Raw genomic sequence first — 273,665 nt, forward strand, 5'->3', positions numbered from 1 at the left:
GTGTGAATGCTTATTCATCGTATCTATTTACGTGTTCTACCTGACATTATAGATAGATACATACCTTATCTCCTGTTACTAGACAGTAAGCTCCATGAAGGCGGGTAGTAAGAAGAAAAATTAAAGCCCTGCACATCACTGAAACAATTATTGGGTGTTAAATTCCACACTTTCCACTTTACCTCCCTGTGGCCTAGAGGGAGGACACTGGGCTCCAGCGGTGTGCTGAAGGCAGCTTATACCCACTCCTGAGAGCGACTGTTGCATTTTTAGGAATTTTGCAAACTGGTTGTTAAATAAAGCCAATATTTAAAATTAAATTATATAAACTTATAATTATATTAAAAACAAAGGTAACAAATACTCAAAATTCATCACTTCCTAATTAGTTTGCTAAATTTCACTATCATTTATGCTGAAGGCTATTTATACCCATTGTATCTATATGACAGAAATATTATATAATGATATAATACATCTCTTCCCAAGTCTACATTGGCAGTTTGCAATTCACTATGCTCTAGTATTTATACCATGAAAATTAGCAAATATTACCAATCAGGCTCCTGCCACACCCAAGCCAGTTGTTAATCATTTACCAGCACACCAGGGCTTTAGAGATACTACTATTCAATCTATCTTGTCACAGGCTCATCTGTCCCCACCATCATCTTCTGTTCTAGTCTTCAGCTCTAGATTTCCATTCCTGCAAGAGAGAAACCAAGAGTTGGATCATTACTTAAAAGCTAATGAGACAATAGAGCTGGGATTAAGGAAATTGATACACAGGTTGACTAGAAATGATTCACAGACTTGATGTGGAATGCCTCTCACTATTCTCTCCAGGAAACCTCCGTCTGCAGTGAAAAATTTAGTCAGTCCAGCACAGGGGTCTTATGTAGATACACTCCAAAGGACTCTGAAGAAGACATTGGTTATCCTCCAGGTATCCATCTTAAACGCTCATCTAATCGTCAACTACAGGATTCAAAGATGTATAAGATAATTCTGGCCGGGCACAGTGGCTCACGTCTGTAATCCCAGCACTTTGGGAGGCCGAGGTGAGCAAATCCCTTGAAGCCAGGAGTTTGAGACCATCCTATCCAACACGGTGAAACCCAGTCTCTTCTAAAAATGCAAAAATTAGCCAAGCGTGGAGGCGAGCACCTGTAATCCCAGCTACTTGGGTGGCTGAGGCATGAGAATGGCTTTGAACCCAGGAGGCAGAGGTTGTGGTGAGCTGAGATTGCACCACTGCACTGTAGCCTGGGTGACAGAGACTCCTTCTCAAAAAAAAAAAAAAAAAACCACACACACAAACAAAAAAAGATAATTCCAACACTCGCAACTGAAGAAGATAAGATTTCTGGCCTACAATCACCTCTGGGATTAATAAACTCTGTAAATCTTGCTTTTTTTTTTTTTGGGTAATTTTTATATTTTTAGTAGAGATGAGGTTTCTCCATGTTGGTCAGGCTGGTCTCAAACTCCTAAACTCAGGTGATTTGCCTGCCTTGGCCTCCCAAAGTGCTGGGATTACAGGATTACAGGAGTGAGCCCTGGACTTTTTTTTTTGAGACAGGGTCTCATTCTGCCACCTAGGCTAGAGTACAGTGGCGCAATCATGGCTCACTGTAGCCTCAAAGTCCTGAGCTCAGGCGATCATCCCCACTCAGCCTCCCAAAGGGCTGGGATTATAGATGTGAGCTACCATGCCCAGCCCAGCTGGGAAAGTCTTTAGTGATCATTCAACCTTCAACATTTTCCTCACTCCCTCATTTTGGAGATGAAGAATCTAAGTCCAGATGGTGGTAAATAGCTTGCCCAAGGTCACACAACAAATTAGTGGCCAAAGCCCAGGGCTCCTGATACCTGGAGCAGAGGCCTCTCTATAAATTCTCACTTCCATTTAGAAAAACTATATGATCTTGCCGGGCGCAGTGGCTCACGCCTGTAATCCCAGCACTTTGGGAGGCCGAGACGGGTGGATCACGAGGTCAGGAGATCGAGACCATCCTGGCAAACACAGTGAAACCCCGTCTCTACTAAAAATTCAATACAGGCGGGCGCCTGTAGTCACAGCTACTCGGGAGGCTGAGGCAGGAGAATGGCGTGAACAAGGGAGGCGGAGCTTGCAGTGAGCGGAGATCGCGCCACTGCACTCCAGCCTGGGCGACACAGCGAGACTCTGTCTCAAAAAAAAAAAAAAAAAGAAAAACTATATGATCTTTATAGAATCTGAGCAGGAGCGAGCACAGTTTGCATACAAAAAACTATCTTCCCCTCTGCTTCCTAGAAAAAAAAGAGTATTTTTTTGTAGAGTACCAATTAAATGCCAGGTGCAGCGGAGAACACAGAAGCGTAAGACCCAATCACTCACACACAGGAAGTGAAAGCGGAGTCACTCCTAAAACTCTTTCGAGGTGGCAGGGGACTTCCTCGGAGCTATCACTAACCCAGTTCTGACCCCATAGTGAATGCCATGGAAATCAACCCTGCTGTCTTAAGAAATGAAAGTTAAATTAGATTCTTGATTGGGAAAAGTAGGAGACAGAGAAAAGGCCGCTGAGGCTAACTCAGTGGGCTTTTCTCACGTAACTCAAGTCTGGGACACCTATTTTCCCCAAGCAGAGAGGCCCACAAGCAATCAAGGGAAGAGAGCTTGCGGGGGGCTGGGAGGCAGAGCTTTAGTCCATTAGGACTTTTTGTCCTCATCCTTCTGAAGAAACGAAACAAAAAACTACATACAAAATAAGAGCCCAAATTTCCTCCTAGGTTTAGCATATCTAAAATTGCTCCAAATTGCTATACAAATTTCTAAACACTTCTATTTTTGTAATTATCTTATGTCAGAAGGACAACAGTCAGTTTGCCGACCGACGCCAAGCCTGGCCCATACTTGGAGTGTGCCCTAAAGACACCTGGGGACTCTTTGGCCCCTGGAACTCCTTTGGTGGGCGGATCTCTGAGCTCCACTTCCCACCCAAACCAGGTCCAAAGTTCTGGGAAGTGATCTGGATGTTGTAATGGTCACAGGATGGAGTCAGAACTGTGACTTTCCATCTATGCTTTCCTCTGAACTTCTCTAGACTTCCTTCTCCAGCCTTAGGAAAGAGCTTCAGCAACCAAGAAGGACTTTCCCACCTTTTATTCTAGTCCCCAACCATACCTAATGGTGCCCACTAGGGGTCACAGGGTCTTTCATTTGTTCATCCAGGTGCCTTCTTAAGCACTAAGAACCGAAAGTGAACCTAAAAGACATTCCTGGCTGGGTGCGGTGGCTCATGCCTGTAATCCCAGCACTTCAGGAGGCCAAAGGGGTGCGGATCACCTGATGTCAGGAGTTTGAGACCAGCCTGGCCAACATACGGAAACCCTGTCTCTACTAAAAGTACAAAATTAGCTGGACATGGTGGCACATGCCTGTAATCTCAGCTACTGGGGAGGCTGAGGCAGGAGAATCATTTGAACACAGAGGTGGAGGTTGCAGTAAGTTGAGATGGCACACTTGCACTCCAGCCCGGGTGACACGAGTGAAACTCTGCCTCAAAAAATAAAATAAAATAAGGCTGGGTATGGTGGCTCAAGCCTGTAATCCCAGCACTTTGGGAGGCCGAGGCAGGTGGATCACGAGATTAAGAGATCGAGACCATCCCGGCCAACATGGTGAAACCCGTCTCTACTAAAAATACAAAAATTAGCTGGGCATGGTGGCGCACACCTGTAATCCCAGCTACTCCGGAAGCTGAGGCAGGAGAATTGCTCGATCCCAGGAAGTGGAGGTTGCAGTGAACCGAGATCATGCCACTGCACTCCAGCCTGGCGACAGAGTGAGACTCCGTCTCAAAATAAATAAATAAATAAAATAAAAGACAGATTCCCACCTAAGGAACTGAAGTCCTAGTAACAAAGTAGTATCAGAAAGAAAGGCATCAGGGCCATGCGCAGTGGCTCATGCCTATAATCCCAGCATTTTGGGAGGCCAAGGTGGGCAGATCACTTGAGCCCAGGAGTTCAAGACCAGGCTGGCCAACTGGCGAAACCCCTTCTCTACTAAAAATACAAAATTTAGCTGGGTGTGGTGGCTGGCACCTGTAGTCTCAGATACTTGGGAGGCTGAGGTAGGAGAATCGCTTGAACCCAGGAGGCAGAGGTTGCAGTGAGCTGAGATTGCACCACTGCACTCCAGCCTGGGCGACAGAGCGAGAGACTCTGTCTCAAAAAAAAAAAAAAGAAAGGCATCAGTCTTCCCAAATATAACCCTGGGTGGCCCTAAGGTTGGTTCTCAGATATATAAAAAATTAACTAACTGGAGTTGTAACCCTCAGATATAAAAGGATAGATTTGCTAGGAATTAAGGAAATTTCCCAGCAGTTGCTAGAATGTGGTGGAAGGGACTGTTGCAGAGATGGACTCTGAAGTGTTCCTGCTCCATAGTCCCACAGCTCCATCACCTCACAGCCTTGAAGGAAGTGGTAGGGATGGCGCACTCACTGGTTTAGGTAAATGAGTAGGAAGCAGCCCCAGATGGAGTTGCTTTATGATTATTAACACCTTGGGGAGGATGGCAGGACAGAGAGTGGGCTCTCACTGACAGATGAGGACACTGTAGCTCCAAGAATAGGTGACCTGCCCTCAGGGTTAAGGACCCAGCCTGCTCTGGCCTACATGATTCTGAGAAATGGGCCAAAGAAGCAGGAAGAGACAAAATTGACATATAGAAGAAAGAAATCTCAAGTATAGGAGAAAAGCAGCCTCCTTCTCAGTCTGGGAGGGAAGAAGGGCTGGAGGGGCTGGGCAGGGCGGGGCTTTCGGCGAAAACTGAGTCCCTCCTCCCAGATCCCCCACTGGGCTGGTGGCTCCTGCAGCCCTGCCAGTTAGGAACAAATGAGAAGAGCTGCTGATTTCCTCCCTTGGACATTCAGAATTTTCTCACATAAATACTGAGGAAGACCCTGCCCTCTCCTCACTTCTCTGGACTTGGCCCTGAGCTGGACCTGGTCCACTGGGGTAGTCAGGGCGATGGGGAATCTGTTTATGCTCTGGGCAGCTCTGGGCATATGCTATGCTGCATTCAGTGCCTCTGCCTGGTAAGTCCTTTCCCAACCCTCACTCCTTGCCAAGGAGGCCCCCATTGTCTCATCCCCATTCACCTCTGCCTCACTTTTTCTCTTTTTGGTAGGTCAGTGAACAATTTCCTGATAACAGGTCCCAAGGTAGGATGATCTCCAGCTTCTGTTTTTACCCACTGAGGGCCCTAAGGGGACTCTTCTGGAGAAAAGAGGGGAGGGGACAGTGCCAGAGCCCCTCACCCAGAGTAACCCATGGTTGATTCTTAATGGAGAGCTGGCCCATCTGAGTCCTGCCTGCTCCCCCAACCACAGATGACCCATACCGGGCAGAAGCTCACAGCCCTTTTCCCTTTGCCAGGCCTATCTGACCTACACGACTAGTGTGGCCTTGGGTGCCCAGAGTGGCATCGAGGAGTGCAAGTTCCAATTTGCTTGGGAACGCTGGAACTGCCCTGAAAATGCTCTTCAGCTCTCCACCCACAACAGGCTGAGAAGTGGTAAGTTTGTGTGGGACTCACCTGTACAAGGGGTATATATGTGAATGGAGGGGGGCTTGCAGTATGTGTATATGTGTGACATGTATTGCACAGTGAAATAAAAATGCTGCCAGTGACCTGCTGACCTGCCATTTCCTTGCTGTGTGGCCTTGAGTAAATTACCTCCCCTCTCCCAACCCCAGATTTGTCATTTGGGTCAGTAAGGCCAGTTCTGTTTAGTTCATCAGAAGTATCCTATGGGTTGAATGAGGTGGGTATGAGGTGTCTCTATGTATGAGATAAATGTAGGAAATTACTCTTTTTTTTTTTTTTTTTTGAGACGGAGTCTCACTCTGTTGCCCAGGCTGGAGTGCAATGGCGCAATCTCGGCTTACCGCAACTTCCGCCTCCAGAGTTCAAGTGATTCTCCTGCCTCAGCCTCCCGAGTAGCTGGGATTACAGGCATGCAACATGCCTGGCTAATTTTTTGTATTTTTAGTAGAGATGGGGTTTCACCATGTTGGCCAGGCTGGTCTCAAACTCCTGACCTCAGGTGATCCACCCACCTCAGCCTCCAAAAGTGCTGGGATTACAGGCGTGAGCCACCGTGCCCCGCGGAAATTACTCTATTTTTTAAATGCATGCCTATATTTGTGCGTTTGTACACACTGATCTTGCACTGAGTTGCATGAAATAAAAATGGGGAAAGGGCTGTGTGTTTGCAGCTCCTCAGGAAGTTTCACATGGCTAACTGCCATAAAATCTGAACAACAGAAAAGCTGAGACGTCACATTGAGTTGTGCCTCAGGTGGGGTGTGTGTCTATGTGTGTGTATGGGTGTGCACGTGCACCCATTTGTAACTGTGTGCCGTAGTTTGCATGTCATTTTTGAAGATAACATTCACCTGAGAATAGTTAGGGGAACAAGAGTAAAGAAGACGGAGAAAGTGGCTAAGCACGTGTTGGAACCATGCCTATAATCCCAGCACTTTGGAAGGCTAAGGCAGGAGGATCGCTTGAGTTCAGGAGTTCGAGACCAGCCTGGGCAACATAGCAAGACCTCATCTCTACTAAAAATAAAAGTAAAAATATTAGCCGGCATGGTAGCATGTGCCTGTAGTCCCAGAGATCTGGAAGGCTGAGTTGGGAGGATTTCTGGAACCCAGGAGTTCAAGGATATAGTGAGCTATGATCACACCACTACACTCCTGCCTGGGTGACAGAGCAAGATCTTGTCTCAAAAAAAAAAAAAAAAAAAAAGATGAGGTTCAAAAGAAATGTCTCCCCATGGGGTATACAGATAGAATAGGGAGTATGTAGAAATGAAATGTGACCATGTTTGTAAAGAGTTTAGTAAGATAAGAGTTCAGTAGGCGGCAGTCAGGATGATTATGATTATTACATGGCCCAAACTTCCCAGTCAGAAGCAGCAAAGGTCCTCCTCTCTCTCCTAGGCCAGCATCAAGCCCTGAGTCTCACTGCCTAAGGACTAGCAGCAGTGGCTAGTGGACAGAGGTCTAGGCTGGACTCTAAGAGGGCAAGGTCCCGATCCCAACACCACAATTGGAAAGTGGTCTTGTTCTCATCATTCTTTTCCTTTTTTTTTTTTTTTTGAGACAGGGTTTCACTTTTTTACCCAGGCTAGTTTGCAGTGGCGCGATCTTGGCTCAATGCAGCCTCTGCCTCCCAGGCTCAGGCAATTCTCCCACCTCAGCCTCCTGAGTAGCTGGGACTATAGGCATGCACCCCCATGCCCGGCTAATTTTTGTATTTGTTGTAGAGACAGGGTTTCGTCATGTTGCCCAGGCTGGTCTCGAACTCCTGAGCTCAAGCAATCCACCCAACTTAACCTCCCAAAGTGCTGGGATTACATTGGTCTCATCATTCTATCTCTGGTTTTTACTTTCCCCATTGGTTAACATAGGGATGTTCATTCCTGCCTGGATGAAGGAAGGAGGCTGGAAAAATATGCATTGTTCTTTCAAATAGAAGAGCATTGGCTGGATGCAGTGGCTCACACCTGTAATCCCAGCACTTTGGGAGGCTGAGACGGGAGGATTGCTTGCACCCAGGAGTTCAAGTCCAGCCTGGGCAACATAGTGAGACCCTATTTCTAATACAATAATAATAGGCCAGGTGCGGTGGCTCATGCCTGTAATCCCAGCACTTTGGGAGGCCAAGGTGAGTGGATCACTTGAGCCCAGGAGTTCTAGACCACTCTGGCCAACATGGTGAAACCCCATATGTACTAAAGACCAAACAAAACAAAACAAAACAAAACAAAACAAAAAAAATAGCCGGGTGTGGTAGCATGCACCTATAGTCCCAGCTACTCAGGAGGCTGAGGCATGAGAATTGCTTGAACCCGGAAGGCAGAGGTTACAGTGAGCCAAGATCACGCTACTGCACTCCAGCCTGGACAACAGAGTGAGAGCCTATCTCAAAAAATAAAATAATAATTTTAAAAAATAGGCCAGGCACAGTGTCTCACGCCTGTAATCCCAGCACTTTGGGAGGCCAGGCGGGTGGGTCACCTGAGATCAGGAGTTCAAGACCAGCCTGGCCAACATGGTGAAACCCCGTCTCTACTAAAAATACAAAAATTAGCTGGGGGTGGTGGCATGTACCTGCTACTCAGGAGGCTGAGGCAGGAGAATCGCTTGAACCTGGGAGGCGGAGGTTGCAGAGAGCCGAGATCATGCCACTGCACCCCAGCCTGGGCAACAGAGTGAGACTCTGTCTCAAAACAAAAACAAAAACAAAAAAATGACCAGCCACAGTGGTTCACGCCTGTAATCCCAGCACTTTGGGAGGCCAAGGAGGGCGGATCATGTGGTCAAGAGATCGAGACCATCCTGGTCAACAAGGTGAAACCCCATCTCTACTAGAAATACAAAAATTAGCTGGGCATGGTGGCACGCACCTGTAGTCCCAGCCAGCTACTCAGGAGGCTGGGGCAGGAGAATTGCTTGAACCTGGGAGGCAGAGGCTGCAGTGAGCCAAGATCATGCCACTGCACTCCAGCCTGGTGACAGAGCAAGTCTCAAAAAAAAAAAAAAAAAAAAAACAACAAAAAAAAAAAAACCAGAAAGAAAAGCATCCTCTTAAACCCAAAGGAAGTGGTGGATAAGGGAGATAAACAGTATTATTTTTCCAAAGCCTCTGCTTTGGGTAATCAGGGTCCAGGTTTCCAGTCAGTTCCCTCTCTCTCTCCAAAGCTACCAGAGAGACTTCCTTCATACATGCTATCAGCTCTGCTGGAGTCATGTACATCATCACCAAGAACTGTAGCATGGGTGACTTCGAAAACTGTGGCTGTGATGGGTCAAACAATGGAAAAACAGGTAAGTTGAGCTTTCTAATGGGGGTGGGAAGAGGTGAGGGGCTACAGAGCTGAGTGCAGACTAAAGTCTTCCAGAGAAAGGCTGAGGGACACAGCTCCCTTAAACCTCAAGACTCCAGCAACTCCTTCAATTGTAGGATCTCCTAGCCTTACACTCTCAGAGTTGAGCCTGGGTCCATGAGTCTAGGCGTTAGCAAGTAGCTCTAAAAGCAACAAGGCAATTAGAAATGAGAAAGCCGAAGAGACTTAAAGCTAGCCCTGGTATTTCAGGCTTGGAATGGCTCATCCATAATCTAGAGCTACTCAGCAATTTACAGATTACCTAAGACACTTACTCAGATTTATCACTAATGAAGGAGGTAGTAGCCTTTACAAGATGATTGTAGAATAATGGTGCAGAATTCCAGAATGTTTGAGCTGCAGTGAACCTTTTTTTTTTTTTTTTTTGAGATGGAGTCTCGCTCTGTCGACTAGGCTGGAGTGCAGTGGCGCGATCTCAGCTCACTGCAAACTCCACCTCCCAGGTTCATGCCATTCTCCTGCCTCAGCCTCCCGAGTAGCTGGGACTACAGGTGCCCACCACCACACTCGGCTAATTTTTTGTATTTTTAGTAGAGATGGGGTTTCACCGTGTTAGCCAGGATGGTCTCGATCTCCTGACCTCGTGATCCGCCTGCCTTGGCCTCCCAAAGTGCTGGGATTACAGGCGTGAGCCACCACGCCTGGCCAAGCTGCAGTGAACCTTTGAGAGCATCTAAGTTAGCCCCCAGTGTACCTACTTTTACTGTGGGTATAGAAGACTAATTGCTTATGGCTGGGAAGTGTCTGAAGGGTGGGCAGTTGGCTTTGGCAACAGGACTCCCACCCACCCCAAGCACCTCCATTTCCCTGTCTCACCTTCAGCCATAGCTTTACACTCTAGGGCTCTTGGGGGTGGTTTGGCGGGTGACTGGGACTGAGCATGGAGCTACATGGAGAACTTATTCTGTCCTTGTATATAGGAGGCCATGGCTGGATCTGGGGAGGCTGCAGCGACAATGTGGAATTTGGGGAAAGGATCTCCAAACTCTTCGTGGACAGTTTGGAGAAGGGGAAGGATGCCAGAGCCCTGATGAATCTTCACAACAACAGGGCCGGCAGACTGGTGGGTATAGGCATTGTGGCCAGTATTTCTACAGCTTCACATCTGCACGGCCCTTCACAATTTACCAAGAGCTGTCTTATACGTTCTTTCCTCATACTACCCAGCCAGATTGAGATGGCTACCCGCATTCTCTGGATGACAAAACCAATTAAATCTGAGCCAAGTGGCTTGTCCAAGGCAACTAATAAGTGTCAGAGACAGGCAGTGAACTCAGATCTTCTCACTGAGTCCTCTTGTCATTGTATATTTTGCTCTGCCCCTCCACACGCGGGCTTCTGAGAACACAGAACCAAGGCCTTGCTTCTATGACTTAAATTTTTATCACTTCAACTGCATGTTCTAGTAAATTAACAGGGCCTTGTTGTCCAGCCTTGTGTCCTAAAGTCTGTCTGGGCTGTGGGGAATTGGGATTGATCTAGGCTTCTCTGGAGTGTCAAACTCTCCCCCAAGACTTCTAGTGGGGTGGCAATCTCTGGAGTATTCTGAACACAAATCTGGAAACAAGTTGGATTTAGAGCCAAAAGCATAGAAATTTCCTGTGAACCTATACCTAGATATCCTGGTTGCCCAGGGAAAGGGGGAAAGGGGTTTTTGGGCTTGGGGTTTTTTTTTTTTGAGACAGGGTCTTGCTCTGTCACCCAGGCTGAAGTGCAGTGGTGCCATCTTGGCTCACTGCAGCCTCCACCTCCCAGGCTGAAGCCATCCTCCCACCTCAGCCTCCTGAGAACCTGGGACTACAGGCGCTTGCCACTATGCCCAGCTAGTTTTTGTGGGTTTTGTAGAGATGAGGTTTCCCCATATTGCCCAGGCTGGTCTTGGCCTCCTGGGCTCAAGCAATCCTCTTGCCTCAGCCTCCCAACGTCTTGGAATTATAGGCATGAGCCACCACATCCAGCCAGGAAGAGGTGTTTTAAGCAAGTACAACCATGGGTAATTCATTGCCTTGGGGGTATAAGTGTTCAGACTCAAGGAGCTCCCTCCCCTCTCAGAGAAGACCCAGAGGACAAATCCAAACCCCCCAAAATACTCTCATGCCCAGCCTCAAGACAGTAACTGTGGCAATCATCATAGTTTCCTTTGTAATTTACATAGTACTTCCTTGATTATTATTATATTCAATTCTTATTCCAGCTGGGCAGATAGAGAAAAGCTTGACAAGTGATAGAGTTGAGCCTGGAGCAGAGGTTTCTGGACTCTAGTAACCTTCTCAGCTCTTGCCTGGCTCTCCATCAGAATCACCCAGGGAAGCTTTAAAATCACCAGTACCAGCCCCTTCCCCACTGAATATCCTCATTCAGAAGATCTGAGGTAGGGTCGAGGAATAAATATTTTTCGTGAGCTTCCCCAAATAATTCTGATGCTCCTTTAAAGTCAAGAAACACAGCTCTAAAACATTCCCTTTAATCACTAACCTTTGGTCTTCCCTACTCAGAGCCATTCTCTTTTGTGTTCTCTCTATGAAGGCAGTGAGAGCCACCATGAAAAGGACATGCAAATGTCATGGCATCTCTGGGAGCTGCAGCATACAGACATGCTGGCTGCAGCTGGCTGACTTTCGGGAGATGGGAGACTACCTAAAGGCCAAGTATGACCAGGCGCTGAAAATTGAAATGGATAAGCGGCAGCTGAGAGCTGGGAACAGCGCTGAGGGCCACTGGGTGCCCGCTGAGGCCTTCCTTCCTAGCGCAGAGGCGGAACTGATCTTTTTAGAGGAATCACCAGATTACTGTACCTGCAATTCCAGCCTGGGCATCTATGGCACAGAGGGTCGTGAGTGCCTACAGAACAGCCACAACACATCCAGGTGGGAGCGACGTAGCTGTGGGCGCCTGTGCACTGAGTGTGGGCTGCAGGTGGAAGAGAGGAAAACTGAGGTCATAAGCAGCTGTAACTGCAAATTCCAGTGGTGCTGTACGGTCAAGTGTGACCAGTGTAGGCATGTGGTGAGCAAGTATTACTGCGCACGCTCCCCAGGCAGTGCCCAGTCCCTGGGTAAGGGCAGTGCCTGATAATACCCCACACAAGTTCACTTGATTAATTGCATCAGTGGAAGGGGACATAGCTTCTCTCTTAGAGAGAACAGATTGGAAAGCAATCGGAAAATTGCAGTTTTAGTCTGTAGTCCTCATGATATCTGCTATCAGTGGGAAAAATGGAGGCCCAAGATTCTACAGCATATTCCTGGCAGAGCTGAAATTGGAACCTGGGCCTCCTGACTTTGGCAGACCCCCATTTCATCTTTCCTGCAAACTACTTTCCCGTCTTTGTGCCTGTACTTATGCAGCTTTCTACAGGGAGAGTTTGGTTTGGGGTCTATATCTAGAGGGACCTTCAAAGTATTTGTTCCTTTAAATTTCAGACCATGTCCAACCCAGCTGTGCTGCTGGGAATCAGGAGAATAGAAGCAAAAAATGAAAGAGTTCTGTTCAGACTTCTGAAGAGCAGCCTGTGGCTACAAATCTATGCTGATAAATGAGGTAAAGACCACATATCTGCCTACTGGAAAGTTTTAGAGTGTTGGATTTTTTTTTCCCCCAAGTATGCACTTTTGAAAAGCTCTTCCTCCAGCCTGGACAACATAGGAAGACACCATCTCTACACAAAATTTAAAAATTAGCTAGGTGTGGTGGCACTTGCCTGTAGTCCTAGATACTTGGGAGGCTGAGGTGAGAGGATCACTGGAGCCCAGGAAATCGGGACTACAGTGAGGTATGATTGTGCCATTGCACTCCAGCCTGGGCAACAGAACTGAGACCCTGTTTAAAAAATAAATAAATAAATAATAAAGACAAAAGAAAATAAATTCTTCCCACCCACGCCTGGGGAAACCAGCACCCAGTATAACCTGGGGGTTTTTGCAGCTCATAAACCGTCTCTGGAGCCATGGAAAGGGAATCATGGCAGTCAGTGGACAGGTGACTATGACCTACCCAGACAAGGTCCCACAAGAGCGATGCTCCTCAGAGAGCTGGGGACTCCTCTGTTGTTTTCCCAGGTTGAGAACTCAACTGTATTTTGCCATAAATGCTTCTAAGATATATCCAGCTGGGACTTCTATTACTCCCTTTGGAAACCTTAAGATCAAAAAGGGAATAAGAAAGCCTGCTTCTGTATCCCAATAATCCACCAGGATAAAGGAGAAACTAGAAATACCCAACTCCCTTGATTTCAGTGTTTGGCAGGTAACAAAAAATTGAGACCCAGACACTGGTCAACAGGAAAACAATACAGACTCCCAGAATTAGAAAGTGTTATTTTAATGCAACCTAGGTAACTTGGGGAGTAAGGAAGCCCTTTGAACTTGGGCCATATTCAAAGTGTGTTTGCCCTCTTAACTTGGGCATCCTGGGGTGTCTGTACACCAAGACCTGGGCCCCAGGGCAAGAGACAAAAAGAGTTGTGGATTCTACCTACCTGCATTTGCACTTCCACATCTTCCAATGGTAATCTTTGGAGGAGGGGTAGTTTCCCACAAGGAGAGCCCTGGGAGCTTAGCCGCTGGTTTCCTAAATCTGAATATCTCAGCCTTGGGAATCTCTGCTGTCTGCACAGGCTTGCACCCTGCCTGGAGGAGATATTTTGAATATGTTGAATAAAAAGTAAAAATGATCACCAAAAATGGGAAAAAAACCCTAGCTTATTGTTTTAAATTAGAAAACAATTTAAGTGTTCAAAGTAGGATAAACAAGTAAATCATAACCTTACAGTAGACTATTAGCCACTAAAATATTCTTGAGAAATACTTAGTAATGTGGAAAGCATGCATGATAGAATTAACTGAACAAAGTTGATTGCAAAATGGCATGTTCAGGATGAATCCAATTTTGTTTTTGTGGCAATGTGCAAATATTTGCCACTATGTGATACCAAAATAGAGTGGTTTGTTTTCCTTTTGTGTTTTTCTGTATTTTTATGTTTGCCTACAATAAATATTTTTTGTCATCAGAAAGAATTAATGTGTTATTTGTTTTAATGCCAAAAAGGAATAACCAATCTTGTTTTTCAGTGAAGGGGAAGGTGAAATGTTCATGAAGGAAGTTGGCATCTCAAGAGAAACATTTAAAACTACCACAGATGTCAGAGAATAGATATAAGGACAGATACATAAAAGCGAAGCCTATGTCAAGGAAATGACAGATTTCCTCTCTGTCTCTCCTTCAACGGAAAGTTAAAAAGCACACTGCAGTAGTGACAGAGAAAGAAAATGTGTGTGGTGTGTGCTGCTTGGTGGTCATGGAAGGAGGAATGGAAATAGGCAACCAAAAGAAGATTATTTCCCTGAGGCTCAGAGAAAAAGGAAAAATAAAATTATCTAGCACAGAGGTTAAACCCTCAATAAATATAGATGTCAAAGCTTCCCCCCCGAAACCCGAGTTGTGACCCTGTGCTAGAGAAATGAACACACTAGATTTCCCCCCTGCATTCCTAACTGAATCTCCATCCAAAGAACCCAGGCACCTGAGGCTTTGACATCTTCCCCAGGACCTTACTGACATACCCCAATAATCTTGGCAGGGATTTTCAGAAGCAAAACCATCCCTGCTGCCCTGCTCAAAAGGTCATTCCAGGAGAACAAGCCTTGTGTTTACTGCAGGCTTATATCAGAGGTTTTCACCAAGAAATCTCAGGGCAATGGGAATTCCTTGAAGTTTGTCTGCTGCCCCAAAAAACTCAGTCTCCTAGTCTCTTCTCCTTCCAAGCCTTTCCCACCCTCATCCATCTTACCTTCAGAGCTATCAGTCACACCAACCAATCTTCCCACATGGACCCTGTGCCAGAAACAACAGGAATTTGGATTTCTCTACATCCATCGCCTTCCTGCCAAGGATTCATTCCAAGGCAACACAGCCTCATTCAGATTTGTCAGTTACAGCCCTATATCCCTTCCCTTTTGGTTCATCCTTAACAAGCTGGCTATCATTAAGGTGACAGAACAGTAAAACCCCGTTTCCATAGATTAAGGGCCCAAGACAGGCAGATTGGCCACGATCTGATGATGGATCTTGTAAACCTGCTGGAAAAGTGATCAACTCAATGAGGGAAACCTGTCCATGAGCCTATTCCCCTAGTTCAGTAAATCCAAGCACAGCATCACTTCACCTGGACAATGGAATTCTGTATTTGCTCAGTCTAGATTAAAAGGAAAATATGCTTTTGGGAGGCCGAGGCGGGAGAATCACTTGAGGCCAGGAAGTTTGAGACCAGACTGGGTAACACGGCGAGACTCGATCTCTACAACAACAAAAAAAAAAAAAAAAAAGAAGAAGAAGAAAGAAAGAAAAAGAGGCCAAGTGTGGTGGCCCACACCTGTAATCCCAGCACTTTGGGAGGCTGAGGCAGGCAGATCACTTGAGTCCAGGAGTTAGAGACCAGCCTGGGCAACATGGCAAAACCCCTTCTCTACAAAAAATACCAGAAAGTTAGCCAGGCATGGTGGCATGCCCCTGTAGTCACAACTACTCCAGAGGCTGAGGTAGGGGGATCCACTGAGCCTGGGAGGTCGAAGCTGCAGTGAGCTGTGATCACACCACTGCACTCCAGCCTGGGTGACAGAATGAGATCCTGTCTCAAAAAAAAAAAAAAAAAAAAAAAAAAAAAAAAGTTTTAAAACAAGAAAGAAAAAGAGAAAAAGAAAGAGAAGGAAGGAAAGAAAGAAAATAAATATGCTTATGCTTGCCAGACCCCTACAAATCTTTATCTCTTTTGTCTTTTTCTTTTCTTCCTTCTTTTCTTTTTTTCCTTCCCATCTGCTCTCTGATGTGGGCAGAATTAGGAGCTCCTAAGAAAACCCTGAGTCCTGTTCCCCGGGTCTCCTTTGGTTCACTGCCAATCTACTCAGGCTTGCTGGCAGGCGAGTAAGTGGTTAGGGAAACTAGAGTGGAAAGGAAGTAATTGATCACCTACTAAATGTCAGGTGCTTAATAGATATCGTCTCCTTCAATCCTCAGGCCGATCCAATTAAAGAGTTACAATTATTCCTTTCCGACTACTGAGGAAACTGTGGCTCAGAGAGAGGTTAAGCACCCCAACCTAAAATTAAATGCAGGGAGGTGAATTTAAATTCAGGCTACTGCCTCATAAATCCATACTCTTTCTTTTACACGACTTACACTATAGCAGCCCAGGGATCCCTGGCCACATTCTTAACCATCATGACAGTTTTGTAGAATGACTACCATTCATATGCAATGAAAGGTGTCCTCTCCTCCCTCTTCACCAAGCAAGAGAATCATATTTCTCAGCCTTTCTCCAGAATGAAGAAACCTAACTTTTGATTTGCAAAGGCCTTCCTTAGAATGATAAAGCAGAAAGCCTGGCTCCTGCTGATTTGGGGGGGCAGAATCCTGGTTCTCCATGGGGTACCCAAAGAAAAAACTAACCATTATGGTCTACATTACAGGTCAAAGTTTCAAGAGGGAATGTCAAAGGAGGGCTGTTTATTTTAGAAGATAGAGAAAGGAAAAACAGGGTTCAGAGAAAAACGAACGTTTCTAGCCCCACATCACAAACTACTCATAATCCTATTGATGACAAAAGGCAGTGACCCTGGACCTAGATAAAGATGTTCAGGTTGGGGGAAAATGAAAGCAAGGGCCAGATCAAAGGCTTCTAGAAGAGGTTAAAGACCTTTGGGTAGGAATAGAGCTCTAAACCACCCAATCCTGCAGCATTCCCTACCACTGAAGGCAAGCAGAGCCTGGAGGAGGAAAGTATCCTGCCCCTATCAGCACGTGAGATCGCAGAGGAGCAAAGAGTAGACTCCAGGGCCCTGGACAGCCTCCAAGGTTGGTGCTCTGCCTGCCCTGCTAGGCTGCCCTTCTCATGTAGCATCATCAGGAAAAGGATATGTGATGATCCAAGGAAAGAACTGAAGGAATTAGGCCAGGCGTCTGGGAGGCCTCCCACTACGCTTGGTCAGCAAGCGACCAGTGAAACTATGGGCAGGGGAAGTGAGGATGTGGGTAGGAAGTGGGTAGGGAAAGGCCCAGTGGTGCACCAGGTACCGAAACTCATTCCCACATTCCTCTCAGACTCTCAGGTACCCATGCATATCTGTGATGGGACTCAGTGATCTTGAGAAGGTCCCTTGTCATTTAATTGCCATCGGCTTCTTGCAGTCTATAAGAGATCACTTAATTCAGCCACCTGCTTCTTAACAGGAGAGCTCCTAAAGCCAAAAAAAAAAAGAGGCACACACTGTACATCCTGTTTTGAAAGACTGTCAGGAAGGGGAAAGCCAGTCCTTCCCTACCCAGGACAAAGTGCTTACCAGAGCATTTGCTCACGTCTACCCTGAATTAACACTATTACATCTTAAACCAGCGTCTCCTAGGACTTCATATTATGGATTCGAGGCCTTCAAACAGACCCATTCTCCAAAAGAAATAAGCCAATTACTTCAGTTTTTCACCAGTTGTCTCTTTTTCCCAGACTGTCTTCAGATACTTGAACTTGAGTTTCTGTGAGGAGTTAGGTGGGGTATGAGTCAGACATCCTTTTCAAGCCTCAACTGCCATCACCTCTTTCCCTCATGTGTCTGAAGAATCTATTTATTCTTGGTCTCACAGAGCTCTGATTGCTCCACTTGCATTTCTCCATGGCCAAAGTTCATTTCTTTCTTTTTTTGTTTTTGAGACAGGTTCTCACTCTGTTGCCCAGGCTAGAGTGCAATGGCATGATCATGGCTGACTGCAACCTCAAACTTCCAGGCTCAAGGGATCCTCCCACCTCAGCCTCCTAAGTAGCCGAGACTGTAGGCATACACCACCATGCCCGGGTAATTTTATTTTTAATGTTCTGTAGCGATTAGGTCTCACTATGTTGTCCCGGCTGGTCTCGAACTCCTGGGCTCAAGTGATCCTCCTGCCTCAGCCTCTCAAAGTGCTTGGATTACAGGCGTGAACCACCACACCCAGCCCCAAAGTTCATTTCTAACCCCTTCCATCCCAACAAAATAACATTGATTCCCCGCTCTGTCCACTGGGATTGGGCCAGCAGAGTGGCCTCATTAGAGCCCTCCTGTGCTGGGGCTTGTGGTGGTGTAGGGACAAGAACAGGAAACTGACAATCAGGGCATCCAATCCCATGATTCACGACTGAGTACCTGAGATTTACAAATGGAGCATTGTTCTCCTGCCCACCTTACCTCTAAGCTGCTGTTGTCTGACTCATTTGCCAGATCTAGCCCTCCTTTATCAGTGAGGGTCTGGCCTGGCATAGTGCCTTATTTTCTCTTTTGGAATGTGGATATGCCCGACTCCAAAGTCCCCCAGACCTCTGCTTTCTCTGCCTTCCTCCAGGTGTAGCCTGCTCTCAGTTTCATCTATCCTAGTTCTTCCAATGGTAGCTCCTTAGTGTGTTCACGAAAAGCTGTTGTTACAGCCCCACATCCTCAGCACTGACCACAATGTGTCAGTTAGTCTTTTATCCTCCTGACTTTGCTCAATTGTCTACTTAGGTTGGACTATGTTCAGTAATTTCACTACTCCTGGAGACTTCCTCACCCTTCTGATCACTCATTAAGGGTACCTTGACTTTTTCTCTTTTCTTTTCCTTTTCTTTGTCCTTTCCTTTCCCTTTCCCTTTTCCTTTTCCTTTCTTTTCTTTTCTGAGGCTGATTTTCACTTTTGTTGCCTAGGTTGGAGTGCAATGGCAAGATCTCGGCTCACCGAAACCTCCACCTCCCGGGTTCAAGCGATTCTACTGCCTCAGCCCCCCAAGTAGCTGGGATTACAGGCATGTGCCACCACGCCTGGCTAATTTTGTATTTTTAGTAGAGACAGGGTTTCTCCATGTTGGCCAGGCTGGTCTCGAACTCCCGACCTCAGGTGATCCTCCCGCCTCAGCCTTCCAAAGTGCTGAGATTATAGGCGTGAGCCACCGCACCCGGCTACCTTGACATTTTCTAACCTAGCGTCACCTTAACCACTGTCGTCTCCCTCTGGAATCCCCTCTAGAAGATCCCCTTAATTTATACCACTCTGTCTCCTGGCATTGGCCACATTCCTGTCTTCAGATATCCCAGGGACTCATCAATAAAAAAGAGAGAAGGCCGGGCGCGGTGGCTCACGCCTGTCATCCCAGCACTTCATGAGGCCAAGATGGGTGGATAACCTGAGGTCAGGAGTTCAAGACCAGGCTGGCCAACACGGTGAAATCCTATCTCTACTAAAAATACAAAACTTAGGCAGGCAGCTGTAATCACAGCTACTTGGGAGGCTGAGGCGGGAGAATCTCTTGAACCCAGGAGGCAGAGGTTGCAGTGAGCTGAGATTGTGCCACTTCACTCCAGCCTGGGTGACAGAGCGATACTCCGTCTCAAAAAAAAAAAAAAAAATTAGCCGGGAGTGGTGGCACATGCCTGTTGTCCCAGATACTCAAGAGGCTGAGGCAGGAGAATCGCTTGAACCCGGGAGGTGGAGGTTGCAGTGAGCCAAGATCACGCCACTGCACTCCAGACTAGGTGATAGAGCGAGACTCCATCTCAAAATTAAAACAACAACAACAACAACAAAAATAAATAAATAAAATAAAAAAGAGATAGAAGGGCCCAGCACAATGGCTCACATCTGTAAACCCAGCACTTTGGGAGGCCAAGGTGGGCGGATTGCTTGAACCCAAGAGTTTGAGACCAGCCTGGGCAACACAGCAAAACTTTATCTCTACAAAAAACACAAAAATTAGCCAAGAAGGTCGAGCATGGTGGCTCACGCCTATAATCCCAGCAATTTGGGAGGCCGAGGCGGGTGGGTCACAAGGTCAGGAGTTCAAGACCAGCCTGGCCAAGATGGTGAAACCCCATCTCTACTAAAAATACAAAAATTAGTCGGGCATGGTGGCGGGCGCCTGTAGTCCCCAGCTGCTCGGGAGGCTGAGGCAGAGAATTGCTTGAATGCAGGAGGCGGAGATTGCAGTGAGCCAAGATTGCGCCACTGCACTCCAGCCTGGGTGACAGAGTAAGACTCCATCTCAAAAAAAAAAAAAAAAATTAGCCAAGCATGGTGGCGTGTGCCTGTAGTACCAGCTATTCAGGAGGCTGAGGCAGGAGGATTGAGCCCAGAAGGTCAAGGCTACAGTGAGCTGTGATCACGCCACAGCACTCCAACCTGGGCAACAGAATAAGACCCTGTCTCAAAAAAAAAAAAAAAAAAAAAAAAGAGAGAGAGAGAGAAGAAAAAGAACTCTTTTTGACTTGCTGTCTTTCCAAACTCATATTTTATTTCTTTCACCACCTAATCTCTTAAGTATGGAACCCATAACCAGGGTTCTGATTTCATTACCCATCTTTTTTTTTTTCCAAATGGAGTTTCACCTTTGTTGCCCAGGCTGGAGTGCAATGGTGCAATCTCGACTCACTACAACCTCTGCCTCCTGGGTTCAAGTTATTTTCCTGCCTCTGCCTCCCAAGTAGCTGGGATTACAGGCACGCACCACCATGCCCGACTAATTTTGTATTTTTTTTTTAGTAGAAACAAGGTTTCACCATGTTGGTCAGGCTGGTCTCGAACTCCTGACCTCAACTGATCCACCCACCTCAGCCTCCCAAAGTGCTGGGATTACAGGTGTGAGCCACCATGCCCGGCCTCATTACCTACCTTTAATTGCTTGTCTTCTGTATCCCTCTCCCTCTATCCTACAGACATAGTTCTCTCTAAGTGCATCAGTGACCACTGGCTATAAATCCTCCCGCGTTTCAGACAATTCTTTTGAGCTACTCTTCTTTCTTGATCCTTAATATGAACATCACCCTCAGGTTCAGGTTGGGGTCAACTTCTTTCTCTGCTGTCACCATGGAGAACTTACCTATTCTCAAATTCCAGTTTTATTTCTGTGCTGATAACTCCTAAATTTCCATCTCCGTGTGAGCTCTAGGCATTGCAGCTCTAATGCTTGACTGGCTGTTCTAGTTGGATGTCACAACTGATTTTCTCTCATAACTTCTCTGTTTCCATCAGTGAGCTAATGAAACTTGGAGTAACTGAGGCTTACTTTTCTGAGTCGTTCCTGACTCCTCCCTTTGCTCAACTTTTCACATTTAGTCTTCTTCCTTTGGTTCGTCCTCCAAATCTATCCCTTCCCTCTATTACCTTTGCTTCCACACTGTGCTAAGATCATACCTTGTACCTGAATTTTGAACCAAGAACTGATATTCTACTTTTCAACTCTCCAACTAACACATTACTACCATATTTACTTTACTAATTCATCACATTCAATTCATTATTCACCTGATCAAAAAACAAAGCAAAACAAAAACTTCAAGTCACTAGAGAATAAAATCTAAATTCTATGGCATTTCTTTCTTGTCTTATTTTATTATTATATTTTTGTGACAGGGAATCTCAGTCTGTTGCCCAGGCTGGAGTGCAGTGGCACAATCTCAGCTCACTGCAACCTCCACCTCCTGGGTTCAAGCGATTCTCCTGCCTCAGCCTCCCAAGTAGCTGGGACTACAGGCACCAGCCACCATGCCCAGCTAATTTTTTTTGTATTTTTAGTAGAGAGGGGGTTTCACTATGTTGGCCAGTCTGGTCTCAAACTCCAGACCTCATGATCCACCCGCCTCGGCCTCCCAAAGTGCTGGGATTACAGGCATGAGCCACCGTGCCTGGCCTATTCCTGCAATCTTATGTGACTATTGATACAATTTAATTTTCAGAAAATCAAGGAAGATAATTTAGCACTTTAGGAAGCCAAGGCGGTGGATCTCTTGTGGCCAGGAGCTTGAGACAAGTCTAGCCAACTTAATGAAACCCTGTCTCTACTTAAAAAAAAAAAAAAAATACCTGGGCATGGTAGCATGTGCCTGTAGTCCCAGCTACTTGGGAGGCTGAGGCACAAAAATCACTTGGCTGGGAGGTGGAGGTTGCAGGGAGCCGAGATCGTGCTACTGTACTCCAGCAGCCTGGATGACAGAATGAGATTCTGTCTCAAAACCCAAACAACACATACACAAAAAAAGCCATAAAAAACCCATACTAGATGTTATATGAAAATGGACTGGAAGGGGCAAGAGTGGAACCCTGAAGAAAAGGCAATTGTATTAGTTCAGGCAAGAGCTAATGGTGGCTTGAGCTAGGATAGGAACAGAGGGAGCAGAGAGAAGGAAGGTGAGCAGTATGTTAAAAAGAGGAAGAATCAGCCAGGTGTGGTGGCTCACACCTGTAATTCCAGCACTTTGGTAGACCGAGGTAGGCAGATCATGAGGTCAGGAGTTCGAGACCAGCCTGGCCAACATGGCGAAACCCCATCTCTACTAAAAATACAAAAATTAGCTGGGTGTGGTGGTGTGCGCCTGTAATCCCAGCTACTCAGGAGGCTGAGGCAGGAGAATCACTTGAACCTGGGAGGCGGAGGTTGCAGTGAGCTGAGAACGTGCCACTGCACTCCAACCTAGGTGACAAGAGCAAGGCTCGGTCTTAAAAAAAAAAAAAAAATGAGGAAGAATCAATGCAATTGCTGATGGATTAGATATGGTGGTTGAGAGAAGGTGAGGAAGCTAGATGACTCCCAGTCTTTCCAACTTTAGTAACTTGAGTGGCAGGTGTTACCAATTATGGACATAGGTGAAATGAGAGAAAACCAGATTAGGACTAACAGGAAGATGAGAATTAAGAGTTCCATTTTGGCCAGGTGTGGTGGCTCACACCTGTAATCTCAGCACTTTGGGAGGCTAAGGTGGGTGGATCACTTAAGGCCAGGAGTCCGAGTCCAAGACCAGCCTGGCCAAAATGATGAAACCCCTTCTCTACTAAAAACACAAAAATAAGCCAGGCGTGATGGTGTGTGCTTGTAATCCCAGCTATTTGGGAGGCTGAGGCAGGAGAATCACTTGAATCTGGGAGGCAGAGGTTGCAGTGAGCTGATATTTTGCCACTGCACTTCAGCCTGGGCAACACAGTGAGACTGTTTCAAAAAAAAAAAAAAGTTCCATTTTAAGTGTATCAACTTTGTAATTTTCCTGAGACATTCAAATGAAGATATCAAGCAGGTGATAGGCTAATAAGTATAGGAAATCTTGCTAAATAAACTAGAAATTTAGAAGGAGATGCAAATTTGGGAGTCATCAATAAAGAGATATTTTCTGAAGCCATGGAAGTAAATGAGATAAGTGAAGAGTGAAGAGGGTGCAGGTTCAAGTCCTAAGAAACATCACATCTTCCCCCATCCATGCCCACAAGTGTCCACTGAAGGAGCTGAGCTGCTGAACCTCTTTCTGATTCTGAGTCTAGGTAGGTAGAGACTTGCTGGCAGGTAGAGGAAAAGATGAGCTAACCTTTGTGGGAGGCCTCCCTGTCAATTTATTCTTTCACTGAATGCCTTCTATGGGGTCAAGGATATGCTAGGCAACTGCTTAGGGACATAAAAATGAAAGTACATAATCCCTCCCAATCAAGAAATGCTCACCTGTTCGCATAACAATGTAGTATGCCAGCCTAAGCAACATAGCAAGATCTCATCTCTACAAAAATACAAAAATTAGGCAGGTGTGGTAGTGCGTACCTGCAGTCCTAGCTACTCAGGAGGCTGAGGCAGGAGGATCACTTGAGATGGGAGATTGAGGCTGCAGTGAGCTATGATTGTACCACTGCACTCCAGCATGGGCAACAGAGCAAGATCCTGTCTCAAACAACCCAATGTAGTGTGATAAACATTCTAACAGAGGTGTGTATAGGGGCAGTGGAAACTCCGGGATGAAAGCAACCAACATCATCTGCCTGGCCTAGAACTGAAGCAAAACTCACCCAAGTGGTTAGAGCTGATGACTATTACAATGGTGCTCTGAAGCCAGAATGGCTTTCCCCACCTCTGTTTACTTCTGTGTTGTTCTAAAACAAACCCTGTACTTCCTAGGATAGAGATAAAATGATAACAGTTTGGTGAGGGCAAAAAGGAGGCTTTGGTTCTCTGACCATTGACAACAGAGAACAGACCTTTCCAATGAGCTTTAATCAGTCAGGTGTGGGGCGGGCGTGGGGGTTAGAGGAAAAACTAGAAGAGAGTGTTTTATTGCTGTTCACAAAAAAAGCAGTAAAATACTTTGCCCTGAGCTGCGTAAGGGTCATACTCTGTATGATAAGCTATCATTTAACATGAGGAGGAAATTGAAGTTTCACTTCCTTGCTTTTGTGGCACCCCTTGAATTGGGTTGATGACTCCATTCAGTCAGTCAGCATGAGGCCTGCCTTACCAATTTTGTTTTGCAAAACAAAGCCAGTCACGGTCAAACTCAGTTGGTTAATTTCATAGATTAACATGTGAAGCCCCAGGAAAGCAAGGCAGCTGGGACTGCTCTGGCTGGGAAACCATGGGTTAATTCTGGGCCAGCATGGCAGGGAGCTTCATAAGATCTTTTAGCCCCTTGGCACCCGCCCACACCTCACCCCTCCAAAAGCTTCCCTCATTCACCAGTGTCCTGGGGCTGAACTGAAATAATCTCCAGAGTTTGAAGGACAGGGCAGGGTTGAGTGTATTGGATACATTTCCCCAGTGTGTTATGTAACTCTTCTCAGCCTGATTTCTTTAGAACCGCGCTGGGTAGCATGTGTGGTAAAAGAAGCCTGGCTGGAATCTATATGAGCACAAACTGGGGAAAACAAAATTAAAAAAAAAAAAAAAAAGACAATAATATAAAATTTCTTTCAAATCTTGGGCTCCAATAGGGATACCTACACAACCTAAAGAAAACAGTGAAGATGAAAATATTGTTAGAATATTGTTAGAGCTTTACTAAACAGCCAGACATTTCATGTTGCCTCTATGGCTAAGATACTAGAAAAGAATTGTTGACTCTCTTAAGAGGATGATCCAAGCTGAGTTCTGACTCCTTTCTAACTCTAAAATTTGCTGAAAAACTGAGGCTACTTTGGAATATATCATAATCTGAAGTTCTTCAAACTTCTTATTTAGCTAAGATAAATTCCACTGTTTCTGTCTTTCTGAATTCCGATACTTCTGGTGAGAAACGATTCTGCCAATAACACATAAGGCCTATCCAAAAGCCAAGAAAATTTGTACCTGCAAATAAAACTGCCCAAAAAATGAGGCTCATGTTCCAAAAAGAGAGTAAGGTAATATATAATTTTAGTTCCCTGAAGGTTGTCTTGCATTTTTCCAAAAGGACTTATTCCTGAAATCTTTATTTTATTTATTTATTATTATTATTATTTTTGAGACGGAGTCTCACTCTGTCACCCAGGCTGGAGTGCAATGGCGCGGTCTTGGCTCACTGCAACTTTCGCCTCCCGGATGCAAGCAATTCTCCTGCCTCAGCCTCCCAAGTGGCCAAGATTACAGGCACGTGCCACCACACCCGGCTAATTTTCGTATTTTTAGTAGAGAGGGGGTTTCACTATGTTGGCCAAGCTGGTCTCAAACTCCTGACCTCATGATCCGCCTGCCTCAACCTCCCAAAGTGCTGGGATTACAGGCATGAGCCACCGTGCCTGGCCTATTCCTGCAATCTTATGTGACTATTGATACAATTTAATTTTCAGAAAATCAAGGAAGGTAATTTAGTATTGCAGGAAAAATGTTGCTGATGTTGCCACAGATTTTACTATAATGCCATGCTAATTACTTCTTGAGCCTCAAAATCATTGTTATACAAAGAGGGGATTGGATTAGATTGCATGATACATTCCCCCAATTTTTTTTTTTCAAATTCTAAAATTCTATTCTGAGCTTCTAAGTTTCTCTATCCTGACAGTTTTGGTCTTCAGATGATGCCTTGTGCCAATTGCCATATGGAAAAAGTTAGAATGAGTTACTTCTGCTTCCTAGAAATATATAGCCTATAAAAAAGCAATAGTCGGTCAGGTGCAGTGGCTCATGCCTGTAATCCCAGCACTTTGGGAGGCCAAGGAGGGTGGATCACGAGGTCGGGAGTTTGAGACCAGCCTGACCAATATGGTGAAACTCTGTCTCTACTAAAAATACAAAAAAATTAACCAGGCGTGGTGGTGGCGCCTGTACTCCCAGCTACTCGGGAGGCTGAGGCAGAGAATTGCTTGAACCCGGGAGGCAGAAGTTGCAGTGAGCCGAGATTGTGCCACTGCACTCCAGCCTGGGCAACAGAGCGAGACTCCGTCTCAGAAAAAAAAAAAAAAAAAAGCAACGGTCAGGCCCAGCATGGTGGCTTACGCCTATAATCCCAGCACTTTGGGAGGCCAAGGCAAGTGGATCACTTGAGCTCAGGAGTTGGAGACCAGCCTGGGCAATATGGTGAAATCCCGTCTCTACTAAAAACACAAACATTAGCCGACGTGGTGGTGCACACCTGTAATTCTAGGTACTCAGGAGTCTGAGGCAGGAGAATCACTTGAACCCAGGAAGCAGAGGTTGCAGTGAGCCAAGATCGCTCTACTGCACTCCAGCCAGGGCGACAGAGTGAGACTCCGTCTCATTTAAAAAAAAAGCAACAGTCACATGTTCTTGATGTACACATAGTCTAATGGTTAGATTTCGCTTATTTGGGCTGGGCGCTGTGGCTCACGCCTGTAATCCCAGCATTTAGGGAGACCGAGGCAGGTGGACTGCTTGAGTCCACGAGTTCCAGACCAGCCTGGGCAACATAGTGAGACCCCATCTCTACATTAAAAAAAAAAAATTTTTAAGATTTCATTCACTTGAATTTTGTGCTGGAGGAAGTTTGTTTGTATATTATATTTTAAAGGGAGGTGCTATTAAATTAACACCACAAATAAGACTACAGGTGGAGGTTTTGAACTACTTATGACAATAACCTTGTTGAGTGCTGGTTTTCAAGGGGCTCCTGGCATAATGAGTGGCATTCTGGACATGAGCCAGAAACCTGGATTGAGAACCAATTGAGGTACAGCCATTAGCTTGACCTTGGGCACATCTCTTAGCCACCTTGAGCCTTATTTGCTTCAACTATAAATTAAGGGGTTAAATTAGGTGGTTTTAAATTAACTGGCAAACCTTCTTTTCAAGCAGATATATGAGCAAGAGCAAGTAGTAGTTAGGTGTAAATAACAGCATTAGTGCCTTTAGTAATACGGTGAATGAAAAGAGATTTGGAGGTGCCTTCTGAGTGATAAGGGAAAAGAACCTGTGATTTTCAGCCACAAAGAACAATAGCATAAACTAAATAAAGCCCCCAATTCCACTCTATTGATTTAAATACAATAAATCCATTAAATGAAGGAACTTGTTTTGTACACAACACTTAGGTAGCCCCATGAGAAAAACAAAAAGTTTCCCATGTCTGTGAAAAAGCACCATGAAGCAGTGGAAAGGCTTCAGAGGCAGATATAATTGAGTTCAGCAGGGGATTAAAATACATTTTCCCCACTCATCCTAGGTTCATGGCTGAGGCCCCTATAACAAAAGACAGTTCAAAATCCTGGCTCTATTAATTCCTAGGTAAGGCATTAGTAGGATCTTTTTTTTGTTTGTTTGTTTTTTGTTTTTTGTTTTTTTTGAGACGGAGTCTTGCTGTTGCCCAGGCTGGAGTGCAGTGGCACGATCTCGGGCTCACAGCAAGCTCCGCCTCCCGGGTTCACGCCATTCGCCTGCCTCAGCCTCCCGAGTAGCTGGGACTACAGGCACCCACACCACGCCAGGCTAATATTTTGTATTTTTAGTAGAGACGGGGTTTCACCGTGTTAACCAGGATGGTCTCGATCTCCTGACCTCGTGATCCGCCCGCTTCGGCCTCCCAAAGTGCTGGGATTACAGGCGTGAGCCACCATGCCCAGCCAGTAGGATCTTTTAATTTCCAGATCAAATCACTTTAACCTCAGGATTGCTGCTGTGAGAATTAAATAACATAAGTATTAATAAGAGTGCCAGGCCAGGCGTGGTGGCTCACACCTGTAATCCCAGCACTTTCGGAGGCTGAGGCAGGCAGATCACCTGAGGTCAGGAGTTCGAGACCAGCCTGACCTACATGATGAAACCCCATTTCTACTAAAAATACAAAATTAGCCGGGCGTGGTGGCATATGCCTGTTAATTCCAGCTACTTGGGAGGTTGAGGCAGGAGAATCACTTGAACCCAGAAGGCAGAGATTGTGGTGAGCCGAGATCACCCCATTGCACTCCAGCCTGGGCAACAAGAGAAAAACTCCAACTCAAAAAAAAAAAAAAAAAAGTGGCTAGTACAGTGCTTGGCATATAATGAATAACAGCAAATAGTAATCTTTCCATTAATGATGGGAACATAATCCATATATAAATAAGCTAAGTAAAAATACTAAAGGGAAATAATAACAGCTAATGTTGACTGAATGTTTACTGTTTGCCAGTAGGAACTGTTATATACTTTTACATATATTATCACATTTAGTACTCACAACAGCTCTGTGAGATGGGAACTAACATTATCCCCATTTTATAGATGAAGAAACTGAGACTCAGCAAGATTAAGCAAACTTCCCCATTGTCACAGAGCTAGGAAGTCATGGAGTCATGATAAAAACTGCTTTGTTGGGAGACTGAACGAACCTATTCTTGTTTGGGAGGTTACCAGATAATTCACTTTAAAAATACATAAATGTTTGTAAAAACTGCTTTGCTGTCTCCAAAGGCCAAATGTTAAACTACTTCATAATGTACTGTCCAGCACATTATGTCAAGGACATATATTAACTACAAGCCAAGTCAGAATTTAAGTATGAGTAGTTCACAGGCACAAGAGATAAGCATGTATTAAAGCAAAATTACAGGAAATTATCTTGTAGGCTTGAAATTGTATAAACAGAAAAGAGGAGGGTCGTCCAGTGTTTGTGATGTTGGGGAGCAAGGGCAAAGGAAGAGAATGGCTTTAGCAAATGTAGACTGGAATGAGCAAGGGAGCAAACAGACCACTCTAGCTAGAGCAGAGTCCATAAAGGCAGGTACAGGGGAGATTAGTTTAGAAAAATAAACATTAGAAAGATAAGCACTGGCCAGTCTGTGGGAGCCCTGAATATCAGACTAACATAAATATAATTTTTTTAACCATATCAGCTACACACTAGATACTCAATAAGTAATTGTTGATTGTCACAAAGTAGAGAGAATTAATTTCAAACCTAGTTACTCAACGGACATAGGATGTAGGATCTGTTTTCAGTATCAGTACAGGAAGTGTCCATTCAACTTGAGTCCCATGGCCAACTGGAACAGCAACAAATCGCGTTAGTACACTGTTGGTTTTTTTTGTTTTGTTTTGTTTTTTTGAGACGGAGTCTGGCTCTGTCTCCCAGGCTGGAGTGCAGTGGCGCGATCTCGGCTCACTGCAAGCTCTGCCTCCCGGTTTCACGCCATTCTCCTGCCTCAGCCTCCCGAGTAGCTGGGACTACAGGCGTCCGCCACCACGCCCAGCTAATTTTTTGTATTTTTAGTAGAGACAGGGTTTCACCCTGTTAGCCAGGATGGTCTCGATCTCCTGACCTCGTGATCCACCCACCGCGGCCTCCCGAAGTGCTGGGATTACAGGCGTGAGCCACCGCGCCCGGCCAGTATACTGTTTTAAATCCCTCCACTTGGCCGGGTGCAGTGGCTCACGCCTGTAATCCCAGCACTTTGGGAGGCTGAGGTGGGCGGATCACTTAAGGTCAGGAGTTCAAGACCAGCCTGGCCAATATAGTGAAACCCCATTTCCACTAAAAATACAAAAATTAGCCGGGTGTGGTGGCAGGTGCCTGTAATCCCAGCTACTCAGGAGGCTGAGGCAGGAGAATTGCTTGAACCCCAGGGACAGAGGTTGCAGTGAGCTGAGATTGTGCCATTGCACTCCAGTCTGGGCGACAAAGCAAGACTCCGTCCCCCCGGCCCACAAAAAAATATTCCTCTACTTTGTGACATGCTTCATCATTTCAAAATCTTTATAGCAGTTATGTGGAGGTCAGATGCATTCTAAATATAAAGGGAAATGATCAAGATAAGGGCAGGAAAAAAGATGAAGAGGGTTTAAAAAGAATAGAGCTATAAAGAGGAAGAAGAGAAAAGTACTACATGAAGAGAAAAGGGTAGGGAATCCAGTGAAAAGGCCAGCTCAGATGGCTTAGGAGAACTTAAAGCCAGGCCTTAGAGCCAGGTAGCTACCGAAGAATTGAAGGAGGAGGGCACGGGGGCACCCAGAATCTACAGGAAGCTAAACAAAGAGTCTGACTTCCTACACACAATAGTGTGTTTGGGTTGGCACCTTCCATTTTAGCAACAGAGAGATATAATAATATGATTTCACCAAGGGGAAAATACCCTAATAATATTACATTTTAATTTAATTTAGGATACATATTTGTTTCTCACCACAAAGATGACAACGGTTTCAAATATTACATTTTCTTAAATCATCCCTGAGAAGCATGAAGGAATTGATAATGGTTTGCCATTTACATGTTGAACCTGTATCTGTAAAAGCTGCAAACAGGCTAAGTTAAACTAGAACTTAAATTAGATATAGTACTTTATTTTAATTGAGCTTTGAAAGACTGAAGGCTTAAAGTCTAAACATTTTCATCTGAGATGTTTAGTCCATATCCAGTCATCAGATGGTTAGGAGTTTGGCATGACTAATTCTTCACAGTCCATTTGCTAAATGACACATTATAAAAGCAAGCACCACTGAAAAGGATGTGCTTATCTCTAAAGCTCCAACCTCATTGCAGACTGACTGCTTTATATTGGTCCTTGTCTAACCATTTTATGGTACAAGAAGACTCTAACCACATATATATGTTAAAGACTCCTTGAAATGTTCTCACAGTGGCAAGGACCAGAAACACTAAAGTTCAGAGAGGCTGTCCTTCTGGCCCCAACATAAAGGCCGCCCAGAAGGATCAGGATTTTATAATCCTGATTAAGATAAGATGTGTTCTCCTCCCCCTCAAGATGGAGATGCTTATTCTTATAAAATAGCTTAACCCTCTCCATCCCACAATTAGATAACTTGTATTGAGAAGTAACCAGCTCCTAGCAGAACAGTTGAGAATGCTAATTAAGTAAGCTCAGTAAGGCTGCTTTAAAATGAAAAATCCTGAAAATTGAGAGAGATCCAAACTGCAAAGAGTTAAAGGAAGACCCAGAAATTGTGCTTTAGGTTGACACACTGTTGGTAGTTTGCATTTTTCAAAGGCTTTGTCTATTTCATCTAATTTGTTCGATTTATTGGCGTAAAGTTGTTCATAATATTCCCCAATTGTCCTTTTAGTATTTGTAAGGTCTGTAGTGATTTGACAACTATTCGGCTGAATAAGCACAATTGGCTTGAGAAAGAATAAGGTGTGGGGGGCAGTAATTTGAGCCTGCTTTGATAGATCTTATGAAGCATAACTTTTCAAGGAGCATTCTCCCCACCTTGGCCAAAAAAATGCAGATGAGGTTAGTGGAGGTGGGGAATGGAATTTTTTTATGGGTCTAGTGATTGGGCTGTTGGTCTGATTAGCTGCCCATTTGTCTGCAAGTTGCTTTCTCCTCCCATTCTGTGCTCCCTGCCATCACCCTGCAGCTGCTGCCCAGGACGCCTGAGGAAGGAATTCCCTCTGGAGCTGATGGCAGTGGTGCTTTGGAAAGTGCCGGCAGGGGGTAGGCTATAAAAAACAATTTGGTCTGGGAACAAAAGGCATCAATCACAGCAGTGTCATCAACTCTTGATTTGGATGGGGAGAGAGAAATTTCTTGGATCACCCTGGAAGCAGGAAAGGAAGAGGTATCATTTTATTTAGTCATCTCCACTTTCCTATGTACTAGAGGCTCTAATTAAATTAATGGGAAAGCTAATGCATGACTGCTTCACAAAGATTTTTTTCTTTAGTCATGTCCTTTGGTGAGGTGGAAGAAAGCTATATAAAATTGCCAGAAATCATTGGACTCTATCTTTAGAAATAACTTCTCTGTTAAGTAAATTTCTCTCATAAGCCTGGGAGTTTCTGAGATTTAATTAACTTTTGGAACATAATTATGGATCTCAAATGAAAGGTGTAAAGATAATATAGAGAATGTTACTAGTAAAGGGACTAACAAAAACAACCCAAGAAAAGCAATTGAAGTCACAGAAATAGCAAACTGAGAAGAACTGGACCATCTCTGAATCAAAAATCAAATCTTAGACCAGGTGCAGTGGCTCACGCCTGTAATCTGAACACTTTGAGAGGCCAAAGCAGAAGAATAGCTTGAGCCCAGGAGTAAAAGACCAGCCTGGGCAACGTAGTGAGACCCCGTCTCTACAAAAAAAAAATTTTAATTAGCTGGGTGTGGTGGCTCATGCCTGTAGTCCCAGCTACTCAAGAGGTTGAGGTGGGAGGACCACTTGAGCCCAGGAGGTCAAGGCTGCAGTGAGCTATGACAGTGTTACTGCACTCCAGCCTGGGTGACAGAATAAGACCCTATATCAAAAAGAAAAAAATAATAAAAGCATCATCTGAATAGTTCTTATAAAGAGTTAACTGCATAAGAGAAATGGCAGTATTTCCGAGCTGGGAGAGTACTTCTCAAATACTACGTAAGTTTCAAATCAAGCTTATCCATGACGCCCTTAACACAGGACAGACAAGTTATTGCCCTGGGCTCCTTCCTCCAAGCACTATCTTATGCTCCAAAATCTCACACCCACACCCCCCATGCCCATGCCACACACATGCACACAAATAGAAACTTAAGTAGGAATGTCCAGGTTAGACATGTACCTTATATTCTGGCTAAGTACAGGAAGATTGGCAAGAGGCCTGGGAAGAGGGGGCTTCTAGATGCCATCCCAGATCTAAACTTCTAAAGAAAAAAAAGAGGAATCTAAACTTCTGTTTAGTTTCAAGTTGTAAGAGAGCTGCATGCCTGCATGCTTTTTTGGCTCTCTTTAGTTCAAGTCCTGGAGAAAGGAACCAAACAAAGTGACATATCATGCTTAACAAGGATGCCATACTATGATTCAGTGTGATAAAAATGCATTAAGGCACCAGTACTTAACAACCACAAATGCATGCACAGTACTTTGGTAACACCTAACAGGTTATGTTGGAAGACAGACTTCTCCTCTTCTAGTTATTTTGGAAGTAAACAAGAAGGCAGACTTCTCATTTTCCTACTCACCCTATGCTACACTTCCCAGTTCCTGGCCCATGAAGTAAGGAAATCAAATGTGTGCAAAATTAAAGAATTCCATGATAACTATGTTATTTTCCATTTGCATGTGCATTGTCTATCGATCCCTAAAATATATCTTAAATTAGTTTGCTTTTCTCCACTTTTCCCCCTTCATTTTATCTTTATTTATTTATTTATTTTGAGACAAGGTCTAGCACTGTCGCCCAGGCTGGAGTGCAGTAACACAATCATGGCTCTCTGCAGCCTTGACCTTCCGGGCTTAAATGATCCTCCTGCCTCAGCCTCACGAGTAGCTGGGACTACAGGTGTGCACCACTATGTCCGGCTAATTTTTGTATTTTTACTAGAGACGTGGTTTCCCCATGTTGCCCGGGCTGGTCTCAGACTACTGGGCTCAAGCAATTGGCCCACCTCAGTCTCCCAAAGCGTTGGAATTACAGGCATGAGCCACCGCACTCAGCTCCTGCTCCATTAAAAAAAATAAAAAAAAACAAAAAACAAAAAACGAATGGCAGGTCTGGATTGGAGGTGACTACCAGCATGGAATTTTTCTCTTTCTTTCCTTCCTTCCTTCCTTCCTTCCTTCCTTCCTTCCTTCCTTCCTTCCTTCCTTCTTTCTTTCTTTCTTTCCTTCTTTCTTTCTTTCTTTTTTAGATGGAGTCTCACTCTGTCACCCAGGCTGGAGTGCAGTGGCGTGATCTCAGCTCACTGCAACCTCCGCCTGCTGGGTTCAAGCAATTCTCCTGTCTCAGCCTCCCGAGTAGCTGGGACTACAGGTACCCGCCACCACGCCCAGCTAATTTTTTGTATTTTTAGTAGAGACGGGGTTTCACCATGCTGCCCAGGCTCGTCTCGAACTCCCGACCTCGTGATCCACCGGTCTTGGCCTCCCAAAGTTCTGGGATTACAGGCGTGAGCCACCGAGCCCGGCCATCTTTTTTGTTTGTTTGTTTGATATTTTTAGACAGAATCTCCCTCTGTCCCCTAGGCTGGAGAACACTGGTGTGATTATGGCTTACCGCAGCCTTGACCTCCTGGGCTCAAGCAATCCTCCCGCCTCAGCTTCCGAAGTGGCTGGGACCAGAAGTGCAGGCCACTACACCTAGCTAATTTTTATACTTTTTGTGGAGACGTGGTTTTGCTATGTTGCCCAGGCTGGTCTTGAACTCCTGGCCTCAAGTGATCCTCTTGCTTTGGCCTCCCAAAGTGCTGGGAGTATAGGCGTGAGCCACCACACCCAGTTGGAATTTTTTGCTATACACAGTGCTGCCTTTTTTTTTCTTTCCTCCATGACAGAGGCTTTGAATGGGGAAATGACCTCCTAAAGCTGTCACACTGGAATCCTACTGTAAAAATGATTTGCTTTTTCCTATATGTCCTTGGTCATTGCTAAAAAATATAACAATTTATTATTTATCTTTATTTTTAAGATTTTGGTTTGTTCTCCCAACACTGATGCTAAAGGTGTTTTGAAATACAGTGGGCACACAGTCTCAGAAGGAATATGTCCAAAACTTCAGAAAAATACCAACAGTGAGAACTTGCAAAACATCTTAGCCACTGACAGCTTAAACACAGTCTATTAATAAGGAAGTGTTGCCAGCTCTTTAAAGCTGACATTTGTTACAACATTTATTTTTCGTAATCTTTTTTTTTTTTTTGAGACGGAGTCTCGCTCTGTCGCCCTGACTAAAGTGCAGTGGCGCGATCTCCGCTCACTGCAAGCTCCGCCTCCCGGGTTCACGCCATTCTCCTGCCTCAGCCTCCCGAATAGCTGAGACTACAGGCGCCTCTGCCACCGCGCCCGACTAATTTTTTTTGTATTTTTAGTAGAGACGGAGTTTCACCGTGTTAGCCAGGATGGTCTCGATCTCCTGACCTCGTGATCCGCCCGCCTCGGCCTCCCAAAGTGCTGGGATTACAGGCTTGAGCCACCGCGCCCGGCTTATTTTTCATAATCTTAATGTTTCTTTTAATCACAAAAGTAGTTACATAAATGCTGTAGAAAAATTTAAAATACAGCTAAGCAAAAGAAGAAAAATAAAATATTTCTACCATCCAGAGATTATAGATAAAAACGCTTGAGTGGGTATCCTTCTACATGTTTTTCTATACACATTTATTTATTCATTTTTTAATCTAAATGAGAACACATGGCTGGGCACAATGGCTCATGCCTATAAACCTAACACTTTGGGAGGCCGAGGCAGGAGGATTGCTTGAGCCCAGGAGTTTGAGACCAGCCTGGGCAACATAGCGGGACCCTATCTTATTAAAACAAAACCAAACAAAAAACCAAAACCAAATGGGCGTACACTGTGCATATTGCTTTGTAACATGCTTTTTTTCAGCTAACAATCTTTCTGTTTTCTTTTTGTTTTTACATTTTCTTACATTATGCTTTCTTTTCTCTTTTTTTTTTTTTTTTTTTTTTTTGAGACGGAGTCTCGCTCTGTCACCCGGGCTGGAGTGCAGTGGTGCGATCTCGGCTCACTGCAAGCTCCGCCCCCTGGGTTCACGCCATTCTCCTGCCTCAGCCTCCCGAGTAGCTGGGAATACAGGCGCCGCCACTACGCCCGGCTAATGTTTTGTATATTTAGTAGAGACGGGGTTTCACCGTGTTAGCCAGGATGGTCTCGATCTCCTGACCTCGTGATCCACCCGCCTTGGCCTCCCAAAGTGCTGGGATTAGAGGCGTGAGCCACCAAGACCGGCCGTGATTGTGGTTTTTGCTATTGTTTTTTAATGACAAAAACCATAATTGCTTTTGCACCAGCCTAATAGTTATCCAAGTGATTAGTTTAAGATCATCCCCTGGTTCTGGCCATTTTCATTGAACCAAAAAATTATTTATATACTTACACCTTTCTATTTTTTATTTTTTACATCAAACAGGTAATGTGATGATGCTGTAACAAGGTTTGAGGGAAGCATATCTCATACATGAGCATGAAACCAAATCACCATGCTTATGGACTACAAAAGGACCTAAGCCTTTTAAACTAGACTGTCTCAACTGTGCATTAATTATGTATTTAGATATAGCATATGTGCTTGGGAAAATGTATAACTAAACTTTATGTCTTACTTCTCAAACTTAAGAAAAACAAAAACATCTAGCAACATCTTACATCAGTTTTCCATTACCTAGTGTTACATCATTGTTAAAATCATACTCTAAGCCTATATTTTACCTTAATGTTATCTGCTTCATAGAATAGTTATTCCTTTAACACTTATTTTTAAGAAATAAATTTATTTTACTTGTAGTTACTTAAACCCTAGAAATAATTTTTTCAAATAGTAGAAGTACAGCCTTTTACAATAAGATAGTTCATGATTTGTTCTTTTGAGGATTTTTTTTTAAATAAGGTTCTTCTACAATTGGATGGTGACAAAGTTTGGGTTTGTTAGGATTATTTTTCAGCAGCCAATCAGCTAGCCAAATCTATGGGAAAAAAAAAAACAACCTAAGTTAAGAAACAGTTACATATTTCCTTTCAATATATACTATATCAATTGGAAACTTAAACAGTTTTCAAAATCACTTTAAGAAAATGACCATTAAAAATGGAAACATTTGGATTTACATTATGCAAGATCGTCAAGAATAGATCCAAACTGGAAAGAAAGAAGTAAAACTATCTCTTTTCACAGATGGCATAAACCTATATGTGGAAAACCCTAAGGAATTTACAAGGAAGCCACTAGAGCTAATAAATTCAGCAAAGATGTAGGTTACAATACACAAAAATCAACTGTATTTCTATACATCAGCAATGACAGTCCAAAAAAAATTTTTAAATCACTTTCATTTACAGTAGCATAAAGACAAATAAAATGCCAAGGGATAAATTTAACCCAAGAAGTGAAAGGCTTATACATTAAGAACTGTAAAACATTGCTGAAAGAAATTAAAGAATACCTAAATAAATGAGAAGACATTATTTTTCATGGATACGGAGACTTGATATTGTTAAGATGTCAATACTACCCAAAGCAATCTACAGATCCAGTGCAGCTCTTGCCAAATGTCCAACAAGCTTTTTTTGCAGAAATGGAAAGCCAATCCTCAAATTCATATGAAATTGCAAGGGGCTCTGAGGAGCCAAAACAATCATGAAAAAGAACAAAGTTGGAGGACTGACTTGTACTCTCAATTTCGAAACCTTCTACAAAGCTACAGTAGTCAGCACAGTGTGGTAATGACATCCTTATGCCAGACATGCAGACCAATAGAATAGACCTGAGAGTCCAGTGCTCTCTTCGGCAGCACATATACCAAAACTGGAATGATACAGAGAGATTATTAGCATGGCTCCTGTGAAAGGATGATGCACAATTTATGAAGCATTTCATATTTTAAAAAAAGAATGAGAATCCAGGAATAAACCCATGCATCTATGGTCAACAAATTTTTGACAATGATACCAAGCCCATTGGTACCATTGGACTTGGAGAAAGAACAGTCTCTTCAACAGATGGTACTAGGACAATTGGATTTCCACATGCAAATGAATAAAGTTGGACCCCTATACCACACCATATACAAAAATGAACTCACAATGGACCAATGACCTAAATATAAGAGCTAAAACAATAAACATCTTAAAAGAGGCCAGTGACTCACACCTGTGATCCCAATACTTTTGGAGGCCGAGGTAGGAAGATCACTTGAGACCAGGAGTTCAAGACCAGCCTGGGCAACATAGGGAGACCCCATCTCTACAAAAAATTTTAAAAATTAGCTGGGTGTGATAGTGTGCTCCTGTGGTCCCAGCTACTCGGCAGGCTGATGCACAAGAATCACTTGAACCCAGGAGGCAGAGGTTGAAGTGAGCCGAGATGGCACCACCGGACTCCAGCATGGGGAACAAAGACCCTGTCTCCAAAAAAAAAAAAAAAAAGAAAGAAAGAAAATCTTAAAAGAAAACATAAAACACAGGGGTAAATTTTCATGACCTTGGATTTGGATTTCACAATGGATTCTTAGACATGACATCAAAAGCACAAGAAATAAAAGAAAAAATAAATAAATTGGATTTCATCAAATGAAAAATGTTTATACATTAAAGGACATTATCAAGAAAGTGAAAAGACAACCTACAAAATGGAAGACAATATTTGCAAATCATATATCTAATAAGGGTTTAACATCTAGAAATACAAAGAACTTTAACTCAACAAAAAGACAACCCAGTTTAAAAATGGGCAAAGGACTTCAATTTGAATAGACATTTCTTCAAAGAAGGTATACAAATGGCCAACAAGCTCATGAAAAGACGTTCAACATTAGCCATTAGGGAAATGCAGATCAAAACCACCGTGAGAAATCATTTTGTGTTATCTACTAGCATGGCTACAAAAAAAAAGAAAGATAGGTCGGGCGCGGTGGCTCACACCTGTAATCTCAGCACTTTGGGAGGCCAAGGCAGGCGGATCACCTGAGGTCAGGAGTTCGAGACCAGCCTGGCCGACATGAAGAAACCCTGTCTCTACGAAAAATACAAAAATTACCCGGGCGTGGTGGTGTTCGCCTGTAAATCCCAGCTACTCAGGAGGCTGAGGCAGGAGAATCACTTGAACCTGGGAGGCAGAGGTTGCAGTGAGCCCAGATCGCGCCTCTGCATTCCAGCCTGGGCAACAGAGTGAGACTCCATCTCAAAAAATAATAATAATAAATAAATAAAACACAGCAAGAAAATAGTAAGTAATCAATAATTATACATATCTAACATGTATATAAAATACCTTCTAGAAATGTTTATTTTAAAAAGGTTCTCAATATTTGCAGTATTTCTTTTATTTACTTATTTATTTTTTGAGATGGAGTCTCGCTCTTTTGCCCAGGCTGGAGTGCAGTGGCACAATCTCGGCTCACTGCAAGCTCCGCCTCCTGGGTTCACACCATTCTCCTGCCTCAGCCTCCCAAGTCGCTGGGACTACAGGCACCCACCACCACGCCCGGCTAATTTTTTTGCATTTTTAGTAGAGATGGGGTTTCACCGTGTTAGCCAGGATGGTCTTGATCTCCTGACCTAGTGATCCACCCACCTCGGCCTCCCAAAGTGCTGGGATAATAGGCGTGAGCCACTGCACCCAGCTATATTCACAGTATTTCAAAGGACACAATGTCTTAAACATGAAAACTACAGACAATTTATAGAAAAAAAAAATTTTTTTTTGAGATGGAGTCTCGCTCTGTCACCCAGGCTGGAGTGCAGTGGCACAATCTCAGCTCACTGCAACCTCTGCCTCTGGGTTCAAGTGATTCTCCTGCCTCAGCCTCCTGAGTATCTGGGATTACAGGCACATGCCACCACGCCCAGCTAATTTTTGTATTTTTAGTAGAGATGGGGTTTCACCATGTTAGGCAGGCTGGTCTCAAACTCCTGACCTCGGATCTGCCCGCCTTGGCCTCCCAAAGTGCTGGGATTACAGGCGTGAGCCACCACGCCTGGTGACAATATTCTTAAGTGTGAATAAAAATATTTCTTACCAAAGGATCTGCTGGTTTTTGCTTACAAAGCTCTGTGAGTCCTTCAAGCAGAGTTGGCATTATATGTAAATTTAAATAGTCCTTAGCAGCTTGTCCAACTGGAATGGGCTCAACAATCACTGCAAATACAAATGTATTCTCATTGATGCAAACATAATGATTAAATACTATACAATCATTAAAAAGGTTCTTTTTAAAGAACTTTTCTCTATTTTTTTATATGTTTTTTTGAGATGGAGTCTCGCTCTGTTGCCCGGGCTGGAGTGCAATGATGCAATCTCAGATCACTGCAACCTCCTCGTGGGTTCAAGTGATTCTCCCACCTCAGCCTTCCGAGTAGCTGGGACTACAGGTCCGCATCACCACACCCTGCTAATTTTTGTATTTTTATTTATTTTTATTTTTATTTTTTGAGACAGAGTCTCGCTTTGTTGCCCAGGCTGGAATGCAGTGGCACGATCTCAGCTCACTGCAACCTCCAACTCCTGAGTTCAAGTGATTCTCTTGCCTCAGCCTCCTAAGTAGCTGGGATTACAGGAGTGTGCCACCATGCCTGGCTAATTTTTGTACGTTGGGTAGAGGCAGGGTTTCACCATGTCGGCCAGGCTGGTCTCAAACTCCTGACCTAAGGTAATCCGCCTGTCTCGGCCTCCCAAAGTGCTAGGATTGCAGGCATGAGCCACCATGCTCAGCCCTAATTTCTGTATTTTTAGTAGAGATGGGGTTTCACCATGTTGGCCAGGCTGGTCTTGAACTCCTAACGTCAAATAATCTGCCTGCCTCAGCCTGCCAAAGTGCTGAGATTACAGGCATGAGCCACTGCAACCAGCCTGTTTTCTTTTTTCTTTATTTTTTTTTTTGAGACGGAGTTTCACTCTTGTCACCCAGGCTGGAGTGCAGCGGCACAATCTCAGTTCACTGCAACCCCATCTCCCGGGTTGAAGCAATTCTCCTGCCTCAGCCTCCTGAGTAGAACCAGCCTCAGTTTTCAGTTGGGATGTTTCTCTTATTATTTAGACATAGGAGTTCTTTATATATTCTAGTTACAAGTTCTTTATATTATTTGGTGATATTTTTTCCCAGTCTGTTGCCTACCTATCTTTTCATATTTTTAAAAGTTTAACTTTTGTTTATTTTTTTTTTTGACACAGGGTCTTGCTCAGTTGCCCAGTCTGGAGTGTGGTGGTGTGAGCACAGCTCACTGCAGCCTCGAACTCCTGGGCTGAAGCATCCTCTGGCTTCAGCCTTCCAAGTAGCTGGGCCTGCAAGTGTGTGCCACCACACCCAGCTTTTTTTTTCTTTAAGTGTTTAGAGACAGGGTGTCACTCACTATGTCACTCACGCTGGTCTCAAACTCCTGGCCTCAAGCAATCCTCCCACCTCAGCCTCCTGAATAGCTGGATTTACAGGTGCAAACCACTGCTCCCAGCTCTTTTTTTTTTTTTTTTTTTTTGAGACAGAGTCTTTCTCTGTCGCCAGGCTGGAGTGCAGTGTCGTGATCTCGGCTCACTGCAAGCTCCGCCTCCTGGGTTCACGCCATTCTCCTGCCTCAGCCTTCTGAGTAGCTGGGACTACAGGCGCCCGCCACTAATTAGTCCGGCTAATTTTTTTGTATTTTTTAGTAGAGACGGGGTTTCACCATGTCAGCCAGGATGGTCTTGATATCCTGACCTTGTGATCCGCCTGCCTCGGCCTCCCAAAGTGCTGGGATTACAGGCATGAGCCACCACGCCCAGCCTCTTTTCACATTCTTAATGATGTCCTTTGAAGCACAAAAGCTTTTAATTTGATTTAGTCCAATTTATCAATATTTTCTTTTATGGATCTTGCTTTTGATGTCATTTTAAGAACTCTTTGTCCAACTCCAGTTACAAAGATTTTCTTGTTTTCTTTTAGATGTTTTTACATTGAAGTCTGTGATCCATTTTGAGTTAATTTTTGTGTATGCTATGAAACAAGGGTCTAAGTACTTTTTGTTTTTATGTGACTATCATGCTGTCCTAGCACCATATACAGACTTTCCTCAACTTACATGGGTTACATCCCAATAAACCCATCATAAGTTGAAAATATCAGTAATTTAATACACCTAGCCTATTGAACATCATAGCATAGCATAGCCTACTTTAAATGTGCTCAGAACACTTACATTAGCCTACAGTTGGGCAAAATCATCTAACACAAAGCAAATTTTATATAAATAACATTTTCTATATAATATACATATATTATGAGCTGGGCACAGTGGTTCACACTTGTAGTCCTAGCTCCTTGAGAGGCTGAGGCAGTAGGATTACCTGAAGCCATGAGTTTGAGACCATCTGGGCAACAAAGCAAGACTCTGTCTCTTAAAAAAAAAAAAAAAGATATATATCTTTTTTGGGGGAGGATCTCTTGAGGCCAGGAGTTCAATACCAGCCTGGGCAATATGGCGAGACTGCCTTTCTACAACAAAAAAAATCAAAAGGTAGCCAGGCACGGTGGTCTATGCCTCTAGTCTCAGCTACTCAGGAGGCTAAGGTGGGAGAATGCTTGGGCCCAGGAGGTCAGGCTGTAGTGGGCACCACTGCACTTCAGCCTGGGTGACAGAGACCCTGTTTCAAAAAAAAAACGAAACCAAAATAGAATGGTTGTATGGATACTCGCCATTAATGTACACAGCTGAAAGCACCATAGTAAAGTCAAAAAACTGTAACTTGAACCATGGTAAGTTGGGGACTGTATTGGCAAGACCATCCTTTTCTCACCGAATTGTCTAGGCACCTTTGTTGAAAGTGAATTGACCATAAGTGTAAAAGTTTATTTCTAGATTCTCAATTCTGTTCCAATAATCTATATGTGTATCTTTATATCACTGTCACACTGTCTTATAATTGTGGCTTTGCAGTAAGTTTCAAAATCAGATAGTGGAAGTCTTCCAACTTTGTTCTTCTTCTCCAAAATTGAATTCTTTGCAATTTTACTAAATTTTAAACTCAGCTTGTCAATGTCTACGTAAAAGTATGCATGGACTTTTAAAAGGATTACATTAAAATTTTCTTTAAATTTTTTTTTTCTTGTAGAGATGAGGTCTCACTTTGTTGCCCAGGCTGGTCTCCTACTCCTAGACTGAAGCAATCCTTCTGCCTCAGCCTCCCAAAGTGTTGAGATTACAGGCATGAGCCACTGCACCCAACCCAAAACTGTTAATTAATTTAGAAAGAATTGCCATCTTAACAATATTGAGTCTTCCAATCCATTAATATGGAATATCTATTTATTTATTTTAAAATTTCTCTCAGCAATGTTCTTTGTTTTTCAGTGTACAAGAATTGCACTTTCATTAAATTTACGCCTAAATATGGCCGGGCGTGGTGGCTCACACCTGTAATCCCAGCACTTTGGGAGGCCAAGGCGGGTGGATCACCTGAAGTCAGGAGTTTGAGACCAGCCTGCCCAACGTGGCGAAACCCTGTCTCTACTAAAAATACAAAAAATTAGCCGGGCATGGTTGTGGGCGCCTGTAATCCCAGCTACTCGGGAGGCTGAAGCAGGAGAATCGCTTGAACTCAGGAGGCAGAGGTTGCAGTGAGTTGAGATCGGGCCACTGCACTCCAGCCTGGGTGACAAAAGCGAAACTCTGTCTCTAAAAAAAAAAAATTGTGCCTAAATATTATATTATTTTTAATGTCATTGTGAATGGAATTTTCCCTTTTTTACAGCTTTATTGAAGTATTACTGATGTACACAAAATTGCAGACAATTAATGTATACAATTTTTTCTCAATATGGGCAAATGTTTTATTCATATATTATATAAAGTTCATTATGCCAATTTATCAGGTACTAATCATTAAACAAAAATTGTTTTAATTTTTTTTTTTTTTTGAGACATGGTCTTGCTCTGTTGCCCAGGCTGGAGTGCAGTGGTGCGATCTCAGTTCACTGCAACCTCTGCCTCCTGGGTTCAAGCAATTCTCCTGCCTCAGCTTCCTGAGTAGCTGGGATTACAGATGCATGCCACTATGCCAGGCTAATTTTTTTTTATTTTTAGTAGAGATGGGGTTTCACTATGTTGGCTAGTCTGGTCTCGAACTCCTAACCTCAAGTGATCTGCCCATGTCAGGCTCCCAAAGTGCTGGGATTACAGGCATGAGCCACCACCCCTGGTCCCTCAAATTTTTTTTAACTTATAAGTGTACTTAAAATTTCTTTTTATTTTAAAAGCATGTCATCCTTGCACAGGGGCCATGCTAATCTTCTCTGTATCGTTCCAATTTTAGCATATGTGCTGAAGTAAGCACAACAAATTTTTTAATAGATAATATTGTATACATTTATTGTGTACATGTTGTTTTGAAATATGTAAACACTATGGAAAGACAAATCAAGCTAATTAATATATGCATCACCTCAAATACTTATCTTTTTTTGTGGTGAGAACACTTAAAATCTACTGTCTTAGCAATTTTCAACAACACAATACATTATTATTAACTATAGTCACCATGCTGAACTTATTCCTACTATCACAGGAATAAGTATCCTTTGATCAACATTTCCATCCCCTACTCTCTCTTGCAAGCTCCTGGTGGCCACCACTCTACTCTCCGAGTTCAAGTTTTTTTAGATTCCACATATAAGTGAGATCATGTGATATTTGTCTTTCTGTGCCTGGCTTATTTCACCTAATATAATGTCCTCCAGGTTCATCCATGTTGTCAAAAATCACAGAATCTCTTCCTTTTTAAGGCTGAATAGTATTACATTGTGTATATACACCACATTTTCTTTATCCATTAACCCACTGATGGACACTTAGGTTGATTCCATATCTTGGTTATTGTGAATAATGCCGCAATGAACATTACTGTGGTTCATTGGTGCAGGTATCTCTTCAAGATCCTGATTCAATTCTTTCAGATATATATATCCAGCAGTGGGATTGTTAGATCATGTAACAGTTTTATTTTTAGTTTCTTGAGGAACTTCCATACTGTCTTCCATAGTGGCGGCACCATTTTAAATCTCCACCAAATGTGCACAAGCATTCCAGTTTCCCTATATGCTTGCCAATATTTACCTTTTTTTTCTTTTGATAATAGCCATCCTAACGTGTGAGGTGATAACTCACCGTGGTTTTGATCTGTATTTCCCTGATGATTAGTGATTTTGAGCACTTTTTTTTTTTTTTTTTGAGATGGAGTCTTGTTCTTGTTGCCCAGGCTGGGGTGCAATGGCACGATCTTGGCTCACTGCAACCTCCACCTCCTGGGTTCAAGTGGTTCTCCTGCCTCAGCCTCCCGAGTAGCTGGGATTATAGGCACATGCCACCACACCTGGCTAATTTTTTAATTTTTTTTTTAGTAGAGACGGGGCTTCACTTTGTTGACCAGGTTGGTCTCGAATTCCTGACCTCAGGTGATCTGCCAGCCTCGGCCTCCCAAAGAGCTGGGATTACAGGCGTGAGCCACCACACCCGGCCTTAAGCACCTTTTCATATACTTGTTGGTTATTTGTATGTCTTCTTTAGAAAAATATCTATTCAAGTCCTTTGCCCATTTTTTAATTGGGTTATTTAGGGTTTTTTTGGATATTGATTTGTAAGAGTTCCTTATATATTTTAGACATTAACCCCTTATCAGATACATGGTTTGCAAATATTTTCTTCCCTGGAATTGTTTTCTTAATTTCATTAGTGAATTATTCATTTATTTATTTATTGAGAGGGTCTCACTCTGTCACCCAAGTGAAGCACAGCAGCGCAAATGCAGCTCACTGCGGCCTCGACCTGCTGGGCTCAAGTGAATCTCCCACCTCAGCCTCCCAAGTAGCTGGGACCACAGGTGTACACCACCACCCCCAGCTAATTTTTTTATTTTTGGTAGAGACAGGGTCTTGCCATATTGCCCAGGCTGCTCTCAAACTTCTGGGCTCAAGCAATCCTCCTGCCTCTGCCTCCCAAAGTGTTGGGATTACAAATGTGAGCCACCATGCCAGGCTAGGGCTGAATAAATTAATGAGAGAATAAAAAGAGTGTTTTCATGTTTCTTACATGGATGAACTTTAAGTTTTTTAAGTTTTCTCTCATCCTTGTTTTATTTATTTATTTATTTGTTTGTTTGTTTGAGACAGGGTCTCACTCTGTTGTCCAGGCTGGAGCACTCTGGTGCCATCACAGCTCAAACAGCCTTAACCTCCTAGGCTCCAGTGATCCTCCCACTTTAGCCTCCAGAGTAGCTGGGACTACAGACATGGGCCACCATGCCCAGCTAATTTTTTATTTTTTGTAGAGATGAGATCTTGCTATGTTGCCTAGGCTGGTCTCCAACTCCTGGACTCAAGTGATTCTCCCGCCTCAGCCTCACAAAGTGTTGGAATCACAGGTGTGAGCCACCACACCCAGACTGTATATTTATTTTCAAATATAATCATTTTGATAGCAGGGATATCTTCTTATTCATCTTTGCATTTATGGCAAATAGTAGGCAACTTAATAAATTTGTTGAAGAAATGGAATATAGCAAAACTTTGAATTAGCCATTTCTATTAAAAGGGAAAGGAGACCAGCCTGGGTAATGTAGTGAGACCCCATCTCTACAAAAAAATTAAAAAATTAGCCGAGCATGGTGGTACACACCTGTAGTCCCAGCTACTCAAGAGGCTGAGGTAGGAGGATTGCTTGAGGACAAGAGTTTAAGGTTGTAGTGAGCTATGATTGCACCATTGCATTCCATCTGGAGTGACATGGAGAGACCCTGTGACCACCCCCCAGAAAAAAGGGAAAGAAGAGCGCATTACTTTTTTCTTTTCTTTTTTTTCAGACAGTCTCACTCTGTCACCCAGGCTGGAGTACAGTGGTACAATCTCGGCTCACTGTAACCTCTGCCTCCCAGGTTCAAGCAATTCTCCCGCCTCAGCCTTCTGAGTAGCTGAGATTACAAGCGTGCGCCACCACGCCTGGCTAATTTTGTATTTTTAGTAGAGACAGGGTTTTACCATGCTGGCCAGGCTGGTCTTGAACTCCCAACTTCAAGTGATCCATCCGCTTCAGCCTCCCAAAGTGCTGTGATCACAGTTGTGAGCCACCACGTCCAGCCAGCATTAATTTTTTCAAGGGTTAAGAACATGCCTTTGAATATCTTGATAACTTGCTTGAGTGAATCATCGTATAAAGTTTTGCACATAGTTGTTCATCAACTGCTAAGTAAGAGGACGCTCATACCACAAACTCTGAGTACTTGCTCCAAAGAACTTCACAGCAAAAGAGCTGCAATGTGCTAAGTAATTAATGATTTTATATTTATCCTACAACTTGCTGCTTCTCAAATGTCTAACTATATCTCTAAACTCATGCCTAGAGGATTAATTTAATGAGTAAAATCAAAGGCAACTGAAAATAACAGTTGGCTGGGCACAGTGGCTCATGCCTGTAATCCCAACACTTTGGAAGGCAGGTGGGAGTATTGCTTGAGCCCAAGAGTTCGAGACTGGCCTGGGAAACATGGCAAAACTCCGCTTCTACAAAAAACTTGAAAAACTAGCCGGGTGTGGTGGTGCACACCTGGGGTTCCAGCTACTCCAAAGGCTGAGGTGGGAAGATTACTTGAGTCTGCAAGATCAAGGCTGCGGTGAGCTGTGATTGTGCCACTGCACTCTAGCCTGGGCAACAAAGTAAGACTTTATCTCAAAAAAAAAAAAAAAAAAAAAAAAAAAGCGAAAAGAAAGAAAATTACAGTTTAGGAATATAATCCTATGAGTAAGAAGAGCTTCCAAGTATACCTTCTATTTAAGATAAAATGAATTTTTATCCTGTTTTATTTAAAAGCTAAAGAGAAGTCAGGCATGACGGTTCATGCCTATAATCCCAACATTTTGGGAGGTAGAGGCAGCAGTATTGCTTGAGCCCAGGAGTTCAAGACCAGCCTGGGCAACGTAGTGAGATTTCATGTCTATAGAAAATATAAAAATTAGCCGGGCGTGGTGATATGCGCCTGTGGTTCCAGCTACTCAAAGGCTGAGGTGGGAGGATCACTTGAGCCCAGAAGGTCGAGGCTGCCGTGAGTCGTGATCATGCTACTGCACTCCAGCCTGGGTGACAGACTGAGACTCCATCTCAAATAGATAAATAAATAATAAAACTAACGAGCAAAAGTCTAATTCACTTGTAAGACTAATATAAAGTGCTACCACATTAAAAAGACCTCTCGCTGGGCACGGTAGCTCACTCATGTAATCCCAGTGTTTTGGGAGGCTGAGGCAGGAGGACTGCTTTGAGAAAAAATATATATTTCTAAAAGTAGTTTTTGTTTGCTTGTTTAAGAATCAGGGACTTTTCAGACTGTACAGAAAGGAGGGAAGCAGGTCTTCCCCTGGGAGGATGACTGAAAGGCCAGTGGAGAAAAGTTGTCAGCCCATTGTCAGGTCAGCATCAGGCCGTTACCGACCCTGTTGGCACTAAAAAGTAACAGATCAAGTATTCAAAATGTGAAATTTATTTATTTTGAATTCAGAAAGTCAAACAACAGTGATACTGTTGTATCACATCAGTTATTCAAAACATGTGAAATCTCCAAAAAAAAGAAAAAAAAATATATCAGGAACTTTTAAATCTCCAAGACAGTTTTCTGTTTTATTTGAATGAATATCCAGTGGAAAATACTGAGGAACAGATCTAAATGACTTAGGGAAAAATAAGTCATAACAGGAAAAATAACATACTAAAAAAATTCAAAATTTTGCTCAATGCTTTGCATTTTTTTCCTTATAACAAAAATCATCAAATTTTATTTCTGCTCTAAAAATATTAAAAACAAACCAAAAACTTCAGTGTTCTTCCTCGTATGTCCACTTCTCAAAGGTTTACAACTTCTCTAACAGTAAGGAAACAAAAAAAGGGACTAGTTATTAATTTCTCAATTGCATGAGACTTTGTTAGGCAAACAGTAAATTGTTACAGAAGACGGTAAATCAAATGTAGTTTCCTAGAGAGACTATTTTTCTCATGTGTCACAAACTCTACTGAACCTTTCAGGATAACTAGAAAGAACTGTAACACAGAAGAATATGTCTAATGCAAGAGAAAAGAAAGAAAAAAAAATTTAAGCTGGGTGTGGTGGCTCACACCTGCAATCCCAGCACTTTGAGAGGCCAAGGCAGGCAGATTACTTGAGCACAGGCATTTGAGAGTATGCTGGGCAACATGGAGAGACCCCATCTCTCCAAAAGATAAAATAAAATTAGCTGGGCATGGTGGCATGCACCTATAGTCTCAGCTACCCGGGAGGCTAAAGTGGGAAGATCACCGGAGCCCAGGAGTTTGAGGCTGCAATGAACCAAGATTGTGCCACTGCACTTCAGCGTCGGCGACAGTGAGACACTGTCTTAAATTTTTTTAATGTTAAAAATAGATAAATAAATAAAAATTAAACACTTCTCAAAAGACTCCCGAAAGGGCACAATTTAGTTGTTAGGGAAATGTCAAGTTTTCCATTTGTGGCTTCAAGTTTTTAAGTAACTACAACTTGAAAACATAACAAAATATACTGGAAAAAAAATTCTTTTATCTTCCTTCCCAGCTATATCCGCAAAATAAAAGAAAAAGCAAACAATAAGGAGATGCAGTTGACAAGTTAGTCATCTGTAACTCACCTTCAGGAAACATAAAACGTATTTCTCTTTCCGCAGCAGCAAAGTCATTACTCCCATGAAGTGCATTCCTTAGGTCATCTGTGCCATAAATTGCCCTCAGACTAAAAACAAGTTAGAGATGACGTCCATCCAATCTAACGTCTATTCCTTACTTTATATGCATGCATTCCACTTAATAATTTTACAAAAGCATTGCCACTTCTTACATATGAAAGCTTCACAATTTATGTCAAATTTAAGCTTAAATTTAAGCTTATCTATCTAGATAAGGATCAAATATATTTACGTCTGCAGGAGGAATTTACTGAGAAAACAGGAGTTCTCTGGATAAAAACGCGGTGTTGTTTTGTGAGAAGTAAAAAAGCAATGCACATTCAAAAGTGCAAGAACTCAATATCTTCTTGTTTCCATACATTAGCAATAATGTTGAAAATTTGAATTTCTGTTCCTGTATTACCATTACTCTTTTAAAATACCATCCCAATTTTTCCATCTAAAAATCCTACTTCAGTGGCAGTTTAAAGGTTGAGAGAATAAGGGGAATCAACTATAAATCAGACATTCTCTGTTGCTTTTTCTGGTAGGTAGTATTAAAATAGACATTTAACACTTTAAAATGTAAAATGGACCCCCCAGGCCCTGCCCCCCCGCCCCCAAAAAAAGTTGATTTTGGAAAACTTCCAAATAAAAAAAAAAAAATTCCCATTACAATGAAATCAGATTTTTTTTTTTTTCATTTTCACAGATGTATTCCATTCCCTGCCATCCCCCAAACCCTGAAAATTACCTGTCTGGATGTGTCTCCTTCGCTACTAAGCTACTATTTGGTCCCAAAAGTTCTAACCAATAAGAGATGGCTTTATGTCTAGCTAATATCATGGCGACAAGCGGTCCAGAACTCATGTAAGCTGTTAAGTTGGGGAAAAACATTTTTCCATACTGTTCCACATAAAAGTTACTACATTGCTCAGGGCTGAGGTGTAGTTTTCTTCTCTATAAAAGACACAAAGTCAACAAAAGCATTTAAAATGACAGTTTCAATGATAGCTCATTAAAATCATTAGTAACTTGAAACTAGTACCAATCTGATTATAACTTCAAGGTTTATCTTTGTATTATGAAGAAAGAAAAGGATGTAATTAAATGCATGCTGTAAATAAGATAGTAAGAGGAATTACTTAGCCTACTTAAGAAAAATTATGGCCGGGTGCGGTGGCTCATGCCTGTAGTCCTAGCACTTTGGGAGGCCGAGGTCGGTGGATTGCCTGAGCTCAGGAGTTCGAGACTAGCCTAGGCAACACAGTGAAACCCTGTCTCTACTAAAATTCAAAAAATTAGCCGGGCGGGCGGCATGCGCCTGTAGTCCCAGCTACTCGGGAGGCTGAGGCAGAAGATTTGCTTGAACCCGGGAGGCGGAGGTTGCAGTGAGCCAAGACTGCACCACTGCACTCCAGCCCGGGTGACAGAGAAAAAGAAAAATTATTCCAGTTAGGAAGCCTCCCTCAGCATATGTTTTGTCAGTAACAAATTTATCGCATCTCCTTCTTAAAGTAAATAACACTTCAATTAACAAAACTGGACTTAAAAACATTCCAAATTCATGTTTCTCTATTTGTGTTACTATTTTGGGAGCTGGTCTCATTTTAGTACTTAGAAATAACAGCTAGGCACAGTGGCCCATGCCTGTAATCCCAGCATTTTGGGAGGCCAAGGCGGAAGGATCGCTTCATCCCAGCCAGGAGTTAGAGACCAGCCTAAGCAACACAGGAATAATTTGTTTCTATGAAAAATTTTAAAATCAGTCGGGTGTGGTGGTGTGCGCCTGTAGTCCCCACTACATTAGAGGTGGTGAGCCATGATAACACGACTGCACTCCAGCCTGGGCGATAAAGCAGACCCTGTATCAAACAAACTAACAAAAAAAGTGACATGTAGTATAATGATGCAGTAAAACGTTTTTCATTTGAACGTGTGTTCTTTATTCTGGTTCTGTCATAAATATCTTGATTCACTGTAACATTAAGAAAAATTAGGCCAGGCATGGTGGCTCACGCCTGTAATCCCAACACTCTGGGAGGCCAAGACAGGCAGATCACTTGAGGTCAGGAGTTCAAGAACAGTCTGGCCAACACAGTGAAACCCCATCTCTACTAAAAACACAAAAATCAGGCCAGGCGCGGTAGCTCACGCCTGTAATCCCAGCACCTCGGGAGGCCAAGGTGGGCGGATCACCTGAGGTCAGGAGTTCGAGACTAGCCTGGCGAACACGGTGAAATCCCGTCTCTACTGAAAATACAAAAAATTAGCCAGGTGTGGTGGCACGCACCTGTAGTCCCAGCTACTCGGAAGGCTGAGGCAGGCCAACAGCTTGAACCCAGGAGGCAGAGGTTGCAGGGAGCCAAGATTGCACCTCTCTACTCCAGCCTGGGTGACAGAGCGAGACTCCGTCTAAAAAAAAGAAAAAAGAAAAATTAGGCCGGGTGTGGTGGCTCATTCCTGTAATCCCAGCACTTTGAGAGGACAAGGCAGGTGGATCACCTGAGGTCAGGAGTTTGAGACCAGCCTAGCCAACATGGTGAAACCCCATCTTTACTAAAAATACAAAAATTAGGCCAGGCACAGTGACTCACGCCTGTAATCCCAGCACTTTGGGAGGCCGAGGTGGGTGGATCACCTGAGGTCGGGAGTTCAAGACCAGCCTGGCCAACATGATGAAACCCCGTCTCTGCTAAAAAAAAAAAAAAAAAAAAAAATGCAAAAAATTAGCCAGCCGTGGTGGCGGGCACCTGTAATCTCAGGTGCTCGGGAGGCTGAGGCAGGAGAATCACTTGAACCCGGGAGGCAGAGGTTGCAGTGAGCCGAGATCGTGTCACTGCACTCCAGCCTGGGCAACAAGAGTGAAACTCTGTCAAAAAAAAAAAAAAAAATACAAAAATTAGCAAGGCGTGGTGGTGCATGTCTGTAATCCCAGCTACTCAGGAGGCTGAAGCATGAGAATTGCTTGAACCCAGGAGGCAGAAGTTGTGGTGAGCCAAGATTGAGATAGCACCATTGCACTCCAGCCTGGGTAACAGGATGAGACTCTGTCTAAAAAAAAAAAAAATTAGATGCTAGTATGTTTCTCAATCTGAAAGAGTATGAAACACTCTGGACAAATAGATGTTATTTCCTTCACAAATGAGACTATAAAAATTAATCAGGTTTAAAAAATCATGGTAGCTCAGTCTAATTTGAAACTCATGCTTTCTCTAGAAGCAGCTATTTTGAGTGCTTTTTTTTTTATTATTTTTTGAAACGGAGTTTTGCTCTGTCACCCAGGCTAGAGTGCAATGGTGTGATCTTGGCTCACTGCAACCTCCACTTCCTGGATTCAAGTGATTCTCCTGCCTCAGCCTCCTGAGTAGCTGGGATTACAGGTGCCTGCCACCATGCCTGGCTAATTTTTGTATTTTTAGTAGAGACAGGTTTTCGCTTTGTTGGCCAGGGTGGTCTTGAACTCCTGACCTCAGGTGATCTGCCCACCTTGACCTCCCAAAGTGCTGGGATTACAGGTGTGAGCCACTGCGCCCAGCCTTGAGAGCTTTTAAAAAATTATTTATTACTGCTGGCCGGGCTCGATGGCTCATGCCTCTAATCCCAGCACTCTGGGAGACCGAGGCAGGCGGACTGCTTGAGTCCAGGAGTTCAACACCAGCCTGGGCCACATGCAGAAACCCCGTCTCTACAAAAAATACAAAAATTGGTGGTGCACACCTGTAGTCTCAGTTAATCGGGAGGCTGAGGCACGAGAATTGCTTGAACCCAGGAGGCAGAGGTTGCAGTGAGCCAAAATCATGCCATTGCACTCCAGCCTGGGCAACAGAGTGAGACTTGGTCTCAAAAGAAAAAAAAAATTATTTATTACTGCTGTTTTTTCAATTCCACTAAAGGTGGGTGAGGAGAGAAAATGCTCAAAATATAACAGAGGCATTCAAAGTAGAAGTCAAAGAACCTCTGCCTGCAGTAAGGATGATGAGAAAATGGAGATATGTCACTAAGTGAAGGCTAAAAATCTCCAAGATTATGGCAGAAATCTGTCTTTCTAAAATGTCTTAGATTTTCCTGAGAGTAAGTGTGAATTTTACCAAGTAACCCACCTCTTAAAGCCCTTTCCAAAATTCCGTGTTTCCGCAGGCTTCAGAAACTTGGTAAAATTGCTTGGTTTGTAGCAAGGGACCAAACCGCCCAGAGCAAGAAGTTTAGGAACACACTTACCTAGGTGGCATAGCTCTGCTATGAATAGGACCCACTGGATTCTCACCAGTGAAGGGCCAGTTACTATGAAAAAGGTGCTGACATTTGTTCTCAAATTGAAATTCATACAGCGATTAAATAAAAGATGTGAGAAATTACAAGAGCACCTGATTTAGCATAATCCTCGATTCTATTATCTAAAATTAAGACATGAAACTATGATTATGCATATTAGCGTTTTTTTTTTTTTTGTTTTTTCTTGCTGAGTTTAAAAATAAAATCTCATCTGTTGTAATGTAAGCCCTTATCTGCCACTTGCCCCTTAAAAAGCAGGGGAACCTAACTTCTGCAGGTATGCCAGCCAATGTAGCACAATTTTTAAAATTAAGCGTTCATCTTTTTTTTTCTTTTTTTTGAGACGGAGTCTCATCTCACTCTGTCCTCCAGGCTTGAGTGCAGTGGCGCGATCTCGGCTCACTGCGAGCTCCGCCTACTGGGTTCACGCCAGTCTCCTGCTTCAGCCTCCGGAGTAGCTGAGACTACAGGCGCCCGCTACCACGCCCGGCTAATTTTTTTTTTTTTTTTTTGTATTTTTAGTAGAGACGGGGTTTCACCGTGTTAGCCAGGATGGTCTTGATCTCCTGACCTCATGATCCGCCGCCTCGGCCTCTCAAAGTGCTGGGATTACAGGTGTGAGCCACTGCGCCCGGACTTAAGGGTTCATCTTTAAATAAAATTGATACTAAATCAATTATTCCATTGGTTGCTTTAAAACTGGATCAGGTGAAATTTTTTGAAATTAGGTTGAATAGTCTACAGCCATACCACCCTGAACACGCCCGATCTCATCTGAAATTAGGTTGAATATTTTCACAGAGAAGCAGTGATACCAAGTACTATCAGAACAGAACTCTTAGTTTGTAACAAAGGCAACACTGCCATCTACTGAAATGATATATCATTTTTCAGCTTTTCCCTTAAGTGGGACAGGAAAGCCTCAAGTTCATTGGACTCCCAAGCCTATTTTAAAAGCATACAGTGCAAAGGACAAAACTTGCATAATTTCACTTAAATTAGATAGCTTGAATAGTCAAATTCCTACAGACAGCAAGTAGAATAGTGGTTATCAGGGATGGGGAAGAGGGAAGCAATGAGTTAGCATTAGGTAGAGTATTTCAGTTTAAGATGAAAAGGTTCTAGAGATGGACAGTAGTGATAGTTGTACAACAATGTGAATGTACTTAATGCAACTGAAATGTACACTTAAAAACGGTTAAAATGGTAAATTTTATGTTGTGTATATTTTACCGCAATTAAAGCAAAAAATGAAGGATGTACCATGGCTGCCTTTGCTCTGAAAGTTACTAACTAGGGAAAGTGTCATATATATTTACATTAAATTTTTTTGTTTGTTTGTTTGTTTTTTCTGGTCTCAGTACATTGCCCAATCTCAGTTCACTGCAACCTCCGGCTCCTGGGTTCAAGTGATTTTCCAGCCTTGCCTCCTGAGTAGCTGGGATTACAGGCATGCGCCACCACGCCCAGCTGATTTTTTTTTGTTTGTTTTTTGAGATGGAGTCTTGCTTTGTTGCCCAGGCTGGAGTGCAGTGGCGAAATCTCAGCTCACTACAACCTCCGCCTCCCAGATTCAAGCGATTCTCCTGCCTCAGCCTCCTGAGTAGCTGGGATTACAGGCTCCCACCACCACGCCTGGCTAATTTTTGTGTTTTTAGTAGAAATGGGGCTTCACCATGTTGGCCAGGCTGGTCTCGAACTCCTGACCTCAGGTAATCCACCCACCTCGGCCTCTGAAAGTGCTGGGATTACAGGCATGAGCCACCGCACCCAGCCCTAATTTTGGATTTTTAGTAGAGATAAGGTTTCATATTGGCCAGGGTGGTCTTGAACTTTTGACCTCAGGTGATCCACACGCCTCATCCTCCCAAAGTGCTGAGATTACAGGCGTGAGCCACCACGGCCGGCTAATTTTTAATTTATAATTAACACTAGCCACTTAATTATTAAGTTTGTCACTTTTTTTTTTTTTTTTTTTTTGAGACGGAGTCTCGCTCTGTCACCCAGGCTGGAGTGCAGTGGCGCGATCTCAGCTCACTGGAAGCTCCACCTCCCGGGTTCACGCCATTCTCCTGCCTCAGCCTCCCGCGTAGCTGGGACTACAGGTGCCCGCCACTGCGCCCGGCTAATTTTTTGTAGTTTTAGTAGAGACGGGGTTTCGCTGTGGTCTCGATCTCCTGACCTTGTGATCTGCCCGCCTCGGCCTCCCAAAGTGCTGAGATTACAGGCGTGAGCCACCGCGCCTGGCCGTCACTAAATATTTTTTAAAATATGGGCTTTTTTGGCTGGGCATAGTGGCTCACGCCTGTAATCCCAGCATTTTCGGAGGCCGAGGCAGGTGGATCACAAGATCAGGAGATCGAGACCATCCTGGCTAAAACAGTGAAACCCCGTCTCTACTAAAAATACAAAAAGTTAGCTGGGCGTGGTGGCGGGTGCCTGTAGTCCCAGCTACTCGGGAGGCTGAGGCAGGAGAATGGCGTGAACCCGGCTGGCGGAGCTTGCCGTGAGCCGAGATTGTGCCACTGCACTCCAGCCTGGGCGACACAGAGCGAGACTCCGTCTCAAAAAAAAAAAAAAGGACTTTTTTTTCTTTTTCAAGACAGAGTCTCCCTCTGTCGCCCAGGCTGGAGTGCAATGGCACGATCTTGACTCACTGCAACCTCCGCCTCCCGGGTTCAAGCCATTCTCCTGCCCCAGCCTCCCCAGCAGCTGAGATTACAGGCACCCGCCACCACACCCAGGTAATTTTCATATTTTTAGTAGAGACGGGGTTTCACCATGTTGGTCAGGCTGGTCTCCAACTCCTGATCTCAGGTGATCCACCCACCTTGGCCTCCCAAAGTGCTGGGTTTACAGGCATAAGCCACTGCACCCAGGCAAAATACGGACTTTTAAAAAACTTAAATGGGACACCTTTATCTGTATACTTCATTTATTTTTTCTAAAGTTAATGGGTAATATAATTACAGGATTCAAAAATTCAAAGCAATACAAAAAGGTATATACTGAAAAATTTTATTCCTATCCATGTCCTAATCTACTCAGTTCTTCCTTGCCCTCAATAGGCAACCTTTTTAAATGTTTATTTATTTCCCCAGAATTTCATTTTTCAAATATTGGCAAACATGAATATATTACTTTGTCTCTATCACAAAAGGTTGGTACACATGATTTTTTTTTTTTTTGCTATTTTGTTCTTTTTGCTACACACTTTGCTTTCTTCCATTAACAGTACAGACAGGTTCCTCATTCTTCTATTTACAATTAGTTGCATATTATGCAATTTGGTGGGTTTTCCAGAGTTTATTTAGTCCTGTCTCCCAATCTCCCAACCTGGGTTATTTTCAATCTTTTGTTGATAAGTAAACAATGCTGCAAAAAATAACCTGCATATATATCACTTCATATTAATACAGGCACCTACTGACGGGACTAAACAGGGCTCTGCGCATGACAGGTAGTAAGAGCACAAGGAATTCTACAGGACAGATTTCCAAGAGCAGAACTGCTGGATCAAATGGTAAGTCCATCTGTTGTATTCGCAGATAACTGCCAGATTCCCTTTGATAGGGGTTGTGCCATTTACTTTTATATTTTTGCCAAATGGAATCTCAGTGTAGTTTTAACTTGCTTTTTTTCCCACCTAATGATTGAGCATCTTTTCATATATTTAAAAAATGTTTTTCCTTTTCTGTGACCATCCATCTGTTCTGCCCATTTTTCTACTAATTTATTTTTATCTTTTTCTAGGAGCTCTTTATGTATTAGGAAGACAAGCCCTTTGTCTATGAGTTGCAAATCTTTTTCCCAAGTTTGTTGTGTTTTGACTTTGCTTATGGTGTTTATTTCATTGTGCAGAAATTTTTTGTTTATATAATCTTTTTTTAAATTTTTAAATTTTTTTTTTTTGAGAGTTTCGCTCTTGTTGCCCAGGCTGGAGTACAATGGCACGATCTCGGCTCACGGCAACCTCCGCCTCCCATGTTCAAGTGATTCTCCTGCCTCAGCCTCCTGAGTAGCTGGGATTACAGGCATGCGCCCCCATGCCTGGCTAATTTTGTATTTTTTAGTAGAGATGGGGTTTCTCCATGTTGGTCAGGCTGGTCTCAAACTCCTGACCTCAGGTGATCAACTCACCTTGGCCTCCCAAAGTGCTGGGATTACAGGCATGAGCCACCCTGCCTGGCCTTGTTTATATAATCTTATCAATCTTTTCTTCCATGGCTCCTAGACCTTAAGTCATAACAACAAAAAAAAAAAGGCTGTCCTACTCCAACAACAAAATAAATCCATTATCTTTTCTTCCTGAACTTACATGGTTTAATTTTTTTAATATGTAGATCTCAGGTTTATTTGGAGTTTATCCTGGTATATAATACTTGATCCAAATTTTTCAGTGGCTACCAGTTTTCCTAACATTTACTAAAAAGTTATTTACCTGAGTCTTTAATCATATTAAATACTTCCTAACACTTTCTTGTGCCATCCCTGCTCTCGGACTCCACCTGTCCTTCGAAGCTCAACTGAAATTCCGTATCTTTTCTGAAGATTGATATTTTCTCTTTATTTATTTATTTATTTTTTGAGACAGATCTCCCTCTATTGCCCAGGCTGGAGTACAATGGCATAGTCTTGGCTCACTGCAACCTCTGCCTCCTGAGTTCAAGCGATTCTCCTGCCTCAGCTTCCCAAGTAGCTGGGACTACAGGTGCACGCCACCACGCCCAGCTAATTTTTGTATTTTTCATAGAGATGGGGTTTCACCACATTGGCCAGGCTGGTCTCAAACTCCTGACCTTATGATCCACCCATCTTGGCCTCCCAAAGTGCTGGGATTACAGGCGTGAGCCACCGTACCCAGCCATTTTCTCTTTACTTTTAAAAATACTGACTGAATAAGCAATATGACACTGTATAAATGGGAGAAAATAAAAAATTGGAAGTTCGAATAAGAATACGATAAAAGAGGCCGGGTGCAGTGGCTCACACCTGTAATCCCAGCACTTTGGGAGGCCGAGGCGGGTGGATCACGAGGTCAGGAGTTCAAGACCACCCTGGCCAACATGGTAAAACCTCGTCTCTACTAAAAATACAAACATTAGCTGGGCATGGTGGTGCATGCCTGTAATCCCAGCTACTCAGGAGGCTGAGGCAGGAGAACTGCTTGAACCGGGACCTGGGAGGCAGAGGTTGCAGTGAGCCGAGATCGTACCACTGCACTCCAGTCTGGGCTACAGAGGGAGACTCTGTCTCAAAAAAAAAAAAAAAAAAAAAAAACTATAAAAGAGGAAGATTAAAAATATTCAATTCTATTTGATTATCCTTAACAATGTTATTTATATTCACTTTCAAACCCCTAGAATGACAATGTTTACTAATTGCAGAACACAAGGCTTAAAACATTAAATGTTTGCCATTACTGAAAAAAGTACCGATAGCCTAAAATTCCATCAATAGAAGATGAAGTAAATAAATTGTAGTTCTAATACACAGGGAAATATTACACAGAAATTAGGAAGAGTGAGATCAATTCAGATGTAATGATCTGGAATCCTATCTGAGGGACTCTATAAAGGGGGTCAAGGGAAAGGGACTGTTCTGTTTTATGGGGGGAAAATGTTTATAAATGCATAGAAAACTCCTGGAAGAACAGAAAGTGTTAAGTGGTTGCCTCTCTCTGGAGCCTGGGACTTGGGGTGGGAGAGGACAGGTGAAGGAAAAGTCCATTTTATTTCTCATTTTACATCCTTTTAAAAACTATCACATATAACTTTTATACTTAGAAGAATAAACTTAAATTTAATGCTGAACACTAAGGATTTAAATGGGTAGGCACATTTACATAAGCATTTTTTTTTTAAGGGCAGAGAGGAAAAAAGCATGAATCATCATACCCAGAAGTTACCTGAACAATGGTGAATCCGGATCTAAGAATAATATCTTGTATCTCCTCCTCTTTGTCAACAATATCTGGTTTGATAATGGCCAGAGTTTTTTCTACATATATCTGAGGTGGAGGCATTGATATCTCCATTACGGCTTTTCAGGGCACAAATTGAGAGTTTCTTAACAGGTATCAACTGCAATGACATGCATTTCCCCCCACCCCCATCGCAAATTCAATGTAATTATGATTAAGAATAGCAATAGTAGGTACTTGATTTTATTAACTGATGAAGGTAGAAACTGCCATGTTTTTCTATATACAGGGTCTCAATAATAGGATTCCTACTATGTCCAAATCGAGCCCCGGCTTTTCGTATACGATGTCACCAAGGCAGGAAGGACTATGGGCTCACATAACCAGAGGCCAAGGGGCAACCCGAAGGCCTGGAACCAGCAACGGCCCCAGGCAGCAGAGGGCGGTGGGGCGGGTGGTGGGGGCTCGACGGGGCGGTAGAGCGGGTGGTGGGGGCTCGAGGGGGCGGTGGCTGGTGGGCAACCACACACCATTACAGCGGCGGGTGAGCGGCCTCGGCCAGCTGCCTCTGTGAAGCGACCCTGTCCCGCAGGGACCTCTCTGTGCATAGGGTCAGGCTAATTGGAAAGCAGGGCCTCTAGGTCCGCGGGGACCTTCCGGGTTGCACCTGCAAATTCCGAATTTTACCCTCTCTAAGTACTCACCTCAGCGGCCGTCCTCATATGCTACTTGTTGCTAGGAGACCTAAAGCCCCAGCGTGGGGACGGTGGCTGCAGAGAGCCAATCCCAGCAAGGAACCTTGCAGCTTCTGGCCAGTTCGTTTTAACCAAAAGGAGCCAGCCAGTCACTTTTATTCTCCTTGTGAATCTTAGAGCACTAGATGTTTTCTGACATTTTACTCATAATTTATCTTATTTCATCCTTCTTCCCGTTTGAAGGATGCTTCAATTATCCCTACTCTATAAATGATAAGAACCCCTCCCCCAACCATTCCTTTCCAGGCGGTATATGTAAATGACCCGTGTCAGATACCTTCATTTCACCAGATGATGCTGTGCCCTCTATGCCCAGCTTATCTAGTCATTAAAAAGCAATATTCCGCTTGTGTAAAGACATTTATTTATAGAGTAAAAGGCTTAGAAAAGATCTAATGGAATTGTCTTTAAATCAAGCTTATGGAACAAAGATGTGGGCAACATTTATGGCATAAATCCAAACCTCAGCTTCCCCTTTTTTTCTTTATATTATGTCCACATGCATCTTTGACTCGTTGGTTGTGAGTTAAGGTATTATTCTTGTTGGAAAAGAAAATGAGGGACATGGCAAAGAAGTACCAGGATCCTCTCTAGGTCAGAGTTCCGGGAGAGATTCAAACTCTAGAAAAAGTCAGGATAGCAGCTCCAGGTTAGAAAACAGGTTTTCCATCATCCACTGGGTTGGCTGGTTCTCCTTCCAGACTACTTGAGCCTTTTCTTTTGTCTAACCAGATATTCAGTACCTAAAGGGTTAAGGAACACATAGCAAGCTATTATGAACCTTAAACACTAAAGTATTGCAAGTTTATTTTTTTGGCAAATAGACTCAACTATACTTTTTTCTTTAAAGTATGATGCTACCCAGAAAAGAAACCCACAAATGTCTTCTAGCTACTATATCTTATCCCCTAAAGATGGGAAAGTGTGAACATACATTAATAACAACAGATGAAGCAACCAAAAAATACACAGTGACTCCAGCCTCTTTGGAGTTTAGCCCTTGACTTGAGGCTCTGGAAGCGGGAATTCCCATTACTTGTCTATCCTCAGCTCTCTTGAGAGCTCTTCACTGCTGCCTGCATTCCTAGACTACTTCACTATCAGAGATGGACTTACTGAGGCTCAGGGTTTTCCAAACCAGCAGGCACATTATCAATCCTTCAGGGCCTTAATCACCTTTAAAAATAAACTCTGAGAACACAGTCACCTCGAAATCACCTTTATTCTCATAGGCGTTCTGAAATCAAGATTCCAGAGGCTACAGGTATCTGCATACAGTACCTGAATCTGCTCCAGGACTTCTCGCCGCATCTCCACAGCCATATGGTATACATGATGATCAGAGTCATTGTACATTACAGCATTTTGGAACATCAGCATCAGGTCTCGCAGGAATTGGGCCATGGTGCGAATCCGACCCTTAGAGAGATTTCTCTTCAGGCTAGTTAAGTCCATGGGTCTGCAGGTGGCCAAGAAAAAACAAAGAAAATCAAACCTTCGTGTGGAAAATATGATAACCTAACACGTTCTCTTGAAGAACTAACCAGTTCTTAATGAAAACAGTAGCAAAGATAACAACCCTCATCAGATAATAAAATAGCAACAGCAGTTAATATTTGCCTGTTTACAATGGGCCAAACACTGTATTTCTATACTAACTCACTTAATCCTCTCAATAAACCTGTAAAGTAGGTATCATTAATATCTCTTTTTTTTTTTTTTGAGTCGGAGTTTCACTCTTGTTGCCCAGGCCGGAGTGCAATGGAGCAATCTCAGCTCACTGCAACCTCCACCTCCCAGGTTCAAGCAATTCCCCTGTCTCAGCCTCCAGAATAGCTGGGATTACAGGCGCGCGCCACCATGCCCAGCTAATTTTTGTATTTTTAGTAGAGATAGGGTTTCACCATGTTGGTCAGGCTAGTCTCCAACTCCTGACCTCAGGTGATCCACCTTCCTTGGCCTCCCAAAGTACTGGGATTACAAGTGTGAGCCACCGCCCCCGGCCTTATTATCTCCATTTCACAGATGAAGAAATTGAAATCTAAAGAGGTTAAGTATTCACTGAAAGGCACACAGCCTGAATTCCAATTCAGAGGCAGCCTGACTCCAGAGCCCACAGGTCAAGCCACTATATTCTACTATCAGAGGAGGAGTGCTGGCCCCAGGTATCAAAGTTGTAAAGAGCACCAATCATCAGTTTATCACACAGTAGTTATTTGCTGTTTACAATGTATAGTCATATATTATTTCATCTACTTCTCTTACTGCACAAATAAAAAGCTAAGAATAATTTTTTCTCCTTTCATGGAGATGAAAAAAGGATCAAGTGAATATTAAGACAATATTAATGAGACACAGAAAGTAGATATATAAGAGAAGGCATAGCAGTGTAGAAAGAAGACTGAACTGCAGGTAAGAATCTGGGGCTTAGTTCTAGCTCTGCTATTAACTGTTGGTTGATCACGAGCAAGTCATGACCAAGCACCTCTGAGCTTTAGTCTCCTCATTCCTAAAGAAGTTTGTCTCTGCTGTTTGAATGATGGTATCATTCTGTCTCTGCTGTTTGAATGATGGTATCCCCTCTAAAATTCATGTTGAAACTTAATCCCAAGTGCAACAGTATTAAGAGGTGGGGCCTTTGGGAGGTAATTAAGTCATGAGTGCTCTGCCTTCATGAATGGGATTAGCATCCTTATAAAAGGGCTCCATATCGAAGACAGTGCCCTCTTATCCTTCTGTCCCTTCTGCCATGTGAGGATACAGCATTCGTCCCCTCTGCAGAATACAACAACAAGGCATCATCTTAGAAGCAGAAGCAGAGAGTAACCCACCTCACACACTAAAACTACCAATGCCTTGATCTTGCACTTCCCAGCCTCCAGAACCAAAACAAAGAAACATAGATTTCTATTATTTATAAATTATCCAGCCTGTGGTATTGTGCTATAGCAGCACAGACTAGTGACTCTCCAAAGGTCCTATCATGATCTTTTACATTCTATTACCATACAGGTTTATGACAGCATTTTAGATGACCTATGCTATAAAAACCCAAAATAGGCCGAGCACAGTGGTTCAAGCCTGTAATCCCAGCACTTTGGGAGGCCGAGGCAGGCGGATCACGAGGTCAAGAGATTGAGACCATCCTGGCCAACATAGTGAAACCCTGTCTCTACTAAAAATACAAAAATTAGCTGGGCGTGGTGACGTGTGCCTGTGGTTCCAGCTACTCAGGAGGCTGAGGCAGGAGAATCACTTGAACCCGGGAGGCGGAGGTTGCAGTGAGCCGAGATCTCATCACTGCACTCCAGCCTGGCGACAGAGCAAGACTGTCTCAAAAAAAAAAAAAAATCCAAAATAGGCTAGGATTACCTGCCTGTAATCCCAGCATTTTGGAAGGCTGAGGTGGGAGGATTGCTTGAGACTAGGAGCTTAAGACCAACCTGGGCAATCTAGTGAGACCCCATATCTACAAAAAATTTAAAAATTCCTCCTCAGTGATATTCTGAAGAAAAATAAAGTTATTAATAACATTTCAAACAAAGAAAATATTTTATTATAATAAAAATATCAGGCCAGGCACAGTGGCTCACACCTGTAATCCCAGCACTTTGGGAGGCTGAGGTGGGTGAATTGCATGAGCCCAGGAGTCTGAGACAAGCCTGGGCACCATGGTGAAACTCTATCTCTACAAAAAATACAAAAATTAGCCAGGCATGGTGGCACACACCTCTAGACCCAGTTATTAGGGAGGCTGAGGTGGAAGGATTGCTTGAACCTGGGCAGTTGAGGCTCAGTTATCCAAGAAATGTGCCACTGCACTCCAGCCTGAGCAACAGAGTGAGACCTGTCTCAAAAAATAATAGTAAGTAAAAATTTAAAAAATAATAAATTTAAAAATTAGCTAAGTGCAGTGGCACATGCCTGTAGTCCCAGCTACTCAGGAGGCTGAAGTGGGAAGATTGCTTGAGCCCAGGAGGTCAAGGCTGCAGTAAGCCATGATTGCACCACTGCACTCCAGCAACAGAGTGAGACCCTGTCTCAAAAAAATTTTTTTAAATAAAAAATAAAAATAAAATCCCAAAATAATGAGAGGTGAAGCTGGCTGGGCTTCCGGGTTGGGTGGGACTTGGTGAACTTTTCTGTCTAGCTAAAGGATTGTAAACACACCAATCAGTGCTCTGTATCTAGCTAAAGGTTTGTAAATACACCAATCAGCACTCTGTAAAAACGCACCAATCAGCGCTCTGTGTCTAGCTAAACATTTGTAAATGCACCAATCAGCGCTCTGTGTCTAGCTAAAGCTTTGTAAATGCACCAATCAGCACTCTATAAAAATGGACCAATCAGCACTCTGTAAAATGGACCAATCAGTACTATGTAAAATGGACAAATCAGCAGGATGTGGACGAGGCCAAATAAGGGAATAAAAGCTGGCCCCCCAAGGCAGCAGTGGCAACGTGCTGGAGTCCCCTTCCACACTGTGGAGGCTTTTTTCTTTCACTCTTCGCAATAAATCTTGCTGCTGCTCACTCTTTGGGTCCGCACTACCTTTGTGAACTGTAACACTCACCATGAAGGTCAGCCGCTTCGCTCCTGAAGCCAGCGAGACCACGAACCCAACGGGAGGAACAAACAACTCCAGATGTACCACCTTTAAGAGCTGTAACACTCACCGCGAAGGTGTGCAGCTTCACTCCTGAAGCCAGCGAGACCACCAACCCACCGGGAGGAAGAAACTCCGGACACATCTGAACATCTGAAGGAACAAACTCTGGACACACCATCTTTAAGGACTGTAACACCACGAGAGTCTGCAGCTTCATTCTTGAAGTCAGTGAGACCAAGAACCCACCGGAAGGAACCAATTCCGGACACAATACTACAATCAACCAATGTTCATAACTTCCATTTGGATCGACATCTGTGCCTTACTATACCTATAACTAACTAACTGAATAAATACAGGGTTCCTTTTAAAGTTTTGCTCCAAAAGAATAGTGTCAAAAACAACCAAAGGCTAATTTAAGATTATAATTAATGATCAGGCTGGACATCAAGGCTCACACCTATAATCTCAGCCTTTGGAAGGCCTAGGCAGGTGGATTGCTTGAGCTCAGGAGTTCAAGACCAGCCTGGGCAACATGGCAAAGCTCCGTTTCTACAAAAAATACAAATATTAGCCGGATGTGATGGCTCATGCTTGTAGTCTTAGCTACTCGGGAGGCTGAGGCTGGAGAATAGCTGAGCCTGGGAAGAGGATGTTGCAGTGAGCCAAGACTGTACCACTGCACTCCAGCCTGGGCAACAGAGTGAGACCCTGTCAAAAAAAAAAAAATATATATATATATAGAATGGATCATATTACTTAAAAGTCAGTAGTACAAAATAAAAAGCCTATATCATCCTTTTGTTCCCTGCATTCCTTCTTAAATGAAGATATGATACTGAGCTCATCATAACTTTATAAACTTATTTGGCTATGAAACATATCTTGAGTTTGTAAGTTATAAAAATAATCTAACAGATGGGAAATAAAAAATGAAAAGGCAGATATAAAAGCAACCAACCTTTCTTGACCTCTTTTTCACTGACCTTTTCACCACATCCTTGTACCCTGGGGCCTGCCTTTCTGACACAGGCTTCAGAAATGGACTGCTGAACCTGTTAAGGGACAAACCCAGAGAGGATAAAGAAACACTGGCAAGGCACTCTGAAGGAGAAGAGTAGCTCAGTTCTTAGTAGACTTCCTTTAGGGGAATGCAGACTGTCAGCACCATTAGGAAAAAATCTATTTGTTCCCCCTTGCCAGAGAGTTAAAAAAAACACAAAACTATAAAATATTTCACTATTATTACAATATACTGATTTAGGGCTCAGAAATTTGTTCAAAGTTCCCAAGGCCCTGTATCTGTGAAAAAAGAGAATCCACCAGATTGAAAAGAAGAATATACATTTTAAATATAAATTTTATCATGTAATAGGAACCAATTTCTAGAGGCAACTCAAATGGCACAGCAACTATCTCTTGTACAGACTTGTGAAAGCAGCTGTGGGTACTTTGGGATAAATCGGGCTTAGATACAGAATCTACCTTTCAACTATGGCTCATTTGAGGGATGAACATATCTCCTTTTATGCTTAAACCCCAATATGTATTACTGCTTCAGCTCTGAACATAATCCTATTACCACTTTGGAGACCTACCTGTGACTGGCAATCATCTTCCAGACTGGCAGGAGAGTCTTCTTAAATAGCAAATGATCCTGAACAGGGTCATCCTGGCTTAGATCAGTCCTATGAGGATAAAACATGAAGAAAAGAGACAGTAACTTCACAAATAATATTCTATCTCCCCCAGGTGGGTAATAAGGTTTTCTTAAGACATGCTCCTAATTAATATCTGAAGCTTTTTATCTCCCCTTAAGTTATCTGGCCAAGCAGACTTAGCTATTAATATCTATTGTTTTCTCTTTTAATTTTTTAATTTTATTTTTCTGAGACAGAGTCTTGCTCTGTTGCCCAGGTTGGAGTGCAGTGGTGTGATCTCAGCTCACTGCAACCTCTGCCTCCCGGGTTCCAGCGATTCTCCTGCCTCAGCCTCCCAAGTAGCTGGGACTAAAGGTGCATCCCACCACACCCAGCTAATTTTTGTATTTTCCATAGAGACGGGGTTTTGCCATGTTGGCCAGGCTGGTCTCAAACTCCTGGCCTTAAGTGATCCACCCGCCTCAGCCTCCCAAAGTGCTGGGATTACAGGCATGAACCACCATGCCCAGCCAATTTTTTTTTTTTTTTGAGACAGGGTCTTGCTTGTTGCCCAGGCTGGAGTGCAGTAGTGTGATCATGGCTTACTGCAGCCTCAACCTGCTGAGCTCAAGCGCTCCTCCTGCCTCAGCCTCCCAAGTAGCTGGGACTCCAGGCACATGCCACCACGCCCTGCAGCTAATTTCTGTATTTGTTGTAGAGACAAGGTCCCACTACGTTGCCCAGGCTGGATATCTACTGCTTTCTAATAAATATTTCATATTTAATCTAAATTGTAAGGTAAGAATGTGGAATTTACCATCCAAGACTATGAACTGTCATGAGATAAGATGTCTCAGACTGGGCCCGGTGCGGTGGCTCACGCCTGTAATCCCAGCACTTTGGGAGGCCGAGGCAGGCGGATCACAAGGTCAGGAGATTGAGACCATCCTGGCTAACACGATGAAACCCCGTTTCTACTAAAAATACATAAAAAATTAGCCGGGCGTGGTGGCAGGTGCCTGTAGTCCCAGCTACTTGGGAGGCTGAGGCAGGAGAATGGCGTGAACCTAGGAGGCAGAGCTTGCAGTGAGCCGAGATCACGCCACTGCACTCCAGCCTGGGCAACCGAGCGAGACTCCGTCTCAAAAAAAAAAAAAAAAAAAAGTCTCAGATTGCAGATTTCCTGCTGTTTGTACAGTCACAATATGTCATCTCTGCACTCTATTGCTCATACTTAAGGAGTTACAGAAAAGCAAATGAAGGCATTCCTCACCAATCTACATTTTAAACTGTATCCTATTTGTGTACCAAAAATTGAAATCTAGGCTGGGCACAGTGGCTCAGGCTTATAATCCCAGTACTTTGGGAGGCTGAGGTGGGATTGCTTGAAGCCAGGAGTTCAAGACCCAGCTTGGGCAACAAAGCAAGACCCTGTCTCTATGAGAAAAAAAAGAAATCTGCTCTTCAAAAAAATATGTATATATATTCATATATATATATATATGCATGGTTCAGCTGTATATCTTAAACAAAAAAACACTAGAATAATTATTAGTTTTGCCTTTCCACAGACAACTGGGTGGATCTGGGATATACTGAAGAAAAAAAAAACAGTTCATACTATATTCTCTCAACAGATGGATCTGACACAGGCTGGAAAAAGAACAATTTATTTATTACCATAACAAAAATAACTTTGCTGGACGTAGTGGCTCATGCCTATAATCTCAGCACTTTGAAAGGCTGAGGCAGGAGAATCACTTGAGGCCAGGAGTCACAGATAAAAACAACTTTGTTTTTCTGCTTTAAAAAGTAATTCACTTCATGCCAGATGCAGTAGTTCATGTCTATAATCCCAGGACTTCGGGAGGCCAAGGCAGGGGATCGCTTGAGTCCAGGAGTTTGAGACCAGTCTGGTCAATGTGATGAAACCCCGTCTCTAACAAAAATACAAAAAAATCAGCTGGGTGTGGTGGTGCACATCTGTGTTCCCAGCTATTCATGAGGCTGAGGTGAGAGGATCAGCTGAGCCCAGGAGGTGGAGGCTGAAGTGAGCCAAGATCATGCCATTGCACTCTAACTTGGGCAACAGAGTGAGATCCTATCTCAAAAAAAAAATTAATATTTTTTTGGTTTCCTGTTAAAAAAAAACAGCCCCCATTAAGATTTGAAAATGTGTTCTTTAGTCCTATAATTATCTATACAAAGATGAGACAATTACATAAACCAGGGGTGTCCAATCTTTTGGCTTCCCTGGGCCACATTGGAGGAAGAAGAATTGTCTTGGACCACACATAAAATACACTAACAATAGCTGATGAGCTGGAAAAAAAAAAAGAAAAAAAAAGGGTCAGTGCATAAATCTCATAATGTTTTAAGAATTTGTGTTTGGCCACATTCAAAGCTGTCCTGGGCTGCAGGCTAGGGATTAGACAAGCTTGACGTAAACAATCCCCTAAGAGATGTGAAAAAGAAACAAAGATCACAAACTTCAAAATAATTTTTTTCTTTTCTTTTTTTTCTTGTTTTGTTTTCTGAGACAGGGTCTTGCTCTGTCACCCAGGCTGTGTAGTGACATGATCATAGCTCACTGTAACCTTCACCTCCCAAGTTCAAGCAGTCCTCCTGCCTTGGCCTCCTGTGTAGCTAGGACTACAGGTGCATGCCCCCACACCCAATAAATTTTGCTTATTTTTTGTAAAGATGAGGTTTCACTATATTGCCCAGGCTAGTCTCAAAATCCTGAGCTCAAGCAATCCTCCTGCCTCTGCCTCCCAAAGTGCTGAGATTACAGGTGTGAGCCACTGCACCTGGCCTAATTTTTTCTTAAAAAAAATTTTTTTTTATCCTCTCCCTTGTCTCCATCAAAATAATTTTCCATTTCAAGTTCATAAAAGCTATTTTAATATTTTTAAAAGAGGTATAGTTTGGGCCAGGCACAGTGGCTCATGCCTGTAATCCCAACACTTTAGGAGGCTGAGGTAGGAGGATCACTTGAAACCAGGAGTTCAAGACAAGCCTGGGCAATATAGCAAGGCCAGCCCTGTCTACAAAAAATAAAAAATCAGCTGGGTGTGGTGGCCCATGGCTGTATTCCCAGCTACTTGGAAGCCTGAGGTGGGAGGATCCCTTGAGTTCAGGAAGTCAAGCTGCAGTGAGTCATGATCGTGCCCATTGCACTCCAGCCCGGGTGATGGAGCTAGACCCTGTCTCTATTAAAGAAAAAAAAAGCACCATAGTTTGTATATTAGGCATAGTTTGTATAATATTAGCTCCATCACCCAGGCTGGAGTGATACAGACTTGGCTAGAGTACAGTGGCACAATCATGGCTCACTGCAGCTTGACCTCCTGGGCTCAGGCGATCCTCCCACCTCAGCTTCCAGAGTACCCGAGACTATAGACAAGTGACACCATACCTGGCTAATTTTTTTTTAATTTTTATTTTGTAGAGGCACGGTCTCCCTATGTTGCCCAGGCTGGTCTCAAAGTCCTGGGATCAAGGGATCCTCCCGCCTTGGCCTCCCAAAGTGCTGGAATTACAGGTGTGAGCCACCACACCTAGCCTTGAAAGACAGTCCTAATATTGATTAAACAGATTTGTTTTATAACAGGAGAGCATATAGACTTCTATTTATATGATGTTAAAATTATACTTAATTAATTATATTTTTTGTGTTTTCCAACTCTAATTTTCTTTAACTTATAAAAGTAATCCATTTTATGATTCAAATAGGCATAAACAGAAGTATGAATCTTAACAAACTTGGATGAAAGTCTATGCTTACAGCTTTGAGGAGGTAGCATGGCTGAAAAGTGTATCCACCAAGGGAGTCTCCTTAACGTTAAAGGCATCATCACACTCGCCTGAAGGGGGCTGGTCTTCCATCTCTGACACATATACTTCACCCTGGTCCTCCCCTTTGGATTCTTGCTGAGCCTCCCCCTAGGAATGCCAGGAAACAGGAAACTTTAGAAGGAGATTTACTTTCTGCATAGTAATTTTACTTGCATAGAGTAAATGAAGGCTGCCCTAAAGGTGAGAAGAGGTCAATTACATAAAGCTACAAAAGAAATTAAAGAAAGCTGACTTAACTAGATTTAAGTTAATGAGTTCTTGGTAACAATCTTGCTGGAGGACTTTGACTCTGTGCCACTCACCTCCAGCAAAATGGAAAAGCATTATTTGCCCAATTCTCATCGGATTCTTTAAAAACCATCATGATCACCTGTGGCCCTGGAGTTAACTACTCTAGCTGGCCAGATAATTTTTTTTTTTTTTTGAGACAGGGTCTCACTCTGTTGCCCAGGCTGGAGTGCAGTAGCATCATCATGGCTCACTGCAGCCTTGCACTCCTGGGCTCCCCCGAGACTCCTAAGTAGCTGGAACTACAGGAACATGCCACCATACCTGGCTAATTTGTTTTTTGTTTTTTGTAGAGATGGTGTCTCCCTGTATTGCCCAGACTGGTCTTGAACTCCTGAGCTCAAGAGATCCTACTGCCTCTGCCTCCCAAAGCACTGGGATTACAGGCATGAGCCATTGCACCCCACCTGCCAGATAATATTAATAATGATGACGGTATTCCAAAATTTACCGATTGCTTACTATAAGCCAGGCACTGTGCTAAGTGCTTTACATGAATTATCTCATTTAAACCTCACAGCAAACCCACAAAATAGGGTGCTATTATTGCATTTCTGCAGAGAAAACTGAAGTTCTAAAATGTTCACTAACATGCTAAAGGTAACACAGCTAAAACTGGTGCTAAATCCAGGATTTGGATCCAGGTAGTTTAACTTTCTGGAGTTAGCCTATGTGCTCTACTACTCTGTAGAACTACTCTGTTCTGCTTCCCTAGGCAGAAGACCAACAAGACAGCTGATTTAAGTTACTTTCTTACCTCTTCACTCTCTGTGAGTAGTCCCTGAACTGTACAAATAACTGAGGGAGCTGAAGCCACCTCTGGCTTTCCATTTTCTCCCAGTGGCTTTTCAGCTACTAAGGGGTCTCCTTTAGCTGAAAGCTCTTCAGTCTCTCTGCAGAGCTCCCTTTCTCCTTCGCTAGCTTTAATTTCCCTTCCTTCTTTTCTGGTACCAGATGGAGGGCAGCAACCTTCACTTGATTCGTTGCTGCTGATGCACAAGGGCTCCATTAAATAAGCTACCTGCAATCAAAGTTTATTATTAGATGCACAGGAACACCAGTGAAAATCATCATCCACATATCAACAATGCCACATGCTAACACTGTCACAGTGACTAAGTCTGAGAGGACAAAATGGTTTAATTAATACAATCATCTAAAATCTGCCAAAATATCTTATATACACAGGCACTGGGCTGGTTGGTGGGGACACTACAGTGAACAAGAAAGATATGGTTCTTGCCTCTTCCAGGAGTTTATGTTCTACTTTTTCATCTCAGCTGTCAACTCTGATCAATTGGGAGTGGCTGTCTAGAATAAAGTGTTTTGTTTTTTTTTTTTTTTTTTTTTTTTTGAGACGGAGTCTCGCTCTGTCACCCAGGCTGGAGTGCAATGGTGTGATCTCAGCTCACTGCAACCTCCGCCTCCCGGGTTCAAGTGATTCTCCTGCCTCAGCCTCCCGAGCAGCTGGGATTACAGGCGCCCGCCACCACACCCGGCTAATTTTTTGTATTTTTAGTAGAGATGGGGTTTCACCATGTTGGCCAGGCTGGTCTTGAACTCCTGACCTCAAGTGATCCGCCCGCCTCGGCCTCCTAAAGTGCTAGGATTACAGGCATGAGCCACTGCGCCCGGCCATTTTTGTATTTTTAGTAGAGATGGGGTTTCACCATGTTGGCCAGGCTGGTCTTGAACTCCTGACCTCAAGTGATCCACTGGCCTCAGCCTCCCAAAGTGCTGGGATTACAGGCGTGAGCCACTGCACCCGGCCCAAAAAGCATGTATTTGGTGCATATTCTGTATCAGCACCAAGTGCTGAGGACATAGCAACGAACTTAATCCCTGCCACTGTGGAGCTTATATTTTAGTAAACAATATTAAGAGTGGTAGAAGCATGTAAGGATAAGCATTCTCTTAGAAAGTTGAGGCTCTTCCAGCTTTGGAAATAAGAGCTCACTGTTACCTCAGAGAGAAAGTGGAGGAGGTTCTGGTGGCTGGCTTTCTTTGCCGCTTCCTGAGATTCCTCACTGCCTCCATCCCCAACAAGCAGTTCACTAGGTTCTCTCTCTGGGCTGCTTTCCTCTAGTTCGTCAGCCTCTGGATCCTCAGTTTCCCTCCAGTTGCCCACATCAAGATCCAGACTGGAGTCCCATGAGCTGAAGAGGGACCTGCAGTCATTGCTCAACTCAGAGTCATTGGGATGATCTTGTTCAGAATCCAGCCAAACCCACTCGTGTCTCATCTGTAAATACACAGGAAAAAAATGCATTAAATTCATTCAAATAAATATTCCTGAGGCATCTCCATCTCCCGAGTTCAGTAGAAAAATAAGGGGCCAGAAATTTATTTGTATTCAAGTATTCATCATTAGGAAGAATTAAAATCTTGCTGAAGGGAGACATGAGATGAAATTATATTTGTCTTTGGGAATAAAGAAAAAGCCCCATGTCAGTATAACAGAGATATTACACCATACAATACAGTATAATAGAGACATTAATATTACCTAATAATTATTTTTACTTGGAATTCCTCATATTCACACCAAAAGAAGGGAAAGAGCTGGAGCATAGCTAGCTCAATTATTTTCCTCTAGCCCAAATCATCCATAACTAAACCGTAAGGCAAACAAATTGAGGGGGCAGGGGATATTTTCCTCAGTGTATAAACATTTTTAACCTATGAACCATTAAATCTTCAAAACACACTTTAGGATTGCCTTTGGCATCCTTCTGGTCATATCCAACTTGATGTTGAGAAACATCAAGCTTAAAATATATCTTCCCTTGCTCTCATTACACCACTATCTTGGTTTTCTTATATCTTTCTTTGTCCTCTCCCTTTTACAACTTTCAATAAATCCCTACCTTCTATGTTCGTGCTTGGTCCTCTGCTTTCTTATTAATGTATTTTTTAAAAATGTATATATACTTTGAGGTTTCAACTTTGACCTCTATTCAGGTGGCTCCCAAATCTCTCTACCTTTACTTCTTATATGAATTCTGGTGTCATTTCTCCATGCATCCAAAAGTAAATTCCCTTTAGATGCTCTACCACCTGCTGTAACATTTCTAAAATAAAAATCACATTTCCTTTATCTCCAAAATCACTGCTTCTTCCCAATTTCCTTATCCCCATCACCATTTTCTTTTCTTTTCTTTTTTTTTTTTTGGAACAAACTTTCACTCTTGTTGCCCAGGCTGGAGCACAATGGCCCAATCTCGGCTCACTGCAACCTCTGCTTCCTGGGTTCAAGCAATTCTCCTGCCTCAGCCTCCTGAGTAGCCGAGATTACAGGTGCCCACCACCACGCCCAGCTAATTTTTGTATATTTATAGAGACGGGGTTTCACCATGTTGACCAGGCTGGTCTTGAACTTCTGACCTCAGGGGATCCACCCACCTTTGCCTCCCGAAGTGCTGGGATTACAGGCGTGAGCCACCACACCCGACCCCATCGCCATTTTCTTAGTCTACAGAACCCACAATTCTGTTTTGACCCTTCCTTCTCTTATATTCAGTAAGCAAGTCCTCTTCCCAGTTTTCTCCCACAATAAGTTTTCTCAGTGTCCATCCTTTCCTGAATAAATGCCATAGTCTCCTAGTCAGCTTTTCTATCTTTAATCCTATCTGCTCTCAACAAATATAGTTATTCTACTCAAGGCTTTATAACAGCTATCACCTCAAATATAAATTTCTCAATCTGCCAAAGTCCTTCACAAATTTAGCCTTATTTTGTTCCCTTCACTCACGTGTACACCTCCTTATTCCTTAGTATAATCCCTGTTCTAATTACATTTGTCTCCGTATTGCCACCCACCACCCCCACCAGATGCCTACACCTTCCATTCGGTTTGCTAGTCTCATTTATCACCTTCTCTACCAACTCAAAACGTATGTCCTTTAATGGACCTTTTCCACACACTTCTCCCAACTTTTAGAGCTTGTGTTTGTATCTCATGCCTTTTTGCAGACTCCTTTGGGACTACAATGTAATTTTTTATTTTCCTTTCTTGTTTGCAACATGTCCATGTAACAAGGAATTTCATGTTCTAACTCCTGGACTAATTGAATACCTTTCCATCGCCTCACAAAGACTGTATCTTCTCTTCCTTAGCATCCTAATATAGTTCTATTAAAGGCAAAAAGATCTGTGACTTCTAATCGTATCCTCTTAAACCCTTCTCAAGAAGACTTTGACTATTAGACCAGGCTCCAGTGTGACATATTATCTAAATATTTAGTTATAAAGTGATATTCATCTAATACTCATTTTTTATCATAGCCATCTGTTTATAATAAAAAGTTCATAACTTTTTTTTTTTTTTGAGATGGAGTCTTGCTCTGTCGCCGGGCTGGAGTGCAGTGGCTCGATCTCGGGTCACTGCAACCTCTGCCTCCCAGGCTCAAGCACTTCTCCTGCCTCAGCCTCCCGCGTAACTGGGATTACAGGTGCCCACCATGCCTGGCCAATTTTTTGTATTTTTAGTAGAGATGAGGTTTCACCATGTTGGTCAGGATGGTCTCGAACTACTGACCTCAAGTGATCCACCCGCCTTGGTCTCCCAAAGTGCTGGGATTACAGGCATGAGCCACGGTGCCCGGCACTATTTCATTTCACTACTGAGTTTTAAAAATGTTGGCCAGGCGTGGTGGCTTACGTCTGTAATCCTAGCACTTTGGGAGGCCGAAGCGGGTGGATCACCTGAGGTCAGGAGTTTGAGACCAGCCTGACCAACATGGAGAAACCCACCTCTACTAAAAAAAACACAAAATTAGCCGGGCTTGCTGGTGCATGCCTGTGATCCCAGCTACTCGGGAGGCTAAGGCAGGAGAATCGCTTGAACCTGGGAGGCAGAGGTTGCAGTGAGCCGAGATTGCGCCATTGCACTCCAGCCTGGGCAACGAGAGTGAAACTCCGAATTAAAAAAAAAAAAAGTTTAGTTGGCCAGGAGCAGTCACTCATCACTTAAAAAAAAAAATTTAGTTATTAACAGAAGTTGGAATTGAACTGAGATTTTAAATTTAGGGGTGTTTTTTCTCTGTTGCCCAGGCTGGAGTGCAGTGGCATGATCTCAGCTCACTGCAGCCTCAACCAGCCAGGGTTGTGATCCTCCCACCTTAGCCTCCAATGTAGCTGGGACCACAGGTGCGTGCCACCACACCTGGCTAATTTATTATTTGTAGAGACAAGGTCTTGCTATGTTGCCTAGGCTGGTCTTGATCTCCTGGGCTCAAGTGATCTTCCTGTCTTGGCCTCGCAAAGTGCTGGGATTACAAGTGTGAGCCACCGTGTCTGGCCAAATTCAGTAATTCTTAAAACTGGGCTTAGCCTTCAAACAGCAATGTTAAGAACTATATTTATTTGAGAAAGGGTCTTGCTCTTTCACCCAGGCTGGAGTGCAGTGATGCAAATATAGGTCATTGCCAACTTTGAATTCCGTGGCTCAAGAGATCCTCCAGCCACAGCTTCCCGAGTAGCTGGGACTATAGGTGCACACCACCATGCTGGGCTAATTTTTTTTTTTTTTTTTTTTGAGAAAGGGTCTCACTTTGTTGTCCAGGCTGGTCTCAAACTCCTGGGCTCAAGCAACCCTCCCACCTCAGCCTCCCAAAGTGTTGGGCTATTTTTTTATTTTTTGAGATGGAATCTTGCTCTGTTGCCCAGGCTGGAGTGCAGTGACGTGATCTCAGCTCACTGCAACCTCCGTCTCCCGGGTTCAAGTGCTTCTTCTGCCTCAGCCTCCCAAATAGCTGGGACTACAGACATGTGCCGCCACGCCCAGCTAATTTTTGTATTTTTTGTAGAGACAGAGTTTCACCATATTGGCCAGGCTGGTCTCGAACTCCTGACCTCGTGATCTGCCAGCCTTGGCTTCCCAAAGTGCTGGGATTACAGGCATGAGCCACCACGCCCAGCCACCAAGAACTCTTTATACAGAGTCTTTAACCATAAAAACAGGAAAAAAATGGTAACACACTATCCTAGAAATACCATCTGCAAAGATAGCATTAAGTGAGACAAATGTTCCTGAGGTAAGGGTCAATGCTACCTATGTCCATGCTCTAATCTTCTTTAAGCAATGCCATGAACAGAATTCTAAAAACCTTACTCTTCCCAAACATTCAAGAAAATCTGAATAAGGAAGTCTTTCCTGCGCAATGCAACACCTTAAGGTATATTAACTATAAACTCAATTCTGGTTGCTTACCTTCTCACACTACAGCAAGCAGTTCATAAGACTTTTCCCCTGTAACAATCTCATTCCTGCAAATGAAATAGTTATGCAGAAGAAACAAGTTTCAAATACACACACACACAGAACAAGCCAAAGGCTAGTTTTTTTTTTTTTTTTTTTTTCAGTTTATTGTATACACACACATTTCACTGGTGGTTGTTTTTTTAAAAAGTCTGTACAATTGACAAGACAATACAAACTAGCTACAATCTGCTAGCTACACATTAGGACATTAACATAGCCCATGGTTTCTGCCCTAAAACAGGCAATTGTGCTACTCCAACTCTCTAAGAGAGATTTTCCAGCTCATGTCGTGTGGCCCAGGTACCTCCTCTTCTGTAACTTCCACCTCTGGAACTGGGCCCGCAAGCCCAAGCTCTATCTTGTTTACTTTTATTTTAGGTTCGGCTCAAAGAGGGTAACTCTGAGGCTTCACTTTTTCATCTTCATATCTGCTTCAATGGCACAGCGGCGTCCCCTGGTTCCTCCATCCTAGATGACAGGCAGAGAAAGAAAGGGAGCATGAGTTGGTCAGGAGACAAGAGACGGTGCAACAGAAAAGTTGGGGATTTGGTTTCTTGGAGAGGGGAGAAGAGAATCAGCAGAAAAATCCAGAGGGATGAGGGGCATATTTCTGTCTTCCCACAGAGTGGCTAAAGAACACCTGGTAGTTTATGAGAGGAAATGTAGGATGGAATATCTTGCTCATGCCCACTACAAAGGTCCTTGGAATTCACCTAGGGTCCCACAGAATAACTATTAGTCATCCCACCCAGGCCCAAATCATATGCAAAGGAACAGGAGAGTAAAAGAAAGGTAGGAGAGTCAGAATGGGCAATGGGTAGTGAGGTTCTTGACTAACATACCTGTCCAACTGTTGGTCCCTATAAGAAAGGCCTTTCCTGCAGACTGACCCTGGCACTAGTTCCCTAGCACCTCCTGACAGTGGTTTTCCATGAGATCAGGACAATTAGAAGGCTTCTTTCCATCTGCTGCTCTCTCCCTGCAGCCCAGCTCCTTCCTCTTGTGCAATATTTTGCTGTCTTCAATAGATAAAAGATCCTATTAACCAGCCTTGCAATAGCCAGCCAAATGCTTTGCTTGGGGGATCCAGAGTCACTGTTGTAGGCCAATAAGAAAGAACGGAGATTATAATGTTCTGTCTGTGGTACAGCCTGTAGGCAAGATGAATTACTGAAACCTTTGCTGGGCCAGGCCATTTTTACATTTCTAATATGCAAGGACTCTAAAATTTTTAGAGTCCATGAACATGAGTTGCCCATGAGGCAACAGTGAAAATAAAAAGGTGGTAACCTTGCATGTGTATAACGCTTTTCTTTTTTTCCCAAGCCAGTTTCATATCTATTATCTCATTTTATCCTCACAACATCCCTGTGAGGTAGGCTGGACAAGTACCTCATTATATTAGCTTCATCACACACCAAGGAAAACAATGCCCCAAGAGATTATCCAATGACCTTAAGACCATGTAGTTTTCTAGCCTGATGCCCTTCCATTACATCATACCTCACTGTCCCATAATGAACAACACAGAGTCAGAGCCAGTTAATTTATGGAGGAAAGTAATAAAAGTCTTTAGGCTAGCTCTCCTAAGCTTATCTGTAATTCCAGCAGCCACTATTGATGCAGTGGTCACTTTTTTTTTTCTTTTTTTTGTTTGAGACAGAGTTTCGCTCTTGTTGCCCAGGCTAGAGTGCAATGGTGCAATCTCAGCTCACAGCAACCTCCGCCTCCTGGGTTCAAGTTTTTTTTTTTTAGTAGAGACGGGGTTTTTACATGTTGGTCAGGCTGGTCTCGAACTCCCGACCTCAGGTGATCTGCCCACCTCAGCCTCCCAAAGTGCTGGGACTACAGGTGTGAGCCACCACACCCAGCCGCAGTGGTCATTATTACTGAGATTGTTTTTTTTTTTCTTTTGAGACAAGGTCTCGCTCTGTCACCCAGGCTGGAGTGCAATGGTATGAACAGTGCAGCCTTGACCTCCTGGGCCCAAGTGATGCTCCTACCTTAGCCTTCTGAGTAGCTCGTAGTTAGGGACCACAGGTGTGCACCACTCTGCTGCACAGCTAGTAGGGTTTTTTGTTGTTGTTGCCGTTTTTAAATTTTGTAGAGACAGGGTCTCCCTACGTTGCCCAGGCTAGTCTCAAACTCCTGGGCTCAAGCAATCCTTCCACCTCAGCCTCCCAAAGTGTTGGAATTATAGACGTAAACCACCACGCCCAGCCTATACTGAGTTCTTTAGCTTAAATTTTACTGTTTGTTACATTAGTCTTGCAACTTAATTTTAGGAGACAAGAGAAAAACTATTTGCTGAGTACTGCCATTATGAGAAACACTGTTAAAAAGCCAGCTAGCAGCTCCTGCTCTGACCAACTTTAAATTTGTTAAGAAAAGAATTGGTAAAAGGTCAAGTCAGGAAATGACGAGCAGGTACACCCTAGATCCTTCACCCCTAGAATACATTTCAGCCCAGTGATCTCAAAAACAGTCCCTACCCAGCCCACACACACACACATGCAGAAAGACAGGAATGCAGAAGAAAAGAGTTTCTTATTCAATGACCTGAATAAACAGAAGTTCAAGACACTGCCACAGTCTGCATGTTGGATTTCCCTCTGCCACCCACCCCCATTAAGAGCTGAGAATCTTTGTGGCAACACCACCCCTTGCAGCCATTCAATACTTACAAAGAGAGAGAGAAGGAAGGCAGGAGAGCCCATTGGGACACTGTCCTGTTAGAGGACAAACAAACACTGATCAGGTTCCACAGAAACTCTCAGCCACAAGCACCCCAAACCTCAGGACAGAGACACAAGCACCACACACACAAGGACAAAATTTTAAAACTCAAGAACAAGAGGAAAGAGATCCAAAAGCAATCTGTCCATTATGCCTCTAGCACAGAAACTGATGGTCCCCAACTGCTGCAGGCTAAGCCATTTCCCCCGCCTTGAGAGCACTCTCCCAGAGGAATTAATAATTCCCCTACTCACGATTTCTCCCATGTGACTGGGCCTTTCGGTTACAATAGGCTTATTCAACGTTTAGATGGGTGCAAACCACCATCATTCTAAGATCTATGTGTCTGTATATCATTGGAATCTAGAAGCCCAATACCAAGTAGTAACATAAGGGTCCTTGGATGCTTCAGACTTCTACTACTGGAACACTGGCACCCAGGTTCCTTCCTGATCGCCTCACCTTCTCTGAAGCATCCTGTTTGCGGGTAGAATCTCTCCCTCGAAGACTTTTAGCACTGATCCCAGACTCGGATGTTTGCATAATCAACTGCGTGGCCAAGAATTGCTGTAGGGAGAAGAAATAGGGTAGGCCATGGAGACCTGATTTAGTAGGGACAAATTAAGTACACTTTAAGCACTGTAAATAGAACTTTGTATAGTACTCTTCTGGCTCAAATATATTTTGACTGATTGGAAGTTTAGCATATTAAGTTTTAATTCTAGTTGCAACAGGGATGCTAAAGAATCAAGCAGCCCTAACTTTTTTTTGCTACAACATAGGATCAAAATCTCTATCCTCCAGGAATGAGAAAAAGAATAAAACTAGAATGAACCAAAGATCATTCAGCAATTTAAGTAATTTGACAAATCGTGCAAAGATTTGCAACATTCTTCCAAGTTCAACACCCCAAAAAGTACCTGATAACACAATCATAGGATAAAAGCAGGGAAAAGGAAAGGAGAAACTCTTATTTGCTGATCACCTACTATGTACCAGGTACTTAATGTAATTAAAAAATATACATTCACCATTTTAAAAAAATTTTATTTAAAAACTTTATGAAACTGCAAATAATTGCCCAAGAAAGGCAGAATATTGTATCACAACTCTTTCACCACACCAAAGAAAATAAAAATAAGAACAAAATATTATGTTTTCAATTGTGTCCCTGATAGCTATCCAAGTAAAAGCCACAGCAACCCTTCTTGGCATCAATATGAATCCTCCCCTTGAAGTATTTTAATTTCATCCTTGCTGAAACACAAAGGATCCTCAAAGTACCTGGATCTGTTCCAAGACATCTCGCTGCATCTCCACTGCCATGTGATAGACATCATGGTCTGAGCTATTGTACATTACAGCATTCTGAAACATCAGCATAATGTCACGCTGAAATTCAGCTGTGCTTCGGATCAGTCCATTTTCTATGTTTTTCTTAATAGTTGACAAATCCATAGGCCTAAAAAAAAAGAACAGGGGTAAGTAGCAGTGGGGATGGAAAGAGGACTCACCTAGATCTATGAATACATTATCATACAGACTTTCTCATATATACCTTAACTCCCAGCTGCCAGGACTTAAATGCTAACCCCTTATCCCAAAACATGCACTTAACCCAAGAAACAATCTATATAATAAGCATTGAGAAAGGTAATAAAGGGAGTTTATTTAGTTTTTTTTTTGGAGACAGGGCCTGGATCTGTCACTCAGGCTGTAGTGCAGTGGCACAATCATGGTTCACTGCAGCCTCGAACTTCCAGGCTCAAGCAATCCTTCCCACCTCAGCCTCCCAGGTAGTTGGGACTACAAATGCGCGACACCACACCTGGCTAAGTCTTGTATTTTCTGTAGAGAGGGGGTTTCGCCATGTTGCCCAGGCTAGTCTTGAGTTCCTGGGTTCAAGTGATTCACCCACCTCAACACCCCCAAAGATTACAGGCGTGAGCCACCGCTCCTGGTAGAGATTTATTCTTTTAGACTATCAGTGGTGATCCAGCCACTGGAATTATCAGTTTAGCACTCAGTGCCCCTTATAGCAAAACCATAAACTTACTTGCTTTAAACTTTCTATCGAAAGCAAAATTTCACTAAGACTGGACAATTTATAATTCAGGCAAGTTACCATGCTGGGTGGACCATGGCTCACCTCTGCACAATGCTGTGGTAGCCAGGTGCTATGTCATCTGTAACAGGCTGCAGGAAGACATTGGCATACCTGTCCAAAAGGAATAAGGTGCAATTACTGACATTCTCCAGAAGCACAGGGAGGGAACTTACTCTAAGTAACTAAAGGTAGTAAGAACTAATACCAGCAGTTCCACAGAAGCCTACTCAGACTTTTTTCCAGTCACCAACAATGAAGAGTAGGAGAAAATGAACCTACTGACTGGTAAAGCCCACTCACCTATGATTAGCTGCAGCTCTCCATACAAGCATGATGGCTTTCTTCCAAATTTTCTGTGCCTGAATAGCTTCCTGATCCTCACTACAGACAGAGCTGAAACAGAGATACAGCAATTCCACTAGGCACAAGTTAAAAAATAAAAATTATAATTCTCTTTTCTTTTTGACACAGGGTCTCACTCTGTCCCCCAGGCTGGAGTGCAGTGGCATGATCATGTTCGTTGCACCCTCAACCTTCCAGACTCAATCCTCTCACCTCAGCCTCCCAAGTAGCTGGGACTATAGGTGCATACCACCATGCCCAGCTAATTTTTAAATTTTTTTGTAGAGATAGGGTCTCACTGTGTTGCCCAGGCTGGTCTCGAACTCCTGGGTTCCAGCGATCCTCCTGCCTTAGCCTCCCAAAGTGCTGGGATTACAGGTGTGAGCCACCATGCCCAGCCCTAATTATTTCTTGTCAACTGTTTATTCCAGGTCAAAAAAGGGAAACACTAAAGAAAAGATCAGGCCAGGCATGGTGGCTCATGCCTCTAATTCTACTGCTTTGGGAGGTCAAGGCAAGAAGACTGCTTGAGGTCAGGAGTTCAAGACCAGACTGGACCACATAGATCCTGTCCCTTAAAAAAAATTTTTTTAAATAAAAATTTAAAAATAAAAAGGCCAGGCATGGTGTCTCACGCCTGTAATCTCAGCACTTTGGAAGGCCGAGGCAGGTGGAACGCTTGAGCTCAGGAGTTTGAGACCAGCCTGGGCAACGTGGCAAAACTTGGTCTCTACTAAAAAAATTTTTTTAAATTAGCAGGGTGTGGTGGCGCAGGCTGGTAGTCCCAGCTACTAAGGAGGCTGAGGCGGAAGGATTGCTTGGGCCTGAGAAGCGGAGGTTGCAGTGAGCTGAGATTGCACCACTGCCCTCCAGCATGGGTGAGTGAGAACAAGAAAAAAGAGAAGGAAAGGAAAGGGAAAAGAAAAGAAAAGAGAAAAGACAGGAAGAAGGACGGAAGGAAGGAAGGAAGGAAAAGATCCTCTCCTTCTCACCTTCACTGCCTTGGCCTCAAAGAAAGAATCTCAGATACTCACAACTGTGAAGAAGCAGGGCTGCTGGGGATGGAGTCTGCCAGTGTGTGTGACTGCAGTGTAGCATTGTGTATGCTGAAGCCATCATCACTCTCGCTCACAGGAGGTTCATTATCCATTTCTGACAAATAGCCTTCTCCTTGATCCTCTTCCTTAGGCTCCTCTAGGCTGGCCGCTTCACTGACACCATCTTCCTCCTCATCCTCACCTGGGGCATCCTTAGATACAGTATGCTCCAGTTAACAAATGCAAGCAAAGCTATCCAGCAAAGCATCATTAAACATGATCTGTCTTTTGGGTTAGAATTAGTTCTAGAAATGACCTCACGCTGTTTCCTGACTCAGCTGTCTATCACTTATACTACCATCTACTTACAGACACTGCCTTAAGTAATTTAGAACCTGGACAAAGAATAATACCCAGGATCTTTTAAAAACAAAGAAAAAAAAAAGCTACTTACTTAAGACTAAGCTAAGAGGCGTTCCTTCTTTCCCCTTGCTCGAGAGTAACTCTGACCCTGGGTACAAAGTTATCAAAAATAATTTTTATTTTGTGTCTCATTTGATGGAGCAAGCTCACATCACATTCTTTAAGCCTCTGTTACTACTGCTTTAATAATTCTAAAAAGAAAACTCTGGATGATTCTCTTTGGATAATCTAATTAATAAACTTGATTCCTGTATGTTCTCCTTGGCTCTGGTATCCTTATTCACTACAAATCACTCTAAGTGTATCAAGGCTTCTTAAGGACTGTGTGATATTCACAAGCTGTTTCATATGGGAGGCACCTGTTGCTATAGTACTCCCATTATGCCTGTCTACTGCAGCTTTTCCCCATGCAACTCCATACCAGTCTCTTATCAGAGAATAAAGATGCGACTTTACTGAAATTCATTGAAAAGTAGTGCTATAGGGAAATCTAATCACATGGCAAGAGGAATAAAGAAAAGTCTGAAATACCTTTATCTGGCTTCCAAAAATAGTCCCTGATTCTTCTTTCAATGAGTCTGCAGAGGAGAGAAAGACTACCTGAAGATTTTTCCACCTTAGCCTTCCCCTTCCTATGGACCATAATCCCCTGCAGCTCTCCTTTACATGCTGACCTGTTCTACCTCCTCTACTTGCCCACAACCCACAATCCCTCAGAAGCCAAAGCAAATGATTTCAAGTCAGTGAAAGAGGACTTTATTTACCTGACATTTCAAACTTGTGCTGAGTCTCTGCCTCTAAAGGATCTTCAATGGGATTTGAGCCATGTGATGGAGACAACATGCTTTCAGGGGATGCCTGAAAACCAGAAAAGAAAAAACACCCTAAGTACTGATAAATCGCTATAGCTCACACAACTTTATTCTTCAATGATAATGAGACCATAGAAGAAATTCTAAGTCCTACTCATGTAATGTGACTCCAATGGTCACCTTAACAGAAATAAGTATATATAACACTAATCACAGCCTATGGGCTTTGGACACATCAAACATGTCAGAACTCAGGAACGCAACTGGAAAACCAAAAAGCCTAAGCTGTCACTTCTTACCTAAGGTATAAACCTCCATCTCCCCAGCCCCGATCTTTATTAAGTACCTCTGTCTTCACATTTGTAAGTGGAGTCTCATCGCCTTTCCCAATGGCAACATCTGCTTCAACAATCTCTCCAGCTGCAGTACTTCCAGGTTCCTCATCTAAGTCCTGACTCCTGAGTTCTGGTGGCTCCATACTTGTGGCTGGAACAACTCCAGCTACTATTTCGGCTCCTGAAATGACTGGCTCTGGTTCTGCAGGTTCCACCTTGATCTCTGCACTGGGCTCCCTGATGTCCACCAGTTCATGTATTCCCTTGTTTTCCGTTTCCTCAAAGTCCAGTCTCTCTTGCTTGACCGTCATTTCTGGTGCAGGGAGAGGTACTGGCTTGTCCCGCTCCTGCTGGATAGGATGCTCCCAGGGGCCAGGCAGGGACTGAGGATCATCATTTTCTTCACAAAATGATAGTGCTGCTTCCACTGCTGCCACATCCAGCACTTCAGGATGATCATCTACCTGTCCCACAAAACACAAGACTATTCAGGTCACAGAAAGAAGCCCAGGTCCTTCAATTTTTGTTAGCACCAAATGTGATGGCTTGAATCTGCAGCTTTTCGCTCCATTTTTTCCATGTAGTGGAGGCAAACAATGAAGAGGCACCTGTCCTGTGCAAACCAGTAACATGGGTAGACCTGAGGAGATGACTAGTATGTTAGCACCAAAGGGCTACAGAGATGGAGATGGGCAGAAGTAGGAGAGTTGTTTAAGTAATTCTTACTGTAAGAAGCAAAGCAGCCAAGTATGGTGGCTCATGCCTGTAATCTCAGCACTTTGGGAGGCTGAGGTGGGTGGATCACTTGAGGCCAGGAGTTTGAGACCAGCCTGGCCAACATGGTGAAACTCATCTCTACTAAAAATACAAAAAATTAGTGAGGCGTGGTGGCATGTGCCTGTAGTCCCAGCTACTCAGGAGGCTGAGGCACAAGAATTACTTGAGGCTGGGAGGCAGAGGTAACAGTAAGCCAAGATCGTGCCACTGCACTTCAGCCTGGATGACAGAGCAAGACTCTGTCTCCAAAAAAAAAAAAAAAAAAAAAAAAAAGCAGCAGCAAAGTAAGGCTGAAAAGAGAAGCCTATGTAGGACCCATGAGATTCTTTGGGGCTTCGCTGAATAGTTACCTTGTCCTCAATGATGGCAATGATGTCTCCAACAGTCTCAAAATCCAGCTCTTCACCTGTGTAAGACACAGCAATATCCATCTTCTCAGCCAGATCTAATTCTTCCTTCCCGTCTATGCTGGGAGCCTTTGATCCAACAGGAGCCTCTGCTACCCCTGATCGAAAACACTCTTCTTTGATAGAATTGATGATCATGGATATTTCACTGCTGTCCATGGAAACAGTCACAGTATGTGGATCCCCCACAGCCTCCATGGGAACACAGTTGTCGGGTTGACTCACTGAGTAACAGAAAGAGAAAAGCATCTCAGAAGCTTATTGGGTACAAAGCGACCACCTTGAGATCACATAAGCGCTACAGACAGATGTCAAATATCCAGACACTTAAGGTCAGAAAGAGTCATCAACATGTGCCTATGTTTTCTTCTCCCCAGTTTTATCTAGAAAGGTGAGAACATATTCTCAAGCCTGCTCACATCTGTATACTTAGCCTCTTCCTGCAATACATAAATGCCCACCCACCTCTTCTCACATCTATTTCTAAGGATATTTATTTCTAAGGATAAAGATGGCACATGTCTATGTAGAACAGAGAAGAAGCATCTGAATTGGAGCTGATGCTCTTGGTCATTTTTCTCTAACTAAAGCTCAAAATGAAATTTTAGATCTAGTGGCTGCTCAGGGACGCACCTGGAGCTACACTTTCAGTAGTGGAGACAGCCGGAGCAGAGGATGGTGCTGGCAGCGCAGGCATCATGACAATGGTAGCTTGGGACACAGACTCTACAGGGGGTGGCACAAGTTTAACTGGAGGCTCACTGGCAACAGTAGTGAAGGAAGCAAGAGGTGTGGTGAACTGTGTAGGACCAGCTTCTAAAAGCCGGGAAAGAGTGGGAGCACCTAACGTATAAAGAGGTACACAAAATGAAGTAAGAAGAAAGCACATAAATAAGAAGCAATAGCTACTTGAAGACTCAACTAAGAAAATTCTTATGGTCTCAAAGGATGAGAGCAACTCCTGCACTGAATAAGTTCATCATCTATATCCTTACTCTAACCTTACTTAAGATCTTCCTCCAAGTTAGGAATGAACCAAAGCACTAGAACACACAACATATATAAAAAATGGGTGGTAAGGCTAGGTGCAGTGGCTCACGCCTGTAATGCTAGCACTTTGGGAGGCCGAGGCAGGTGGGTCACTTGAGGTCAAGAGTTTGAGACCAGCCTGGGCAACATAGTGAAACCCTGCCTCTACTAAAAATACAAAAAAAAAAAAAAAAAATTAGCTAGGCGTGGTGGTGGGTGCTGTAATCCCAGCTATTCAGGAGGCTGAGGCAGGAGAACTGCTTGAATGCAGGAGGTGGAGATTGCAGTGAGCCAAGATCGTGCCACCACACTCCAGCTTGGGTGACAGAGCGAGGCTCTGTCTCAAAAAAAAAAAAAAAACAACAACAACAAAGGGTGGTAATTTTTCCTCAGAGGAAAATTAATCACCAAGAAACGAAAAACTGGTATGAATAAATCTGTCACTTCTGCTGAAGTTCAGCATGTTGTAAACCACCCAAGTTCAATACCATTCAAATACCAATAAGGTTTGTATGGTATTCTATGGAGCTTTTTTTCTTTCCCTGCTTTATACTTTCTACCTCATTCAATTCTCATCACATCCTTGTGAAGTATATATGTTACAATAAAAAAGGAAACTGAGGCTCAAAAGCTAAGTTACCTATCCTAGGTCACAAAACCAATGTGTGGCAGGCCTGAGATTCAAGCCCAATTCTCTGGTTCCAAATCTTATTCCACTATTCTATAATCTTAGGTATCTCTAGCACCTTGATTTTGCAAGCCCTAAGAAAGCAGTTCAATATTACTCTCAATATCCATGCTGTGGTCAATCAGGGCTATCATTATCTTGAAGATAGATGGCTTTATAATATGGAGACTACATTGTTTACCAGGTAAAGTAGCTCCAAAAAAAAGTTAGAAAAAGTTGGGCTTTAAATCTAGGACTGACAACTGCTTAGTAACAGTGAAACTGAGGTCAGTCAATGTCAAGTTCAACACCTTTGAGGTTGATAAAGGAAAAGTGGTAACTTACCTGATGCAGCAGGGGAGGCTGCAACAGTATTGGGTGTTTGCTGTATCTCCCCACCATGTATCATGGGAAGGACCCCGCCTACCTCCAGGAGGACACCTGTACTGTTCAGGTGGCCAGAAGCCACAGCCATTTCACTCTCATTGACCTACCAGGGAAGAATAGAGGTGAAGGCTACACTCAAGCTTTCCTTTACTACCATTTCCCAACAAAGCTCCAGCAGTTGATCAAACTTCATGAAAACTAATAGTTAATATCCACAGAGAATAATTTAAGACCCAACGGAAACTCTAAACTATAATGTTCAAAACTTATTTGACAAGAGTTCTCTGGAGAAGAGAACCAAAATAATTGTGATTCAGATACCTCAGGACCCACGGGTACTATCAACTTACTGTATTTTTAAAAAATTAACATTTAATTAGGAGATCTTTTCCTCTTTTGAACTTTTATTCCCCATGTCACATTTTAGGTCCCAGGCACTCCCTTCCAAGTACTAAATCACCACAGCTCTCAAACACCCACAGAAGTCTCCATACCAGTCTGGGGCTAGTAGGCAGGAGGCTGCCCTTCTTCAAGAGCTCTGACAGCAGAGGGGAGGGGGGTGGAGTTGCTTTCTGTCCAAGCATCTTTTTCTGGGGTGAATCATCTGTTACTGGGGTCATGGGGGCTTCTAAGGGTGCAGAGCCTGGAGGAAGGGTGTCAGGAATCCCAGGAAACGAGGTGACTGGGGTACTCGGCAAAGTCCCAGGGGTTACCTAAGAGACAACAGAGAACCTTTATCTGACTTCTCAAACTATGGAAGGTTCCCTACTAATCTGTATGGGTTAGTGTGTCTAACTATTATTTTATTAGTCCTGAGTGGAATTGCCCAGAAACCCTCTATCCCTCCTGCTCTTAGCCATACTTTTCTTCCCCACAATCTTCTCTTTCATCCACTCCAACCCACAGTGACTCAACCATCCCACCCAACCTGCCTTTTATGAACTCCTTACCCACTACCAATATTACATTTACAAGGATTTTGTCCCTTATTTCAGCAGGAATTTCATAAGACTAGTATGAAACAATTTCTTAAAATAGTTTTTTACCTATCTCTCAAAAAGGTCAAAAGCCTCAATGCTTTTAGGTCCGTTCTTATCTCAGAGCACAGAACATGGTAAATTAAGTCTTTAGCATTCAGATCAAGAGAGGAAGTTGCCTGTAGGCCAAAAGTGGTTTCCTCATCACTCAGCTCTGCCGGCTTATTGCCCCTTCACTGATCAATTCCCACAGATGGAAATATACTCACCCCAGAGGTAGCCTCTTCCATAGTGGTTGGAGTCAAGTCCCCAAGTGGATAATCACCTCCTGGGGAGGCAGAATCTATAGGAGAGCGAACCATCACAGTGGGTAACCTCCGGGGGGGTGTTTTTACTGCTTGACGAGCTAGAACATAAAAGAGAACAATGTCCAAATCTTCAAGATTAAATAAATGAAACTTGACACTAGTCTGCTATTATACAATAAAGGACAAATAGGTATGTTGCGTTACTAAAGCAGCATAATGAGTTTGGATTAGAAAGCTTTAACACTTCTAGAGATGGATAACTTTTTAGCCTAATTTTTCCTAAGGGCAATTCTCACACTAAGAAACTCTTTTAACAATCTCAAACTACTTAATTATCCCAAAGGTCCTTGGAGTTGGAAAGTAGTTAAAACATCCTTTAATATTCTCTTTAGCAACTTATTAATCTTCTGCTTTTAAGAACAGGAAGGTCAGGTGCGGTGGCTCACGGCTGTAATCGCAGCACTTTGGGAGGCCAAGGCAGGTGGATCACCTGAGGTCAGGAGTTTGAGACCAGCCTGTGAAACCCCATCTCTACTAAAAATACAAAAATTAGCTAGGTGTGGTGGCAGCCGCCTGTAATGCCAGCTACTCGGGAGGCTGAGGCAGGAGAATCGCTTGAACCCGGGAGGGAGAGGTTGCAGTGACCCAAGATCGCGCCACTGCACTCCAGCCTGTGCAGCAAGAGCAAAACTCCGCCTGGGGGAAAAACAAAAAACAAAAACAGGGAAAGACCTCACTGGCACACAGCATGTATTCCTAGAGTTGTAAATGCTTAAATTTCTCCTCATCTAATGACTGAGCTATTCTCAATCTTTTCACAGGCCCTTGACTTCTAAAACATTATGTTCAATATCTCATCAAGCCTTTGTGTCCTGAAGTTAATTTAAGGTCTAGTGAGATCCGAGCACAACTCATGTTCTAGGAGTTTCTTCTTAAGACATTAAGGGATGTTTTTATTCTGGTAGAAGAGAAAACTGCAAGTAAATTTAAATCAATGGATTCTATGTTACAAAACAGTCCAACTGTCATTAGCATGCAGTACTGTGCAATCAATTGCTAAAGAGGCATACTAGGTTCAGCTTACCCTGGTATGCAGCATCTGTAGCCTTCCTCTTTACTTCAGCCTCCTCTTCTTCCAATTTCTTTTTCCTAAACAGGGAATTAAGGGTTAGATGCTAGACAGCTCTGGCTCCTCCCCAGAGTTCACAGAACCCTTACAAAGTAATTTTTTTTGCCAGGCCAGCACTTTCTGGAAGAAAGGCCTAAACAGGAATTCTAACCAGCAAAACAGTGAATTGGGGTATACTGCCTAACTCCCAGTTCTTCACCCAGGCAAACTATAGCCACTCTTAAGTTAGAACTAAGTTATGTTTTCATACTGAAATGTCCCATTATATTACCTTCTAGGACTCACTCCCCTCTCCCAGCCACCAAACCACTCTGCAGCTTTCCCCTTCCAGAATCTGTCTCAAGTCTAAAGGGATGGCAGTTGGAGGAAATAAGCCAGATTACTTGAGGGGAAAAGAGGGTAAAAAGAAAAGAAGCACAGAAGAACAATATAATATAACCCACATTGCAATGTCATTGCAAAGTTCATCCAGTCTGCTGTCCATGTGTCCAGCTTGAATTAGTTCTGCATCTCTCTTTAGCCGTCTATAGGAAGAAAGAGAGGTAGGTAGACTGGGTTTTTTAATCTGCTATTTTAAAAGTTCTGACCAGTACCAGAAGACAGTCCCTTATGTCTTTCTCAATTTTTTGGCATTCTCTCTGATAAGTACCTATATCTCTCCTGGGTTTCCTTTATCACTTTCTTTAGTTCTTCAACTCGCTCAGCAGTCAGTTTCCGAACAATAACATCTTCAACAGTTTCCACCACTTCTCCCTTTTCACCTCGTTTCCGTCTGTGGAAAATTGAAAAAAAAAAAAAATTCATATTCAAATAACAGAACATTTATCCCCTCTCCTACTTGCTTTTACCACTTAATCATAGATAACTTCTGCTATTTTTTATCATCCAGTATTATAACTAAGTATAAACCAGAATTCCTCAGTAAATACTCTCCACTAAAGAAATATGGCTGAAGTACCTGGCTTTGTACTCACTTTGGTGTCTCAGTGGTCTCTAAAAGCTCCGAGTACTGGGAAGCACAATGCTATTAAAAAAAAAAAAAAAAAGTGAAAATGTGATTAGCAAGCCTGGAAAGAAATGACCTTTCAAAGTTTCAAGAGATTAGAGTAAGATTTAGAGAAGAGAACTATATGTAAGATGGGAGTGGTTTACTAGGAGGGCAAGTAACTTTATAATCAAATCAGTTCAAAATAATCAAAACAAGGCACAGAAAAAGAGTCTTATGGACTGGAGTTTGTGCATTTGGGGAAAGGCAACCTAACTGCCAATATTTATAGCTAATATCTACCAAGTAGTTACTACATGCAAGGCACTGTGTTAAATGTTTTACATGTATTACTTCAATTAGCTTCACAACAATCCTGAAGCAACTCTTTTATCTCTATTTTACAAATGAAAAAACAGAGGATCATGGCCCAAAGTTTTTAGATGGAGTAATAATGAACCCAGATCTAATTCCCAAGCTTGGGCTCTTAACTGTTATACAACGCCAATAAGAAAGGTCTAATATGATCATACATGGATGGATTAGCAAACAGTAGGAAAAAGAAAAAGGTATTCTCAACTATTTTCCCACATCATGGTATAAAAGCTTTGTAACTAAAAGTCAGGGCCTGGTAGAGAACCTACTTTACAACCCAAAGACTGCTCTAAAAGAGCCCTTGCTTGGGAACTTACTTTTTGAGAGAACCAGTCTGGAGGGCGGCCAGGTTCTGCAAAGGGCTTGATTGCTCTGCTAACTGATACCCTACAAAATGAGGAAAGCTTTATTACACACCAAGCAGAAAACAATAGGAGAGGTATGCTGAGAGTGCAAGGCTTGGAGTTCAAACTTTGGAATAAAAAAGATGCGAATGGCCAGGCGCGGTGGCTCACACCTGTAATCCCAGCACTTTGGGAGGCCAAGACGGGTGGATCACAAGGTCAGAAGATCGATACCATCCTGGCCAACATGGTGAAACCCCGTCTCTACTAAAAATACAAAAATTAGTTGGGCGTGGTGGCATGCACCTGTAGTCCCAGCTACTCGGGAGGCTGAGGCAGGAGAATCTCTTGAACACGGGAGGCGGAGGTCACAGTGAGCCGAGATCTCGCCACCGCACTCCAGCCTGGGGACAGAGTGAGACTCCATCTCAAAAAAAAAAAGCCAATGAATGCGAGGTGTGCAATGGACCGTGCCTGTAATCCCAGCACTCTGGGAGGCAGAGGTGGGAGGATAGCTCAAGCCCAGGAGTTCAAGCCACCCAAGGAGATCCCATCCCTACAAAAAAAAAAAAAAAAAAAAAAAATCGACAAGGTATGGTGGTGCGTACCTGTGGCCTGTGGTCCCAGCTACTTGGGCAGCTGAGGTAGGAGGATCCCTTGAGCCCAGGAAGTCAAGAAGCTGCAGTGAGCCCAAATCGCGCCACTGCGCTCCAGCCTGGGTGACAGAGTAAGACCACCCCCTCCGCCATTCAAAAAAAAAGAACAGCATGTATAGTATATAATCATTTGTGTTAGAAAATGAGGCAGATGAAGGGGAAAAAGAAAATATTTGCTCACATAAACAAAATTTTGCTGGAGAGACACAAGAAACTGCTAACACTAGTAGACGGGGGATAGTAACGGGAGGAAGACACTGCATATAATTTTGAATCTTATGACTTAGTATCTGCTGATAAAATAATAAAATTTAAAACTTTTACTCAAGTATTCTTATACTATTTTTCTATGGCTGGGCGTGGTGACTCACGCCTGTAATCCCAACACTTCGGGAGGTCGAGGAGGGCAGACTGTTTGAGATGAGGAGTTTGAGACCAGCCTGGCCAATGTGGTGAAACCCCACCTCTACTAAAAATACAAAAATTAGCCAGGCATGGTGGCGTGCACCTTTAATCCCAGCTACTCGGGAGGCTGAGCCAGGACAATCACTTAAATCCAGGAGGTGGAGGTTGCAGTGAGCCAAGATCGTGCCACTGCATTCCAACCTGGGTGACACAGTGAGACTCCATCTCAAAAAAAAAAGATTCTTAACACTATTTATCTAATAAAAATGTGAGGAAATATACAGATTAGATTCTATTTCAAACCAGTTTACCTGTTTTGTTTGAAAATGAGCTCAGTTTATATACATATACAAATATATGTGATGTGTATACACACACGCACACACACACAAAACACACATTGTTTTTGTTTAGACAGTATCTCACTTTGTCACCCAGACTTCAGTGCAGTGGCACAATCATTGCTTGCTGTAGCTTCCACCTCTGAGGCTTAGGCAACCTCCCACTGCAGCCCCACCCAAGTAGCTGAAATCACAGATGCACCATCATGCCTGGCTAATTTTCTTTTTTGTAGGGAACAGGTTCTCTTATGTTGCCTCCCTGGCTCAAGCCATCCTCACACCTCAGCCTCCTGAGTAGCTGGAACTATAGGCACACACCACCAGACCTGGCTAATATTTTTGTGTTTTTTTAATAGTTTTGTCATATTGCCCAGACTGGTCTCCAATTCATGATCTCAAGCGACCTCCCGCCTTGGCCTCCCAAAGTTCTGGGATTACAGATGTGAGCCACTGCACCCAGCCCCATTCTATTCTCTAGTTCTGTGAGGTCTATTTTTCCTAGATTCCACATATAACTGAGATCATATGGTATTTCTTTATGTGTCTGGCTTATTCCACTTTACACACTATCCTCCAGGCTCAACCATGGAATCACAAATGGAGGATTTAATTCTTTTTTATGGCTCAACAGTATTCCATTGTGTGTGTGTGTGTATACATATATATATTTTCTTTACCCATTCATCTGTTAATGGATACTATAATAATTACCTTAATTGTGGATAGTTTCACAGATGTATATATATTTCAAAAATACCGTGCCTTACGCTTTAAATATGTGCACTGGCCGGGTGTCGTAGCTGATGCCTGTAATCCTGGCACTTTGGGAGGCCGAGGCAGGTGGATCCTCTGAGGTCAGGAGTTCAAGACCAGCCTGGCCAACATGGTAAAACCCTATCTCTACCAAAAAATACAAAAATTAGCCAGGCATGGTGGCAAAGGCTTGTAGTCCCAGCTACATGGGAGGCTGAGGCGGGAGAACCACTTGAACCTGGGAAGCAGAGGTTCCAGTGAGCCAAGATTGCGCCACTGCACTCCAGCCTGCGCAACAGAGTGAGACTCCATCTCAAAAAAAAAAAAAAAAAAAAGGTGCAGTTTACTGCACATCAATTATATCACAAAAAAGTTGTTAAAAGGGAAGAGATGTGACCTTTCTTACCAACCCCCTTCCTTCTTGTTGCATGGAACAAGGATATGATAGCTGAAGGTCAAGCAGCCACCGTGAACCATAAGATAACCAGAAGATAAACTATGCACTGAAGAAGGTGGAACAGAAAGAGAAGATCCTGAGCCTCTAATGTCACTGTGAAGTTGCTATGAGAGCTGTGGACTGCCTAGACTTCCTGTATGTGTGACAAAAAATAAACTCAAGTTTTTTTTTTTCTTTTTGAGATGGCGTCTTGCTCTGTTGCCCAGGCTGGAGTGCAGTGGCACGATCTCAACTCACTGCAAGCTCCGCCTCCTGGGTTCACACCATTCTCCTGCCTCAGCCTCCTGAGTAGCTGGGACTACAGGCGCACGCCGCCACACCTGATTTTTGTATTTTTAGTAGAGACGGGGTTTCACCGTGTTAGCCAGGATGGTCTCAATCTCCTGACCTTGTGATTCGCCCACCTCGGCCTCCCAAAGTGCTGGGATTACAGGCGTGAGCCACCGCGCCCGGCCTTAAACTCAAGTTTTTAACCAATTTCTTTGTTGCTACTGCTCTTTCTATACAGTGTTTTTGTTTTTATGGTGGCCACATATTACTTCAAAAATTAGATTTAAAAAACAAATAAAAAAATGCTAGGAAGCATGACAATCAGCAAAGTACTGAATTGTTTATAAATGTGGCAAGAGAGTTAAATTCATAATGGATGATTCAAAAGAAAGGGGGTGAGGGGCTGATACCGAGAAAGGTAAAATGATGATAGTCTAGGCTGGGAGTGATGGCCCACGCCTATAATCCTAGCACTTTAGGAGGCTAAGGTGGGAGGATCACTTGAGCCCAGGAGTTCAAGACCAGCCTGGGCAACAAGTGACAAAAAACACAAAAAATTAGTCAAGCATGGTGGCAAGGGTCTGTATTCCCAACTACTCAGGATGCTAAACTGGGAGGATCACTTGAGGCCAAGAGTTGGAGACCAGCCTGGGGAACATAGTGGGACCTCGTCTCTACAAAAACATAAATATATAAATTAAAAAAAAAAAAAGTCCAGCCTGGGCAACATGGCAAAACCCCATCCCTACCAAAAAATACAAAAATTAGCCAGGGGTGATGGCATGTGCCTGTAGTCCCAGCTACTCAGGAGGCTGAGGCCGGAGGATCACTTGAGCCCAGGAGGCAGAGGTTGCAGTGAACCAAGATCGCACTACTGCACTCCAGGCTGGATGACAGTGAGACCCTGTCTGCAAAAAAAAAAAAAAAAAAAAAAGTCAAACATAATAAAGTTACTATATAACCTAACCCAGCAATTTCACTCCTTGAATAAAAAACTCAAGAGAATTAAAAACATTGTCCACAACCTTGTACATGAATGTGCACATCATCAGCATTATTCATAATGGCCAAAAAGTGGAAACAACCCAATTGTCTATCAAGTGATGGATAAACAAAACTTCGTATATTCATACAACAGATTATTATTCAGCTAAAAAAGGAATTAAGTATTGATACATGCTACATAAGAATGAACCTTAAAAAGTGTTATGTCAAGTGATTAAAAAAAAAAAAAGAAGTCCAGAAGAGCACATATCATTCCATTTGTATGAAATATCCAGAATAGGCAAATCTACAGAGACAAGAGAGTTGGCTGGGTATGGTGGCTCACACTTGTAATCCCAGCACTTTTGGAGGCCAGGACTGGTGCATTACTTCAAGACCAGCCTGGACAAAACCTCATCTCTACTAAAAATACAAAAATTAGCCAGGCCACTCGTGGTGGCGCATGGCTGTAATCCCAGCTACTTGGGAGGCTAAGGCACGATAATCGCTTGAACCTGGGAGGCGGAGGTTGCAGTGAGCCAAGATCTCACTACTACACTCCAGCCTGTGTGACAGTGAGACTCTGTCTCAAATTAATTAATTAATTAATAGAAAGTAGATGAGTGCTTGCTTGGGGGTGGTGAGGAGGGGACAACATGGACTGACAATTAAGGAGTAAGGGGTTTTTCTTAGAATAAAATGTTCTAAAATTAGATTGTGGTGATGGTTGCACAACTGTGAATATACTAAAAACCATTATATTGTACATTTTAAGTAGGTTAATTTTATAGTATGTGAATTATATCTCAATAAAGCTGTTTAAAAAAAGAAATACAGCTGGACTGGTGGCTCACACCTGTAATCCCAGTAGGTTGGGTGGATCGCTCGAACGCAGAAGTTCGAGACCAGCCTAGGAAACATGATGAAACCCCCATCTCTACAAAAAAATAAAAAAAATTAGCTGGGCATGATGGTGTGCACCTGTAGTCCCAGCTACTCAAGAGGCTGAGGTGGAGGATCATTTGAGCCTGAGACATGGAGGTTGCAGTGAGCCAAGATCACACCACTGCCCTCCAGCCTGGGCCACAGAGTGCAACCTTGTCTCAAAAAAAAAAAAAAAAAAAAAATAGGCCTGGTGCAGTGGCTCACGCCTGTAATCCCAGCACTTTGGGAGGCTGAGGCAGACAGATCATGAGGTCAGGAGATTGAGACCATTGTGGCCAACATGGTGAAACCCCGTCTCTACTAAAAATACAAAATTAGCCAGGCATGGCCAGGCGCAGTGGCTCACACCTGTAATCCCAGCACTCTGGCAGGCCGAGGTGGGCAGATCACCTGAGGTCAGGAGTTCGAGACCAGCCTGGCCAACATGGCGAAACTCTGTCTCTACTAAAAAATACAAAAATTAGCTGGGCGTGTCCGCACCACTGCACTCCAGCCTGGGCAACAGAAGGAGACTCAGTCTCAAAAAAAGAAGAAAAAGAAAAGAAAGTCTACTTACAGCTTAATATGATTAACTATAGAAATCTACCAATGTGAAAGAGTATCTAACAATTTCTAAGACCCAGAAAAGCTGACATCCTAGATACCTTACCAATTTTGATCTCCACTTCTCATGACAGAAGATGCTAAACATAGCTTCTCTCGGATGGACCATGGCTCTGTGGGGCCAGTGCTTAGCAGCTTGTGTTCTGGGAAAGGGAGAAAAAAAAAAAAAAGCCTTGGAAACAACCACTGAGACTGTAGTGCTAAGCTCCAAAATCCCCAAAAAGAGGACTAAAAGCCTAATACAAAACATCCCAACTTGTTAGGACAAAGTGAGCTACTATAATCAAATCTTGATTTTCACCTCTCCAAGTGAAATATCACCAGTGACCGGGGTACCTATTCGTTGCATGTGAATTATTAACATTTTATTTCTTAAAACGCCATGGCTTGAAGCTCCGCTTTATTAAAAAACAGGGAATGTCAGATTAGGCAGTTCTCCCTAAAAGCCCAGTTTTAAGAATACTGGACTTTATTCCAGTTTAAACTTATTCAGGGCTTATTTCCCAGGAACCCGAGCGGCCAGCCCCTCCTACTACCCCGCCTCCCTCTTAGCATAAACTTGTTTACTTCTCTCAGATCCTCTACTCCAAATGTCGGGCGTAAAAGAGCTTTTCAGTCCAAAAAAAGAAAAATGGCTGAAATCCCCGAGATGCAATTTCCTGAGTGGCAAGAAAAGCTCATGGTTAAAAGACCCCACTTCCACTGCCTCACAAACGTCAGACAAAAAAATGAATGGCTCTTTGAGGTGCCGGTTACTCCGTCTGGCTCATAACATCTTTTCGTCTGCACGCCCAAGTTTCTAGAGTGCTTTTACGGTTAACCCGCATAGCTCCTAACACACTAGGATTCACTAAGCTGCTTCTCTCACACCTCCGCTCCCTCCCTGAGAAACAAGACCCCAGATTTCTGGGCCCCCAAACGTTGGTCTTCACGATGCTGTAGAGCGCAGGTCTCTGAAAACCCTGGGCTCTCAAGCAACCCACTTCTCCCACTCCCCAAGCATGTAAAAAAATATGGTGCCTAGCCTCGGATCTACAAACGCCTTTCACGCAAAACCTGCTCAGATACTCACTGCCCGTTCCCGTCGCCATCTTGGCCCCGAAGTCTCCAACCCTGAGGAGAGACGGTCTGGTAGGGCCGAAACCCTGGAATTCTGGGAAATAGTGTACCGGCGTTGGTTCGCGGTGCCTCCTGGGAAATGTCGTTTTTCCCCTTGAGACAAAGCAAGCACCCTAAACCAGTTATCCTGTGCACTCCTGTTAAGATTGTTGCTAAGGAAGGACAGGAGTTGGCGGCTGAAGCCTCAAGATTTCCTTTAGGCTTCTTAGGTAAGAAATCTCTAAGGTTCAAGGAGAAAGGTTAAGTTGGAAGAATCCCAGGCAAAATAACTGCGAATCCACGACAGTTGGTAACCCGGACCCACATTAGATCTGAGAGGTCAAGCGGAAGCGAACGACTGGAATTCCAGTCAGGCCCGCCCCCTTTCCTTACGCGGATTGGTAGCTGCAGGCTTCCCTATCTGATTGGCCGAACGAACGCAGCGCGTAATTTAAAATATTGTATCTGTAACAAAGCTGCACCTCGTGGGCGGAGTTGTGCTCTGCGGCTGCGAAAGTCCAGCTTCGGCGGCTAGGTGTGAGTGAGCCAGTACCCCAGGAGGAGCAAGTGGCACGTCTTCGGGTGAGTGTGCGGCTGTGCTGGAGCCCGGGTTACCAGCTCTTGCCCGCGCGGAATAGGCTTTAAGAAATCCGAGCTGCAGCCATCTGTTTTTCTCTTAATGCTGCATCTCTGTTCTCACGGTGGTCCTTGGGGTGAGGTTAGAGAAGGAGCCGAGGGATCCTGACACCACCTCCACAGCACCGGCGGGCGAGGTGCCCTACTTTAGGCGTAGCCTTCTGCTTTTGGAGTCAGATTTCTGTGGACTTCTGTTCGCGTTCAGAAATGCCGCCTCAAACTTCTCTCAATTGTTCATTAAGTGAACTTCTCTCATTCCCTTCCCCTTTGCCGATAATTGGAGGGGAAAAGAAGTAGGAAGCGGGACCCGGTGTCCTGGGGCAAGGGACTTATTACCTAAAATTCGCGGCCCCTTCTGTCCCTAAAGGTTCTTCTCCTTGCCCACTTTTTGGTCTCTTTTTAGACCTAGGCTGCCCCTGCCGTCATGTCGCAAGGGATCCTTTCTCCGCCAGCGGGCTTGCTGTCCGATGACGATGTCGTAGTTTCTCCCATGTTTGAGTCCACAGCTGCAGATTTGGGGTCTGTGGTACGCAAGAACCTGCTATCAGACTGCTCTGTCGTCTCTACCTCCCTAGAGGACAAGCAGCAGGTAAAGGAACTGGGGAGTGGCTGGGGCGGAAAGTGATATCCTCAGGCCAATAATTGTCCATACAGGGTAGTATGAGGTCAAAGACTAGCAATCCTAAAGGTCTGAGATCAATTCAAAATTAAGGGCATTTAGGACAAAATGGCTATGAAAAGAAAAAAAGAAAAAAAATTATGGGCATGACAAGTAAAAAAAAAATTGAGTTGTGTGTCCAGAAGAACTATTATTTGCATTGCATTAATGAAATACCCTCAAGTGCGTGCTCTTAGTTAATCTTTCAGGGAATAATAGTTATCTCTCTTTGCCTTGAGGCCCAGTTGTGCTAAATAATTTGCACAAGGTCATATAGGCATTATGTAAGTGGAATATATGTTCAGGTTTTAATAGTATCACCATAGCTTCAATTTGTTGTAGGTTTCCTGCTAGGCCAGGGTTTCTCAGTCACAGCATTATTGACATTTGGGGCTAGACAGTTCTTGTAGGGATCTGTCCTGTACATTGTAAGATGTTTAATAGCATTCTTGGCATTTACCCACTAGATGTCAGTAGTGCCTTCCCATTTGTGACAATCAAAAAATGTCTTCAGGCACTTCAGGCATTGCTAAATGGCCCTTGGAGTGGAAATGACCCTGGTTGAGAAACACTGTACTAGGTCCTATGCTAAACATTAACATACATTGTCACCTTTTGTGCTCTTATAGAGTTTCTCTTAGAGACTTATAAAGTTCCATGAGAGCATGGTCCTTGATGATGTCTCTCACTATAGACTATCAGAGCTTCTCAGTTCCTAGGCCGTAGTAGACACTCTAAATATCTGGGGTTTTTTTTGTTTTTTGGGTTTTTTTGTTTGTTTTCGAGATGGAGTCTCGCTCTGTCCCCCAGGCTGGTGTGCAGTGGCACAATCTCTGCTCACTGCAACCTCCGCCTCCCGGGTTCAAGCAGTTCTCCCTGCCTCAGCCTCCTGAGTAGCTGGAATTACAGGCACCCACCACCAAGCCCAGCTAATTTTTGTATTTTTAGTAGAGATGGGGTTTTGCTGTGTTGGCCAGACTGGTCTGGAACTCCTGACCTCAGGTGATCCACCCTCTTTGGCCTCCCAAAGTGCCGGGATTACAGGCGTGAGCCCCTGCACCCGGCCTCTAAGTATCTGTTGAATGAATGACATAGGTGCTATTATTAACCCCATTCTGCAGATGAGGAAACTGAGGCCAAGAATTTCAAGAACTCATAATTCAAGGTCTCATAGTTACTAAGTCATGGAATTGGGACTCAAATTCAAGTGTGTTTGCCTCTGCTTTGCTTTAATATCACATACTAATTTTCATACCAGTCAATAAATTCTAACTCAGATCATCGGTGTGGCAAGCCACGTTTGCAGGATAATGACGAGACAGGGAAGGGTGACAAAGTAGTAAAAATGTCCATGTGGGTTGGAATGATTGTGGAACCAAAGAGTAGCTGCACAGAGACATTTGAGGTGAAATGGGGTAGTGTTATCATAGTTCCTAGAAACTACTGTTTGCCTATTTGCTCGGAGGTAACTGCTGAAATTAATCTGTGGTTCTGGGCTGGAATTTTGCCACAGGTTCCATCTGAGGACAGTATGGAGAAGGTGAAAGTATACTTGAGGGTTAGGCCCTTGTTACCTTCAGAGTTGGAACGACAGGAAGATCAGGTAAGTGTCTGAGAAGGGAGGATTTAAGGTGAAATGATGCAGTACAAAAGATTCCCAGGAATGCCTTCTGTGACAACTGTATTTTCTCCCTTCTCAGGGTTGTGTCCATATTGAGAATGTGGAGACCCTTGTTCTACAAGCACCCAAGGACTCTTTTGCCCTGAAGAGCAATGAGCGGGGAATTGGCCAAGCCACACACAGGTTCACCTTTTCCCAGGTATGGAGGGTACTGGTTTGTGAACAAAGGACCAACATGTAAGGGCAACTTTATTCCCTCTTTAGAGGGAAAGCTTCTCTTCCTGACTGTGAGTTCCTTGTATATGCACACCTACAATTTTGAGGGCCCTAGTTATGTGTTAGTCAATGTGTCAAGTAACATATGTGTATCAGTTCTGAAAAATTCTATTGTTATTATCATTATTTCCTTATTTTCCTCACAAGGATAGTGTGGCTCAATGAATGTAATATTGCTGAAGCCATGTAGCTAGTCACTAGTAGAGTTAGGACCTGAGTCTAGATCCATGTATCTCCAAAGCCCATACTTGTGGGCTGTTATATTGCCCCATTGTGTGTGCAGCATCAGGCCTAGGGCATAGCATTCCTTAAGTGTTTGTTGATTTGGTGGAAAGATGGACTAGCAGAGAGTGCTTGAGTCCTCAGTGTTTAGGGAACAGCCAGCAGCACTGCAGGAAGAAGCTGCTTGAGTGGTCTCCAGAGCCAACCACTCAGGAAGGAATATATCTGCTGGCTCTGCACAGGAGGCAAGTGGGAGATGAAGGAGAGGCCTCTAAAAAACTGGGTCTCTCTCTAGATCTTTGGGCCAGAAGTGGGACAGGCATCCTTCTTCAACCTAACTGTGAAGGAGATGGTAAAGGATGTACTCAAAGGGCAGAACTGGCTCATCTATACATATGGAGTCACTAACTCAGGGAAAACCCACACGATTCAAGGTGAGTAGTAAGCCTTCACGGGATTCCTGATTGGCTGGTAATGGTGTTGTTTTTACCTTTTGAGACTCTGAGTTAAGGGGAGAAGGGCACTTGCCTCAGCTGTCCATCTTTCATATGCCTCCAGGTACCATCAAGGATGGAGGGATTCTCCCCCGGTCCCTGGCGCTGATCTTCAATAGCCTCCAAGGCCAACTTCATCCAACACCTGATCTGAAGCCCTTGCTCTCCAATGAGGTAATCTGGCTAGACAGCAAGCAGATCCAACAGGAGGAAATGAAGAAGCTGTCCCTGCTAAATGGAGGCCTCCAAGAGGTAAAGCATTGGTATCCATGGCAGTGGGGGTAGGGGGTACAAATCTCGGGCAAGTTTTGTGCTTACCTTCTCCCTGTGCCCCTCCAGGAGGAGCTGTCCACTTCCTTGAAGAGGAGTGTCTACATCGAAAGTCGGATAGGTACCAGCACCAGCTTCGACAGTGGCATTGCTGGGCTCTCTTCTATCAGTCAGTGTACCAGCAGTAGCCAGCTGGATGGTATGTACCGTGACTGGGCTCTGCCAAGAAATAGTAGGAACTCACTCCCTGTTCCTAATAGCTGCCAGGAGTACAGACCAGAGGTTGCAATTTGAGGTCTGCCTTCCAAGGCCCCTGCAGGCCAAAAGAGAGGTGAACTGCTCTAGGTTGATGCCCTATACATTGGCTTCTTCTCCAGAAACAAGTCATCGATGGGCACAGCCAGACACTGCCCCACTACCTGTCCCGGCAAACATTCGCTTCTCCGTCTGGATCTCATTCTTTGAGATCTACAACGAACTGCTTTATGACCTATTAGAACCGCCTAGCCAACAGCGCAAGAGGCAGACTTTGCGGCTATGCGAGGATCAAAATGGCAATCCCTATGTGAAAGGTAAAGGAACATGGGGGAAGCTGGCATGAACCCTGGAGGGCAACTGGGGAGAGACTGGCAAAAGAGTTGGATGTTCCCATCTTACACCCCTCTCCTTTGGCCCCAGATCTCAACTGGATTCATGTGCAAGATGCTGAAGAGGCCTGGAAGCTCCTGAAAGTGGGTCGTAAGAACCAGAGCTTTGCCAGCACCCACCTCAACCAGAACTCCAGCCGCAGGTGAGTAGATTGTAAGAATAAACTCTTCACTGTGTTCCAGGAAACATTAGTCCTCTGCCTGGTCATGGAAAATGTGCAATGACTTTTTGTTTTTCTTAACTTCCAGTCACAGCATCTTCTCAATCAGGATCCTACACCTTCAGGGGGAAGGAGATATAGTCCCCAAGATCAGCGAGTAAGTTTATCCATTTAGAAATTTGGGCTTCTTGGCCATAAATGATAGTTGGGAAAGCATGGAGGAGGTCCTCAGGGGAACTACGTGTTCTCCTTCTTTGGGTACAGAGATTCTTAGTGGGCCGTCCCCTCTCCAGAATTATACAAAGGGCCAGAAGGCTCATAATGTGTGAGGCCCTTATGTCAGATCCTGTGCATCATTCTAGGCTGTCACTCTGTGATCTGGCTGGCTCAGAGCGCTGCAAAGATCAGAAGAGTGGTGAACGGTTGAAGGAAGCAGGAAACATTAACACCTCTCTGCACACCCTGGGCCGCTGTATTGCTGCCCTTCGTCAAAACCAGCAGAACCGGTGAGCTTTTGACTATAATTCCTGGGCTCTGCAATTTGCTAAGAGACTTCCTGGTCACCACTGGGGATGGTGCTAGGATACCCAAAGGGCTGGTGTTCTGCTCACAGCTCTATTATCTCTGATTCTCTGCCAGGTCAAAGCAGAACCTGGTTCCCTTCCGTGACAGCAAGTTGACTCGAGTGTTCCAAGGTTTCTTCACAGGCCGAGGCCGTTCCTGCATGATTGTCAATGTGAATCCCTGTGCATCTACCTATGATGAAACTCTTCATGTGGCCAAGTTCTCAGCCATTGCTAGCCAGGTGAGAAGCTAGATGGGTGTGCGCGCTTGGAACTGGTAACTCTAAGAAAGCTCCTAGGGACTACTTATGGAGTCAAGTAAGATATTTTTTTTCCCTCTAGCTTGTGCATGCCCCACCTATGCAACTGGGATTCCCATCCCTGCACTCGTTCATCAAGGAACATAGTCTTCAGGTATCCCCCAGCTTAGAGAAAGGGGCTAAGGCAGACACAGGCCTTGATGATGATATTGAAAATGAAGCTGACATCTCCATGTATGGCAAAGAGGTGAGAATACAAGAAAGCTTTAGTGTAGCAGCTTAGTAGCTACACATTTTTCCATGGTGCCTTCCAGGTGGGCTTGTGCCTTTTGAGGGCATGAGCATCCGATGACCTCTGACATGTGTGTCTCTCCTAGGAGCTCCTACAAGTTGTGGAAGCCATGAAGACACTGCTTTTGAAGGAACGACAGGAAAAGCTACAGCTGGAGATGCATCTCCGAGATGAAATTTGCAATGAGATGGTAGAACAGATGCAACAGCGGGAACAGTGGTGCAGGTACTAGCTGAGTGACCCCTCTTGCTCTGTCACCTGGGACAGAGGGTGGGAAGTAAGGAGTTAGGTGAAGTTGTGCCTCAAGATCTGTTCCCCAGGTTCACTCCTCAGAACCTTCACTTACCTCTCTTTTCTCCTCTGTTTCTGACAGTGAACATTTGGACACCCAAAAGGAACTATTGGAGGAAATGTATGAAGAAAAACTAAATATCCTCAAGGAGTCACTGACAAGTTTTTACCAAGAAGAGATTCAGGTGAGTTGCCCTGAGCCAGCTCCAATTAGCTGCTCAGATTTCCATCACTAGCTTGCCTGAAGTAAAGAGATTTTGTAAACTACTCCAGTAAGGGCAGGAATATATAACTCCCTTTTCTCTATTCCCCATAGTGCTTTGGGTTCAGTCTATGTTTGGTGAATTGATTAAGGGTTTAGTTGGCCAGGAAATCGTATTAAGTGCTAACAACAGGTTTTCAAGGGATCAGTGTCACAAGTGCTTTGTTTGTTCAGTCATCTGTCTTAGCAATATTTTTCTGGCTCTGCAAAGAATTGTGCTCTCTGCTTCCCTCTTAGGAGCGGGATGAAAAGATTGAAGAGCTAGAAGCTCTCTTGCAGGAAGCCAGACAACAACCAGTGGCCCATCAGCAATCAGGGTCTGAATTGGCCCTACGGCGGTCACAAAGGTTGGCAGCTTCTGCCTCCACCCAGCAGCTTCAGGAGGTTAAAGCTAAATTACAGCAGTGCAAAGCAGAGCTAAACTCCACCACTGAAGGTGAGGAAAGAGACAGGCAGGAAACATAACAGTGGTTCAGGGAAGAGCTGTTACTTAAACCCAGGCCTTCTAACTCCTGCTCTAACATAATTTCCTAAACTGCAAGCTACATCCCCCTGACATTTCAATCTAGGATACACATAGCCTCACTTTTTATATTTGCTGCAAGCTACTGTTAACTCAGTTAAAGAGGTTAGTCCAAGGCTAAAAAAACCCCACATATTTTAAGTTTCCTGTTTCCTTCCGTCAGAGTTGCATAAGTATCAGAAAATGTTAGAACCACCACCCTCAGCCAAGCCCTTCACCATTGATGTGGACAAGAAGTTAGAAGAGGGCCAGAAGGTAATTACCATTCTCTGTTTACCAAACTCTTACCTAAGGCAATTTCCCACATCCAACACTCTATCACTGGTTCATGTGAAGACAAGATGTTTTTTGTGCACAGTTCTGGAGAGTGGCTATTTCACTCAGCTGACTAGCCTTTCTAATTTTACTTCTCTTCAAATGGCTACCTGACCCCTCCAGATCATTATCCTGGTTGCTCTTGGCCACAATATGATTCCTACTTCCCCTTTTTCAGAATATAAGGCTGTTGCGGACAGAGCTTCAGAAACTTGGTGAGTCTCTCCAATCAGCAGAGAGAGCTTGTTGCCACAGCACTGGGGCAGGAAAACTTCGTCAAGCCTTGACCACTTGTGATGACATCTTAATCAAACAGGTTAGGGCAAACTATATACCCACTTCTGTCCTACCAGCCCACTCCAGTGTATATGTGAGAAAGGAAAGAGGACCAGAAGAAAAAGGTAAAGATTTTTAGGCTGAATTTATAGTGAGAGCAGTATATTTGCAAAATAAAAATAACTATTCTTTGTTAAGCATTTACTAAGTACCAGGCACTGTGCTAAGTAATTTATAGGCATTTTCTGTCACAACCACCTTAGGGAGGTAGTTACTGTCATATTTCATCTAAGATGCTACTGATTATAAGAAACCATTATTTTATGTACTACTAAGAAAAAAGTAACAATTTAGATATGACATTTCTCATCAGTAAGATGCATCCTGATTCCAGAGAGATTAAAATGTTAAAATTGTGTATCTTAAACTAAACTCAACATTTAATTTGACATTTAGAGACTGAGGCACTTAGAAATTAAATTTACTCAAGCTCATACTACCTTATGTGTTAGAAGATGTCCTATTCAGCACTGCTTATGTTTTGTTCTCAGAAAATGTCCCCTTATTCAGTTATAAGCTCCGACCTTAAAGAGTTTTAATCTTTGAAGAAACAGTTGTTAGTAACTAGTAATGGACGGTATGTATTACCCTTAGCCCTCTCGTTTCTCTAATATACCAGACAAAAGTGTTTTCTATAACTTTATTGATCTTCCTTAGGACCAGACTCTGGCTGAACTGCAGAACAACATGGTGCTAGTGAAACTGGACCTTCGGAAGAAGGCAGCATGTATTGCTGAGCAGTATCATACTGTGTTGAAACTCCAAGGCCAGGTTTCTGCCAAAAAGCGCCTTGGTACCAACCAGGAAAATCAGCAACCAAACCAACAACCACCAGGGAAGAAACCATTCCTTCGAAATTTACTTCCCCGAACACCAACCTGCCAAAGCTCAACAGACTGCAGCCCTTATGCCCGGATCCTACGCTCACGGCGCTCCCCTTTACTCAAATCTGGGCCTTTTGGCAAAAAGTACTAAGTCTGTGGGGAAAGAGAAGAGCAGTCATGGCCCTGAGGTGGGTCAGCTACTCTCCTGAAGAAATAGGTCTCTTTTATGCTTTACTATATATCAGGAATTATATCCAGGATGCAATACTCAGACACTAGCTTTTTTCCCACTTTTGTATTATAACCACCTATGTAATCTCATGTTGTTGTTTTTTTTATTTACTTATATGATTTCTATGCACACAAAAACAGTTATATTAAAGATATTATTGTTCACATTTTTTATTGAATTCCAAATGTAGCAAAATCATTAAAACAAATTATAAAAGGGACAGAAAAATTAAGAATCAAACATCATTCTGGACCATGGGAACCTTGAAAAGACATGGCAGTGGAGACCAGTAACTAGTATACAGCTTGCCTGAGAAGGCTTAGTGACAAATGAATTCAAGTCGTATTAGATATTCTAAACCTTCCTTAATATAAGATGAAGTGTCATATGTTAGGAGGTAAAAAGGTAACACAAAATTCTGGGAATAAGAATAAAGTCTGGACCCTGAGCTCAGAATGATCCATAGCATCTACTGTGCAAATATATTACAGCAGACATTATAGCATATTACCTCCTGCTGTACACACATGCACAGGCCTGAAACTCTCCAAGAGCACCATAAGAATGATTCCCTTTACCTCATCTAGATAAAGGCTAAAAAAAATGTATTCTGTTGCAGATGGGAGGGAAAAAAATAGACAATTACATTGAAAATTTATTAAAACAGACCAGCTTGAAGTGAGTTTATTCTTGTCTGTATAATCACAAATGTTATTTCCAAATGTCCGTAAAATTATCTATAATCCTATCTCCTTGCTTGCTTTGGTAGGAGTATAGCTAACAATATAGCCATCTTTTGCCCTCAGTAAGGGCTATCAGCAGTTCCAAGCTCTGTGAGATTATTTTTGCCCTTCTTTTATTCAACTCTAGTAAGTTACTTCCAATTTGAAAGCTTTAGAAGACCCCCTCAAAACTGTTTTGGAAGATTGTCTCCCTAGAGAGTAAGAACAAATGGATAGCTCTATTCCATTTAAACCTAATCTCTGACATCAGAATAGGGATCATGCTCAGCAAATCCAAGAGCAAGGTCATTTGTATCCATTGCTCTGACTTCTTCCTAGGGTACTCAGTGCCCTACTGCCAGCTCAGGGTAGAGTGGCAGACTTTCCTCCTTTCTTTCACTCTCAGCAGCATTGAAACTTTGTTCCTGTAGCATTGCCTGTGCTAAAGTGCTATAAAAGGGATTTTCTTTTTCTTGGGGGCCAAAAAAAAAAAAAAAGCATTCAGGGAAGAAGGCCAAGATCTATAGCCACTCTTTGGACATAAGTGAGACAGAAGTACTTCTAACTGGCAAGATAATGTCTGTTCCTGCCAGGATTCTGTCAGTTGGCCTCTGAAGGTAATTATACAAGCTGTCCCTATGGAGCTGTTGCCATCTGTAGAAACAAGAAGAGCTGAGGTCCTTGGAACAGACGTGCTGTTCTTTACATGGAGGTAAGGCTTAATTAAGATGGGTCTAACAATGTGCTGGCTTGAGAGTAGCCAACTATGGCGTGACAGAAGACAAGTTGAGTGGAGAAACTCTGCGTGTGGGGGTATTGTTAGCAGAGAGTGAAGCGGGTAGGAAAAAAGGAGCAGGCACCTCGGTGGTAGGAGTCTCGCCCTGGTTCCGAAGCTGTAGGATTTGCCGGAGTAAGGCCTTACCTTCTTCCCGGGTCTGCAACAAAGTCAGGGAAATGTTTCAAAACATGTCCAAAGCTAGTCTCGAAAACAAGTTATTAAGATGCTGTTAAACAAGTTCCACAGATCAAGGAGGCGGTAGGCTTGCTTTTTTTTTTTTTTTTGAGATGGAGTCTCACTGTGTCACCCAGGCTACAGTGCAGTGGTGTGATCAAGGCTCACTGCAGCCTCGACCTCCCAGGCTCAAGTGATCCTCTCACCTCAGCCTCCTGAGTAGCTGGGACCACAGGCATGCACCATCAAACCTGGCAAAATTTATTTTTTGTAGAAACAAGCTCTCCCTTTTTTGTCCAGGCTGGTCTTGAACTCCTGGACACAAGCGATCCTCCTGCCTCAGCCTCCCAAAGTGTTGGGATTATAGGTGTGAGCCGCTCGCCTGGCCAAGGTAGGCTTTCCACTTAAGTATCTTATGTTCTAGCCTAAAATGGAAACCTTTTATTAAAGAACTGATACTCACATCATTAAATGCACAACACTTTTGTGCACAAGTTGAAGCTTCATCCCACAGTTTGCACTTAAAATAGTACTGGGCCAGATAGCGAAAGGCAGTGCTTTCCTCCAAGTGTTCTACTATTTCCTAGAAAGGGAAAGCAAAATGACTGAGGTGACAGTAATAATATCAACAGTACAATTCTCATGGTATGATACATACCCCACAGGAATAGATATCTTGGATATATTTGATGTAACACTGGGCAGCCTGTTCTGACTCAGTCAACTGTTCATGAAGCCTACAAAAGAAACTGATCTTTAAGTACCAATGATATCCCAAAGCAACTTAGTGACAAAAAATGTAAAAGTACATAAGACCAAAAAAAAAACAATACATAGGTAAGTATGAATTTTGACATAAATGACACTCTTGGAACTAGAATAGTATTAGATGTGATAGTTACTGTTATCAAAGCTTAGAAACATTACTCTGCTAATGATGGAAGGAGAGTCAGTAAATATTAATATCTAAGCTAGATAATCCATCCTTGCAAAAATTATCTAGTAATACCCAGAGTAAAGTGGCTCATGCCTGTAATCCCAGCACTTTGGGAGGCCAAGGAGGGCAGATCACTTAAGGTCAGGAGTTTGAGACCAGCATGGCCAACAAGGTGAAACCTCATCTCTACTAAAAGTAGAAAAATTAGCCGGGCGTTGTGACACATGCCTGTAATCCCACCTACTCAGGAAGCTGGAGCAGGAGAATTACTTTAACTCGGGAGGTGGAGGTTGCAGCGAGCCAAGATCATACCACTACACTCCAGCCTGGGCCACAGAGTGAGACTCAGACTCAAAAAAAAAAAAAAAAAAAAAAAGCTGGGCAAGGTGGCTCACACCTGTAATCCCAGCACTTTGGGAGGCCAAGGCGGGTGGGTCATCAGAGATCAGGAGTTCAAGACCAGCCTGGCCAACATGGCAAAACTCTGTCTCTACTGAAAAATACAAAAACTAGCCAGGTGTGGTGGCAAGCGCCTGTAATCCCAGCTACTCGGGAGACTGAGGCAGGAGAATCATTTGAACCCAGGAGGCAGAGGTTGCACTCTAGCCTCCGTGACAGAGCAAGACTCCGTCTCAAAAAAAAAAAAGATAACAAGTGGCCAGGCATGGTGGCATAGGGCCATAATCCTAGCTACTCTCTAATCTGGCTGAGACCAATGACTTCAAGACCAACCTGGTCATCACAGCAAGATCCTATCTATAAATTACAAAAAAAAAAAAAAAAAAGATACCAAGCAACTCAATTTTTTTCCTAAGAATCCAGACAGGAACCTCTTTACATTTAAGAACCTCTTTGCCTACTATTTGAGTTATTCCTAATTTTTCTGGCCCTTAGCAGGAAATTAATACTGAAAGTAGTTTTCCTAGAGTACTCTGACACAAAAATGTTATCCTTTCTTCAAATCAATCTTGATCTCTTGCTTTAATAGGAAAGCAACGGCCCTCCTTCAAGAGAAGTAGCATTCTCTTTTTATTTTTTTATTTTGAGACGGAGTTTTGCTCTTGTTGCCCAGGCTGGAGTGCAATGGCGCGATCTCGGCTCACTGCAACCTCCACCTCCCAGGTCTTGAACTCCTGACCTCAGGTCATCCACCTCCCTCAGCCGCCCAAAGTGCTAGAATTACAGGCATGAGCCACTGCACCTGGCCAGAAGTGGCATTCTCTAGGGACAAGATGGCTACATTCACAAACCAGCATTCACACACCCTGCTACATCCCTACACCCATGTAGAATGATGGGTGGATGGGAGGCTCTAGACCATGCAGGACCCACCATCCCAGAGAAGCCAACAGAAATATCAATAGCATTTCACTCCTTTCACTCACTTTGCCAGTTTCACCAGAGCCATTTTCTCCACATCTCCCACGGCGTAAGCTCTCCAATAACACTGTCAAAAAAATAAACTGGTCATTTTGACCATTGTCCCATGTGCCACAACTAAATCATATGAAGGTTAAGACCCTGCAAGCCTCCCAGAAGTTCAGATTTATAGAATGCAAGACATTTTTACTAGTTCTGATAGGTCTAGGCTACACACTGACATTCCCACTGATGACCTTGGCCCAGCTTTGCTTTCAGACTATGTATCTATAAATATTCAGACTTTCCTATGCACCTAGATCAGAATAAGGGAAAAATTAGAGCACAGATAGCCCAACCTTCATCTAAACAGCAGATTTCCACTCAAATTCTTCAGGACCCAATTTAAGGTACCTTTTTGGCTTCCACTAGTTGATTGAGTTTCTCATAACATTCTCCTAAAGCAACCAGCATGCGAGAATCATTGGGTCTGAGAAAGAAGAACAGGCAGTCTGAGCAAAGACTTTTTACAGAAACTGAAGTTCTCCCTTGAGGAACCAGTACACCACTATTTCAAATCTATGCAACAACTGGTCTTTAACCTGATGCTCCATATAATAGATTACTTTGTGTTCATAATTATACTATTAACCCGTTAGTGAAATATACTAAATGAAAATAACCAAACAGCATTTAGCAACTTTAAACTCAGATCCCCAAGAGTCAAAACCATCCACTGTGATTTGTCAATAGCTATCAAAAGAGGAAAAAAAAGTTATTAGCCCTTCCCATATCAGACGCATTGTCAAGTGACCAGGCTTACCGAAGCTGGTGGGCCCGTCTATAATAATAAAGGCAGTAAAATGGCATCTTAAGGATTTCATAGGTCTGCCCGAGGCCATACCAAGCTCTGTAGTCCCGTTTGTTGACCTCAATGGCATGTCTAAGAAATGGAAAAGACAGGTTGTTAAGAAGGCAGAATCAAGGTTGGCAACTTGCAGGCTTAGAGGCTCCTAACCACAGCAATCTGCTCTACCTCACCACCTCTAGATAATCACCTATAAGCCTGGATAGCAGCAGACGTGTTCTTCATCTCCATGTACTCATGTCCCATCAGTGTCCAGGCACCAAGATACCGAGGATTTAATTTCAGGGCTCTCTGGAAATATAAGGCTGCCTTCTCATGCTGAGAACGTAAACTGTAATAATTGCCTGATTAAAAATCAAACAAAAAAATGAATAATCAGAAAGGTAAAAATAAAAGTCCATTAAAATAGATAGCATTCCACCAAATGGGCGTGAAACCATAACCCATTCCCTCTAAAGTCCTGGCAAAACACCCAAATTGTACAAAAGGAAAATATTCCCTTGGGAAATATATTTCATCTGTCACACATTCCGGTTAAAAAAAAAAAGTATTCTTAAACACTGCAAGTTTTTATTCCTTTTAATATCACCTGGATACAGCATTTATATACACATTCTCTTTCTTTCTTTTTTTCTGAGACAAGGTCTTGCTTTGTCACACAGGCTGGATTGCAGTAGTGTAATCACAGCTCACAGCAGCCTCAACCTCCTGAGCTCAAGCAATCCTCCCACATAAGGCTTTCAAGTAGCTGGGAGCACAGGCACATGCCACCAAGCCGGGGTAATTTTTAAATTTTTTTGTGGAGACAGTCTCCCTATGTTGCCAGGATGGTCTCAAACTCCTGAGCTCAAGCGATCTTCCTGCCTCAGCCTCCCAAAGTGCTGGAATCAAAGGCATGAGCCACCACATCTGGCCTATATACACATTTTCTTAGATTATGCTTTACATCGGTGGTTTTCAAACTATATTCCTTGGAGCCTAGGTTTCTAAAGAGGTACCCAGGCTGGGCACAGTGACTCACGCCTGTAATCCCAGCACTTTGGGAGGCCAAGGTGGACAGATCACCTGAGGTCAGAAGTTTCAGACCAGCCTGGCCAACATGGCAAAACCCTGTCTCTACTAAAAATACAAAAATTAGCCAGGCATGGTGGCGCACGTCTGTAGTCCCAGCTACTCAGGAAGCTGAGGCAGGAGAATCGCTTGAACCTGGGAGGCAGAGGTTGCAATGAGCTGAGATCGTGCCACCGCACTCCAGCTTGGGTAATAGAGCAAAACAACATCTTAAAAAAAAAGGAAAAAAAGAGATATGATTCTGTCTCAAAAAAAAAAAAACCAGGTACCTCAAGGGTTAAAAAGGTAGCATTCTGACCAGGAGTGGTGGATCACGCCTGTAATCCCACCACTTTGGGAGGCTAAGGCGGGCGGATCACCTGAGGTCAGGAGTTCGAGACCAGTCTGACCAATAGGAAGAAACTCGGCCTCTACTAAAAATACAAAATTAGCTGGGCATGGTGGCACATGCCTGTAATCCCAGCTCCTCAGGAGGCTAAGGCAGGAGAATCGCTTGAACCCAGGAGGCAGAGGTTGCGGTGAGCCAAGATCACGCCATTGCACTCCAGCCTGGGCAACAAAAGCAAAACTCCGTCTCCAAAAAAAAAAAAAAGGTAGCGCTCTAAGTTTCCCTCTCACACAAGAATCAAAGCAGTTCTATTCTCATTGGTCTTAAAAAGTGGAAGTGAAAGATTTCAGCTGAAGAAAGTATAAGAGCCATCTGTCTTATATCAACTAGTGAATAAACAAAATGTGGCATATCCAAACATGGAATACTACTCAGCAATAAAAGGAACTACTGATACATGCTGCAATACAGATGAACCTCTAAAGCATGCTAATGGATGGGAGGCTGAGGCGGGAGGATCACTTAAGGTCAGGAGTTCGAGACCAGCATGGGCAACATAGTGAGACCCTGTCTCTAAAAATAAAAAGTATCCAGGTGTGGTGATATATGCCTGTAGTCCCAGCTACTCCAGAGGCTGAGGCAGGAGAAAGGTTGAGCCCAGGAGTTCATGCCACTGCACTCCAGCCTGGTGACAGAGAGAGACCCTGTCTCAAAAAAAAGCTAACTGAAAGAAGCCAGACAATAAGACTAAATATTGCAAGAATCCATTTATATGAAATTCCTGGAATAGGCAAAACTATAAAGAAGCAAAGCAGTGGTTGCTGGGGGATGGGAATGGGACTGACTGCAAATACACACAAGGGAACTTTTTGGGGTGATGGAGTATTCTAAACTGGATTATGGTAATGGTTACAACTGCATAAATTTACAAAAACTCATTGAAATGTAGACTTAACATTTTATGGTATGTAAATTATACCTCAATAAAACTATGTGTTTTTTTGGTGTCTTTTTTTTGTTTTGAGACGGAGTTTCGCTCGTCGCCCAGGCTGGAGTGCAATGGTACGACCTTGGCTCGCTGCACCCTCCGCCTCCCGGATTCTAGCGATTCTCCTGCCTCAGTCTCCTGAGTAGCTGGGATTACAGGTATCCGCCACCACGCCCGGCTAATTTTCATATTTTCAGTAGTGACAGGGTTTCACCATGTTGGCCAGGCTGGTCTCAAACTCCTGAGCTCAGGTGATCCACCCGCCCAGGCTGGTCTTGAACTCCTGGGCTCAAGTAATCCTCCTGCCTCAGCCTCCCAAAGTGCTGAGCCCTTGCACTGGCCTAAGCTATATTTTTTTAAAAAAGAATGAAGAGCTACACCAAGACTAAGAAGGATTTTCATGAAATACTGTTCAATGAGAAAACCAAAATGCAGAGTATGTATATAATATCCTATTTTTGTAAAGCAAGCAGCCCATTAAACCTTGCATATGTATATATATATACATATTCCTTTTAATGTGGCATGAGAACATGTTAACACAAGTAACTTAAAGGGGGAAAGGTACAGCAAGCAAAAGAAACCCTGCACCTTAAAAAATCTCCTTTATGGGCCAGGCACAGTGGCTCACATTTTATTATTCTCCTTTTACAGATGAAGGAACTAAAGCACAGAAGGTTAGGTAACTTGTCCAAGATTACACAGCTAGTTAGTATCTAAACCAGAATTTAAATTTGGGCAACCTGGCTCAGAGTCCAAAGCTTAACTATGCTATACTGCAGTATACATATATGTAAAATATATATATATAAATATATAATATATATTATATATAAAAATATATAATATATATTTTATATATATATAAAAAATAAAATGCTGCCGCTCAAGTAGAGATTGTGACTGACAGGTACAGAAGGGAGCAAGTCACATCAAGACATAAAAGCAAAAGAAGCCAGGACTAAACAAGTAGGAGATTCTTGCCATCACTCTACTCTTAAGATTGTCTCATTCTCTCAGGTCCTCAGTTTCCTTTTCTTCTCCCCATCCTTCTTTCTCCTTTTCACTTCCTCTGAACTGGCTATAATATGAAAGCTAGCGTATTATTTTTTGTCATATCTAATGTTCCCTGCTCTGATTTTTATGGTAGGTGGGCTGAATTCAACAAACATTTATTGACTGTATGCAGAAATTTTACTGGGCATTATGGATATATTAAGGAAAAAAACACAATTCATTAAGGAGTTCACCTCGAATGATTATTAAAAGAAAGAAAAAAGAAGCTTCTAAATAATTATTCTTCTCATATATATTGATTTTTTTTTTTTTTTTTTTGAGATGGAGTCTCACTGTTGCCCAGGCTGGAGCACAGTGGCATGATCTTGGCTCACTGCAACCTCCGCCTCCTGGGTTCAAGCAATTCTCCTGCCTCAGCCTCCCGAGTAGCTGGGATTACAGGTGCCTGCCAAACTAGCTAATTTTTGTATTTTTAGTAGAAACAGGGTTTCACCATGTTGGCCCGGCTGGTCTCGAACTCCTGACCTTATGATCCACCCGCCTTGGCCTCCCAAAGTGCTGGGATTACAGGCGCTGTGAGCCCCCGTGCCCGGCCTTTTTTTTTGAGATGGAGTCTCGCTCTGTCGCCTAGGCTGGAGTGCAGTGGCACGATCTCGGCTCACTGCAACCTCCGCCTCCAGGGTTCACACCATTCTCCTGCCTCAGCCTCCCGAGTAGCTCGGACTACAGGCGCCCGCCACCACACCCAGCTAATTTTTTGTATTTTTAGTAGAGATGGGGTTTCACCGTGTTAGCCAGGATGGTCTCGATCTCCTGACCTCGTGATCCACCTGCCTTGGCCTCTCAAAGTGCTGGGATTACAGGCGTGAGCCACAGCGCCTGGCCTTTTTTTTTCCTTTCTTTTTTTTTTTTTTTTTTTTTTTTAAATAGAGACAGAGTCTCACTGTCTAAAGCCAGATGGGGTTGCCCAGGCTGGACTCGAACCCTGGGTTCGAGCCATCTCCTGCCTCAGCCTCCCAAGTCACTAAGAATACTGAAGCTAGTAATTATGCCTGGCTTCCTTTGATTTTAACTGTCTCTGTTTTAAAAAGAACTGTTAAAAATATGTTTAAAAAAAATAATCGTTGTAGTAGTAGAAACCCCGTCTCTACTAAAAATACAAAAAATTAGCCGGGCATGGTGGCGGGCACCTGTAGTCCCAGCTACTTGGGAGGCTGAGGCAGGAGAATGGTGTAAACCCGGGAGGCAGAGCTTTCAGTGAGCCAATGGCGCCAGCCACTGCACTCCAGCCTGGACGACAGAGCGAGACTCCGTCTCCAAAAAAAAAAAAAAAAAAAAAAAGTACATCTATAAAATGCTAGTCATCAAAAATAATACAAGTTTAAATGTACTAACATGAAAAGATGGCAAAGATATATCATCAAGTTAAAAAAAGGAAGTTAGATAGCACTATGTATAATGATACAGTTTTGGCAAGCAAACAATATAGACATACACATGTAATACATACTTTTTTTTTTTTTTTTTTGAGACGGAGTCTCACTCTATCGCCCAGGCTGGAGTGTAGTGGCGCGATCTTGGCTCACTGCAACCTCCACCTCCCGGGTTCATGTGATTCTTCTGCCTCAACTTCCCAAGCAGCTGGGACTACAGGCACATGCCACCACACCCGGCTAATTTTTGGATTTTTAGTAGAGATGGGATTCCACCATATTGGCCAGGCTGGTCTCAAATACCTCACCTCATGATCTGCCTGCCCTGGCATCCCAAAGTGCTGGGATTACAGGCATGAGCCACCGCGCCCAGCCCCTACACATACATTTTTAATATTTGCACAGAAAAATATCCTGGAATCATGTTCACCAAACAATCTTCAGAGTAGGATTAATCAGTGAGCTTTCACATTCTATGGTATGTATTTGTTACCTTTGGCACTTTTGTATTATTGAGTTTTTGTTTGCTTGTTTGTTTGTTTGTTTGTTTGTTTAAGAGATGGGCTCTCACTCTGTTGCCCAGCCCTGGAGTGCAGTGACGTGATCACAGCTGACTGCTGCCCTGACATCTGGGCTCTCAAGCGATCCTCCCGCCTCAGTCTCCTGAGTAGAGGAAACTAAAGGCATGCACCACCATCCCTAGCTAATTGTGGTTATTTTCACGTGTTACTTATAATAAATATAAATCTTAAAAGAAAAAATGTAGTTAATTCTTACCAATTACACAGCACGTTTCTACACGATATTTATCAATCTCACAGAGGTTATGAGCCAGATAACTCAACTCCGATTTCATGCTCTGGGATAAAAGAAAAAGACAATATAAGCATGAAAAAAGAACTCCCTAAATTATTTTTCCTGTAGCTAATACAAGTGGGTGACAATCCAACCCGGGAGATTAGTGCACAAAAGAGCTTAATCAAATCCAAGCAAGGGAAGCAGCTCACCCTGACATAAAGAAGGTTGGAGAATGTGTCCATATTTTCAATCCTGTAAGGGTCTTGTTTCCTTAGCTCATTAAAAATGGAGAGGGCTTTGTCAATATCTGCAGAAAGAAGATAGTTCAGAAAACAGCACAATGCACCTGTCAGGGTCTGATAGTATTTCATTGTCTTTATTCACTCACCTCTGATATTGTGATAGGCAACTGCAATTTGGGAAACAATATATGAGCTCTTAGAGAAGCCCACATCAATGAGATTCTGATACTTTTGCAGGGCCTCCTCTATCAACTGCAACTCTGTGTATATATGAGCCAGAAAAAACTCTTTCATCCAGGTGTCTGGCAAAGACAGGAACTTCAGCTGGCAGCAGGAGAGAGAGGGACACACTTAATATAACTTGACCTCTCTCTCAAACAAACATCCAGGAACTATCTTTATTATCTAAAGGAATTTATCACTAAAATTTTATTAGAACACCTAGTAATGAAAACAGGACAGTCCAATTAACTGAATATGACTTACAAGCATAATAGGGAGGAATAGCCTAGTTGGGAAAGGCTCCAAAGAAAAGACAGGATTTGAGGTGAGTCTTAGAGAATGGGTAGGATTTGAATACAAAAGGGGAGAGGAAGAGAAAGAAGACAATAGTCTAGACACGGGTAATAGCATAAGGAGAGGCAAAACAGTCATGATGATTGTGAGTGAGTAGGACAAAGAAACTAGCTTGGTTTGCAGGGAGGCTATGTACTGGGAAGTAGCAGAAAAATCAAACTGAACTGGTAGAGCGCATCCTAGGGTACAACAGATAATGGGATACAATAGGGAACCACTGCAAATATTCAGTAAGAGAATGACATGATGACATGGGAGCTTTAAGAATAAGTTTGGAAACAGGCCAGGTGGAATGGCTCAAGCCTGCAACCCCAGCACTTTGGGAGGCTATGGGAGAGGATCCCTTGAGGCCAGGAGTTTGACACCAGCCCTGACAAGAGAGTGAAAACTCATCTCCACAAACAAAAAAAAGAAAGAAATAGTTTGGAAACAGTATGCAGATGACTTGGAAATGGAAGTATAAAAATGGGAACCCTAGATAGAAAGTACCCATTACTTATAAGTAATCCAAATTTGAGATGACAACAGAGATGATAAAGGAAACCAAGAGAAAGAGATGTATACAAGAAACTATGGTTATGTCTCATGACAGACTAGATAAAGGCAGATAAGAGAAAAGGAAGACACAAGTATGACTCTAATGTGTCAAAACTGGATGTCGTTAATAGCGATGCTAGTAAAAGTCTATCAAGTTGGGAGAAATAATTTAGTAGGCAAGACAAGGAATTTGGTTTTGCTATTTTGAATCCAGAGATTGTTTAACAAACCTTCAATGAAAGTCTAGCAGGCAGTTACACATAGGTGAATAAAAGTAAACCAAGATAAGATTTCAGATACAGATTTAGTGACATAAATCATTACTGGGGGAAATCAACAAGACTTTAAGGCCAAAAAAAAGAAGTGTATTGTTGCTTCCATTAACTACTGAAGAACAGCAAAATAAACACTATAGACAATGTCCTCTACTAATGGCTAATAAAATGACTGGAGTTTAAGAACAACTTAGTATACATTATTTCTTTAATAAGCAAATTTCCGAATCTTTACAGAATCCATGACAGCTCAGAAGAGGCCTGAACAATGTTTTTTTGTTTGTTTGTTTGTTTGTTTGAGACAGAGTTTCGCTCTTTCACCCAGGCTAGAGTGAAATAGCACCATCAGGGCTCACTGCAACCTCTGCCCCTCAAGTTCAAGTGATTTTCTTGCCTCAGCCTCCTGAGTAGCTGGGATTACAGGCATCCACCACCACACCTGGTTAATTTTTATATTTTCAGTAGAGACATGGTTTCACCATGTTGACCAGGCTGGTCTTGAACTCCTGACCTCAGGTGATCCACCCACCTTGGCTTCCCAAAGTGCTAGGATTACAGGCATGAGCCACCGTGCCTGGCCATAATGTTTTAATACAATTCTTGATAGCAGAGAAACCTTTCCTATAGCATCTTTAGGATTAGGGGACAAACTACAATAATATTCAGTCTATAAAATAAGTAACAGTAGGCTGGGCGTGGTGGTTCATGCCTGTAATCCCAGCACTTTGGGAGATTGAGGCAGGAGGATCACCTGAGGTCAGGAGTTTGAAGCCAGCCTGGCCGACATGGTGAAACCCCATCTCTACTAAAAATACAAAAATTAGCTGGGGATGGTTGTGCGTGCCTGTAGTCCCAGCTACTTGGGAGGCTGAGGCAGAAGAATTGCTTGAACCTGGGAGGCAGAGGTTGCCGTGAGCCAAGATCGCACCACTGCACTCCAGCCTAGATGAAAGAGCAAGACTCCGTCTCAAACAAAAACAAAAACAAGTCACAATAGAACTGAAATGTGAAAACATGAATATGAAAAAAATATTCTAGTATAACTGGATACAAATCCAACAGCAACTACTGAAAAAGAGCTAGCCATCAGTCTTTCAAACAAAGACTTGCTTCCAAAACAGCGAAAGACACCAGAGGCGCAGCAAAGGGAGAACTATAACCAAAGGCCTGCCAAAACTTTCCCCACCCCTATATTACTACAGAATTACAAAAGGCTTGAAGCAGAGGGTTTTTCACATAGCTCATCACAATTTACCATCTCTTTGTCTGTGATCAGGTTACAGAGTTCTAACCAGGCTCCCCAATGCAAGGGCAAAACATGAGTAGCTTCCACAAACACATCGATGGCCTCTTTAACCAAGTCCAGTTTTCGAAGCACCACACCATACCTGGGAAAAAAAAGAAACAATCACAGAAGTTAATGCTATTTAGTAGCTGCTTTCTACTCAGGAGAATATGTTACAGAAAGTTCCAAATTACTGTAACACTTACAGATAAAGTCCAAATCCATCAAGTTCTCGAGCTTGGTGTTTTTTGCTGAGCTCCACTCTCAATTCTCTAAGAGCCTCATTTTTCACTTGTCCTTTTTCCAGGGGGCCTAGGAAAGAAACAGACTCTCTGTTCTAAGGTTAGGATGCTGGTTTTTATTTTCTTATTTTATTTATTTATTTATTTTTCTAGAGACAGGGTCTTGCTATGTTCCCTAGGCTGGTCTCAAACTCCTGGACTCAAGTGATCCTTCCGCCTCAGACTCCCAAAGTGCTGGGATTATAGGTGTGAGCCACTGCACCCAGCTCATTTTCATATGCATAGATATTCTCTTTAGCATCAATGAAAGTTACACCTGAAACCTCTAGCAAACACAAGGTACCAATGATATCTTACACAACCCATTTACTGTATTCCAGAAATTGCAACTACTAATGGGTTTACAGTCATTCTGTTAGACCCACACAGTTTTTTTTTTATTTGAATTCGTTATGAATGTTTAAAAATCAAAAACCTCAACTAAAACTCTAAATTTCTAGCTTCAGGTTGCAGGGAACAGGGTAGGGCCAAGGGAAGAAAGCCATCACAATACCAACCCCAGATTCCCCCAAGACAGCCCTCAGCTATAGCTGGGTACAAGGTAGCTGAGATAAGCCAGGTGCTTTCCAATTTGTAATGGTTATCCTCAGACCATTCATATTACCTGCCTGGCTGTTGGAGGCATTTAAGTTTGCAACCCTGCTTTTTAGGTCAAAAGGTAAAAGAAAAAAATTCATACCTAAGCTATCAACTGTTTCATCGTCCTTCTTTTTTTCTCCAGACTGTAAGAGAAAATCAACAAATAGGTCTTTTTTCAGTTTATTCTAAAACATACTCTAAAACTAGCAACCTGATCCTACCTAAAGGGCCAAGTTCAACCAAAATGGCATTGACTTTTGGTCACTATTTATTTATTTATTTATTTATTTATTTATTTATTTATTTATTTGAGACAGTCTCACTTTGCTTTGTTGCCCAGGCTGGAGTGCAGTAGCGTGGTTTCAGCTCACTGCAACCTCTGCCTCCCAGGTTCAAGTGATTCTCCAGCCTCAGCCTCCCGAGTAGCTAGGATTACAGGCACCCGCCAACACGCCTGGCTAATTTTTGTATTTTTAGTAGCAATGAGGTTTCATCGTGCTGGTCAGGCTGGTCTCGAACTCCAGACCTCAAGTGATTTGCCCACCTTGGCCTCCCAAAGTGTTGGGATTACAGGCGTGAGCCACTGCGCCCAGCTGGTCACTAATTTCAAATAACTCTTCAGGGGCTCCCTGGCCAAATCTGGAGTTATCTGAGCACCAAAATAATTAAGTAATGAATTATGTACAATTAAAAATATAGGAATCCATGAGTCCATACTGATACTAAATAGATAAATAAATGGGGAAAGGGAGGGAAGGCTCTTTCTTAAAAGTAGAATGCCAAGCATTGAGTAGTAAATGCAGACAGAATGCTAGAGTAGATAATCATCATTTTGAAACATTATAGTAAAGATTGCTTCAGATAAAAATTAACAATGAATACTAAATTTAGAGAAAAATTTGTATGAGGAGCAAGATATCTGCATGGTCTTAAAGTGTTATCCGCACAGATTGTTGATGAGTTGCAAGGGAAATAACAGTAATTACACAGTGGAGAAAATGGATAACATCTTCATCAAATGATCAAAATTAACATTAGCAGTGAGGGGCTTAAAGGCATTGTATAACACTAGATGCGATGCCCTGTGAAAAAACATCAGACATATCCAAAATGAAGAATGTTCTATTAACAAAAGGGAAAGATTCACATACCAAGAATATGTGAAAAAAGGAGGAGAGAGGGAAAGGAAAGGAAGGGGAAATGGAAAGGGAAAAGAAGTCAAACCCACAGAATGTACAACACAGGGTGAACCCTAATGTAAACTGTGGATTTTTGTTGATATGTGTCAATCCTGGTTCACTGATTACAACAAATATATCACACTGGTGCAGGATACTGATGGTGACAGAACCTCTGTGAGAGGGGAGAAGGAGATATATGGGAATTCCTGTACTTTCTGCTCAATTTTGCTGTGAATTTAAAACTGCTCTAAAAAATACTCTATTGATTAAAAAAAAGAAAGAAAGAACAAGAAACAGGGAGGGAAGATTTATAAATTTCAAAAAAAGTCAATGTCATAAAAGACAAATAAGGCTGTTCCAGATTAGTGGAGATTAAAGAGACATGACAACTGATTCTAGATGGTACTGAGGGGGAAATGCTATAGAAGACACTGCTGGCTCAATTGACAAGATTGGAATTCGGCCGGGTGCAGTGGCTCACACCTGTAATCCTAGCACTTGGGGAGGCCGAGGCACGCCGATCACCTGAGGTCAGGAGTTCCAGAGCAGCCTGGTCAACGTGACGAAACCCCGTCCCTACTAAAAAATACAAAAATTAGCCGGGCATGGTGGCGAGCACCTGTAATCCCAGCTACTCAGGAGGCTGAGGCTAGAGAATCACTTGAACCTGGCAGGCGGAGGTTGCAGTGAGCTGAGATCACAACACTGCACTCCAGCCTGGGCGACAGAGCTAGACTCCATCTCAAATAAAAACAAAAAATTGGAATTCAATAATAGATTGACTATAGTATCAAATGCCATATTTAACAATATGGTGTGAAATTTACTAAAGTTGATAACTATGTTGTGGTTATTTAAGAAAATGTCCTTATTCTAAAGAGAACAAATTGAAGCATTTGGGGTAAAGAATGATGATATCTGCAACTTATTCTCAAATGGTTCAGAGTAAAACAATTCCATGTGTATGCACACATTGTGTAGAGATAAAGTAGAGAGAAATGATAAAGCAAATAGGATTAATGTTCACAATAGGCAAAACTGTATAAAGAGTACATAAGTGCTGGGCACAGTGGCTCACGCCTGTAATCCCAGCACTTTGGGAGGCCAAGGCAGGTGGATCACCTGAGGTCAGGAGTTCGAGACCAGCCTGACCAATATGATGAAACCCCATCTCCACTAAAATTACAAAAATTAACTGGACATGCTGGCATGCACCTGTAGTCCCAGCTACTTGGGAGGCTGAGGTAAGAGAAAGGCTTGAACCCGGGAGGCAGAGGTTGCAGTGAGTTGAGATCGCACCACTGCACTCCAGCCTGGGTGACAGAGAAAGACTCCATTTCAAAAAAAAAAAAAAGTACATAAGTATTCTTTGTACTATTCTTATTCTCGCAACTTGTCAATTTGGAATCATTTTCAAATAAAAGGTTAAAAAGCAAAGTAAACATTCAGACTCTCTTTTTTCTTTCTTTCTTTCTTTTTTTTTTTTTTTTGGAGACGGAGTATCACTCTGTTGCCCAGGCTGGAGTGCAGTGGTATGATCTCGGCTCACTGCAAGCTCCACCCTCCGGGTTCACGCCATTCTCCTGCCTCAGCCTCCCGAGTAGCTGGGACTACAGGCTCCCGCCACTGCGCCCAGCTAATTTTTTGTATTTTTAGTAGAGACGGGGTTTCACTGTGGTCTTGATCTCCTGACCTTGTGATCCGCCCGCCTCTGCCTCCCAAAGTGCTGGGATTACAGGCGTGAGCCACCGCGCCCAGACTTTTTCTTTCTTTTTTTTTTTTTTTGGCGACAGGGTCTTGCTCTGTTGCCCAGGCTGGAGTATAGTGGTACAATCTTGGCTCACTGTAACCTCCACCACCTGGGCTCAAGCGATCCTCCTATCTCAGCCTCCCAAGTAGCTGGGGCCACAGGCACACACCACCACACCTGGCTAATTATTGTATTTTTTGTAGAGACGGGGTTTCACCATGCCGCCCAGGCTTCCTTTTATATTTTATATATTTGCCTTAAGGAACTTTATTTTATCCCAAACTTCAGCAAATGCTGGTTCTATTCTACCATAACTCATTCAAATTAGTGCTTCTACACAGGTATAGATTGTATGTGAAAGATTAACTTTTTAAATCCCATAATTTCAAAATATCTTTCTTAAACTCATGGAGATAAGCAAACTGTGGTATATAAATACAATGGAATATTATTAAACTTTAAAAAAGGAAATTCTTATATATGCTACAACATGGATGAAACTTGACAGCATTATGGTAAGTGAAATAAGCCAGTCACAAAGAGACTAATACTGCATGATTCCACTTATGTAAGGTACTTAGAGTAGTCCAGATCATAGAAACAGAAAATAGAATAGTGGTTGCCAAGGGGTCCACCTTGGGGAAAGTGAAAAATGGAGAGTTATTGTTTAATGGGTATAGAATTTTAGTTTTACAAGATAAAAAATGTTCTAGAGATGGGTGGTGGTGATGGTTGCACATTATGAATTCATTTAATAACACTGAACTGTACACTTTAAAAATGTTAAAATGGTAAATTGGAAAAAAAAAAAAAAACAAAGATGACTTAAACATAGTCCATAACTGCAAGAATTTACCACGCTTGACAAATACAAGCTATGCTAATAGTTGATCAACCTAAATCATAAAATCTGAAATCTGCATTGCTCCAAAACCCAAAACTTTTTCAGCACCAATGACACTCAAAGCACCAATGACACTCACTGCAGCATTTTTTATTTCAACCAGTAAGTATAATGCAAATATACCAAAATCTGAAAAAAATCTGAAATCTGAAACACTTTTGGTCCCAAGCATTTCAAATAAGGGATACTCAACCTGTACTAGGAAATAAGAAGTATATAAAATTTTTTTTATCAATTTATATAGATAACAACTAAGAAAAAGTAGGAAAGTAAATTCATAATGTTTCAAAGTAAAATAATAAATTGTACTTATTATTCAATACAGTATTAAGTTGGTTTACTTGCATTGTCCTTTACAGTCATACTTTTTAATAGCCATGAAAGAAAAACAATAAATATACTATAAACATGATAAATGAATTTATAAATTTAAAAGTCAGCCCAGGCTTTTTAACTTAATTCTTACACAATAATATTAATTCACAGGCATGAAGAACCTTATATAACCTAAAGTAAATAACCAGGTTGTTACTTATCCTGTTAGTCATTCCTAAGAATATTTTCTTCTCTACCATCCTTTTTAACTTTATTTATGATATATTTTTTTAATTATTGCTATGTATAAAGTACATTCATTCAGTGGCCCATTGCTAAGCTATTTAAAAGATTTAACTTTTCCATTGGTTCTAAATATGGATGTTTCACTAAAGGCAGAATGACATTTTAAAATGGCCCTCACCAGATATCTGGAATACATATACAGAAAATAGGCTTTCTTGCTATTGCAGCCATGCAGGAAATGTGCTGCCCGATCATACTCTTTAACGTCAAAGTAGGCCTTGGCCAGGGTATAGGCATCCATATCCTGGGCATCTTCCTAAAAAAGAAACAAGCTTATGTAAGTGGTTGGGAATAGGACAACAAAACTTCAAATCTAAAAAGTATATTCGTTAATTTCAAGATGTAAGAGAAAAATGATTGTTTTCTTCCTCCTAAAAACCTAGAATATGTAGATGCATTATATATAATTTTATAATTTATTTTATTACCAAGTAAGCCCATAGAACTCTTTTTTTTTTTTTTTTGAGACAGAGCCTCACTCTGTCACCCAGGCTGGAGTGCAGTGGTGCAATCTCAGCTCACTGCAACCTCTGCCTCCCAGGTTCAAGTGATTATTGTGCCTCAGCTGCCAGAGTAGCTGGGATTACAGGTGTGAGCCACCACTTCCAGCTAATTTTTGTATTTTTAGTAGTGATGGGGTTTCGCCATGTTGGCCAGGCTGGTCTCAAACTCAGGGCCTCAAGTAATCTGCCTGCCTCGGCTTCCCAAAGTGCTGGAATTACAGGTATGAGCAACCGCACCCGGCCAAGTTTTTCTTTCTAATTTTTTCAAAATAAAAAGATGGAGAAAAAAGAAAACTTTAAAAAACTAAACGAACACACTCATAAATGTGTATTGTTTCTATAAATGTAGTAGAAAGTTGAATAGGCTTTGGTGTTAAGGACCTAGATTCAAATTCTGACTTTTTGATTTCCTGGTTTCAGGACATTGGTAGGGAGGTTACTTAGCTTCTCTTAGCATCCATTTCTTCATCTGTAAAATGAAGCCAATAATACTGACCTTACAGATTTGACTTGAGGAAAATGTGAGTCACATAAAATATCCAGTATTAATACTGGCATTCTATTCCTTCTCCTGTCTTTTACATTCCTACATAAATGCAATGTACGTGCAATTACTTATATTTTTTGTACTTCAATAAAGTTTTGTCATAATTTAGTATTGCTGAAGGCACAGAACACAACTGTAATTCTCTATTTAAAAAAAAAATTAGATAATGTCACATTTAAGTTAAAAATATACAATCCTTGGCTGAGCGCAGTGGCTGTAATCCCAGCACTGTGGGAGACCAGGGCAAGAGGATGGCTTGAACTCAGGAGTTCAGGACCGGCCTGGGCAATGTGGCGAGACCCTGCCTCTACTAAAAATACAAAAAAATAGTTGGGCATGGTACTATGTGCCGGGGGTCCCAGCTACTTGGGAGGCTGAGCCTTGTTGCAGTGAGCCAAGATCGCGCCACATCACTTCAACCTGGTGACATAGCAAGACTCTGTCTCAAAAAAAAACAAAAAACAAAAATTCAATCTCCCAAATTCTTTTTTTTTTTTGAGACAGAGCCTCGCTCTGTCGCCTAGGATGGAATGCAGTGGTGCGATCTTGGCTGACTGTAACCTCCACCTTCTAGGTTCAAGCAATTCTCCTGCCTCGGCCTCCCTAGCAGCTGGGATTACAGGCGCCCGCCACCATGCCTGGCTAATTTCTGTATTTTAGTAGAGACGGAGTTTCACCAGGCTGGTCTTGAACTCCTGACCTCAAGCGATCCACCCGCCTTGAACTCACGGCAGAGTGCTGGGATTACAGGCATGAGCCACCACGCCCGGCCCAATCCTCCAAATTCTAAGGATGAGTTAATTAAAATTTGAATAACTGTGTTTTCCTCATCTTTCTTGCCCCAAATATCACCAGAACAAAACTGGAACCAAAACATATTCAGTGCTTTCTTCATTAGATCAACATGTCCTAAATACGACCATTTGATTTAAGATTCTGGAGGCCCTTCTCATATCAACTCACCACTTGTTTATTTCTTTCCCCCCAACTCTTTCATCTGCATTATGCCTTTTTGAGTAAGAAATACTTGTTATTGTTGAATGGGACAAAAAATCAAGAAAGGCATCATCAGGAAAACAAAATGGATTATAATGAAAAGCATTCAGATTATACAAGACTATGTATACATGCATACTATAGGCCCAGCATAAAATATATTCATAACAGTCTATATATCCTTATAATTCAGAAAGTTTTACTATTTGGATTATATAATCTTAAATTTTTTTGTTTCATTCTTGCTTATGGGAAGAATCTGGAATGTTCTACTGAAAATTACATGTAATTTAGAGGCATTTAGCATTTGGATGAGTTTTGTTTCGTTTTGAGACAGGATCTCACTCTGTCTCCTGGGCTGCAGTGTAGTGGCGCAATCTCAAATCACTCCAACCTCAGCCTCCTGGGCTCAAGTGATCCTCCTCCCACCTCAGCCTCTGAAGTCACTGGGTCCACAGGTGCGTGCCACCGCACCACCATGTATTTCTAGTACAGATATGGTTTCACTATGCTGCTCAGGCTGGTCTGGAACTCCTGGCCTCAAGCAGTCCTCCCAAAGTGCTGGGATTACAGGCATGGGCCACCATGCTCAGCCAGGTTGAGTTTTTAAACCAAGAAGCCACAGTTGGTCCTAGTCACATCTTATATTCAGGAAAGCTAAGCTTCAGGGCCGGGTGTGGTGGCTCATGCCTGTAATCCCAGCACTTTGGGAGGCTAAGACAGGTGGATCACCTGAGGTCAAGAGTTCAAGATCAGCCTAGCCAACATGGTGAAACCCCATCTCTACTAAAAATACAAAAAAGTAGCCAGGTGTGGTGGTGAGCACCTGTAATCCCAGCTACTTGGGAGGCTGAGGCAGGAGAATCACTTGAACCTGGGAGGTGGAGGTTGCAGTAAGTGGAGATCATGCCATTGCACTCCAGCCTGGGCAACAGAGTGAGACTCAAAAAAAAAAAAAAGAAAAGAAAAGAAAAGAAAAGCTTCAAGTCCAAGACAAAGGATAACGAGTTTAAGGCCTTATATGACATGCTTCCTTGGTAATGTTTATAAAACACTGAGAGTAAGCAAGCCGGGTGTGGTGGCTCACACCTGTAATCCTAGCACTTTGGGAGGCCGAGGTGGGTGGATCACCTAAGGTCAGCAGTTTGAGGCCAGCCTGGCCAACATGGTGAAACCTCGTCTCTATTAAAAATACAAAAATTAGCCGGGCGTGGTGGCACATTCAGTAATCCCGGCTATTCGGGAGGCTGAGGCAGGAGAATCACTGAAACCCAGGAGCCAGAGGTTGCAGTGAACCGATATCAGGCCATTGCACCCCAGCCTGGGTAATACAGCAAAACTCCGTCTCAAAAAAAAAAAAAAAAAAAATTGAGAGTAAGCTATAACAAACATCTACTACGTAGATTGAGCAAGCATAATACTCTTGCATTTTAATAACTTTAAATATCACAGTTATGGCTGAGAGCAGTGAATCATGCATGTAATCCCAGCACAGCACTTTGGGAGGCTGAGAGGGGTGGATCACTTGAGGTCAGGAGTTCGAGACCAGCCTGGCCAACACGGTGAAACCTCCTCTCTACTAAAAATACAAAAAAATTAGCCAGGTGTTGTGGCATGCACCTGTAATCCCAGCTACTCAGGAGGCTGGGACAGGAGAATTGCTTGAACCTGGGAGGTGGAGGTTGCAGTGAGCCAAGATTGAGCCACTGCACTCCAGCCTGGGTAACAGTGCAAGACTCTGTCTCAAAAAAAAAAAAAAAATTCACGGTTTTGGCCAGGCACGGTGGCTCACACCTGTAACCCCAGCACCCTGGGATGCCTCGGTGGGTGGATCAACTGAGTTCAGGAGTTCAAACCAGCCTGGCCAACACGGTGAAACCCCATCTCTACTAAAAATACAAAAAATTAGCTGGGTGTGGTGGCACACGCCTGTAGTCCCAGCTACTCAGGAGGCTGAGGAAGGAGAATCCCTTGAACCTGGGAGGCAGAGGCTGCAGTGAGCCGAGATCAAACTACTGCATTCCAGCCTGGGTGACAGAGCAACATTCCATCTCAAAAAAATAAATAAACAAAATAAAGTAAATAAATCACAGTTTTAAGGTTTACTCTAGTTTACACTTTAGATCAAAACATTACTCGGGTTTTTCAGAGATAGTCCCTAGAGAAGACCTGAAAACACTAAGTACACAACAAATTGGTAAAGAGGCTGCTGAATCAATCATTCTCACAGCAAACTGAAAGCTATTCAACAAACCAATAGCTAATACTTCACAATAATTCAATAATGGTCAGGTTTCTGCAATGTCTGTAAAATCCCTGTATATAATACAAACCCTCAGGAGAGGGTGATATTTACTGAGGCTCTACCTCTCAATAAATATGCTTTATTTACTCATTCAATAGTTATTTATCCTATTTAGGGAACACTTATACATTGTTAGTGGAACTGTAAGTTAGTTCAGCCTCTGAACTAACAGAGTTCATAGATTTTTCAAAGAACTAAAAACAGAATTACCATTTGACTCAGCAATCCCATTACTGGGTATATACCCAAAGGAAAATAAATTATTCTACCAAAAAAACATCTGCACTCGCATGTTTACCACAGCACTATTCACAATGGCAAAGACATGGAATCAATCTAGGTGCCCATCAATGGTGCACTAAAGAAAATGTGGTACATATACACCATGGAATACGACACAGCCATAAAGAAGAACAAAATCATGTCCTTTGCAGTAACATGGATGCAGCTAGAGGCCATTACCCAAAGTGAATTAACACAGAAATAGAAACCCAAATACAGCATGTTCTCACTTACAAGTGGAAGCTGATCACTGGGTACACACGGACTTAAAGATGGGAACAACAGACACGGGGGACTACAAAAGTGGGGAAGGAGGAAAGCAAAGGGTGAAAACTATCTGGCCAGGTGCAGTGGCTCACGCCTGTAATCCCAGCACTTTGAGAGGCCAAGGCAGGTGGATCACCTGAAGTCAGGAGTTCCAGACCAGCCTGGTAAACATGGTGAAACCCTGTCCCTACTAAAAATACAAAAAGTTAGCCGGGCGTGGTGACGGATGCCTGTAATCCGAGCTACTCGGGAGGTTGAGGCAGGAGAACTGCTTGAACCTGGGAGGCAGACGTTGCAGTGAGCCATCATGCCATTGCACTCCAGCCTGGGCAACAAGAGCAAGACTCCGTCTCAAAAAAAAAAAAAAAGTAAAATAAAATAAAACTGTCTATCAGGTATTATGTTCACTATTTGGGTGATGGGTTCAACTGAAGCCCAACCTCAGAATCACACAACATATCCATGTAGCAAATCTGCACAGGTAACCCCTGAATCTAAAATTTAAACAACAAAAACAATTATTTATCCTATTCAGGACCAACGATGGGCCTAGGCATTATGAAAGTGGGCACAAGAGTAAAAGCTAATGAGACAGATATAAACTGCATTGACTCAAAAAATTTACCTAAGAGTATACCGTATGCTTTACACTTATTGCTTTATTTAATCTTCTTGAAAACGCAGCAATTATTAACATTATCTATAGATGAGAAGGCTGTCACTTAGAAATCATTTGCCCACATTGGTGCTACTAATAAAGAACTTGACCGAAATATGTATGCAAGCACCAGGCACACTCCTAAGCGGTCTATATTATTATCTCATTGACTTCTCTCAATATCCCCATTGAGTAGATACTATTACTGTCGTCACTGCACAGATGAGGAAACTGGCTCAGAAGGTTAAGTTGCCAAAGGTCATTTGAACCCAGAGTCGTCTCAACCCAGCACCCAAACTTAACCATTATTTGCTATGCTGATCAGACAACAGTGTAGGTATTGTAAAAACTTTATTTATTTATTTATTAATTTATTTTGAGACAGTGTCCCGCTCTGCCCTCAGGCTGGAGTGCAATGGCGCGATCTCAGCTCACGGCAACCTTCGCCTCCCGGGTTTAAGCGATTCTCCTGTCTCAGCCTCCCGAGTAACTGGGATTACAGGCGCGCGCCACCATGTCCGGCTAATTTTGTATTTTTACTAGAGACGGGGTTTCACCGTGTTGGCCAGGCTGGTCTCAACTCCTAACCTCGTGATCCGCCCACCTCGGCCTCCTAAAGTGTTGGGATTACAGGCGTGAGCCACCGCGCCAGACCAAAACTTTTGATTCTTCTCATCCTTTTGGGTATTATGAGATATCCTTATAATAATTCCTTATAATAATATTTACTATTATGAGGCACTCTTATGTCTAGCTTTGGCTATAAGCCCTAAAAGGCTGAAATCATAAGCAGTAATTGTTTACTAATTCTCCCCAGCTTTAAATAAGAGCACCACCAAGTCTTTCAAAGCTCAAGAAAACTAAATGGATAAAATCATTTAAAACACTCAGCTCTTTGAATGCCTGAATTCCCTCTACAAACATTTCTGCTAAGCAGTTTGCTCTCCTCCAATGACAGGGCACTCAGTGGCTCTTGAGGCACACCACTGGGTTGATGGGGAGCGCTCACTGTAAACATGTCCTTACCTCTGTAATAGGCGGAGGCGGTTGCAGCTCGGCCAGAGGCAATGCAGGAAGAGAGAAAGCCAACTCCGCCGACCTGGAACACCCACACAAACTAGATCAGCTCGACAAGCCCCCCAAGGCCAAGGATCCAAGCCCCGTCCCTTCCCACTCCAACATCTCACCATTTGCTACTGTGTAGTAGGCCCCGCTCCCGGGTAAGGCCCGCAATAAGCAGCAGTTGCTTTTTAATTTCCCGCAAATCTGAGAAATCGCTGTTTATGGACAGGACAGGCGCCACTGCCGCCGTCACAGCCACCGGGACTATGGAAGTACTCGCAGCCATTTTCCCGACTCGGGCCACTCCAGCCAATCATCGGCGATAATACTGGCTGCCCATCTGCACCAAAAATATCTGCCTGTCATTGGCCGACTCTTGCTCCGGAAAAACCAATCATAGGTCTTATTTCTGAAACGTCACGAAGAGGCGGGGAAAAAGAAACAACTACATCCCCAAATGGCCAAGAGCTACTGAGGCGGGAAAATTAGAAAATAGGCGGGGCGAGGGAGAAGCCACGACCTCTGGGCGGGGCGGGGAAGAGGGGAATGAGTGACTGGGAAAAGTAAACTGGGAAGCTAGGGGTGGGAGTAGGGGCAAGAAAGGGTGGAGAAGGGAGAGTACCTTTCACTTTAGGGGTGATGTGATTGGATGAAAAATAGAAAGGGTGTAGTTTCAGGGCCGACTCTGTACCAGATAATGACAAAGTGATGTATATGCTAGGAAAGATGCATGGTAGCCTCTGGATTACTCCTTAAGATAGGAGGATGTATCGCCCCATGTGTAGGATTTTTCCTCTTTGTCTACCCTTTCTTACCCCGGGTAGCCCGGGGAGGTGGGGGTGAGAGCATTGTTCTGTAACGTTTATTTAACAATAATTGTTAACATTTCACATTTATTGAGGGCTTATCCTACAACAGGTTCTGCCCTTTTACAACTATAATCTGGTTTAATCCTAAAAACAGCACTATGATATTCGTATCATCCCAATTTTATAGAAAGAAAAACGGAAGCTCGGCCAGGCGCGGTGGCTCAAGCCTGTAATCCAACACTGTGGGAGGCCGAGGCGGGCGGATCACGAGGTCAGGAGATCGAGACCATCCTGGCCAACACGGTGAAACCCCGTCTCTACTAAAAATACACAAAAATTAGCCGGGCGTGGTGGCACGTGTCTGTAGTCCCAGCTACTCGGCAGGCTGAGGCAGGAGAATCGCTTGAACCTGGGAGGCGGAGGTTGCAGTGAGCCGAGATCGTGCCATTGCACTCCAGCCTGGGCGACAGAGCGAGACTCCGTCAAAAAAAAAAAAAAACAGAAAAGAAAAAAAAGAAAAAACGGAAACTCAGAGAAGTTCTATCACTCTTCCAAGGAGAGAGTCTAGACTATAAACCAGATTTTACTCCAAAGCCCAATGTTCTTAAACATTACATGAACATTTTCGGCGTTTTTTGGTTTTTATCCTTTCATAGTAGTATACTATCTTACCAACCCTCGGGAATTTTTTTGAAATCATTTTGTCATTCCCTGGGTGTTATATAGAAGTTATCTATTTTTAAATTGTTATTTTATTATTTTATTTATTTTAAGAAAGGGTCTCGGCCGGGAGCGGTGGCTCACGCCGGTAATCCCAGCACTTTGCGAGGCGAAGGCGGGCGGATCACGAGGTCAGGAGATCAAGACCATCTTGGCTAACACGGTGAAACCCCTGTCTCTACCAAAAATACAAAAAAAAAAAAATTAGCCGGGCGTGGTGGCAGGCACCTGTAGTCCCAGCTACTCTGGAAGCTGAGACAGAATGGCGTGAACCTGGGAGGCGGAGCTTGCAGTGAGCAGAGATCGCGCCACTGCACTCCAGCCTGGGCGACAGAACGAGACTCTGTCTCAAAAAAAAAAAAAAGAAAGAAAGAAGGTCTCGCTCTGTCATCCAGGCTGGAGTGGCCGCGGCCCGATCAAGGCTCACTGCATCCTCAAACTCCTGGGCTCCAGTGATCCTGCCGCCTCAGCCTCCCAAGTAGCTGGGACCACAGGTGTGTGTCATGACACCCAGCTAATTTTTTTTTGTAATTTTCATAGGGACAGAATCTCCCTATGTTGCCCAGGCTGGTCTCAAACTCCTGGGCTTAAATGATCCTCCCGCCTTGCCCTCCCAAAGTTCTGGGATTACAAGCATAAGCCACCAGGCCCAGCCCATTTTACCCTTTAAAAAAATCAATTTGCGGGCCTATATTCCCAGTGCTTTGGGAGGCTGAGGCGGGAAGATCATATGAGCCCAGCTGTTGAAGACCAGCCTGGGCAACATACCAAGACCTCCCTATCACTACTACTATAAAAATTAAAAATTAAAAAAATATATATCCAGGCATGGTGGTGCATGCCTGTCGTCCCAGCTACTCGGGAGGCTGAGGTGGGAGGATCACTTGAGTCCAGGAGTTTGAGGTTGCAGTGAGCTATGATTGCACCACTGCACTCCAGCCTGGATGCAGAGACCCTATCTCAAAAAAAAAAAAAAAAAAGAAGAAGAAGAAGAAGAAGAAGAAGTAATGTCAATGGCAAAAACTTGAAGAATACATTAACTATAAAGAAAAATATGGGAGGTGGGCATGGTGGCTCACGCGTGTAATCCCAGCACTTTGGGAGGCAGAGGCGGGTGGATCACGAGGTCAGGAGATCGAGACCATCCTGGCTAACACAATGAAAGCCCGTCTGTACTAAAAATACAAAAAAATTAGCCAGGCTTAGTGGCGGGTGCCGTAGTCCCAGCTACCTGGGAGGCTGAGGCAGGAGAACATGTGAAGCCGGGAGGTGGAGCTTGCAGTGAGCCAAGATCACGCCACTGCACTCCAGCCTGGGCAACAGAGCCAGACTCAGTCTCAAAAAAAAAAAAAAAGAGAAGAAAAATATGGGCCAAGCGCAGTGGCTCACGCCTGTAATACCAACAAGGCCTAGATGGGTGGATCACCTGAGGTCAGGAGATGGAGACCAGCCTGACCAACGTGGTGAAACCCCATCTCTACTAAAACTACAAAAATTAGCTGGGTGTGGTATTATGCACCTGTAGTCCCAGCTACTCCGAAGGCTGAGGCAGGAGAATCGCTTGAACCCAGGAGGTAGAGGTTGCAGTAAGCCAAGATCGTGCCACTGTACTCTAGCCTGGACAACAAGAGTGAGACTCTGTCTCAAAAATAATTAATTAATTAATTAATTTTTTTAAAAAAGAAAAATATGTAGAACACTAACTCCCACCCAAAGGAAATCACTGGTTTCTGTGTTTCTCCATCCGTGTACATAGCTTCATACTGCAGTGCTGCCCACATTTGTCATTTGATAATTCACTCTAAGTATTTTCCCAAGTTAATATTCTTCTAAATCGTGATACTTAATAGTTGCATGATAATCCATTATATGAATGTACCATAAATTGGCCGGGCACAGTGGCTAATGCCTGTAATCCCAGCACTTTGGGAGCCTGAGGCAGGCAGACACCTGAGGTCAGGAGTTCGAGACCTGTCTGGCCAACGTGGAGAAACCCCATCTCTACCAAAAATACAAAAATTAGCTGGGCATGGTGGTGTGCGTGTAATCCCAGCTATTCAGGAGGCTGAGGCAGAATTTGCTTCAGCCCAGTAAATAGAGCTTGCAGTGAGCTGAGATGGTGCCACTGCACTCCAGCCTGGGCGACAGAGCAAGACTCTGTCTCAAAATAAAACAAAACAAAAAACCATAGTATTTAAAGCATATAATACTCAACTGAATAGAACTAGCACTCTGTCACTCTAGACTCATCAGATCCTCCTGCCTCAGCATCTCAAGTAGCTGGGATTACAGGCAGGTACAAACAAGCCTGGCTAATTTTCTTTACTTTAGAGATGAGGGTCTCACTATGTTGCCCAGGCTGGTCTGGAACATCTGGCCTCAAGTGATCCTTCTGCCTCAGCCTCTAGAGTAGCTGGGATTACAAGTGTGAGCCACTGGCCTGGCCAAGTTCACCCTTTTGATATATACAATTCAATGGTTTTTAGTATATTAACATAATTACGCAATTATCAACCACTATCCTATTCGAGAACATTTTCATCACCTGAGAAAGAAACGCCATATCTGTTACCAGTCACTTTCCATTCTCCTCTCCCTCCAGCCCCGACAATATTTTCTGTTGGTACCATTGTTTTCTGTGGTTCCCTACGATTTCTTGCCCTGCTAGATAAGATTTTTGATTAAATAAATGCAACTCACAGATATGTTGAAGAGTACTTTAAGGAAAATTTACAGGATTCTCATTTGCAAGCTCCTCCTTATGTAGTATTTCAACATCAGGGTTTCTTATGCTTGGGGTCTTTAGCCATTATCCATTGCAGGTAATTTTTTTTTGGCAAATATTTATAGTAGCTTTATTCATAATCACCAATAATTGTAAACAACCCAACATTTTTTTTTTTTTTTGAGACGGAGTTTCGCTCTTGTTGCCCAGGCTGGAGTGCAATGGTGCAATCTCGGCTCACTGCAACCTCCACCTCCCAGGTTCAAGTGATTCTCCTGCTTCAGCCTCCCGAGTAGCTGGGATTACAGGCATGTGCCACTATGCCTGGCTAATTTGGTATTTTTAGTAGAGATGGGGGTTTCACCATGTTGGTCAGGCTGGTCTTGAACTGCCTGACCTCAAGTGATCTACCTGCCTTGGCCTCCCAAAGTGCTGGGATTACAGGTGTGAGCCACTGTGCCCAGCCCCCAAATATCTTTTAATGGGTAAATCTTAGGATAATCCGTGATACATCGATATACTGGAGTACTAGTCAATAATGCTACTAATAATTTTTTTTTTTCGAGACAGAGTTTCACTCTTGTTGCCCATGCTGGTGTGCAATGGCACAATTTCGGCTCACTGCAACCTCTGCCTCCCCAGTTCAAGCGATTCTCCTGGCTCCTGAGTAGCTGGGATTACAGGCGTGAGCCATCACACCCAGCTAGTTTTTGTATTTTTTTAATAGAGACAGGTTTTCACCATGTTGGTGTGAGCCACCAAGCCTGCCACTAATAATAAATTTTTAATATGTATGTGACTTAGAAAATCAAGTCAGGCTGGTCGCGGTGGCTCACGCCTGTAATCCCAGCACTTTGGGAGGCCGAGGAGGGTGGATCACGAGGTCAGGAGATCAAGACCATCCTGGCTAACACGGTGAAACCCCGTCTCTACTAAAAATACAAAAAATTAGCCGGGCATTGGTGGCGGGTGTCTGTAGTCCCAGCTACTGGGGAGGCTGAGGCCGGAGAATGGCGTGAACCCAGGAGGCAGAGCTTGCAGTGAGCCAAATCGTGCCACTGCACTCCAGCCTGGGCAACGGATCGAGACTCCGTCTCAAAAAAAAAAAAAAAAAAGAGAGAAAATCAAGTCAAAATTACCACAGAGGCCTCCCGTGTTCAGCTGAGTAATAAACTGTTTCATGCTTGTCTAATCATCAGGAACTGCATCACAGACTCATTCCCTCAAGACTTAAACTGTCCCTTTTTTCAGGAGGAAAATATTTAAATAATTATCTTATGTATTAAACATTTAAAAAGTGAAAGCTGGCCGGGCACAGTGGCTCATGCCTGTAATCCCAGCACTTTGGGAGGCCGAGGCAGGTGGATCACAAGGTCAAGAGATCAAGTCCATCCTGGCCAACATGATGAAACCCCATCTCTACTAAAAATACAAAAATTAGCTGGGTGTGGTGGTACACACCTGTAGTCCCAGCTACTCGGAAGGCTGAGGCAGGAGAATCGCTTGAACCTGGGAGGCGGAGGTTGCAGTGAGCTGAGATCGCACCACTGTACTCCAGCTTGGGCAATAGAGAGAGACTTTATCTCAAAAAAAAAAAAAAGTTAAAGCCATAATTACCAACTTTAATGATGTAGACCCCTCAACACCTTTGTAAACCCTTGAACTCTACTTCCTTGACCCTCCAGCACCACCAATCTCTGCCTAATTCAAAGGTTTTTCATTTCCAAGCTGACATTAGTTATCTTTTTGCCTTTCTTCTCTCTTTGTAGAGATACAATGGTGATATTAGTAATGCCAAGACCAGCTTGGTTGGGGAGACCCTAACCCAGTGGTGCTAGAGGAATTAAAGACACACACACAGAAATATAAAGGTGTGAAGTGGGAAATCAGGGGTCTCACAGCCTTCAGAGCTGAAAGCCCCGAACAGAGATTTACCCATGTATTTATTAACAGCAAACCAGTCATTAGGATTGTTTCTATAGATATTAAATTAACTAAAAGTATCCCTTATGGGAAACGAAGGGATGGGCCGAATTAAAGGAATAGGTTGGGCTAGTTAACTGCAGCAGGAGCATGTCCTTAAGGCACAGATCGCTCATGCTATTGTTTGTGGCTTAAGAATGCCTTTAAGCGGTTTTCCGCCCTGGGTGGGCTAGGTGTTCCTTGCCCTCATTCCGGTAAACCCACAACCTTCCAGCGTGGGTGTTAGGGCCATTATGAACATGTTACAATGCTGCAGAGATTTTGTTTATGGCCAGTTTTGGGGCCAGTTTATGGCCAGATTTTGGGGGGCCTACTCCCAACAAGTAAGAGTTCTTTATTGGGAAAGAACAGAGTGCAGAGCTAGAGAATGTGGGCTCTGAGCCACACCACCTAAAGGCAAACTCTAACTCCACCATTATCAGCTTGTGACCTTGGGAAAGCCATTTATTGCATTAGGTTGGTGCAAAAGTAATTGCGGTTTTTGCCATCACTTTTTTTTTTTCGTTTGAGACGGAGTCTCACTCTTGTTGACCAGGCTGGAGTACAGTGGTGTGATCTCTGCTCACTGCAACCTCCGCCTCCTGGGTTCAAGCTTCTCCTGCCTCAGCCTCCTGAGTAGCTGAGATTACAGGCACCCACCACCATACCCAGCTAATTTTTGTACTTTTAGTAGAGATGGGGTTTTGCCATGTTGGCCAGGCTGGTCTCGAACTCCTGACCTCAGGTGATCTGCCTGCCTTGGCGTCCCGAAGTGTTGGGATTATAGGTGTGAGCTACCGCACCCAGCCTGCCATCACATTTAATGGCAAAAACCATGACTACTTTTGCATCAACCTAATATGTTCAGGTTATTCATTGATAAAATGAGGACCATAACAATAATTCCTGTTATTCAGGTGGGGTGAGAATTGAATGAGATAATCCATGTAATGTATTTTGAACAATTTTTAACACATAGTAAGCACTGGATACATGTAAGCTGTTCTTGAACACTAACTCCCTGCTAGGACTTTATGTATCTGAGCACCAATCCTCTTGACAAGCCTGCAAGGCAGGTTATCGTTGTCCCTATTTTAGAGAGTAGAAAACAGAGTCAGGCAACTTAACTGAGGTGACCTCAAGTTCTGTTCAACTACAGCCCATATTCTTCCACTGTGTTTTCATAATGTTAAAAAAAGTTCTTATTTATGTGTTTTGCTATTTATAAATCATTTTCAAATGTTATATTGTTAAATCTTGTGAAGTAGGCATTATGCCCTTTTTCAGACAAGATTGGGCGCATTCCGGGTGGTATGGCCATAGACATTATGTTCTTTTTCAAAGAGCAATAATTCAGGCAGGTATGGTGTCTCACGCCTGTAATCTCAGCACTTTGGGAAGCCAAGCCAGGAGGATCACTTGAGTCCAGGAGTTTGAGACCAGCTTGGGCAACATGATAAAACCCTGTCTCTACAAAAAATTCAAAAGTTAGCTGGGCATGCTGGTGCACTCCTGTAGTCCCAGCTACTCAGGAGGCTGAGGTGGGAGGATTCCTTGAGCCTGGGAAGTCAAGAGGCTGCAGTGAGCCAAGATCACACCACTGCACTCCAGCCTGGGCGACAGAGTGAGACCTTGTCTCACAAAAAAAAAAAAAAAAAATTCAGTACCTATTTTATAGAGTTGCTATGACAATTGGAGATATGTACACTTAGTAGGTACTATTTCTTTCTTTTTTTTTTTTTTTGAGACGGACTCTCGCCGTCGCCCAGGCTGGAGTGCAGTGGCGCGATCTCGGCTCACTGCAGGCTCCGCCCCCCAGGGTTCACGCCATTCTCCTGCCTCAGCCTCCCAAGTAGCTGGGACTACAGGCGCCCGCCACCTCGCCCGGCTAATTTTTTGTATTTTCAGTAGAGACGGGGTTTCACCGTGTTAGCCAGGATGGTCTTGATCTCCTGACCTCGTGATCCGCCCGCCTCGGCCTCCCAAAGTCCTGGGATTACAGGCGTGAGCCACCGCGCCCGGCCTAGTTAGGTACGATTTCTATAAGGAAACAGACAGCATGGTTTATGGGTCACCCATCCATTTAGAGGTAAGTAAACCACCTAGAAGCAGCCCAGGATTGGAATCCACAAGAGCTGAAACCTGTCACGATCTAAATACACCTGCAAAAATCTCCCACTCCCTCTCCTCACTGGGCCTTACTTTTCCCCTTGTAAAATGACAGAACTAAGCAAGATGACTTCCAGGATTCCTTCTACCTCTGACAAGCTCCAAGTGAAGACTAGAGCTCAGACTGCCTCCATGAAAGTTAGAAGGGAGAGGGCTGGGTGCGGTGGCTCACACCTGTAATCCCAGCACTTTGGGAGGTGAGGCGGGCAGATCATGAGGTCAGGAGTTTGAGACCAGCCTGGCCAACATGGTGAAACTCTGTCTCTACTAAAGATACAAAAAATTAGCCAGGCATGGTGGCAGGCGCCTGTAATCCCAGCTACTCGGGAGGCCGAGGCAGAAGAATTGCTTGAATCCAGGAGGCAGAGGTTGCAGTGAGCTGAGATTGTGCCATTGCACTCCAGCCTGGGCGACACGGTGAGACTCTGCCTCAAAAAAAAAAAAAAAGTTAGAAGGGAGAGAGTGACTTCCTTGTTTTTGGCTTATTAATAATAAATACAGGCTGGGCACTACGGCTCATGCCTGTAATCCTAGCACTTTGGGATGTCTAGGCAAGTGGATCACTTGAGCCCAGGAGTTTGAGACCAGCCTGGGCAACATGGCGAAACCCTGTCTCTACCAAAAACACAAAGATTGGCCAGTCTCATAACCCAGTCCCTAAATAAATAGATTAAATTTTTTTTAAATTAAAAAAATTTAATAAAAAACAATAAATACATCAAAAGGCAGTGATGTAATGAAGAATTAAGAAGTCACTGTTGGCCAGGCACCATGACTCCTACCTTGGGAGGCCAAGGTGGGTGGACTGCTTGAACTCAAGAGTTCATGACCAGCCTGGACAACGTGGCAAAACCCTATCTCTATAAAAAAATACAAAACTTAGCCAGGTGTGGTGGCATGCTCCTATAATCCTAGCTACTCAAAAGGCTGAGGCAGGAGAATCTCTTGAGCCCAAGAGGTCAAGGCTGCAGTGAGCTGAAATTGCACCACTGCACACCAGCCTGGCTGACTGATTGAGACTCTATCTCAAAATAATAAAGAATAAGAAGGGGCTGGGCGTGGTGGCTCATGCCTGTAATCCCAACACGTTGGGAGGCCGAGGCTGGTGGATCATGAGATCAGGAAACCGAGACCATCCTGGCCAACATGGTGAAACCCCACCTGTACTAAAAATACAAAAATTAGCTGGGCGTGGTGGTACATGCCTATAATCCCAGCTACTCTGGAGGCTGAGGCAGGAGAATCCCTTGAACCAGGGAGTTGGAGGTTGCAGTGAGCTGAGATCGCACCACAGCACTCTAGCCTGGTGACAGAGTGAGACTCCGTCTCAAAAAAAAAAAAAAAAAGAATAAGAAAGAAAGCACTTCAAGCTTCTAAATACCACTCCCAAGTTTGTCACACATGACAACTCGCGAACAACTTTATCCAGTCACGTGCTGCCCCACTGAATGTTCTCTCAGCGTTCCTTGGGGGCTGTAGTCTGGTCAAGGCTGATCCTCATCTAAAGTCCTTCCTGGAAAAAACTCAATTGCCTTTTTCTTCTGTGATCCCAGCTTTGTCCGACAGATGGAACCATTCCCTCCCTCCCCGCTCTTCAAAGGGCTTGACTGGAAAAGGTGTTTGCTCAAGAGCGATGTGGGACAGACACCAGAGACCAAAGTAGAGAGAGGCTACTACCAGGAAGAACTTACTAAATCTAAGCCCGACGAGAACTAAAAGAGCAGTCAGTTCCCAGCAAGGTTTCTTGACTTAGACATTATTGACATTTTGAGCTGGTTAATTATTTGTTGGAGGTGGCAGTGGGTAGAAAGGAGGTGGGTGCTGTCCATGTATTCATTTAACTACAATTTATCTAGTTGTTACTATGTGCCAAGCTCTGGGAATAGACTGTTGAATGAAACAGTCAATTCCTGCACTCAGACATTTTTTTCTAGTGGGGGAGAAAGATGATAAACAATCATACAAAGAATTATGTAACAACAGTTACCATAAGTGCAGTGAAGGAAAAGCTTAAGAAGCTATGATAGGAGGCCTGTGCCAGGCTGTGGGCAAAGATGGCCACAAGTCCTCCATCCCTGGATATGTGCCCCCTTGCAATATGACTTTGCATCAAGCGGTGAGTCTGTGTCCCTGCCTTTGAATCTGTGTTAGCCCTGTGACTTGCTTTAACCAATAGAAAGCAGTGAAAGGGATGTTATGTGACTTCTGAGCCTCAGTTTCAAGGGACCTTGCAACTTTAACTCTTGCCCTCTTGCTGCCCTGAAGGAACCAGGTTAGCCTCTTAGCTGTCCCAGATATTCCAGCTGTCCCAGTGGTCCCCACCATTCCGGCTGAGGCTTCAGATAGATGAGTGAGGCTATGCAGGACCAGCCAGCACCCAGTCAACCTGACAACTGACTGCAGCTGCAGAGGTGACCCCAGGCAAGACTGAACCCAGTCAGAATTGCAGAAAAATGAGCAAATACATGGTTGGGGGTTATTATGCGATGATAGACAACCAATACAAGGCCCTAACCTGGTCTAGGGCTAGAGGAGTGGATCAGAGGAGGCTTCCTTGAAGAAATTAGTCCAGCTAAGACCTGGAGATAGACCTAGAGTCAGCCCAGTAGAGCATAGGGGAAGAGCATTCAGGCAGCAGAGACAGCAGGTCAAGAACTATATGTATCTGAGGACCTAAGCAGGGAACTATATGTATCTGAGGACCTAATCAGGCAACACCAGATGGTCTGAAGAGAAGAGAGCCCAGCAGTATAGACAATGACCAATGAGCGGTGTGCTGTACTTAACCCATCACCCACCTCCATTCCCAAACTGACTTTTAGTTTTTGTTTTTTATCACATTCTGGATACGTCCATGGGCCGTGTCAAGCATGTAAATTTCATCTACTATGTATGTTGAAAAATTGAAGAGTTGAAAATACCTGTGGACATTAACCTGTCTCCTAGAAGCTAGGAAAAGGTTGAGTCACAGTCTTTTGGGGATGAACAATATGAAGATGACAAAGCAGGCTGAGCACGAGGAAAAAATGTATTTTTAATAGTTGTGATGACCATCAAAGCTATTATGACCCCATCTTCACTGATCTAAGCTCATATTTAAATGGAAATTTACTTGAAAAGCCCTTTCTTTGCATAATGGAAAGGCAGGCTTGTCCAATTCCATCTCCCCAAGGTAATGGCCCTAGGATGTAATGGGAGGCCTCACTGCCAGCTCTGCTCATTGGGGGCTCTCAGCCTTGTGTAGCCCAGCTTTGGTAACCCCCCTTCCCAGTGTCCTTTATCCCTATTACTCAGTAAAGTTCCCCTAAGGATGCCTCACCTCCAAGGTTACTGCTGAGAACCTTTAGAAAGAGGGAGAATTGATGGGGCTGACATCACTGTGTTGCTCGGCCTCTTCGTCTGTCTGGGGAAGATGATCCAGTGGGAGCTCCCCTGCAGGGCAATAGGCTGAGCCTGATCTCAGCAGGCTTCCCATCAAGCAGGCCAGAATGCTCATTTCCCCAGAACAGTCACATAACCCTGCACCCAGGCCATCCCTCTGTTCCAGAAGCTGGGGAAGGAGGGCAGCCTGGACCCCAGCTGAGCTGACTGCCTTAGCTCCATCCTTATTCCACCGGGGACGAGGATCCTGCTGCTAGCTGATACCTAAGAGGGAGATGTTTACATTTTTAAAAGTTTATCTCTTTTTGGCTGGGTGTGATGGCTCACGCCTGTAATCCCAGCACTTTGAGAGGCCGAGGCAGGTGGATCACCTAAGGTTGGGAGTTTGAGACCAGCCTGACCAACATGGAGAAACCCTGTCTCTACTAAAAATACAAAATTAGCTGGGCGTGGTGGAGCATGCCTGTAATCCCAGCTCCTTGGGAGGCTGAGGCAGGAGAATAGCTTGAATCCAGGAAGGCAGGGATTGCAGTGAGCCGAGATCACGCCATTGCACTCCAGCCTGGGCAACAAGAGTGAAATTCCATCTCCAGAAAAAAAAATTGTCTCTTTTTAAAAATATTTATTTATTTATTTAAGATAAGATCTCACTCTGTTGCCCAGACTGGAGTGCAGTAGTGTGATCTTGGCTCACTGAAACCTTGATCTCCTGGACTCAAGTAGTCCTCCTACCTCAGCCTTTGGAGTAGCTGGGAGTACAGGCATGTGCCACCAAGCCCAGATAATTTTTTGAGGAGACAGGGTCTCACTATGTTTTCCAGGCTAGTCTTGAACTCCTGGGCTCCAGGTAAAGAGCGTTCTTGGGTCTGAGCTGCACTTTCTACACTTGTGGACCTGAGGAAGTAAGAAAGCTGTGCTGTTTTCTCAGGGAGGGCACACAAGGAGTGGCCACTGTTAAAATTGCTTTTGCAAAAATTATGACAGTGAGAGAAATCTGACGTAGAAAACTTAAGACAGTGGAAGAAATCTGAACTAACTGACTCCATCTTGCTTCTAACATCCAAGCTGCCGTTGTTTATTCCTGGGCATAGGCCAAGGTAACTATGGGAAGTATAGTTTAACCTTAAAGCAAGGATGATAATAGTGCTTTCCCAAAACTACCCTCTCCTTGTTTGGGACTGAAACCACCTTGTAAAACTAAAAAAGACCACAAGATTAGGATTATGAGAGCAGCCTAAATTCTACTAAGATCTGTGCTTAGTTAAATGATAACTAGTCATTGTTTACTGCTCAGGAGTCAGAGGTGGTCTGAAAATGTATAACTTTCCTAATTGCCCCTATAGATAATGTTGCTATTGTAGAACCTAAGATTGGTCTTTTGAGATGTTTTTCAGACTTTTGCATTCTGGTGACCAACTGATTCCACTTGGACCTGTGACTCATGACTCAATTAGTCCCATGGCCCCCATCCAGAGCAGACTCAGTGCACAAGGACTGTTTTCCACACCCGTATCATTTCATCCCCAACCAATCAGCATTCCCCATTCCCTAGCCCCCTGCCTGCCAAACTATCCTTGAAAAATTCTAGCCTCAGCCAGGTGCAGTGGATCATACCTGTAATCCCAGCACTTTGGGAGGCCAAGGCAGGTGGATCACCTGAGGTCAGGAGTTTGAGACCAGCTTGGCCAACATGGTGAAACCCCATTTCTACTAAAAATACCAAAAATTAGCCAGGCGTGGTGGTGGGTACATGTAATCCCAGCTACTCAGGAGGCTGAGTCACGAGAATTGCTTAAACCCAGGAGGTAGAGGTTGCAGTGAGGTGAGATCGTGCTATTGCACTCCACCCTGGGCAACAAAAGTGAAACTCCATCTCAAAAAAAAAAAAAAAAAGCAAGAAAGCAAGCAAGCAAGAAAGATTTTAGCCTCCAAATTTCAAGCGGGCTGATTTGAGTAATAAACTCCCTTCCTACCACTTGGCTAGCCCTGTGACCATTAAATTCTTTCTCTACTGCAATACCACTGTTTCAGTGAATTGGTTTCATCTATGCAGTGAATTAGTTTCATCTGTGCAGCAGGCAAAAAGAACTGGGTGATTACACTGTGGCCCCCAGAAGCAACAGGCTGTTAGAAAGTCCTCTGTCATCTTTCTCAGGGGGCAGAAATTATGCACTGAGCTCATGGGAGGGAGTATGCTGAGAGTGGAGATTGTTACATCCAAGTTTTAAAGGAGAACCTAGAGGTTCCTGAGAAAATAAACAAAATAAAACAAAATAGAGGAAGTAATAGGTTACTTTGAAGTGGTTCCAGTGGGTGCCCACTGCTATAGCAATGATTAGGCACATGGGACTTGGAGTCCAGTAGACCTGGGTTTGAGCGCCAGGCTGGCACCTGCTTCTTTGTGTGACCTTTCACAAGCCATTTAAATTCTCAAAGTCTCCATTTCTTCATCTGTAAAATAGAGATAATCACACTATTTTGTTGCAAAGATCAAATGATATCATGCACATAAAGCATTTAGCCTAATACCAGGAACTCAGTCAATGTTAAAAAAATAGTATTATTAGTAATAAAACTGGGTTAAGAGTAAACTGTCAGAAATGTTCTATATCTTGTCAGAGCACAGCGGCTCACACCTGTAATCCCAAAGCTTTGGGAGGATGAGGTAAAAGTGTCACTTGGCCAGGTGCGGTGGCTCACGCCTGTAATCCCACCACTTTGGGAGGCTGAGGCAGACGGATCACTTGAGGTCAGGAATTCAAGACCAGCCTGGCCAACATGGTGAAACCCCGTCTCCACTAAAAATACAAAAATTAGCCAGGTGCGGTGGTGCATGCCTGTAATCCCAGCTACTTGGGAGGCTGAGGCAGGAGAATCACTTGAACCTGGGAGGCAGAGGTTACAGTGAGCCGAGATGGTGCCATTGCACTCTAGCCTGGGCAACAGAGCGAGACTCTGTGTCAAAAAAAAAAAAAAAAGTATCACTTGAGGCCAGGAGTTTGAAACCACCTGGGCAACATAGAGAGACCCAGTCTCTACAAAAATTTTAAAAATTAGCTGGGCATGGTGGCACATGCCTGTAGTCCCATCTACTCAGGAAGCTGAGGCGGGAGGATCGCTTGATCCCAGAAGTTTGAGGTTGCAGTGAGCTGTGATTGAGCTATTGTCCTCCAGCCTGGGTGACAGAGGAAGACTCTGTATTTTTTTTTTTGCTTTTGAGACAAAGTTTTGCTCTTGTTGCCCAGGCTGGAGTGCAATGGTGCGATCTTGGCTCACTGCAACCTCCGCCTCCTGGGTTCAAGCAATTCTCCTGCCTCAGCCTCCTGAGTAGCTGGGATTACAGGTGTGCGCCGCCACGCCCAGCTAATTTTTTGTACTTTTAGTAGAGACAGAGTTTCACCATGTTGGCCAGGCTGGTCTCCAACTCCTGACCTCAGGTGATCCACCCGCCTCAGCCTCCCAAAGTGCTGGGATTACAGGCGTGAGCCACCACGGCTGGCCTTGACCCTGTCTCTTAAAAAAAAAAAAAAAAAAAGGAAAATGTTATATATCTTGATTTTGGTGATTATATGGTTGTGCATATATGTAAAAGAAAATTGAAGTATACATGTAAGATCACTGTACTTTTCACATCTTACTGTATGTATCTTACACCTTGACCAAAAAAAAAAGATAAAAGGAAGCTCTTTTATTGTGTGTGTGTGTGTGTGTGTGTGTGTGTTTGCTTGTTTGTTTGTTTTGAGACAGAATCTTGCTCTGTGGCCCAGACTGGAGTGCAGTGGCACGATCTTGGCTCACTGCAGCCTCTGACTCTTGGGTTCAAGTGATTCTCGTGCCTCAGCCACCCAAGTAGCTGGAATTACAGGCGCCCAGCTATTTTTTGTATTTTTAATAGAGATGGGGTTTCACCATGTTGCCCAGGCTGGTCTCGAACTCCTGGCCTCAGGTGAGCCATCGCCTTGGCCTTCCAAAGTGCTGGGACTACAGGCGTGAGCCACCACACTCAGCCAAAAGGAAGCCCTTGTAAGCCAGTGTTGGTAAAGTGAAAGAGTTCAAATTTAAAAAAAAAATGCAGCCTAAAATATAGGGGAACAATGTATAAATGAATTGTAAAAGTTTATTAGGCAGGTTTTTTTGTTTTTGTTTTTGTTTTTTTGAGACGGAGTTTCTCTCCGGTTGCCCAGGCTGGAGTGCAATGGCACCATCTCAGCTCACTGCAACCTCCATGTCCTGGGTTCAAGTGATTCTCCTGCCTCAGCCTCCCAAGTAGCTGGGATTACACGCGCCCGACAGCACACCTGGCTAATTTTTGTATTTTTAGTAGAGACAGGGTTTCACCACATTGGCCAGGCTGGTCTTGAACTCCTGACCTCAAGTGATCTGCCTGCTTCAGCCTCCCAAAGTTCTGGGATTACAGACGTGAGCTACTGCGTCCAGGCCCCTCTTTTTCCCTCCCTCCTGTTCTGCCCTCCAAGCTGAGCGTGGTCCCAGGCTGACCCAGGTCCTATAAACACATCTCCACAATGGTAATATCATACTGACCGTGGCTTCCTGACCTTCCTGAGGAGTCAGTCAATGGCAGATGACCACCTCATCCATACTGCCCTAAGAAGAAAAATCATGAGTTCCCATTTATTTTTTTATTTTTTAGAGACAGAGGCTCACTTTGTCATCCAGGCTGGAGTGCAGAGGCACAATCAAAGCTCACTGCAGCCTCTGATTCCTGGGCTCAAGCAAGCCTCCAGCCTCAGCATCCCAAGTAGCTGGAGTTCCCATTTATTAAGCAACGTTAGGAATGTGCGTGCACGTGCAGGTAAGCACTAACTGCTTTACATGCCTGGTTTCTCTAACTCTTACAACAACACCGGGAGGGAGGGAAATATTATTTCCTCCTTTTCATACATCAGGAAACTGAGGATTTGAGAAGTTAACAACAGGCCAGATGCGGTGGCTAATGCCTATAATCTCAACACTTTGGGAGGCCAAGTGGGGGGCAGAACTTGGCCAGAAGTTCAAGACCAGCCTGGCCAACACGGTGAAACCTCGCCTCTACTAAAAATACAAAAATTAGCTGGGCTCGCTGACATGCACCTGTAATCCCAGCTACTCAGGAGGCTGAGGCAGGAGAATCACTTGAACCCGGGAGACGGAGGTTACAGTGAGCCGAGATTGTGCCACTGCACTCCAGCCTGGGTGACAGAGCGAGACTCTGTCTCAGGAAAAAAAAAAAAAAAGAGTTATCAGCAATGGCACAAAGCCAGTGGGTGGTCAAGCCAGGTTTATCTCTAAAACTTTGTTGTTTTAGCCGGCACATTTTCATTTAAATTAACACTTTGTAATAAATGTTAATGTTCCAAGCTCATAGATGAAGAAACTGAGGCTCAAAGAAATTCAGCAGCTACCCTGAAATTAACCACACAGTTATTCCTTTGCCCCATTAACTCTCTATTTACTGATCTTTCACATCCCTGTGGACTGCCTTCATGGAGCCTGTCATTCGCTGCCTCAGATAGGAGCTGACTGGGTAAATATCTGGGCCTTCTTATGGTACCTAGTGTGTGCCTGGCTGTGGACTTCCATGCTTAGTCAGAGCTTGCTAATTGAAACTAATCCCAGTGACTGCCAGAGACTCTCCCCAGCTCCTGCCTCTGAAGGCCCCTTGGGCCCAAAGAAGTGTGATGACCTCAGATTGGGCCAAAGGCAATAACCAGAAACTGCCAGCATCCAGCCTGGGGTGGCAGCCAGAAGGCCCTAGAGCAAGTCTGATTTAATCCCATAATGGAATGTCACTCAGATAAGGCTTTTATCAGCCCTTCCTAGGCTGTGGAAAAAAAGGATCATCCCAGAGTCATGGAGGGATGCTTTCCACTGTCCTGGGGTTTCCCAGAGGTCCCAGAAAGCATGACCCCACTGGAAGGTCTAGAATAAAGTGAAAATATCAAGGGGCATTTGACTCAAATTTTCAGGACTAAGGTAACAGAAGCGGGAGGAGGAGCCTAGGGATTCCACACATTCAGGCAGAGAGGACATCAAACCCTAATAACACTTAAAATAATAACAATAATAATGGCTATTATTTATTAGGCATTATGCTAAGCACTTAAATGCATTATCTGACAAAATGCCTGTAGAGCATGTGCCATTTATTAATCTTATTACAAAAGAGGAAATCAGACTCAGATAGGTAAGTCACCTGGCCAAGGTCACGCAATCGCTAAAGTGGGAGAGCCGGAATTTATACCTAAGCCGACCTCTTTCCACTGCCCTCCAGCCTTACCATGGTGCTGATTGCCGGTACGCAATTGCTATGGCTCACACACTGCTCAACTCCTGAATCTTTGTTTGCCAGGACCTCACACGCTTCCCTTCTTCCTGGAAGAATTCCAGAAAGCTTTATGTAACCACAAGCTGCAGCCACCCCGTCACCCCAAAAGGGAGGAAATAAAGGATAAAGCAAGGTGACCTGACCAATTAGGAGTAGAGGGGCCATCCACCCCACTCCTCCCAATTCCCAGGGGCAGCCACACCAAAGGCAAAGTGGAGTCTGGCCTTCTGCCAATTGCTTTCTCTTTCTCATTCCCCCTCCCCCAGCCCAAACCTCTCCTCCCTTACTTCTCATTTTTTCCTAGATCAACTTTTCTTTGCAGGCTCCTACCCCACTGGTCTTGTTCATTCTAAGTACCCACTGTTAGCAATAGTCTGGGAATTCACAACCCTTGCCAGACAGGAACATATACAATGCAATATTAATAGTAATAACAGCTAACACTTACTGAGCACTTACTATGTGCCAGTCACTTTTCTTTCATCTTGAGCTGGAAAATGCAGGCAGAATGTACAGGAGCTTTTATGTCAATTACAACAAGACTAAGTCAGACAAGGGGAGGAATCTAACATTCCATGAGCTTTCTCTGCATTAGGCGCAGTACCCTCTCAGGAGGCAGAAGAGCTTAGTAACAAAGAACATGGACTCTGGGCTCAGGCAGACTAGGATCTCCATTATGAACTAGCTGTGCCTTTATACACAAGCTAATTCTCTGAGTCTCAGTTTCTTCATCTATGAAATTTAAATAATAACAGTTCTTATCTCATAGGGTTGATTAAAGAAATGATGTGTGTAAAGTGCTTAGCAGCCGGTGAGATGGCTCACGCCTATAATCTCAGCACTTTGGGAGGCCGAGGCGGGTGGATCACCTGAGGTCGGGAGTTCGAGACCAGCCTGACCAACATGGAGAAACCCCGTCTCTACTAAAAAAATACAAAATTAGCCAGGCGTGGTGACACACACCTGTAATCCCAGCTACTCGGGAGGCTGAGGCAAGAGAATCGCTTGAACCCGGGAGGCAGAGGTTACAGTAAGCTGAGCTCGCACCATTGCACTCCAGCTTGGGCAACAAGAGCAGGAGTTCGAGACCAGCCTGACCAACGTGGAGAAACCCCGTCTCTACTAAAAAAATACAAAATTAGCCAGGCGTGGTGACACATGCCTGTAATCCCAGCTACCCGGGAGGCTGAGGCAAGAGAATCGCTTGAACCCGGGAGGCAGAGGTTGCAATAAGCTGAGATCGCACCATTGCACTCCAGCTTGGGCAACAAGAGTGAAACTCTGTCAAAAAAAGAAAAAAGTGTTTAGTAAAGTCCCTGACCCATAATAACCAATGTATCGCAATTACTATTACATATTAAAATAACACTAATGACCAGTTGTGGTGGCTCATGCCCATAATCCCAGCCCTTTGGGAGGCTGAGGCTGGGTGATCACTTGAGGTCAGGAGTTCGAGACCAGCCTGGCCAACATGGTAAAACCCTGTCTCTACTAAAAATACAAAAATTAGCTGGGCGTGGTAGCACACACCTATAATCTCAGCTTCTCACGAGGCTTAGGTGGGAGAATCACGTGAGCCCGGAAAGTGGAGGTTGCAATGAGCCAAGATCATGCCACTATACTCTAGCCTGGGCGACAGAGTAAGACTCCATACAAAAAAAATAAATGGCCGGGCACGGTGGCTCACGCCTGTAATCCCAGCACTTTGGGATGCCAAGGTGGGAGGATCATGAGGTCAGGAGATCGAGACCATCCTGGCTAACACGGTGAAACCCTGTCTCTACTAAATATACAAAAAATTAGCCGGGCATGGTGGTGGGCACCTGTAGTCCCAGCTACTCATGAGGCTGAGGCAGGAGAATGGCGTGAACCCGGGAGGCGGAGCTTGCAGTGAGCCGAGATGCGCCACTGCACTCCAGCCTGGGCGACAGAGCGAGACTCCGTCTCAAAAAATAAAATAAAATAAAATAAAATATAAAAAAAAAATAACGTTAGGGCGAAACAGCTAAATAATTCCAAACTTTATTTAAAGCTCTTCAGACATAAGCAGGAATTATTTTTAATTACATGGTTGTAGTTGATTGGACTTAAAGCTACTGTGCTTGTTGGGACTGATAGGTGAAGAGCTTTCCACATTGTTCTACCCACTTTTGGAAGGATAATTGGTGGGAGCTGTTAAAATAGAAATGGTTGGATGCAAGCACTTATAGATGTGAATATCTGGGCTTGGGCATGAATGACCACTGGGAGAGCCAGAAGGGGAGCATTTTTAGATTTGTTTGTTTCATGTATTAGTTTGCTAAGGCTGCCATGACAACAAACTAGGTGGCGAAACAGCAGAAATTTATTGTCTCACAGTTCTGGAGGCTGGAAGACCAAAATCAAGGTGGCAACACGGTTGCTTCCTTCTGAGGGCTGTGAGGGAGAATCTGTTCCATGCCTCTCCCCTTGCTTCTCACAGTTTGCTGGCAATCCTTGGCTTATAGAAGCACCACCATGACCTCTGCCTTAATCTTCACATAACATTCTGTTTGTGTGTGTGTGTGTGTGTGTGTGTGTGTGTGTGTGTGTGTGTGTGTCCCATTCTCCCCCTCCTTTTTTTTTTATAAGGATGCCAGTTTTATTGAATTAGCAGTCTACCCTACTCCAGTATGAACCTCATCTTAACTAATTACTATTATTGGGTTTCTGTTTTTGAGGCAGATTCTGGCTCTGTCACCCAGGCTGGAGTGCAGTGGTGCAATCTCAGCTCACTGCAACTTCTGCCACCCCCAACTCAAGCCATCCTCAGCCTTCCAAGTAGCTGGGACTACAAACACATGCCACCATTCCCAGCTAATTTTTCTTTTCTTTTTTTTTCTTTTTTCTTTTTCTTTTTTTTTTTTTTTTTTTGAGACAGAGTCTTGCTCTGTTGCCAGGCTGGAGTGCAGTGGTGCGATCTCAGCTCACTGCAACCTCTGCCTCCTCCGTTCAAGCGATTCTCCTGCCTCAGCCTCCTAGGTAGCTGGGATTACAGGCACGCACCACCACACCCAGCTAATTGTTGTATTTTTAGTAGAGATGGGGTTTCACCATCTTGGCCAGGATGGTCTTGATCCCTTAACCTCATGATCTGCCCACCTCGGTCTCCCAAAGTGCTGGGATTACAGGCGTGAGCCACCATGACCAGCAATGCCCAGCTAATTTTTCATGTTTTGTAGAGACAGGGTTTCACCATTTTACCCAGACTGGTCTCAATCTCCTGGACTCAAGTGATTCTCCCGCCTCAGCCTCCCAAAGTGCTGGGATTATAGGCATGAGCCACTGTGCCCAGCCCATCTTAACTAATTACATCTGCAATGACTATTTCCAAATAAGGTCATATTCTGAAGTACTGGGTATTAATACTTCCATATATGAATTTTTCGGGGGGACACAATTCAACCCATAATACTTCAGGACTTCCTGACTAAGCTCATAATATTAAACTTTAAAAAAATTAGAATTCAGGCCAGGTGTGGTTGTTCACGCCTATAATCTCAGCACTGTGGGAGGCCAATGAGGATGGATCACTTGAGGTCAGGAGTCCAAGACCAGCCTGGCTAACTTTGTGAAACCCCATCTCTACTAAAAAAATACACACACACACACACACACACACACACACACACACACACACACACACACAAATATCCAGGCATGGTGGCAGGCACCTGTAATCCTAGCTACTCAGGAGGCTGAGGTGGGAGTATTGTTTGAGCCCGGGAGGCGGAGGCTGCAGTGAGCCGACGGAGGCTGCAGTGAGCCGAGATCGTGCCACTGCACTCCAGCCTTGGGGACAGAGTGAGACTCCATCTCAAAAACAAAAAAAATTTAGAATCCGAAGATATTTCTTCCTGTGGCCATGTTGAGTTTCTATGTCCATGAACCCCTCCACTCCATCCTTCTCAAAAAATTACCATTTTACTTTCCATCACTTTCTGGGTTTTTCTGTTTTGTTTTATTTTGTTTTGTTTTGTTAGAGATGGGGTCTTGCTCTATTGCCAAAGCTGGAGAGCACTGGCATGATCATAGTTCACTGCAACCTTGAACTCCTGGGCCCAGGCAATCCTCTCACCTCAGCCTTACAAGTAGCTGGGACTCTGGGCATGCACTACTATGCCTGGCTAATTTAAAAAAGGTTTTTTTTGTAAAGACAGGGTCTTGCTGTGTTGACCAGGCTGGTCTTGAACTCCTGGGCTCAAGCAATCTAACTTCCTTGGCCTCTCAAAGTGCTGGGATTACAGGCATCTATCATGTCCAGCCTTTCCAAAGCTTTCAAAATGCTTTTAAGTCCTGTGATAAACATATTGAGAGCTCAACATTTATTCAAAAAATTATTTGTTGATAATTTACAATGGCACTAAGCTTTAAGAAAACCATAAGTGGCCAAGACACAGTCTCTATCCTCAAGAAGCTAGTCAAGTCAATGTCAGAGCATTTACTTTAATTTAAATTTGAGCATTTAAAAAACATTCAGCTTCAGCCGGGCGCGGTGGCTCAAGCCTGTAATCCCAGAACTTTGGGAGGCCGAGGCAGGCGGATCACAAGGTCAGGAGATCGAGACCATCCTGGCGAACACGGTGAAACCCTGTCTCTATGAAAAAATAGAAAAAGTTAGCTGGGCGTGGTGGCGGGCACCTGTAGTCCCAGCTACTCGGGAGGGTGAGGCAGGAGAATGGCGTGAACCCGGGAGGCAGAGCTTGCAGTGAGCTGAGATCGCACCACTGCACTCCAGCCTGGGCGACAGAGCGAGACTCTGTCTCAAAAATAAATAAATAAATAAACAAACAAACAAATAAATAAATATTCAGCTTCAGCAGCAAACTTTGTCACATTTTCCTGGTCATAGTAACTAATAAAACATTTACAGACTACATCCAGGTGCTGGGCAAAGAACTTTACATGCACTATTTTATTTAATACTCAGATCAACCGCATGATAAAAAAAAGTTGAGATTTACAATCATAGACTCTCAGAGAGATAGCCTTTTCCCCCTTGTCCCTAGTTTGTTTGTTGAGATGGAGCCTCACTCTGTTGCCTAGGCTGGAGTGCAGTGGCACAATCTTGGCTCACTGTAACCTCTGCCTCTCGGGTTCAAGTGATTCTCCTGCCTCAGCCTCCCGAGTAGCTGGGATTATAGGTGCACACCACCATGCCAGGCTGATTTTTTTGTATTTTTTAGTAGAGATGGGGTTTCACCATGTTGGCCAGGCTGGTCTCAAATTCCTGACCTCAAATAATCTGCCCGCCTCGGCCTCCCAAAGTGCTGGGATTATAGGCATGAACCACTGCACCTGACCAGCTTGTTTTTATTTTTTATTTTATTTTTGAGACAGTTTCACTCTGTCGTCGAGGCTGGAGTGCAGTGGCATGATCATAGCTCACTGCAGTCTCATCCTCCCCAGGCTCTGGTGATCCTCCCACCTCAGCCTCCTTGGCAGCTGGGAGTACAGGCACATGCCATCACACCTGGCTAATATTTTGTATTTGGGGTAGAGAAAGGGTTTCGCCATGTTGTCCAAGCTCCAAGCTGGTCTCCAACTCCTGGGCTTAGGTGATCCACCCACCTTGGACTCCTAAAGTGCTGGGATTAGAGGCATGAGCCACTGTGCTTGGCTGTTTGTTTTTAAATTTGGAGTAATTTCAGCATAAATCTTCCAACCCCATCCATCCCTAGGTCCTCAGCATCATTTTAGAAATTACATGACCATGTAATGCAACTTTTTGAGAACTTCCAGGTGCTGTTACAAATCAAACACTTTGGGACTTCCATTATAATGACAAAATATCCAGGAAAACATGAAATGAAAAAGGTTTCTCAACTAGTTTTTGTTCAACACTTTGCTTAATAATTGGTCTCATCAATTTATCAATTTACTGAAGTAAGGGATGTTTTTGGTATATAAGCTCATTTCAAAGAAGACCAACTGAGTTATTTAAGAAACATTTTTAGGTCTGGTGCAGTGGTGCACACCTGTAATCCCAACTACTTGGGAGGCAGAGGCAGGAGCTCAGGTTTGAGAACAGTCTGGGCTATTAAATATAGTGAGACCCTGACTCAAACAAACAAACAAAAAAGTTGGTTTTGTTTTTTGTTTTTGAGATGGAGTCTCTGTCACCCAGGCTGGAGTGCAGTGGCATGATCGCAGCTCACTGCAGCCTCTGCCTCCTGGGTTCAAGCGGTTCTCGTGCCTCAGCCTCCCAAGTAGCTGGGATTACAGGCACCCGCCACCACACCTGGCTAATTTTTTTGTACTTTTAGTAGAGACAGGGTTTCTTGGCCGGGCTAGTCTCAAATTCCTGGCCTCAGGTGATCCACCCGCCTTGGCCTCCCAAAGTGCTAGGATTACAAATGTGAGCCACTGCACCTGGCCAAAAAAAAGAAAAAAAAATTTAAGAAGCATTTTTTTGCTAGGCACAGTGGCTCACACCTGTAATCCCAGCACTTTGGGAGGCTGAGGCGGGCAGATCATCTGAGGTCGGGAGTTCAAGACCAGCCTGACCAACATGGAGAAACCCCATCTCTACTAAAAATACAAAATTAACCAGGCGTGGTCGCGCATGCCTGTAATCCCAGCTACTCGGGACGCTGAGGCGGGAGAATCGCTTGAACCCAGGAGGCAGGAGGTTGTGGTGAGCCGAGATCGTGTCATTGCACTCCAGCCTGGGCAACAAGAGCGAAATTCTGTCTCAAAAAAAAAAAAAAAAAGAAGAAGAAGAAGAAGCATTTTTTTTAACCACATAAAGGGTCAAACCACTGCCCCTATTCTAGTCTTGTCTCTTTTGCTTGCAAAGGCACTCATGCTAGCACAGGAAAAGGTGGATACTAGTGGCTGGATGCAGACTACATAGACTCCAAGGACAGGAAATTAGCATAGCTAGGCCTCTTAGAACTGAAAAATCATCAGGAACAGGACCATTTCTGTATCTTCACAGAGGTCAAAGCTAGATGGTCTCTCACTTGCATTTCTCTCTGCACCTTTCCATATCAGTTTCCTCAGCTTGTCCATCAACTGTGTGCACCAAAATGGCAGTATTAGTTCTGGAGTCTATGTGACTCACCACAGTTGACTGGTTCAGCTCCCAGGAGAGGAATATTGTTTGTCCAGCTTAGGTTAAGTATTCACCCTTGGTCCAATCAATAGTGGCCAAGAAGTCAGGGTCATATATTACAAACATGGCTCCCCAGGTCTAACTTTTTGGCAGGGACAACAAATGAGAATGGTTCCTGGAGAAGTGGACCCTGGGTGACAAACCAAAGCATTATACCAGAGGTTTCTGAGAATATAATGACCTAGTTGACTAGATTGCCTATTTTGTTCCAAAATATTAGTTGGCAGATAAATTTGTGAACTATTTTATTATTATTATTATTTTTTTTTTTTTTGAGACAGAGTCTCACTCTGTAACCCAGGCTGGAGTCAGTGACACAATCTCAGCTCACTGCAACCTCCGCCTCCCAGGTTCAAGTGATTCTCCTGCCTCAGCCTCCCAAGTAGCTGGGATTACAGGCATGTGCCACCACACCTGGTTAATTTTTTTTTTTTTTTTTTTTGAGACAGAGTCTTGCTCTGTCGCCCAGGCTGGAGTGCGGTGGTGCAGTCTTGGCTCACCACAACCTCTGCTTCCCTGATTCAACCGATTGTCCTGCCTCAGCCTCCAGAGTAGCTGGGTTTACAGGCACCCACCACCATGCTTGGCTAATTTTTGTATTTTTAGTAGAGACGGGGTTTCACCATGTTGGCCAGGCTGGTCTCGAACTCCTGACCTCAGGTGATCTGCCCACCTCAGCCTCCCAAAGTGCTGGGATTACAGGTGTGAGCTACTGCGCCTGGCCAACAATTTCAATAATGATTGCTATTTCTTAAACTCCCACTCTAGTGTCTAATTTAATCTTCACAACAACTCTTCCAAGTAGGTACTATTATTCCTGCCTTACAGACGACTTACATCAGCGGCCCCGGGCGGCCGCTGATGAACCTGAGGTTCAGAAAGGTTAAGTAAGAAGTAGTCAGCAGTGAGCTGAGATTGGAACCTGGGTCTGTTTGCTCCAAACCCTGTGCTATTAAGCTCTAGGGGTAGGAGGCTTATACTATTGTGGTAAAGAGCTGCCAAACTAGTTTAAAACCATAATGTCAAATATATTTGTGTGGTCTACAAACTTCTTTAAATTGCATTGACATCAGTGACTCATATGAGCCCACAGCAACCTGCAGCAGGGTAGGCTCAAATGAAAAACCTTGTCCCAGGGCACAGGTGGGACTCCCAGCCCCAGACTCTAGGCTGTGATAGCTAAAGCCCTAATCTGTTATCTGCAGTTGTTCATTCATCAAGGACAGTTTCTTGACCTCCACAGATTCTCTAGTCTTCAGGTTCTCCCAAGTCATTGGGGATTGTGTGAGTTGAGCTCCTATCTGTAACTCCTCCACCTTTGCACCTTCTCCCAGCAAACTTTGGTCTCTGTAACCCCTTTTCAGGTAATAAGAAATGGTAACCCCCAAGTTCAGAAAGGAAAGCAAAGCAAGGATTTCTGGTTCAGGGAGAAAACTACCTCCTTTACACTTGGCTTATTTTCCATTAAGATGGAAAGTTGCAAATCAATCAGGAGAAAATTGACCTCGGGACTGTCAAGCAGACATCTTTGCTCAAATCAGGCCTTGAATGCATGTGTCAAAAGCACCTCACACTCTCGTTCATTGCCAGCCAAGTCTCTGGGGGCAGTCCAGTTGATTTGGGAGCATTCAGTCAGATCTAACATTCATTGCACACATCTTCTGTGTATTGCAGCTGTCAGGCTGGCCATCTGACTACTACTTCCCATTCATGGGTCCAATGAGCAAGATGAATCTACAATACAATAAGGAGAATACTTAGAAATGAAAGGCAGAGGCTGGGTGTGGTGGCTCATGCCTGTAATCCCAGAACTTTGGGAGGCCCAGGTGGGCGGATCACCTGAGGTCAGGAGTTCAAGACCAGCCTGACCAACATGGAGAAACCCGGTCTCTACTAAAACTAAAAAAAAAAATTAGCCAGGCATGGTGGTGCATGCCTGTAATCCCAGCTACTCGGGAGGCTGAGGCAGGAGAATCGCTTGAACCTGGGAGGCGGAGGTTGTGGTGAGCCGAGATCGCGCCATTGCACTCCAGCCTGGGCAACAAGAGCTAAATTCCATCTAAAAAAAAAAAAAAAAAAGAAATGAAAGGCAGAGCTGCCATCCTCCACACTCCAGGATTCTCGAGCTGAGAAGACTGAAGGCAATAAAATTTCCCCAGGTTTTAAAGGAATCAGGGAAGGAACTGTCAGTGAACAGCTACCTCATGCAGGTGTTTGGCATAGATTAGCTGATTTTGTCTTCACAGCATCTCTACCAGGTAGATGCTATGATTACCTTCATTTACAGGTGTAAACAATATTTTAGCTATGGACAGTAGAATTTTAAAAACATAATAAATTATAAATAGGCTTTATGGTTGAGCCATTATATTTAAAATGAATTTCTCCTACAGAAGCTACCTAGGAAGAGTTTTCTGGGCAGGGTGGTTCGTGGTTATCATTTTTTTTTTACTGCTTTGCCCTACTGTCCTCTGAGATAAACTTTAAGCATGAGAAACTTTAAGCATGTAGATTTTGTGGTCAGACGGATCTGGATACAAATCATGACTCTTTGGGTAATCAGGAAAATGAACTCACTAAGTATTTCAAATAGTGAGAATTTAATACTGTGGCTATGTAAGTGATGGAAGAACTGAGAAGCCAAACAGGGGAAACTGGGGCAACCCAGAGATTAGCAAGAACAGGAAACCGCTGCCATCCCTAGTGTGGGGCCAGATGAAGGAGATGGAGCCAGAAGCTGCCAAGGTTGTGGGTCTCCTAGCTTCTCCTGTCCTCCCACCCTCAGTCTGTGCCTGTGGCTCCTGTTGTCCAAACCCAGCCAAAAGCCAGCTGACAAGGGAGCCTGGGAAATGCAGCCTGCCGGGGGATGGGATGGGGATGGAGTGTAGGGGTAGCCCACATGTGACACAGAGTATTAGAAGGAGAGCAATGGATCTGAAGGCAAACAGACAAATGATGAGCCCAGCTCTTGCTAGTTTCAAGTTCCTCCTTTATAACACGATTTCTATCTCACAGGGTTATTGTGAGAATTAAATGAGTAAATGTGAGTAAAATGTTAGCACAGTTCCTGGCACCTAGTATGGAGGCAGCTACAACTAACTTTCCCCTAGATGGGAAAACCAAGGTTCAGACACATTAATCTGTGCAAGGAAAAACCACGGGAAGCTGGGAGATCAGTGTGATCTTGGGCAAGTCATTTCTTTGAGTCTCAGTTTCCCCACCCTACCAACTCCCTGGGCTGCTAAGGGGATTCATTCCTTGGGCAGATATGTACCGAGCACTTGCATCTTCCAGGCACTTTGGGTGCAGGTACACAAGGCAGATCCACTAAGTCCCGCTCTTCTGGGGTTTACAGTCTGGTCGGGATAAAGATACTGTAGAGAACCTTCTATAGATCACTTTATAGTGTCACTGTGATAAATGCCATGAAGTGCTGTGAGGATGGGTGACACAGTGGTCTGGCCTGGTCTAGGGAGGTCAGGGCGGCTTCCCTGTGACTTCGGCTGGACCTGCAGCATGAGCTGGCTAAGCGTGTTGTAGAGCCTGGGCCGAGAGCGCTGGGAACAGCACCAGGGGCTCTTTGGAATGTTTAAACGTTAACCCAGCCATCAGCATCGCGCCCCTGGCCTACCCTAAGCCAGGCCGCGATGCTCGCGCCTCCGAGGGCCTCCCGCAGTCAAGCCGGGACCTCGCCCAGCAAGGACTCCAGGGCTGCCCAGGCAGGGGCGCCCGTCCGGCACCGGACTCCCGCCCTGGGCCCAGCTCCGGCGCTCGGCCAGCCCCGTGCCCCGGGCGGCCGCTGACAGTCGGCTAATGCGTATCGAATTTTTGTGGAGTTCGGCCCGCGCAGAGTGCGCGCGGAGGCGCTGCCCGAGACTCTTAATTCCCTTTGCATCGATCCTGCCGTTAATGACATAACCTTCTCCCTTAATTAACTGACAACTGCATTAGGCGGCGCGCCTCCTCTGCACGCCGCCCACAGCTTCCCCCACGCAGTTCCGCCCGCGCCGGTGCGGGGCTGGGGCGCGGCGGCTCCGCCTGGACTCAACTCAGGGTCCGGCTGCCGTGGTGGAGGGGAGAGGATAGTGTTTCAGGATCGGGATGCCCCTGCCATCCATATCAGCTCAATAAACATTTGCCGTTATTTATATTGTTTTTGTTTACCTCTTTGCCACTTAACATACTGTAGCTTACTGTTTCATTACAACGACCCAAGAGGCAGAGAGTGGAAATTGGGGCTTGGAGAGGTGGAGGGACTTCGGCAATAACCACGAATGTGCAGCAAGCTACTGGGGGAGGCGGGACTCCCACCCTCCTAAGCAGCCTGGGACTCCAAGTTTGTACTGTTAAGCCCTAGGCTACCCTCCAACGTGTAATTTAGACCCTACTAAAGCTATTACATGCAAAGTGCTTAGCAGAGTACCTGGCAGATAATGAGCACTCAATAAATTTTAGTATGTCAGGCTACTTTACGGAAATACTAATTTGTGTTTATTCTCCTTTGCCTCCCTTTTTCTGGATGGCCAGTTCAGCCAAGTGGCCAGGTTTTCTAATTACTTGGGCAGCAGAGAAAGCAGAGGCAGTGGGCTTGGTCTCTTGCCAATTCAAACACAGGAGCCCCAAATTTTGTGTAATTTAAAGGATCATTTATCTCTTACACACACACACACATACGCGCTATATGCTGGAACCAGGTCAGGACTTAATCTCAATTTCATTTGTAAAATACAAACACTTTGCCAGGCACAGTGGCTCACACCTGTAATCCCAGCACTTTGGGAGGCCGAGGCCAGTGGACCACCTGAGGCCAGGAATTTGAGGCCAGCCCAGCCAACATGGCAAAACCCCGTTTCTACTAAAAATACAAAAATTAACTGGGCCTGGTAGCGTCTGCCTGTAATCCCAGCTACTTGGGAGGGGGAAGCACTAGAATCACTTGAACCTGGGTGGCGGAGGTTGCAGTGAGCTGAGATAGCGCCACTGCACTCCAGCCTGGGCAACTGAGTGAGACTCTGTCTCAATAAATAAATAAAATAGATGAAATAGCAATTCAAGTGTCCTGCCACTATTCATGAAGCTGAATTGGCATTTGAAGGTGAAGAAACTGAGGCTCAAAGAGGTTCATGGAATTGTTCCCTCATGGTACTAAGACTTCAGGACTGGAAACTCTCTCTCCATGCTTCACCCACCACCTCTTCTTTTTCCCTTTGCTTGCTGGGAATCACCTTTCCACCCAAGTTCCTGAGCTCACATACTGTCTACTTCCTACCCGAGAAATCCAGATTTGACAAGTCCCTAACACCCAGCACTGAAGGAAATATTAGATTAATATATCCCCCAGCCAGCCATTTCCTCTTCCTCTCTGACAAACCCGTGAGGCACCACTCTTTAGCAAAAAGGCTCATCATTTTTTAGATCCAAAGACTGAAGCTCAGCAAGATTAAGCAGCTTGCCTGAATTCACCCAGCTGATGGTTTTGCTGAGACTCAAATGCAGATCAAGCTGGATCTGCTTTCCATTGTGTCCTTTAGACTACAATATGCTTTCTTTGACCAGCTAGAGGGCTGCATTCCCTAAGACAATCTTGACATGTAACTCCTGAGGAATTGAGCATATGGTATTTTGTTGGGGAGTTCATTGCTGGGCTCCTTCACCACAGACCTCCCTCTCTTCCCCTATGGAGGGGAGCCAGCCTGAGTCAAAAGGTCTCTTTCAGAAGACACAAGGAGGCTTTGTGATGGAGGCTGTTAAAAGGGCACAGGCAGAATCTCCCTGGGGCAAAGTTGGGAAATGAGGCAAGTCTCCTAAGTGTCAGGCTCACCCCGTTGTGTGGGGTAGTGCTGAGATCACTCCGCTCTGACATCCCACTATCTGATATGCTTATCCCTTGGGCCTCCCTCCCACCCTTCCTGAGAAACATATCGCCCATTTCTGCCTATTGAGAGCTTTTCCTCATCCTTTGATGCCCGACTCCAATATTTCCTCCTCCATGAAGCCTAAGTGATCCCCCCATGCTGAATTACTTGGCCCCTTCTCAGGGGTCTCAGAGCCCCTGGATCACATAAGTACTTCACAGTAGGCACAGAACCTGCTTCAAATCCACCTGCCAATGATTAGCTTTGTGAGCTTGGTCAAGATTTAACCTCTAAACATCTGTTTCTCCAACTAAAATGGAAACAATAGTGCCTCCCTTCACAGGGCTGTGAAGAAGTTTAAATTGGATTAGGTATGAGTAAAGAAAAAATGTTATCTATATATATTCATGGTCTTAATTTCTCCTCTGGGGGAGCTTGGAAGGGAAGAAAGGGATGTGATGAGGGGCTGCTTTGTGTATACAATAGAGAGAGACAGATGGAAAAGCGTTTTTTGTTTTTGTTTTGTTGTTGTTGTTGTTTTTGAGACAGTCTTGCTCTGTCGCCCAGGCTGAGATACAGTTGCCCCATCATGGCTCACTGAAGCCTCAAACTCTTGAGCTCAGGCAGTCCTCCCACCTAGCCTTCTAAGTAGCTAGGACTACTACCACCATTCCTGGCTAGTTCTTTGTTTTTGGTTGGTTTTTTTTGTTTTGTTTTGTTTTGTTTTTTGTTTTTTTTTTTTTGAGATGGAGTCTCACTCTGTTGCCCAAGCTGGAGTGCAGTGGTGCATCTCGGCTCACTGCAACTTCCACCTCCCGAGTTCAAGCGATTCTCCTGCCTCAGCCTCTTGAGTAGCTGGGACTACAGGTGTGCACCACCACGCCTGGCTAATTTTTGTATTTTTAAGTAGAGACGGGGTTTCACCATATTGGCCAGGCTAGTCTCGAACTCCTGACCTCATGATCCACCTACTTTGGCCTCCCAAAGTGCTGGGATTATAGGCGTGAGCCACCACATTCAGCCTCCTGGCTAATTTTTAAATTTTTTGTAGAGACAGGGTCTCAATATGTTGCCTGGGCTGGTGTCAAACTCCCAGCCTCATGCAATCCTCCGGCCTCAGGAAAAGAGGATTTTAAGTTTTGCTGTGTGTATTTTTCAAAAGAATGTGCAACCATTATTCAAATATTTTTTTCAAATATTATGAATGCCAGATTGATACCATGTGGAGACAAGACCGTGAAGAGGTTCAGCTTTTAATTTTTTGAGATGGCATCTCACTCTGTCACCCTGGCTAGAGTCCAGTGGCATAATCAGGGCTCACTGCAGCCTCTACCTCCCTGACTCAAGCAATCCTCCCATCTCAACCTCTCAAGTAGCTGGGTGGCTGGGACCACAGGCACAGGCCACCACGTCTGGCTAATTTTTGTATTTTTTGCAGGGACAAGGTCTCACTATGTTGCCCAGGCTGGAAGGCTCATCTTTTGAAAGGATACACGTGTAAAGCTCTTAGCACAGTATTTTATAGCTACCAAGTACTCAAATAATGATGTCTCTCACTATTATTTGTTTATCCATCTCTACGACAAAACTTGTCTTCATCTCTGTGCCAACCTGTCTTCTGCCCTACTCAGCCAACAGTAGGTGCTCAGCAGGAAGAAACCAAAAGCCAACCAAAGTCTAGGAAGACCAGAAACAAATGCCCTAACACTTCAGCTGACCACAGCAACTGGGAGCAGGGTCAGCACTAGGGAGGGGCTATTTGCAGGCATTCTTCTGTCGGGGATGGGCTCTCACATCCTGCTTGTCACTGTTCCCAGCCCAGACACAGGCTCACTTCATCCTCTCACCCACACAGACTGACCTCTGCCCTGGGATGTCACTAAGGGGTGAAGGGGCCATGGATGGCCAGGGACATCAAGCATGCCAAGCCAGAATTCTGCACACCAGCTCCCTGGGACTTCTGCCTGTTCCACAGGGCCTGGCTTGCACACCAGCAGCCCTGTAGTTGGGTGTGTACTCAAAGGTTAACTCTCCCCCAGGACAGCAGGGTGGGAAGATGAATGACAAGAAGACCTGGGAGTACCTCCGCTCACAGAACTCCAGTTACAGCTGGCTGGGTACAGTGGCTCACGCCTGTAATCTCAGCACTTTGGGAGGCCAAGCTGGTTGGATCACTTGAGGTCAGGAGTTCGAGACCAGCTTGGCCAACATGGTGAAACCCCATCTCTAATAAAAATTCAAAAATTGGCCGGTGTCATGGCAAACACCTGTAGTCCCAGCTACTTCGGAGGTTGAGGCAGGAGAATCACTTGAACCCAGGAGGCGGAGATTGCAGTGAGCTGAGATCATGCCATTGCACTCCAACCTGGGTGACAGAGCAAGACCCTATGTCAAAAAAAAAAAAAAAAGAGAGAACTTCAGTCACAGCCGACTACTTGTTCTCCCTGCAACACTGCCCTTTCCAGTCCCTGCGTTTGCTCACTCTGATCTCTGAGGTGCTCTCCCCCAATTTCTGCCTAATAAACTCTACTCATTCTTCAAGGCCTAATCCAAATAACTTCTCTTCCAGGAAACCATCCCTGCAGTCTGAAAGAGCTCCCTCTGACCCCACAGCCCTTATCCTGGCTTCTGTTGTTATTTAGGATATGGGGTCTCACCTAACATTGGACAAATGCAACGTGGATCAGAGATTGTGCTCGGGAGTCAGGGAAATTGAAGTTTCATTCCTGGATCAGCTGCTTGTTAGCCCTATCACCTTGCTTGGCCTCACTAAGCCTCACTGTAAAACCGGGAAAATAAAATAGGATAGTTATGAAAATTAAATGAGATAACGCTCATTAAGCCATTAGCGTGGTGCCTTGTACACATTAAGCTCTCATGTTAGCTATTATTATTATTGTCTCTGTCTCTCTTCCACCTCCACACCCACCCACAGTATCTCAGATAAGGCCTTAACTAGCTCAATATCTGAAGGTGGAATTTTATTGAATCAGGTCACTCAGGTTCTAGATAAGAGAAGGCTTTCTCCAGAAAGAAGTGGAGATGCTAAAAAGAGGCTGAAGTTTCTAAGAACAAGAGATCCCAGCTGGGCATGGTGGCTCACGCCTATAATCCCAGCACTTTGGGAGGCTGAGGCAGGTGAATTTGCCTAAGCCCAGAAGTTCGAGACCAGCCTGGGCAACATGGCGAAATCTCGTCTCTACTAAAAATACAACAATTAGCCAGGTGTGGTGGCCCAGGGTTCGAGTCCAGCCTGGGCAATCCCATCTGGCTTTAGACAGTGAGACCCTGTCTCTATTTAAAAAAAAAAAAAAGGCCAGGCGCGGTGGCTTACACCTGTAATCCCAGCACTTTGGGAGGCCGAGGCGGGTGGGTCATGAGGTCAGGAGATCAAGACCATCCTGGTTAACACAGTGAAACCCCGTCTCTACTAAAAATACAAAAAATTAGCTGGGCATGGTGGCGGGTGCCTGTAGTCCCAGCTACTCAGGAGGCTGAGGCAGGAGAATGGCGTGAACCTGGGAGGTGGAGGTTGCAGTGAGCCGAGATCGCACCACTGCACTCCAGCCTGGGCAACAGAGTGAGACTCCATCTCAAAAAAAAAAAAAAAAAAAGACTCAGTCTGCCTTCACGACTTGTACAAAGTCCCTCAAGGCCTATGCAATAGACCCAGAGCTGCAGCTTCTAGCCTGGAGTTCAGACCTTGAATAGAAAGTCTCCCAGGGGCAGCGTCACCAAGAATTGAGCCCACAATTGGAGAGGGAATCAGCCCTATCATCTCACCACTGTTTCAGGGCAGAGAACAGAACACATGGTACCCACAGGTCCCCTCTCAGATGTATATAATAATGATAGCTGCTATTTACTGAGTGTCCATCCTGTATCAGGCACCACGCTGAGTGTCATGATAATTTCTGGTCTTCAAAACAACCTGGCTGGGTAAGATGGCTCATGCCTGTAATCTCAGCACTTTGGGAGGCCAAGGTGGGCGGATCACCTGAGTTAAGGAGTTTGAGACCAGCTTGGCCAATGTGGTGAAACCCCGTCTCTACTAAAAATACAAAAAAATCAGCCAGGTGTTGTGGCCTGTGCCTGTAATCCCAGCTACTTGGGAGGCTGAGGCAGGAGAATAATTTGAACCTGTGAGGCAGAGGTTGCAGTGAGCCAAGATCATACCACTGCACTCCAACCTGGGCAACACAGTAAGACTGTCAAAAAAGAAAAAAAAAAAAGTCGGGCGCAGTGGGCTTACGCCCGTAATCCCAGCACTTTGGGAGGCTGAAGTGGGTGGATCATAAGGTCACGAGTTTGAGACCAGCCTGGCCAATATGGTGAAACCTCATCTCTACTAAGAATACAAAAATTAGCTGGGCATGGTGGCGCATGCCTGTAGTCCCAGCTGCTTGGGAGGCTGAAGCAGCAGAATTGCTTGAACCCGGGAGGGAGAGGTTGCAGTGAGCCGAGATCACGCCATTGCACTCCAGGCTGGGCAACAAGAGTGAAACTCTGTCTCAAAAAAAAAAACAACAAACAACAAAAAAAACCTGAGTTAGTATTTTTACTAATATCTAAATTAAATATAAATGGAGATCAAAATAAGCACAAATGACTCATGCTTATAAGCTTTTAGAGAAATAGGAAGTCAAAAAATTGCCAACCCAAACTATTACAACTGATATCAGCATTATTTCATACTGCCAATTAGTCTTTTGGATGAAATTAATTTGCTTTACTAAAAACAAAGCAAAACAAAGACTGCAACTTGTTAAGTTATGTGTTCTATTGGCATCCCCACTTTAGATGAGGAAATAGTGGCTCAGAAATGTGAACAACCTTTCCTGAGGTTAAATAGCTGAGTGTTGATAATCAGCCAGGCTAACTGAAGAATCCCAACAGCCCAAACTTAGCGTCCAGTTGCCAGACCCGGGCTGCTTCTTCATTAAAACGATGGCTCATGACTTGACAGGGACAGATCTTTTTTTTTTTTTTTTTGAGATGGAGTCTCGCTCTGTCGCCCAGGCTGGAATGCAACGGAGCAATCTTGGCTCACTGTAAACTCCGCCTCCCGGGTTCAAGCGATTCCCCTGCCTCAGCCTCCTGAGTAGCTGGGATTACAGGTGTCTGCCACCACACCCACCTAATATTTCTATTTTTAATAGAGACGGGGTTTCACCTTGTTGACCAGGCTGGTCTCAAACTCCTGACTTCAAGTGATCCACCTGCCTTGGCCTCCCAAAGTGTTGGGATTACAGGCATGAGCCACCATGCCCGGCCCAGATCTTATCTCCTGTAAAAATACTTAAGACCTGGGACAAGACAAGTGCTTGTTAAAGGTTTGTTGGGTGAATGAATGATTGGGTGAATTTGGAGATAGTTGTTTAGGAGATAGTCTGCTCCACCCCAACCATGGAGAGACCCGTAATTTAGCACTCTCCATTTACCACTGCTGCCAAAAGTCCTTCCCACATTGTTGCCCAGAAGCTAGTTTAATGGCATTAACCATCCCAGACAGCCATGACACCATTAAAAGCTTCAGTTCAGCCACTGCACCCCGACCCAGGGTCTTAGCTCTGGGCCCTGGGCTGGAAGAGTGGTCTGGTTGTTTACCAGAAATTTGGACCTTCTTCAGAGAAAAGCATACATGACCTATTAGTCTAATTCAAGTACTTAGCAAGAAATGACTGTACCATTCACACCCCCAGCCCTAGGTTAATGGAGCCAGGGCAAATGGAGAGGGCTTGACTGCTCAGAGATCTTCCTGGGAGGGGAAGAAGGAAGGAGGAAGGTCAACTCAGTGTCCCACTGGAGTTTTCAGGGAGGCAGCTTGGCTGAGCGTTTCCTGGGGCTGTGCAGGCTATGGGGATACAAGAATGTATACAGAGAGACTTATGGATTCCACCCACCACTCTGGCAGCTTTGTGTACATCCTACCCACAGTCACCTCCCTCACTGTCTTAAACTTGGCTCAGAGAAGAATGGGAAGACAACAAAATATCCATCAACACAGATGGTTAAATAAACTATGCATGTATGAATATGCATTCATATAAGTTTATGTCATGCAGCTGACAAATAGAATGATATAGCTCAACTCTACTCATGGATGCTGAACGATGTCTGTGTCTTGCACTTTGCTATCCAGTGTGTGACCCCACTTATGTAACACTATACATGCCCATAGATTCTCAAGGTCACAGACATGCAGGAAACAGTCTGGACACCTGCGAGTGTGAGCTTAAAGATTTTTCTTTCTTCTTTAGAATTGTCTGTAATGTCCAAATTCTCTACAAAAACACACAATTGTTAACTTTTATGAGTTTTTACTGTGTGTCAGCCACAATGCTTTTACATGGATTATCTCATTCCTCATGAGGTGGGTGCCATGGTTTTCCATGTTACAGATATGGATAGTAAGGCCCAGTGAGGTTAAGCCCAAGGTCACATATTAATAGCTTGTGATTAACAAACTCAAATGTTGCTGGAGGATTAAATGAATTAATGCATGTATTTGCACATGCTTAATGCACAGTAGTACTTGGCACACAGTATGGGCTCCATAAATGAGGATCATCATAATTAGGGCCAGGCACGGTGGCTCATGCCTGTAATCCCAGCACTTTGGGAGGCTGAGGCAGGTGGATCACCTGAGGTCAGGAGTTCAAACCAGCCTGGCCAACATGATGAAACTGCGTCTCTACTAAAAATACAAAAAATTAGCCTGGCATGGTGGCGTGAGCCTGTAATCCCAGTTGCTTGGGAGGCTGAGGCAGGAGAATCTCTTGAACCTGGGAGACAGAGGTTGCAGTGAGCCAAGATCATGCCACTGCACTCCAGCCTGGGTGACAGAGCGAGACTCTGTCTCAAAAAAAAAAAAAAGGATTATCATAATTATTATATATCACTCGTCATACTGCACTGCTCTTATGGACTGTTGTCTGCTTCCCTGCTGTGGTGTGTAAAAGGTTTGAACATAGGATCTGAGTCCTTTTATGCCAGAATCTCTTGCACACAAAACAGTGTCGTGCAGAGTCAGCATTCATCAGATGCTTATTGAAAGAGTGAATCAATTAATAGACATATGTCCAGAGTTCTATAAATACATTCTTCGAACTATTATACTTTGCATGGGTGGGTGTGTCCTTATCCCAATAGGATTACAAATTCCCTGAGATCAAGAACAATCTCTGGGCCAGGCATGGTGGCTCACACCTGTAATCCCAGCACTTTGGCAGGCTGAGGTGGGCAGATCACCTGAAATCAGGAGTTCAAGACCAGCCTGGCCAATATGGTGAAACCCGTCTCTAATAAAAATATAAAAATTTGCTGGGCATGGTGACACATGCCTGTAGTCCCAGCTGCTTGGGAGGCTGGGGCAGCAGAATCGCTTGAACCTGGGAGGTGGAGGTTGCAGTGAGCCAAGATTGTGCCATTGCACTCCAGACTGGGCGACAGATAGAGACTCCGAGTCAAAAAAAAAAAAAAAAAAAAGAACCACTCTCTCTTTTCCTCTGGCTCCCATTATGATCTGGAGCAGGCCAATAACCCAAGCAGGTGTTCAATAAATGGTGTGGTTGACTAAGGATCCCCATCTCAGCTGCTGTGGCAGATCCCAGGCAGTATCCGAGAAATGGCTGGAGCTGGGACAGATCCCGGGTCCACAGCCTCACATAAGCTATTTTTTCTTCCAACTCCACGTCAAGAACACAGAGAGGCTAGGAGACATACCTGAAGTCATATAGCACATGGTGGTAGGGTTGCTGTGTCTCATCACCTGGCCTGTGTTCTTTCATCTGTAACACCCTAGTTCTACAGATACTCAAAATTTGAGAAAATGGAAAAAGAGCAAAGTCTTAAGTCAAAGGTTTAATCATGATCCAAGAGCCCAGAGGGACTTTAGGACAATAATAGGAATAAAGCAAGGCCCACAGGCTCCAGCTCCTGATGCCCAGATGTTCTGCAGGATCCGGGGACAGGGCAGTGCAGGCAGTAGTTTTCCATCCTCCATTCAGAGGAATTCAGAGGAGGAGACGAGGGGGCAGGAGCCTTCTTCACAAAGGAGAATGACTTTCTAGGCTGCCTCAGAACACCCAGTCCTGCCTACCCTAACCCTAATCTGGAATGCAATAGAGAATGGCTAACTTATTAGATTCTGGTGATCCTGGTAGCCAAGAGGAAGGGCTCAGAAAGGGGCTTGGTGGAGCTGTTCACCACCAGATGACATGGCTAAATTGTGGTCACCAAGGAGGGGCAGCATGAATCAGAAGTGGAGATGGGGTGGAGGGAATGAGGACTGGACCAGTAAGGATCTGGAGGTCATAACCCTTAGCTTCTCCTGTGCCCTCATCTGCGCACTGCACCTCCTTCCTGCTGCTGTCCTTTCCTCACCCCTTGAGGGCTGCAAGTCCAGCTGGGTGTGGTGGAGGGGAAGAGGGCCCTGGGGAAGTCCAGCTACCATAGGCTCAGGAGCAGAATCAAGGGAAGCGTGCAGGAGAAAAGAGAGGGCACCCAGGGCTGTAGCCTCACAGCAGGGTTTTCATTCTGTGGAAGAAATGGAATGGAGTTAGCTCAGGGGATTTTCTTCAGCCCTTTCACTACCTCAGCCTCAGTCAAGAGGTATTCCCCTTCCCCTGAGTTATCCATTAGAGGTCTCTAGTATTTGTGGCAATGAGGAGGTCAGCCCCTCGCCTCTATCACTTTGTCTGCCTAGTTTGGGTTTTCCCCAGCCAGCCCAGTAAAGGTCTGAGGGGTGTAACAGAGGAGGCCCTACCTGGTGTGCCATCACAGCAAAGGTAGGGTGTGGCCAGTCCTGGGAGAAGAGTTGGCTGTGAAAACGCATCTTAGCTGCAATGGCCTCCGCTGAAGAGAGGAGAGAAGGCTCATTGGAAGCGTATGGGGGCAGGAGATTTCTCAGGCTCCCAAGGAAGGAAAGGGAATGCCACAGGGACCCTGGGCTATAGGGGAGCAAGTGGGTGGGAGGTGGAAGTGGGATACTCTCTCATTCTGCTTGTTTCTTGAGCTGGAGATGTCCCTGGGTTCCAGACAGGTTGAACAGGTAGCGTGGGAGGTTTCTCAGGGAGTGGGAGACAGAAGAAAGGCCTGGGCTGTGGCAATGAAAGCCTATGCTAGGAACTGCTCTGTCTGGTGGAGATGGATGGAACCAGCCTGGGCCACAGAGTTGACCCTTTTCCTTCCCTTGAGTCCAGCTGACTCAGCCCCAGGGGCTGGGAGCAAGTACAGCACACTCACTGAGGCAGGGGTTGTGGGAGAAGAACCCTTCCAGCTGTTCACACTCCTCCTGCAGGTTGCCACTGCCTCGGCAGGTGCAGCTTAAGGCAACACTGGTGTTGACATTGCTGACAAAGTTGGGGGTCATGGCAGTCCCTGTGAAGACGGAAAGGGTAGTCAAGGCCCAGGCTAACCCTAACTTTAGCTCCCACCTTCTTCCACCCATGTCAGGATCACATCCTTTATCTCCAGAGCATTCTTACCCTCAGGCCTAGCCAACATAGGGTTCCCTACACATGCCCCCAGCCTCACCAATCAGCCCCAGGTATGCTCGTAGACATCTGGACTGCTCTGTTGCACAAGTTCCTAGGATGTCCATGGGATGGCAGTGGGTCTGGAAATCCACCAGGCGTGATCTGGAAAAAGGGAAATTTCTTTCTTTTTGTTTTTTTTTTTGAGATGATGTCTCGCTCTCTCTTGCCCAGGCTGGAGTGCAGTGGCTCAATCTTGGCTCACTGCAACCTCTGCCTCCCAGGTTCAAACAATTCTCCTGCCTCAGCCTCCCGAGTAGCTGGGACTACAGTCACGTGCCACCACACCTGGCTAATTCTGTATTTTTAGTAGAGACGGGGTTTCACCATGTCGGCCAGGCTGGTCTCAAACTCCTGACCTCAGGTGATCCACCTGCCTTGGCCTCTCAAAGTGCTGGGATTACAGGTATGAGCCACTGCACTTGGCCAGAAAAATTTCAAGAGTCACTCTTGAGGGTCCGGCCTGCAGCCTTCTCCCTCATGCCCCCTTAGCTTGGCATGCCCATTGTCGTGCCAAATCCTCCTCTGCCTTCAGAGCCTGGCCCAGAGCCTTTCCTCTGTGGAGTGTGCCCCTGTAACAGTTAAATGTACCATTCCTTGGAACCCATAGCATTTCACTCTGAGTTTGGGCTCCACGATCCCTACTTATGAGATCTCAGATAGCTTCTTTAACCTCAGTTTCCTCAACTATAAAATAGAGATGACAGCAGCACTACCTCGTGGATTTTTGTGAGGATGAAGTAAGAGAATGCATAAGCCAGGCATAGCGGCTCACGCCTGTAATCCCAGCTACTTGGGAGGCTGAGGTGGGAGAATCAGTTGAGCTCAGGGGTTGGAGACCATCCTGAGCAACACAGCAAGACCCTGTCTCAGAAAGAAAGAAAGAAAAAAAAAGAAAGAGAAAGAGAGACAGAGAGAAAGAAAGAAAGAAAGAAAGAAAGAAAGATAGAAGGAGAAAGAGAAGAGAAGAGAAGGAAGGAAGGAGAGAGAGAGGAAGGAAGGAGAAAAAGAGAGGAAGGAAGAAAGGAAAGAAGGAAGGAGAGAAGAACAGAAAGAGAGAGGAAGGAAAGAAGGAAGGAAGGAGGGAGGGAAGGAAGGAAGGAAAGAAGGGTCGATTTACCTTATTGGGGTTCTTGTGAGGTTTAGATGAGTTAATATATGTTAAGTACTTAAAACAGTATCTAGCCCATAGTAAGTGTTTAGTTATTCAGTAAATGTTAGTATTATGATTATTAAGAGCCCTGACTATAAGACAGTTTACAGATGAGGAAAGTGGTAGTCTCAGAGGTTAAGTAACTTGCCCAAGGTTACAAAGAACTAAGTAGGAGAACCAAGTTGCAAACCAAGGTTATTGTCAACAAATGTCACTTGAATGAATGATAGCTTCAATTTTGTAAGTGTTTTGTCCTGAGAAGACACAGGAAAGCCAGATCAGAATTTCAAATTTCCTGAAGAGAATATTTATCAAATCTATCAAATACCTTACCAATCTCCCATGTCCTTTGATCTGGCAATGGTACTAGTAGCAGCACATCCTAAGTAATAACTACATTAGTGCACAAAGATTAAAGAGTAAGAGTTGGGCAAGCATGGTGGTTCATGCCTATAATCCCAGCACTTTGGGAGGCTGAAGTGGGCTGATCACTTGAGCTCAGGAGTTCAACACTGGCCTGGCCAACATGACAAAACCCCATCTCTACTAAAAATACAAAAATTAGCTGGGCACTGTGGTGTGCACTTATAGTCCCAACATACTCAGGAGGCTGAGGCAGGAGAATCGCTTGAACCCAGGAGATAGAGGTTGCAGTAAGCCGAGATCACAACACTGCCCTCCAGCCTGGGTGACAGAGCAAGACTCTGTCTCAAAAAAAAAAAAAAAAAAAAAGAAGAAGAAGAAAAAAAAAAAAACAATCTGGCCGGGCGCAGTGGCTCACACCTATAATACCAGTACTTTAGGAGGCCAAGGTGGGCAGATCAACTGAGGCCAGGAGTTCGAGACTAGCCTGGCCAACACAGCGAAACCCCGTCTCTACTGAAAATACAAAAAAAATTAGCTGGGCATGGTGGCAGGCGCCTGTAATCCCAGCTACTTGGGAGGCTGAGGGGGGAGTATCCCTTGAAACCAGGAGGCGGAGGCTGCAGTGAGCGGAGATCGCACCACTGCACTCCAGCCTGGGTGACAAAACGAGACTCCGTCTTAAAAAAAAAAAAAAATTGCTGGGCACGGTGGCTCATGCCTGTTATCCTAGCACTTTGGGAGGCTGAGGCGGGCGGATCACAAGGTTAGGAGATGGAGATCATCCTGGCTAACACGGTGAAACCCCGTCTCTACTAAAAATACAAAAATTTAGCCGGGCCTGGTGGCACATGCCTGTAGTCCCAGCTACTTGGGAGGCTGAGGCAGGAGAATCGCTTGAACCTGGGAGGCAGAGGTTGCAGTGAGCCGAGACTGCGCCACTGCACTCCAGCCTGGATGACAGAGAGAGACTCCATCTCAAAAAAAAAAAAAAAAAAAAAAAAAAAACCTAAATATCTAGCAATAGAGGAATGGTTAAATAAAGTGTAGGGCATCCATACATGGAATATAATGCAGGCATTTAAAAATCAAGTTCTTGGCTGGGTGTGGTGGCTCACACCTGTAATCCTAGCACTTTGGGAGGCCAAAGCAGGTGGATCACAGGGTCAGGAGTTCGAGACCAGCCTGGCCAACATAGTGAAACCCCATCTCTACTAAAAATAAAGAAATTAGCTGGGCATGGTGGCACAAGCCTGTAGTCCTAGCTACTCGAGAGACTGAGGCAGAAGAATCGCTTGAACCTGACAGACAGTGGTTGCAGTGAGCCGAGATCGTGTCACTGCACTCCAGCCTGGGTGACAGAGGGGGACTCTGTCTCAAAAAAAAAAAAAAAGAAAGAAAAAGAAAAAAGTTCTTAAAGGACAGTAAGTAAAAAAATAAGCACTACCATTTATTGAGCACTTACTCTTCACCGGTACTCTACACCACTCTACATAAATTATGTAATTTAACTCTCACCAGAATCCCATGAGGTCTGCATTATTATCCCAGTTTTTACAGGGGACTAAACGGAACCTTAGGTTTAGTGATGGAATTTTTAGGTTAAGTGCTGTGCTCAAGATCACAGAGACCCAGGATTTAAATTCAAACCCGTCTGACTTCATATCCTGTCTTACCACTACTCCACACCACCTCCACAGAAAAATGCTTATGAGATATGTGCCGTAAGAGAAAAAAAGTAAGGCACAAATATATTCTCAGAATGTCTACTTTTGTTATCTGGATAGAAAATGACTAGAAGGAAATGCTTCCCAAAGTATGATAGATTATCTTCAGGTGATAGAACTTTGAATGATTTTTTAAAATACATTTTTATATTTCCTGAGGTTTTACAGCAAAGAAAAAAAAAGACATATATTCTTTTTGAGAAAAGACTTTCACAAAATATCCAAGGTAGCTACTTCGTGAAGCAGCCAGTGGGTCCACGGTTCCCTGGGAGGGTCAGACCCTGCTCAGCACAGGAACATGGCCAGGAAGGAGTGGCGTGTGCCACATCCCTGCCCACCCTGTCCTCCCAAACTACACACCTGCAAAGCGGGTCGGAGAAGCAGAGGCGCCGCAGCTCCAGGCAGTTGGGGGCCACAGGCGGCAGCGCGCAGTTGGGGGCGATGGTGTTGCGCCGGCGCTCCCCGCAGCCCCGGTCGTTGGGGGCGCATGGGCACAGTAGCAGGCCCTGCGCGTGGGGCTCGGCGGCCTTCTCGAAGAAAGTGAGCAGCTGCCTGAGGCAGACGTGGCGCTGGCAGTGGGGCGCAGAGCATGCCTCCCCGTAGGCCTTGCGCAGCCGGTCACACTTGTCATTGAGAGTACACAGCATGGCAAACTTGAGGCAGAGGTCTGAGTCTGGGGGGAAAGGGCACGGAGTCAGTCGGCTGGGCCCTCTGCACGCCTGCACCCCAGGTTCCACAGGAACCCCGGAAAACCCCTGATTTGACAAGAAAGTAGTGGATATAGGAGGAAAAGAAGGCCTGTCATGAATAAACCCCCTCCTAATCCAGGGCTTCCCCTCTCCCCACAAACTCTACCTGCTGTTCTGAGGCCTTCCCCATCCTACTCCTCTTTTTTTGTTTGTTTGTTTGAGACGGAGTTTTGCTCTTGTTGCCCAAGCCGAAGTGCAATGGCGTGATCTCGGCTCACTGCAACCTCCGCCTCCTGGGTTCAAGCAATTCTCCTGCCTCAGCCTCCCGAGTAGCTGGGATTACAGGCATGCGCCACGACGCCCGGCTAATTTTTTGTATTTTTAGTAGAAATGGGGTTTCATCATGTTAGCCAGGCTGGTCTTGAACTCCCGACCTCAGGTAATCCGCCCATCTCGGCCTCCCAAAGTGCTGGGATTACAGGCATGAACCGTCGCGCCCGGCACAACTCCTCATCTTGACTACATAAAATAATAAGAATAATCACTATCATCATCTATATGCATCGAACACCCATTTATCTAGAATTCAAGCAGCCAGAAAGCTTAAATAACCATACCTCTTTCCTCAGTGCTATGCTGTGAGATCTGATGGTAGAAATGATAACCTAGAGTACCTGCAACATTCTAAAGCACTTTCAGAACTGTCCAAAACAGATGCATCCAAATTCTATTTTAGGTTTCTGGTTTGGTTTTGGCTTCGTCTGCACCTATCCTGTTCCATTTTAATGTCACCTGCCCATCTTTCATTAATTGATTCATGTATACTCTGTTCCCCATACTCTGAATCTTGGGAAATTATGGTGATATTTCTATTAACAGAATATTCCAGCAGCCACAGCAATCAAGTAATTGCAACAGGTTATTTGCTGATCTTGTCACTTAGAGTTTTTCATGCATGAAACTCTATGCCTTTTTCTCAAAATTCTAATTCTAATGATAAAGCTCACATCTTTCTCAAAAAGAGAGTGCATGTGTGTATGTTTTTCCTCAATTAACTCATAGCCTCACTTTCCTGAAAAACATGCAACACAGTCCTTGCCAGACTGATGGCTCCCCACCCTGAGTCACCCCGTGCAGAGTCACACTCTCTTTTCCTGCCCAATACCTCGCCCATCCCATTAGAATGGTTGAAAACAAGCAATTTCCTAGTCTTCAGGGACAAAAAGGCTACTTTCCCAGCTGCCTTGAATGCAAGTAAATACTGCATTTCAGCACAATTTTTCCTGGGGCTGCTGCCACTCCCACCACGCCCTTTGCAGGGGCTCGCCTTGTGGAAACAGGGAGCCCTAATGGGCTCTCTTCAAATGCCTCCCTAATAACTGCTGTCCTTTGGAGACCCCTGTGAGACCAGATCATGCCCCAGAGCTCACACTTCCAGCCTGACACAGTCTTCCTTAGTCACCTGGTAGGCTAGAAACATTCCCCTTATAAGCCCCCCAACTTCTGCCCCTCCCCAGCCACCCTTCCTCCAGGGTCCAGCCCCAGCCTCTGGTTCCCGAGCCTAGTTGCCCTCCACACCTGGTTTGAGCATGTTCAGTTTGCTGAGATTCATTTTCCAGGGTTTGCTGGTCACTCTGTCTTCATAGGGGGAGACATCCAGCTCATAGTTACCTAGAGACAAGGTGGGGAGCACCAGAATGCTGAGGACCAGGGTGGGGTAGGCTGGAGGGGCTGAAGCTGCTGGCTCAGACCTCAAAGCCCTGTGGAGAAAAGGAAAAGCACAGCCTCTACCTAACCAGCTGCAAGCTGTGCAAAGATGAGAAAAATGCAGGGCCGTAAGGTATAGGCTGGGCTCCACCAATAAGCTATAGGAATAATAAGAACTACCATTTGTTAAGCACACTGTGTGCTGAGCACCATGCTATAAGTGAGATAAATAAATATGCTGAGCACAATCGCACTTACGTGATGGTGCTCAGCACACAGTGTAGGGAGGCAAGAGGATTCAGGGAGAAGCCTCTGAGGAAGTTTGGAAAGAGAAGTGATTAGGATGAGGAGTAGAAAACAGGGAACAAGGAGTGTGGTAAACTGTATTATTGTTTCCAATTATTTGTTCCCCACCCCTTGGGAGGATTATACTTCCCCACCTGTTGCCATGTAACTTTCACACCCCCTGTGAGAGGCGTACACTTCCTCACCCCACTGATGGCAGGCTTGGCCATGTGACTTGCTCTGGTCTGTGGATTGTGAGCTGAAGTGATGTAAATCACATCTGAGCAGAAGCTTTAAGAATCTTCACATGGTTCTGCTGCTACTCTTTCTCCTCTACCAGCCTGGATCTTCCAGTGAAGAAGACAAGTAGAACAGAGACAAGGCCAACTCATAGAAGCCTCCAGCAGATGTGTAACATGAGCAAGAAATACATTTTTGTTGTTGAAAGCCAGAGATTTGGGAATTGGTTGTTGCAATAGCATAACCTAGCAAATTCTTACTAAAAATGCAATGGGGTGCCGGGCATGGTGGCTCACACCTGTAATCCTAGCACTTTGGGAGGCCTAGGCGGGTAGATCACCTGAGGTCAGGAGTTCGAGACCAGCCTGGCCAACATGGTGAAACCCCATCTCTACTAAAAATACAAAAATTAGTTGGGCATGGTGGCGCATGCCTGTAATCCCAGCTACCTGGGAGGCTGAGGTGGGAGAATCACTTGAACCCGGGAGGCGGAGGCTGCAGTGAGCCAAGATCATGCCACTGCACTCCAGCCTGGGCGGCAGTGAGTCTCCATCTAAAAAAAAACAAAAAAAATGCAACTGGGAGGCTGAGGCAGGAATATTCCTTGAACCTAGGAACTTGAGACCAGCCTGGAGAACACAGCAGGACTTCATCTCTACAAAAAATTTTAAAATTAGCTGGGTCCGGTGGCACACACATATAGTCCCAGCTACTTGGGAGGCTGAGGTGGGAGGATCACTTGAGCCCAGGAGGTTGAGGCTGCAGTGAGCTATGACTGTGCCACTGCACTCCAGCCTGGGTGACAAGTGAGACTCCAACTAAAAAAAACAGCAAAAATAAAATGCAATTGGTACCTAGAAGTGGAGTGCTACAGTAATAAAATAATATAATGTGTGTCATTGGCTTTGGTACTGGGCAATGGGTGGTAAGGAAGCTGTTACTGGGGGCTGGAAAGATGGCAGTCTTCATTATGCAGTGGCAAAGCATCTGGTAAAATTGTTGTGTGTGATAACTGGGAAGATTATACGCTGAAGGAGTTTGTACTGTTAGGGGAAGCTGAGAAGCAGAAGTTTACTATGTCTTGATTGCTATTGGCTGCATTTGGCGAGGTACTACAAGATATAAGCTCAGAAAAGAATTGGCCAGTTCCCAAATGTGGAGGAAAAGATAATCTAGAAATTTCAGGACTTACAGGATTAAGAAATGCAACTGTGCTGGGCGCAGTGGCTCATGCCTGTAATCCCAGCATTTTGGGAGGCCAAGGCGGGCAGATCACGAGGTCAGGAGTTCAAGACCAGCCTGACCAACATGGTGAAACCCCCTCTCTACTAAAAATACAAAAATTAGCCAGGCATGGTGGCAGGCGCCTGTAATCCCAGCTACTCAGGAGGCTGAGGCAGGAGAATCGCTTGAACCCGGGAGGCAGAGGTTGCAGTAAGCCGAGATCACGCCACTGCACTCCAGCCAGGGCAACAGAGGAAGACTCTGTCTCAAAAAAAAAAAAAAAGAAGAAGAAGAAATGCCACTGTTTCTCGTATTCATAAGGTAAAAGATAAAACATAAAAAAAAAAATGCTTTGAGTGATAAGGTTGATTACAACTCAGCCTTGGGGAAAAGACCAAATGAGGTATGTGGCTATCACACTGTTTGTGGATATCTCTCAGTCGATTAAGATGGTACCCAATAAGTCCTGCCAGTTGGACAAATATACTCAGGGAAAAAAGACTAAAGTAGTGGCTCTTCCACAGAAGCCTGATAAGGGCTAGGTGCTTCTAATTAGGTGTAGAAAAAGAGGCATGTCTTGAATTGTGGGAAAGGCCACAGGCACATGAGATGATAGAAATCAAAGATATAAGCAGCAATTATGTTTTCAGAGAGTTGTACTACAAAGAGCTACCAGTGTAGATTAAAAGAGACTGTGACTATTTGAGACTTAAAATGCCCCAACATTTCTCAGGCAGGAAGCAGGCTGAGAATGCAGCTCAGTCCTCAGGGAGAATGTAGTCCCTAATACCCTTTTCAAATGTGGCCAAAGAGAAAACTGAAAGAGGAAGGACCTTTCCAGAGGGCTGGGCCAAGAGCTCTGGAAAACAATGGATAGGGCAACTACTCCCATGGAGTAAAAACAGGGCCTTATTAAAGAACAATCCCTATTCCCAAGGAAGAGGACCCTTACAACATTTGTCTAGCAGGATTTCAGAATTGCTATGAATCAATGTCTGCTGTGTGTCTCCCATTCATTCATTCACTTATTTATTTGAGACAGGGTCTTGCTCTGTCACCCAGGCTGGAGTGCAGTGGTGTGATCATGGCTCACTGCAGCCTCAACCTCCTGGACTCAAGCGATCCTCCCACCTCAGCCTCCCGAGTAGCTGGGACCACAGGTGTGCACCACCACACTCAGCTAATTTATTTATTTTTTTGTAGTGATGGGAGCTCGCTATGTTGTCCAGTCTGGTCTTGAACTCCTGGGCTTTAGGGATACTCCCGCCTTGGCCTCCCAAGTTGCTGAAGTTACAGGTGTGAGCCACCACACTTAGATGCCCGTTCCTCCCCTTTCTGAGAATGTTTGTTGTGGTTATCCTGACCCTGTTCCGTTATATGCTGAGTACGTATAGGAAGCAGATGACTTGTCTTTTTAGTTCATAAGTTTTTAGATTAAGGGGAGCCACATCCAGACCCAATTTGGAAACTATCATGAGATCCTAGACTTGAAGCCTGATGTCATGTTTGTTTGTTTATTTGTTTGTTTGCTTTTTGCTTGTTTTTTTCGAGACAGAGTCTCGCTCTGTTGCCCAGGCTAGAGTGCATTGGCGCAATCTCGACTCACTGCAACCTCTGCTTCCCGGGTTCAAGTGATTCTCCTGCCTCAGCTTCCCAAGTAGCCTGGGATTACAGGCGCCCACCACCATGCCCAGCTAATTTTTTGTATTTTTAGTAGAGATGAGGTTTCACCATGTTGGCCAGGCTGGTCTTGAACTCCTGAACTCAAGTGATCTGCCTGCCTTGGCCTCCCAAAGTGCTAGGATTACAGGTGTGAGCCACCACACCCGGCTTGATGTCAGGTTTGAACAGAGCTTTTAGGGCATCTTCCATGGAAAATAGGTGGGTGTATTTTACTTGCAGAAGGGAGAGAAATGAATACTTTGACAATGGTAGATTGTATTATTGTTTCCAATCATTCTTTGCCTTCCCTGTAAGATTGTATATCCTCACTTATTGCCATGTGATTTTTGGTGTCTCCCTGTGGAAGAAGTATAATTCTCAATCCAGTGATGTCAGGCTTGGCCATGTGACTTGCTCTCTCAATGAAATGTAAGCAGACGTAGTGTATATAAGATCTGAGCAGAAACTTTAAAAATCATCATGTGGTTCTGCCAATGCTCATTTCCTTCTGCCACGAGAAGGGAACATCCCAGACAGAGGCTGCACCTTGAGCCTGGATCCCAGAATGAAGAAGGCCCATGAAAGAGCCAATACAGAACATGAGCAAGAATTAAACCTTTGTTTTGCAAGTCACTGTTTTGTTACAGCAACATAGTCCGGAAAAAGCTGACTAATAAGGGGCCTATGGAAAGAGTGACAGGCAGCTCCTCTTTGGCTCTTTCTGTGCCTTCTCTCTCTTACATCTCCTGGCTGGTTAATGAGTATTCTTTCTGTTAAAGGCTGGACCAAGATGTTACCTCCCCATCTCTCTGAACTTGGTATTTGGAGTCTATTTATGGGTTAAGACTCTTTTCTCCCATCTCCTGTCCATACCCGCTGTTCCAGGAACTCCCCAGGTTGGGCCTCAGCCTGGTTCACAGCTCTGCTAAGTGGGAACTGACATGTTGCCAGGTAAGAAAGGGGGAAGTAGGGAGAAGAGAGGGCAGTGTTATGGGGCCCCAAGGAGATCCCAGCATTATCCCTCCACCTTTCCTGATGTCAAATGCAGAGCTTCATTATCCTCCTCCTCAGAATCTACCATGTGGCCCATATCCTGCAGGATTAAAAAACAACCCCCAAGAGCCATCTTCCCCAGCTTAGTCCACTGTATAATGGGAGCCTCACCAAGGCTGCGGGCACGGTGAACGGTCCAATAGATGTCCAAGCAGGCAACCTGGTTCTTCATGCGCCGGTGGCACATGCAGCCTATCAGAGAGCTGTTCCTGAGTTGCTGTGCTGCCTCCAGGCAGTCAGCAGGGACCGAAGGCTCCTCTGAGGGCAGTGGGGTGCTTATGCTAGAGGTGCAGGAATCCAGGTGGTGGTAGGCAGCACTGCAGGTAGGATCAGCCTGGCACTTCCTCCTGGCCTGGAGACAGCTGTTCATGAGTCGGCTTTCTGTGGGAAGGGGATCTCCTGTAAAGGGAGATACCAGGTGAGGCTCACGTAAGATTAGAATAGCTGTCTGGGAATACCAAGTCATGAGATTGGGAGAGGGATATTCCTGATGAAACTTTGTGAAAGTCTTAGGGTAGCACAAAAGGCCTTTAAGAATAAGTGTGGAGACAGAGAGAAGCCCAGCAGGACTGGATAGTCTGCAGCTGCCACAGTCCGGACAGAACAGACCAGGCCCAACAAGAAATAGGGGTTTGCAGAGAGGCTGCTCAGCCTTCAGGGAGGCGAAGGGAATAGTTGTTTGAAGGCGAGCCTGATGACCCTGACAGGCACAGAGGAAGGGGGCCCCAGGCAGAGCCATGCCATGGGCAGGGCTAGTATCAGAACCAGAGAGTTGAGAATGGACAAGGGAGTGCTAAATGGGAGTCAGCAATAACTTTGAGTCTCCCATTAAAAATCATTTAAAAATACCTGAAGGTGGAAACTGGCTGGGGTTGGGGTAGAGAGCTAATTCCAAAAGGAAAGAAAGGGTAATCTGACCCTGTCTCTTACTCAGAAATACCAAGACTCCTCCACGGCCCGGAAGGAAGCCCCTGCATCCTAGGATTTAGGGTGCTCAACATGGGGTAACAGAACATCATCATCTCACTGGCTGTTCAAAGATAAAAATCTAGGAGAACTTTTTTTTTTTTTTTTTTTGAGACAGAGTTTCGCTCTTGTTGCCCAGGTTGGAGTGCAATGGCGTGATCTTGGCTCAACACAACCTCCGCCTCCCGGGTTCAAGCGATTCTCCTGCCTCAGCCTCCCGTGTAGCTGGGATTACAGGCATGCGCCATCACACGCCCAGCTAATTTTATATTTTTAGTAGAGACGGGGTTTCTCCATGTTGGTCAGGCTGGTCTCAAACTCGTGACCTCGGGTAATTCGCCCACCTTAGCCTCCCAAAGTGCTGGGATTACAGGCGTGAGCCACCGCGCCTTTATTCATCTCCTTCTTTCACAGCCTGTGTTCAATTCAGCAAGTCCTGTCAACTCCATAACACATCTGGAATCTGCCCACTTTTCTCCATGTGTGTCACTACCTCCTTAGATCAAGCCACCATCAACTCTTCTCCTTCTTCCCTCTTCTTTCTTCCTTCTCCTTCTCTTCTCCTTCTCCTTCTTCTCTTTTTTCTTTTTTAGATAGGGTCTTGCTCTATCTCCCAGGCTGGAGTGCAGTGGCGCGATCACAGCTCACTGCAGCCTTGACCTCCTGGGTTCAAGCTATCCTCCTACCTCAGCCTCCTGAGTAGTTGGGACTACAGGCACATGCCACCACACCTGGCTAATTTTTGTATTTTTAGTAGAGATGGGTTTTCATCACGTTGGCCAGACTAGTCTTGAACTTCTGACCTCAGATGATCTGCCTGCCTTGGCCTCCCGAAGTGCTGAGATTACAGGCATGAGCCACCACACCCAGCCAGTACCTCATTGTTCTTTATGGATGACTAATATTTCATTATATCGATATGCTACATTTTGTTTATCCATTCTTCAGTTAATGGACACTTGGGTTGCTTCCACCTTTTGGTTATTGTGAATAGCGCTTTGATGAACATTTCATGTACAAGTATTTGTTTGAACACCTGTTTTTTGTTCTTTGGGATACATACCTAGGGATGGAATTGCTGGGTCATACGGTAATTCTATGTTTAACTTTTTGAGGAACCGCCAAATTGTTTTTCACAGCAGCTGCACCATTTTACATTCCCATCAGCAATGTACGAGGAGTCTAGTTTCTATACATACTGCCAACTCTTGTTATTTTCCATTAAAAAAAATTATAACCATCCTTGTGAGCATGAAGTGGTATCTCATTGAGGCTTTCATATGCATTTCCCTAATGACTAAGGATGTTGAGCATATTTTTATGTGCTTGTTAGCCATTTGTACATCTTCCTTGGAAATAAACTTTTTGTTGAGGTGTAACACAGAAAAGTACATGAATCAAAAATGTATAGCTCAGTGAATTTCACAAATTGAATACACTTGTGTAGCCAGACTCCAGATAAAGGAATAGAACATTATCAGTAACCCTGAAGCCCTCTTCCAGTCACTGTGCTCCCAAGTAAACCAGTATCTTCATTTCTTTTTTTTTCTTTCTTTTCTTTTCTTTTTTTTTTTTTTTTTTTTTTTTTTTGAGTCAGAGTCAGGCTGGAGTGCAGTGATACAATCTCAGCTCACTGCAACCTTGCAACCTCTGCCTCCTGGGCTCAAGCGATTCTCCTGCCTCAGCCTCCCGAGTAGCTGGGACTACAGGCACCCACCACAATGCCCAGCTAATTTTTGTATTTTTAGTAGAGAAAGGGTTTCACCATGTTGCCCAGGCTGGTCTTGAACTCCTAACCTCAAGTGATCCACCCGCCTTGGCCTTCTAAAGTGCTAGGATTACAAGTGTGAGCCACTGCGCCCAGCCTGTCTTCATTTCTTTTACTTGTCTTCTGGTTTGTTGAAGCAATAGGTCAGACGTTTGCCACAATAATGTCTGTCAGAGTGGCTGGCCATAAACACTTCGGCACCATATTCATCTGAAGGGTACTCCTGACGAAGGTGACTATTTTTGCTATTCTCATCCGCCTTATGGTATTTTAGGACAGCCAGCTTCACCTTTTTTCTTTTATGCTTTTTTTTTTCCTTTTTTTTTGAGACCAGGTCTTGCTCTGTTGCCCAGGTTGGAGTGCAGTGGCATGACCTCAGCTCTCTGCAATCTCCGCCTCCTGGGTTCAAGTGATTGACCTGCCTCAGCCACCCAAGTAGCTGGAATTACAGGCATGCGCCACCACACCGAGCTGGGTTTTGTAATTTTAGTAGAGAGGTACTTTCACCATGTTGGCCAGGCTGGTCTCGAACTCCTGGCCTCATGCGATCCATCTGCCTTGGCCTCCCAAAGTGCTGGGATTACAGGCATGAGCTACAGTGCCTGGCCTATTCTTTTTGGGAGTAGTTTAAGACTTCTTCCTTTTCTTAGGGCCACCACGAAGTCTCAACACAAGAAGGGTGGACTGCTTTTGAATGTTGTAGTCAGACAAAGCACATCCGTCTTCCAGTTGCTTGCCAGCAAAGATCAGTCTTTACTCGTCAGAAGGAATTCCTTCCTTATCTTGGATGTTGGCTTTTACATTTCCTTGTATCCAAGGGTTCAACCTCAAGACTGATGGCTTTCTCCATAAAGGTTGTTATGAAAATCTGCATTTTGGTGGTGGCTCCACTGCAGATGGTGGATCGAAAAGGCAGTATCTTTGTCTCTAACATCAGGGATTTGTTTTGCCCCAGTACAGCCAACTGATCTTGGCAACAAAGCAAATGAAAACATAAAGTGGGGAAAGAACAGCCTTTTCAACAAACGGTTTTGGGATAATTGGCTACCCACATGTAGGAGAATGAAACTGGGTCCTCATCTCTCACCTTATACAAAAATCAACTCAAGATGGATTAAGAACTTAAATCTGGCCACCATGCCTGTAATCTCAGCAATTTGGGAGGCCAAGGCGGGTGGATTACCTGAAGTCAGGAGTTCGAGACTAGCCTGATCAGCATGGTGAAACCCTGTCTCTACTAAAAATACAAAAATTAGCTGGGTGTGATGGCGGGCACCTGTAATCCCAGCTACTCAGGAGGCTGAGGCAGGAGAATCGCTTGAACCCAGGAGGCAGAGTTTGCAGTGAGCAGAGACTGTGCCACTGCACTCCAGCCTGGGCAACAGGGTGAGACTCCATCTAAAAAAAAAAAAAAAAAAAAAAGGAAGAACTTAAATCTAAGAACTGAAACTATAAAAATTATAGAAGATAACATTGGAAAAATCCTTCTAGACCTTGACTTAGGCAAGGATTTCATGACCAAAAACCCAAAAGCAAATGCAAAAAAAAAAAAAAAAAAAAGATAAATAGCTGGTACTTAATTAAACTAAAGAGCTTTTGCACAGCAAAAGGAATAGTCAGCAGAGTAAACAGACAACCCACAGAGTGGGAGAAAATTTTCACAATCTATACATCTGCCAAAGGACTAATATTCAGAATCTACAACAAATTCAAACAATCAGCAAGAAAAAAACAAACAGTTGGCTGGGCGCAGTGGCTCATGCCCGTAATTGCAGCACTTTGGGAGGCCGAGGTGGGCAGATCACAAGGTCAGGAGATTGAGACCATCCTGACTAACACGATGAAACCCCGTCTCTATTAAAAATACAGAAAATTAGCCAGGTGTGGAGGCGAGCGCCTGTAGTCCCAGCTACTCAGGATGGTGGTGAGCTCCTGTAGTCCCAGCTACTCGGGAGGCTGAGGCAGGAGAATGGTGTGAACCTGGGAGGCGGAGCTTGCAGTGAGCCAAGATCATGCCACTGCACTCCAGCCTGGGTGACAGAGCAAGACTCCATCTCAAAAAAAAAAAAAAAAAAAGAAAAAGAAAAAAACAAACAATCCCATCAAAAAGTGGGCTAAGGACATGAATAGACAATTCTCGAAAGAAGATACACAAATAGCCAACATATGAAAAATTGCTCAACATCACTCATGATCAGTAAAATGCAAATCAAAACCACAATGTGATACCACCTTACTCCTTCAAGAATGGCCATAATCAAAAAATCAAAAAACAGTAGATGTTGGCATGGATGTGGTGATCAGGGAACACTTCTACACTGCTGGTGGGAATGTAAACTAGTACAGCCACTGAGGAAAACAGTCTGGAGATTCCTTAAAGAGCTAAAAGTAGTCTGGGCGTGGTGGCTCACCGCGTAATCCCAGCACTTTGGGAGGCTGAGGTGGGCAGATCACCTGAGGTCAGGAGTTCGAGACCAGCCTGGCCAACACTGCAAAAGCTCGTCTCTACTAAAAATACAAAAATTAGCCAGGTGTGGAGGCGGGCACCTGTTATCCCAGCTACTCGAGAGGCTGAGGCTGGAGAATCACTTGAACCCAGGAGGCGGAGGTTTCAGTGAGCCAAGATCAAGCCATTGCACTGAAGCCTGGGGCACAAGAGTGAAACTCTGTCTGAAAAAAAAAAAAAAAAAAAAAAAACAAGCCAGACGCAGTGGCTCAAACCTGTAATCCCAGCACTTTGGGAAGCCGAGGTAGGCAGATCATGAGGTCAAGAGATTGAGACCATCCTGGCCAACATGGTGGAACCCCATCTCCACTACAAATACAAAAAATTAGCTGGGCGTGGTGGCGTGTGCCTATAGTCCCAGCTACTCAGGAGGCTGAGGCAAGAGAATTGCTTGAACCTGGGAGGCGGAGGTTGCAGTGAGCCGAGATCATGCCATTGCACTCCAGCCTGGTGGTGACACAGCAAGACTCCATCTCAAAAAAAAAAAAAAAAAAAAAAGTAGAACTACCATTTGATCCAGCAATCCCACTACTGAGTGTCTACCCAGAGGAAAAGAAGTCATTATACCAAAAAGATACTTGCACACTCATGTTTATAGCAGCACAATTTGTAATTGCAGAATCATGGAACCAACCCAAATGCCCGTCAATCAACAAGTGGATACAGAAATTGTGATAGAATAGAATACTACTCAGCCATAAAAAGGAATGAATTGGCCAGGCATGGTGGCTCACGCCGGTAATCCCAGCACTTTGGGAGGCTGAGACAGTCGGATCACAAGGTCAGGAGATCAAGACCATCCTGGCTAATACAGTGAAACCCCGTCTCCACTAAAAATACAAAAAAAAAAAAAAAAAAAAAAAAAAAATTAGCCAGGCGTGCTGGCAGGCACCTGTACAGCTACTCGGAGGCTGAGGCAGGAGAATGGCGCGAACCCGGGAGGCGGAGCTTGCAGTGAGCCAAGATCACGCCACTGCACTCCAGCCCGGGCGACAGAGCCAGACTCCGTCTCAAAAAAAAAAAAAAAAAAAGGAATGAATTAACAGCATTTGCAGCAACCTAGATGAGATTGGAGACTATTATTCTAAGTGAAATGAAGTAACTCAGGAATGGAAAACCAAACATCGTATATTCTCACTGATATGTGGGAGCTAAGCTATGAGGATACAAAGGCATAAGAATGATACAATGGACTTGGGGACTTGAGGTGAAGCGTGGGAAAGGGGAAGGGATAAAAGACTACAAATAGGGTGCAGTATATACTTCTCGGGTGATGGGTACACCAAAATCTCATAAATCAGCACTAAAGAACTTACTCATGTAACCAAACACCACCTGTATGTACCCCAATAACCTATGGAAAAGAAAAAGTATATCAGAATTTCTCTAGGAAATATGTATTTCCAAAAAGCATATTTGATAATTTTACATGTACAAGATGAAAAAAAAGCTTTTGAGATTTCAAAAAGTATTTAAGGAAGGTATGAGATTTTATATATTTACCAAAAGGGGAACATGGATTTAAAAAGATTGAGGAATTTCTACAAGTTTACGATGTTACTTCCGGTAGGTACTGAATAAGTGGTAAGTACACAAAGAAAAGTGGCAGATTCAAGTCCTATTGCTGTAACTGGACTAAAAATAATTTTTTTTTTTTTGAGATGGAGTTTTACTCTTGTTACCCAGGCTGGAGTGCAGTGGCGCGATCTCGGCTCACTGCAACCTCTGCCTCCCGGGTTCAAGCGATTCTCCTGCCTCAGCCTCCCAACTAGCTGGGATTACAGGTATGCCCCACCATGCCCGGCTAATTTTGTATTTTTAGTAGAGACGGGATTTCTCCATGTTGGTCAGGCTGGTCTCGAACTCCCGACCTCAGGTGATCTGCCCGCCTCAGCCTCAACAAAGTGCTGGGATTACAGGCATGAGCCACTGTGCCCGGCCATAAATATTTAACTGTACTAACTATTGAGTTGTAAACATTTTCAAAAGAAAACAATTTCTTAGTTGACACTTTACCAAGTTTGAGCAGTGATGGATTTAGGGGCATTCATCTCAACAAAGAACTTGGGGGCCACATTAAATTTCATCTCAACAAGGTGGAACCTGTGTTTCCTGGATTGTGAAACACAGGACTTGATCCAGGGCAAAGGTCATAATTTGATCCAGTGTGCAAATGTGTCTTTTTTAGTCAGCATAGTTCCATTCCTCTCTTTTTCTTTTTCTTTCTCCTTTCCTTTTCTTTCTTTTAATCTCTGTCACCCAGACTGGAGTGCAGTGGTACAATCGCCACTCACTGCAGCCTACAGTCTCGACCTCCCAGGCTCAGGTGAATTCTCCCACCTCAGCCTCCCAAGTAGCTGGGACTGCATGCATGCACTACCACGCCCAGCTAATTTTGTATCTTTTGTAGAGATGGGTTTTCACCATGTTGCCCGGGCTGGTCTCGAACTCCTGAGCTCAAGCAATCCACCCACCTTGGCCTCCCAAAATGCTGGGATTATAGGCGTGAGCCACCATGCCCGGCAGTATTTTCTTTTCTGGTTTTTTTTGTGTGTGTGTGTGTGTGGTTTGGTTGTTTTGTTTGTTTGGTTGGTTGGTTTTTTTTGCACATTCACAGTATTTTCTTTTTTTTTTTTTTTGAGACGGAGTCTCGCTCTGTCACCCAGGCTGGAGTGCAGTGGCGTGATCTCGGCTCACTGCAAGCTCCACCTCCCAGGTTCACGCCATTCTCCTGCCTCAGCCTCCCGGGTAGTTGGGACTACAGGCGCCCACCAGCATGCCTGGCTAATTTTTTCTATTTTTTAGTAGAGACGGGGATTCACTGTGTTAGCCAGGATGGTCTCAATCTCCTGACCTCGTGATCTGCCCGTCTCAGCCTCCCAAAGTGCTGGGATTACAGGCGTGAGCCACTGCACCCAGCCAGTATTTTCTTAAAGTTGTAATTAGTGGCTAACATTTAAAAATCAGATTTTAGGCCAGGTGCGGTGGCACACACCTTTAATTGCAGCACTTTGGGAGGCCAAGGTGGGCAGACTGTTTGAGCCCAGGATTCAAGATCAGCCTGGGCATCCGAGATGGCAAAAACCCGTCTCTACAAAAAATACAAAAATTAACCAGGTGTGGTGGCACACTACTACAGTCCCAACTACTGGGGAGGCTGAGGCAGAAGGATTACTTGAGTATGGGAGGTTGAGGCTGCAGTGAACTGGAATCACACCACTGAACTCCAGCCTGGGTGACAGATTGATACCCTGTCTCAAAAAAAAAAAAATCAGATTTCAAATAAAACTATTAATTTCCAATTTGTCTTGAAAAATGGAAACACTTGGGCCCACATGTAACGGGTGGAGTTGAGTAATGACTGCCCCCTTTTGACAAGTCATGCCTTTTCCAGCTTGTTATAGTCCATACCACTCTCTATTACTTGCCCCACCTCCTCATTTATGCAGCCACTGCCACGTCTATTTCATATTGACTTGTTAGCAACCTGGTTTTGTAACTTTGTTTTCTGCTTCTTGGCTCATCAGAGAACGAGTAGCTACAGAATGGGTCAGATCAGGCTATGCCTCAGGGCACAAGATCCTCATTTGTTTCTCATCAATGAGGCCCACAACTCAGGTACCCATTTTATAGTTGGATGAACAAAGAAAAGTAATGTGCACCAGGGGACGTAGCAAGTCAAGACCAAGTCAAGGCAAGAACCCAGGACTCCAGCCTCCTATCCACTTCAGAATGATTTTCAGTACATGACACCACTTCCCTATGAATCGGAGGTCTCCTATATACTTGGCTTTAGCAGGCCCTGAGCAGTGATATTTTCCACGCCCAAAGCCCTCTGTTGGTCTGTGCTCTTGAAGAGCACTTGGCTCTACATGGTACCTCCTAGATGACTGTTTTATGGATTTTCAATGAGGCTACTCAACCAGATGTCATTGCTGTCAAGTATTACTGTGGAAAATAGATCTGTCACCAACACTGCTTCATTAAACCATTTAATGAGAAAGGTGTTTAATGTTTTCCCCTGATCCTGACATGCAGCCATAACCTTTAGGATTAGTGAAATTTCCTGGGCAGTCAAATCAGACTGGTGATGTCTTGCTGCCCTGACTTACTGATGTTGGCAGGTGGACAGACCAGGGTTTTTCCTCCTTCCTTCCATATCTGTCTCAAGGCAGCGTTTCTACAGCACTGCGTTGTGGACTGAGGTCTCAGGGCAGTGTGGTGGTCTCTCTGTCTCAGGAGTCCCTCCATTTAGCCTCTGGGCAGGAGCCGCATAATAAGATTCCACACACCCATACCACTCACGAAGGCCATGGGCCTTCCAGGGATCTCGGATCCCAGGCTGTTCTTCCTTGGGGGAGTGGCCTGGTTCTAAAACCAGGCCTTGAACTACATCTACAAAACATCTATTGTGGATTATTTATTATCCAAGGGGCAAGCCACCGTGCTAGACGGCTTGCAAGGCCTGCTATTGTAGAAGGTCATGAAACAAGTCAGTTTTAACGAACTTCTTTTTCTTCACCTGTACCTAGTTTCTTCCTCAGTCCTTAAAGCAGGTGGAAGAGTTAAAGCCCACGTGGAGCAAATGACACTCTGTTTCTGATCTGATTCTCCCCGCCTCTTATAGACGCTGTCTTGGTAGTGACCTGGCTGTGGGTTGTTCTGTGACTGTGTAGACCTACCTCAAAAGAGGGAAGGTGGGGGGAAAAGGGGCGAGGAGGAGATGCTTGGGTGGCCAGGCCATTGCTGGCACTCAGTCTATCTCAGTTCGTACACTGTGTTAGGTGTGACCCCAGCCCCTTGCAGGCACCCTGGGCTTCCTGCTCCAGTTCCCCTGTCTCGGCTCGGATGCACCGGGCGGCTGCTGCGCCCTCTCCGGACAGGTGCCCCGAGCCTCGCCTACACCTCGCCTCCCCCTCCCACTGTACCCCCGGCCGGTGCGCGCTCCGACACTCACCGGCTGCGAGAGGCAGCGGCGACGGCGGCAGCAGCAGCAGCAGCAGCAGCAACATCAGGACTACGGGCGGCAGCGGTCGCGGGTTCAGGGGGCGCACCATGGCGAGCTGTGGGCGCCGGGCTCCGCGCTCCCCTCGCTCCTCCCCTGGAGCTCTGAGAGCGGGGCTCCCTCGACCGGCACCTCCCACCCCCGCCTCCCGCCCTCCAGCGCGACGCACACACTCTCCCACCAGGGTCCTGGGCGCCGCCCTCCAACTCCGAAGCGCGCGTCCACACCACGCGCCTCCAGCGCTGGTCCGAGGGACGGCGGGGGTGGGGGCGAGGGAGGGCCGGCGCCCCGGGAGCCGCCGGGCTTGGCGCGGAAGAGGTTGCTCTTCCCGAGGCGGCCCACCTGCTGTCTGACAAGTTCGACTAGCAAGACATTGTGGAAGCTGCCGCTGGAAACTCGCCATCTAGGAGAACCAAATATTTCTCCAAGAAAAGCACCCTTTCTCACTTTCTGGATCCCATTCACCCACACATCAAAGAACAGACACCACCACAAAAGAGATTTTGTAACAAAACTTGAACAAGCCAACACAAGGGCACTTGCATTTCTAGTATTTTTCTTAGAATTTGCACATCTATGATCTCGTTTTTTCCTCTCTTAAGCGTCTTCTAGGGTAAGATTGGGTGGTTATTAAGCTCAAGATGCTGCAAAGATGGGTCGCAGACAGGTGGAATGGCTTTGCTGGGGGAGCAGACCTGGGGCATTAGATTCCAAAATTCAGCCCCGATGGTGTCATGAGGGAAGATGGAAGATTAAACTCTCCCCTAAATAGCAGAGATTTCCTTGGACCAAAGCTCACTGAGGAAGGTGCCTGGAGAGACCATTTAGGAGCCCATCCTTTTCACATGATGAGAGTTTCAGAGAGCAAGCTACTCTATCAGGATTAAACAACTAGGTAGAAACACCTGTGCCCAGAACACAGGACGTCTACCCATAAGGATAAGGGTATTTATTGGGCCTGGGCCTGATTCCCATAAGATCCCAGGATAAAGCCAGAAGCAGAATGGCTTGGAAGAATGAGAACTAAGCAGCGCATAGAAAGAGAGAAGGAGAAGAGGGTGATGAAAGGAAGTGGAGGGTTTCATCCCCTAACCCTCTGACTTGACCCCCTCCTTACTTCCACAGCCAGCCTGGCAGAGGGCCAGCAGGGAGTACTGAGAATCGCAATATAAACCTCTGAGATTTATTGGCTGCTGCTTCTGAATATGGCCATCCTGCTGTGGCCTCTGGGGGGCATTTGCCGATGTAATCAGCCCAGAAAGAGAGTCATTCCAGCTGGGGGTGTAAATCACCCTTGGCAAAGCTAGGAGAGAGACATGTGGCCCTAGATAAGGAAGGAGACTGATGTGGCCTCTGTGCCCTTCCCTCCCTTCTCCTGCCCAGGGGGTGCTGGTTCCTGAGCTGTAATGCACTTTAAATGGAGTTTGTCCTTCGTTTTAATCTATATCTGCCCTGCCAGTTTTACAGAAGAGCTGTAAAAGTGAACATCTGGCTACTCAGCTTTTGTACAAGGCCTGTTTTCCCCCAGCTCCACCCTATCTCCATGTGCCTTTCCCAAGCCCTCCTCTCCAGAAAGGTTAGGGAACATGAAGCTGGGGGGCTACCATTAAAGGCCCCATGATGTCAGGCCCTCTACCCCATTGCCAGAGAGAAATACGCTCCAGGCACCTCATTTTCTCTCACACCTGCTATTACAGGCAGACAATCGTTTTTTGGGGTTTTTTTTTTGTTTTTTGTTTTGAAACTGACAATACTTAAGAAAGGAATTTATAAAGCAAAATGTAACAATTTCAGGCTGTTTGGGATGATAGGAAAGGGCTGAGACCCATGAACCAACAAAGATGTGAGGTGGTCAAGGGGTGTCTCCTCTGCCCTCTCCCTCCTCCAGCCCAAGCCAAATCATGTTATGGGCAGGAAGAGGGTTTGGGAAAGGAAGTTTGCTCAGGGTGCCTACTCTGATAGATACTCAGTGTCTATTCCAGGGCTGTCCCCACAGAATAGACCAAGAATGCAGTATCAAGCTGATGGGCTGGGAGCAATGACCAATCCCACCCGTAACAGGCCAGCCTTTTCATGAGAGAAAATAAAGTGCCTGGTGCATATTTCTGTCTGGGTACAGGGGTGGAGAGCCTGATATCATTGGGCCTTTAAAGAGGATCGGAGAAGCTCTGCAAATAAATATGACTCCAAGACTAATATTGACAGCCCTCCAGCACACCCTCTCCACCAACCATGTCCTCTGTGACTGCCAACACCTGCTAGATAAGCAGAATTGCCCCTTGTGGACAATGACAAATAAGCCAGTCCTTTCTACAGAGATGGTGTTACTCAGCCATCATTCAATTCAATAATGTGTTTTGAGAATGATTATGAGCCCAGCTTTATGCTAGGTGCAAAATGATTAAGTCACAAATCCTGCTCGGGGAGGGTGTTACAATCCACTGATTGCAACTCAAATGCCCAAAGACCCTGTATCTTATTCCACTTTCACTTGTAATCTCAATTTTCTCCTCTTATGGTCAGATTACATGGATTCTACCTTCTCTCAAGTCCTCTCTCTCTCCATTGAGCTTTAATTCCTGCTGCTATCCTAAGCCAGGATGTTAGCAGAATAATAAATAGTTAAGACCACAAGCTTTACAGACTGCCTAGATTCAAATGCCGACACTAGCTGGATGACCTTGGGCAAGTCACTTAATTTTTCTGTGCTTCCATTTCTTCACCTGTAAAATTAAGGATAATAGTATCTATTTCACATTGTGAGGATTAAATGAGTATAGTATTTAAATGAAGGTGTAGGCTGGGCGCGGTGGCTCACGCCTGTAATCCCAGCATTTTGGGAGGCCAAGGTGGGCAGATTACGAGGTCAGGAGTTCGAGACCAGCCTGGCCAATATGATGAAACCCCATCTCTACTAAAAATACAAAGATTAGCCGGGCATGGTGGCACACGCCTGTATTCCCAGCTACTCGGGAGGCTCAGTGGGGCAGGAGAATTGCTTGAACCCAGGAGGCGGAGGTTGCAGTGAGCCAAGATCAGGCTATTGCACTCCAGCCTGGGCAGTAGAGCGAGACTCCGACTCAAAAAAAAAAAAAAAAAAAAAAGGTGTAGCATTATACCTGGCATATAGCAAGCATCGAATAAATATCATCCCAGGTAGCATGCAGGAGTTAATTATTCTGTGTGTGAACTTGGCCAGACCCCACCACCCGACCTGCTAATTTGGAGCTGGAAGTGACACTTTTTGCTCCTTTTGCTGAATATACTACTAGACCAGAGTGCTTGTAGGGATGGAAACAAAAAGAGCCATTTTTTATTTTTCTACCTTGTCAATTTCTTGAGGGCAGGGACTGTGTCATATTTTAATAACTGTGATACTCAGAATTGACAACTCCAGATGCATATGTTTAAAGGAATTGGTGTTTCCTTAACCTATGCCTGAACAGAACTGGGAGAGAATCCCCCATGCCTCCTACTTTATACTCCTGATAAAGAAAGGGAAATATTCCTCCTTAATATAGTTTGTATATTTGTCCCCACCCAAATCTCATGATGAAATGTAATCCCTAATGTTGGAGGTGGGGCCTGGTGGAGGTGTCTGGATCATGGGGGTGGATCCTTCATGAATGGCTTGGGCCATTCTCTTGGGGATAAGTGAGCTGTCACTGAGTTCACAAGAGATCCAGTCATTTAAAAGTGTGTGACACCTCCTCCCATAACTCCCTCCCTCTCTTGCTCCTGCTCTGGATGTGTGACATGTCTGCTTCTCCTTCACCTTCTGACATGATTGTAAGCTTCCAGAGGCCTACCCAGGAGCTGAGCAGATGCCAACACCATGCTTCCCATAAAGCCTGCAGAATCATGAGCTAATTAAGCTTCTTTTCCTTATAAATTGCTCAGTCTCCCAGGCAAGCATGGTGGTCAGCCAGGCATGGTGGTGTGGGCCTGTAGTCCCAGCTACTTGGGAGGCTAAGGCAGAGGTTGCAGTGAGCCAAGATCATGCCACCACACTATAGCCTGGGTGACAGAGTGAGACCCTGTCTCCAAAAAAAAAAAAAAAAAAAAAAGCCAGGCGCGGTGGCTCACGCCTGTAATCCCAGCACTTTGGGAGGCCGAGACGGGCGGATCATGAGGTCAGGAGATCGAGACCATCCTGGCTAACACGGTGAAACCCCATCTCTACTAAAAATGAAAAAAAAAAATTAGCCTGACGTGGTGGCGGGCACCTGTAGTCCCAGCTACTCGGGAGGCTGAGGCAGGAGAATGGCGTGAACCCAGGAGGCAGAGCTTGCAGTGAGCCGAGATCATGCCACTGCACTCCAGCCGGGGCGACAGAGCAAGACTCTGTCTCAAAAAAAAAAAAAAAATTACCCAGTCTCAGGTATTTTTTTTCTTTTTCTTTCTTCCCTTTTTTTTTTTTTTTTTTTTTGAGACAGGGTCTCACTCTACTGCCCAGGCTGGAGCACAGTGGTGCAATCATGGCTCACCACAGCCTCAACTTCACATGCTCTAGTGATCCTCCCACTTCAGCCTCTCAAGTAGGTGGGACTACAGGTGCACACCACCACACCTGGCTAATTTTTAAAAATTATTCGTAGAAGGCCAGACGCAGTGGCTCATGCCTGTAATCCCAGCACTTTGAGAAGCCAAGGCAGGTGGATCACCTGAGGTCAGGAGTTTGGGGCTAGCTTGACCAACGTGGTGAAACCCTGTCTCTATTAAAAATACAAAAAAATTAGCCAGGCATGGTGGCAGGTGCCTGTAATCCCAGCTACTTGGGAGGCTGAGACAGGAGAATCACTTGAACCCGGGAGGCGGAGGTTGCAGTAAGCCAAGATTGTGCCATTGCACTCCAGCCTGGGCAACAAGAGCAAAACTCCATTTTTTTTTTTTTTTTCTGAGACGGAGTTTCACTCTTGTTGCCCAGGCTGGAGTGCAATGGCACGATCTCGGCTCACTGCAACCTCCGCCTCCCAGCTCTCAGGTTCAAGTGATTCTCCTGTCTCAGCCTCCCAGGTAGCTGGGATTACAGGCACCCGCCACCAAGCCCGGCTAATTTTTGTATTTTTAGTAGAGATGGGGTTTCATCATATTGGTCAGGCTGGTCTCGAACTCCTGACCTCAGGTAAGCCGCCCGCCTTGGCCTCCCAAAGTGCTGGGATTACAGGCGTGAGCCACCGCACCTGGCGAAACTCCATCTTAAAAAAAAAAAAATTCTTCGTAAAGACAGGGTTTCACCATGTTGCCCAGATGGTCTCAAACTCCTAGGCTCAAGTGATCCTCCAGCCTCAGTTTCCCAGTGTTAGGATTACAGGGTATTTATAGCAAAGGAAGAATGGCTTAATACATTCCCTTCTCTATGGCAGAGGTCACCCAGGTCCTGGGCTGAGATTGACAAGAAGCAATTGCAAAAAAAAATTTTATGTATATTTTTTGAGACAGAGTCTCCCTCTGTCACTTAGGTTGGAGTGCAGTGGTGCAATCTCAGCTCACTGCAACCTCCACCTCCCGGGTTCAAGCAGTCCTCCCACCTCAGCCTCCTGAGTAGCTGGGACTACAGACATGCACCACTGCACCTGGCTAATTCTTAAATTTTCTGTGGAGACAGAGGTCTGACTATATTGCCCAGGCTGGTCTCAAACTCCTGGACTCAAGCAATCCTCCCACCTCAGCCTCCCAAACTACTGGGATTATAGGCTTAAGCCACTGCACCTAGCCCAAGAAGCAGGTTTTTTGTTTGTTTGATAGTCTCTCGCTGTTGTCACCCAGGCTGGAGTGCAATGGTGTGATCTTAGCTCACTGCAACCTCCACCTCCCAGGTTCAAGTGATTCTCCTGCCTCAGCCTCCTGGTAGCTGGAATTACAGATGCCTGCCACCACTCCTGGCTAATTTTTTTTTTTTTTTTGAGACAGAGTCTCCGTCACCAGGCTGGAGTGCAGTGGCCCAATCTTGGCTCACTGCAACCTCCACTTCCTAGGTTCAAGCAATTCTCCTGCCTCAGCCTCCCGAGTAGCTGGGTATTTTTAATAAAGACGGGGTTTCACCATGTTGGCCAGGATGGTCTCGATCTCCTGACCTCGTGATCTGCCCACCTTGACCTCCCAAAGTGCTGGGATTACAGGTGTGAGCCATCACGCCTGGCCTGTTTGTATTTTTAGTAGAGATGGGGTTTCACCACATTGGCCAGGCTCCTCTCAAACTCTTGACCTCAGGTGATCTGCCCTCCTCAGGCTCCCAAAGTGTTGGGATTATAGGCATGAGCCACAGCGCCCAGCCTCGAGAAGCAGTTTTTAGCTCAAAAGATTTCTGTTCAATATTTCTTTACCTCCTGATGAATAAATACTAGTGCAAGGACACCAATGCCGAGCACACCCCCTACATAGCCTCATACTGAGGTCTCTGGGCTGGGGTTTTAGTGCCTGCTCATATCCTTATCTCTCAAGCCAAAACAACCCTTATGGCACTAAATTCTCAAGAGCTTACCATTGAGGCTCTTATAGATTTAACACCCAATACAGGGCCAACTCTGGAAAGGCACAGTGGTTTTTTTTTTTTTAGACAGGGTCTTGCTGTCATCCAGGCTAGAGTATAGTGGATGGATCATAGTTCAATGCAACCTCAACCTCCTGGGCTGAAGCCATCCTCCTGCCTGACCCTCCCCAGTAGCTATGACTACAAGTGTGCACCACCATGCCCAGCTAAGTTGATTTTTATTCTATAGAGATGGGGTCTTGCTATGTTGCCCAGGCTGGTCTTAAACTCCTGGTCTCAAGGGATCCTCCCACTTTGGCCTCTTAAAGTGCTAGGATTACAGATGTGAGTCACTGCACCTGGCCAGGCACACTGTTCTTTGATGAAGGTTTGGTAACAGCAAAATCCATGAAGTGGACAGGCTCTGGAGCCATACTGTCTTGGGTCAAATCCCTACTCCACCATTAATTAGCTTTGTGGTCTTATTACTTGACTAGGTGCAGTGGCTCACGCCTGTAATCTCGGCACTTTGGGAGGCTCCAATTGAAGACTAGAGCTCAGATTGCCTCCATGAAAGTTAGAAGGGAGAGGGCTGGGTGAGGTGGCTCACACCTGTAATCCCAGCACTTTGGGAGGCTGAGGCCGATGGATCATGAGGCCAGGAGTTCGAGACCAGCCTGGCCAACATGGTGAAACCCCTTCTCTACTAAAGATACAAAAAATTAGCCGGGCATGGTGGCACACACCAGTAGTCCCAGCTACTCAGGAGGCTGAGGCAGGAGAATCGCTTGAACCTGGGAGGCAGAGGTTGCAGTGAGCCGAGATCGCGCCACTACACTCCAGGTTGTTAACAGAGCGAGACTGTGTCTCAAAAAAAAAAAAAAAAAAAAAAAATTCGAACTAGAAAAAAAAATACAGGCCGGGCGCGGTGGCTCACGCCTGTAATCCCAGCACTTTGGGAGGCCGAGGTGGGCGGATCACGAGGTCAGGAGATCGAGACCATCCTGGCTAACATGGTGAAACCCCGTCTTTACTAAAAAATACAAAAAAAAATTAGCCGGGCATGGTGGTGGGTGCCTGTAGTCCCAGCTACTCAGGAGGCTGAGGCAGGAGAATGGCGTGAACCCAGGAGGCGGAGCTTACAGTGAGCCGAGTTCACGCCACTGCACTCCAGCCTGGGCGACAGAGCGAGACTCCGTCTCAAAAAAAAAAAGAAAAGAAAACAAAAAAAAATACAAAAATTATCCAGGTGTGGTGGCAGATGCCTGTAGTCCCAGCTACTTGGGAAGCTGAGGTGAGAGGATTGCTTGAGCCTAGGAGGTGGAAGTTTCAGTGAGCTGAGATCGTACCACTGCACTCCAGCCTGGGCAACAAGTGAGACCCTGTCTCAAAAAAAAATAAAATAAAATAAAAAAGAGTTAATCCCTCTGTTCCTCAATTTCTTTATCTTCATAAAGAAATGCACATAATAATGAATACCTCTTTCACAGGCTTGTGAAAATTAGTGTGTATATATATATATGAGTTTAGAGATAGTCTTGTATACAGTAAGCACCTGAAAAATGTTAGCTACTATTGTTATTCCTGAAAATAACATGAATCAAATCATATAGTCCCTATACAATGAGAGGATATTACAAGAAATCAGTGGGCTTATATTAGGCCAGGCGTGGTGGCTCACGCCTGTAATCGCAGCACTTTGGGAGGCCGATGCGGGTGGATCACGAGGTCAGGAGTTCGAGACTAGCCTGACCAACATGGTGAAACCCCGTCTCTACTAAAAATACAAAAATTAGCCAGGCGTGGTGGTGCATGCCTGTAATCCCAGCTACTCAGGAGGCTGAGGAAGGAGAATCGCTTGAACCCGGGAGGTGGAGGTTGCAGTGAGCTGAGATCGCGCCACTGCACTTCAGCCTGGTGACAGAGCAAGACTCTGTCTCAAATAAAATAAAATAAAATAAAAAATACCAAAAAATGTTGACTTTGGTGAAAATACAATTAAGCCTTAGTGTTTTGTTTTGCAACTCAGATTTTCCACTTAAGACTACTGACTAGTGGGCACATGTACATCAATCTCTATCTATGTTGGGACTTGGTTCTACCCTTCTGGGGAGAATTATCAGGAAATGGAAATGACCCACTAGGGTAGGCAGTGAGTTAAGGACCTCTCCTCACACTTCGAAGAGGTGCTTCAAGCAGTTTTCTTTTCTGGCTACTAGGAATTCCTATAGGGGCACGTGTGTCGGTGGGGCAGGGAGCAGCATCTTTCCTTTGGCCATCTCCACCTAACGTAGCAGCAGCTTTTCTCTTTCCCCTAGACCTTCTGGGCTTTGAGTTCAAGGGATTAGGGAGAAGGCCACAGAGGCAGCTTCCTTTTTGACAGACAGGCAGTAGCTAGGAATGGAAGCTACAGACTTCAGCAGGATGGCTTGGAGAAAACAGCAGTGCCCTCTGCTGTGAAGCATGCATGTGACACTCTAGGGCAAGAGCATGTGCAAACCTTGTCAAATAAAAAAACTGAAAGCCAGTCCAACAACTCAGGCACGTGCATGGGCCGCCCTATGGCTACAACCCCCCTTCCCTCCCACTCACTTTAAAAAAGTGTCTCTGTTCCAGAGCCTGGGAAGAGGGTATATTTGTCTCTGTTCTGTCTCAGCCTAGGCTGTAGAGGGCTTCATCCTGTTCCGTCCTGGGCTATCAGTCCTACTAGGTTAATACCAGAGAATGACAATGTTCAGTCAATTCTACTGCCACCCAAGACCAAGTAGTGCCACACCTTACTACAGATAAAGGCCTATTCATATTAAAAAGCTCCAAGAAAGGAAACCCTGGCATACTGCTGAAGAGTACAGTTTAAAAATCTTCCTGAAGTCTAATGGATCTTGCTTTGTTTTATTCCTATCTTCATATATCACAAATCTCTACTTCCAACCATCCTAAATCCTAAAACTTGTCTTTGTGAGACGTGAAATGGAGTGGAGAAAAGACTTAAAAGTCAAAACCCCCGAGGCTATAGATAGGGAACTTCTTTTTTCTTTTTGAGATGGAGTCTCGCTTTGCCACCCAGGCTGGAGTGCAGCGGCACAATCTTGTTCACTGCAACATCCGCCTCCCAAGTTGAAGTGATTATCCTGCCTCAGTCTCCCGAATAGCTGGGATTACAGGTAGCCACCACGATGCCTGGCTAATTTTTGTATTTTTAGTAGAGACAGGGTTTTGCCATGTTAGCCAGGGTGGTCTTGAACTCCTGACCTCAGGTGTTCCGCCAGCCTCAGCCTCCCAAAGTGCTGGGATTACAGGTGTGAGCCACTGCCAAGAGGGAATCTTTGAGCCCAGCTGAGATCTGTCATTTGCCTTAGACAATGTCTAGATACCACATGCTGCTGAGTCTGTGGTGCACTTTTAGTAACGCATACCATGGAATGATCTAGGAAAGGAAAGCCTAGGACATTGCTGAAGAAAACTGTTTGAAAGGCTTACCTTAATTCCAGAGCATTGGTTCATTTTTTTTTGAGATGGAGTCTGACTCTGTTGCCCAGGCTAGAGTGCAGTGGATTTTGGCTCACTGCAACCTCCACCTCCTGAGTTCATGCAATTCTCCTGCCTCAGCCACCCTAGTAGCTGGGATTACAGGTGTGTGCCACCATGCCTGGCTAATTTTTGTATTTTTTTTTAGTAGAGATGGGGTTTCACCATGTTGGTCAGGCTGGTCTCGAACTTCTGACGTCAAGTGATCTGCCTGCCTTGGCCTCCCAAAGTGCTGGGATTACTGAGCACTGGTTCTTAAGCCTTACCATGTATTAGAATTAACTGAAAAGGGAGATTTTTAAAACCCAGATTTCTGAGCCCTAACCTCAGAAGTTCTGATTTAAGAGGTCTGGGGTGAGGCCTGAACATCTGTATTTCAAACAAGTTCAGATGATGTTGATGATCTAGGGTCCAAACTTTGAGAATTACTGGTTGTTTGGTTTTTGTTTTTTGAGACAGAGTCTCTCTCTGTTGCCCAGGCTGGAGTGCAGTGGCACGATCTCACTGCAACCTTCACCTCCTGAGTTCAAGCGATTCTCCTGCATCAGCTTCCTGAGTAGCTGGGACTACAGGCACACGACACCATGCCTGGCTAATTTTTGTATTTTTAGTAGAGATGGGGTCTCACCATGTTGGCCTCGAACTCCTGACCTGAAGTGATCCACCTGCCTTGGCCTCCCAAAGTGCCAGGATTACAGGTGTGAGCCATGGCCTAAGAATTACTGGTTTAGAGAAAAGCATGTTGGCCTCAGCTATGAATAAAGATAGTATGTCTGAAGTAGTCTAACTTGGTGATCTCCTCTGTAGACAGATCTTCTAGGAGCAGGCTAGGCTCACAATCACACCTCTCATTCTGTAGTGTTTATTTTTCCATTTTTAAAAAAGAAAGAGGGGGAAACAAAGAAGGAAAATACAAAGAAAGAAGGTAGACAATGCTCTTGCATAGCCAGAAGCCCAGAGAGAAAGAGTTGGCTGGCTTGTGAGAAGACATGAGGAGTTGGGAAAAGGAATGCCAGAGTTCCCTGAACCAATACAAATCTCTATGCAACTCAAGGCTGCCTTATAGAGCCAGCTCCAGGACTCTGCCACCAGCTTTCAGCTCTGCTGAAACCTAATCCATTCCCAGGCCTGGATACAAGTTGGTAGCCTGTTGGTTTGCAGAGACATCTTTTAATAATCTTGGGTTTGGCCATCCAGAAGGCCTCTTTCTGCTCAGGGTTTCTGCAGTGTCTTTTGGTGACTCGTTAGCAGCCAGTGGCTGGAATGTTATCATGGGCTCATGTCCTTCACCAGAAGGGCAATCTGCTCCCGCAGCTGCCGCTCCCCTTCCTGCACTTTGCTCTGGCTTCGACACCTCAGCAACTCAGTCTTGTGGTCCTGATGATGCATAGGGCAGTAGCTCTGTGGTTCACACAGTTCCTGAAAGGTAAGGAACAGAGTAAGGGATTCTCTAGACTCCTGAACTCTACCTATGAGGGATAATAGAGATGCTGCTGCTGGCAGTGGCTAAGGAGGAGCAGCAGTTTCTTCTCTGAAGGCTTTGCAGGCCCTGGGAGTTGCGTGTTAAAGTTTGGCTCCCCGCATGCCCCACCCTTTACCATATATTCTGGAAAGAAGTCTCTGTAGCCGCCTTTAAGGATATATAGCTCTGGGTAGTACAATGCAGGATACTGGTTCAGAGACCTGTCCTCTTCACGCAGACAGCGGCACCTTTAGAGAGAACCCAGAGATGGGTGGGGTGGAAAGAAACAAGGTCAGGATCCCAGGGGCCATTCACTGGGGAGCGGGGAGAGGAGTAGACTATTGCAAACCTCAAAAAGGACCTTCCAATCTCCCTGTGTTTGCAAAAAAAGGTCCAAGTAGTACCACCCTTCCTCCTTTCCTCCACTGCAGCCTCATTCTCAATCCCTTTTCCTTTATTGTTTCAAACTTTTTAATTTTAGAAACGTCTTCCTTCAACCTCCCTAACATTCTTCAAACTGTAGAATCCAGTCAGTCTCTGTCTGAACTGGTGTGGGAAGTCCAACTCAAAATCCATTTCCATCACCCGCCAGACCCCATTTAGACACTCACATTCGGGGGCCCCTCTCTGAGGAGAATTCACAGTGGAACACGATGATTATTCTCTTCTGGGTGTCCAAAGGGACGATGGGCTTCTTCAGAAAGAAGTTAAACAGTTCTTCCTGACTATATAAGTTTAAGGCTCCCTGTAGAAGAAGAATTTTAGTAAGTATTTCCTCAGGGGCTTATAGACAGTGCCAATACTTAGAAATGACTGAGACGCCAACCTGGGATAATGTGGACCAGAAAAGCTGGACTATAAGCACCTTTAGGCAGGGGTCTAAGTATATCTCTGTATATACCCTGAACGCCTGGCATAGAGCTTGTAGATGGTCAATAAATGTTCATAGACCTGAACCACTGGAAGTATAGGGATCACTGCGAGGAATGTTCATGAATAGTAAGTGTTTGCAAAGTGCTTCAGTCCTTGGATTAATGTTTTTATTTCTAGGTAGGACCCCTTGGCTCCTACAGAAAAGAGGGAGATAGATCTAGGAGGGAAAGGGAAAGTAAGCTGCTTAAGGTATACACAATTAAAACAATGAGGACCTCAGCCTTGAGGTGCTTCAAATATGTAATCTTGTCCTGACTCTAGAGTTCATCGGCCCCTTTGTCCACAGACTCTTCTCAATAAAGAGTTACCTCCAGCCCTCCCCTACTAATGGCCACAATGTCGTCTCACCTGGATGTGTCCTCCCAGATACTCATATGGATAGCGACAATCAATGACATAAAACTTCTCAATCAGACCCTGGAACTTCCCCGACAGTAAGGCAGCCACCTGGACAGAAACAATGACTGAATATTCTGCTCACTGCCACTCTGAGGGAGAGAAGGGTCAATGACACAGTTCCTTACAAGCATACTCCTGTTCTGTCCACTGTATGTCCAGCCTCCAAAGTCACCCCATATTTGATATGTGGCAATGATTCAGCCCCACTCCACAAAAGAGAATGAAACAGGAAGTGGCCCTTTTAGAGAACCAAAATAGCTGGAATTGACAAGATACCAAGGAAAACCATATTCAGGCTACCCATCTGGGGATAGGCATGGCTGGACTCAGGAGATGCCCAAGGACTTCTGCAGTGGCAGAGGCAGCAGCTAGAGAGCTTGAAATTGCAGGAAGAAATGCAAAATGGTTCCCTACCCACCATCAAAAAGGAAGAAAGTAAGTCTTTCAGGAAAGGATATGGAAGGGAAAGGTTGATACCTAAAGGAAGGAAGAAACTGAAGCTACTTGTAGGAGTGCAAATTGGTTCAGCCTTTCTGAAGGGAACTTTGTAAATACATATACAAATAAATGTAATCACACTTTGACTCAGCAATTTCTAACATCTTAAGTAAACAGGAAAAGTACACAAAGATGTAGGCACAATTATATTCATCTCAGCATTGTTTTATATTATCAATATATTAGAAATAACTTCAATATTCAATAATAGGGGTTTGGTAAAATAAATTGTACATGTCAGTAGAATAGAGCGGCATTATATAGCCATTAAAATGATAATATAGATACCTTATTGATATAGAAAGATGTCTATAATGTCTTACTAAGCAAATTGCAATACTATACGTTCATCATGATCCTTTTTTTTTGTTTTTTGAGATGGAATTTCGCTCTTGTTGCCCAGGCTGGAGTACAATGGTGCCATCTTGGCTCACTGCAACCTCTGCCTCCCAGGTTCAAGCAATTCTCCTGCCTCAGCCTCCCAAGTAGCTGGGATTACAGGCATGTGCTACCACACCCAGCTAATTTTATATTTTTAGTAGAGAAGGGGTTTCTCCATGTTGGTCAGACTCGTCTCGAACTCCCAACCTCAGGTGATTCGCCTGCCTCGGCCTCCCAAAGTGCTGGGATTACAGGTGTGAGCTGTGCTAGGCCCACGATCCCATTTCTATAAAACATATGCTAGAATAAAATCTGGGGCTGGGTGCAGTGGCTCACACCTGTAATCCCAGCACTTTGGGAGGCTGAGGAGGGTGGATCACCAGAGGACAGGAGTTTGAAACCAGCCTGACCAACATAGTAAAACCCCATCTCTACTAAAAATACAAAAATTAGTCGGTGTGATGGCTGGCACCTGTAATCCCAGCTACTTGGGAGGCTGAGGCAGGAGAATGACCTCCGGGAGGCAGAGGTTGCAGCAAGCCGAGATTGTGCCATTGCACTCCAGCCTGGGCAACAAGAGCAAAACTCCATGTCTAAAAATAAAATAAAATCTGGAAGGCCATAGGAAAATATGACTAGTGGTTATCTCTGGTGATGAGATTGTGGGTATGGTGACCAAATAATTTTTGTACAAACTGGGAGACTTTTGAGAATGAAAGCAAACACTATTAATAATTACCCTCACTAATAGATGAAAATGGGATTGTAAAATGTAAACGAGGGTGCATGGTCACCCTAATTGAGACCTTAATTGAGACCATTTTTTGTGTGTGATTTTTTATTTTCCTTTCTTTCTCCCTTTTTTCTTAAGTAATTATTATTTTTTGAGACAGTCTCGCTGTGTCGCCCAGGCTGGAGTACAGTGGCACGATCTCTACTCACTGCAACCTCCCCAACTGGGGTTCAAGCAATTCTTGTGCTTCAGCCTCCCAAGTAGCTGGGATTATAGGCACACACTACCACGCCTGGTTAATTTTTTTGTATTTTTATTAGAGATGGGGTTTCGCCATGTTGGCCAGGGTGGTCTTGAACTCCCTGCCTCAAGTGCCTGAGATCTGCCTGCCTCAGCCTCCCAAAATGCTAGGATTTCAGGCGTGAGCCACCATGCCTGACCTCTCCCTTTTTCCCTTTTACAAAAACTATGTATCATTTGTTTAACTAAAAACGAAGGAGAGAGAAGAATGGGGAAAAAATGAGTCCTTCAATATAACTTCAGTTGAATAAGGAGCCTATGTGAGTGAACACAGTGAAAGAAACACAAATGGAAATGGGGATTTTAGGGACAGAAGAGACCAGATGGTAGCTTATGTAACCAGTTACCATCTCCAGAAATCTGCTTACTGTTTCTGGGTTGACATACTTCAGATCTTGGTGTTTCCCTGACACGGTTGGCAGTGCACATACCTAGAAATACACAAGAGCTGAAATAACAGCAAGTATTCCACACCCAAGTTTGAGATCAAAGACCCTTATTTTGTCCTTCTTTCCAAGTGACCCTTAAAACCCCAGAGGCCTTTAAAAAAATCAGTGTCTCTATAAAGTGCATATACATCAAGTCCATTTCTAAGAACTGATCCTAAAGAACAAATCAAGGATGTGTACGAAGTTTTAGATTTCTCTACAAATATATTCATCTTGGTATCATTCATAAGAAAAAATTGTAAAACTAAATATCTTACAAGAAGGGATTTATGAAGAAATTATGAGCAGCCAAAAAAAAAAAAAGAAATAATATGGAGCTATTAAAATGAAATGGGCTGGGCATGGTGGCTCATGCCTGTCACCTCAGTGCTTTGAGAAGCCAAGGAGAGAGAGGATTTCTTGAGGCCAGGAGCTCGAGGCTGAAGTGAGCTATGATCATGCCAATGTACTCCAGCCTGGGCAACAGATCAAGACCTTGAATCTTAAAAAAAGAAAGAATGAAGCATAACTGCTTATTAATATGAAAAAGATGCCCCTGATATAATTATTAAATGAGAGGAAAAACAACAGATAACAAAACAATATAAACTGTTTTTGTAGAAAAGCAAAAACTGTATTTGTATATGTGTTTGTGAAAACAGAAAAAAATCTGTAAGAATATGTACCTTCTGCAATTACACAGACAGTAGGGGGAAAAAAAGAGTATATACTAAGCAATATTACCCTGGTTAATAAAGTTTGGGATAAATTTCTTCATTTTCTACTTTTTCTGTAACAACCAAGTATTATTTACATAATTTTAAAATATGTTTTTAAACAGAAAAAAGGTAAAAAGTCTCATACTTTCCCATCTGTTCTGGATCTTCCCAGAAGAATAAGAAATACTTTCTCTCTGGAAAGGCTTAGGGCCTGGATCTACCACTAGAGCACTGTCAGGTTATCAAAGAGTACTTGGTGAGGATGCATATTTACACCAGGCATTCTCGGCAAACAGAGAAGATTCAGATCCAAAATGACTCACTGAAATACAGGATGGGTGTAGCCAAACTCACCTTGGAAAAATCACCAATCAGGTGCCCCTGGTTAGAATCTTCCTCCAGCATCTGAGTGATATTAATCTCACACAGAGAGACTGTCTTCTTTAAACGTAAGCCCTGAAGATGACAAGATTCCCACCCCACACCCAATCCTCATGTTAAAGGTTTAAAAACCAGTGGATGGAGTGGGCCATGGTGGCGCACATCTGTAATCCTAGCTACTTGGGAGGCTGAGGTAGGAGGATCGCTTGAGCCCAGGAGGCCAAGGCTATAGTGAGCTACGATCGCACCACTGCACTCCAGTCTGGGAGACAGAGTGAGACTCCATTTGTTTATTTATTATTTTTAATAATAAATAAATATTGAGGCTGCAGTGAGTCAAGACCATGCCACTGCAATCCAGCCTGGGTGACAGAGTGAGACCCCATCTCAGGGGAAAATAAATAAATAAATAAATAAATAAATAAGTTGATTTTATAAAATATCCAAAGATATTTAGAATTTTAATTTTTTCTTTTATTATTTTTTTTATTAGAGATGGGGTCATGCTATATTGACCAGGCTGGTCTTGAACTTCTGACCTTAAGTGATCCTCCCATCTATTTAATTTTTTTAAAGTTGGGGAGGGTAAAGGACAAAGGCTAAGTTTTTCAGAAGTTGCTTTCCACAAAACCAACCTGCTATATGATGTTGTTTCTGTCAGACTGCATGTAAAACAGCAGTAAAATATCCATACCAAAGTTCCCTTGTATTCTTTCAGATCTTAAGAAAAAGGGTTGGGAAGACGGTATGATGACAACATTTCTCTTTATTTATTTTTTTTTTTTTTGAGACGGAGTCTTGCTCTGTCGCCCAGGCTGGAGTGCAGTGGCACAATCTTGGCTCACTGCAACCTCCGCCTCCCGGGTTCAAGCGATTCTCCTGCCTCAGCCTCCTGAGTAGCCGGGACTACAGGCACATGCTGCCACGCCCAGCTGATTTCTTGTATTTTAGTAGAGACAGGGTTTCACCGTGTTGCCCGGTCTGGTCTTGAACTCCTGAGCTCAGGCAATCTGCCCGCCTCGGCCTCCCAAAGTGCTAGGATTATAGGCGTGAGCCACTGCACCCGGCCTATGACAACATTTCTAAAAGTACAATATAGATATACTTTATGTATCTATGTTATATAAATATTTTATATATATATATTTCACATGTGGATACGGATGTAGAAAAGACAGAAAGATGGAAAGAACAAAGAGGAAAAAGTAAAAGTAAAGAGGAAGAAGACAAAAAAGGCATAATAAAACAATCCTCATACCAGAAAAGCAAAGACATGAGATAGAAGATGAACAAGATTTTCATCTTAAAAAGTTCTTACCTTCCTGAGCTTTCCTTGGCCAGAAAAATACTTTTTTTTAACTTTATCTGGTATTGTGTTGTCCTTGAATTTTTCCACCTGCTTCAGTCTTGGCCTGTTCAAGTTCTCTGGCATCGACGGGGAGCGATATAGGCCACTTCTGCTCACCTGTTTGGGAATATTAAACCCCCTAGTTCTTACTCCTCCAAGTGTGTCTGCAGACCTGCAGCAACAACATCTCCTGGGAGCTTCTTTGAAATGCAGATTTCCAGATGTTAGGCCACACCCCAAAACTACTGAATTAAAATCTGCATTTTAACAAGATGCCCAGGTGATTTCTCAAGTTTGAGAAGCCCTGGGTAGGCAACCTGTCTTCATAGGCCCGTTAATATCTTTCTACCTGGACTGCATGATATTCCATCTCCATGGACGTCTTAACTAGCCAAACCAAATTCTGCAGCTGACTGTCTTAGATGCACCAGTTCTTCTAACAGAAAGCAAACACAAGCTCAGTCCCTCCAGTTATGTGACCAAAAAAAAAAAAACAAAAAACAAAACAAAAACATAAGTCCATTTTGTCTCCGGGATCCTAGGACATTGACAATCAGGATTTAAGGACCTCAACAAACCTAAAGATGAAAAGCCAAGAAGAAAAATAGCAAAAGAAGCATCATGCAAGAAAAAAGGACACACTAAAATCAAATAGCATGCTGACCATTATAGGATGGATACTATGAAACCCATCAGGGAAAAAAAAGTGGCTCAAACGTTATGAAGAACTAGCCTTGAGAATTGCTTACACAGGAACAGATTAAAGTATAAGAAGATAGACTGTTGTTTTTTGAAAGGCATGGTTTGGGTGCTATATTCAGAGTTGAGGGTCTATCAAATGACCTCTGAAAACACCTTCCAACTAATCCACAATTCTATCCTCTGTTGCCACATACTTTGAGATCTCCAACTCTCACCTAGAGAATAGGCAAAAGCTCCTTCTCTAAACACTTATCGCACTACCTGTTATGGACTGATTTAGGAGGGGGGCTATACGATAAGAGAGCCATAACTGGAAGGCAGCTTGATGATCAATGGTTTCTGGAAGAAGAAAATAAGAATAACAACATTTTGCTTTATGACAGCTATGGATATTATGTTGTTTATCACACACATGGTCCTACCTCTTGTTTGTGGTACCAGCTGATGGTACAGTCCACATTATACGTACCCTTAGACTCCTTCCAAACATCGCCCTATGTCCCCATCCACCCTACCCCCCAGACACTGATGACTGGACCATATTGCTGGTTGAACACATCTATTTAGTGGTCTAGAATAAGCAAAAATAATCTAGGTCAATCAGGTTCCCTCTCTTGGTAGCCTAACTTGGAAGATGGAGAAATAATTAGGCAGTAGCAGAAGCCAAAGCCCAAAAGGAAGAAGCCAAGAGATACAGTCAAGGCCACGAAGCCAGTGATGCATGAATGGATCAACCAAAGGTAGGGTAGGAAAGGAGATATGGTGAGGCACTGAGGAGTCGGGTGCCTGGTCTCCATGACAGACAGGACTTCATATAACTTCAATTTTCCCCTGGGAAGGCAGGGGAAAGCTAGATGAGGATTTCAAAAGGGGCTTCTCTAGAACACACCATAATAATTATGCTAAGAGCCATATTACTAAGAGTTTGGAATTAATTAGCTAATTGAAACTTATCTTTTTTTTTTTTTTTTGAGATAGGGTCTCGCTGTCACTCTGGTTGGAGTGCAGTGGCACAATCTTAGCTCACTGCAACCTCTGCCTCTCAGGCTCAAGCGATCCTCCCAACTCAGCCTCCTGAGTAACTGGGACTACAGATGCGCATCACTATGCCCAGCCAATTTCTGTATTTTTTATAGAGAGGGGGTTTTACCATGTTGTCCAGGCTGGTCTCGAACTCCCGGGCTTAAGCGATCCATCCGCCTTGGCCTACCAAAGTGCTGGGTTTACAGGCATGAGCCACCACGCCCAGTCTGTATCCATTTTTAAGCATTGTATCTAATAAATTTTTGCCCAACTCAAGGTCACAAAAATTGTCTCCGTTTTCTTTGGATTTTTTTTTTTTTTTTTTTTTTTTGAGACAGAGTCTCACTCTGTCGTCCAGGCTGGGGTGCAGTGGCATGATCTCGGCTCACTGCAACCTCCGCCTCCCAGGTTCAAGTGATTCTCCTTGCCTCAGCCTCTGGAGTAGCTGGCATTACAGGTGCTGACCACCATGCTTGGCTAATTTTTTTTTTTTTTTTTTTTTTTTTTGAGATGGAGTCTAGCTCTGTCACCCAGGCTAGAGTGCAGTGGCACGATCTCGGCTCATTGCGACCTCTACCTCCCAGGTTTCAGGGATTCTCCTGCCTCGGCCTCCCGAGTAGCTGGGATTACAGGTGCCTGCCACCATGCCCAGCTAACTTCTGTATTTTTAGTAGAGACGGGGTTTCACCGTGTTGGTCAGGCTGGTGTCGAACTCCTGACCTCGTGATCCATCCACCTCAGCCTCCCAAAGTTCTGGGATTACAAGTGTGAGCCACCGTGCCCAACCACTCAGCTAATTTTTTTTTTTTTTTTTGAGACAGAGTCTTGCTCTGTCACCCAGGCTGGAGTGCAGTGGCGCGACCTCGGCGCACTGCAAGCTCTGCCTCCCGGGTTCATGCCATTCTCCTGCCTCAGCCTCCTGAGTAGCTGCGACTACAGGCACCCGCCACCATGCCCAGCTAATTTTTTGTATTTTTAGTAGAGATGGGGTTTCACCATCTTAGCCAGGATGGTCTCGATCTTCTGACCTCATGATCTGCCTGCCTCGGCCCTCCAAAGTGCTGGGATTACAGGCATGAGCCACCGCGCCTGGCCCCGCTCAGCTAATTTTCATATTTTTAGTAGAGATGGGGTTTCACCATGTTGGTCAGGCTGATCTCGAACTCCTGACCTCAGGTGATCCATCAGCCTCGGCCTCCCAAAGTGCTGGGATTACAGGCATGAGCCACTGTGCCAGGCCTTTCTTCAGATGCTTTATGGTTTAAGGTTTTAGATTTGGAACTATGATCCATTTTACGTTAATTTTAATATATGATGTAGGGTATGGGTTAAAGTACTTTTATCTTTTAACGTATGGATTTCCAATTGCTCCAGCACAATTTGTTAAAAAGACTGTACTTTCTCCATTTGATTATTTTGTATCTTGGCTGAATAACCAATTACATATATGCATAGGTCTATTTCTCAAATCTCTATTCTCTTGTTTCCATGTTTTAGGTTTCTGGTAGCTAATATAGTGATAATTAAGGTGATTAACATCTGCATATAGTCCAAGGACAAGATGTCAAAAATAAAGGATAGCAGAAAACTACTTTCACAAACAGAAACAGCTACTTCAGCAGCCGGGCATGGTAGCTCACACCTGTAATCCCAACACTTTGAGAGGCCAAGGTGATTCCAAATCGCTTGAGTCCAGTAGTTCAAAACCAGCTTGGGCAACATGGTGAAACCTTGTCTCTACAAAAAATACAATAATTAGCCAGATATGGTAGTGTGCACCTGTAGTCCCAGCTACTTGGGAGGCTGAAGTGGAAGGATCGATTGAGCCCAGGAGGTTGAGGCTGCAGTGAGCTGTGATCATGCCACTGCATTCCAGCCTGGGTGATAGTGCAAGACCCTGTCTTCTCTTAAAAAAAAAAAAAAAAGGAAAGAGCAAGCTACTTCTTTCCTATACGCTTACATGAAAATAAATGTCAACTGATTGCAAAGGATATAAGTGCTAGGCCATGGAGAGATAATGAAGATGGTACTTTAGTTCTGTCTAGCTAGTTAGAAGTTTCCCAGTTCCCAGAAGCTGGTGTGGGAAGATCCCAGGATCATCTGGCTTAGATAGCATTCAACATCTACCCATTTTCAATCTTTAAGGAATCACTAGAGAGTTTCCAAATATGGGAGTTTTTAAACACTGAGAAAGCCAAAAAGAAGGGAGGAAAACTTACTAGATTCAACCTGCAGATTCTATTAAAAGGCTTAATTAAATAATTATTATTTTATAAACTGAACTGAATAATTATTATTTTATAAACTGGCCTACACACTCTTGAGTACACATAAGCCAGCCCGGCTTCTGTCTGCACCACTCTTCTGCTCTTGTCAAGGCTATCAACAGCCTTCATATTGCAGCATCTGACAGTCACTTCTCTAGCCACATTATCTTTCTGAACCTCATGTCCGCTTCCGTTAAGTTAGCTACTCCATTTTTTATGGCTTTAATGGCACCTCCTACTCTTTTAGTTATTTTTATTTATTTATTTATTTATTTTTGAGATGGAGTCTCCCTCTGGAACCCAGGCTGGAGTGCAGTGGCACGATCTCAGCTCACTGCAACCTCTACCTCCTGAGTTCAAGCGATTCCCCTGCCTCAGCCTCTCAAGTAGTTGGGATTACAGGCGTGCACCACCACCCCCGGCTAATTTTTGTATTTATATTTTATTTTTTTGAGACAGAGTCTAGCTGTGTTGCCCAGTCTAGAGCGAAATGGCGCGATCTCAGCTCACTGCAACCTCTGCCTGCTAGGTTCAAATGATTCTCCTGTCTCAGCCTCCTGAGTAGCTGGGATCACAAACATGCGCCATCATGCCTGGCTAATTTTGTATTTTTATTTTATTATTATTAATTTTTTTTTTTTTTTTTTTTTGAGACAGAGTCTCGCTCTTTCACCCAGGCCGGAGTGCAGTGGCGCGATCTCGGCTCACTGCAAGCTCCGCCTCCTGGGTTCACGCCATTCTCCTGCCTCGGCCCCCAGAATAGCTGGGACTACAGGCGCCCGCCACCGCGCACAGCTAATTTTTTGTATTTTTAGTAGAGACGGGGTTTCACCGTGTTAGCCAGGATGGTCTCAAACTCCTGACCTCGTGATCTGCCCGCCTCAGCCTCCCAAAGTGCTGGGATTACAGGCGTGAGCCACCACGCCCGGCCACTTTTTTTTTTTTTTTTTTTTGGGACACAGTCTCGCTCTGTCACACAGGGTGGAGTGCAGTGGCACGATCTCGGCTCACTGCAAGCTCTGCCTCCCGGGTTCACGCCATTCTTCTGCCTCAGCCTCCCAAGTAGCTGGGACTACAGGCATCCGCCACCACGCCAGGCTAATTTTTTTGTATTTTTAGTAGAGACGGGGTTTCACCATGTTAGCCAGGATGGTCTTGATCTCCTGACCTCGTGATTCGCCTGCCTCGGCCTGCCAAAGTGCTGGGATTACAGGCGTGAGCCACCGCGCCCGGCCATTATTATTATTTTTTAATTTTGTATTTTTAGTAGAGACAGGGTTCACCGTGTTGGCCACGCTGGTCTCGAACTCCTGACCTCAAGTGATCGGCCCACCTCGGCCTCCCAAAGTGCTAGGATTATAGGCATGAGCCACTGTGCCCGGCCTAGTTCTTTATTTCTAGTACAGGCAGCCCCTACACTAGAAGAACTATGATGCTTCTACCTCTGTGCCCTCTCCTCTGCTCCTTCTCAATTTTCTTTGTTAGGCCTCCTTACCTATCAAACCTCTAATAGATGCTGGATTCATCAGGGCTAGGCCCTGGCCCTTTTCTCTTTTATCTCCTCTCTCTAGCCATAGGTAATTTCTTCTACCTGTGAATTTAAATTTTCACTCTAAGCTAATGATTCCCAAATTTCTATCTTTAGTCAAGTCCTCTGCTCTGACTTCAGAACTTCCAGATTCACATTTGGAAGCTTGATACGTTTTGAGTACCTACTAGGTGACATAGCAATGAACAAAAGAGTAAAAGAAACAAAGAAGTAGACTAGTAAATATACTCTGTACTTTTTCACATAGTGATAAATGGCATATATCAAAACAAAGAAGGATGAAAAGAAAAACACAGGGGTTGGGAAGTCTGTCAGGAAAGGTCCTTATAAGACATATGCATAGAGACTGAAATGAGGAAGAAAATCATGCATTGCCTTGGGGAAGAAAGTTCTAGGATGAAGGAACAACAAATGCAATGGCCCTGGGTGAGAATAACAAGGCAGCCAGTGAGACAGCCACATTTAGTATGGTACCTTTTTTTTTTTTTTTCTTGAGACAGGGTCTCACTCTCTCATCCAGGCTGGAGTGCAGTGGCATGATCACAGCTCACTGCAATCTCGACATCCCAGGCTCAAGTGATCCTTCCACCTCAGCCTCCCAAGTAGCTGGAACTACAGGCTTGAGCCACCACACCTTGCATTTTTTTTTTTTTTCGTAGAGACAAGGTCTCTCTTTGTTGCCCAGGCTGGTTGTGAACTCCTGGGGCTCAAATGTCCTCTTGCCTTAGCCTCCCAAAGTGCTGGGATTACATATGTGAGCCACCACACCCAGTGATACCATTTTTAGAAACCTCAAAAACTAATTTAAACAATACTATAAACCAACCAGACCTAACAGACACCTAGAGAACACTCTACCCAACAACCATAGAATACACATTCTTCTCCAGTACACATGGCACATTCTCACAATAGACAATATGCTTGAACATAAAATAAGCCTCGCCAGGCGCAGTGGCTCAAACCTGTAATCCTAGCACTTTGGGAGGCTGAGGCGGGCAGATCACAAGGTCAAGAGATCGAGACCATCCTGGCCAACATGGTGAAATCCTGTCTCTACTAAAAATACAAAAATTAGCTGGGGGTGGTGGCACATGCCTGTAGTCCCAGCTATTCAGGAGGCTGAGGCAGGAGAATCGCTTGAACCTGGGAGGCGGAAGTTGCAGTGAGCTTAGATCGTGCCACTGCACTCCAGCCTGGTGACAGAGTGAGACTCCATCTCAAAAATAAAATAAAATAAAAATAAAATAAAATAAAATAAAATAAAATAAGCCTCAAGAAATTTAAAAGGATTGAAATCACACAAAATATGTTCTCTGACCACAATGGAATAAAATTAGAAATCAGTTAACAGAAAAAATCTGGAAAATTTGCAAATTTATGAAAATTAAATAGGCCAGGTGTGGTGGCTCACACCTGTAATCCCAGCACTTTGGGAGGCTGAGGCGGGCGGATCACCTGAGATTAGGAGTTCAAGACCAGCCTGGCCATCATGGTGAAACCCCATCTCTACTAAAAATACAAAAATTAGCTGGGTGTGGTGGCGGGTGCCTGTAGTCCCAGCTACTCGGGAGGCTGAGGCAGGAAAATTGCCTGAACCTGGGAGGCACAGGTTGCAGTGAGCCAAGATCGCACCACTGCACTCCAGCCTAGGTTACAGAGGGAGACTCTTGTCTGGAAAAAAAAAAAAAAAAAAAGGCCAGGCGCAGTGGCTCATGCCTGTAATTCCAGCACTCTGGGAGGCTGAGGCGGGAGGACCACTTAAGGTTAGGAGTTCAAGACCAGCCTGGCCAACAGAGTGAAACCTCATCTCTACTAAAAATACAAAAATTAGCCAGGCGTGGTAGCGTACGCCTGTAATCTCAACTACTTGGGAGGCTGAGGCAGGAGAATTGCTTGAACCCAGGGGGCAGAGGTTGCAGTGAGCCAAGATCACACCACTGCCCTCCAGCCTGGGGGACAGAGCAAGACTCCGTCTCAAAAAAAAAAAAAAAAAAGAAAAGAAAAAGAAAATTAAATAACACACTTGTTAATAACAAATGGGTCAATGAAGAAATCATAGGAAAATCAGAAAATACTTTGAGATGAATGAAAACTAAGATACAACATACCAAAGCTTATGGGATGCAGCTAAAGTAATGCTTAGAAAAAAATTTAAAGCTATAAATGCCTAAAATAAAAAAGAAGATCTCAAATCAATTACCTAAACTCCCACCTAAGAGGAAACTAAATCCAAAGCAAGCAGAAGGAAGGAAATAAAAAAGATTAGAGCAGAACTTAAGAGAATAGAAAAACAACAGAACCAAAAGTTGGTTCTTTGAAAAGATCAGCAAAAATCGACAAACTTTTAGCCTGAACAATTAAAAAAAAGTCTCAAGTTAACAAAATCAGGAATGGAAAGTGGGACATTACTACCAACCTTACAGAAATAAAAAGGATCATGAAGAAATATTAGTGAATAACTGTGTGCCAACAAATGAGACCACTTAGATGAAATGGACTAATTCCTAACAAGACAAAAACTACTGAAACTAGCCAGGTGTAGTGGTGTGCACCGGTAGTCTTAGCTTCTCAGGAGGAGGAGGTGGAAGGATTGCTGGAGCACACAGGAGTTCAAGGCGACATAGTGAGGCACCGCCCCAACTCTAATTAACAAAACAAAACAAAAGACTGAAACCATGACCAGGTAGGATGTATCCCAGAAATGCAAGGTTGATATAACATCTGAAAATCAGCCACCGTATCCCACCAGATCAATAAAATAAATGACAAAAACCATATGATTACTCATCTCTGCACGTTGTGAGGCTAAGACAGGTGGGTTGCTTGAGCTCAGGAGTCTAAGACCAGCCTGGGCAACATGGTAAAACGCTGTCTCTACAAAAATACAAAAATTAGCTGGGTACATGGTGCATGCCTGTAGTCCCAGCTACTTGGGAGGCTGAGGCAGGAGGATTGTTTGTGCTCAGGAGGTTGAGGCTGCAGTGAGCCGTGATTGTGCTACTGCAGTCCATTCTGGGCAACAGAGTGAGACTCTGTCTCAAAAAAAAAAAAAAAATTGATAGGTTAATAGACAGAAAACTAATAAGCATATAGATGTGTTCAACAATATAAATAAACCGGACCTACTTGACATACATAGAATATTCTACTCAAGAATAGAGACTATACATTTTCTAAGTTACACTAAACATTTACCAAGATGTTCTGAGTCATACTCTGGACCATAAAAACCAATCTTAATGCACCTAAAAGGATTTAAGTCATATAAAATATATTCTTGACAATCGAATTAAATTAGAATTCAATAACAGAAAGGTCCTCAAATATGAGGTCCTCAAAAAGTCCTCAAATATTTGCAAATAACTAAATAACAAGCTTCTAAGCAACCCCTACATCAAAAAAGAAACCAAAAAAGGAAATTGGAAAGTATTTTGAACTGAATAAAACTAAAAATGCAACATATCAAAATTTGTGAGATGCAGCTAAAGTACTAAATACCCTTATTTAAAAAGGTCTCAAATCAATGACCTTAGCTTCAACCTTAACTAAACATGAAGATCAAATTAAACTCAAAGTATCCAAAGATTAGAGTGCAAAATCAATGGAACAGAAAACAGAAAAACAATGGAGAAAGTCAATAAAACCAAAAGATGATTTTTTAAAAAGATCAATATTGATAAATCTCTACCCAGACTTATCAGGAATAAGACAGAGGACACATATAACCAATATCAGGAATGAGAGACATCACTATGGATTCTACAGACACTAAAACGCTAATAAGGAAGTATTTTTAACAACTTTATGCCACTATATTTGACAACCTAATTAAAATGGACAAATTCCTTCAAAGACACAAACTACCAAACTCACTCAAAAAGAAACAGTTAAACTGAGTAGTTCCTATCTGTAAAGTAAGTTGAATTTGTTAAAAACATTCCCACAAAGAAAACCCTAGGCCCAGGTGGCTTCACCGGTGAATCGTGCCAAACAGCTAAAAGAGAAATAAAACCAATTCTATATAAACTCTTCCAGAAAATTGAAAAAAAGAGGGAATTATTTGCAAATCATTTCATGATGCTAGCATTACACTGATACCAATACCAAAACATTACCATGAAAAGCTAAAACACTGAAGATCAATATCTCTCATGAACATAGAGGTACACAAAAAAAAAAAAAAAATTTTTTTTTTTTTTCAGATGGAGTTTCGCTCTGTCACCCAGGCTGGAGTGCAGTGGTGCTATCTCAGCTCACTGCAACCTCTGCCTCCTGGGTTCAAGCGTTTCTCCTGCCTCAGTATCCCAAGTAGCTGGAATTACAGGTGTGCGCCACCGCACCTAGCTAATTTTTGTATTTTTAGTACAGATGGGGTCTCACCATGTTGGCCAAGCTGGCCTCGAGCTCCTGACCTCAGGTGATCCACCTGCCTTGGCCTCCCAAAGTGCTGGGAATTACAGGTGTGAGTCACTGTGCCCGGCCTTTTTATTGAGACAGAGTCTCGCTCTGTCTCCCAGGATGGACTGCAGTGGCACGATCTCAGCTCACTGCAACCTCTGCCTCCCTGATTCAAGCGACTCTCCTGCCTCAGCCTCTGGAGTAGCTGGTACTACAGGTGTGTGCCACCAGGCCCGGCTAGTTTTTGTATTTTTTTGTAGAGACGGGGGTTCCACCATGTTGGCCAGGCTGGTCTCGATCTCCTGACCTCGAGTGATCCACCTGCCTCAGCCTCCCAAAGTGCTGGGATTACAGGCATGAGCCACCGTGCTCGGCCGATGTAAAAATTATCAACAAAATGTTAGCAATGAAATCCAACAACATATAAGAAGGATCATATGTCACAACCAAGTGAGGTTATCACAGGATTGCAAGGTTGTTTAACATTCAAAAACGTAGGCCAGGCACGGTGGCTCATACCTGTAATCCCAGCACTTTGGGAGGCCAAGGCAGGTGGATCACCTAAGGTCGGGAGTTTGAGACCAGACTAACCAACATAGAGAAACCCCGTCTCTACTAAAAATACAAAATTAGCAAGGCGTGGTGGCACATGCCTGTAATCCCAGCTACTCGGGAGGCTGAGGCAGGAGAATTGCTTGAACCCAGGAGGCGGAGGTTGTGGTGAGCTGAGATCGCACCATTGCACTCCAGCCTGAGCAACAAGAGCGAAACTCCATCTCAAAAAAAAAAAGTAATTCATCATATTAACAGATTAAAAAAAAAACTCACTTGATTATCTCAATAGATACAGAGAAAAGGGCTGGGTAGGGTAACTTATGCCTGTAATCCCAGCACTTTGGGAGGCTGAGGCAGAGGGGTTGCCTGAGCCCAGGAGTTCAAGACCAGCCTGGACAAAATGGTGAGATCCCCATCTCTATAGGGAAAAAAAAAAAAAAGAATTAGCCAGGGGTGACGGTGTTTGCCTGTAGTCCCAGCTACTTGGGGAGGCATAGGCAAGAGGATCTCTTGAGCCCAGGAGTTTGAGGATGCAGTGAGCTGTGATTGTGCCACTGCACTCCAGCCCGGGCAAGAGAGTGAGACCATGTCTCTTTAAAAACAAAAACAAAAACAAAAAACCTGTTCCTGCTAAAATCTCCCAGCAAACTAGGAATAGAAGGGAACTTCCTCAACCTGATGATGGGCTTCTCAAGAAATGTGTAGCTAACATCATACTCAATGTATAAAAAGCTGAATGCTTTTCTCTAAGCTCAGGTGTAAGGCAAGGGGTTGTAAGTAATTTTTAAGATTACAAAGGAGTCCTAAGACCAAAAAATTTGAGAACTCTTATTCTAGGAGAAGGGAAAATTGGTAATATAGGAGTGGGGAAATACTGCAGTAGTACACATGAGGAGATGCTTCCGTCTGACTCGGTTTTTGCAGTCTTTACAAATGCCTACAAGGCCCTACACGATCTGTCCTTCTGCTAACTCCTCTCTGCCCTCATTTTCTACCCTTCTCCACTTGCTCCCTCTGCTTCGGCCACACTGGCCTTCTTGCTGTCCCATAAACACGCCAAGCATACTCACCTCAGGGGCATTGCACTTGCTTTGCCTTCTGCTGGGAATGACTCATTCCTCCTGACATCTGCTTGTTGGCTTCCTCGCTCTTTCAGATGTCTGCTCAAACGTCACTCTCAAAGAAGTCTCCTCTGACCTATGCAACCTATCAAAAATAGCAACTCTCACCCTGCCCTACTCCAATCCAGGGACTCCCTATAATCTCCCTTTGCTTTTTCACCATAGTATTTTTACCATCTGCCATATTACAAATGTATTTGTCTGTCTGTTTCCTCATAACTAGAATGTAAGCTCAGATACTACTGTATCTCTGGCATTAGTGAATGAATGAATGAATGAATGAATAGGACACAGTGTGAAGGAAGGGCTTTAGATAGGAGCAGGGACACTTCGTGCTCTGTGGCAAGAGCGACTGCAGATTATATGGGTATAAAAGGAGATTGATTGCTGTATCTGGTGAGAAAAGAAGGCAGTTTTCTTCGATAGCATCTGTTTTCTCTTCACAACAAAACACTTCAAACTGCATATGACTAAAGTCATCGTTGATCCCATCCTTCCTTCACAGCCTGCACCCAACCCTTCACGTCCTGTTGATTCTCTATCCGAAATATATATATCTATGTATCTTTTTACTTTTTTAATTTTTTTGAGACAGGGTCTTGCTCTGTTGCCCAGGCTGGAGAGCAGTGGTGTGATCGTGGTTCACTGCAGCCTCAAACCCCTGGGCTCAAGCCGTCCTCCCACCTCAGCCTTCTGAGTAGCTGGGACTACAGGCATACACACCATGACTGGCTTTTTTTTTTTTTTTTTTGTAGAGACATGTTGCTGAGGCAGGCAGACAAAATATATTTTGAATGCATCCATTTCTCTGTCTCCATAGTCAACACCTTAGTTCAGGCTACCACCAACTGTAGCTAGGACTAACACAATGGCTCCTACTCTTACCTGCTTCCAACTCTTCTTTTTTTTTTTTTTCTTTTTGAGGCAGGGTCTCCCTTTGTTGCCCAGGCTGGAATGCAGTGGCATGATCATGGCTCACTGCAGCCTTGACCTCCTGGGCTCAAGCAATCCTACTGTCTCTGCCTCCCAAGTGGCTGGGACTACAGGCATGCGCCACCACATGCAACTAACATTTTTTTATTTTTAGTAGTGATGAGGTTTCGCTATGTTGCCTAGACTGGTCTCAAACTACTGAGCTCAAGCAACTCTCCTGCCTCAGCCTCTCAAATTGACAGGATTACAGGTGTAAGCCTAACCACCCGTTGACTTCCAACTCTTAATCCTTTCTAATCTGTTCCCCATCCATCAACAAGAGTGGTCTTCACAAAACAAATCAGACCATATTATTCCCCTGCCTAAAGCCCTCCCTTCAGTAGCAACTCATTGTACTTAGAATAGAATCCAAACACTCACCATAGCCTAAAGACCCTGCGTGATCTACCTCCTGACTACTTATTCTTTCCCAGCTCACATAACACTCCTCTCATTCACTGACTTCTCAGTCCCTCCAACATGTGAAGACCTTTTCCACCTGGGGCCTCTGTACCTGCAACATTCCTTCTTCATGAAATGCTCCTGCCTCTACTCTTGTCATATATGATTCCTTCACAATTAGAGTGGCCCTAACTTAATACCAGCTTGTCCGGGACTTTCCCAGCTTTAGCAATGGAAGCCCCATATCCTAGAACATTCCAGTCCCAGGCAAACAGAGAGTTCATCACCCGATTCTTAACCAAATATCTCCCACTTGTGGAGATCTTCCCTTATTATTCTCCATTTAAAGATTTCCTTTTGTTAGCCTCTATTTCAGACCTCATTTTGTTTCCATCATTACACTTGGACTATTTGCAATTACTACATTATTATTATTATTATTAGAAATGGGGTCTTGCTCTGTCACCCAGGCTGGATTGCCCAGGCACGATCATGGCTCACTGTAGCCTTGAACTGCTGGACTCAAACAGTCCTCCCACCTCAGCCTCTGGAGTAGCTAGGACTACAGGGGCACACCACCATGCCTGGCTAATTTTTATTTTTTTGTAGTGATGGGGGCTTACTGTGTTGCCTAGGCTGGTCTCAAACTTGTCGACTCAAACTATCCTTCTGCCTCAGACTCCCAAAATGTTGGGATTACAAGTGTGAGCCACCACACTCAGCCCAAAATCTAAATTATTTTGTCTGTTATGGCAGACATTTACAATTTGGCTGCCTAACATACTGTTTCAGTAAAATCTCAAGTTAGAGAGGCAGTCCTGCCTCCTGATGAGGTGGCCAATGGGGGACAGATATTCCCTTTTCCATGCCCTTGTGACCAACTAGATATTCCTGCCTGGGATTTTTAACCTTAAAGAAGCTCAAAAAGCAAAGGGTTGGTCCAGACTTTTTATGGTGGCTGCATCACAGTAGAGAATATACTAGATGGTAGCAAATATCCATGAGCAGCACAGTCCATCTAGCAGCAAGCCTGATCATGTTCCATGGCAGGGTGCCAGTAACGGTGGCATTGAGTGTCTAGCCAGCAAGTGGTGGCATCCTGAGCACAATGTTCCTGGAATAGTATTTTGGCTGGGCCTTACTTTGTTTTCCAGCCTTCCTTGTAATTCTGAGTTCCTCAGTACCCACCACAAAAATCCCTTTTCTGCTTGAGGAAACTAGAATCAGTTTCTATTATTTGCAACCAAGAACTCTAACTAGAATATCTATTAACTTGATAAAAATTTTTGTTGTTTTGATGCATCCCTGACAAGAATATAAATTCTAGTCTGTTTTGTTCACCATCGTATCACCAGTGCCTATCATACTTCCCAACATGTAACAGGTACTCAATAAATATTTTTTAAATAAAGAAATGAATGAAAAATCACTAAGGTTACGACAATCTCCAAGGAGGTCACTGCTTTATACAAGTATCTATTTATTTCCATTTATTATTATTATTATTATTATTATTATTATTATTATTATTATATTTTGAGACAGGGTCTCACTCTGTCACCCAGGCAGGAGTGCAGTGGCGCATCTTGGCTCCCTGCAACCTCCACCTCCCGGGTTCAAGCAATTCTCCTGCCTCAGCCTCCCAAGTAGCTGAGATTACAGGCGCATACCACCATGCCCAGCTAATTTGTGTATTTTTAGTAAAGACGGGGTTTCATCACGTTGGCCAGGCTGGTCTCAAATTCCTGACCTCAGGTGATCTGCCCACCTCAGCCTCCCAAAGCGCTGGGATTACAGGCATGAGCCAATGTGCCTGGCCTATTTTTTTTTTTTTCCATTTAACATCAAAGAGGTAAAACAGTAACAAAAAAAAAAAATCCCTATTCCTTTTCTTTTTTTTTTCCTTTTTGAGACAGAGTCTCGCTCTGTTGCCCATGCTGGAGAGCAGTGGCACGATCTTGGCTCACTGCAATCTCTGCCTCCCAGGTTCAAGTGATTTTCCTTCCTCGGGCTCTTTAGTAGCTGGGATTACAGGTGCATGCCACCATGCCTGGCTAATTTTTGTATTTTTAGTAGAGACGGGGTTTTGCCATGTTGGCCAGGCTGGTCTCGAACTCCTGACCTCAAGGGATCTGCCTGCCTCCGCCTCCCAAAGTGCTGGGATTACAGGCATGAGCCATCGTGCCCAGCCCCCTATCCCTTTTGTAACCTAAAACCTACTGCTATGCATATTCTTATAGGGTGGGCCATCAATCAAAAATGACTTCATGGCCATGCATGGTAGCTCACACCTGTAACCCTAGCACTTTGGGAGGGTGAGGCAGGCAGATCACTTGAGCCCAGGAGTTAAGACCAGCCTGGGCAACATGGTGAAATTGTCTCTACAAAAATTAGCTGGGCATGGTAGCATGTGCCTGTAGTCCCAGCTACTCGAGAGGCTGAGATGGAAGAATCGCCTGAGCCCAGGAGGTTGTGACCTGCAGTGAGCCCTGATCACGCCACTACACTCCAGCCTGGAAGACGGACTGAGACTGTCTCAAAAAAAAAAAAAAAAAGAAAAAGAAACAAGAAAAAGAGAAAGAAGGAAAAAAAGAAAGAGAAAATGACTGCGTAAGAGTTACAATCTAAGAAAATGAGCCCATAAAAGGACAATTTTAAAACATTTTTTATTTAATTATTTAAATTTTCTGTCAAGGCTCTATTGTCCAAATATTTTTCAAAGACCATCAAAATGCACTTTGGGAGGCCAAGACAGGGGGAACACTTGAGCTCAAGAGTTTGAGATCAGCCTGGACAACATAGAAGACCCTGTCTCTTAAAAAAAAAATCAAATAAATACTCATAGCCCTATGCCACTCTTCCACCTACACAAAACTTTCAGAGCAGTGGTCCCCAGCCTTTTTGATACTGGGGACCAGTTTTGTGGAAGACATTTTTTTCCATGGATCTGGGTGGGGATATGGTTTCAGGATGAAACTGTTTCACCTCAGATCATCAGGCATTAGTTAGATTCTCAGATTCTCACAAGGAACCGGCAACCTAGATCCCTCGCATGCGCAGTTCACAGAAGAGTTTGCCTCCTATGAGAATCTAATGCTGCCACTGATCTGACAGGAGGCAGAGCTTAGGTGTTAATGCTCGCTGGCCTGGCCCACCCCTTACTTCCTACTGTGCGGCCCGGTTCCTAACAGGCCATGGACCTGTGTTGATCCATGGCCCAGGGGTTGGGAAAACCTGTTCCAGAATATTTCCTGGGGTCAATCTATTTTAAGTCCATGCTTCTATACTGTCTATATTATGCAATTCAGAATGATATTTCTGAGACTATGAAAGATCTTCAATCACCAGAGAAAGATTCAATTATGTTCACTGTACCGTACTTAATTTCAAAAAAGCAGATCAACATAACTTAGACAAGTTTTCAACAATGAAATAGAAAATAAAAGGATTTTTTAAATTAACATGAAATTCAATTTGCTAAGTTAATACCAGCTGAGACTTAACTATATTAATTACAACATTCTGCAAATGTGAAGACTAACATATTTGTAAAAGTGATCCTAAATCTTCATTTTACATTGCTCTTTTTTTCAGAAGCCCTAGAAACCTTTTCCCCATGCCAACTATTCCTAACTCACTGTTTTTCTATAGATCTACTGCCCATTATCAGCAAGTCCTCAAAACTGTTTTATGTTTTAGGAAGGTCACTGTCAATTCTCCCAACACCCATCCTGCCTTCTTCAGATTGTATCTTGGTTTTGTTTTCCCACAAACCAATGAAATTAAAAATAAAATAGGATTTAATACTATGTTATGGAACATAACTCTCAAAATTTAGTGTATATCAGAATTACCTGGGAAAATTGCTAAAAACAGGCTCTGGGGTCAGGTAGATCTTAGTTTAAACCCTGGCTCTGCTGCTTCTAACTATGTAACCATGGGTATCACACCTTACCTCATGACCCAATGGGCTCCCCTCAAAGGGAGACAACAGTCATCTTTCAGGGTTGATATGAGAATGAAATGTGATTATGGATGTATACTGCTTAGCACATGGTGCCTACTATACTCTAAGTAGTCAATAAATGGGAGCTCTTGTTATTGCGTGGCTCTCATTTTTCCTTTCCATTCTAGTCTCTGTACTATTGAATACTAAAACCCACTGTATTTTCCACATTCTTACAATGTCCACTGACAACACTTTGGAGAGCATGACTTCACAATACTTCCACTAAGCTTCTCTAGAACTCCACATCAGGCTCTCAACAAACTGGTATTAAAAAAAAAAAAAAACATAAAAATACTTCATTCTTAAAACAGGAAATTTGGCTGGGCACAGTGGCTCACACCTGTAATCCCAGCACTTTGGGAGGCCAAAGCAGGTGGATCACCTGAGGTCAGAAGTTCAAGAGCAGCCTGGCCAACATGGTGAAACCCTATCTCTACTAAAAATACAAAAAATTAGCTGGTGGTGGTGGTGGGCACCTGTAATCCTACCCACCTGGGAGGTTGAGGCAGGAGAATCTCTTGAACCCTGGAGGCAGAAGTTGCAGTGAGCCGAGATCACACCATCACACTCCAGCCTGGGCAACAAGAGCAAAACTCCGTCTCAAAATAAAAGGGCGATGGGGGGAGGTGAGGGGAATTTAAGAAAACAAAATAAAAAAATAAAAATAAAAACAACTGCAATCATCATCTATTATTATACTATCAAGAGCTCAAACATGGCATGCCCTCAAACTAACTAAAACCTCCCCTAGCTCTCAAATTTTTTTTTTTTTTTTTTTTTTGAGATGGAGTCTCGCTCTGTCACCCAGGCTGGAGTGCAGTGGTGTGATCTGCAATCTCCACCTCTCAGGTTCAAGCGATTCCCCTGCCTCAGCCTCCCAAGTAGCTGGGATTACAGGCACCTGCCACCAAACCCAGCTAATTTTTGTATTTTTAGTAGAGATGAGGTTTCACCATGTTGGCCAGGCTGGTCTCGAACTCCTGACCTCCAGTGATCCACCTGTCTCGGCCTCCCAAAGTGTTAGGATTACAGGCTTGAGCCACTGCTCCCAGCCTAGCTCTCAAAACTTTCTAAACCAGCCACTTTATACCTTCTCAGCAACTTTCAATCACATTACTGCTCTTACTTTACTGAGTCTACCTAATGATATCTGGCTTTTTAGCCAGGCTTTGAATCATCGTCGACTTTTCTGCTGCCTTCACCATACCCATTCTTCCTCAACCCCTTGTTCATCCACCATTGGCAATCTTCAACCCTTACTATCATCCCTGGAGTTCCAAAGTCTCCAATCTCGCTTCCAGGCCAGAACATTCTTGTAGGAAGACACTTCGAACAAGTGCCATGCATGTCTACCTGGTAATGCCCTTATAGGACCTTACAAATATCATCTTACTAGCCTTTTAGTAATTCCACAGTCTCCAAAAGTCAATTATAACCTTCTTCACGCACTTTTAAGACTCTCGCCTCGCACTCTCCTCTGAATCATCAGATTACTTCAATGTTTACTTTGCGGAGGACATCAAGGCCATTGAGCATCCCCTCACCTATCAGCCTTCTTCATAACTCCACATAGTTTAGTCGTATACTACAATAATTAAGCACTTACACTACACAATAATAGTTAAGTACTATTAATTGATAAGTATTGCTCTACATGTTTTATGTGTAATTAACTCATTCAATCCTGACAACAACCCAAGAAATTGAACACAAGGAGATCATATGACTCACCTACAGTCATATATCTAAAAGTGGCAGAGTCAAGCTATGAATCCAGGCAGTCTGGCTCCAGAGGCTACTTCTCAGACCACTGCGCTCCACCGACTCACATGCTCTTAACTTTTCCCACTGAGCCGTTTCCTTCAATAGGGACTTCGAATGGTGGTCAGATAGCGTTAGTTATCCTTAGCTGTTATGTTTTAACTTTTCCATAAAGGAGAATATATTCAAGGATGATTTGTGAAATTAAAAATTTATAAAATGACTTACTACAAAGCTGCAGTAAACAGTGTGGCACTGGCATAAAGACAGACATATAGACCAATGGAATGGAACACAGCCAAGAAATAAACTCTTGCATATATAGTTAAATGATTTTTGAAAAGGGTGCCAAGACCATTCAATGAAGAAAGGAGAGTTTTTTCAACAATTAGTGGTGGGACAACTGGATTTTACATTCCCACCAGCAATGCACAAGGGTCCCAATTTCTCCATATCGTAGCCAACACTGCTTTGTTCTTTGTCCCAAAGAGCAAAGTTAAAGCCTTCTCTTATACCATATACACACATTAACTCGAAATGAATCAAAGACCTAAACTTAAGAGCTATAACTATAAAACTCTTTAAAGAAAACATAGGGAGCTGAGCCCAATGGCTCACACCTGTAATCGCAGCACCTTGGGAGGCTGAAGCAAGAGGATCGCTTGAGGCCAGAATTTTGAGACCAGAAGAGTAACACAGCAAGACCTCATCTCTATCTCTACAAAAAATAAATTAGCCAGGTGTGGTGGTGCATGCCTGTAGTACTAGCTACTATGGACACTGAGGTGGGAGGATCCCTTGAGAGCAGGAGTTTGAAGTTACAGTGAGCTATGTGATTGCATCACTATACTCCAGCCTGGGTGAGACCCTGTCCCTACTATTTTCTTTTAAAAAGGGGAGGGGGTTGGGGGAGGCACATGACATTGAATCTGGCAATGATTTCTCAGATATGACACCAAAAGCACAAGCAACAAAAAAAGTGGATAAATTAGACTTCATCAAAATTTAAAACTTTTTTGCAACAAAGGGCACAATCAACAGAGTGAATAGCCAACCAACAGAATAGAAAAAATATTTGCAAATTATTTATCTAATAAGGGATTGATATCCAGAATATATAAAGAACTACAACTCAACAACAACAAAAGAAACAACTCAATTAAAAAATGGGCAAAGGACTTGAATAGACACTTCTCCAAAGAAGATATACAAATGGCCAGGAAGCATATGAAAAGGTGCTCAACATCCCTAATCATTAGGGAAATGCAAATTAAAATTACGATGAGATACCATTTCATAGTCATCAGATGGATAGTATCAAAATCAGAAAATAACAAGTGTTGGCTATGATATGGAGAAACTGAGACCCTTGTGCATTGCTGGTGGGAATGTAAAATGGAACAGTTGCTGTGAAAACAGTATGAGAGTTCCTTAAAAAATTAAACACAGAATAACCATATGACCCAGCAATTTTACTTCTGGGTATATACCCTAAAGAACTGAAAGCAGGGCCAGGTGTTGTGGCTCACACCTGTAATCCCAGTTACTTGGGAGGCTGAGATGGGAGGACTGCTGGAGCCAAAGAGTTCAAGGCTGCAGTGAGCCATGATCACATCACTGCACTGCAGCCTGGGCAACTGAGTGAGACCTGTCTCCAAAAAAGTAAAAGAACTGAAAGCAAGGACACAAACAGATATTTGTAAGCCAATTTTTATAGCAACAATATTCACAATTGCCAAAAGATGGAAACCCAAATGTCACAAAATGTGATATATACATACAATGGAATATTATTCTGCCATAAAAAGGAATGAAATTATGATACATGCTACAACATAGATAAAGCTTGAGGACATTATGCTAGTTGAAATAAGCCAGTTACAAAACAAAAAAACCCTGTATCATTCCACTTATCAGAGATATCTAGAATAATCAAATTTATAGAAAGTAGAATGGTGGTTGCCAGAGGGTGGGAGAACGGGAAAATGGGAAGTTGTTTTATGGGCACAGAGTGTCAGTTTTCCAAGATTAAAAGAGTTCTGGAGATTGGTTACACAACAATGGGAATGTATGTAATACTACTGAACTATACGCTTGAAAATGGTTATGATGATAAAGGTTATGTGCATTTTACAATTTAACATAAAACTGATTTTTTTTAAAGAGAATGAAATTCTGATACATGCTACACACTGATTACCAACGAAAACATTACACTATGAGATATATGCCAGAGACAAAAGGACGAATATTGTAAGATTCCATTTATATGAGGTACCTAGAGCAAATTCATAGAGGGCAGAAAATAGAATAGTGGTTACTAGGGGCTGGGGAAGGGGGAGAAGATGGGGAGTTATTGTTTACTGGGTACAGCATTTCTGCTTGGGGGCCAGGCGCAGTGGCTCACCTGTAATCTCAGCACTTTGGGAGGCTGAGGAGGGCAGATCACCTGAGGTCAGGTATTCAAGACCAGCCTGGCCAACATGGTGAAACCTTGTCTCTACTAAAAATACAAAAAAAATTAGCTGGCCATGGTGGGGCATGCCTGGAATCCCAGCTACGCAGGAGGCTGAGGCAGGAGAATCACTTGAACCCAGGAGGTGGAGGTGCAGTGAGCCAAAATTGCGCCACTGCACTCCAGCTTGGGCGACAGAGCAAGACTACATCTCACAAAAAAAAAAAAAAAAAAAGAGAGAGAGAATTTCTGCTTGGGGTAATAAAAAAATCCTAGAGATGGGTAAGTACACTCACAATAAAATGAAGGCACTTAATACCACTAAACTGTATGCTTAAAAATGATTAAAATTGTAAATTTTGTTTTACCATAACAAAAAATGTATAAAAAGAATTAATATATAAATGTGCCCCCTGTATTTGTGTCCTAAATCTCTCCTTTCTGATTCCTGGCTAATATTATTCCTATATGTGTCTACTTCATTATCAGTCCCACAGTGGCTACTGCTCTTTCTTCCCAGCCTTTCTCTTCACTTTAAACTTAGAGTCATTAGCTTTCATTTTCTCCTCTATACAGCTGCCCCAGAAATGTACATTTCTCATCCTGATAGCTTCAACTCCTCATTTAGTATTTCCATCTAAATTTCCTCCTTAGCATCTATAACTCAATGTCCAAAACAGAACACATCTATTCCCGCTGAATCCACCCTTCTTTTCAAATTCTTTATAGTGTTGTCACCATTTCTCCAGTTACTCAGGGTAAAGTCAAAAATAATATCCTCCCAAACACCTATGTCCCTTTTTCTTTCTTTCTTTTTTTTTTTTTTTTTTTTTTTTTGAGATGGAGTCTTGCTCTGTCGCACCCAGGCTGGAGTACAGTGGCACAATCTCAGCTTACTGCAACCTATGCCTCCTGGGTTCAGGCGATTCTCCTGCGTCAGCCTCCTGAGTAGCTGGGATTACAGGTGCCCAACACCATGCCCAGCTAAATTTTTGTATTTTTAATAGAGACGAGGCTTCAACATGTTGGTCAGGCTGGTCTCAAACTCCTGACCTCAGGTGATCCACCTGCCTTGGCCTCTCAAAGTGCTGTCCTTTATTCAAATCATCCTGTCATTCATAGCACCTTTTTTTTTTTTTTTTTTTTTTTGAGATGGAGTCTCATTCTGTTGACCAGGCTAGAGTGCAACGGTGTGATCTTGGCTCAATGCAACCTCCACCTCCTGGGTTCAAGTGATTCTCCTGCCTAAGCCTCCCAAGTAGCTGGCATTACAGGCACCTGCCATCACACCCAGCTAATTTTTGTATTTTTAGTAGAGCCAAGGTTTCATACTGTTGGCCAGGCTGGTCTAGAAATCCTGACCTCAGGTGATCCACCCACCTTGACCTCCCAAACTTCTGGGATTACAGGTGTGAGTCACCGCTCCCAGCCTATAGCACTTTTTTTTTTTTTTTTTTTTTGAGACAGAGTTTCACTCTTGTTGCCCAGGCTGGAGTGCAATGGAGCGATCTTGGCTCACTGCAACCTCTGCCTCCTAGGTTCAAGCGATTCTCCTGCCTCAGCCTCCTGGGTAGCTGGGATTACAGGTGCCCGCCACCACACCTGGCTAATTTTTTTTTTTTTTTTTTGGTATTTTTAATAGAGACGGGGTTTCACCATGTTGGCCAAGCTGGTCTCAAACTCCTGGCTTCAGGTTATCTGCCCATCTCAACCTCCTAAAGTGCTGGGATTACAGGCGTGACTCACCATGCCCAGCCAGCACTTTTTTTTTTTTTTTTTTTTTTTTTGAGTTAGAGTCTCACTCTGTTGCCCAGGCTGGAGTACAGCAGTGTGATCTCAGCTCACTGCAGCCTCTGCCACCTGGGTTTAAGTTCAAGCGATTCTACTGCCTCAGCCAGCCCAGTAGCTGGGGTTACAGATGCTCACCACCACGCCCAGCTAATTTTTGTATTTTTAGTAGAGATGGAGTTTCACCATGTTGGCCAGGCAGCTCTCAAACTCCTGACCACCCGCTTCGGCCTCCCAGTGTGCTGGGATTACAGGCATAAGCCACCACGCCCAGCCTCCTATAATTTTTATTACAGTATGTTGTTGTAACTGTTCTATTTTATTATTAGTTATTACTGTTAATCTCTTACTATGCCTAAGTAAAAAACTCCATCACAGGTACATATGCATAGGGAAAAGCATGGTATATATAGGGTTCAGTACTGTCTGCAATTTTAGGCATCAACTGGGGGGTCTCAGAATGTATTCTCTGTGGATAACGGAGGACTACTGTATTACAAACTGCTCTTTAAATTTTTTTTTCTATTTTATGGAGGTATAAATGATAAAATTTGTATATACTTAAGGAGTACAATATAATGATTTACGTATATATTACATGAGGATTACCACAATGAAATTCATTAACACATCCTTCATCACACAGTTACCATTTGTGTGTATGTGATGAGGACACAAACTGCTTTTAATATTTTATTTACAACAAGTCTATTAAGGAAGTAGTTGTTTTATCATGCTCTCCATTTTATAAATTAAAAACTGAGGTCAAGTGGTTGTCTTGTGAACAGTCATACCACCAAGTAAATAAAAGAATGAGGCTGGATACGGTGGCTCACACTTGTAATTCCAGCACGTTGAGAGGCCAAGGTGTTGGCAGCTGCAGCTCCAGAGGGCTTGCTGCTGTCATCAAACTGGCTGCAGCAGAGAGGTATGGATAGGGCTGCATGATCCATGGAGCTAGCGGGAGCCCTTCCCCTTCTGAGTTGGGGCAGGAGTGCCCCTGGTGCTGCTGGAGCTACACAAACTGCAGCTGTTAACCTGGGCCTCCTGTTCCATGGAGCAGGCAGAAGCCCTGCCCTCCTGGGTGGGCTTGCAGTCACCCAAGTTGTGGCTGCAGATCCAAGCCTCCCTGTGGTCTTGTGGGGGCCGGGAGCAGGCAGGATCCCTGCCCTCCCGGGTGCAGCTGCAGCTGCCCTCCCAGGTGCAGGACCTAATAGTCTCTGCAGCCAGCACCCTTGGGGGCCCAGGAAGGCCTCCCCACCACCCCCATCCCCACTTCTCTCTGCTCTTGGCACCCACTCCAATCTCAGAGTGGGGTTGGGGCAAGTCCAGGTGCTGTTACAGTCTGGGGGCGGATCTGTGTGCGCACCCTCAGGGCAGCACCCTGCCACCTTGGCCCCCTCTAGAATTTGGGCACGGAGAAGCAAAAGAGGGGAAGCCAAGTAGGGACTGAGGGTGGTCAGTGCTGGCCTTTAGGTGCACCTTGGTGTGAGCAGCCTGGTGCCATGGACTGCTGAGAGAGACAGACAGGCTCCTGGGTAGAAGGGAGGTTCCTGTAAGTCCCCACCTTCAGGACAGGGAGGGCTTAAAGGCTGGGGACCGGGCTGCCAGTCCCACCCACTGGATGGGGATTTGTGCTGCCTTTTCTCACAGTCCATGAACCAATCAGGAAGCACTTTCTCCCCTCTGAGGTCCATAAAAGCCCCAGGCTCAGCCAGAGCAGGGTAGAGGATGGAGAAAAGATCAGACAACCAGAGAGGAGAGAGGAGCTATGCTGTCTGCTGAAAGCTGGGAAATCAACAGGTAGGACCTGCCTGCAGAGAGGAGCCACCCACTCCAGGGCCTCCTCTCTGCTGAGAGCTGAATACGGGATAAGACAAACTGCCTACAGAGAGGAGCTGCCCCCTGTGGGTCTCCTCTGAGCTGTTCTAACACTCAATAAAGCTTCTCTTCGTCTTGCTAACCCTCCACTTGTCTGCGTACCTTGATGCAGGACAACAACTCAGGCAAAGGCACCACTGGGCAGAAAGGTTTCTGGCCAGAAAAGCAACACCCTAAAGATCCCGCAACAAAGGCAAGAGGATTGCTGGAGCGCAGGAGTTCCAAACCAGCTTGGGCAACACACCAAGACCCCATCTCTACAAAAAATTTTAAAAATTAGCTGGGCATGGTGGTATGCACCTATAGTCCTAGCTACTCAGGAGGCTGAGGTGGGAGGATTACTTGAGCCCAGGAGTTCAACACTGCACTCCAGTCTGGGTGACAGAGCAGAGCAAGACCCTATCTAATTAATTAAATAATTAAAAAAAATAAAAGCATGAGGACTAGAATGCAACTGTTCTAACTCCACTATACCATATTGGCCTTGTGAAATGAATAAATTTTAAAGACAAACCCATAGCCCTACTTGTTTCAAAGCAACAAAGTTGATTTAGAAATGCTAAATGTAGGCCAGGCATGGTAGCTCATGCCTGTAATCCCAGCACTTTGGGAGGCCAAGGTGTGTGAATCACTTGAGTCCAGGAGTTTGAGACTAGCCTGGGCAATATTGTGAAACCACATCTCTACAAAAAATACAAAAAATTAGCCAGGTATGATGGCATGTGCCTATAGTCCCAGCTACTCGGAGGCTGAGGTGGGAGGACTGCCGGAGCCTGGGGAGATTGAGGCTGCAGTGAACTTTAATTGTGCCACGTACCCCAGCCTGGGCTACAGAGCAAGACCCTGTCTATCTAAAAAAAAAAAAAAAAAAAAAACCAAAAACCAAAAACCAAAAAAAGCTAAATGCCTCAGAAACTATCTTTGGCATATCAGCATATAGGCTATAACCCACACGCTTCAGGTATATCTATCAGTGATATGGGAAAGATAAAAGGAAACAAAAGACTGTATTATAAAATACCTGAAAAGTAATGTTAGGTATATTCTATACATTTATACATTACCATTATCCTGGAGACATTACTTATCCTAGATTACTTTGATGGTGATCCACTCAAACTATTGACTGGAACCTGTTCACCAGCAGTAAGAAGATTTCTGTAGTGACCTGATAACCTATCAGTCAGGTAACCCTACAGTCTAAAGATAGGTTAGGCCAGGCGTGGTGGCTCATGCCTGTAATCCCAGCAATTTGGGAGGCCAAGGCGGGCAGATCACTTGAGGTCAGGAGTTCGAGACCAGTCTGGCCAACATGGCAAAACCCCGTCTCTACTAAAATTACAAAAAATTAGCCAGGCATGATGGCGTGCTTTGGGAGGCTGAGGCAAGAGAATCACTTAAACCCAGGAGACGGAGGTTGCAGTGAGCCGAGATACCACCACTGCACTCCAGCCTAGGTGACACAGCAAGACTCCATCTCAAAAATAAATAAATAAATAAAGATAGGTTATCACATCTTGTTGATCTCTGTAGCTCTAGCATTTAGTAGAGTGACTCATACATATTAGGCATAAAATGTTTATTCAAGAATGAATTGTTGGCTGGGCATGGTGGCTCACGCTTGCAATCCCAGCACTTTGGAAGCCTGAGGTGGGTAGATCACCTGAGGCCAGGAGTTTAAGACCAGCCTGGCCAACATGGTGAAACCCTGTCTCTACTAAAAATACTAAAAATTACCCGGGTGTGGTGGTGCACACCTGTAATCCCAGCTACTGGAGAGGCTGAGGCAGGAGAATCGCTTGAACCTGGGAAGAGGAGGTCGCAGTGAGCCAAGATGGCGTCACTGCACTCCAGCCTAGGCGACAGAGTGAGTATCTGTCTTAAAAAAAACAAACAAACAAAAAAAAGAAGAATGAATTGTTAATTAAACTAAATTTGGCCTGAGGATGCCTCTGTACTTGAGTCTTTATATACCAAGTTGCAACCTAACTTAGTACTTAAACTAACTGAAAGCCTAATTTAGAAGTATACTTTTGTATCAAAAAGCTGAGTCTCAGGAAAGCACAACAGCTGAGCTTCAGTCAACCACAAGCAATCAACTGTTTAAACCATGTTCAAATAAGGCAAACTCAAGGCTGCAACCAACTGGGCTGTCTCTGTACCTCACTTCTATTTTCTGTACTTCATTTCCATTTTCTGTCCATAATACTGCCTGACCACATGGCAAACTGGAGTTTTACTGAACGTGTTCTGGCTATGAGGGTTGCTGGATTCACTAGTTATTGTTTTTGCTCAAATAAACTCTCTTAAGTTTAAATTGTCTAGTTTTTCTTTTAACAGAATGAAGGAATACGAAGAATGCAAAGATACTACCACAGAACACTTTACCTTTGCTTCTTGATCTTCCAGGGAAAACTCCATTAATTCATCTGAAATCTCTTCTGCCTGGTCTTCTCCTAGGTTTGGATTTTTATCCAATTTTGGAACAGTAGTAATGGGACTGCCCAGATATTTCATTTCACTGTCCACCAAGTTTCCATTGTCCTATCAAGTATATTGACAACATTAAAAACTATTCAAAATATATCAAAGTTCTAAATGTAAGAGCTAAAACTATAAAACTCTTAGAAGAAAACATAAGGGAAAAAATTCATGACACTGGATTTGGATAATGCCACCAAAAGCACAGGTAACGAAAGAAAAAAACAGATAAATTGGTCTTCATCAAAATGGAAAACTTTTGTGCATCAAAGAACACCATTAAGGGAATGAAAAGGCAACCCACAAAATGGGAGAAAACGTTTGCAAGTCTTATATTTGACGAGAGATTAACATCAGAATATATAAGGAACTCCTACAACTCAGTAACAACAATAACAATCAAAAGGGACATAAATAGACATTTCTCCAAAGAAGATATACAAATGGCCGATAAGCACATCAAAAGATGCTCAACAAAGTAATCATTATGGAAATGCATATCAAAATTGCAAGAGATACTTCTTTATACCCATTAGGATAGCCATTATAAGAAATAACAAGTGTTTGTGCATTGCTGGTGGGAATGTAAAAGGGTGCAGAGGCATTCTATGGATACTAGCATGGCAGTTCCTCAAAAAATTAAATGTAGAATTATCATATAATCAAGCAATTCTACTTCTGAATATATACCCAAAAGAATTAAAAGCCGGGGCCGGCGCAGTAGCTCACGCCTGTAATCCCAGTACTTCGGGAGGCTGAGGCCAGTAGATCACGAGGTCAGGAGTTCGAGAGCAGCCTGGCCAACATGTTGAAACCCCATCTCTACTAAAAATACAAAAATTAGCCGGGCATGGTAGCATGTGCCTGTAATCCCAGCTACTTGGGAGGCTGAGGCAGGAGAACTGCTTGAACCAGGGAGGTGGAAGTTGCAGTGAGCTGTGATCGCTCCACTGCACTCCAGCCTGGGTGACAGGGCAAAGACTCCATCTTGGAAAAAAAAAAATACATAAAATAAAATAAAAGCAAGGACTCAAGTAGATATTTGTACACCTATGTTCATAACGGCATTACTCACAATGGCCAAAAGGTTGGAAACAACTCAAAATGTCCGTCAACAGATGAATGGATAAACAAAATATGATATATACATACAAAAGAAATGAAATTCTAATACATGCTATGACATAGATGAACTTTGAAGACATTACACTAAATGAAAATATAGGCTGGACGCAGTGGCTCACACCTGTAACCCCAGCACTATGGGAGGCTGAAGCAGATGGATCTCTTGAACCCAGGAGTTTGAGATCAGCCTGGGCAACATGGCAAAACCCTGTTTCTACAAAATATACAAAAAAATTAGGTTGAGGTGGGCAGATCACATGAGGCCAGGACTTTAAGACCAGCCTAGCCAACATGGTGAAACTCCGTCTCTACTAAAAATACAAAAAAATTCACCAGGCATGGTAGCACATGTCTGTAATCCCAGCTACTAGGGAGGTTGAGGCATGAGAATCACCTGAACCTGGGAGATAAAGGTTGCAGTGAGTCAAGATTGCACCACTGCACTCCAGCCTGGGTGACAGAGTGAGACTCTGTCTCAAAAAAAAAAAAAAAAAAAAAAAAAATAGCCAGGCATAGTGGCACACACTTGCAGTCCCACCTACTTGGTAGGCTGAGGTGGGAGAATAATCAGAGCCCAGGAGTTTGAGGCTGCAGTGAGTTATGATTGTGCCACTGTACTCCAGCAGAGGTGACAGAGTGAGACCTCACACACACACATGAAAGGACAAAATATTATATTATTCTACTCATATGAGGTATCTAGAATAGTCAAATTCACTGAGACAGAAAATAGAGGTTATCATTGGCTGGGCAGAAACAGGGATGGGGAGTTATCACTTAAGGGTATACAGCTTCTGTTTTGAATAATGAAAAAATTCTGGAAATGAGTTCTGGTGATAGTCTCACATTATTAATATACTTACTGTCACTAGACTGCACACTCACAAATAGTTAAAATTGTAAATATTATGTACATTTTACTGCAATTTAAAAAAATCACATATAAGACTATCCAATAATTGAACATACTCCAGGTCTTCCCTCCATCCTAGAAACCAAAAACCTAAATAAAACATGATCAACTTAGTGGCCAGGCGCGGTGGCTCATGCCTGTAATCCCAGCACTTTGGGAGGCCGAGGCAGGTGGATCACGAGGTTAGGAGATCGAGAGCATCCTGGCCAACATGGTGAAACCCCGTCTCTACTAAAATACAAAAAATTAGCCGGGTGTGGTGGTGCACGCCTATAGTCCCAGCTACTGGGGAGGCTGAGGCAGTGGAATTGCTTGAACCCAGGAGGCAGAAGTTGCAGTGAGCTGAGACTGCACCACTGCACTCCAGCCTGGTGACAGAGCAAGACTCTGTCTCAAAAAAAAAACAAAAAACAAAAAACCATGATCAACTTTATCTTCGTAGGATAGAATATGTTAAAATAGCTTTCCCTCAGGGTTGAGATTAGAAATAATAATCCCAATCTCTGGAGTCCATGGTCTATGAAAGGCAAGTCAATGCCTGGGTAAGTTAAGACCCCAGTATTATAAGGGCACAAAAGACACTAGAGAAATTATTCATGGATAATAATCACATGAAATCACTACTAATTATTATTATTATTATTTTATTTTATTTTTTGATACGGAGACATGCTTTGTCGCCCAGGCTGGAGTGCAGTGGCGCGATCTTGGCTCACTGCAAGCTCCGCCTCCCGGGTTCACGCCATTCTCCTGCTTCAGCCTCCGGAGTAGCTGGGACTACAGGCGCCCGCCACCACGCCTGGCTAATTTTTTGTACTTTTAGTAGAGACAGGGTTTCACCGTGTTAGCCAGGATGGTCTCGATCTCCTGATCTTGTGATCCGCCTGCCTCAGCCTCCCAAAGTGATGGGATTACAGGCGTGAGCCACAGCACCCGGCCTATAATTATTATTATTTGAGACAGAGTCTCGCTCTGTCGCCCAGGCTGGAGTGCAGTGGTGCAATCTCGGCTTACTGAAACCTCTGCCTCCTGGGTTCAAGTGATTCTCCTGCCTCAGCGTCTTGGGTAGCTGGGATTACAGATGCCTGCCACCACGCCCGGCTAATTTTTTTTTTTTTTTTTTTTTTTTTGAGATGTAGTCTCGCTCTGTCGCCCAGACTGGAGTACAGTGGCACGATCTCGGCTCACTGCAAGCTCCGCCTCCCGGGTTCACGCCATTCTCCTGCCTCAGCCTCCAGAGTAGCTGGGACTACAGGCACCCGCCACCATGCCCGGGTAATTTTTTCTATTTTTAGTAGAGACGGGGTTTCACCATGTTAGCCAGAATGGTCTCGATCTCCTGACCTCGTGATCCGCCCACCTCGGCCTCCCAAAGTGCTGGAATTACAGGCGTGAGCCACCGTGCCCGGCCCCGGCTAATTTTCATATATTTTTTTTCAGTAGAGATGGGGTTTCACCATGTTGCCCAGGCTAGTCTGGAACTCCTGACCTCAAGTGATCAGCCTGCCTCAGCCTCCCAAAGTGCTGGGATTACAGGTGTGAGCCACTGCACCCAGCCACTACTAATTATTTTTATTTTTATTTTTATTTCCTTTTTTTTTTGAGACAGTCTCACTTTGTCACCTGTCCATTCACTGCACTGGAGTGCAGTGGTGTAATCTCAGCTCATTGCAGCCTCCGCCTCCCAGGTTCAAGCCATTCTGGTTTCTCAGCCAGGTGCCACCACGCCTGGCTAATTTTTGTATTTTTAGTAGAGATGGGGTTTTGCCATGTTGGCCAAGCTGGTCTCAAATCCTGGCCTCAGGTGATCCACCTGCCTCAGCCTCCCAAAGCGGTGGGATTACAGGCATGAGCCACCATGCCTGGCCTGCTAATTATTTTTAACATAAAATAAACTATTTTACCATGTATGTATGTGTGTGTGTGTGTGTTATTTATTTGAGACTGAGTCTCCATCTCAGCTGACTGCAGCCCCAGACTCCTGTGCTCAAGCAATCCTCCCAATTATAACTCACTGGAGCCTCAGGCTCTTGGGCCGAGGCGATCCTCTTGCCTTGGCCTCCAGAGTACCTGAGACTACAGGCATGCACCACCAAGTCCCAGCCATTTCTTTTTTTTTGGTTGGGGGGTGGGGTAGAGATGTGGTCTTGCTGTGTTCCCCAGCTAGGGAACTCAAAGTCCTGGACTCAAGCAATCCTCTCACCTCAGCCTCCCAGAGTGCTGGGATTACAGGGATGAGCCACAACATCTGGCCTAATTAGCATTTTCCCTCACCCTAGACTGCTCAGCAGAAAGTAATTTTTTAAAAAATTCCATGAGAAGTCCAGGTATGGTGGCTCATGCCTGTAATCCCAGCACTTTGGGAGGCCGAGGTGGGTGGGTCACAAGGTCAGGAGTTCAAATCAGCCTGGCCAATATGGTGAAACCCCGTCTCTACTAAAAATACAAAAATTAGCTGGGCGTGGTGCCACACGCCTGTAGTCCCAGCTGCTCAGGAGGCTGAGGCAGGAGAATCTCTTGAACCCGGGAGGCAGAGGTTGCAGTGAGCTGAGATTGTCCCACTGCACTCCAGCCTGGACAACAGAGCAAGATTCCATCTCAAAAAAAAAAACAAACTCCATGAGAAGACTGGGCAGGGTGGCTCACACCTGTAATCCTAGCATTTTGGGAGGCTGAGGCAAGTGGATTGCCTGAGCTCAGAAGTTCAAGACCAGCCTGGGCAAGATGGTGAAACCCCATCTCTACTAAAATACAAAAAATTAGCTGGGCGTGGCAGCATGCGCCTGTAGTTCCAGCTACTCAGGAGGCTGAGACAGGAGAATTGCTTGAACCAGGGAGGCAGTGGTTGCAGTGAGCTGAGACCTCGCCACTGCACTCCAGCCTGGGTGACAGAGTGAGACTCTGTCTCAAAATAAAGAAATAAATAAATAAGTAAATTCTATGAGATATGGATTGCTAATGAAAATGTAAATTCTTGTAACTTTTTTAGAAATGAATCGGAGAAAGTATCAAAACCTTAAGGCTTGAGCCCAGGAGTTCGAGATTTGCCTAGGCAACATAGTGAGACCCCTATTTCTAGGGAGAGGAAAAAAAAAAACTTTAAAAATATTGATGCTGTCGGGCATGGTGGCTCACGGCTGTAATCCCAGCACTTTGGGGGGCAGAGGAGGGCAGACTACGAGGTCAGGAGATCAAGACCATCCTGGTCAACATGGTGAAACCCTGTCTCTACTAAAAATACAAAAATTAGCTGGGTGTGGTGGCACGCACCTGTAATCCCAGCTACATGGGAGGCTGGGGCAAGAGAATCACTTGAACCTGGGAGGCAGATATTGCAGTGAGCTGAGATCGCACCACTGCACTCCAGCCTTGTGACACAGCAAGAATCCATCTCAAAAATAAAATAAAATAGAATAAAAAATTTATGCCATACCAACAAGATGAGCAGATTAAAAATTTATACCTATGCCAGACGCAGTGGCTTGCGCCTGCAATCCCAGCACTTTGGGAGGCTGAGGCAAGCAGACTGCTTGAGATCAGGAGTTTGAAGACCAGCTTGGCCAACATGGTGAAACCCCATCTCTACTAAAAATAAAAAAATTAGCTGGGGTATGGTGGCACACACCTGCAGTCCCAGCTACTCGGGACCCTGAGACAGGAGAATTGCCTGAACTTGGGAGGCAGAGGTTGTAGTGAGCCGACATTTTACCACTGCACTCCAGCCTGGGCAACAGAGAGAGACTCCATCTCAAAAAAAAAAAAAATTTATACCTTCAATCCAGCACTGAAGAGAAAAATCTGAAATGCAGTCAAATATTTATGCTTGAGAACTTACATCATAGCATTATTTGTAAAAGGAAAATCTGGATACCACTAAGTATCTAACAATATGGAAGTCCTTTTATAAATTAGGGTCCATTTATTAGAGAGAAGCATCCAGAGCTGGGCACAGATCCGTGAGCCTGTAGTCCTAGATACCCAGTAGGCCAAAGTGGTAAGATTGCTTGAGCCCAAGAGTTCAAGTCTAGCCTGGGCAACATAGCAAGACTTTGTGTCTAAAAAAATAAAAATAAAAAAGCAATCTTTAAAGAAGGAAAAAAGAAGCCTGGCCGGGCGCGGTGGCTCATACCTGTAATCTCAGCACTTTGGGAGGCTGAGGCAGGTGGATCACCTGAAGTCATGAGTTTGAAACCAGCCTGGCCAACGTGGTAAAACCCCGTCTCTACTAAAAATATAAAAATTAGCCGGGCACGGTGGTGGGCACCTATGATCCCAGCTACTTGGGAGGCTGAGGCAGGAGAATCGCTTGAACCTGGGAGGCAGAGGTTGCAGTGAGCCAAGATCGCGCCATTGCGCTCCAGCCTGGGCAACAGAGCAAGACTCCATCTCAAAAAAAAAAAGAAGCCCAAGACATATTTTTTCCTCCTTAAACTTAAACAAGAAGATCATAGGACATATTGCTCCTCTCTTTTCCTGCTCAAACTTTACTTCTCCAACCCCCTTTTTCTCATCTAAATTTGGCTTGATGATGCCAGTTTAGAAAAATTCAAAGGTTCATAAATCCAGAGCTGTCATCCTATAGCCTATAACACTTCAACTGAACCTTAATAATGATGTTCAATGACTTACCAGCAGAGAAAGAGGAGACACATAAGGCTTTCCTGGTCTCTTTTGAAACCTCAGGTTCCTAGGTGCCTGCCACTCCAAGGGCTTCAAAGTGCTGTTTTCCTGCATAAGAAAAACTGCATTAGGTGGGGAAGAGAAGTGTCAGCTGGCCCTGATAAAAACATTTCATCTGATGAAGCCATGAATAACCCTCACGATACACATTTCACGTAATCAAAGTTGACCCTACATCCTGACCCTATATAACCTTGCATTTGAAGGTGCAAATTATGATGTGGATTTGATATATGGCATGTAGATTTGCTTTGGAAGATACTAATTTTTGGTTACAAGTAAAAGGAATGGGGTAGGAGTAGGGAGCCTGCCTGGGGAGGGGATAGTGAGATTTTAAAAAGTGATTATTGGCTGGGCGTGATGGCTCACGCCTGTAATCTCAGCACTTTGGGAGGCTGAGGTGGGTAGATCATCAGAGGTCAGGAGTTCAAGGCCAGCCTGGCCAACTTGGTGACACACTGTCACTATTAAAAATACAAAAATTAGGCGGGCGTGGTGGCACACGCCTGTAATCCCAGCTATTCAGGAGGCTGAGGCAGGAAAATCGCTTGAACCCAGGAGGCAGAGGTTGCAGCGAGCCGAGATTGCACCACTGCACTCCACCCTGGGGAACAAGAGCAAAACTCTGTCTCACCAAAAAAAAAAAAAAAAAAAAAAAAAGTGATTATAGGCCAGGCAGTGGCTCACACCTGTAATCTCAGCCCTTTGAGAGGCCGAGGCAGGTGGATCACTTGAGGTCAGGAGTTTGAGACCAGCTTAGCCAACAAGACAAAACCCCGTCTCTACTAAAAATACAAAAATTAGCCAGGCCGTGGTGGCACGTGCCTACAGTCTCAGCTATTTGGCAGGCTGAGGAACAAGAATCACTTGAACCCAGGAGGCAGAGGTTGTAGTGAGCTGAGATTGCACCACTGCACTCCAGCCTGGGCGATGGAGCAAGACTCAGTTTCAAAAATAAATGAATAAAAAGTGATTATAAATGGTGATTAGAAGGACAGTATTAAATCAAGAAAAAACTGATAAGAACAGCCAAAAACATGAGTTTATCTTAGGTCAATGTAAGAAAAGAACAGCAGCTATCTTTTACGGTAATGATTTGGGGAAAGAGATGGGAGGCAGGGAAGAAAAAAAGATGTCTAGAAAAGGGGCTTAGATGAGGGATTAGATACAGAATTATCTTAGTGATGAGGTGGCTCTGGAGAGGCTAGTTTTAACTTGGAACGACGGATGGCCTAAGGTTTAGATAAAAAGTACCATGGCCTCCTCGGAATAAGGGCTTAAAAGCTAGACTAAGGGGGAAATAAGAAATTAATCTACACTTGCATGTAAAGTGGTGAAAAAAAAATCCATGAACAAGTTATGCAAGTTATCCCTACCTGTTAAAACAAACAAACAAACAAACAAAAAACTCCTAAATCCCTTACACTACAGTAAGGGTAATTTTTGTCCTCAAAATGATCAACTGAACATGAGAAATAATGATGACCTACTGTGGAAGATTTGGAGCTGGGTGTCTGTCCTAGGGCCAAACTTTAATAAGAAAAAAACAAAAACAAAGAAATTTTCTCGCCTATAGTAATACAGTTTCCTTGTCTAGCATACGAGGTATAAACAGTTCTATGTCTCACTATGATACCAAGTTTCTTCACTCAAAAAATAAAACTGCCAATATATCTAGGTTTCCATTAAACACTCACATTTTCTTTATTTGCAGATGAACTACACATTGCATCTCTCTTTCTATGGCCATGGTCCAAACCATTCGGAGTGCTACAAAGAAGCTGTGCCTAAAAAAGAGAGTTTGCTGAGAACGTCCAGCATCCTCAAGCCACAGGTGCAATGGAAACCCTCTGCCTCCCACCTGAAAAGCAAAACAAAACCCAAAAAAGAGAGGCTACTCACTGGGCTACATTTCATTAGGTGCTGGTCATGATTCCTGCAGATTAAAACAAACTGCCTGTCAGGTTAGTCCCAAATACTGTTTGATTATTCTTCAGTGGATTGGTGCATCCCAACATTTTTTTTATTTCATTCTAGGAGCCCTATTCCTAGTTGATATGTCTCTTCTAACAACAATACATAGGGTATTCTCTGTGGTAAATATCAAGACTCAAGTGACATCCTGGGGATAAGACCCTCATTTTGCCTGCATAACCATATAACATGTTCCAAAGATGAACGAGTTTTATACAATTTACAATTTACTAATTTTCCAGCACAGTGTGTTGGGGCTAATTTTTTTTTTTTTTGAGACGGAATCTGGCTCTGTCACCCAGGCTGGAGTGGCGCGACCTCGGCTCACAGCAAGCTCTGCCTCCCGGTTTCACGCCATTCTCCTGCCTCAGCCTCCTGAGTAGCTGGGACTACAGGCGCCTGCAACCACATTCAGCTAATTTTCTTGTATTTTTAGTAGAGATGGGGTTTCACCGTGTTAGCCAGGACGGTCTTGATCTCCTGACCTCGTGATCCGCCCGCCTCGGCCTCCCAAACTGCTGGGATTACAGATGTGAGCCACCGCACCCGGCCGGGGCTAACTTTTTTAAAAAATTTAATTTCTGGCGGGGCGCTGTGGCCCACGCCTGTAATCCCAGCACTTTGGGAGTTCGAGGCAGGCGGATCACCTGAGGTTGGGAGTTCACAACCAGCCTGACCAATACAGAGAAACCCGTCTCTACTAAAAATACAAAATTAGCCAGGCATGGTGGCGCATGCCTGTAATCCTAGCTACTTGGGAGCCTGAGGCAGGAGAATCGCTTGAACCCGGGAGGCAGAGGTTGTGGTGAGCCGAGATCGCGCCATTGCACTCAAGCCTAGGCAACAAGAGCAAAACTCCGTCTCAAAAAAAAAAAAAAAAAAAAAAAAAGGGCTGGGCGCGGGGGCTCACGCTTGTAATTCCAGCACTTTGGGAGGCCAAGGCGGGCGGATCACGAGGTCAAGAGATAGAGACCGTCCTGGCCAACATGGTGAAACCCCGTCTCTACTAAAAATACAAAAATTAGCTGGGCGTCGTGGCATGTGCCTGTAGTCCCAGCCTCTCAGGAGTCCAAGGCAGGAGAATCACCTGAACCCGGGAGGCGGAGGTTGTAGTGAGCCAAAATCGCACCACTGCACTCCATCCTGGCAACAGAGCGAGACTCCATCTCAACAAAAAAAACAAAAAACAAAATTAATTTCTATCCTCCCTCCATGGATTTCATTATCTATCTGGGTTAGAGCATTTAAAGCAATTCAAGCTGGGCCCAGTGACTCACATCTGTAATCCCAGGACTTTGGGAGGCCAAGGGGCAGGGGGCGGGGGCTGATCACTTGAGGTCAGGAGTTCAAGACCAGCCTGGCCAACATGGTGAAGCCTCCATTTTTGTATTACTAAAAATACAAAAATTAGCCAGGCGTGGTGGTGGACGCCTGTAATCCCAGCTACTCGGGAGGCTGAGGCAGCAGAATCGCTTGAACCCAGGGAGGCAGAGGTTGCAGTGAGTCAAGATGGCACCACTGCACTCCATCCTTGGCAACAGAGCCAGACTCCATCTCAAAAATAAAAATAAATACATAAATAAAATGCTTGGTATGTGCTAGATACACAGTTTATTTAATCCTTACAATAGCTACTTAATGAGAAATGCTATTATTGTCTCCACGTTACAAATAAAAAAAATTAAGGTCCAATGAAGTTAAAAAAAACTTGTCAGAGTCACAACTGGTGAATGAAGTAGTAAGCCAGGAATCCAGACACTGATTCCAGAGCTTACACTCTGTACTTTCTTTTTTTTTTTTTTTTTTTTTTTTTTTCTGAGACAGAGTCTCGCTCTGTCGCCCAGGCTGGAGGACAGTGGCGCAGTCTCGGCTCACTGCAACCTCCGCCTCCTGGGCTCAAGTAATTCTCCTACCTCAACCTCCGAAGTAGCTGTGATTACAGGCAGGTGCCACCACATCCGGCTAATTTTTGTATTTTTAGTAGAGACGGGGTTTCACCATGTTGGGCAGGCTGGTCTTGAACTGCTGACCTCAACTGATCCACCTGCCTTGGCCTCCCAAAGGGCTGGGATTACAGATGTAAGCCACCGTGTCCGGCCACTCTGTACTTTCAATTACTAAGATACAGCACCTTTCACATACAAATAAAAGCCTATACATAAGTGTAGTATACCATTTTCCTTCATTTCCTTATAGATACTTCTGATTATGATGGTTAAAATGAATAGCCTTCATTTTCACAACACTATTTAGATCTGGAAAACTTAGAAACTGTTCAAGGTAAGGAACTAGGCCTCAAAGCCCACTTATACCCAGTATGAAAGGTTTTGTACTCTGCAGAGTCTGCACAGGATAAAATCTCTATGACCAGTGCTAAAAGGCTTTTGTGTGGGGTTCATTTAACAACAGAACTTACATCCCAGCTAAATGCACTTCCTGAAGTCCTGAAGAATCCAGGTGACCTGCAATCAAATATAAAGAATCAGTAAAAGGAGTTATTCTTGTCCATGCATCCTGTTTTTCCTTCAGACTTTCTTCATTACCAGTAAGCCATATTAATTTCAAGGACTGAGCTTTTGAATACAAAGCCTCTCGATTGGTACCCATTTCATGGTACAAGGTACAGTTTCACAGAAACTTAAGAATTTATATGTGTCACTAAACGAAATCAAGTGTTGGGAAACACTACACTACGCTACCTATGGAGTTTTTTTTTTTTTCTTATGAGTAGAAAAGAAAGGTTATCACTCAGAAAATCTGAAATTAGAATTTTGGAAGGTTAACTTATGAAACATTCCTTTTGGAATATTTCATATAAAACATATAAAAATTAGTTGACAACATATTTTTTTTTTTTTTGAGATGCAGTCTCGCTCTGTTGCCAGGCGGGAGTGCATTGGTGCTATCTCAGCTCACTGCAACCTCCGCCTCCCGGGTTCAAGAGATTCTCCTGCCTCAGCCTCCCCAGTAGCTGGGACTACAGGCACGTGCCACCATGCCAAGCTAACTTTTGTATTTTTAGTAGAGATGGGGTTTCACCATGTTGGCCAGGATGGTCTCGATCTCTTGACCTCGTGATCTGCCCGCCTTGCCCTCCCAAAGTGCTGGGATTACAGGCATGAGCCACTGCACCTGGCCAACAACATATTTCTTTATGCTGGTTTCTTTGCCTCTGCTGAGATTAGACTGAGGCACAAAACTTCTCATATCCTAATGACTATACTTTCATTCCCACCGTTAATCAGTCAACAAAATATATTCCTACTTGTCTAACATTTTCAAATGCAAAGTAGCTCCTATTAGTGTTATTATCTTTCTCTTCCCATTGGCTTAATCATTCTCAAAAATCCTCTAGTTACCCACAAAATTCCATCTCTCTAGGCAGATTCTTTTTATACTTTCACCACCTTCCGTCTCTATCCTACTTCCCTGTTTTCTCCCTTAAAAGTTATTCTTCCCTTTGAGGCCTTTATCTCCCTTCTCCCTACCAGTTTCATCAAGGTCTGCAGAAGTGGTAAGCTGAGTGGCAGTTATCTCCCCGCTGCTAAGATTCGAAAGATCAAGGCAACGTTTTGGGGTTCCTCTGTTGAGACATAATAGTACATCGAAATTCCCATTAGATTATTATATCCTTAAAAGTCAAAGATCATGTCATCCTCTTCCTTTTTTTTTTTTTTTTTGCAATGGAGTCTTGCTCTGTCTCCCCAGCTCAAGTGCAGTGGCACGATCTTGGCTCACTGCAACCTCCGCCTCCCGGGTTCAAGCGATTCTCCTGCCTCAGCCTCCCAAATAGCTGGGATCACAGGCGCCTGCCACCACGCCCAGCTAATTTTTGTATTTGTAGTAGAGATGGGGCTTCACCATGTCAGCCAGGCTGGTCTTAAACTCCTAACCTCAGGTGATCCGCCCACCTCAGCCTTCCAAAGTGCTGGGATTACAGGTGTGAGCCACAACGCCTGGCCAATCCTGTTCATTTGAAACACCCCTTAATGACTATCAGATCATCTGAACAGTGTCCAAATAAATCTAATTGCTTTTGGGAAATATATCAGACTGGGCTGAGAAAAATCTCCCACTACCATAATCTGTACCTTATTTTCTCCTTACCAACATACTGAAACAGATAATTTTTTTTTTTTTAAATGAGGCCCAGAGTTTATTGGCCGAGGGGGATCTTGACTCCACATTCCCGGTCCTGAGCACTATGAACACAGGCTTGATTTCTCCCTGGGGTCCCTAGTTTTTCTCAGGTACTACTTCTCTTTGTTTGCTAGTTGAGACATGGTATGATCAGAATTCAAAGTACAACTGCAATAACACTAATATTAATACTAATAAAGTGACCGACTCGTAATGCAGCGGTTTTCAAAGACTTTTCCCAGTTATCACATCATTTGATTCTCACAAGATCCTAGTAAGATAGGAAGAGATTATTATTTCTTTGTCTTTTCTTTTCTTTTTGAGATAGAGTCTCACTCTGTTTCCCAGGCTGAAGTTCAGTGAGGCGATCTTGGCTAACTGCAGCCTCCACCTCCCGGGCTCAAGCAATCCTCCCACCTCAGCCTCCCGAGTTGCTGGGACTATAGGTGCACACCACCACACTCAGCTAACTTTTAATATTTTTTGTAGAGACGGCGTCTTGCCATGTTGCCCAGGCTGGTCTTGAACTCCTAGACTCAGGCGATCCGCCCTCCTTGGCCTCCCAAAGTGCGGAGATTACAGGCATGAGCCACCTCGCCTGGCTGAGATTATTTCTTGTCACAGAAAAGAAGGTGAGACTCAAAAGGGTTACACAGTCAAGGGCAGAGTTGAGACTTAAAGCCTGACCTTTGAGCCGGGATAATTGAAAGCAAACCAACAAACAAACCCAACTGTTTGGAAATAGCAAAGGCAATACAGTGTAAAAATAAAAGTATATTTACCCAGACAAAATGCTTAGGTTTGCAGAATCACCAAGAAATTTGCCCACTGGAGTTCTAGGGACATCTGGACAGACGGTAAAGGAAGTGTCTCTCTCCAGGAGCAGGTTTAACATTTTCCTTTGATTAGACCTAAAACTGGGTCCTGAGCCAGAGCTTCCTTCCTCTCTTGCGGATGAGAAGAGTTCCGTAGACATGGTCTTCGAATTCTCACCAGGAGAAAAACAAAACCTAGCTAGGAGGAAAACGTCATCTAAATCGGTACATCACAGTTCCCTCAGCTTTCCTAAACTCCTCCACCCTTTCCAGCCAGGCGGATCAACACTGGAAGAGGGGCAACCCCGAAGGGTGATTCACAGCCTGGCTTCAGGTTAGAACCTGAATTCACCGACGAGAGGCAACCTTAGGACCTTAAAGATGGAATGAAGAGAGGATTTTGACTTGTTCCACGCCACACAGCTCGAGACTCCTGACTAGAAAGAACCCGGGTCTCGTAACTCGCGATAGTCCCCATTCGGCCCTCCCAACCTCTGTCTGTGGGGGCCCGACTGCACCCTAAGGGGGACAATGGGGTCTCCGTGATTCCGTGGCGGAGACGGCTGCGGACTTACCTCAAGCCTGGAGTCTGAGGCTTGCCTACAAGAGGGGAGAAAGTAGATAGGGATCGGACACAGGCGAAGACTTGAGCAGAAAGAAAGGAAATCTAGGGGAAAGGAGGCAGTTAACCAGATTGCAGCTCTGCCTTCCGACTGGGTAGGCCAACGTCGGACTCAGCGTCTTCCCTGAGCAGAAGGCCAAAGTTACAGCCTCTGAGCAAGAATATCAACAGCCGCAGGCGTTGACCATTCAAACCTTCCGCCCGCCCAGTAACCTATCCCCGCTCGCCTCTAAGCTGCGTCAGCCAATCTCCGCGCGCGCGCCCAGGGCCTCATGGCCTATCGTTGGGCTCGCAGATCACCTGGGGGCGTGTGCTTGCTCTGGAAATGGTAAGACTTGCCCCGCCCCATAGCCAGAGCAGGATAGTGATTGGCCCACCAGCGTTAGGCAGGCTGCGGGGTAAGCTCCGCCTCACGGGGAGCCTGGCGCATCATTGGCTCTCCCTCTCACCAATCTCCACACCCTTTCTGTTTTCCTCGTTCCCTCAGCCCCACGAACCCCGGGAGATTTAAACCGCGCCTTACTAGTGATGTCCATTCGCTAGGATAATACTAGGAGAGATTATTTTGGGTGGAGGGTGTTGTAAGCGTTTCATTTTCTTCGCTTCTTTCTCGTGCCGTTTTCGCGGACGTTTTCCTTTAAGTTTTGCTGGCCTTCCACGGGAGATGCAGCGTTTGCTGCCGGCGTGGCAAGTGTTGGGGCGAGACGGGTGTGTGTGTTTATGCTGAGAGGCATTAGCCCCTTCCAAGAGCTTTGTTTGGTGTTTCTTTTAGTGTGCAGCATCTCAGAGACTCTAGCTCACGTGGGTAAAAAGAAATTCCCTTGCAGGGAAAGTGGAGGAATTAAATCATCTTGGTATAATCCTTATCGCAATCCAGAGGACCTCAAAGATTGGTTATTAATGAAAATTTGAACATTGATGAGGTGACATTTATAAATTATTGGCCGGACGCGTTGGCCCACACCTGTAATCCCAGCACTTTGGGAGGCCGAGGCGGGCAGATTACATGAGGTCAGGGGTTCAAAACCAGCCTGGCCAACATGATGAAACCCCGTCTCTACTAAAAATACAAAATTTAGCCGGTTGTGGTGGCACACACCTGTAATCCCAGCTACTTGGGAGGCTGAGGCATGAGAACTGCTTGAACCCGGGAGACAGAGGTTGCGCCACTGCACTCCAGCCTGGGCATTAGAGTGAAACAAACAAAAAGACATTCCTAATGTTAGGGATTTGCTTTTAAATAATCCTGTGCTGGGGGAAGATATTGATGATACAAGATTGACCCTGAGTGTTGAGTGATGGGGGCAGGAGGGTCCATCATATCTGTGCTTCTCAAGGTTTAATTTGCACACTAACCACCTGAGGACCTGCTAAATGCAGATTCTGATTCGGGAGGTCTGGGTTGCGGTTGCGGCCCAAGATTCTGCCCTTCTAACAAGCCCCCAGCTGATGGTGAGGTAGCTGGTCCTACCACCATACTTTGCATGGTAAGGTATTACCCCATACTCCTTACTTCAATGTATATTTGAAAATTTCCATAATAAAAATGTTCAAAATAACCTTGGAAGCTCTTTAAGATGTAGGCTCCAAAAACGATAATTCGATAGGTCTAAAGTGGGGTCATTATCAAGGCCCCCAGGTGCTACCCATGCAGACGGCTTGCAGATCATGCTTTGAGAAACAAAAGTCAAAATGCAACTTGTGTCTGATGTCAGGATCTTGGTGGTGGTAGTGGCTGAGAGGCACAGTGTAGCCAGCTGGTTTTTATCCTAATACCCTTTCATCTGCAGAACCTGCTTCCCCAGAAAGGAGATGTATGAAGATTCTTTGTCCTCTAGGATACAGACAGTGAGTGTGGGAGTTAGCACAGAACCTTGCTATGCCAGGTGAGTTTGAAAATCAGGCTGGGGATTAAGGGAGTGTGGGATGAGTTGTTATCTGCTTTGACGACTACAGTATAATCACACTTTGTGGAAAATTGTATACTTCCCTGCAGGTGGGAAGTAGAGACAAAGTTATTCTCTATCGGTGGCAAAAGCAGATAGATTATGGCAAGTGCACACCTGGCTACCAGTGCTTTCTGCACCAGGTCCTCAAGTAAGTGCAGTTGTGGGTGGTCACAACAAAGGTGTCAACCAAGTGGCTTTAGTTCAATGTCAGGTGATGGAAATATACTAAAATCTGAGCACTCTGACAAAGTTGCAGCATTCCTAAAACAAATTCTCTAAAAATCTAGCCCCAAAAATAAGTTTCTGAGATTTCTCAAATGGAACTTATACACCTAGCTCTTAAGAGTATTTTTTTTTTTTTTTGAGATGGAGTCTCGCCCTCTCCCAGGCTAGAGTACAGTGGCGCAATCTTGGCCCACTGCAACCTCTGCCTCCTGGGTTCAAGTTATTCTCCTGCCTCAGCCTCCCAAGTAGCTGGGACTACAGGTGCCCGCCACCACGCCTGGCTGATTTTTGTATTTTTAATAGAGGTGGGGTTTCACCATATTGTCCAGGCTGTTCTGGAACTCCTGACCTCAAATGATCCACCCACCTCGGCCTCCCAAAGTGCTGGGATTACAGGCATGAGCCACTGCGCCCGGCCGCCCTTAAGACTTTTTACAGATGCAGTGGTGCGCCTGTAGTCCCAGCTACTTGGGAGGATCACTTGAGCCCAGGAGTTTGAGGCCAGCCTGGACAACATAGTGAGACTGTCTCCTAAAAACAACAAAAAAAAAACTTTTTTTTTTGAGACAGTTTCTCTCTTGTTGCCTAGGCTGGAGTGCAATGGTGCAATCTCAGCTCACTGCAACCTCTGTTCAAGTGATTCTCCTGCCTCAGCCTCCTGAGTAGCTGGGATTACAGGCATGCGCCACCACACCCGGCTAATTTTTGTATTTTTAGTTGAGACAGGGTTTTGCTGTGTTGGCCAGGCTGGTCTCAAACTCCTGACCTGAGGTAATCCACCCACCTCGGCCTCCCAAAGTGCTGGGATTACAGGTGTGAGCCACCATGCCCAGCCAACAAAACTCTTAAAAGCTCTACGTTTGTTAATGAGGTTGTTTTCCTGGCAAACATTTTCACTATCTCCTCATGATTCCAGCTGGCTTAGCTAATTGCAACATACTTAGCTAATTACATGTAAGTTTACATGCATACATACAAACTGTGAAATGGTAGAATTATTTTAAAGGGAAGTCAAATATTGTCTTTTATATCTTGATTTATGAGGGTGTTGGAATATATCTAAGTTATCCTTCCCAGAAGAAAGAATATTAGGGAGGTGGGAAGTTTGGTGTTTAATCTGATTTGAAGATTTACTTTTTCTGTTGGATTGAGGGCATTGATCCTATGTCATCCTTGGGGAATCCCTATCTAGGCTCCTGATTCACTGTGATAAGCAGTGAGCTGTGTTCCTTCACCTTGACCTCAGTCTGACTTATACATGTTGTTGCCAGGGCACAGTGACAGCCTGGGCTTCACCCTGAAACACCAAACAAGAACAGGAGGTACAGCCATCACTCCTGGGATGCCCAGATCAGGCAGTGGAGAAGAGCCCTGCATTCCTGGGATCCTCCCAGCCAGCCTCTGCAGGGCAGAGGGGCTGAGGGGTGTGTTTTCTATTCCTGGTTCTTTTTATGACTGGTAAGCTTAGCCCTACTTCTCCCCACTTTGCAGAGGTTTAGCTTTCACTGGGTGAAAAGGGAAGGTCTGAATCGAGTGCATGTTCCTCCAACTCGGCTGTACCTTCCTAGGCAGGGAATGAAGAGTCTTAGAACCAATGGATTCCACTCCTTTGGATGACCTCCTGGATGACTGTGGCTCCAGGCCCTGGAGCCCTCAGAATATGGATGGAGAGTATCCTTTGCTGAAACCCATTGGAGCAGGGTCACAGATGGGGTTTGGCCCATGAGGGCACAATTAAGATGCAGTTCAAAGCAGTGGCTCAAGAACAAAAGACTAAAAAGGGGGCAGCAGGGAAAGAGCAGGACATGAGTAAAAAATCCTTGGGAACTAAAAGTGGAATAAGGAGATTTAATTATGGGTAGGAGTGTTGGGCTGCACTGGGAGGCCATTTTATAGATGATGAAAGGGGATGTAACCTTCCTTTGAAATGAGGCCTGAAACTTGACTTGCAGGGGTTTTTTTTGTTTTTTTGTTTTGTTTTGTTTTGGGTCTCAGTTTCTTTCAATATTTTGCAAATGAGCCAATGCCTACTTTTAACTCAACCATTTAATTCATAATAATTAAATTATTAATTTAATTAATAAAAAAAGGTGAACAGCTTAGTGGTGAAAAGCAAGGGCTTTTAGACTGCTTTTTGAGAGTACCTTTGCCTTCCATGTGGGCAGTCACTTAACTTCTTGGGCTGTTTCATTTGTCAAAGAGAAGGTTTTGTTTCATTTGATGATTGTAAGAAAAAATGAGAATATATATCAAAGTATGTAGGTCAAGTGTGGTGGTTCACACCTGGAATCCCAGCACTTCGTTTTTTGTTCATTTGTTTTTTTTTTTTTTTTGAGACAGAGTCTCATTCTGTTGCCCAGGCTGGAGTGCAGTGGCACAATCTCGGCTCACTGCAATCTCTGCCTCCCCGGTTCAAGCGATTCTCCTGCCTCAGCCTCCCGAGTAGCTGGGATTACAGATGGGTGCCACAATGCCCAGCTAATTTTTGTATTTTTTAGTAGAGACGGGGTTTCACCATGTTGCCAGGCTGGTCTCGAACTCCTGACCTCAGGTGATCCGTCTGCCTCAGCCTCCCAAAGTGCTAGGATTACAGGTGTGAGACACCACGCCAATCCCAGCACTTTGTGAGGCCAAGATCGGAAGATTGTTTGAGGCCAGGAGTTTGAGACTACCCTGGGCAACATAGCAAGACGCCTCTCTCTACAAAAATAGAAATAAATATGCTGGGCATGGTGGCACACCCCTGTAGTTCTAGCTATTCAGGAGGCTGAGATGGAAAGGATTGCTTGAGCCCAGAAGTTCAAGGCTGCAGTGAGCTATGATCGCCTCACTGCACTCCAGCCTGAGCAACAGCAAGACCCTGTTTTTACAAAAAAAAAAAAAAAAAAAAAAAAAAAAAATGTAGCATGGTGTCTGGTACATAAGAGCAATTATTGGAAACCATGTGTCCCCTACTTCATGGCCCCTAACTCTGCTCCTTTTGCCAAGGGGAAATAGGCAGTGCAAGGTAAATCTCTCCACCCCTATTTTCTCAGTTAGTACTGTACCTCATTTTTCCTCTACTCTTTTTCAGTTTGTAGACTTGGTGGCTCCTGCCTCCTCCCCTCCCTGGCTCAGTGAGGATGACCCCCGCCACTGGCTCTACTTTCCAGCTGATCACAGCTATTTACCTATCCCAGTCTTGAGTAAGGCGCAAAATATTTACAGAAAACAGATGTCTTTCAGAGGACTTGCTGCTAAGTGTAATAGTGAAGATTACTTGCATTACTGCTACTTTCCAATCAATTAAAAAAAAGAAATAGAAAACTTTGTATTACAAAGAGATCACAACACGAACGCATTGTTTAAAGCCTCTCCTTTATCCACTTTTTTGCTTGTCTCCCTAAACCATCTGTGATGCTAGCTGAGACTCGAATTTACATAAGAGCCAGAAACCATCAACCCAACCTCTTCACACACTAACGTCTACATTCAGTCTCTTTAAAAAAGACTTAAACTTTGACTCATGTGGGAGGTGGTGGTAGTGGTGGAGACTTAATAAAAGGTGGTTTTGTCTTCCTGAAGTGGAAATATAGCGCCGTCAACATCTTTTCCCCATCTGCCTGTTTCCTCCTTCCCTTTCTGTTTAAGGAAAGTGTAACCACCGCACTTCTCCCCACCTCCCCGCACCTCCCCCCCAGCAAACGCAAGCAACTGAACCGCCTATGATGTCATAATCACAATCCCATTACCTCATCCTGCTGGGGGGGAGGGGGCGGAGAGAGAGGAGAGGGAGTGAATAGCCCTGGGCTATCTTGAGCTTTACAAAGTGTTCTGGGTGAGGGCAAATTACAGAACCAAGTGGAAACGTCCCCGCAACCATTAGAAGTCCCGGGTTTTTAAGGTTCAGGCCGATCCGGCAGCTGCAAGAGGGGCTCCTGGGACTCCGAGCAGGCCCTAATCGGCGCTTGGACCACACTTCCCAGCAGCCTTCACGCCGCGGACGGGTCCTTTGCTGGGGGAAGGGGGATTCCTTCGAAGAGGTGGTCGTGGAGGGCGGGGCAGCAGAGCAGGTGAGGGGCACTGTGGCTAATTGCGTGACGCGGCCCGAACCGAGTGGGAGGCTGCAGTTGGGCCGATGGAGGGAGGGAGGGCAGGGGCGATGCCTTTGTTTACCTTCTTCCGACATGGCCTCCCCCGCGGGTTTCAAGATGTGCCTCCAACTGGGGCCGTCCACTTTCTGCGATATTTTGGAGGGGGTGACTCGTTAGTGAGGAAACCACCCCCATCCCTAAATCAAAGCGCCAGGCTCGTCCCCAACAGCGCTGTCCGAGAGACACTTTGAGAGAGACACGACACGGAGCTGCGCCCTCCATGGGTGGCTTGGGGGGATTCTGCGAACCGGAGCTGTCCCCCTACTCTCCTCAGGGACTCGTTGGTTCGCGCCAGCGCCTTTTAAGGGCACCGTGGGGCGAACGGAGCGCTCAGAGCTGCTCCGGCCGCGGCCCTGGGAGCTGGAGGAGCCGCGGTAGGTGGCGGAGGGCAGGTGGCGCTGGGGCCTCGGGGCGGGCACCTCAACCGTCCCTCCCTCTTTCCCTCTTTCCCCTCCCCCAGCCCGACCGCCCGCGCGGCCGGGCCTCGCTGGCCGCCTCTGCGGGGAGAGCACGGGACCCGGTGGGGGAGGGGGTGGCGGAGTGCTAAGTCCCAGACCCTCCCCATCCCCTGCGTCCTGAGTTCGCTTCCCGCGGCCGGATGATGGAACCTAGTGGGAAGAGGCGAACGACAGCCCCCCTGAGCGAGCCTTGGCGCACCCCCCCCCCGCCCCGGGGACCAGCGGACGCCCCATGCCCCACCCCGCGGGGACAGGCAGGGCAACAGAGGGAGAGGTTGAAGATTGGAGGGGCCTAGCCTTTTGCTTCTTCATGGGAGTGGGGGGAGGGGTGTTCCCCACTTGTCACCCCTTTCCCCACCAAAACCATATGGAACAAGAGCAGGCAGATCTCCACCTACCTGTTCATGCACCTCCCTGCCTTCCTCATGTTTTTCTTCAGTCTCCCCAGGAGGTGTGGGGCTGGGACCTGGGGGGAAGGTCCCCAAAGGGTTTGTGACTCTCCTCCCGTTGGCCTGACCTGATCCTACCTTGTCTAGGTTCAGCACAACCTCAGCATCCCTGAAACAGGAGTGTCAGGGGTTACTGCCATCCAATAGGAGATGGGGTGGGGGTCTGATCTTTATTTTTGGGGGCTGCTGGTGGAGGGAAAGCCTGGACTGAGAGTTAGGCCTGGTGGGGTTGCTGAGAGGGCCTAGCGGCCTGCTGCTCGGTGAAGGGCTGAGCCCCGTGCCAGTTGTTAAACTGAGAAGTTTTAACTTGTTTAGTGAACATTCAGGGCTGTCTCTACCCTTCAGATACACAAAATGGAAGGGGAAGGAAGGCGGCAAGAGAGGGCTTCTTACACTTTTTTCAATGCCTGCTTGAGAAAGAGGAGGCCCCTCGCGGAGCTGGTTTGCCTTCTTTTGTGTCCTGGTTTGATTCCTTATGGCTTCCGTTCTGTTCCCCCTCTCAGCTTGGCCTGTTTTAGGAAACTCAGGCTGAGAGTATCAGTTGCGTGGTGGTAGTTGCATTGTTCCAATTACCGCTGTGTGTGGCCACATCCCAACAATTAAAATGCAGAAAAACACAAATTCACTGTCTTGACTTGATCCTAGAGGTGGCTGGGAGTTTGCTGTTTGTCCAAATGCCTCATGAAAAGCTGGAGAGTTTGCTTCACTCCCTGCTCCTCATAGCTGGTTAGCTTGAGGCCTGGGGTCTCTAGGGTAAAATCCTGCACTTAGGTTCCCTCTCTGGTTGATCTTTGAGGGCAGCAGAGTTAAGAAACCAAGAGCAGAAGTGATATAAGCCTTAGCTTCTCCCGTAAGAATATAGGGGAAGCAGCTGAAGAGAGCTCCCCGGAAGCTAGAATTTTGTTCAGGGTGGTAATAATTATGCATGAAAATGATAGTTAACTGTAATGATGATTGACTTCTCTTGCACCTTTCTTCCAGAGAACTCCAGGTACATCCAGGTTTATCTCTTTGCTCTTCCTTGTGCCCTCCTTCTAAGGTGTGAGTGGGGTAGAGATAATTTCCTCTTTTTTGTAGTGATCTGCCCCCAAGGTCACAGAAGGAAGAGCCCTCTTGGGCTTTTCTTAGTGTGCAGGTGAGGGAGGATGGTATTCAGCCAGAGAGATGGACCCTATTGCCTTCTTCACCTTACTGATTTCATTACTTCTGACATTCTGAGGCCTTGAAGATTCACAAACGGGAACGAGAAATGGTAGTCTGTGTGGACTCCTGATTTTTGTAGGTCAGATGGTACATTTTGTACATTTTAATATGTTATATTGTTCCTGTGACAGGTTAAGATTATTCTGCCCACTTTACATATAGGTAAACTGAGGCCAAGGAGTATTAAATGATTTGTCAAAACTCTTAGCAAATTGGATTAATAATTAGATTTCTTGATGATTTGTTCTCTTGACTAGCTAATGCTACACACATTCTCTGGTAAGCTGTCAGCTTGCTGCTCATTTCCGGGAATAGATAGAACAAAATCAAGACACTGGCTTAACCTCCCCTTTTCCCTTGAGCAAGGCCCCTCAGGTAATTGTGTGGGCTTGAAGCCTGTTATCTGATACAGTTAGTTTGCTTCTATCAGAAGTTGACCACGAGAAAGAATCTTGGTTAACTGTATCCATGGACTTTGCATCAGATGAGGCTAAAAACTTAGTTGAACAGTCATGGAGTTGTTGTTTATGACGTCTGTAGAGTTGAAATATATTGGAATTACCCTGACCATTTCTTTATCTTCCCATTTGGTAAGAAAACAAACACTGTATCTATTGGAAAACAATAATATATCAGATGTTTAGGCTGTGGGAGGACATAAAATCCTATGTACTCAGGTCTAAAGCAGAAAGTCTTGCCTACAACCACTGTTCTTCCTTGTTCTCTTATTACTATTTCTGTAGTTTAGGAGAAGGGTACCTCTTCACTTCTGACTGGAAGATAAAATACTAGGCTGATCTTGATGGAAATAATCATTTGGGCATCCCTCTCTCTCACTTGAGCAGCTGTTTTCTAAGTGGTGCTGGTATTCCAGTTAGAAACAACAGAGCATGAACCAGTTTAAGGGTGGCAAATAAGTTTCAACTTGATTGCCAACTCTATTTTATTTCATATCTGGACTGCCAAGTTCATAATTTCTGAAGCTGTGTTTAGGCTTAGCTGGAAAGAGCTGTGATCAATTGATGTCTGCCAGAGGCCTGGCTTAGGGGTGCTGTGGTATGTGTGCCATGCATTTTCCATCTCTGGACCAGGTGCATCTCTAATATCACTTGGGGCTGGTCCCTCTAATTGGCAGACTCAGCAGGCATGACTGGAGAGGGAAGTCCCAATGGTGCTAGAATGGTGCTGCAGTGGCAGAAGACGGCTCACGAGTGAGGTCTGGAAGAACAACAGGGAAGACATCCATCATTTGCTCCAAAGTGTGCAAGTCAAATCCTGGGGAGAATCATGATAACCCTGATCACTGAGCAGCTACAGAAGCAGACTCTGGATGAGCTGAAATGCACACGCTTCAGCATCAGTCTGGTAAAAGACCAGTCTTCCTGCTTCTCCACGACCCCCTCCCCCTTTTTTCTGAGGCTGATTGTTGCTATTACTTTACTCTTGTCCTGTGCTGTATGAATCATGGTACTTAACCTGGAAGAGCCCACTAATGGCTCAAAACCCAGCCCAAAAGGAAGGGGGCAGGGATTTTTCCACCGATAGAGAAGGGACAGCAAAACTTGGGTGGAGAAGGGTTTGAGATGTTGGAAGATGTGGATTGTTTGACTTAACTAACTTTGGGAAGACAAGAGGAAGAACACTTAATGTCCCTAACATCCCTGTAGCTCATGAATCACAGAGGAGAACTGAAGAGGGCTTCCTAGAAATCTGTCAGTGTGTCCTGAATCCAAATCATGATGGATATTCTCTCTTTCTTAGCCTTTGCCTGATCATGCAGACATCTCCAACTGTGGGAACTCTTTCCAGCTTGTGTCTGGTAAGGCATCGTGTGTGTTTGTGTACGTGTGTGTACCCATTCCTCTCTCCACACATTTCTATCATTGGTTTCCAGTGACCAGGGCTAGCGAGCCTACCTCTAGAACCTTCTTGCTAGGGTCAACTTCTGAGATTGGCAGTTGTCTTTCATGTTCTAGCATGAAAGTTATCTGGTTGGTTTGCTCTTATTCTAGCTTTGTGGGGACTTGTATAATCTAATTTTTTGAATAGGTAATACATTCACATGGTTCAAAATTTAAAAAATAACAACAAAAAGGTTATGCTGAGAAAAGTCTCTCTTACTCTCCCATTCCCTATCTACCCAGCTTCTACCACCTCCCTAAAAGTATTAGTTTCTTATACAGTATATGTGACTGGAATTTCTTTATATAAAAAGAAGCAAATGTATATATTTATTTCCTTTCTTTTTTAAGTTCTGGGATACATGTGCAGAACGTGCAGGTTCGTTACATAGGTGTACATGTGCCATGGTGGTTAGCTGCATCTATTTTATTTCCACGTTTTTAACACAAAAGGTTGCATACTATATATTATTTTGTACCTTTAAAAAAAAAATGGGACCGGGCCTAGTGGGTCACACCTATAATCCCAGCACTTTGGGAGGCCAAGGCGGGCAGATCACCTGAGGTCGGGAGTTCAAGACCAGCCTGAACAACATGGAGAAACCCCATCTCTACTAAAAATACAAAATTAGCCAGGCGTCGTGGCGCATGCCTGTAATCCCAGCTACTCGGGAGGCTGAGGCAGGAGAATCACTTGAACCCAGGAGGTAGAGGTTGCGGTGAGCCAAGATTGCGCCATTGCACTCCAGCCTGGGCAACAAGAGCAAAACTCTGTCTCAAAAAAAAAAAAAAAAAAAATCGCTGGGCACAGTGGCTCATGCCTGTAATCCTAGCACTTTGGGAGGCCGAGGTGGGTGGATCATGAGGTCAGGAGTTCGAGACCAGCCTGGCCAACACAGTGAAACCCTGTCTCTACTAAAAATACAAAAATTAGCCTGGCATGGTGGTACACACCTGTAATCCCAGCTACTCGGGAGGGCAAGGCAGGAGAATCACTTGAACCCAGGAGGTGGAGGTTGTGGTGAGCCCAGATCATGCCACTGCACTCCAGCCTGCACAACAAAGCAAGACTCCATCTCAAAAAAAAAAAAAAAACAAAAAACCAAAAAAAACTTTAATATAGCTAGGAGATCTTTCCTAGATTCCATATTCAGAATGCTGAGTATTCATTCCCTTGTTATATATAGCTACATATTATTACACTGCATAGATGTACAGTGGCTTATTTAATGAGTTTTGTATTGATGTGCATTTAGGTTATTTCTAATCTTGTTTGGATACATAAAACTGTAGTGGGCCAGACGTGGTGACTCATGCCTGTAATCCCAGCACTTTGGGAGGCCGAGGTGGGCAGATAGCATGAGGCCAGGAGTTCGAGACCAGCCTGGCCAGCATGGTGAAACCCCGTCTCTATTAAAAATACAAAAATTAGCCGGGCATGGTGGCAGGCGCCTGTAATCCCAGCTACTCAGGAGGCTGAGGCAGGAGAATCCCTGGAATCCAGGAGGCGGAGGTTGCAGTGAGCCGAGATGGCGCCCACCGCACTCCAGCTTGGGCAACAGAGCGAGATTCCATCTCAAAAAAAAAAGAAAAAAGAAACTGTAGTGAATAACCTTGTACATATGTCATTTTTTCACATGTGAAAATATATCTGCGGTATAAATTCATAGATTATTAATTACTCAGTTAAAGGGCTCCTGATCGTAGGGACATTTAGATGGAGGCATCACTGGTGGACAATCAGAACTCCCGAACTCATGCTGCTCAGCTGTTCTGCATCTCATTTTCTTTTCTGGGATACCTAGCAAGGGAAGTGAGTTGGCAAAAACATGTTCATTCAGTCTCTTCCTCCTGTTTATTAAAGACTTGCTGAAAGCCAGGTATTGTGTCATAAGTATAGAGCAGGAACTCATGGTCCCTGCCCTCATAGTGGTTAGTAGAGGGAAGAACTATAGACCAAATACACTCAGTATGAATTTTGCCACCATCAAGTCTGACTTCGTATACTTGTCATTTGCCCCAAATATCCAGCCCCTGCAGAATTCCATTCAGCTAGCCAGAGGAGTTTGGACTAGGCCCTTTGCCCATTAATGAGCCGTCTCCCAAAAGTCACAATTTTGGTTGGAATACAGTGAGTGAGGATTGTTTCTTTTAGTCCATTTTCCCTTCCTTCTCTTGGTCCCTCCATCTGTTTGGATTTAAGAGAAGGCCTAGGGGAAGGGAATCGGAATATGTGGGTGGCCAGACAGAAACGAAGATGAGCAGCACAAAGTCAGGGTTTCCCAAGCCCAGGTTTCACTGTCAAAGGCCTTCCCCACCCTGTTTGCCCCCCCTAGGAATAAAAGTGATCTCTTACCTGCCTGATTACCTCTTACTTCTTGGCAGTCCTAACTCCTGACTTGGTGCTGTTGACACATGAGAGGAGGAAAGGCCGAGAAAGGAGAGCATAGGCCTGCTTTTCAGCATCCAGGGCAAGCGTGGGGGAGGGGTGAGGGAGAGATGAGCAGGACACTCACAAACGTGTTTGTTTCTCTTGACTTCTTTTACCTTTGAGAGGGAGTGGCAGGCAGTAGATGAAATGTTTTTGATTCCAGGTAGTTGGTCACAATGGAGGCAATAGAGCATAGTGGTTTAAAAACCTAGCCTTCACATCAGACAGACCTGGATTTGAATCCTCCTTTGGTCTTTTGAGTGCTATGTGATTTTGGGAAAATTATTGAATTTCTCTTATCTGTGAAATGGGGATAATGATAACGATACTACCTACCTCACAAGGTTTTTGGAAATTTTCACATAAAATGCTCCATACATTATGTGGCAAATGGTAAGTTCTTAAAAAATGTAAGCTATCATTAATATTATTCTTATTATAAATGCCTTCCAGAAGGTGCTTCCTGGAGGGGCCTGCCCCACTGTTCCTGTGCTGAGTTCCAGGACAGCCTCAACTTCAGCTACCATCCCTCAGGCCTGAGCCTGCACCTCAGACCACCCAGTCGGGGAAGCTCCCCCAAGGAGCAGCCCCTCTCCCAAGTCCTAAGACCTGAGCCCCCAGATCCAGAGAAGCTTCCTGTGCCCCCTGCCCCTCCATCCAAGAGGCACTGCCGCTCACTCTCAGTGCCCGTGGACCTGTCTCGCTGGCAGCCGGTGTGGCGGCCCGCCCCCTCCAAGCTGTGGACTCCCATAAAGCACCGGGGCAGTGGTGGAGGGGGTGGGCCGCAGGTGCCTCACCAGAGCCCCCCAAAGCGGGTCTCCAGCCTCAGGTTCCTCCAAGCTCCCAGTGCCTCTTCTCAATGTGCCCCAGCCCACAGACCCTACAGCCCTCCTTTCTTCAGCCTGGCCCTGGCCCAAGATTCCTCTCGACCCTGCGCCGCCTCCCCTCAAAGTGGCTCCTGGGAGAGTGATGCTGAGTCCTTGTCACCTTGCCCACCTCAGCGCCGCTTCTCCCTGTCACCCAGTCTGGGCCCGCAGGCAAGCCGCTTCTTGCCCTCTGCCCGGAGCTCTCCTGCATCCTCCCCAGAGCTGCCCTGGCGACCTCGAGGTCTCCGCAACCTTCCCCGAAGCCGCTCACAGCCTTGTGATCTGGATGCCCGCAAAACTGGGGTCAAGCGGCGCCACGAGGAAGACCCCCGGCGTCTGCGGCCTTCCTTGGACTTTGACAAGATGAATCAGGTGGGACCAGCAAGACTAGGGGAGCTTAGATGGGAGTGTGGGGACTGTTCTGTTTCCACTTTTGAGCTAGCCCCTAGCTTCATTACCCTGCCGCCCCCGCCACCAACAGCACCTCCTTTAGCTCTTAGCTAGGGTGACCTACCATCCCAGTTTGCCTGGGACTGTCCCAGTTTTAGCACTGAAAGTCCCGCCATCCTGTGAAATGCCTTAATCCTGGGAGTTAGAGAAACTGGGGTGAGACCCATGTTAAACCTTCCAACAGGGATCCCAAATTGTCCTGCAAGAGGTACTTTCCCTCCTTTCCAAGAATGCATAAGCTGCAAAAAATTCCATCAGTACCTACTCCTTGTGCCTAAAGCTGGTTTTGCCACTTGCCTGTCACTGCTTCAAAGTGGGTCTGTGAGGGCTGAAGCAAGATGGGCTGCTACAGTGTATTCATCTATTAGACAAATGTTTTTTGACTTCCTGGTGTGAGTACAATTATTGTATGTATGCACTTTGCTCACTTTTTTCATATTATTCTTTCTAGACCACTGGGTTACAAACCTCTTTAAGAATTAATTAATTTTTTCATACAATCGTCCATCCCATCTGCAAATATTTACTGACTCTGACTAGGCACTGGCAGTACAAAGTAATGAAACACTGCAGATGATGTTCCTGCCCTCACGGAGCTTCTATTCTTGAATTCAGTGGAAACAATGGGCTCCAAATTTTGTCAGAAAGTTTACAAACGCCGGGCATGGTGGCTCACGCCTGTAATCCCAGCACTTTGGGAGGCCGAGGCGGGCGGATCATGAGGTCAGGAGATTGAGACCATCCTGGCTAACACGGTGAAACCCTGTCTCTACTAAAAATATAAAAAATTAGCCGGGCGTGGTGCCGGGCACCTGTAGTCCCAGCTACTGGGGAGGCTGAGGCAGGAGAATGGCGTGAACCCGCGAGGCAGAGCTTGCAGTGAGCCAAGATCACGCCACTGCACTCCAGCCAGGGTGACAGAGTGAGACTCCGCATCAAAAAAAAAAAAAAAAAAAGTTTACAAACCTCACCCTAAAGAATTCTTGCCTTCAGGTGTAACTGTCTTCTTTGTTTGTTTGACAGAAACCATACTCAGGAGGTCTTTGTCTCCAAGAAACAGCCCGGGAAGGCAGCAGCATCTCTCCACCATGGTTCATGGCCTGTAGCCCCCCACCCCTCTCTGCTTCCTGCAGCCCCACTGGGGGTTCCTCCCAGGTGCTGAGTGAAAGCGAAGAGGAGGAGGAGGGGGCTGTGCGGTGGGGTCGGCAGGCGCTGAGCAAGCGGACACTGTGCCAGCAGGACTTTGGGGACCTGGACTTGAATTTGATTGAGGAAAACTAAAACTGAGAGGCTACTTCCTGGGGCCACACAGACTGACTCTCTCATGGCTACTAACAAGTGTCGAGGCCCCAAGGCTGGGGGCCGAGCCTGGGAATGGGGGTGAGTGGAGGGCTCCGACTCAGGGCAGCCGGAAATCTTCTCGCTCCAGCAAGCTCGACCATGCCAAGAGACTGGCCGGGACAAGATAAACGGAGCTGGTGGCGGGAGGGACAGCCCCAGAGCAGACCCTTCCCATGGCAGCCCTGAGTGTGAGTATCCCTGCCACCAAGAGAGCAATGGGCAGGGAAGGAAGGGGTCTGCCGACCCCAGCTCGGGGAATTTCACTAGCCCCTTTGCTTCAAAGGGCACTTGTGTCTTAGAATTTGGCCAGGGTGGGGGGTTGAATCAGCCTCCTCAGAGAAACTGCGTGAGAGTGTGTGCGTGCATGGGAGTGTACTTGTGGAAAGGTGTGTTTGCGTAGCCTTAGGGAAGGAAGGCAATTGCTCCTTAACAGCAGAGTATCATGATACCCCCAGGATCTTGAGTTTTTTATAGGATGTTGGGTTTGCTCAAGGAGTCAAGAGGAGGGCACCAAGTTTTCCTTTTTTCTAAATAGCTCTGGAACCAGGCTTGTAATCCATAGCGTCACCGACTCTGCAAAGGATTTCATTTTGGGGCACAGCAGGGTGTTTTAAGTGCTGTGACTTCAGCTAATTATCTTTTCTTCAGCCCCACCCCCTCCCCACTAGCGCGATCTAGTATATTGGGGAATGCAGGTGGGGGGTGTCACCATATTTTTTCTGAGCTGGCCTTTTTTTCTCATCAGATTGTCTAGGCTATATTCCACCTGCCTCTTTTGCCCTCTTGAGTAGAGTTGCACACAGCACATGGGCAACTGAAGCAGGGTTGAGGGGCTCTCTCTCTCTCTCTCCTCTGCTGATGGGACCCTTTTCCCCTCACCCTCTGCCCTTCTAAGTCATAGACTAGGTAGGAAGGCCCTATATTGGTCCCCAGCATCTACTGAGGCAGACCTGCAACGGAAGTGGCATTCAGTCCCCAGCAGACATGGGTGAGCTCACCCCAGCACTGCTGTTGGGAAGGTGACTGCAGGAAACCAATTCTTGCAAGATCCAGGCCCAGCCTTTTCGACCTGCTTGAGAAGGAAGAAGGGGTGTTTAGCATTTAATAGTTTGCTTGTCTTCCACTCCTGCCAGGAAGGGTTTATTTGCCTCTAATTGGCCCTGAGAGACCATAGGGAGGTTGGGGCTCACTGAGGGATTGGCTGAGGATGTATAAAGCAAAGGCTGTGAGAAGCAGTTGGGAGTTTGGTTATCATTGGATTGAATTTACTTTTTTGTTTCTCACCCGCAACTTGAGCCAGGACAGCTGGTCCAAGTGGCCACAGTGATGGGTTTAAGTACCTTGGTAGGGCTGGCACCAGTGGAAACACATACTGAAGCTGCCACCACAATAGCTTGTGAGGTTTTATCCAGCTTTGGTTAGACCCTGCATGACCAAATTTGACCCGCCCTTGTTTATGGCAAGAAGGGCATTTTTCTCTTCAATTTCCAGGGTTTCCTAGGACCCAGTTCCTCATGTAAGGGAAGAAGACCAAGGTCTTTGTGTTTTCTTCCTCATGGAATTGAACCTGACATTTTCTGGATCTCCTGCATGTCAGGAGCATCAGTGAGGCTTCAGCCTCCTCGTCTCCACTCCAGAGAGGAGGTGGCTATGTCTTCTTAAGCCTCTGGCCCTCAGAGGCTCCTCCCTATCTCCTGGCTAGTTACCACTAGGCTACCAGGTCTCTAGGGGCCTGAGAGAGTCCCTCTAGAGAATCCAGGGAAACTGTGAGCCCAGGAGTTGCCCATCTATGGTTTCATTCCTCCCCTGGCTCTTCTCCCTCTTCAGGCCATAATTTCCCTGGTGCCAATTTCTTTTCCTCTTGGGGCATCCTCATCCCAGGGCTCTCTGCTGCAGATTGGCTGTGCCAGCTTCCAACAGGTTACTGGCAATGCCAGTGAGTTTCTGCAGGCCCTAAGCTGAAGAAGTGAGGCAGTGATTCTGCCTCCATCCTGGTTTCCCCAAAGCCCCAGGGCACCATCCTTAGGGGAGAAGGTCTACAGTTATCATTATTTTAATTCCATTACTTTCAGTCTGGAAAACTAAGCTAGTCAGAACTGTCATCTTGCTTCCCAATCTAAGAACCTGTGGCCCTGGAACACTTTTCAAGAATTGGTTCATTTTGCTTTACACAGTAGATCTGTTCCAACAGTTCTGTGTAAACCAAATGCTATTTTTCAATGCATTTGGACTGCTGACCATTTAAAAGCAGCCTATGATTGCTTCTTTTTGTAAAGCAAGCAACCTCCCTCCACTTTAGCTGTTTTGACTATTTGAATTTTCACATATTGGGCACACCTCCAGGGCATGTGGCTGACACTGGGTCGATGTCTGCATCTGTGCTGTGTGTGTGGTGTGGTTGGCCAGTAGGTGAGTATCCCTGTGTGTGTGAGTGAAGCCACTCCCCAGGCTGGTGCTCTCCTCCTGTGCCCAGTGACTGCCCAGTGGCAGCTCAGCTGCCCTTCACTCCCACCTGCTGCCAAAGTCCCTGTGCTAATGGGATTACAAATACAAAAAGTGGAAAAAAATTTTCGTAAACTTTGTTTTATATTAAAAAAAAATCCATAAGTCTGTGTGTGTTAAACATGAGGTTCTGCCTCTGTGGCTGTGTTTGAAAAAATAAAGTTTTATTAGAATAATCCATTTTCCCAAGCAACCTTGTGTACTACAGTGTCTTCTTCCCTTCCCCACAAAGACAAGGAAGAAGCAGGGTAGAAGGCCACCTAACTGTTCCAGCCCCTTCATCTAAGATGTGGGTCAACCTTTCAAAAAGGGGCAGTATTTGGACCCTAGGCCCTTTGCCGGCCATGGCAGGATGTTATACTGTGGCCCAGGCTTCTGCTAAGGCCTTGGTTATTTTTGGCAGTCTGGTTTGGTCTCTCTCCCTGGCAGTTATACTTGTCTCCTCCTGCCTGCTGTCACTCTCACTTCCAGCAAGTTGAAGTCAAGTATGAATGCATTCCAGCTCCCTGAGAAATGGTTTATGGTACAGTCAGGAACTTGTCTAGATTGGTTTGTAGGCTTTGGGAAGTAGGGAGAAGGCAGGGTGGGAGACGGCCAGGGATCTTTCTTAAGTTTTCACATATTACATCCTGGAGAGATAGAGGTTTAGTCATCAGAATTCAGATTCCATAGACCTAGGCAATTTTTCCATCCTAAAAATACTGCTTTTGGAAAATAATCCTAGCTGCAAAGCTTCTCTTTTGTTGTAGAAGACAGTATTTTCCCTAATTTTTCCTTTGGGAGTGTTGGTTTGCCAAAAGAAGCTATGTGGCTCACTCTTTAGACCTTTGTGTTCCACCCTTTCTTCTCTCTATGTTGACATTCTTCCAATGTGTGTGGGTGAAGTGTAGTTGCTTAGCGATCCAGGCAGGAGCCTCTGTCCCTAAGGCTTAGCCTTTCTTTACCAGTTGTGGTGCTAATTTGCCAGGCAGCAAGAAGAGTCAAGTTGCTTAGCTTATGTCCCGGTTTCCTGCTTCAAATTGGTGGCACTCATCATTGAATACCAATGAAGTGTGTGCAGGACAGGACTGACTTGACTACCTGGAGCAGGAATCTTTGCAGGGGTGCAAATACACCCTAGAAAAAGTGAGGGTTGTCACCTGCCCTGGAAACAAAGGAAGGGCTTTGGGGAAGTGGTGGGCAGTGGCATGTGGTTAAAGAAGCTTAGAATTACAGGGTTTTTTTTCTTTAAAACTGATGTTTCATTTCACCTACTGCTTGAGCAGGGGTAAAGTTTGAACATCTAAAATGACTTTGTCTCCCCCTTTTTTTCTTTTGAGTTTATTTTTGTTGGATTTTTCTGCTATTTTCTGTGAGGCCAAGTGTGATTTTATTTTTCATTCCTGAAGTCTTGTTAATATAGGAAAGAAAGTAAACTCCATGAGGGCAAGAGTTTTGTTTTATTCAATATTGTGTCCCCAACACTTTGGGAAGTTCCTGGCACATGAAAAGTGCTGGCCACATTTGTTGAATGCATTTCCCTTTTGCCTTTCCCATCCGTGAACTTAGGTACATTTCTGTCTCTCTGCTGTGAGAAACTAGCCTTGGACATTGGGGCAGTAGTTAAATCTCTGTATGGGAGAAAATCCCAGCAGATAATTTTGATAGAAAAATTGCAAGGCAGATAGATCTTGTATGGATTCACCCTTGTTCCCCTCCTACCAACTACAGCTTATGGGCCATGTGCTTTAAGAGGTGGCTCTCAGCCCAGAAAAACATTCTGAGTCAGGCCTCAGGTTGGCTGTGGGAGATGGAAGTTAAAAAGAAGTGGAGGGAGGAATGTTTCCTTGGTGCTCCACAGGGTTGGTTCTAGAATGATTTTCCTATATGTTTTATGCTTTAGTAAAAGTATAAAGTCAATAGTTGGTTACCCCCTCCCCAAGCCTTTGTTACAAGAAAAGTAGGTCAAGGGTGTAGACAAGGTTATGGACAGGAGATAGCTGGGGTAGGCACAGAAGCCTTGGAGAAAGAACCAGCTACCACTCTTTCCTGTCTGTAGGGAAAATCAAAAAGTCACTTTTAGAACAACAGTCATGGGTTATTACTATACCCTTTATCTTTTGTATCCATTTTGTGTATACTCAGTCTCTGCATCCATGAGACCATGGAATGTGCTAGTCCCTGATATTGCCAGCTTTAAATGATTGAGGCAATTTCCTGTTGCTTATTGTGGGTAACAATCTAGCCAAAAATCTCAGCATCTCACTTTCTCTGCAGGCTCCTTTTCTAATCAGGAGCTATCAGTCTCCCACACCTGTATTAAATGCATTCAGATAAGAGTTACAGAATTTTCTTTGCCCCCAGCCCCACTAATTCCATGGTAAGATGGAGTGCTACTAAGAGAACCCCTTTACTGCTGGTCTATTTCCAGTTCCCCTAAGAGTTGAATGGAGAAACACGTAGACTTAATAACATTGGCAGACTAAGAAGGGGAAGAAGTTAGGTCGGTTTTAGGAAAAACACCAAGATGTTGGGGGGCACGTTGGCCTTCAGTCAGTGGAAAGAGTGGCATTATACATCCAATGGAAGTAATACATTGGCCAATTGGAAAGGAACCTAAGAAGTGCTGGCAGTATAGAATGGGATGGTGCTGTTATGGGCCACTGAGAAGGAAGACATTGTGTCTCATGGACCAATGGGGAGAACATTTCCTACAAGACAGCAGGTAGGAGCTCGTATTTTCAGGATAGGAAATCAATGGGGGTATTGGAGACACTAAATAGCTCAAAACATCCACTCTCTAGGTACCTTGCCCCTCAC

At 44.5% G+C, this 273,665-nt stretch overlaps 8 protein-coding genes, 1 long non-coding RNA gene, 2 other non-coding genes and 2 pseudogenes across 45 annotated transcripts; 5 read left to right on the forward strand and 8 right to left on the reverse strand.

The window, feature by feature from the left end:
• Nucleotides 1-322: 322 nt before the first annotated feature.
• On the reverse strand, nucleotides 323-60,222 carry NME5 (NME/NM23 family member 5). 12 transcript variants are annotated; one of them, XM_055389120.2, is made up of 7 exons: nucleotides 60,151-60,187; nucleotides 59,432-59,606; nucleotides 50,003-50,208; nucleotides 49,216-49,316; nucleotides 39,586-39,704; nucleotides 13,450-13,600; nucleotides 447-706 (listed from the first exon to the last, which is right to left on the reverse strand). In XM_055389120.2, exons 2-7 carry the CDS (start codon nucleotides 59,558-59,560, stop codon nucleotides 693-695), a joined length of 720 nt encoding a protein of 239 aa, XP_055245095.2. In that variant the 5' UTR covers nucleotides 59,561-59,606; nucleotides 60,151-60,187; the 3' UTR covers nucleotides 447-692. The 12 variants fall into 12 exon arrangements, with proteins under 12 accessions (XP_063562869.1, XP_055245095.2, XP_018882879.1 ...); XM_063706799.1 differs by lacking the exon at nucleotides 59,432-59,606 and having other exon boundaries at nucleotides 323-706; nucleotides 60,151-60,188; XM_019027334.3 differs by lacking the exon at nucleotides 13,450-13,600 and having other exon boundaries at nucleotides 456-706; nucleotides 60,151-60,182.
• On the forward strand, nucleotides 4,675-13,987 carry WNT8A (Wnt family member 8A). 3 transcript variants are annotated; one of them, XM_019027331.3, is made up of 7 exons: nucleotides 4,676-5,090; nucleotides 5,183-5,216; nucleotides 5,431-5,569; nucleotides 8,767-8,892; nucleotides 9,893-10,035; nucleotides 11,499-11,978; nucleotides 12,395-13,987. In XM_019027331.3, the coding sequence occupies exons 1-7, from the start codon at nucleotides 5,023-5,025 to the stop codon at nucleotides 12,509-12,511; spliced, it is 1,107 nt and encodes a 368-aa protein (XP_018882876.1). In that variant the 5' UTR covers nucleotides 4,676-5,022; the 3' UTR covers nucleotides 12,512-13,987. The 3 variants fall into 3 exon arrangements, with proteins under 3 accessions (XP_018882875.1, XP_018882876.1, XP_004042620.1); XM_019027330.3 differs by having other exon boundaries at nucleotides 4,675-5,216; XM_004042572.4 differs by having other exon boundaries at nucleotides 4,677-5,090; nucleotides 11,499-13,987.
• LOC115934878 (small nucleolar RNA U13) lies at nucleotides 35,972-36,074 on the reverse strand. Its single transcript, XR_004070615.1, has one exon. It is a non-coding gene; the product is annotated as a small nucleolar RNA U13 (small nucleolar RNA).
• On the forward strand, nucleotides 37,344-37,451 carry LOC115934765 (U6 spliceosomal RNA). Its single transcript, XR_004070521.1, has one exon. It is a non-coding gene; the product is annotated as a U6 spliceosomal RNA (small nuclear RNA).
• On the reverse strand, nucleotides 43,768-43,868 carry LOC115934725 (uncharacterized; annotated as a pseudogene).
• Nucleotides 60,223-60,548: 326 nt separating the features above from the next.
• Nucleotides 60,549-98,664, reverse strand: BRD8 (bromodomain containing 8). 10 transcript variants are annotated; one of them, XM_019027322.3, is made up of 28 exons: nucleotides 98,522-98,664; nucleotides 97,496-97,592; nucleotides 92,009-92,078; nucleotides 91,306-91,355; nucleotides 90,981-91,103; nucleotides 90,775-90,855; nucleotides 90,287-90,351; nucleotides 89,164-89,300; nucleotides 88,412-88,630; nucleotides 87,876-88,020; nucleotides 86,468-86,677; nucleotides 85,778-86,058; nucleotides 84,662-85,114; nucleotides 84,268-84,361; nucleotides 84,035-84,081; nucleotides 83,078-83,292; nucleotides 82,002-82,094; nucleotides 81,744-81,812; nucleotides 80,879-81,056; nucleotides 80,057-80,161; nucleotides 79,543-79,587; nucleotides 72,560-72,838; nucleotides 71,354-71,617; nucleotides 70,238-70,395; nucleotides 66,409-66,498; nucleotides 65,797-65,865; nucleotides 61,483-61,660; nucleotides 60,549-60,944 (listed from the first exon to the last, which is right to left on the reverse strand). In XM_019027322.3, the coding sequence occupies exons 1-28, from the start codon at nucleotides 98,538-98,540 to the stop codon at nucleotides 60,852-60,854; spliced, it is 3,927 nt and encodes a 1,308-aa protein (XP_018882867.1). In that variant the 5' UTR covers nucleotides 98,541-98,664; the 3' UTR covers nucleotides 60,549-60,851. The 10 variants fall into 10 exon arrangements, with proteins under 10 accessions (XP_018882867.1, XP_018882869.1, XP_055245098.1 ...); XM_019027324.3 differs by lacking the exon at nucleotides 88,412-88,630; XM_055389123.2 differs by lacking the exon at nucleotides 86,468-86,677.
• Nucleotides 98,570-107,608, forward strand: KIF20A (kinesin family member 20A). Its single transcript, XM_004042576.5, has 19 exons — nucleotides 98,570-99,129; nucleotides 99,587-99,772; nucleotides 101,355-101,444; nucleotides 101,542-101,661; nucleotides 102,256-102,394; nucleotides 102,519-102,706; nucleotides 102,794-102,923; nucleotides 103,102-103,296; nucleotides 103,403-103,514; nucleotides 103,621-103,689; nucleotides 103,895-104,038; nucleotides 104,172-104,337; nucleotides 104,438-104,602; nucleotides 104,733-104,872; nucleotides 105,021-105,123; nucleotides 105,438-105,636; nucleotides 105,887-105,978; nucleotides 106,217-106,354; nucleotides 107,032-107,608. Exons 2-19 carry the CDS (start codon nucleotides 99,608-99,610, stop codon nucleotides 107,347-107,349), a joined length of 2,673 nt encoding a protein of 890 aa, XP_004042624.1. The 5' UTR covers nucleotides 98,570-99,129; nucleotides 99,587-99,607; the 3' UTR covers nucleotides 107,350-107,608.
• On the reverse strand, nucleotides 107,585-133,132 carry CDC23 (cell division cycle 23). Its single transcript, XM_019027328.4, has 16 exons — nucleotides 132,901-133,132; nucleotides 132,740-132,812; nucleotides 126,274-126,411; nucleotides 121,800-121,842; nucleotides 121,025-121,130; nucleotides 120,789-120,921; nucleotides 118,292-118,469; nucleotides 118,113-118,210; nucleotides 117,883-117,964; nucleotides 112,459-112,612; nucleotides 112,224-112,343; nucleotides 111,815-111,890; nucleotides 111,427-111,488; nucleotides 109,763-109,841; nucleotides 109,568-109,687; nucleotides 107,585-109,087 (listed from the first exon to the last, which is right to left on the reverse strand). Exons 1-16 carry the CDS (start codon nucleotides 133,059-133,061, stop codon nucleotides 108,917-108,919), a joined length of 1,794 nt encoding a protein of 597 aa, XP_018882873.1. The 5' UTR covers nucleotides 133,062-133,132; the 3' UTR covers nucleotides 107,585-108,916.
• Nucleotides 133,133-171,706: 38,574 nt separating this feature from the next.
• Nucleotides 171,707-193,989, reverse strand: GFRA3 (GDNF family receptor alpha 3). Of its 2 annotated transcripts, XM_004042583.5 has the most exons (8): nucleotides 193,693-193,989; nucleotides 183,607-183,894; nucleotides 178,903-178,995; nucleotides 176,996-177,308; nucleotides 173,394-173,497; nucleotides 173,103-173,237; nucleotides 172,624-172,712; nucleotides 171,707-172,394 (listed from the first exon to the last, which is right to left on the reverse strand). In XM_004042583.5, exons 1-8 carry the CDS (start codon nucleotides 193,790-193,792, stop codon nucleotides 172,305-172,307), a joined length of 1,212 nt encoding a protein of 403 aa, XP_004042631.2. In that variant the 5' UTR covers nucleotides 193,793-193,989; the 3' UTR covers nucleotides 171,707-172,304. The 2 variants fall into 2 exon arrangements, with proteins under 2 accessions (XP_004042631.2, XP_063562871.1); XM_063706801.1 differs by lacking the exon at nucleotides 183,607-183,894 and having other exon boundaries at nucleotides 193,693-193,912.
• Nucleotides 186,342-187,103, reverse strand: LOC109026796 (ubiquitin-ribosomal protein eS31 fusion protein-like; annotated as a pseudogene).
• Nucleotides 193,990-204,890: 10,901 nt separating the features above from the next.
• CDC25C (cell division cycle 25C) lies at nucleotides 204,891-259,487 on the reverse strand. Of its 8 annotated transcripts, none has more exons than XM_019027335.4 (15): nucleotides 259,288-259,487; nucleotides 252,304-252,531; nucleotides 250,870-250,964; nucleotides 249,798-249,843; nucleotides 247,310-247,343; nucleotides 247,105-247,194; nucleotides 245,357-245,455; nucleotides 238,597-238,752; nucleotides 211,293-211,439; nucleotides 209,948-210,049; nucleotides 208,815-208,877; nucleotides 206,484-206,582; nucleotides 205,814-205,947; nucleotides 205,339-205,450; nucleotides 204,891-205,159 (listed from the first exon to the last, which is right to left on the reverse strand). In XM_019027335.4, exons 1-15 carry the CDS (start codon nucleotides 259,485-259,487, stop codon nucleotides 205,010-205,012), a joined length of 1,755 nt encoding a protein of 584 aa, XP_018882880.1. In that variant the 3' UTR covers nucleotides 204,891-205,009. The 8 variants fall into 8 exon arrangements, with proteins under 8 accessions (XP_018882880.1, XP_018882884.1, XP_018882887.1 ...); XM_019027339.4 differs by having other exon boundaries at nucleotides 252,304-252,535; nucleotides 259,288-259,361; XM_019027342.4 differs by lacking the exon at nucleotides 259,288-259,487 and adding an exon at nucleotides 252,912-253,002.
• On the forward strand, nucleotides 252,998-258,468 carry LOC134758592 (uncharacterized). Of its 3 annotated transcripts, XR_010133944.1 has the most exons (6): nucleotides 252,998-253,286; nucleotides 254,749-254,844; nucleotides 254,955-255,055; nucleotides 256,404-256,590; nucleotides 256,701-256,803; nucleotides 258,206-258,468. It is a non-coding gene; the product is annotated as an uncharacterized lncRNA (long non-coding RNA). The 3 variants fall into 3 exon arrangements; XR_010133942.1 differs by having other exon boundaries at nucleotides 256,701-258,468; XR_010133943.1 differs by lacking the exon at nucleotides 252,998-253,286 and adding an exon at nucleotides 253,440-253,668 and having other exon boundaries at nucleotides 256,701-258,468.
• FAM53C (family with sequence similarity 53 member C) lies at nucleotides 258,880-271,059 on the forward strand. Of its 3 annotated transcripts, none has more exons than XM_063706803.1 (5): nucleotides 258,880-259,184; nucleotides 262,511-262,740; nucleotides 263,137-263,194; nucleotides 266,161-266,945; nucleotides 268,047-271,059. In XM_063706803.1, exons 2-5 carry the CDS (start codon nucleotides 262,663-262,665, stop codon nucleotides 268,302-268,304), a joined length of 1,179 nt encoding a protein of 392 aa, XP_063562873.1. In that variant the 5' UTR covers nucleotides 258,880-259,184; nucleotides 262,511-262,662; the 3' UTR covers nucleotides 268,305-271,059. The 3 variants fall into 3 exon arrangements, with proteins under 3 accessions (XP_063562873.1, XP_004042630.1, XP_030867631.1); XM_004042582.5 differs by lacking the exon at nucleotides 258,880-259,184 and adding an exon at nucleotides 259,347-259,639; XM_031011771.3 differs by lacking the exon at nucleotides 258,880-259,184 and adding an exon at nucleotides 259,554-259,639 and having other exon boundaries at nucleotides 266,794-266,945.
• The last annotated feature ends 2,606 nt before the right edge of the window (nucleotides 271,060-273,665 follow it).

This window comes from Gorilla gorilla, chromosome 4 (assembly GCF_029281585.2).
Source record: "Gorilla gorilla gorilla isolate KB3781 chromosome 4, NHGRI_mGorGor1-v2.1_pri, whole genome shotgun sequence".
In the NCBI taxonomy this organism is placed as follows: domain Eukaryota; kingdom Metazoa; phylum Chordata; class Mammalia; order Primates; family Hominidae; genus Gorilla; species Gorilla gorilla.

Excerpts from the sequence above, each read along its gene's own strand:
- WNT8A (XM_019027330.3), top strand. The coding sequence starts at position 5,061 with ATGCTATGCTGCATTCAGTGCCTCTGCCTGGTAAGTCCTTTCCCAACC. Across the intron at positions 10,036-11,498 it reads ACAACAGGGCCGGCAGACTG|GCAGTGAGAGCCACCATGAA; the intron begins GTGGGTATAGGC and ends CTCTCTATGAAG. Across the intron at positions 11,979-12,394 it reads GTGACCAGTGTAGGCATGTG|ACCATGTCCAACCCAGCTGT; the intron begins GTGAGCAAGTAT and ends TTTAAATTTCAG.
- NME5 (XM_055389116.2), bottom strand. The coding sequence starts at position 59,560 with ATGGAGATATCAATGCCTCCACCTCAGATATATGTAGAAAAAACTCTG. Across the intron at positions 39,705-49,215 it reads ACGTTTTATGTTTCCTGAAG|TGATTGTTGAGCCCATTCCA; the intron begins GTGAGTTACAGA and ends TTGTATTTGCAG. Across the intron at positions 37,374-39,585 it reads AAAAACCAGCAGATCCTTTG|TTTTGGTATATGTGCTGCCG; the intron begins GTAAGAAATATT and ends GTATCATTCCAG.
- BRD8 (XM_019027322.3), bottom strand. Across the intron at positions 90,352-90,774 it reads CTTTGCAATGACATTGCAAT|GAAAAAGAAATTGGAAGAAG; the intron begins GTGGGTTATATT and ends TTCCCTGTTTAG. Across the intron at positions 84,362-84,661 it reads TTACAAATGTGAAGACAGAG|GCATCCCCTGAAAGCATGTT; the intron begins GTACTTAATAAA and ends TCTGGTTTTCAG.
- KIF20A (XM_004042576.5), top strand. The coding sequence starts at position 99,608 with ATGTCGCAAGGGATCCTTTCTCCGCCAGCGGGCTTGCTGTCCGATGAC. Across the intron at positions 103,690-103,894 it reads ATAGTCCCCAAGATCAGCGA|GCTGTCACTCTGTGATCTGG; the intron begins GTAAGTTTATCC and ends GCATCATTCTAG. Across the intron at positions 105,124-105,437 it reads TTTACCAAGAAGAGATTCAG|GAGCGGGATGAAAAGATTGA; the intron begins GTGAGTTGCCCT and ends CTTCCCTCTTAG.
- CDC23 (XM_019027328.4), bottom strand. The coding sequence starts at position 133,061 with ATGGCTGCGAGTACTTCCATAGTCCCGGTGGCTGTGACGGCGGCAGTG. Across the intron at positions 132,813-132,900 it reads CTACTACACAGTAGCAAATG|GTCGGCGGAGTTGGCTTTCT; the intron begins GTGAGATGTTGG and ends TGGGTGTTCCAG. Across the intron at positions 111,489-111,814 it reads AACTAGTGGAAGCCAAAAAG|TGTTATTGGAGAGCTTACGC; the intron begins GTACCTTAAATT and ends TTTTTTTGACAG.
- GFRA3 (XM_004042583.5), bottom strand. The coding sequence starts at position 193,792 with ATGGTGCGCCCCCTGAACCCGCGACCGCTGCCGCCCGTAGTCCTGATG. Across the intron at positions 173,498-176,995 it reads TTCTCCGACCCGCTTTGCAG|ATCACGCCTGGTGGATTTCC; the intron begins GTGTGTAGTTTG and ends CCCTTTTTCCAG. Across the intron at positions 173,238-173,393 it reads AGCATACCTGGGGCTGATTG|GGACTGCCATGACCCCCAAC; the intron begins GTGAGGCTGGGG and ends CCGTCTTCACAG.
- CDC25C (XM_019027335.4), bottom strand. The coding sequence starts at position 259,487 with ATGGAGGGCGCAGCTCCGTGTCGTGTCTCTCTCAAAGTGTCTCTCGGA. Across the intron at positions 208,878-209,947 it reads TGATTGGTGATTTTTCCAAG|GTATGTGCACTGCCAACCGT; the intron begins GTGAGTTTGGCT and ends GTGTATTTCTAG. Across the intron at positions 205,948-206,483 it reads ATCTGGGAGGACACATCCAG|GGAGCCTTAAACTTATATAG; the intron begins GTGAGACGACAT and ends CTTCTTCTACAG.
- FAM53C (XM_063706803.1), top strand. The coding sequence starts at position 262,663 with ATGATAACCCTGATCACTGAGCAGCTACAGAAGCAGACTCTGGATGAG. Across the intron at positions 262,741-263,136 it reads CACGCTTCAGCATCAGTCTG|CCTTTGCCTGATCATGCAGA; the intron begins GTAAAAGACCAG and ends TCTCTTTCTTAG. Across the intron at positions 263,195-266,160 it reads CTCTTTCCAGCTTGTGTCTG|AAGGTGCTTCCTGGAGGGGC; the intron begins GTAAGGCATCGT and ends AATGCCTTCCAG.